Here is a 288358-nt window from a genome sequence, read left to right as displayed (position 1 = left end):
CGTACTCCCGTACCCGCCCATCGTCACCCATTCCATAATATCAATACCGTGTTTGCACGCCAAAAACAAATAAAGCGTCGATCAACAAAAAATATTATTCCCCAGCGCATTGATTAATGGTCATCGGTGGTAGCGCCTTTGCCGGGCATACGTGGTACGTGGAAAACTTTCAGTCTCGGGAAAAATTGATTCCGTCTCGTGCACCAGCGGAGCAGTGGGAAGCGAATGAATGAAAGCAAGAAAAAACAACAGACAGAAACTCTTGTTATATATAGAGCAGGGAAGTCCATTTCAGCAATCAAGGCGTACACACTCCACACACACACACATAAGGAATGATGCACACATGGAAGTCATGCTGTGGATTAGGAACGTGGTGGAAATTGGATTCGATATAAGTTTCACGTTTCGAAAACCCCGACTGGAGAAAAATTGCGTCCACGAAATGAATCACTTCCAGCTATAAGGATTTTATGTCTTGGTTTGATAGTGTTTGGGAGTCTTTTAAAGGCGAACTACATCATGAGGCTGCAAACATGACTTAATGCATTAAAGCTACCAAATATACTTGGCATTTCTAAGGTTGTAATACTAAACTAACTCACCTGCAATATTGGGTAATTTACAATAACATGCATCGAGAACATGATACCGTACTAGCTATAGATTGAATAGCTTTAATTGCTACTTAGGAATTTTATCTGTTGGTTTGATAGTGTTTGGGAGTCTTTCAAACATGAACTACATCATAAGACTGCAAACATGACTTAATGCATGTAAGCTACCAAATATACTTGGCTTTTCTAAGGTTTGAGTTAGTTTACTCACCTGCAACATTAAGAAATTTGAGAAATTGAAAGGCGCTAATTGCAACTTTAACTACACTTCATTAATTCTTATTCTTTACAGGATCAATATGAATAGTTATAAACAAAGGACTTTTAATGTCCCGAAGCCTAACACGTTTTAAAAATGAAAATTTTGCAATGTCTAGCAGCTCTTCAACTTTACAATCCGCTTCATTCATCTCAATCTAACAGCTTTAGTTCATTCAATCTACAACATTGCGTATCGATCTCGGTTCAGAAGAAATTCTAGAAAATGTATGGTATGGAGGCGTCGAAAATCAGGATCAGCATACTATTGATCAGTAATGCAGAATACGAGTGAAATTGAGTGAAATTGAAGAAATTGAAGTGAAAGGGGGCAGGTCCTGTGGTGCAGTCGTCAACTCGAACGACTAAATAACATGCTCATAGGTCATGGGTTCAAGCCCAGAATGGACCGTCCCCCCCCCCCCCTTCCCCCCGTAGCAAGGATTGACTTTCCAGCTACGTGGTAATGAATTAAGTCTCGAAAGCCTGTATAGGCCAGCATGTCCGCGTAGAACGTTACGCCAAATAGAAGAAGAATCAAGTTGAAACGTTGGCTTGATTAAAACTATTCCTAAAAATTGAGTTATATGCACCAATTCCGATGGGATTTTTGAGTAAATTGACAACCTTTGGCAAGCATCTACGATCCTAAGAATTGAATCGACATAGCTAAACATACTGAACTTCTGAACTGTAGAATGAACTACATGCCATCATACACTTTCTCAATCTGTTGGAATTCTTATTTGTACTATTCAAAACTTTTTGTCAACTTTCCTTCAACTTTTCTCGAATCTTCATCAAAAAGATATCTTAAAGATAATAACTAAAACACACTCTCGGAGTTCATGTATTCGTTCCACAAACAAACAAGTCATCGTCTAACCTCTACTTGCCGACGCTATCCAGGATTTCAATTTTGGAGACCGAACGACTCGATTGTTTATGAAACTTTTCGAACCGTTCTCCGCGCAAAAGCCTAGCTCATCCCACACACTCTCACACATATCTATTCATTTTCCACGGTTAACTTCATCATCGCTAAGACAACTTCATCAAGCCCATAATGTCGGAGTCAACGACGGGTCTGCAACGCGATGAACCAAACGCGATACCTCTTTTTCCCTTCCCTAAGCCAAGCACGCCACCCATCAGCCGGCACACCTTTACCAATGACTGGCCAAAAATCATTTCCCACCTGCCCGCAGGCGTTGGGAGCGTGTTTCCAATTCCGAGCTCGCCGAAACACCGACAGCCACCCGGAGTTGTCGGCACCACAATCTAACTCCATCCGGCCAATGACTATCGCTATTGATAGCTATTTCCTGATCCGTGCTCCCAAAAAGTCCTCGCACCTTCACCTCGGGCCCGGGCCGAAAATTTCTCACACGGAATCGGTATCGCCGTTCTCGACTCAACACGCCCGGTCACTATCTTAAGCTTCCGGGCTGCTAGACGCTGGGCCCCACCGTACGTCCGCTTGCGCCGCAAGGCATCGCAAAACAAACGTTGCGACAGCCCCGCGCGGTGCTCCCTACCAAAGGCAGACGCAAATCTCACACATGCCACAGGGATGTGAAATGAAACTCCGAGAACCCCGAGATATGTACGAGCACAACCACACCAAACGGAAAGGTCTACGCGTCTACCGATCGGGCAACGGAGTGGGGGACAAAATCGGAAAGTTTGAAAATCATGATTAGATTAGAGCCATTTTTCGCATACCATAGACCGTGCACGCTACAAATGGATCGGCTCCATCGAAATGGAGTTCCGTGGCTGGGGAACGACCGGCCAGACAGAAGTTTAGTCTCGTAGCCCGTGTACGGGCCCGGGGAAGCAATCGATAGTGCCGAATTGTTTTAATTGATTCGGGAATCGTATGAATATTTAATGAGCCGTATTCTCACCGACCGGCGTACGGTACGGTGCGAGCGAAGCGATACCGCACTGGACCATTACTGGAATTTGTGTGCGTGTTGCCGTTGTTACCATCCATTTCAACGTCCATTCTCGAGGATGGTCAGAATACACAGTTCTCACCGACTGAAAGTCAAAAGAGCAGCAGCAACATAAATGCAACGAACCCTTCTGTATTTTTGCCCATCTCGAAATGTTTAGGAATTCCTCAACTTCAGCGGTCTTGTTCCAGCCAAACCCTCCTCACTTGAACGGTGAGAGCGAATTCCGTAAAATTAAATTAATTAAGATATGAAGAGATATGTTGGGGAAGCATTTTTAGAGCAGGTAAGGGTTGTCTAGTTCCTCGAAGGCTACAAGTTCGTTGTTTGCTTTTGGGCATCGAACCATTTGAACCATGAACCATTTTTATATCGGTTCAACCTTAACTCTTCCCCCAAACTTCCCAAACTGTACAGACGATTTCGTTGGTGAGTTCCCAAATAAAACCGGACAGTGGGTACTGTTGGTACCGGCAATGTTTATAGCAGAGCTTGTTGTACTAGTTTATTACTGCTACTGAATGTTCACTTCTCCATTACAATGTACTTTAAGTATCGAAGAAAGAGAAAATAAAACCTTTGAAATGAAACAGAAAGGTACGTTCGAATGGATTCAGGGAGCCGCTATGAAATGTAATGTCCGCACCCATCAAAGATTCGATTTTCTCACCAGCAAAGGCACTCTGTGCCTGGTTAAGACTCATTACATTACGCTCCCATCGAGGCAAACGATCGCCACATTGCGCACAAGGGGGGAGGAAGTAAACGTCTAGTTTATCTCCTTTTATGATACTTTCCCGCGCAAAGACTCTCACGCGCTTGGGTGTAGTTAACTAACGTGGAAGAATGTTTTGACCCAAGTGCTGACGAACCTGTAGGGTCACTAAGAACATCTCAAACTCCAACACCAGACCTTGGGTGAAGAAACAATGCGTGAAAAAAATCCAACTCGCCCTTTTCGGACGACTATCCCTTGCCGGGTGAGCCGGCTGATTAGATAAGGCAAGCTGAGCTGAGAACCTGTGACCATCACTTTCCCGGCATCAGCTTCCGCTGCGGGAGCTTCGCTTCCGATCCGTGAAATTAATTTTCTCCACTTCGGGGGAAGCAGACGGCCCGAAAACCCGCATGATCATTCGATCCTCTTCATTATCGAAGTCGAGCCGTTTGCTTCGCGGCGGAGGGGGAAAATATTTTAATTGTTAAGGAAATTGGATGGTGTGAAGAATCTGCTACCCCTCGGGGATAACGCCCGCGGTTCTGGGAGACTGTGTTCGGAAGCTTTCCAGCGCTGATGATTCTTGCGCCACTATGATGAGCAACGTATTGCAACGGCGTTCTCTGGCCTAGCTACTTGCTTCCTCTTCGATTAGATTGCAAAGTACTGTGGGTTACGGCGTTTTTTCACCTTCATTTACTTTGATGAGAATCCACAAAACACCGCTGGAAGATTTTCCATTCGTTTCAGGTCGTTTCTGGTGCTGGAATCCCACTCGGCAGCAGCAGCAGCAGCAGCAGCAGAAGAACAGGTGATCTCATTGCGTCTCTCATCAGTCTCCATTACGCTTTGGCCTGAGCGCTCCCCCGAACGAACGGAAGGATTGCTCACACCCGCTCGATCATAATCGCTTTTCGTGTACAGTCGCTACACCGGACAAACCTGAAGGCCCACTGGAGGTGGCAGTTTGATGAAGCAGTTGGCAGTAGGTAGCGTGAAGCAATTAAGCTTACCGCGCTCCGGCCAATAAATCAAACAGAAAACTCATCATCGCCTTAAAGCGCCGCCAATCGGCGCTGCAAACGGTTGGGTGATTTATTTTTAGCTTTTGCTCTGTGTTGACCTCCCCCACACGCCTCGCAGTTGGATCCGTTCGCTAACCAGCCACATTGGCTTGGGCGGGCAAATGACTTTTGCAAAACGCTAACGATGGGTTGAAGCGGCAAACAATGTGCTTAAATTGATGCTACCGAAGTGTGGTACGGGGTTGATGAAGACCTTACCGAGTAATAATCAAACCGTAATGTTGTGTTGGGAATGGGAATCGTACAGCAAAGAGCGAGAAAAGGGATTTTGCCATTTTGTAACACATGAAACCTGCTTGAAAAAGTTTAAAATCCATGTTTGAAAGTAAAGGATAAGCGTAAATATGAAATATGTCATTACTTTCAATCCGGTTCGAAGGACCAGAAACGTCACTCTCAACATGTTTAAAGTGATTGCCTACTTTCAGGCGTCTATCAAACTGTTTTTTGAACACTAAATTTCTCCAGAAAGACAAAAACAACATGATTCATTCTTCAAACCAGTTCTCCACCATAGAACAAGAAAATGTAAACTATTTTGTTCTAATTTATTGAAACTCACTTGCGAGCATGATTAATGAGCCCTCAGCGTGTGGTCAGCCAAACGAACGATCGGCGAAAGGTGACCAACGTTCATTAATCATGCACCCCTTACAAATAGATCGCTTATAAATCAATTGATAGACATCTAGTGAATGCCTAGTCTTTGTGCAGAGAGCAAAATTAATTTATCGCTCCCCCGTTTCGTTGGTTTATTCTTCGAGTTTGTGATTGTGATTGAAAATTGATGTTTCTCCTACAGACAAATGGATAAAACATTTAAAAAAATATATCTATTCAAACTTGCTTACATTCAACAATCACAGAACAAAAGCATTTAAACACAATTATAACTCTTTATAAATTAGCTTCTCGTCACATAATAATTTATGTTAAATACTACACCCGCTTACAAGAACTCAAACCAGAACAACTAAACAGGCGGCGAAGGGGCTTTTAACGCTTCTAAAACTCATTAGTTTACAACTTAATTGAATGATCGATTCGTCCCCATTATTTATGGCGACAGACACTTACAAATTGAATTAATTTACCTACAACCTCATCCCCAGGGACAGAAGATTTTTGAAGAAAAAAAACCCTCGAAAAATAGATTATAGCTTTTCGATTCTTTCCCACCATCCGTTCGGCGACGAGCGCACGCACTGACCGTCACCCTTTTCCGTTCAAGCCTCATGCGTTTATTTTTGTTTCATCCCGTTTCCCCCGTTTGCACGCGATAGAGCAGCATTCGTTTGTTCATTAGACGATTGACTTGGTTCGCTTTTTTTTTGGTGCTTTCTATCACTGCACGGAAAAGGGTCGAAAGGCCAGAAAGCGATCCCTGGCACGTAACCCCGCATGGTCGCCACCGAACCGGTCTTCAAATCGCATCGACTTCGAATGATGATCGGTGTCGTAAAGCAATAACCGGAGAAGAAGAAAAAATATATCGAAGAAATAGATAAGAAATGTATCGGTATGTGAAACCAAAGCGACATAAACGAGCGCATCGCATGCCGCTAATCCGGGGTGGATAAATAATTCGACGATGATAAAACGAGCGCTGTTGGACGGCGCTGTGAAGAAGCGAACTTCAAACACCGCTCGGTGGTTTGAACCGTCGGGAAGCGGCGGGAATAGAATCGAATCAAGGAACGCGAGAGAACGAGAGAACGGGGAGAACGAGAGAAAGCGAACAAGCAAGGCAACAAACTGACCTAAACCTAACCTGACCTCTTCATTTCTCCTGAGCGAGCCGTAGCGAGCAGCGAGGGTGCAAACGGGAGGAAATCGAACAGGATTAAATCGAGTGTGGAGTGAAATTATGATCCCGGCCAACTTTTTTCACCCTTCCTTTGACCGATCGTTGACGTTTCACTCCGCCCGGCTTCGCCCGCTCGCCGCGGGTCCGCCACGTACAGTTCGATTAGCTGTTCAATTTCGACCGATCCTTGCCAAAAGGGTTTATCAATAAATTATGGTATTTCCTCATGCGGCCGCAGTTGCAGGAAGCTAAAGCGAGCAAAAAGGATGCGGAGGTGGTGGCATCCTTTCAGCTTTACAAGCTCGAGGAACCCTTTGCCCTTTTTTGTGTGCTTCTCGAGGGCATGAAGCACGAGAAAAATAATCATACAACGGCCAAAAAGAGGAAAGAAAAAAACACTAACCCCGGAAAGTGAAGAAAAGCGAAGCGTAAGGGGTTTATTTTCGCTTTACTACTTTTTATTTGGGCTCTCGCACTTGCACGAAAACTCCCACGAACCAAAGCGCTTTTGCTCCTGGGGTGACAGGGCGAAAATGGTGAAAATCTTATTTATGGATTGTTGGCGTTTTATATATTTTCACTGTGTTGCAGTCGTGTAAAAGATGCCCCGCAGCCCAACAGGGTAGCCCCGAGAATCCGGTAACCAAAATATTAGCCATCAAACTTGTACAGGAAGCTGGTTTTTTCGGGCTTTCGGGAAAGACTCCCATACAACCGAAAGGAAATGAGTTTTTCTGCTGAGCGCTTCCTGGCCTGCTAGGGTTGGTTGGGTCTGCTCTTAGGTGGCCCAAAATGTGCATTGCATCCATTAAAGGATTATGGAGCGAGCACACCCTGATGGACAGCGCTCTGATAATGTGGCACTTTTTTGTGGGGTTCTAATCATTTCATGGTTTTTTTAACTTTCATCAAAAATGTCAACTTCACTCCTTTGTCCTATATTCTTTTCTTTTCCGTCCTGTTCTTAACACAAAAGAGCGAAAGAATTTTCCTCCTCATATCCGTAACCGAAACAGATTAAATGGATTTGAGCATTGATTTACATCGAACCGTCGTCGGTCGCACGGATCGCTCCATTGACAGCGCGATGCATCTCAAGCAGTGGATTGAAAGAGGTTGCCTGGGACAGTTAAATGAGTCCGCCCTGCGAGTGTCCACGTCCGATCAATCAATCATCGACCGATTGGACACCGCACATTTGAGGCCGACCGAGGTACCACCGAGCCTGGGTGCGGATTAATTTTGATTCAACTGCGACCGCACCACGATATACCTGCCCGGTGCGATCGGTAGCGGGATTGATTTTTGATGTCGCACTACGGGGGAATGGGAGAGAAAGACAAACACTATCACAGCGAGGTGGAAGAAGAGCGGAATCAATGGATTGTTGTTGCTTTTTATTTAATCCGATGGTATTATCGTGTTTAATCTTAATGTGAAAATCAGCCATCATTTGTTATGATGATTTTATGCCTTCAAAAAATATTAAGCAAATGTGACAGTTGATGGTTATGTTGGAAGATTAAAGTGCACACACATGCCATTCAAATGATAATATATTATTTAATATTCAATTGTGCAGAGGAGCAAACAAGTTGTTAGTCTTTTTTGTTTGTTTATTTCATCGTTAATGTGATTTGAAACAGTAATACTAGTTTGTTCATTAAAGTTATTGTTGTTAAATAATTAATTTAAAATATAGGAACTGTCTAAAATATATATTGTAAAATCGTTATAACAACGAGACGTTGCAAGACTACAGTATTTTATTGTTATTGTTCACAATATCTAAACAAAAAGATTGGGTTTCAAATTATGTTATATAAGCTACATAATATTAAATATTTTAGGATAACCATACAAAAGAAGTAAAGTGCTGATTGTATCATTTTTTTTAAACTGTTGTAAGTCGAAGATTCTGGATGCATTTGTTCCAAAAACGCATGTTAGGATAAGTTTAGTCTATATTCTATTCTACTTCTTGTGTACATCGAACGAAATTTATCGTATTATCAAAAAAAAAAAACAAAAAACAACATTAACCTGCATAGAAAACTGCTAAAAATCAAATAAGAAAAACAGGTGCCCATAACGTGGATTCTCGTAGAAAACAATCTAAAATCTAAAGCTTAATAACACATGCCGAGCCAACAGTAGTTAGTTTATTAACAATACGCCTAAGGCAACAATAACATTTGGTTTGCTTGTTATGAAACTAAGTTACGTTTTTAGATAGAATAATGAACAGATACAAAATATACAAAAAAAAAACAAATACAAAGAACCAACATAAAAACACTCATAAAAAATAACTATTGTAATGTAATCGACCTGTACAACCTGCGGTTATCCTTTTCTATCTAAACATTTTTTTGATTATCCATAAATCTGTTAGACATCTGGTTTTGCTATTTGAAATCATTTTTTCTAGCATTTATATAAAAGAAACTGTTTGCTTTATATGTAATGCACATCCTATCAGTCCTTCCAGCGAGTTGTCAATCAAAATGCACCTTTGACTGCACCAACACTATCCCTGAATGCACGTATAAACTTGAACCAAACCATTCCCCAGAGGATACTTGTGATAAAATATTATTCATATTTTTCCCCCGTTTATTCTAAACGATCCCCACAACGCTTTATTAACGATAATGACATCAGAAACCGTGTCGATGGACACTTTTCAAGCCAAACTTTAAGAAGAAAACAAAAAAAAACAACCCACACAGATGCTTTCGTACCTCGTCCTCCGGGTTCGGAGCATCTAGATAAAATTATTCAAATTGAATGCACGAATCGCTGTTGGCCAGAGAAGAGAAATGTCTTCCTCCCGACCAATTGTTCAACCACGGGTTATTAGATCCATAGATATGTTTAAGCACCGGAAAGCGTCCCCCGAAACACATATACACACACACACGCACATAGAAACTGTCTCGAATGCCAACCAGAAAAAGGTTCTACTGATCGGAGCTGCTATTCGAACCATAGATTTGTCTTTCTTATGACAATTTGTAAGATCATAAATATATATCATCTCCGAGGTTCGTAAGGAGGCCCTTTTGGCCCACGATCCTGCTTCATTATCTATACATCTTTATAATCCCCCACATCACAACCCGACCCGGCAACCCGCCCGGGAATTGCTTCCAAAGCACCAAGCGTCGTTCGATTCCGCTTCATTCACTGCTTCTCGCAAGACGCAAGAGCCAACAGTACCACAGTTCCACAAATGCCATTGGTGCATTGGTTGCTGCTGCTCTTCGCACACTCATTCGTACACTTGTGGCTCTCGAGATCGACCATTCAACGGCGTCCCCGGATCGAACAAAACCTGTTCGCGTGATTCCGGCATGACCGGACGAAACCTCTCATACCAGCAGCATTCAGCAATGCGTTACCTGTGGTTCTCGACCACCACAAGCAGGTGTATTTCTCACGATCCAAACCCATCGCGTTGCAGCCGAGCACCGACTGTTCCGGAACGCGTCGGTCCAGCTACAGCTCGCTCCGTCCAAATCCTGGCACATATCCTGGGGCCATATAAATAATAAAACACGCGGACCGAGCCCGATGGTAGCGTGCTGATATAGTGACGAAGCGTACAAATTTCGCTTCCATTCAGCCGAAGCGATCAGATTAAAAACGGAGGGGGGTTTTGCGGGCGACGCTGAGCGTACCGCTGAGACTTTTCGACCATCGGGACAACAGGTTACTGGAGATTTGTGTGCCGACAGCTTGTCAGCCGGAAAACTCTACGAATGTGTGTATCTGTATGTGTGTGTGTCAAGTTGTTTGCAAAAACAATCGTGTTGATGAGTTTTCGGAAACCACAACAGGCAAGAGGTACGGCAGCAGGAAATTAGGATATCCCGTGTGCTTCACGCGGTCCTGCGAATGGTGTGGGAACGATCCGCTAAGGTGGCAGCACCGGCACCGGACATCCTTACGTGTTTGCTTTTCGAGTTGTTGTTTTTCCCCCCCTGTTATTCTCGTTCTTCATCATCATACTGCTTCCTTTTTTTAGCCTGCCGTGTGGGCAGAAGGAAACGTCAAGCGAATTATGAAGAAACATATCCGCACACCGTGCCCGTGGATCGTGGTCCGTGGTTTGCTTTTTTTGTCCCTCCCACTCCACTGAAGCGAGTGGCTATGATTGGGAAGGCTTTTATTATTCACAGCTGTGTGGTTATTTCTGTGGGCCAAATGCGAAAGAACCCCCGAATGGGACGTGACACGGCAGCACTGTGGGACATGGCTCTGGGGGGGCCAAAGCCCGGAACCGAACGACGTTCGCGCTTGATTGCTTTTTCGAAGTGGCAATGGAGAAGTGGAAATAGAAATGAAAATGGCACGGCACTGGACAGGGAATGTCATAATCTATCTGGACGCATATTAGCCTGAAGCCGTCGCATAACTATCGTTGGTTGCCTAACCACGAAACACGAGAATGCGCTTAGGTTGAGCGAAACATTGTAGTGGGAGTGGGAAATCCAACTAGAGACTTACTCTTCGTTGGAAAGTTCTTTTGAATCACTCATGGAAAAGTGGTTCATTTGTTTTATCGTAAAGTCATCTGCAAATAACAGATGAACTTGTCAAATGAACTTGATACAATATTAGATTTATCTTGAATAATTTCTAAAATAATAGTCTAGATATATAGCCCCAAATGTTTCTCAGGCTATTGTACCTAATCATCCCTTTTGGTACATAATATTTGGCATTACGGTATGCTACACAAGCCCAGTACCTGTCAAAAGCATTCCCTACGTAGGACTAACTATCCTGCTATGGGTAGTCACTAAGTCACTGAAATCCAAGCCAATCAGTGGTACAGACAGGACTTGACTGACACTGGTTGTGCCAAAAAAGAAGGAGAAGATCTTCTCAGTGATATAAGTTTGTTTACACTCTTCGCATCAATACATAACACAATTTGACGGTACGCTATACGAGGACGCAAGGGTCTGTCATTCAGATGGAAAGCCAAAATTGATCCTCTTGAAGATGACCTTTGAGGACTAGCCCGTGATATAGGGAGAATGTATTACACATCTAATAGTTTGATAATTTATCCTATCATTATCTATGCAGAGTTCAAAAGAAGTAGCAAACAGCATTTTCATCTCTATACACGGTGTGTATTCTCTGAATAAATATTACTTAAGCACTTACGTTGTTCAACAAGTAAGTAAGAGATTGTGTTCTCAACTAGAAAGTCTCATTGCTAAAAATAAATAGCTTGATAATATCACATGTTCCAATGTCCAGTTTATACATGACGAAATTCTTTTAACTAGATAAATAAACATGATTTGGTTATGAAACAACTCCTGTGGTACTTTAAAATCTTCAGATGATTGTTGATGATTGCGTAGATTGTTACGACTGCTATTTTTGTCCTAAACTAAAGATATTCCGCTGGCATGGCTTATTCGCCTCCATCAACTTGTAAACACATCTAAAGCAACATTATTAGTATATCACCTCCAGAGAGACCTGCAATTCCAACATTTTACAACCTTAATATTGATTAATCGGCTATGGACTATGATGAACGCTAAGTAGTTTCGTTACATCTCACCTGAGCCTCACCAAAACGAGCCGTTCCTACGCGCATCAGGTGGCTAGCACTGCTTTTGGCCAAAAACTTTTACCATTTTAAATATGACATCAACAATATCGTCTTACTTACTTACTTACTGCTTCAACTTCCTTTTTTTTGTGCTCTAGTTAGTTAATTTAGCTTGTACTTGTTGCAACGAAAGCAAACTTCACAAACTCATAGGATTTCGAGTTTTTTTTCGTTTTGTTTGTTTGCTTCATAGCTCCGCTAAAGTTAAATTACTCACACCAAAACGTCTACTTACATTCGAGTATCATCACTTGTACCTGTTGTGTGAGTATGTATGTGTGTGTGTGTGAGAGTTTTAGGAACACTTTCAAAAGTCTGCCACCAAACAGGGGCGCCTCCAGTAAATCATTCACTGTGAAAACTTGTAAAAGCGAAACCGACCAACAGGGAGGGTCGTCGGGAGAAACTTGACCGAAACTTTATTTTTCCCCCCTCTGGGTAAGTTGTTTATTCGCAACAGCTGAAGGTTTTCCTCCTTTCCTTTCATTCCCGAAACTTTAGAAATCTCGCTCTCCATTCGCAAAACTGACTTATCGCAGACCCGAGCGAGCGCCAGGCTAATGCAAAACCATTGCTGGACGTTAAGACGGGCACCCATTAAATGTGGGGCCTGGTGATAATGTGTATCTGCGCTCGGTAGATTTTCGCTATTTATACGAACCGGCCCACAGATGATAATCGTTCCATGAACGGCACGCTAGCAACAGGAAAGCCTGACCGTACAACTGGTCCTGCGACGCTTTTGCTAGCTTAATTTTGAAGCAGATCATAAACAAGGTCGTAATCGTGTAGCTCACGTCTTTTTGCCCAGGAAACCGGTGACTATCCAGCTTGAAGCACCCGGGGTTTGTTCGAAATTTACGGTAACAGACGAGCATAACTCAATTTTGCGTGCCCGGGCTCATTGGACGGAGGGGCTATGTCCTGGCATGTCCCAATGGCAATGGCAGAATAATAGACTCCGGGGGCGTCAATTAGTTGGACATGGTGCGAGGAAGCAAAGCCGTCGCTTTTCGGTCGCTTTATTGGCAGGATGACTTTTTCCAAGAAGTCCTAACTGCTCCGTTTTTGTCCTTGAGTCCTTGGTAAAGGTGATGGGGGGGTTGGCGACGATTAGCGACGTGCTTACCTTGATTTTGGGCCATTTGTTTGGAGTTCCACGGCCTCGGCAAGCGAGCCGAATATGCCGGAAGCAACGGGCGGGCAATGTAATTGCTGAACGTGTTTTATTTGTCCCGTTACCGGACGCTTAACGTCATCAAACGGGCTGCCCTGTCCGTCTTAACAACTCGAGGGACGGTTGACTTTTCGACGGGCGTGTGGCATCTTTACAACCACTCGGACGGATCTTCCCGGTCCTAAGGGCTGAAGGTAATTAAGTAATAAAATTTTAAATCACTTCCCGTACACGCGGGCACGCTACCTGCAAGTACATCTTCCGTCACTGGGCTGCACACACCATTACGACGCAGCCAATGTCACGGACAAACACTGGGTGCGCGTTTCTCTGCCTAATTGTAAAATGGTGCGAAAAAGGAAAACGTATCCTCGAGGCATACCCGAGCTCGATTCCATAAAGCACGCCATGATTTCAGGAACGCACAACAAACCTATCGGAGGATTGTTTATGTTGCCAACAATTTACTTTGCAATAATTGGTCGTTTTGGAACGTGCCGTTGGCATGAAGGTGATGGTCGTAAAAAGGTGAACCCAGGCTCGTGCCTGCATGGAGGCGGTCAAGGCGAAACGATTGTTTAGTTCAAGTCCTTGGAACATCGAATGAAAACTACAATCGAAAGATACGCAAAAGGTAAGCTACATGGTTAGAAAAGTGTAGTTCCATGGAATTATTACATACAATAAATCATTGTAATGTACTAAACAAACTAAAAAGGTGTATTGAATAACTTTATTTTAGCGATGAACCATACAAATAAATAGAATATGACCTTCTTAAGAATAGTTCCATATATCTTTATTTTTATTGCTATAATTGTTCCACCACTCGTTTCTACCAGAACGTTTCCCATCCAAAGGATTAAGTAGATTATTCTATGTTTGCTAGTACTAGGAATAAGAAAATTTGTGCATTTTTATCCTGAATTATCCTTTCAGGTTAGTTCTTTGTCATGATATGTTAATATACTAAGTATTTCATTTTCTCAATGAACACCTCTTCTTATTCTTCTTCTTCTATTTGACGTAACGCCCTACACGGATATGCCGGCTTTTACAGGCTTTCAAGACTTAATTCATTACCACGCAGCCAAATAAGTCAAATCCTTGCTACGGGGGGACGGTCCATTCTAGGCTTGAACACATAACGGGCATGTTATTGAGTCGTTCGAGTTGACGACTGTACAATGGAACCGCTCCCACAAATGAAGACATCTAGAGAACAATATTACACACGAAATCAAATTAAAAAGGGTCATTTTGGAGCTAATTTTCAAAATTCAATTAAAAAAAACCCAAGTGCATTATAAAAATGAATTAAATCTTTCCAAACCTAATGTCTATGATTATTACATTTATAAGTTTGGCCTTTCCAAAGACACCTTATGGTGAATAGCTCGAAACATTAAATGATTCATTTCAACCAGCAGCTAGCTCATTAGTAAATCTTGTTCGCGAATGCGTTAGATGTATTAGAGTCAAAAATGAATGCCTTAAGAGTAACACTTGATGCCTTAGAGGAAAAAATGTGGTAGCTCTAGGCTGTAATATGGCTGTAATATTCAACATATCTTCGACCATTCTTGCAAGGTTCGCCCTACGTTGTTTTACCTAATACAATTTCCACTCCCCACCAAGGTAGCCACTGTCACTGTTCACAATCTACCCTTGCTATTCGAAGCATCGCATCATATCTAATGGAATCCGTCATCAGCCCAATCAAAAAGTTCCACCTCCTGCCAAAAAACCAGCAGCCAAAATTTTCCAACGAAACACATTTACCTGCCCGAAGCACCAGCGCAGCTTTGATTTGCCAGCGCTTAATTAAACATTTCGTGTGATTTATTAACACTTGCAAATGAAGATCGTTCGGTTTGCGTTTCGGTGGAAACGTCGCACAATCACCAAGACGGTGCCACCGTCTAATGCTAGTTCAATGCAAAATTAATGCTCAATTTCGTCGCAGCGCTTATCACACCGGCTGGAAGAGCTGCCTACTTGCGCAGCCGGCAAACAGCAAAAGGGATAAATATCATGAATAATGATTAAGATTGGAGGTTTAATTTATTTCCTTGAGAATATGCACTGTTCTGCCTGGCTGCGCGCCCTGCCAGCAACCGTTCCGTAATGGCCTTTCCATCCGTAAACAGACCCGTTGTGAAACAAGTGAGCGTAGAACGAACACACACTCTTGAGGATATTCCCCTATGTGCACCTTGGCCTTTCCGCTGAGAGAGCTCTTAATATATTCACCACCTCTTCATGCGTGATTTACTCACCTCGAAGCATTTTCCGCTTACTTTAAAAGGCAAACCTCCTCCCCATGCCCTTCCAATATCCCCTAAAAGATCCTTACTTCCTGCTCCCAGGATAGGAAGCTCCAAGATTGATATGATGGTAGTGCCGGTGCCTAGCCACATCCGTTTCTTGTTTGAAACATTGATTAGCGTTTCCCCTTTTGCCGTACCGAAATGGTAGCGTTTGCCTACCCGGAGAACTACATGCTGCTGGCGCCGCCTTTCGCCCACCACCGCCACTGAACAATAGCTGAAAAGTTCTCCGAGATGCGTGGAGAAGGTATGTGTGTTCCCTTTTTGCATTTCCAGGCTAATTAAAAGCCCCTGACGCTTGGTGTTTGCCGGTTCATCACAGCTCGACAGTATCCACAGCGACTGCTTGCGGGTTGCGTCTTGCATGGTGTTGTGGCTGTTGGAGCAGGCAGAAGAAGAAGGAAAGGCACCAGTACGGTGGCTAAGACAAGCTGCCGGATCCATCGCTCAGCACCGGCATCTGATGGTAACATCGCGCCATTTCTCATCATGCTGCCTGTACGGGAGGGAACTGTGCACAACAACACTATCTCGAAGACGGAGCTACACAACACCGAGCCTGGGCAAAACGTGCCAAAAGCATCAATCAGTAGCCTCCCCAGCCCTCCTGGGTCCGCCCCCCGCCCCATGCATCGATAGGAAGTATAGGGGAGCGAGATAGGCGTTCGTAAAAAGCAAACAGAGCCAGTTCTAAGGAACCGAATGTCTTAGGAAACCGATGAGTTTTTAGGCCAGAGGCATGGCGCAAGATGCTGATGAGACAAAGCCGTACCGTAGCAAACCGCAAACAAGACACTAGGCCTAATGCTTCGGAACTTCCTTGGTTCTTCCTGGGGTTTTGCCTACATGGCTGTCGGTAATTTCTGGTGGTTTCTTCATCAACACGCACAGTGCATGCACTTCGAAGAGGAGAGCAAATTATGTTCATTGGCAGCAATGCTGGCAACTGTTCACAACATGTTAAACGTTCGGTTAGGCATTATGGTATGCTAGTAAAAAGATACAATATACATTCATGAAAAATCCTAATAAATTCTGCAAGGATAAGTGAAGAACCTTGTGAAATTACGGTATTATTCCAATGAGATCTTTTCAATGTCCAGAATTTCCAGAAATTCGACAAATTTATCTACCTAAAGCTATTCATTGAAGTCTGGTCATTGAAGAATAGCCCATAGTGCAATGTTTCTATTAAAGGCACGTGTACTCCTGTGCCTTAGAACATATGGCAACATTGTCTTCTATCGTTCCCTATGTCATCGAGATCTATAGCATCAACTTTTCCAAGCCACCTCCTTCTCTTCCTTTGATAGTTGATCTTTAAAAATGACGTACATTTAGATTTAAAATATTAGCAGTATTAATTTACCACCTACTGCTCCCGAGGGGACGACTTTGCACAACAGCTCCCACCAACTGTCCGTGCACCTTCTCCTAATGGATGACAATTTATATGAATTAAACATTGACGGGAACGTGGAGGATGTCCCATAGCAAAACGGCAGTCGTACATCTTACCGGTGCCAGCGCAGGACGAGTTAAGCCCACCTAAAGCTTGCCCTCTCAAATGAGGGGTTAAACGCGTTGGCCCGCCGAGCGTCGATCGTCATTTGCAGGCGGACACATTGGGGCTTTAAGATGTCACTTCAGTTTGATTGAAGCGAAAGCTAATGCTAATGCGCCAGCCCAAGCAAAAGCCTAATCGGGTGACAAACGCGGTGACACGGTAAGGTTTACTGGCATGTGCGCGCGCGCTCCGATCTGCATCCGTTTTCCGATGCGTGTAGACAACAACCGTGCCAAAAGGGACCGTGGAATGTACCGGCAAACCTCAAGTCAACTGTGTCTGTGACCGTGGCCGAGGAAAATTGTTTGGTGAAAATATTCCTGTGGGTGGTTTTGTGGAACCCAAGCCGTTTGGAAGCCGGGCGGTCCTATTTGCCTGTCATGTGCCTGGTTTAAGGAATCTCACCCTCAACCGATCCTTCAAGATGGGTGTGGATGGGTTGTGTTGGGTAATTTTCCATGAAGAAACTATGACCTTCCCGGTGCTCGGTATGCTGTGCGAGTGTGTGCGTGTGTTTTGCATGGAACGATGGAACTTTACCAACCCCTAACCATCACCACGAACACTATCAGCAGCCCAGAGCAAGAGAGAGAATGAGTGATGCTTCACCTGCGCATCATCACCCACAGTCTCCTTCGGACACGGGACACACTTCCTGTGCCATCTTAACACGCCTGCACAGCCCACGAATACGCCCAGCACACAGCCATACAACAAGAAACACCCTTTTTCCTGCAAAAGGTCTTTCAAAGCCCAGCGTTTTGGGCCCTCGGCTGCCAAGAATGTTGCTTTCGTGGAAAGTTTTGCGCTGTAAGTGGAAAAGTTTTCCGTTTTTCACCCCAACCCCACCGCTCCCTGGCCAAAAAATGGGACCCGCTCCACCCAGCCAAAACAGTTAATGGGCTGCGTAACGAACACTACTCACATACTATAACCCTCCCGATGCGGGCTGGGTGGAAAAGTTGTCGGGTTTGGTGAAAAACTTGCCGAAAACTTTCACACACACATAGTGGTGTTGCCGCCACCGTCACCAAGACCACACACCATTTGGCCCAGCCTGCCATCGACGACAGCGACGACACTAATCGGTTTGAGGCCTAGCCGGAAAAAGTGGAGGAAACTGGTCCGCTTTTTCAATCACCGAAATGCGGAGGTCCTACTCCCGTGGAAGCTGCGAAACGCTTCCGTGAACGATGCACGTGCAGTGTCTTTTGATGGCTAATTTCGTGCGGTATTTGTTGTGGGTTGCGATGAGAGTGGCTTTGAAGTTAACGACGTATTGCTGTGTTCAGTGCTAGCGTGAATTTGTAAAGTGAATTTTTGACGCAAAAAACGAAGCATGCAGATGGAAGTGTTGATGTAAAATTAAGGGAAATCGCTTAATTTTACACGTGTTTATCGATGTTTTTGTTTCTTGTGATTTTTGAATAACAAGAAGTTGTTGGTGCTAGGCCTTGAGATGCTGTAGGGTATCATTACTATTGTTTTATTGCTAAAGTATAAAAGAACCATGAGTTTAATAACTCTTCATTTACTTTTTGTTGAAAACTAAGAATCAAAACATCAAACTTTGGAATCAGAATGCAACAAATCAAATTTCTTATCAATTCTTGAAGAGTTACTGTCATCCATATTGTGTCAGAAATGCCTGAAGAATATTTTAATTGCGATAATAGATTGTTTGATTTATTTGTTTAGGTGTTTCTTCAATCGCTATCGATTTCCGGGTGCTGAAATTGTGGATACAGGAACTCCAGTAAATTCAGCCCAGTGAAGAGTTTCCGCAGCGTCTTCCAGCTACGAAAGGTTATGCTATTACATAGTAGAAATTAGGCTAGAATGCCAGTGCACAACCATGTAAAAACTTGGTGTATATGAAGTAAAGCGGTTAAAGATTATATTTCATTGAATCTGAAAACCTCAATACGGTCAGAATCAGCAGCAAGCCCTGAATGCATTAATTAATCTTTAACTAAATGTACTTTGAAAACAATTAGAACATTCGAACAATTTCTAATAAAGTAGATTTCTATAAATTAGAAATTTATTTAAATCTTCAATAATATCAATGAGTGTTTACATCTGTACCAGCAGACTTTAAAATTGGAAGATCTGCGTTACTCAAAACAAAAAACCTATTTTTTATTTAAAAAAAAAGATATCTAACAAACAAGCAGTACTCTGCAAGGTAAAACTGCTGGGAATCTTATCGCTTTGGCACAATCTCTCCACCAAGCACCTCAGCAATGTTTGCGCTCATTACGCTCCTAATCATACAACCCACACAACTCGACGGCGCAATTCCGTTACCAACAAACGACCCGCACACAAAACTTCCCATCGCACCACCGTACCAGCGAGCGTACGAAAACAAGCACTTTCTGGAAAAAAAACTTTAGTGAGAAACTATTCTCCAGCAACTAAAAACTCCAAAGTTTCCGGAGCTCCTGGCAGAACGGTGACAGCCGCTCCGTTCGTTCTCAAGATCGTTCGATGACGATAAGAAGGTGTATAAAAATGAAGAATACATTTTTATTACCTTTGACGATGACGGCCAAACAGGAAGCTTGGACCCGATATGCGTCCGTTCGCTTCTTTGCTGGAGGGTACAGTTAGCTGAGCCATCCATTTGTTTTCGGGGCATCTTCAAGCCGTACCTGCCGGTGTGAGAGAGCTGTATTGCACTGCTGTTCTTTCTTCCTACGCAAGCAAATCCTTTCACTTTTTTTTGTTCCAGCCTAACGCTTTTTTTCATTAATTTGTACCGGTTGGGACGAAATTCTCCCGAAAATTCCGGAGAATGTCCTTTATGGTGCTTTATTTACGACGAAATCTCATCATCCTTGTTCACTTCAAACGAGCAGCAAATGACGCCCTCGATCAACCCCTTTTTTCCCAAAACTCCAATGTGTTTGGCATGTTTGAAGGAAAGAAAAAGAAAAAAACCCCTCCTGAACAAAGCAAGGAAAAGCCCGAATGTTCTACTAGAATCTGTCACATTTCTTACACGCAACAGCAGCAGCAGCAGCAGCAGGCCCTAACGGGAAATGTCGTAAAAACAACGGCCAACAAGCCCGAAACCGTCAGCCCAATGAGCCAGTTGGGTGGAAGGATATCTGCTACCAAGGATTTCTTTCGGGTTGTTTTTCTTTCTCGCACTCCCAATTTTCCAGGCCCCGGTGTCCCGTACGCAACCCATCATCACCTACGCGCGCGGGCACGGGAAAGAAATCTCCAAAGCATTCCAACAGCCACACGGCACATCGGCCCGATAGACTGATTGACTGAATGGTTCACACAAAACCGAAGGATTTCGTGGGATTGACGTGAATCGCTTACTGTTGCTGAAAAAAGAAGCACAGAACAGAAGAGACACAAAAAAGCGGTCAAAACAGATTCCTTTGTTTTTACTCCATTGCGTCGTCTGTCCACTCCACAACCCTCGGGAGTAAAAAGGTTTACCACTTCTTGAATGGATTCCGGATTTTCCCGACGGCACAGGTTGTGTGTCCTGGTGCACGCCTACGCTGCCCGTTAGTTTTACGGATCTTCCTCCCATTTTAGCCCTCGTTTTCATCTAAACGAATCATTCCGTTCCATCGGCCGGATTCAAACAGCCGGCAACGAGGCAGACAAGGGATGGGTTAGGACATTTCGGTGACGTTCGGTCCCTGAGAACTACACCAGCTGGTCCACGAGCTTTTTTCGGTAGTGTGGAGGCTTCTTCGCTGTTAATTTTTTTGTTGTTGTTGCATCTCTTCCGGTAGCGGAGATTTGATCATGAAAGCGAGAGTCAAAACGGCGCTTGGGAACGCCACTGAACCGTAATGAAAGAAACGGTAGCTTGCCCCTTTTTCCCATCCGTTAGGATACGCCCAGCTTTAGGGAGAAAATAAAAAGGAGTAAGAAAGCAATGTCCTCGCCGTCAGCCAGTTGGCGTTCTGTTGTGCCAGCGGCATGGATCGCTTTTTTGTTTTAAGCTCTCGTGATTTTCATTTATGATAATCAGCCGTAAAATTCTGGATCAAAACGGTTCGAATCCGTTGCTGTGGGATGCTCAGGAGCAGTGGAATTCCGCTACAACAGCGTGACAGGTGTGTTCATGAGCGCGAGTTCTCCAGCCCTACCGAAGGGTGTGTATGATGGAAGCGATTAGTTTCGATGCTCGTCACTTGTCAGACAGTGATTGGAATAATAATCGCCAACTGTTCGGTTGGAGCTGGCAAACTCCCGGGCCAGCTCACTTGTTTGTTTGTTTGGTTGGTTGTTTGGCCGCACGCTCTCGAACGTTCACTATCGACGTCAATGTGCCTCTCACCACGAGGTTGGCAATTTCACACAACCTGCCAACCATCCGATCCACCGATGGAAGTGATTGAAGCAGAGTAAATAAATAAAAAAAAACTCGAACACACTCACATTCCATCGCTAGAATTCCCCACAGCCTAGAAGCTAGACCGTAGTGATATGAATGGACCGTTATCGTACCTTGTTTTCCGTGCACGGGCTACGGTCGGACATTCAATCGCTTGCCATTCTCTCTTGCCGACCCAGTACCAGGTTTGCACCCTATTCCTTTGGCTGTTCGATTATAATCGCTGAATTCGCACGAGGACGATACAATTATGGACGCATCGAGTCTTCGCGTGAATGCAATTTGAATGGGCGCCCATCCCAACCGTTTAGTGGACGCTTAGTGGTTTGCAAATCAACTTTTCGCAGCGCCCATCGATCTGAAGAGCGTTAGCAAAATCGGTCGAGTGGGGGGCGTTTGTAAATAGAAGCGGCTGCAAATAGGAGTTGTTTGTTTAGCGATGGATATGATTGACAAGGATGATGGGGTTATGAGTGTGCCGGCATATCATATTGTTATTGCTGCTAGAAAGGATGTGCTTGTTAACACAGTGAAGTGATTGTGGGATAATATGTTCCTGGAATAGCATTTAAACCAGGAAAGCGTTGTCGGAATTTGTATTTGATATATAAGATATAATAAAACCCAAAGTTTTTTTGCGAAAAGAACATGTTTAACAATAATTAATAAAATGCGTCATTTGCTGTGATACTTCACTGAACATCATTTTTCATCGTGAATAAAGCGGGCAATCTCAAGAAAAAGGTTTTTTTTTCTTGATGTTAACATGTTTTATAGCCTAAACAGTTTGAGAATGAATTTTACTTTTCTTTTGGTGTGCGATAACCAATATTCTAATTAATAATTTATGAAAAACGTCAGAAAAAGCTAAAAAATTCACGTTCAATTTCACTAGATATGTAATCCAGGCTTAATACAACAAAGGAGCATAGCTTGTTTTGACAAAAACAGAACAGCAAGCTACAACATCATAATAGGTTCTAGTAGATAATGGATAAAATCATACCTTACTTCTTGACATACAGTCGTGACAGACTGAAAGGGTTTTCCAAGTCACTTTCGAATATGCACATCATTATTCACCACCTCCAAGATGTTTTTCAACAGCTGTCAAATGTTGTATTTGCTTCAAAATGAAATCTCAGTTTCAACACATGATTTTCAACACATAACAAAAAACTGTAAAACTCAATCCAACTTAAGTCGTGTTGAAAATTATGCTGGAAAAATTAAAAATTATTGTGATGGATGTAGATTAACATCTTGCACGCGGTGAATAACACTGTTTACATTCACAAGTGACTTGGAAAACCCTGCATCAAGAATTTATGGCCGTTTTGGTACGGACTAAAAGTTCATTCTTGCCTTGAAGAGGGAGTTTAGTTGGTGATTGAAAGAGCAGGCTCTTGCACCTGATTGATTAAGGCGAAACCATAATACAACTCTTAGTTTCCCTTCAATGCTTCGTGCATTTTAATACGAATCATCAACTGCTCGAACTTTCCCAATGAAGGGAAACTTTTCTAGAAAAATTTTCAGCTGTTAATTAGATAATATTTGAATCGCTTCATTATTGGCGCTGAACGACAACCTCATTTACAACTAATTTCACCAACCCGTATTGTGATGAATTCCGAGAAATGCTGTAATTGTCATCGCTGCCAAATTTTTCCCTCCCGTGTACAGAATCCAATTAGTCAATTGAAGTTGACCCTGTGGTCACAACAGCATCAAAAAAGCTTACCCAAACACTCCACTATTGAACATTGCCAACCGTTCACACAAAAGCCAAACAAAACCGTGTAAATGATTGTACTAATTTAACCACCAATCGATCGCTCTACCCATTTACAAAGGGCCGGGTTGAACACTTCGCCAATTAGAGCCTTCATGACTATTGAACGCTATTTAACGCCTCATTCAAGTATCGACCACCACAGCCGCCCTTTTCCACCTCCAACGCTCCTGCCCACTGGTTACGCGTTTCGTGAACATTGGTACAATTTGTTAATTTTGCTTTTAATTACTCCGAACGGTCATAAAATTCACTCCCAGGAGAAAGTGTGCGGGCGTTGCTAGATGTTCTGCTGCTGCTGCTGCCGGCCGTCCGACCCGTCGATTATGGCCAAATGCCCCCTCCGAACCGGCACGATGATCACCTCGGTACCGGTATTTTTTGGTTATCGAAGAGAAATAACACTATTTTCGAATAGCATTCACGAGCACCGAGCACACGAAATGGTGAATCGAGAGCACCCTGTGGGTGTGGGAGATTCCGAAAAAGTAATTATCCGCTGTAGCAGCGCGCCCGGGAAATATGCTCACAAATGTTTATACCATCGCAATCTTAACGGCCACCAAGGGTGTCATAAAATGTTGCTTTTTTTTTGTTTGTCCGAAGTTGGGGCTAATATCTCTAGGTGGAATTCGTACTTTAAGGGTGTGTGTGTGTTGGGCAGGTGCTCGTGCCGAACTGTGAGCATCGATTAATTCTCATCCCCAAATGGATTTCCGGAAAGGTTGATCCGAATGCATTACTTTATAGCTTTGGTGGGAAATCGGATCGGTATTTTCTTTTCCATTACGAATATTTCCACATTTTTATCATGCTTTGCTTTGACAGACAGAAAGGATTTCACCGTAATGTCCCATTTTTTTGGGTCGGTTCCTTATTTTTACTTGCCATAAAAAAAAAAAACCATCGTACGACGCATCACGGCCTACAGTGAAATGTAAATTTATCATTCCATTTGCTGCTGCTGGTTTGCAATCGCGCGTGAAAAATGGAACATTCGGTGTGGAAGCTCTCTGCCCTCCTTTCCGCTGTCTGCGCGGTCATTCACACCAGCCAAAGTCAGCACACGGAACTGGAAAAGCTCTTTACCCGTCACGGCAAGATTCCTGTTCCGTTCAGTTCCTGCCACCGTCTTTCCTTTAGACCTGCGACGTCATCAACAACAGGACGACACAACCGACATCCCGACAGCCGCTGTGTGTGTGTGTGTGTGTGCGTTCTGTGTTACACATGCAAGCAACTCCCCATTTCCTCAAAGCCAAAAAAGCGCACAGTGACTGCGCGAGACATTACAGTGACGTAGCTGCCAAGTTTCCCTACTTCCGGCTTTCGACTATGATTTATGGTTATTATGTATGAAAATTTATTACTTTGCTCCCCCGAGCAATCGTCGGCTGCCCGGCCCCGTGCCGGCCCAGCCGTAGTTCCATTTCATGCACATCATTCGAAGCTTCCGGGTGCGTCTGTGTGACTTCTTCCCGTTGTGATACAGCCACGTTTCCTTGCGTCGTACCGTGTCACCGTTGCCCGACTTGTTATCATCATTTACCCGGGGACGGGCTTACTTTTTGGACAGTGGATCGAAAGATTTCCCGCGCTGCTGTTGCTCGTCTTCGTGCTGCGTTGGAAAAGCTCCAATTTGGTGGCGGTGACGCCGCACGGTTAGCCTGAATCGATTAATCTTGATTAGACGTCGCTGACAGGCAAGAATCACATCTCACCGCAAACCAACAACAGCTTCATTTGGCCCGCGTTCGGCGTTTGAACGGGCCCATGTGGGGACGAGTGTGTGTGTGTGCTTAACTTTGCGCCCGATACTATCATCGCACAAAACTTTCCGTGAACACTCTCGGGCAGGGAGCGTATGTTTCACGTAAAACACATTCGATGTAACCCCTGCGAACCCTGCTGGGGGTTGATGTATTCGTCCGCCCACCCCCCCCCCCTCCCTCACGCTGCTGGTTGGTTGTATTAATTATGGCAGACACACGAGCACACTGCGAGTGAGCTCATTTCAAAAGCAGAGCGATGTGTATTCTAATGCGGTTGTGTGGTTCAAACGGTAAAGGAAGCTTTTAAGCAGACAGATCACACGAACGAGCGATGTTATGGAATGGGGTTACAAATGTAAATGCGAAGACTTGTTTTAATTTCAAAGCAAGGAGAAGCTTGCTGACACACTTTTGGATGAATCTTCGTAATGGAGCATTTTGTCTCATGTTATGGCATAGAGCTTTGTCCTCATTTCCCGATCTTTTGTTTGTGGGTAGGAGAGCAAAGCTTGGAAAGGTGAGTCTGAGTTTTGGAATATTTTTATTTACTTTGCGTTTATAAAGTTTTGGAATTCCTTCTAAAATTGATAAAACTGTCAAGGCAAAACAGGCGAATCACGTTTTCCAAAGGACACTCAAACTTACTCTACAGCACTAATTGTATATGTTAAGAACAGACAACCGTCCTGATATAAAATTTGGCGTACACATCATGGTTGAGTTGCGAGTACAAAGTCACTGTTACCATGACTACGATGACATTTCTGTCATGTGTCATAGGGATGACAAATATGTCAAACGATATTTTTCCATTATTTGCCATAGAAATTGTCCACATCTGCAGTCCGGTTTTGCTGCAAATGCAATAGTTTCTTATTGGGATTAAGCATGGAAGATTCGGTTCGGTTTCGGTTCGGTTTCGGTTTGTATTCAACCGTGACTACTGATAGTTCTCGTAACAGCAAATTCATAGAAATTCGGCCAGAAAATGCAATTTTGATTAAATTTACTCGCCAAGAATCTTCCATGCTTCCCGACTCCAGAAATCCACTAAATCTTATTTTATTCTTTGAGTAATCTCTTCGGTACGGCTTATCGCTGATAGCCCTTTTTATAGTCTAAAATTCTAAAAACAACCTTTATGAATAGGATCATTCAACGGGTTTGATGTAGTAAATTTTTTTTTTTCATTATATTTGAAATATCAAATATCAAATAAATATCATAGACGGAATGGCAGAATAGGGGCGGTCCCGTGGTACAATAGTCAACTCGAACGACTCAATAACATGCCCGTCATTGGTTTCATGCCCCAAATGAACCGTTGCCCCGTAGCAAGGATTGACTATCTGGCTGCATGGTAATTAATTCCTCAAAAGCCTCGAAAGCCTGTATAGACCAGACCGGCCTGTCCACGTAAGACCTTGCGCCAAATAGAAGAAGAAAGCAGAATGGTTACAGAATAATTGACAACACTATTCTGCTATATTGTTATTGTCATTGATAGTTAAAGTAAACTGTGGAACCCGAGAAACAAGCAAATAATGTACAAATTTATCCTTCAAATGAATGCAAATAAGTGTTGGGAGACTTATTGCTTATGTAAATGGATTCTTTAAAAAAAACGGTCATCTTCCAAGCAATAGTCTTCACGTTCTGTTGTCGCACAAAAAGAAGAGATCGCTCTTAGCTACTTCTATCGTTTCGTTTAGCTACTACCTTTTGTTCGCAAACATGAAAAGAAAACAACTACAAAACATAAACCGTACCTGATTGTGCATAAGTAAATCGTATCTGATAACAAAGTCCAATCGTTTGTTTCGCAGCGCACAGGCACAGAGCATGAGGCTACCTTTTTGCTGCAAATCGACGGCAGCGAGCAAAAGGTAAACGATCATAGAACGTACACGAACAAATCAAATGAAAGGATTGCAATCACAAACGATCGTACTGTTGCTGATTGCACAATAAGTATCCGAAAGGGGAAACGGGCATCCGAGCTCACGATGTTCTATTTGCTCGCTTCTATTTGCTTACGTTTGATATAGCGGATTAAGACTGTAGCTGTAGCTCCATCGGGTGCAAAAGTCACCACCACTTTCTGTACACCAGCAGTAGAGCGTTGGACCTTCTTAGCGTTTCACCTCAGCAGTCGAGTCAGAAAGCAACGGAGCAAGTAAGTGATGCTACGGTTCCAAGAAGTGCTGGCTCCAATTCTCTGCCAACTGGTCGAATCCTTATCGGTTGGACCGAGCGCCAACTTGAAATCAAGATTTTCAATTAAGGATGTGCCCGGAATGGTTAAGAATAAAGCAAATCGAATCGACGACGGTGTCCTTTTTTTGCTCCCCCATGGAAAAAGTGCCTACCAGTACGGACACAACAAGCGTCAGGCACACTCTCGGCTAGCCCTTTCTGATAGGACAATCAGAGCGACCAAACGGAACCTTTCCTTGCGCTGTTGTAACGCTTGCCAATGGGTGAACGATTTAAATTAATTTACCATGGAGTGAAATTTTGATCAAATAGCGTCGGAATTTCATTCCTATGAGATTCGTGACTCCAGGTGATTCGATTGGCTGCCGAGAACGCCTTTCCAAGGGCGTGAGCGAAGGCATTTGAGCCTAAATGGTTTTACGCGTCCTGGACCGCTTTGTCCTGTGTGCGCTACACAACAGTGGGCAACAGTTGAAAGCGCGTTACAGTGGGACAAGATATAACAAACAAAAAAAGATGGTATCCCTGGATTTCCAGCTCCAGCAAGTGACGGTTCTAGCGGAACCGAAACAAAACGCACCGATACCAATCGTTCACGCCCGTTGAATTAACTTATTATTTGCCTCAACCTTCTGTTTCCACTGTATTTACCCACGGCTCCCGGGTTTCCCGGCGCGGGTTTGTGGCTCAAGCAACCCAAAATTCGACACGGCCGGGTGCTAAATTTAGGACAAATAATGAATCGGATTTTAGGTACCGTGAAACGGCACGGATCAACGCTGGGACCGGGGTGTTTTGCAGAGAACAAAAAAGGGGTTCATGAACAGAGCATTACCCGTGAAATGGCAACACACCGTTCGACCTTTTCCAGCTGGAACGTGTGCTGCTATCGCTGTATTTGTTCGTTCGGTTGTGTAGAATGTTTTGTATAAATACTAGTTGTACAATGTGTAACAATGATTTCTGTGCGTTGAAATGAGTTCGATCAAAATAGACCAACTTTTACGTTCTACACTGATAATCAAACGTTTCATATCTGGCATCGTGTCGTGGGAATTGATGTTTATGCTAAACAAAGGCTCTCAATCTAATCGCGTAGCTAATTTGCAACACACGACTCAACGCATTCGCGCATTTCCATGCCTTATTTGCTTTTACTTTAGCAATCACTCAGGATTATGTTGGATTCACACGAAAACGAAAACAAGCCAATAGGATACTACTGATTTATTTGATTTTTAATTTTAAAAATTCAATAGGATACTACTGCCTAATTTTTTACTACTGATTTTTTTTAATTATTTCTGAATGTAATCTATGCACAGTTCATACTAATTACTTTCTATGCATTATCTTGTTACATTAATAAAGTTCAAAAATGAGTTTAAAATATCTTATATTTAGCTTTTTTTACAAAATATATTTTATTGCGTTCAATGGACCTCAAACGACTCAAACGAAAACTGGAATGTAAAAGCTTAAAATAAAAAAATGAGCAAAAATAAAGCTGCTTTACATTTTTGTCTGTGTTTGAAGGGATCAAAATAATTCATAATTAACATTTAAGCCCGAGTTTGATAATTTTAGCCAAACTAATATTAGAAAACATTATATTTGACGAGAGCTTATAAGAGCTCAAGTGCAATAAGAATGAAAACTATATTTCATTCAGCAGCTGTCATTTAACGGCTATTCATATTACAATTATATCTGTGTCATTGATGAGTATCATCTACCTCCATCGCTAACATTCTAATAATTTCAGCTGTCTGCCATTCTGATGTTACCGTTCCTGCAACATTTGAGCTTAAATTTGAGTGATATGCACACTCACGTCAACCTAAACTGCAAACGAAAACGAAACCATGTTCTACGGGAAGCACAGGAAAGGGAAAACTGTCACCGAGAAAATCGAGCAGCAAAATAAACAAGCACAACACACACACACTCCGTTCTGCGCTGGTAAAACAACAGTCACCCCGCTTTCCAAGGTAAGGATCTCGAGAGCACGGAACGATTTTCCTGCTTTTCGTAAGAATGTACCACACGTGGATAGTTCGGGAAACCGGTACTGGTGCCTTGGGAAACTCACACACTCACACTCGGACGAGCGAGCGATAAGAGTGTTTTCTCAGGGAAAACTTAAATGTAATCAGATAAAGTAATAACCCGAAGCCGTACACCGCCAGATAGAGCGATGTGCCCCGTTTGCTCCAGTTTCCTGTCGTGGGCAACGCGCATTGAAACTGGCAGCCGGACGGACGGACAAGATTTCGGGCGCAGTTCACACACACTAACCGCAGGAAAAGGTCCAGAAAGGTTGATTGAATTGAGCTTAAGAAGCCATAATGATTGCTTTTACCACCGCCAGCCCCCTAGGAGTGGTTGCTTTTGCGAATGATAATGCAATGTTGCGAAAGGACGCTTGCTCGAAGGTGTTTTGCCTGCAACAGGGCAGGCTGGTATGGTGGGGGGGAGGGGGGGGGGGCGAAGGTGTCTCTCGAAGTGTTTACGAAACTCTTCTACATTGTTTTGTGGCAGGAAATGGAGGTGCAAATTAGCTTTCAGTAAGAGTGTTAGCTGGGTAGGAAGCTAAATTGAATCATGGCTCAAAAATGTAAACATTTCTAAATCGTTCTCTCACGCTTGGCATCATCCTAGATTAAACACTATCCTGAATGGTTTAACATCACATTAGTGGAGCAAAAAGCAATAAACCATAAAGGAACAGAGTTGCTACTATTACTTTAATTTAATTTTTACTGAAACATTTCCGTTCGTACAACATTCATTCAAAGTTTTTTTAAGCAATATTTGATTATGAGTGTTACAGCTATTCCCATTAGAATATTTACGACTACGAGCTTCACTCAAACTAACCTTTTTTTGCACAATAAACGATGTCTATCATTCTGATTCTTTCCAGCTACTGGAAAGGACAGTTTTATTATTGTTTATTTGTTTTTCCATCTGATTGGCTTTCGCTTACATTGAATGTCGGAAAGGAGCGTGCACTCCATGTTGCCATTGATTGAAAGCCATCGACAGCCGCTTCCGATAAGCTTCCTACTTAGAGTGGCGTGTAGGGGAGAAGTGCAAGATTTTCATCTACCCATGTAGCAACAAAAAACACACACCCTCACACACAAGATTTTCCATTTCTAAAGATACAACACTCGACCAAGCTGGACGAACTATCGATCCGTGTCCGTACGTACTGACCAGCTGTTACAGAAAAAACAAAGAGTTCTTCTACAGACAACAATACCCACACACACTAGCAAATGGAAAACACGAGTGATGTTGTGATGCTGAAGAAAATAGGGAATTAAGCGAGGAAATGAAAAGTGGAAAGCGCAGTGGAAGTGGATAACCAATTGACGGGAAAAGCATTCATCGTTTCAATCGGCAGGGAAGCGATGGCTTTTTGTTCCTGTAAATCAAACATTTTCTTTTCCATTTTCCAGTTCGTGGGAGACGTGTTAGCTTGCAGAACATTGTGCCCGTTGATGTGCAATATTTATGCAGAGAAAATATTTTCACTCGGTGTTATTATTGTGATGTGTTTTTCTTGTTATTGTTTAAGGTTGTGCAAGACAACATTCATTCTAGAGATTCTTTCGCTCAAGAAATTAAACAAGAAGTAAGATACTTCAATTGAAACATATCTTAACTACAAAAGTCTTGATGGGACTCTTCGTTATAAATGTATTACTATTTACAGGCCTCTCTGACCTTTTCGCCAGTCGCATCACCGAAATGATCGTTTCACCAATGCATATATACAAATACAGTACAAAAAAGCCAAACATCCAGCATGCTTCCTTCCGATTCCAACTAATAACGCAGCCACTAATCATACACCGGAGCACAGGCATTCTTATCTTCATTAGCAGGCTGCAGTTGGCCAATTAGAAGCCTCGAAGACATCGACAACAAAAACACTCACACCCGCCTTATCGTGCAGAATTTTGGAGCTAATTACTACTCCGAAACAGTCGGCCCGGTCTTCGAGTTAATGAACACTTCGCTGATCCGACAGTTCGGGAATCCCTAGTCCCCTCACTCTTCTGGTGCACTATTTTTAGGCCTCGCTTGCTCTTTTCTGGACGTGAGCTGAATCGCCAACGCCATTCGATTTGGGTGTTTTTACCTTTTCCTAACGCACAAATATATTTCATATATTTCCATCCCATATCCGCTCAATCATCAGCCGCGTGGTTGCGTGGTTGCGATTGATGCCGGTTTCCTTCCCGAAATGATTGTGCATGTAGCTCCGAATTCCCGAAAGGGATCCTACGCGGACCAGGGGCTTTCCGGTTGATTTGCTGTGTTATGGCGGGAAGAACAATGCCTGCCCAGAAGTCTTGCCTTCTGAACAATCAACCATCAATATATCGGCTCGACCCGATAAAAGGGGCGGAATGCAAACAGTTACACTGTTTCCCTATTAACGTAAGCTAGTAGTGGATCAGTAGGAACAACAGATTTGTGATTAAATTATAAGCTCTGTCTTAGCTATTCCCCTACATTTGATTTCGTTGAGTTGACGTAGGGGCAAATGACGAGTGTACTTTGACGGACTTGTTCCGATATGACTTAGTTATTCAGGGCATTTCTGACCGATATGTCAATGTAGGTCGCTACAATTGATAGACCATTCTTCTGATTCGGTTTACCTATCTTGCCAAACACAATTAAGACAGTGCCATTAGACATGACTCAATAGCAAGAAGTTTGATTATTCGATATGTTTCCAAAATTATAAACTCTTGAATCGTTTTCTTGCAAATCTAATAAAAGAATAAACAAACAAATTGGAAAAAAGTTTGATATTCAACAAATAGTTGTCGATAGATTTTATTATTTTCTCGTAAATAAAATAATACATTTAACAAAAACTAAAAACGTTCTAAATAGTTAAAAGTCAATAAATTCTTACATATTCAACGCAAGTGACTGCTAATACAACTTCTAAAACAAGTCATTAATACGCCAAGCATCGCAGTTAGCTTCCACCAGTTTGCAACAGTAAATCCTCACCGACCATATCCATCCAGTAGAGCTGGCAAGATTGAGGAAATCAACCGTTACAAATCGAATGATGGATGAAAACGCTCACCAGACGCTGCGTCTGACGAAACGCTTGATCACTACCAGCTCAAGCATTAGCTGCCGAAGAAGCTGCACGGAAACGGCGAAATGAGACACGTGCCTGCGTCCAAAATATCCGGCACTGAGACTCATTGCCACATCTCCGGTGTAACTAACGCAAAATGTTGCACCAAAAAGAGAGTAAAAAAAACCGATTCGTCTCGCTAATGGCGTGTGTGTTAGCGAACAGGCACCGAGAGGGTCCTTTTACCTCCCGGATACTAACATGTCGCAGGGGCACAAATCAATTGGCAAGCGATCGTCCTTTCCCTTCGAGAAGCAGCATCGTCGCTGCTTAGCAGGCAAAGACCAGTGGCGAATCAGCTCCTACCAGTGTGTGTGTGTGTGTGTTTTATGTGCGCTGGTGATAACGTGACGAATAGTATCAGCATCCGTGATTTCGCTAGCCGCCCGCTTCCCTTAAGCTAACACCGCAACGTCCATCGATCGAAGTCCTCCGCCATCCGTGCGAGCCTTACAGAAGCGCCTTCCCTCCGGCTTCTATTTACCTTTTTTCCCCCCTTTTGACAGCTGTAATCTTGAGATTGATCCGGTACCGGTGCTCGCTGACGGCGAGCACCTTCACCTTTTGCAGCGCGCGCTAACGATTTGCTCTCGCCCTTCAATCTCCACCCCAAACCAGGAAAAACGAACGAAAGTAATGAAGTTGTCGTTTCGGCACGCGGAGCGATGTGTCAACAAAATTGATATCGGATGAGTTTGATTGAAAGGTGGTGTGTGACTCGAAGGCATCGAGGCAGGCTGCCTGCAAGAACATCGTTTGAGTGGGGGCAAACTGATCCTGCTCGTTTCGTTGAGTTTGCCAGTTTCGGTCAGCACGATTTCTTGCGTTTGAATAAGAAATGAGCTGCTGCTCGTGGAGACACGCGATTTCGTTGATAAGCCGGCACTTTTATGTTGTATGTTTGTCATGTTGTTTGAAGTTTTCTTTTAACAGTGTTAGCACAATGTCATTGGTTGAGAGCAAAGTTAGTCGCTTTACTAGTGTCAAGCTAAAAGTGAGAAACAATATTTTCTGATAGTTCATCTAACATATTAACTTCATGTTATCTTATTACGAAACTGATCCACATCCTGTCACAGCATGACAGTACAACCGATTGCACAATAATCATCATTAATATTCACCGAACATCAATAGCACGCATCCTGCAGAAAGAATTATCGCCTCTTGCCACACTTGGCCACCGAAATGAGCACCATTGACAACTAGCTCAACCAAGAACTTTGTCTTTCAAGTCACCAAGGCTTTGAAGTCACCAGGAATTTCCTCGCGCAAGAACACACGTTACACATTTACCGCGGCACAAATGTCGCTGACAGACGCCACCGTAGGTAGCATTAATAAATTATACTTCTTTTGGGGTGGGTGCCAAAACTTTCTCTCTCCCTTTTACAGTGTGCAGTGTGCGCTAGTGTACCGCCTCCCGGCGGTCGTTACACATTTAGCAAGTGGTTCCCACCGTGTTGTACTTTTCTTTGTACCTCTTGACCGGCAAGCGGACACGGTTACGGGTTGTACCGGGAAGCGGGACGAACCGAAAAGTTCTTGTTTCCAAAAGTGTACGAAACACACCAATCGGATGAAAACCATTTCCCAGTGCTTTTCTTACAACTTACCTTTAGTGTGTGCTGCTGAGGCTGCTGGAAGGGTGGACCATACCCCACACCGTAAGAAATAAAGAAATGGAGAAGAAAAAACCACCAAGTCTCAACTTCAAAAATCAAACAATGGCGGTCAAGATGGCGTTGACAGCGGAAACTTTTGCTTCCAAAATCTTTGACATTTGGCACAGTTGTCCGAACCAAAGGGAAATAGTTGTGGTGAGAAGAACGAGGAGAAGAAGAAGAAAAAATACGCTTCCAGCTAACCGGACTAACCAGTGCTGTTTTTAGTAAGCATAAAGGTAAGCTCAGCGTAGTGGTCCAGAAACGGCTGCCGGACGGAAATGGAAACCTTGCCGTTGCACCTTAAGAATCTGTTTGCTAAAACTTCCGAAACAAATCTTTAGCTGTACAATGAACCTCGCGAACTGGTCACCATTGGTGGAAGGTCGCTGCAGTGGTCGTTAGTTGCACTCGCTCACCGCCCGGCAATGAAAAACTTTAACCATTTTCAATCGGTTGGTGGACGGTTGGAGGACGAATCGTGAACAATGAGTTGTTTTCTGTTGAATTTGTCAACCAAATATTACACGGTCACAGCTCTGAAGGAGAACTCCCTTTTTTGTCTGGGCAGTTCTGAGAAGGTGATAAAACTGAGAGTTTGTTTAAAAGGATGCTTTTAAGTTGAAATTTTCAGTTCAACTGTTAGTATAAATTGTACTTGAAAGAGGAAAAATACAATTTGGAATATTATATCACCACAGTTGCAATATTATAATTTCATAAAAACAAAACATAAAGAAAGAAAAGTATCACGCTGAATGTAGTTTTCTAAATAAAATAGTAGTATTTATAAAATAAAAAAAATCATTATACATAAATAAAATAAAATAAATAACTAAAAAAGACAATTGAATATTATCTAGAGATTTATTTCATCTTATTTATAAATGAGAGATTCATTTATTCTTTAAAAATATATGTATAAACTGGACACAATAATTACTGCTTAGCCAGACTTGAAGGAGAAAAAAATAAAGATTTTTGAAAAGTCATGCAAACAAAAACAATGAAAACTAAGAAATTAGAAACAAAGAAATCACGAATCAAATTTTGAGGTGATTGCTTCGATTAAATATTATAGCGGCACTAAAATCTGTAAATATTACATTATCATTTTTCCACCCGTATTATGGGACATCAAACAGATAAATGGCAAGACAAACTAAAATAAATAAAATAACATCTTCACATCTTTTTGCAAATACACTGCGATGGCTCTTTTGTTACGGACGGGGGACACTATCCGTACTCGCTAGTGTAATTTTGATTTTCACTAGCGCATCTGGCGGCGACTGGATGCAATGCGTGCAGGATATGTGCATCTACCTTTTACTAAAGTTTTTTCGTCCAGATTAAGTTAAAAAATATGGAAAAATAACATATTTTCTGAAGCTGCTCCAAATTGTTTGGCAAAATGTTTCGGTCAGCCGCCACCAGATGCGCTAGAGAAAATTGAAATTACACTAGCGAGTACGAGCAATGTTCCCCGCTCTTTAAACACAACGATCCTTAGGGATGTATCTGTGATACTTTAAAGTGTGATACTATACGTCTAAAAGTGAACTATTGTTAAATAAACAATCTAGCAACAATGGATGGAGGGCGGTCCCGTGGTACAGTCGTTAACTCAAACCCAGAATGGTATTGAATAAAGTCTTGAAAGCCTGTATTGGCCGGCATGTCCGCGTAGGAAGTTTACGCCAAATAGAAGAAGCAACAATGGAAAGAAAATATTCTTCTTCTTTGGCTTAACAACCGTTGTCGGTCAAGGCCTGCCTTTACCTCTTGTGGGTTTGGCTTTCAGTGACTAATTGATTTCCCCCCTTAGCAGGATAGTCTATCCTACGTATGGCAACACGGTCTATTTGGGGCTTGAACCCATGACGGACATGTTGTTAAGTCGTACGAGTTGACGATTGTACTACGAGACTTACTACGAGACCGGAAAGAAAATATGATAGATGTATAAAACCAAGGCGAATAAAACTTAAAATCTACTGAAACAATAAACAACTCCGCCAAAAAGCTTAGTATTTAAAAAAAGCTTTAAGCCAAGAGTTTCAGATCACCGTCATAAGCATTGTTGTATACTACTTGATAAGTACTATCACACGTACGTTACTACGTACAAAATGACATGCTCACAATATATCTTCACAAAACAATTTTATGTCACATGTGTTTTTCTTCTCTTAATCATAACTTCTACAATCACTTGCTGTATGTAAAGCAAGTTCATTGCAAAATCAATCTCTTTTTAACAATTGCGAAGAGCATACGGTACCTAGAAGTATATAGCACTATCGACTCAACGACCATTGCTATAAAATAGAACATGTCTTCTATTTCTGTGATGTTGTTTTCATTACTTAAAATGTTCCGTATATTCAATTGCTTCACGTTGACCACATTTGTTGCCATCTGTATACACTCGTCGTCCTTCTTCCTTTGCTAGGTGGTATTCAACTACACTGTTCGCTCACCATATTCCCATTACTGTAATGTAAGCAATCCATACACTCCACTTCATACAACCGACTCTGTCTCTGTTGCAATATTTTGGCCAAACCGAACCTCCCCTTTTACGGGGTCAAAGATCTTGCAGCAAAAGCATAGGCCACCGAATGAGCACGGAAAAGCTCCGGGCAGCTCGGTTGAGTGTCTTAAAAGTCGAGCAGACGGAAGATAAATTTATGGTCCGTTTTAATGTATTTTATATTTTATCCAAACGCTCTATCTCGTTTAGCTTCCGGTATTGGTTGTTCGAACGTCTGAACATGTTCAGGCCCATCCATGCCGGACAGTATGTTTCGGAGCACTTCTGTGACTTTGAGGTAGGTGTTTGTCGACTCGTAAACGCCAGCTGACAGTCAGAGACCACCGTGCTACTACATCCATTCATTTATACGTTTTTATCTGTAATTTATTGCAAAAGCAACGGAATAATAGCCCGTAGTAGGACATTGGCCCGGAGCTGTGGCCCCCTTGGTTATCGGGGGCCTCGCCGAGTCAGCTTCATTAGACGAAATGTACAATATTATTTCCCATTAATTTTGCCCGTTAAATGAGAAAAAAAACGCTTGCTCTTCGGAAAAAACAGCTTGAGCGGACACTGTAACTGGGTGTTTCTTCTTTTTTCTTCACATAAATGGATTCTCTGAAACAGTGCAAGAGATGGCAGTCTGTTAAGGATAACAGCATTAGACACTGCGCTATGCATAGTGAAGCAATATCAATTTCATCACCGCTCGCAAATGGCGTACCTAAGGTGGCACCTTAAAATGGACTTTTTTTTTGTTGGCTCTTCTCTCCATCAAACAGCTTTCTGTACCGTAAAGCTTTCCCTGCAAGGAGCTGCACACCCAGTCCTCCCCGCACACATTTTGTATGTTTATTTTATTCTATTAAAACTATTTGCATATAGCAACGCTTCCTAGCAAATAGCATTATCGCGCACAATGAGAAGTTACAGAGCTTTGTTTTCCTGGTGCGGTATGGTTTAGCTGTGGCTAGCTTTTTGAAGAGCAACGAATTCGAACTGGGAAGAGTGCACTGGCCCACTGGAGCACGGAGCACATCGCAGCAGAGCTGAGTGTGCATAGGAAAAATCACTCTTGCTGAGTGAAAATTATACCCCCGGGAGAGGAAGGTACCGCTTGCTGAGGTAAAGCGATTGTGCTCGCTTTGGGACGAAATTGTCCGCTTGAATCATCGGTACATCGTGAACGAATATTTGATTTTCTTCCATTTTACGGTTGATGAATGGTTCAATTGTCGAGTTGAAGAGACCAGCTTTTTGTGGAATTGGAGGAACATGGATGCAGAAAAAGTAGAACAAGGGATCTTACATTATCACGAGGACTGATGTTAATGGTAATTTGAGTGCGAATCTCTCACTTCAAACGAATACTGTTAAGTATAAAACAGCATTGAATAGAAGTATTGTTAAATTTACAACTACGTAAACAGTAGACAAATCACATAAAAGTATCATAAAACAAAACCAGAGAAAAGACATCCAGAAAACATGTTACGAATAGTTAAATGTAATAGCAACAAGACAAGACAACACCAACAAAAAAAAAGATTAAAAAACGACAGAAAACAATGTATTTACCGTTGGAACTACGTTCGTATTTTGTTGTGCCTTTGCCTTTAGAAAACTGTGTTAATCTGTAGTTCGAGTTATGTTTCAGCGTAAAAGCAAATTGAGCTTATCTTTCATTGATAGAGTTTCTCGTTTTGCCGCTTTTTCTATTGGAATCAAGCATTTGTTTTCTGTGGAAAACCAATTTGCATTCTTTCTAATATTTTTCTCATTCTTTAATACAATATCCCAACAGCTAAGGAATGTAAGCTTGTTAGTGCAATCAAACCTAACTCGTCATCATGCCCATCTATCTTACCTACGCAGCAATACGAACCCAACGACGGCATGTCCTCCCGACGACAAAACCCAATGCAAATAGAGAATTTCGACCGCACCTAAAACAAACCAAGAATGGCGTGCATTTGATTTCAATTTCGGTATATTCCTCCAAGGTCCATCATGCGACGTTGTCTCATCTGCCGGGCGCATTGCAATTGAAGTGCATCCTTGGACACGATCCGGACCGAAAGTTACAACCATTTCCATATCGGCTTTGAGCCGTGCGCTTGTTAAAACAACGAATCATTTAGTCTTTCTGTGTGTGTGTCTGTGTGTCCCAGTCAATGTCCGGGCCGGAATATATACACCCAGCTCGAGAATTTCTCTCCAAAGGGACTGGCTTTTCTTTCAATGGAGCAGCGATACGATTGCACCTTGCTCCGAATCAGACCAAAAAGGCAGGCGCTGTGTGCGATCCGAGTCCCTGTGCGCCGTGTCTCTCTTGGGTGCTGTCCACTATCAGTGCCCGAAATAAAAAGGACACGATCGCGCCCGGTATGTATTCACGTATGTTGAAACAAAATCTCATTTACAATTCAAATAATACCTCGTTTGGCCCGAAAATTCAACCACCGAGGTGCATCGAGAAGCTGTGCACCAAGCGGTTCAAATAAGGTTCCCCCCATCCAATGGCACCGCGTTACACACCGCCATATCCATGTGCACAACGGAACGGTATCCTCAAACCTCAAACCCTGTAATCGGCCACCACCTGGGTCGCAAGTCCCGGCGTGATGGTACCGGTGACATATTTTTACACACACCGAAAGGGAATATGGACAAACATTATGGGAATTATGTTTGGTATTTCACAGAATGCGAACGATTCGAAAAGTCAAAAACCACCCGGTTCCGGTACGATAACCAGCGAGGCATGGGTACTCCCGTGCGGGTGTGGGTGTGGGTGTGTGTATGTGTGCGAACCGTTAGCAAATAGTGTACCCATCTTTCCAGTTTGCACATTGTTTGGACACTTTTTGGGGCGATGGCAGCGGTGGAAACTGCACGCCATGCTCGGTGTGCCGCTTTTGTGTGCATTTATTTGATGCTGCAGCACAATTTCCACTTGACGTGGCCTGTGCCATGGCTTGGGACTGGGAATAAATTTGAGCATTTAGTTTTTCTTTTCACTTTTAATGCTTGTTGGTTTATTGTTTCGGTGGAATTGGCTCTTTTTTTAATTCAAGCTGTGAATAATCCAAATGTTTGTTAGATGTGAAGAGAATTCGTTCATGCTGCTAAAGGTTATATGTCAAATCAAACAAAAGTAGCATAAGTTGATAAATGTTTTAATTAGAAATGTAAATTAATCTAAAACGGTTGCTTTTTTAAATTAAACCATGGTTGAATAGTCTTGTTTTTTTGTAAACTTTTAACAAGTGAAAGTAACATCAAAACCGCCCTCAACATAGTGATTTGTGAGAATATTGCAAGAAATTAAAACCCACTCTAATTTAAGCCATAGGTTTTCAAGCCACAGGTAACCTTTACAGTATATCTGTATACTGACACAGGCTAAATGAAGGATATCCTTTTCTGCGTTAATTTTAATTGAACATTTTTTGGAATATAACAAGTTTTGATTTATAAATCCCTTGATGCATTACGGCATCGTTTAAAACAACGAATATGTTACGCAATTATCTATTTACCATCTCTCCCTACATCACTGAAATGATAGTGACTTTAACTAAGTGGCTAATGACTTCTCAAATTATACATAGTGCTCACTCGGCTCTTTAATGCCTTAATGTACGAATGTCTTTTAAAGTTGAGGGAATGAAGGTCCAAAGAGTTTGAAGATCACAAATTCCTATCGAAATAAACGATCAAAACCTTTCGAAACTACACTTGGACCAATTTCGTTGTAAGCTAGTTCACCGACCTATGCAACGACGTTTTGGCCCTTTCCACAGAATTCCACAAGAGCCGGGTGTTAGTGTACCTCATCGTATAGTTTACGGACTTTTCACTTTATTATTGAACAACACCTTCACTTGATCACAGATCTACAAATATGATCGACGGTTGAACTTTATTCGTATGGTTCTAGATAGCGAATTCTAATCAGATAGCGCAAATTCCTAACCTGCATGCCGTGATTCTTGTGCATCTTGTATCAAAATGACTTCGTTATGAAAGTATTGACATTGCCAATCGATACACCAAGAAGCTCGTCACCTGCATGGTTATTAATCACCTGGTATTATGAGAAGATAGAAAAATAAAAGCCGGTTTCGTAGTACAGTCGTCAACTCGTACGATTTAACAAAATGCCCGTCATGGGTTCAATCCCCAAATAGACCGCGCCGCCATACGTAGGACTGATTATCCTGCTATGGGGGGGGAATCAATTAGTCACTGAAAGCCAAGCCCACAAGTGGGTAGAGGCAGGCCTAGACCGACATCGGTTGTTGAGCCAAAGAAGAAGAAGAAGAAAAATTCCGCCTAACCCCGTAATACTTTAAACGCTGGAACATGTCATCGATACGCTAGTCTGTAGAAAATATGTCCACGACTACACTTTCGGACTACACTTTCATCGTACGTAGTGTACAAAGGCAAACTGTCAAGAAATCAAAATGTTATTGTGATCGTGGTAAAGCCCAAACACGAGGCTAAAGCAGGAACTGATATCAACATAAAAGATGTACAAGTACGCAATAAGCAACTTACATAACCTTGAAAAGTTGTACTCTAACTTATTTAACATCCTCTGTTTTCCTTTTTTATCTTTTTCTATCCTAAGCCTGATGTTCTTTGGTAATGTTTTTGTAAACTTTTATGAAATTCCTATAAAAGTTATTGTTAAACGTATAAAAAGTAATGATGCTATGGCACCCACTCATCCGGTACTACAACACCAGACGTTGATTATTTCCCCCAAGAATCGATATGATTAAATATGTTTCATGATTCGTTTTTAAATAAAGCATCAAAAAAGTACCAAAAGGTGTATTTTTTCTTCTAAATGAACCTGCAGATGATGGACTTTTGTATTGTTATCACAAGATTATTGGAAGTTAGAGTAATGTTGGCCGGAACCCTAATTTTAGACATTCACATAATGAAATATATAGCTTCAGGAATGAACTTTAGTTAATATTCTAAAAACTAAAATTATCTTGAAAATTTCGCAATTTAACTCCTTTTGATTGATCATATAGCAAGCCATTAAATGGTAAAATGATGTTACATTTAAAAATAAAAATGATTTCCAAGACTACAATCCTCTATTCTTACATTGTTCATGTTGAAAAAAACCTTTCATTTTTCTCACTACGTAAAATCATTTCATTCCAACGTAGAACGCTTTCAATGCGTTACGAACTTTATTCCCAACAATTACAGCGGCGCCAAGGGCAGGGACGAAAAACAATCACCTCCATTCGTAAAAAATTGAAAAAAAAAACCTTTCTAGTGGCCATCACTTTGTCCATCAGTCGCGCAATCGAAACCCGTCGGCGTCTGGCGTCTGAAGTGACAAAAAGGGCGTTCAAAATCGCTCCTTCAAACAATCGGCTCTTCAAATCGAACGATAGAAAAATGACGCTCACATCTACCAGCACGCCGCGCCTTAATAGCCCGTGCCCCTGCCATCATCGATGCACACTTGAAATCGAGATGCAATTCTAATGCACCGTAACGGCGTAGCACCTAAATAGTGCAGCTCAACAAAAAAAAGCGACACAAGACTTTTGCGTTAGTCGTACGAAAATGTATTTGTATATGCGCTGCAGAGCGTACACAATACAAACCAAAGTGCAAGTGTCCTTTTCACTTCAAACCCGCCGCCCCGGCTCGCCGGACATAAATGGGTCTATTGTGCGATTTTGCACACCTCCTCATCGGTCGCACTGTTAACCGATCACACTCCCTGGCGTGCTGGGCGTGAAATGGATTGTGCAATACACGGCGAGAGAGATAGAGAGAAGAGCGTAAAAAAAAACAAAAGGAAAAACAGCCCTTTTGATGTTGTTTTATGATGCACGACAAAATTGCATTCTGTGCCCTGGACGCTGGACGGGCGAGAGGACACACACGGCACACGAAAAAACAAAAGTGCCGCCACCATTGTACAAGCACCCGCTGTGTGTCGTCCTGCTCGCATGGTGCATTCCTCTTGCTCCCTGAACTGTATTCGAATTTTTCCACTTCGGGAATCGGGCTGACTGCAAAAAGGTACACATAAATCACCGTTTGAAACAACGCCCCAGCCCACCCCATGTCACTCCGAAACGGCAAATGAACGAGCATCGAATCGAGCAGGGAAGTACGTACACGATTGCACGCTTTTTACGCCAGGGATAATTTCCTTTGGAGGTTATTGTTTGACCACTTTCCCTTTACCTGTTTGGCGGCACGGCATTAACACACGGGGAAAGAATCGGGAAACTGTTTCGGTAAAACGCATAATGATTACGCGTGTTGCATGCAGTACATGCCGACTGAACGCCGCGGCTTCGAGCGGCTAGTGTTTCGCACGCAATAAAAATCATTTGTGTCGCCTTTTCATTTTCACTCGCCATCCATTTACCTGTTGTAGGGCTTTTTGTTTTGTTTTGTTTCTTGCTGCTTTGAAATCAATGGTAAGGCAATACATTATTCGCATGGGTATAGGGACACATGCAGCCAGAGAACCCTCTTGTACGTTTAAGGCTTTTTAATGGAGTTTTAAATGATCAATAATGTTCGTTTGTCCGGTGCCGCTCGGTAATGAATAGTGCATCCGAAAGTTTGAAAAAAAGAAGCAAAAAACCTTTTAAAGCTGTAAGAGCATTTGCATGAATGCTACTCAAAAATAATAGTCTTTAAATTTTGTTCCTGTTCATTACGCTAGATTTCTTATTTACCAACCAACCAATTTACCAACAATAAATAATAAAATACGTTCGTTTGACCTAATAGGGTTCTCCAGCAATGACCGTAGAAATAGGATTTTATACAAATTGTTTTTTTTTTACCTTTTCATTTGATTTTTGACTTATAGTATAAGATATAAAACCAACTCTTCAATTAACGAAATTAACCCAAACCATGAAAAAACTAGAAAGTTTGGTAAACTTTCCACAACAATAACATTTTTACACGCACTCTCACGCAGTTCATAAATTCGGATTATTAAATGTACCCCCATCACTTCGTTCGAATCCTGCCAACTTCATTAGATCCCTGCCTTCATGGTCAAACAGCGTCCTGCGAATCGAAATTAGTCACTTCATCTAAGACTAAGTTCACTTCATTGTACCCAGCCCGAGAAAACCCCTGGTTTTGTCTTTTAATTAAAGTAAATAATGAAATTAAAAATCATCAAATGGTAACCCGATGACGTGGCACAAAACCGGTCCCGGGGAGTAGAAAGACACTCGCCCGTACCCGGAACACTCCGGGCGTAAGAGTCAATCTTATACCCCGAAAGCCACTTTGCTTTTCCACTAGTGCCGCCTGCCTAATTTATTAATTAATAGCTAATTCATGTAGCCGGAAGCGAACCGCGAAAGCTAACTTTTACCGCTGCCACAGCACAGCTGCTGCCGCTGATTCTGGCAGCCAACGCGAGACATTTTGCTCGATTGCTGCCAGCCCCAGCACCGTGCCATGTTCAGCGTTGCACGATGTTGACTTAAACCCGACCACCGGTTTACATGCCCGACAAAACGCAAGACGACCCAGGGACTCGCTGGCCTGGCAGCTAGCAATGATTGTAAGCGTCCCTCCGCCAACCATCTTTCAAGACTGAGAAGATGGGATATTTCTGTCCTTTTTGGCATCTTCCTGGAAGTTTCTGATTCGACGCTGTGACTTTTGCGAATGTCAGCAGCGGAAGGGGTTAGGGTGTAGCACGGCGGCAGCAAAAGTTAGTGTTAGTAAATGTTCGATTGAATTAGTTCTCGACGAACGAGCGCGAGATGTGCGCTAACGGGTTCGCAGTAAATTAAAAAGCTACAAAACTGCCATCACCATCGTGCGCTTCAAACGAGCTAACAACCGAACTGTTGCTATTTCGCTCGGGGTGATATGGAAATCTGTTCGGACGGGCAGCTAGGGCTGCAAAAGCGGTAACCGGAATTGGACATTTCGGACAGTGGAAAATATGGAAGCACTTCTGTCGTACCTCAAGCGCCCGAAGATGGGAGGAAATTTAATTACCACAGCAAATACTTTGATGCGGGAGCTGTGAATTAGTTTGTTTTAAACTTCAGGATTTATTTTCTGCAATTTAAAAAAAATAAACTTTCAATTTTGATTATGCAAAAAGAGGCTAGCAACTTCCTACCTAAAACAATAAACCAAAAAACGATAAAAAAGCCTAAACTGGATGATGGTTTCCAGAATTCACGAAGAAAGTCTCCAGGCATCACACGGAGTTAAAAAAGCGTGTTATTGATTTATTTATATTTTATTGTAAATAATGTTTTCATGTTTTATTCTATTTTGGTATTTTATCTGAGCAACGGCTAAACAAAAATCCTTATAACATGTCTGCGCTGCTATAACCAATAACCCATTTCTTTATATCATTCGCTACTAAGCTCTAGGTAACAGATGGAAGATGACAAAAAATTGCGAAAAAATCTCATCTTTCATGGCGATCTTTCGCACAATCATCTCCTTACCGGGCGACACAACCAACCACACACAAACGAAATCAAACCAGTCACATTGCCTGCAAAACTACCCCCTTCCCTGTATCGGTCTCTAATCTACCGCTAAATCATGTGCTCGCTTCGGCGCGCACAATACCCCGTCCTGGAAGAAATCAGATTGGCGTCGCCGGAGCACCTTCCACGAAGGTCACGCGCAGAAACGCAACTTTTTCGTCCGCAAAACGAAACCCGAATCCCTCCCTCTATCGCCCGAAATCGAATAATAAAACCTATTACCAATCTTGTGGCCGAAAGTCGAAAGTCAAAGATTACGGGGGGCGAGGATCGCTACCTCGTTTACCTTCCCGAAAGATCATCTCACTTCCGCTTAACGGGCGCAACAAGAACCGCTGGACGAAGGGATGGTGGAAAGTTTAATAATTTCGAAAAATATCAAAGTGGAAATATTTCCAACTCAACCGTGGCCTTTTCTACCTTCGGGGCAATCGACGGTTTAAGCAGCGTGTCGTTTAGATTTTTTTCTCTCTCTCGTTCTTTGCTTACCGTTCTTCGGTCGGTCGTTTGATGAGATAAAACCGGCTAAAGAGCCGTTCTTTGGCTAAAGAGCGTTTTGCAATAACCAATATTCAACCAAAAGACGGGACTACGCTTCCGGTGTGATGGGTCAAGCGAAATGCAACCGTGCTATGGCGGGCAGCAAGCGGATAAAAGGATCGACTACAAAGTTTCTTTTTTTGTTTGTCTTGCAACTTCTTATCGTTAGCTGGGGCTGGCAAGCTCATCAAAAGTTTTAATATTGTGGCAAGTATAACATTGTTAATTGTTAGCGTACGGTATTGAGAATGAAATTTTCCATTTCGGCGAAGAAAATGAACGTTTTTGCTCTGCCAAATTGCGGTCCCGGAGGAACATGGGAATTAATATCTACAATAAAATGTTGCGCATTTTAATAAATGAATGTCATCTTCTTGGCTATTTGCACATGGCTTCTAAGTTTTTAGACAAATCGCCAATCTGTTGGATAATTTATCTACATGTCTTGTGCGTTTCCAAGAAGCCAGAAGTATTTACAGAGATTTCTGATGATGTTTTTTACTAGGGATACTGACAAGAACATCAATTTATGTATCATATAAACCTACACTTCTTTTAAGCTTAATGCACCCATGTGGCTAGGTAACAACATGATTACGAAAGCCTGTATTAGTCGGCATGACCGCATATGTCTTTAAATCGACCCGTAGAATTTGTAGTATGAATTTCTATGCTTGATTTAACTTAGATTTTCAATCGATCATTGGATATTTTATAATTTGAAACAGTTCCAAAAATCACACGAGTCTAATATCGAGGTACCAATTCGAGGACCTTGAAATTCGTTTTCTATTACGAGACTAGGACAGGTTAGCATTGCGATATTTGCAATAAACGGTCTGGGCTCATTATGTATTCAGAATCATTTCCAGAAATTGTGTGAGTTTATTAACGGTTCTTGGACCCCAATGAGCTTGAAAACAGTTATGGTATGGGATCGTATTTGGTTCTAAGACCGATATGGGTTCTTAGACCAGTATGAGTTCCAGATCAGCGCCATCACTGGTAAAGATGTGGGAGCTTTATGTCTAAAATAGTTGGTTCCACAACAGGGTTCAATATTAGTTTTATGGCTACTACAGATGTGGGATAAATTCAAGGACCGAAATTGAAAAAAAAAACAAGACATTGTATTTAAAAAAAAATCGGAATATCTTTTCACTAGTACATTAAACGCCAAACTAATACAAAAAACAGAGTCGCAGACGATAGAATTCAATGATTTCCAGTTTTAAACCTTCTTGATAACGAAATGCATTTTTACCCATTTCTTTAATTAATCAATTATTACCTTCATTAACTTTGGCATTTAAGGTATGGTACAGATTTGCTTAAGAGTTTTAAAATAATTGATATTTAATTCAACGTCTGATATAAACCAGAAAAGCATGTTTGTTGAAGTAATCCTCCAAAGAGGAACACAAACAACTTTCATGTTATGCAGGAACCCATAACTCTGGGTTTTGGAAATGCCAAAAATAAACATTGTTCGCCTGAGTGATCATTTGGGTTTATCGAGTACGATCCTTTCGATGCTTACCAATCCATCACCGTTCGATAATATTGTTTTAGGGTTGCGATAAGACTACACAACTACTTCCCTGCCGTTTCGAACGTTCCATATCTTAATTCACGTCAGCGAACCTAGTCAGCCAACTATCGCGGTTGACCATTGCTGCTATCTTATCCGTTCTTTCACTTCCACTCCACTTCGCTCTCCGGGATCATTATCCACTGAAACAATATTTTGAAAACAACTAAATTCCATTAAGATTAAGAGCAACAAAAAAAAACTCCAATCGTAACCGGAACGAAACAGGTTAGCCCTTCTTTTTTCGGTCTTGTTCGGTTGAACGTCGTCACCCGGTTTTGTGGAGGAAATTTGTGTACGGACCCATGAAATCACCCATCAGCAGCCACGATCCGGTCCGCATCGCGACATTGTTTTCATACCGACTATTTTGTTGCGGTTGTACACCTTGGCCAAAACTTCCTACCTTTCGGGAGGATCCCAAAAACCCAGGCGCATGTTAATGCAACATTCCTAAAGTGGAAAAAAATCCCAAAAGTGCCAGAAAACTTTATCTTGGGGAAAAAAAGGATAAAACATACCAAAGACCTAAGCTCAACCCCGATAAGGGACATGGCTATCGTTTGAGGAAAACCGGGCAGTGAAAACAAAGCACATCGGTCCACACACACACACACTTTCGGTTGGGCAAACCTTCCGCACGATTAGAGCGAGCTTCGATCCGGGACCGACGAATGACCGGGATCCGTTAGACTGAAATTCCCGCCGGGATCCTTGACGGACTACTTGCCCGGCAGCGTTGGCTCGACCGAACAGGTGAAAACTTTCAGATGAATTTGTTTCCTTTTCCACCGTGCGCCGGTGCCCAATCACCATCGTCATCATCGTTCCGTTTCTTTTACGGCCCGGTTCCGTCCCTTTTGGGAAGGTGAGATCCTGACGAAACACAGGTACAAGGTTCCAACTCCCGCCGGCGTACAGGTGTAAAGCATTACATAATTCCCGTAATATTGACCTCATTCCTTATTTATGTTTCTAATACGCTTTGGCGGGTGTGTGTGTGTGTCTCGGGGCGTCGGGGCAACGATGAGGGTGCAGAATAAATAATCTCTCCGGCGAATCAAGAGAAACGCCGAATGTACCGAACCGGAGCGTCCCGTGCAGCGAGACTTAGAGGCCGGTGGTGCTGCAGGTGCATCGTTTTGTCGCTCGAGCCGCTCGAAACGGACGGCTTCTCGACTGCCTTTCCCGGAACACTCTCGACCCGTGGAGTTTGAAGGTCTGAGAAACCGCGGGGGGGCATCAGGCGCGTCTTCAATGACGGGTATGCGTCTAGCGAGTCCCCGTCCCGCAGAAACAGTCAACACTAGTAGGCACCTTTGCTTGGGGTGTAGCATTTCTTTCTACCACCACCGGCAAGAAGGATGTAATTTTCGGGACAATTTATTGGTCCTTTGTATTTGCTCCGACGACTTTCTTGCTTGTTCTTGCAGCGAGTGGACAAGATTAATGGCTGCACTCATTACGACATAATTCTGGCTTGCGCACAACGATGTACGCACCATCCCGCGTGTTCGCCGCCTTGCCCGTATCTCAGCCGTGTACATGCACCACATCAAGGCGCCGGTTTTGATAACATGGTCCCGGTGTTGAGATGAGTGCTGCAGATAGCAACGCACCAAAGCTTGTGCGTTGTGTAGATCGGATGCGCTTTGAAGATGGGATGTTAAGAGCATGCGTGAGAAAGGGAAAAAGTACTGCCCAGAACCATGATCGATAACTTCCTTTGTAAATAGAACAAGTCCAAGAGGGGAAATATCAAAAGACGTGACAATTGGACATTTCTCAAACAATGAAATTGGCGTTAAACTGCATGAGGTACGAAAGTTTAAACATTAATTAGAGCAATGAAACGTTCGGCGTGAGAGAATGCCGTTTTCATGCCATAAAATTATGATGGTTATGGTACGGATGGTTTCACATGACGTTCGAACATTTAATTAGACAAATAGAAGAGTGCTTCAAACTACAAGAGACATATTCTGTTAATGATGCGGGTTTTGGCCAGCTAAGATGCACTAGTTCCAAATACTGATCTAGAGAATTATTATCCTGAAGGAGTGTTTTGACATTATCTAGGCAAACATGTTTGAATGGTCCGCACTGATGAAAATATAATTGATAATCAGTGAATTGACAATGCTATCAACAATTTTCAAATGATTGAAAACAAAACCTGCTCGGAATAATACAGAGTCTTTGATACATTTTCAAGGTTGAAACATTGCAAAACTTGTAAAACTATGGTTATGGTTTCTCGACATTGAAGAACGGGTAATGTGTGTGAAATTATAGATAATAAATTGTTAAATGTTATTATCAGTCTCAGGGCTCACATCCGAGCTTCTAATCAAGAAGACTAATACATAAGCCCCGCAAGTGTTTAAATCTCGATTCAGAACAGTAAATGAATAAAAAGAATTAGCATAATTCAAAAATAATGCTTGACCTGCAGTAGCTACGAAAGACTGTTTGGATAGCTCTCATTATGTTGCCGTAACTTTAAACTTTACCTAGGGTAAACGTACCTATAGTGGTGCTAGTACCAATAGTGGTGGTATTGCACTAAAATGTGTCTCATACGATAAATTAACAGTAGTTAAGTTTTTTATGATAGTGTGAAATGTTCTCTAGCCTTTTACAAAAGATTTAAAAATGAAATTGGGCCATTCCGTTTCTTAATGACCGAAAAATCCATTATTTTGTGAAAGGTATCAACATTTTTCCAAAACGCTTAGGATTTCATAACGATACTCATATTCTTGTTAACGTTCTAAATGACCACATAACAATGCAATTATTAGTTTTTTAACATAATTGTTATCAAATTATATTGTTTTATTCAAATTCATTGGCTTTTGGCCATATTTACGTATTTTTAGGTGTTGTTTACGATAGTGCCATTATAGGTACACCAAACAGGCATGTTCCTATAGTGGTCCTAGTTCTAAAATCAATAAAAACAGCTAATTTTAGATTTTTTTCGACGACATTTTTGACATGTCGTACTGTTTTCATTAAAATAAGCAACAAAAATTAGTTTTCTGTAAGTAATTTATGAAATAAAGGCCAAAATTCGCTTATCTGGCTCAGTGAAAAATCGACTTCAAATCAAGCAAACTCTTCTGGGTATGGGTTGACGACAGCTGTTATTCAGTACTTCAGTCAATATTTTCATCAACCAAATTCACACATTTTTTACGATCAAATTACGAAAGATATCATTATTATGGCAATAATCCATGCTATTCATACGAAAACAGCTTCTAAACTAAGTTTCATTGATATTATACACCGTTTTTGATGCATCTTTGTTTGCCACCACTATAGGAACACAATACGACGACTATAGGAACCATACCACCATTATAGGTACAAGGAAGCAATCACAAAAATATGTATTTTTTCGTAAATTCGATGTGTTTTATGGTAAAAATGGTTGTGATTGCGAAGATAAAACATATTCCAACTGTTATGTGTTGACATATTCAGAAATTGTCGTTTCTGACACTTTAAATCCATTAAAATACATTAAATACATTAAAATACATTTAAATACGTACCACCACAAATTGCACCACTATTGGTACATTTACCCTACATCTGATAAGGAGAAGTTTAGCAATTTAACGTCTCTTTGTACTACATGTAATTTAATCACGACCAAACAAGAATTGTATAAATCAAATGGCAACGCAACAGCTCAAAATAACACACTGAACATTCTCAGGATTCAAGTCGTTATTAATGTTTTTAATGATGTTTACACTAGTTCATCAACATAATCATAGTTTTTCATTTTTCTGCAACATCTAAAAACAAAAGATTGTAATGAATGTCTGATAAACTATATAAAAATGAAGATACCTTTGAGTATGCGCAATAAAATTCCAGATGGAAGCACATGTAAGTTTCATTAATTTCACTACCAATTCTCACCAACGCACTAAATTATACTTTTAAATTCCAAATTCAGCGTACAATTTTCATCGTTTTCATTAAGAAACAATAAAAACGATCATCATAACATAAAAGATTAACCTCCCAATGATTCAAACTACACTGCTGCTTTTGTAATCATAAGCTTGTATACGCTTATCAAAATCCGAATACTCCCATCCCTGTCCCCAAATGGCTATTACAAGATGGCTTGCTTACTTCCCTCGCTGCGAATTAAGCAAACCATCCTGATGTTACAATTTTAATCATAACAGACCTTTATTAGCCTCTTAAAGTCGACTGCTCAGCAAACGATAGCACGGAGTCGGGAAGCCGTGAAAGCATCGACTCCAATGGAAAGACATCTTCGGCCATGAACGCTCAAACCACTATGCAACCAAACGACGAAACGAATAGCAGAAGAAAAAAAAGCAATTCTAACGAAACGAAACACCAGACCCGGTGAACAGCTGCTAAATATGATTTCAGTAAACACTGGTAGCCTGTTCCAGCCAAAAATCATAATATTGACAGAAGCGCACTGGTGTATCCTTTTGCTTTTTACTACCGAGCGACAAGCCTTGCCTTTTTCCCAGCGCTCCACGGCTCCCGATCGGCGAGTGAATTTGTCCATATTTTACCATAAAAAGGTGCCGCTATGCTAAAATCTTCCCCACCGTGCGGTGCCGGGTGGGGCCACCCAAGAGGTGGTAATTTGATATTGGACCGGGCTTAATAGGGTCGGGACGGAGGCTTTCTTAAGAGCCAATGCTGCACACCGCTTGCCAACAAATTTGGGTGGACCGATTCTTCGAAAATGAAACAGAACCAGCACGGTGAGTGGAGAAAAAATTGGGAAAACAACAATAAAACATCAACCAAAACCACGTCAAGGGCGCGCACCGGGAACGGTTACAAAAGCCAAAACGAAGGCAAAAGCACCGAACCCGGGCGGGAGGAAGCAAGACAGGCCCCTAATTATAATAAACGGCAACCCGTAGCAGCTCAATCATGTGAAAAACTGCCAAACATCGGAAGCATTAGCAGCGGCTTGCCTTGAACCTGCCGAAATGAAGCCACTTGACATGTGACTTGAGAAATCTGCTCATCATCGATTTTTCACCCGTACCACTCAAGGGGGCCCAGGGTGGCCAGGGTGGCCTTGCAGCACAAGCTTTACCCGTGCCCACGGCGCACTGTACGGATGATGAAATTCAATGCGAAACCGTTTTAAAAGGATGGTTAAATATGGGATTACCGCAAATGGGAGGGAGCCGGCTGCACCTGGGCTGATGAGGGTGGCACTAGGGTAGCAAGGGATGGCCATTTGTTGCATAAATGTGGCAGTTTGCGGGTGGCACCGTCGCATCAACCTGTCAGGGAATGAAATTACTGTTACACGACGGTGGCGTGAATTAAAAGGATGAAAAGTGCTAGAATAAAGAGATTGATGAGTTTAAGCTTCTTGTTTCTGAGAATGAAAATCAACGTAATAGCCATGGAAAATAATCAAATGAAACGTAAGAAGATAAAAAATAAATAAATATATATATAAATAAATAAATAATAAATAAATAAACAAATAAATAAATAAATAAATAAATAAATAAATAAATAAAATGCATTTTCATGCAGATGATGTACTTTATGATGAAACCAACAAGAAGCAACAATGCAACAATTAATTTTCTTTATTATTGTAAATAGTAGAACATGTATTACTCCTACTTACGATATGCTTAACAATATAAACAATTATCCTATTTTTTCCAATAGGATTTAACTTTAAACTCTAAAAATTAAACAACACAAAAAAGGGTTCTTTATCAATATTTACTATGTTATTCAACATTAAACTTCTCTGGCTTTTACTGCAACTGATAACGTCAACTGCATTTGAAACTTTCCACCGTTACTGCACTTCTTTCCCTTTCTTTAACTGTGCAGGAAAACTTCAAAGTCACTTAATTTCCTCAGCACTCATTTCAAGCAGCTGTTACTATCCTTTTGTTGGTTTTTCTCCTTGGGAATTCCCATCTAGCACTGTCCCACCTGGTGTCCGTGGCCGTCTCCACTCTCCAGAACATAGTTTTTTTTTTTTGCTTTCCTTACGAAAGTGGGCAACAAATCGTGCTGATTGTAATTGTAATGGGTAACCAAGGGTTTCCGGTTGCTTGAACCGGCTCGCTCTCTATCCACCCGAGGCGCCCCGATAATGTCCTCGCCACACACTCCAGCCAGCCAATAAAAAGGGAACACAGAAAGAAATAATCGAATCTTTATAGACCGACCGGCCGCTCGGTCGTTGCAGCCACGGTGGCACGGAGTGAAATTGAGAAAAAAGATTTCCGCACGCGAACTGTGGTTTCCGCCCTCCGGGGGTAGCAGGGAGCGAAGCACGGAACGTGCGGTGCGTGCGCTGCAACACGATGAGATGACACTAAAAACGTGTAAGTTATGGCAGAAGCCAAACCCATGGCAGCCAAATGGTAAGGGCTTCGATTGTTGGACTTCTTAAAGACGTAAAATATTACTTGGATTGCCACTTGCATAGCAATAATTTACGGTTGAAGCAGACCGTATGGCCCTCTGGTAGCGGTTCGGTCCTTTCGGTGCTGTACCGAATTGCTAAGGCCCCAACTTCACCGCCCTTGTCCTCTCGGCGATAGAGTAATCTCCGTTCTGGTACCACACCGGTAGAACTGGGTCGGTGTACTATTCAAGCTTGCTGGGAAAAAGCTGTGACACGAACCACCAGGAAGCACCGCATGCCCATCACCCTTAACCCACACACACACACACACACACTTCGAGTGGAAACATAGATAGAAGCTCCCGTAGCAGGGCATAGCTACCCACACACACGTTGTGCTACAGTGTCCTGGCGCAGTGGGGAATGGGAAATGAGAATTCCGCCTGCGAAAACGGACCGAACATTTGCTTTCAATTTGCCAGATGTTTAACGTTGACAACGGAGTGCTTCGAGTTTTACGGCCAACGGTGTCAATCGTTTGAACACGTCTCGAACAAACACAGTTGCAGTGGGATGCGTTCGGGCGGGCGCTCCGAGAAGCGCTTACTCGTGGGCACACCTTCAGGCCGGTTCAGACTATCAGACTCCTGCCGAGAGCAGCTGGGACCGGCGGTGCTGACGGTGACTTTTCCATTCGGTAACGCTTGTCTTGGTGGCTGATATGCATGAAGAAACAATTGCAAGAAGGTACAGCGCATACAGTGTAACAGAATGCGACCTGCTGCAAGTTGAGGCATCTGCTAGTTTGTTATGCAAGCGAGCTTAATCATTCCGTTTAGTGGCATGCATGCAAAGGTCAAATCTAGACAGGCGAGAGCAGTCAATTGAGGAGTCAACAGTCTATTGAGGAAAGTGTGCCGGTGTACTACAAGAGCCATTGATTTCGTCAATCTTTATAGTGAGAATAAAATTACATTTTTAACATTTCAGAATTTCAAACTTCACTTCCTTTCAAACAGAATTCAATGAATTCAAATTCATCGTTAATTAAATGTGCATTGATCAAACCATGGATTAAATAAATGCTTGATGTTATTAGTGCACTTTCATAATTTGATTGAAGTGCTGATACGTTATATCAACCCATATGACAAACGGTAAAGACCAATAAGAGCTGAGTATTCTGCTATGGGTAAACTAATAAGCAAAAGGATGTTACGGGATGTGTTGAGTAATAGGAATTATTAAAACATTATTTCTAGGTGATCTGCACGAGTTTCGAAGCCAAAAAATCAGGGAAACTATGATGAAAATATATCATATACGCTGTCTACATACTTTATTATATTTACCAAAGTGTGGAGCACCTAAGCTGAACACAGAGTTAAATGAATTTAAAAGGTCCAAAAACACTATCTACAATGACGGTTAAAAGTCTAGTAAGATGGTAAAAAAAAGCTTTTACGATTCACTTTAGGTGTAGATGTCTTCTTAACGACATCATACATCATTTGAAATAATTTAATATCCCAAAGACAACTCAACATAAACTAAAAGTAAGATTAATTTATTTCGGATGCGCAATTGATTTAAGCTTCATGAAAGAGAAAGCCTCATAAAGAACCAAAGATTAAGTGAACCTATGATGTAGATAAATTCAAATGTTTCAGACAAAAAGCTAAAATGGTCCGAATATGTTCAACAATTGTATTCCATCATTAATCTGTCCGATATGAGACGGTGTGAATTTTGTATCATTTAGTTCAAAGCAATTACATCGTGAAACGATCGACTTATCCGTTGAATAATTATACCACCTTCGCAGGATTATCACACTCATTACGACCAATCGCCCAACAATACAGCCGTTTAAATACTATTCATAGTTCTAGCATGAAACCCATCAATCAGCCTCAATAGCGATTGTGTATCAATAAATATTCATACAAAATGTGCTCCTCCCAATGATTATTATTGCCATCCCACGCTAACCCAACTCAGCCATTCTCGAACCCTCGAACAAACACTGGGAAACTGCTGCGGCATTCATACGAGTCTCACTGTACCGTGTGATTGATGTTTGCTAATTAGAACAAGCCCACTTCATCGCTTCTGTCACGCCTTGGCAGTCCAAAACCCGTCAAAATGTTTGACATTATACTCTTTTCAGCTTCTTCGCCAGTTCGCTTCATCTCATCATACCCCATCGAGCGGACGGGGCAGGGTTGTTAGTTTTTCTACTCGATACAACTTTTCACTCGCTGCAAACCAATCAATCCCTACCGCGCGTTTGGGGAATAGCACAAACGAACCGCCCCGTGGTGGGTACTACACGGCGACGCTCATATTTGTCGTCTCACCGTCTCGTTGGAAGGCAGCAGTTGATACGGATTTGACAGTTGGATTACGCCCGGTTCGGGAAGAACTCCAATTCGGGCCGCAGTCCGCCGCCAGCTCGGAGAAGGAAGTTGGGAATCGTCGTTGCCTGGTAGCGCTGGTTGAGAAAAACTATCCGCTGTTGTTCATCCGGGGTGTTTAAATGATGATGTGGTTACTGGCCCGGCGCGTCAAGAATGACACGCCAACAGCGTGGGGTAGGAAAACAACGGCAACACTGTTTCCTCGGGGTAGCTTCCACTGCGGCTACCAAAATCCGCTTACTCTGCCCGGGGAAAGAAAGTCAATCTCAAGAAACAAAACCAAGAACACAGCGCCAGTAAATTAATAGACATCACCAGAAACTGCCACTCTTCATTACGGCGATTCATTGGGAAGAAATTGAGCGAAGGAGATTATGGCGGGTGGGTGACGAGGAACTCTCCCCGATTCGTTCCGCCCCTTGGGCTCTGAAGAGGGAGGCCTGAAACGGAACTTTTACAACGCCGATCTGCCGACCAGATGTGGCTGGCTGTCATATCGTATAGGGCTTGATTGGTTGTAAATGCAAATCAAATTTTCGTTATGCACGATCCGGGCACTCTGTCACTCCCCCCTCTGCAAAACCTACGGTTATTGAAACGTTCTTGGATGGGAGAGGTCGGCTGTCAGTACAACCCGAAACAACAAAAAAGAACTGCAAAGACCGACACATCTTGAGGAATGATCCGTATTTCGACAGCCGAAACCAAACCACGCATGAAACACGTCTAATCCACAGCTCTGGACATGTCATGGCGAATGGAAGCCGCTTCCAACCGGTTTCCATTTCGGTTCATTATCTTCGAGGTGTGCGTTGTTATTTCACACCATCTTGACCTTGGCGTCCAGTGCCAAGTGGCAGCCCAACCATCCCGAGCGTTTGTAATGGGGTTCGATCCTCGCGGGAAATCGCCCTGTCAGAATGCCAATCCACTCAGCGCAAGACAACCTAAGCCGGGGTGTAGCGTACGTATGTGTCACCAACATCCAGGACGACCACCCTGCGCTTCACGAGTCCAAAGTGTGCGGCTGTGCGTTCCCCATCAATGTGCGATCCCACGAGCATGTGTGTTTCCCAGGGGTCGTATCGATCCGCTGCGTTCCGTGCCACTTCCCTCCATCGCTCCACCGGATGCAAAAGTGTACTGTCATGTCAATGTTTCAATTATGTCATATTTAATACCCTACAAGTCTTGGTAATTAGTGCCCTTTTCGAGTACGAGCCGCTGTGCTGTGTAGTTCGCTCACTAGGCGTGGTACTGGTACTGGGCCATCCAAGGGCGGGTGGGTGATTATTGGTGTTCAAACTCGTCGGTGCATAATGTGTAATGTAGACTGGGTGTTTGGGATTGTAAAGTGTCTGCTTCCGGTGATCCTCCATCAGCTGTTCGTCGGTGTTGATTTAAGCTTGTACTGAGCTTTACCACATCATTGGAGTAAGTGTAGGTTGTTTTTGTTGTTGTAAGTGATGCATTTTTTAATGAGAGCAAAAAACTGGATATTATGTTGCATTAATATGTCAAATATCAAAAATTATTACTTGGATTATTTTAACAAACTTAGAATTTTGAATTGGAGTAGCATAGCTTGATGATGTTGTTGATTACCACTCACTTCGGCCAAAAATATACATTGAATTTAAAATAACAATCATATTTGCTTCACATTCGTACATTTTCTCCAAAACTAACGTTTAAAACTGTTTAAAATGTTGATTGATTTTCAATCATGTGTAAGTGCAGGAACATAGGATGGACAAGCGAATGTTTACAGGGTTTTCCAGGGGTTCTCATAGTTGTGGGGCACTTCCTTGATTCTTTCTTATAGGAAGTGAACTTCATATGATGGAAATCGGACACTATGCCCCCTTTTTAGACAGGCTACTTGGAAATTCTTAAAAGATTTGTCCAACAAGAGTGCTATAGAATCCAATTCCAATTACATTAAGTTCATTTCATATAAGAAGGAGCCAATAATGTGTCCCACATCTCGAACTCCTGGAAAGCTCTGTTAAACATATATGAAGCACCTATGCATTTGCCATTTTAGGTTATACCTTAGTCTTACATATGCAAACAATTATATGCATAAAATTAAGGTTATTTTGCAGGTAAGCGAACAGAAAGATGATAAAAGAGATAAGAGATATTAGAGGGATTTCCAAAATGAAGAAGAAGAAAACACGGAATCTTAAAAACAGAAGGGCCGGTTATGTTACAATATATCTAAATTTTGTAAAACCATAGATTAACAAAACTAAGAAATTTTTACCCAGAATCTAATCAAACAAAACTTATGAGACTTATCAATATAATAAGAAGTAATTTTTTACAAATCTTGTTTATCGATGCATTTAAAAATTCTGAAGCACATATTGATGTTTGTAATAAAACGTATAACATATTATGTACCGAACATACATTTACACCATTACTAACTTTAAGAAATGCTTTTCATCGTGCCGAAGGAGCATAAAAATCAATACTTCATCTACCTGCCAAGACTATCCCTCCAATCCCAACCATTACCTCGCACCATGAATGGTTCCATCAAGATCGTCCAAACTGTAACCCGTACCACCAACCATCGTACCGTCGCCGTCGTGCGCCACGAAAATCGTCATCCTTTCGTCATCATAATGATTTTATGGGCTCTTGCTCGGTGAACTCCTGCACCACGCGTGATGCTGGCCCTGTAATTGGCTTTACCCCGTTCGATCCCTTTCTACCCTTTCGCTCTCAAAACCCTGCTACACCCGGAGGTTTCTGCAAAACAGGGTGCTGACATTCCGGAAATTCCTACTTCCTTTCGTTCTTCATACACCCCCAACGCTGCTCACGTATGCGAGCAATTTCTTTTGCTGCGCAAGTTCTTTCGCATTGTACGCAACGCTCCATGCGCTTTACTCGCAGCGCTGCCACAGGACGTACGCCGTTGGCGACGGCCATTGTCATACCGTGGTGAAATCTGCGGGCATTAGAGCCGCTTTACGACACCACAACTGGAGCAGCACCATGTTTTACGTTCCTGCACGGGGTGGCACACAGCACACAGCGGCAGCCACCCATTGATGGGTTGAGTTTGAGCCGTTGAGTGAATGGTACCGGTGGTACGAGGCTGCCTGGCAGCGCAAAGTTTACAATCGACGGCGGCATCGTCATCCTTGTCCTCGTTACTGTCGAGCCGTTGCGGTTGAGTGTTGAATTCTCACCAGGCGCAGGATAAATCGATAGGCTGACTATTGAGCTGGTTGGTTCGAAGTTCTTTGACAGTGTGTGTGTGTGTGTGTGTGTGTGTGTGTGTGTGTGTGATACTGGGGAGGAATATTTGGCTTTTACAACACTTTTCATTGCAGACGAGTTTTTTTCTTCACCTAATTATTTTGTGGTAATAACTTTGCAAGAAACATATTGACTTGTACCTACTTCAAGACAACTACAGCTCAAGACAACCTCAACGATTAGTATGCGTTCAATTGTGCTATAAATCATTTTAGAAGTGTTAATATTTTTCATTGCATGCCTAGAAGGTGAAGAAAATGCGTAGTACGCTTCCAAACTATCAGTTCTTGTATTATATGAATAGTTTCAACAATTTCAATAATACATCGAACCATTAGAGATATCAGGAACTTCATGGGATGTGAATTGAATTAAGATATTTAAGTAGAATACGAAAATCAGCAGGGGAGAAGATTCACAAAATCATTATCCCAATACTCTTTTACGGATAGAAACGTCTACTGATGATAACCTAACGAAGCTAATTCATTCAATTAACACTAAGGATTGTCCAATTTTATTCAACATGTGACATAATATCTAACATAAAAAAGACGATAAACTCGTTTCCCAAGAATTCCAAAATCAGCGATAACTATTTATAATTTCTTACCATGATGTCAACAACACTGCTCCAGATCTTTCCTTAGCTATTTCAATACCTCCCTTACAGGCTCCTCTCAAATCAATCTCTCCTTACCCGCAGTTACTTTGCATCACCCAAACGACGGATAAAAATTGCTCCACACGCTCCGACACCGTTGACAACATCCACACGCAAACACGGAAGGATCCTTTTTTACATGGAGCACACTCTCACAACTCTCCCATAAAACCCTGCCACGGGTGACGATCATCACCCACACGAGGGTGAAGGTGCCGCTAAATTGAATTCATTTTCCATCTCCGTATTTATTTTTAATAACCCTAAGGATATGTGGTGTTTTCATGAAAATTGAAAATACATAAATACTGGCAAAGCGCCCGTACCACCGTACCAAACGGTGTGGAAAACGGCACCACTAACACGGAGCAAAATCCGATTCCGATGACGATTTCAGCCGACGAAACACGGATACAGGGACACAGTGTGTGTGTGTGTGCACTGTACAGTGTGTGTGTCTGGGAGGATATCTAATGCCACGGCGCCGCATGGGACCCTGGGGACCATCGGTAAGGTTATGCCGGTCGCTCATCGTCACGTGCCGGATGCAAAGAAAACCCGGAACTTCGCTTTCCTTTCGAGGAGGGGAGCAGTGTGATATATATATGTGCTCTGCCGAAGAGGCCGAAGAGCTATGGTCGCAGCATTCAACCGACAAACGGCTGGACAAACTGTGGCCTGAACTGTGTCCTGATGGCTGATCTCGACGTTGACCGTGTGTGTGTGTCTGTGGAAACCCTCGCTGCGTACAAGGGCAAACGAAAACGAATGGACTTCCCGTGCTTATATCCCGGGTTGTGACGGATGACCGTCCTAATGGGGATAGATTTTTCCCTTCGTTAAGTGATTGAAAATGCACGATGGGAAATGGGAATCATTCATGTCTTGAATTGAGTTGAACCGGGTCGACCGAATGTGTGTTTCTTTGCACCAAAGGAATGGGGAGGTGGGTAAAAAAAGGTCAAAGGCACGGGCTCGCACGTGAATCGGGGCTCGCTGTACCATTAATAGGGTCCTTCCGAGCACTGTACACACTGGCAGGAAATGAATGAAAGGCGTGATATGGTTGGAGCATGAATGTGCACACGACAATCATCGCACCCACAGCTCTGAATGGGTGCTTTTAACATCTTCTAGTGTGTGTATTGTTGGAAACCGCTAACGGATCCAGCTTCAAGATGCATCTGAAGTGATTTATTGGAAAAGGAAAGGATCTCGAAGTGGGTTTTACTTTAATATTCAGCAAAGACTTTTTTAAACTTTCAAATAATTTCTATATTTGAAAATCATACAACCATTATGGCCAGACTGACCAATGACACTGGAATGATTTCTGTTTTTTTCTAAATATTAATAAATTCAGTTGCCTAAAACATATCAATCCACACTCTTTGGACTGATATGCGACCGAATCATTTAATGAACCAGTTTCACGCGTTTCAGTCTGTTCTTCCGATGAAGTAGATTCTTCAGGTGTCTTCAAACTACGGCCCTCGATAGCCTGCAATGCGACCTGCGCTGACTATGTAAAGGTAATCAAATATAGTTTATAGTTTTGACTTTGTTATTCAAAGCATTATTTTTTAACTCTATTAAGACAAAAAGCTTCAATATCCCAAAGCTTGTAGAATTTGGACGTATTTAGGTGATGTTTTCTTATGAAAACGAGATTTCATTCATTTTTCCTTAGTACATTAGCTAAAATTCGAAATTCTCCTCAAGAACATTATTTGCTAAACAATGCGGCCCACAAACTAAACATTTTGGAGACTTCTGATGTAGACGTTATTTGCGAAGCCACGGAAATGAATGGACGGGTAGAAAATCCCAAATAGTAAATAAATCAATAGGGCCCTTTCCGTTTTAAGTTCGTTGGCAAAAATTTCAGTCTGTCAGCCTGTTTGCGTTGTATAGCAGTTTTCAAGCAGCTATCTAAGTCGGTATAATATACAGGTGGGCTTATCCCAAGGTGTATGTAGTTAGAAGGTTGATTTTTATCGCTTCTGCGTCTGAATGAAGATTTTAAGAGTGTTTTGTGTATTTGTCAAGCCTCCAAAAAGCTTGTTTGAGCAAAATTATTTACCCATTCTGTCAAAAAACGATGTTCAAATTTGGTTATAAAAACAGGCTATGAGACCACCTGGACTACATACACTTTGATTCTATATTCCATCACCTGATCTCTTTAATGCACCTTGAGATAAATGTAAACATCACCTTGTTTTGCCATTTTTTGAGCAGGTACTCGAGTCTAATTCTAGGCTAGAATAATCTGGACTGAAAATTGCAGGCTAGTTTTATGTATGGTTATGTATGGAGTGTTTACATGATTTCAGCCTTCAACTGTCAAACTCCATACAAAAAGCTTACTAGAATCGAGAAAGGTCCCAATATTAGACATCCTGGGAAAGTCCATCGCCTTGCCTAAAATAACATCACAAAAGTTACAAAGAATATACATTTATTTGTGGTCTTGTGCTCTAATCTATCTGAACAAGTGTTAGTCATGTGTCTTTTTAAAACCGTGTTCATAAATAAGTAAACGGCTAAGCGAAATCGTGAACCATTCCAACTCTTCTTCACCAAACGAAGACGACAAAGTTTCGGTAGCGCCTGAGAATTAGGCGAATTATTATCGTTTAAGTATCTCTTATCATAGTATACAGAAGGTTTATGGTTCATAGAACTAAAATAAAGGATTGAAATCTCATCAAGCAATTTGAGCTCAAAACTGCATGCTGATGGACCTCAAAACTTGGCACTTTGATGCAGGAAATGGTGTAAATTGCATTCAAACTCTTGCTGTCGGTAGTTCAACAAATTTATCGTTGTAATTAAACTACCTCAAATATCCCCGTATCAATCATACCACTCTTTAGTTACTGCCTAAACGTTATTGCAATTTCTCATCGCAAACATTCCCTGCTGGAAATATTTGGAGTTCCCTTTCCCCACTAATTGCTAAAACCACACCATCCGTCCATTTTCATTCCACCCTGACAGGTTCACCCATGTTCGATCGCAGAGAGTGCAATTTACGCTGCGCACAAAAGCATCCTGTCCCATTGTGTACCATTTAATGGTTGTGCGAGCATCGAGCATAAAAAGGACGAATTCCCCTTCCCGTTCTAAAAGGACACTCAACCGACGTGACGCTTCCGGATGATAAACGGCATGGCCGGCCAGGTATCGGAAATGCACCCATTACGGGTTCAAGTTCAATCATCATTCAAATCAATCCGCTTTGAAAGCACAGCGCTTTGCGACATTAAAAACCCCCTGTGTGAGTGAACGAAATAAATAAAAACTATAGTCAATTAATTCCAGCCCCTTTTTCCGTGAGTGGTGGCGCAGAATGGTAAAAAAACAACGCTTTTAGATCTCAATAACGAATGAACCGATAGCGGAAGTAGCGTCATTTGTCAAATGTTGAAGTGCGTTTCGTCGTTTTTTTGTTGTTGCTGTTCAATGATGGGTGTGCATTTGTGTGCATTTGCCATTTATTGTCATTACCCCCGTGGGTTGGCGTGCGTCCATCGGGTTGGTCACACCAACCCGGTGAGTGATATGAATTATCCGCTTTATCATGAGGTCAACCTCGCGAAAAAGCATTTCTCATCCGCGGTTGGGATGCTGCGGTTCTGATCGTACACTGCGCACTTACCCAGGTGTGTGTGTGTGCGTCCATTTCCATAACATTTAATTACACATGCACACGCAGACAAGTACGCAAACACCCCGTCCCTGTAATGGTGGTCTGTAATTAGTAACAAGTGTGGCATCGTTCGCCTCATTTCATGTCGTACCGCGCGCGGTGCCGAAGATCAATGCCGGTGCTACGACTAATAGATGACCATTAATCAACATTGTACGTACGTGGTGGTGGTTCCGAGGGCATCCACCATTCAAAAGCCAGCGTTCCGAAATCGAAACGGCTGAATCAACTCAACCGTTCCGTAAAAGGTCAATCCACGTTAGCGACGAGCGAGCAGACAGTTGTAAAATTAAACCCGTCCAACTATTGCTAGGGCCAAACAAAATCTATTATTTTATGCAAATCCGTCCAATGGTTGTGCCAGCTTCCTATCAAAGCCGTACCATTCGTACATTCGGCAAAAGGTAATTCATCAGGTGGATGAAAAGCATTTCAAAACGGGCCACTCCGCGGCAATGGAGTCGCGAGCCGTCCATTTCAATTGCAACTGATAACGCCATCCTTCGCTATCGGTGCATCTTCTAAAGACCGCGAGCTTTGGGTTGATATCGTTGAGCCACTGCCCTACAACTGCATTAATTCACATTAGGTAGCGTGGTTGGTCCACCATTTTGGAGAAGCATAATAAAACTCCCATAAATGTTTATTGCCCGGTTGTTTGATAGATGGCACCGTACTGACGGTTCGGATGGCTACCGGGTTTCTAACTGTGCAAATACCACACAACTACTGGATTACATGGTGCAATGTAAAGTGTATAGGTCTTTCGATCGAAGCCGATCGCCAGCGCCAGTGTCAATGGAATTTGAAATTCGAGATTCATGATCCGTCATTAGCCGGTGGAATTGGGGAATGCTAATGTAATCGGAACAAATGAACAGCCTAGCCAATAATCATTTATTTGGGAAAATTGCATCGTGCACTGTGGATGGGACGGTGCTTTATGCCGTATTGCAATGGATGCACTTACGGTGTGGAATACATCATACACGATGGTAATGCTGTGCGTGTCGCGTTGGGTAATTATTTAAATTGGATTCAGTTTCAATCATCCGAATGGGTATAAATAGTTTATTTGGTTTAATTATGTTAACGCGTGTTTGAATTGTAAACAATTCGGATTTAGTACATAAAGTTTGAATGATGATTTAGCAAGACTAGAAGACTGTGGAATATTGATGTAATAAAAACTAAATGTTGAAAATTTTCTCTTTATCATTAAAAAATATTATATTATAACCGTCATACTCTTGTTTATTGTATTCAAACTCGATTTTACTCGATTTGAGCCGGTCTCGTTGTACAGTCGTCAACTCGTACGACTTAACAACATGCCCGTCATGGGTTCGATCCCCAAATTGACCGTGCCGCCATACGTAGGACTGACTATCCTGCTATGGGGAGAAATTAGTCACTGAAAGCCAAGCCCACAAGTGGTACAGGCAGGCCTTGACCGACAACGGTTGTTGAGCCAAAGAAGAAGAACTCGATTTTACAATTGCTTAATTTTCATGTAGCAAGTCTGTCAGTGTTTGTTTAATTTTCATGTAGCATTGTCTAACAGGTCTGTCAGTGTTTGCCAATTGTATGATTGTTTGTAGACGCTCCAGGTTCGTCATGGTCAACGGTTAGCATTATCGAAATGCCATTGTTTGACCTATGCCTCAATTATCCTGTATTACGTAGCTTCCTGAACAACAATGTTTCATATTCATATTGGAATTTGTGTAAATCGAAATGTTTAATCTAAATCCAATTATATATTTACGCTTCTCGTGGGTAAACAGTGCCATGTGCTCGCAGCATACAGCTAGATATCTGGTAATTAGTTCAATTGCAACATTGTCGAGGCATAAATCAATGTATCAGTGATTAATCAGTGGACGTTACTCCACATCGAAAAACGAATCTTACGGTCGTTACTGCTAGTTCCTGGCTTTAACTCCTACTTTTGAAGTAAAGGCACAAATATTTAACAGCGTGTATTAATGATTGTCTCTTATCCATCAAGTGTTGTCTTTAAGGTATCAATACCGGACTGTAAGTCAATTGTTTAGTTTACAAAATGTAATCTAATGTTTGAAACTGTGTGTTCCTAAAACACTGTATTTAAAATGTGTACTAAAAATATAATTGATTGAATTTCAAATCTAAGAATTATAACGACAATGATGCTAATGTTGGCATGTTTTTTCAGATGTGGAAAATCTCTAGAAATTTGATTGCATTTCATTAGCTTTTTCACAAAGAAAATCAAATTATCTGGCTCATGAGACTCATGTCAATCAAATCAAAACAAATAATCTGACACACAAATTCCTTCAAAAGTAAAAAGTTGGTGATTTATATACACAAACTGGTGCATTAGAGGCAACAATTGATTCGGACTGTCAAGACAAAACGGATACTTCTATGATTTTTTTTAAATTATGAGTCGACGGGACTTCCAACCAAACAAAAACCTTGCGAGAAATTCAAATATATCTTTCGAACGCCAGAGCCTCCCACTGAAACTAACATCAAAAACGCCACCTCCAAAACAGCAGCTATGTTTTGTGAAGTGAAAACAATACGCAGAAATAGACAACCTACACAACCGTCAAACCTTCCCATATTGGGCGAAAAAGCTGTCAAAAGTTTGCCCCCGCAAAAAAAGGTAACATCCCACGCAACCAAACAATCAATTAAGCAATGAAACTTTAATCCACCCCGCTGGAAAAAGTCACCCCGAAAGTCCATTTCCGTCCGATCGGTTGTCCGGGCAGACGAAGCAAACGAATCGGCACAAGCATTCTGCGAGACAAGGGGAAGAAAAACAATAATTTTCCCTCAACCACATCTCCAGCACGCGCCAGGGTGCCAGCGTGTAACTGAAACAACCAACCAATGCTGCCGCTGTCGTTGGCAGAAAGTTTTCCTCGCCTCACCTACCTAGTGCGGGCCGTTGCGGGCGGTCTTTCAAATCGTAATTAGAGGTTCCTTTTTCCGGAAGAGAAGATCGCTCGCAGTCTCCTTCACTTCTCTTCCACACGCTGCCTGTTTCCATTCCCAACTCACCCGGCCACCGGGTTAAGGATGTGAGGCCGTTTGGGAATTACCTGACCTGCGGGGTTTCGGTTCCGAGGGCAGTGGAAAACCTCATCATCGAACGCCCGTGTTTGACGGAAGTGGGCGAAAAGTGAAACCTAGAATTTTCCGCCCCAGCTTCGGCGATGGGTTGGTTCGCTGTCATTTCTTTCCAATTTTCAGCTCGGTTACGGAGCCACGGTAATACCCCTCGGGGGCAAATATGTTATTTCCCCCTTGTGCTGCTAGCGTCCATGAGTGCGGCCTCGCTACGAGTCCTCGCCGGATGCACGAGGGGTGGTGCGCTGGTGTGTTTGTGTTTGCGTGAAACTGAGCTCCTGAGTGTTAGATTATCTGCTGACCTAAACCTTCGGTTTCTGCAGCGGGACAAGGGCAACGGGCATGTCGAGCGGGCGCGGGTGTGGATGGCATGCGCCTGAGGTCGGGCGTATAAATCAATTAAACGATTACACTTTCCTGCGGTTGCCTGCGGGCTCCGAGTGGCTGGATTGATATTTGTGCATGCAAACACATTCCAGTGTCCATGCCCAACGCCCTCCTCCGCTCTCTCTCTCTTCATCCCCAATCGTTGACCATCCATCAGACGAATGGGTTTTTGCTCGGCTGTCCATTGGGAAAAGATTAGCTTATGCTGATGCCCAACCGTGTCAAAAGGTTGGCCCCGGTGTTTGGGAAAATGCAGCAGCCCTAACCCATCGACCACACAATCGACCGATGCGATAGAGTGAAATAAATGAATTTTATTACCGACCCGATCCTGACCGTAAACCATAATCGATCATTTTTCGACAACATCCACACCACCCGGAGGAGAACGCAACCGCCCATCGAATGGTGCGATAGTATCGGTTGCATGCCCCGGAACGCGCACACTGGAATGTGTTCGCGCGTGAGGCAGGGGATGCAATTTCAATTCCATAAAACACTGATTACCGGTGAGGGGTTGTGGCTGGCTGGGATGAGTCATCGGACTCATCGCATGTCCGGTTGTAGATATTAGATAGCCGAGAGAAATGGATGCATTACTAGACCCGTTTTATTGTGCTGATAGTTTACATTAGAAGAGGTAGGAGATGTAGAATCCCTTTTAAAACATCTATTTAATTTGAAATATTTTAGTCATTTGGTTGTATACATTGGAGGATATCATTCTTAAATATGAACGTAAATAAAACAACGAGAAACTAGCTAGTGATTAGTTCGCTAGAGGATTTCTCAATCGAATGTCGTACAATATATTGGAGGACCTGTTCGATATAATTGTTAATACATTCTGGCATCCACTCACCACAAGAATTGACAATTGCTACACGATTGTTAGGGTTAATTCATCTGAAGCTTTGTTCATTTAAGATCCACAATGTACCACAATCTACTTTATTATGAAATGTACATGACGCTTGTTTAATGATCACACATGATGATACACAATGCAAAATAATCCTAAAGGACATACAGTATCCTACGCGATAGAGAATTATCGCGACAAGTCCAAAATGTTATCTCGTCGTCAAAGTTCTTTTCGTTTTTCGGACTCTGTACTTATATTTTTAAGCATTAGCTGTAGCCCTGATAAGCTCAATCACTGCCTCAATCAATGGACCGTGCCGCCATACGTAGGACAGGCTATTCTGCTATGGGGAGTAATCCGCAAGTCACTAAAAGCCAAGCCCACCAATGGTACAGGCAGATCTTGACCGACAGTGGTTGTTGAGACAAAGAAGAAGAATATCTTGAGCATAAATACATGGAATAAATGTGATCTCTTACACTTAGAAACTGTTTGAAAATTCTTCTTCTTCTTCTATTTGGCGTAACATCCTACGCGGAAATTACGGCCTATACAGGATTTCGAGATTTAATTCACAACCACACAGCCGGATAGTCGATTCTTGCTTCTTGGGGGGAGGGGGGGGGACGGTCCATTCTAGGCTTGAACTCATGACGGGCATGTTATTGAGTCTTACGAGTTGACGACTGTACCTCAAGACCTCCCTGAAAATTCTTAATATTCCTAAAATTATAAAGAACTTATTAATTAATACACATTAGTAATCTTAATTAAGTTTAGAAATTCGTGTCGTAGGAGAAGCAGATTGTGATAGGCCCATTTGATATTTTGCAGAATTCGGACCAAACTGATTTGATTTTACATGAAAATTCACGAACCCGTTTCAAAGTATAAATCCCTGGTGGTGGTATGCATCTTTTAACATATCTATGTGTTAATATACAATAAGACTTTTTAATTAGGTAATAATGATCAGGATGATAATGTAATGTTGCTAATTGTATATAGAATCCAGTTAAATTGACTAATTACGCCTCCTATAATCTTATTCTCGATCTTGAATGTGAATATTTTTATCTGATACCTTCTTCGTTGCAGTTTATATCCTGGCTTAGAAGTTCAAGCTTAGAATGGACCATTCCCGCGTAGCCATGACTGACTATCCTGCCTAACAGACTGACCAATTCCCATGAAAATGTACAGACATATACACAACACAATTAGAACTATCCGAATCCCGAAAACTCTGTTCATATTTGACTCATTCCGGCAAAGCATACAAAGTGTTTATAACCCCATATTTTCCTTTGACTTAATTTAACTCAAATTGCAAAGTTTGATTGAGTTTATGAAATTGCTTAATTCTGCACAGGAAAACCTTTTTCTATACCTTCATAAAGTAAACAAGCTTAAAAGAAATAAAATCAGTTGCCAATGACACTAAAGTAGTGCCCATTCTTAGTGATGAGACCCAAGAAATTTTACGTGGAAAATTATTGTGCAAAAAAAACAGCTTGTCTCTACCTTTCGAATGTGTTCAACCGTTTTTTGTTGCAGCCTAAAAGGGCTCATTTACTTTCCATTTAGAAAACTTTCAATGAGCTCCCTTCGAACAGAACTAATATTTGCCAGAAGACTTTCACCTAATTGCCTACACAAACCACTGTTTTGTACAAACCATTTCCCACCCAGTCCACCCTGTATTCGCAAACACCCGGCAAGCAAAAAGCCATCGGTTGAGCTGCAGCAATTAAAACCCTTTTTGTTTGGCTGTAGCCTTCTGCATCCCACACGGCCCGAATAAATAGCAAATAAATAAAGTTTTGCAAAAACCAGCGACGAACCATTTCAATTGCACGATTAAAAAAAAAAAGCGAGTAGGCGAATAAAAACTCTCTGAATACCTAAATTCATACCCAACTACACTTTGCTTTGAGATCGTTTCTGATCTGTTGGGTTTGTGCAAATGTTTGGAACCGTTACCTTTTCTTGTGTTTGTTTTTGTTTTGCATCAAAACGACAAAATTACAAAAAGTGAGTTTTCAGCGAGCAATCAGTTAATTTGATCCACTCATTTGTTTACCCATGGTTTGGTCTCTCCATTATCAGGTCCATGCAGAAAGAAGCGTTTCTCCGTCGTTTCGATGTAAAATTAGCACAAAAACACATTTATTCAAGATGGGCAATGATGAGTAAACCCCATGGCAGTGCGTTTTGCGCTACACAAACGTCACAACAATCGGCCTACAGTGAGAAGAAACAACTTTCACTTTCCTAAAAAAGTCTAAATAACATTATCCTCGTTGCTGGTTTTTATGACGATTGGATCAACAAGAACAGTCAGACGCGAAGTGGATGTGCCTTTGTCGTGAAACAAGCTGCTCATCGAAATTAAATCACTCAATTCCGAGCGCCGCCGCTTTGTTTCAATGGAATTAAAGCATTGTACCGAAGCGGAAACCATTTCCACTCGGCTTGTTCGCTTGTTCATTTATTTTATTCGTTTTCATCCTTGTTTTCCTTCTGCTCGTTTTTTTTTTTTTCGCACACGCTTGAATCCAACGGCGAATTCAATCAATTGTACTCCCGTATTTCAAAACCCCGTTGAAGGTCCCGGGCCCGTTTCTCTAGGTTTAGAATCTCATTTCACTGCGACCCACTGCGAACGAATAATCAGCGGAGGGTGGCCGGGGTTGAAAAGTTGAAAACGCTTTTCTTGTAACACTGCTCCATATCGCCCCCACCGTTTCTATTCATCCGGTTTGTGCCACAATCGATCCGTTTTGTAAAAATCGCGTCACCCTTTTATTTCGGGATCGTGGCCCGTGCTTGGCTTGGCGCGTCTCGGCTGCGTGACAAAAACAGATACAAACCCACCGTGGCACCGTGCTACGGAGCACGATTTGTGTAATGAATAAATCTCTTCGATAAATGTTTAATGAACCGTGAGTCAAACGATAAGGCTCAGGCTGTTCGCTTTCGCCGTTTTTCCCGCAGCAAATCAACTCGACCGGGAAGAAGCTGGCTGGGCAGGATATTTCGATCAATAAAAAGTGAAATTCGAGCATCGTTGTATACGGTTGCACGGGCGGAAGGTGTAGCTGGGAGAGTGGTGGTTGGGAAAAAGTTTCTCCCGTCGAAGGAAGCCTCAAACTAGGAATGATGGGAATTAATGGCCTAGCATCCCTTGCGCAGGAATGCAATCATGGCTTTGGCTAATGAACAGGATGGCATTTCACTGGTGCACAGCAAAACGCATACAGGAGTTGATTTAGGACGTACGTTATTGATGGCATTAGCAGGGAAGTGTACGTGCTTGGTAGAGAACGTGTGTGCTTTTTGCTGTATAAAAACAAAGTTATTTCAATTCATTCTTTCAGTGCCACAAGAAATCTAAACATAACTCACATGAAATTTCATTAGTGAAATAAGGTGAAATCAATGTGTATTTCAAAACGTCCAAAGAAAACCAGTGTATTCTTCTTGTTTTTGTTGTTGTTGTTTTACACAACAATTGTAGTCGTCTTAAGATTGTCGTGAGCCAGTTAAAGACTTAATAATAGGGTTATCTATTGTAGTTTACCTATTTGTGGGTATATGTTTTGCTATGAGATTCAGTCATTGGTTTGGGAAAATTCAAATTCAAAATTCATCATGAAAAATTCCCAATTTTAATGACTTTTAATATTATTCAATACTAGTGTTTACATTTACATGTAAGTATTAATAAATAATGATAATAAAAATAATAATAATAATAATAATAATAATAATAATACTAATAACAAAAATAATAACAATAATAATAATAATAATAATAATAATAATAATAATAATAATAATAATAATAAAAATACTAGTAATAATAATTATAATAATAATAATAATAATAATAATAATAATAATAATAATAATAATAATAATAATAATAATAATAATAATAGTAATGATAATAATAATAATAATAATATAATAATAAAAATAATAATAATAAAAATAAATAATAAAATAATAATAATAGTAATAATAATAATGATAATAATCTATACATACTTCCTCTTTTTTATTTTTAAAATTAATCATTTAAATTCATTGAAGATAACTCGTAATCTTTTCTACAGTGCAAAAGAGTAAACTACATGTAGAGTTACATGTAGAGTTTAAGTGTAGATTCTCTCAAAAAAACAATTGTCTATCAGAGGTTTTACTTATATTTGATAAAGATTTTCAAAACAACAAATCTACAAAGAATAGATTTAAAATTGAGAAAGTGTTTTAAAAGCTTATTTTGCTTGCTCCCTGAATACCAGCTAACGTAGTTTAGTTTAGTAATTTTACATGCAGTTGACATTCATTTTGATATCATCCTAACTCAACAGCTCAACGCATCTTCAAGTGTGATATTCACGAGATATCGTACGACAAAAATAACGATCAATCAGTTTTCCATTTGGCGAAAACAGCTCTCAAACAGTCAAACGTTCACCATACAGATGAACGGGTCCAGAAATCTCAAGGACAGCCCTCTCTTTTCCTTTCAACCGCTCAAAGCTTTCACAAAAATGTGCTGCCAGCTAAATTTCTTCTTACAACTTTCCGTCCCTTATCGAGGGCATACCGAGCAGAAAGACATACCACCCGATTTCCCACAGTGTCACTCAAACGATCGAACCGATAATCGAAAGAAATGCTTCGCCCTTTCAAGGTACATCAAAGAGGATGCAGATCGATCCTCAAACACACACACACACGTCTACAGAAAGCATTATTCTTCACCCTGAACTGAAATCGAAATGTGTACGGTTTGAGGATGGCCGCAGGATGCACACAAAAAATATATATGCGGAGAAGAATCGGATGCTCGTTTCGGTGTTTTGTGTGTGTGTGCGTCGCCCGGATGGAGCTTGTTCAAAGGCACCTTACTCAGACACAAGCACAGGATGGGCGAAAGCTTCCTCTGCTGCTTCGATGCACAATCGCGCGACGGTTCATCGGAATCTAAAGCATGGAAGTGATTTTGCATAAAATTTGCCGCATTACTCCAAACCGGGTGGAACGATTGTGCCACTTGAACCGAGATAGAGAGAGAGAAAGCTTTGGGCAAACTGCACCGACTGGGTCGAATGCTTCGTTTGCTGATTTTTGATCGAGTAATGTATGGACACGATGCCATTGAGTGAATTTGGCTTTCGAAGTATGGCTTTTACTGAAGATGTAGTATACGGGAAATTATTCGTGTATCTAGAACAAAGAGTGAAGAATTATTGTGCCATATTATAGGACAATCTTGACCAAAAAAGCTGTGATATTTTGTATTGCTTGATTAGCTTATTTATCGACAAAACGACCTCTGTTTTCTTTTGCTTATATTTTTAAACAACACTTTGACATACCTCACTAATCTCAGTAAAGTCTTTTAAAGCTCTCACTTCTATCAGTTGTGCAGTTGTTAGTTATTCTCATCACATGCCTAAACCTTTAACTCGTCCTTACACGCATACAACAATCATAATTGGTTCAAAGGATAGGAAAAATTAAGAGACTACCTTCCATTGGGACATCTTTTGACATGCGGGCTGTTTGCCGCATTTCAGAGCATCGATATACTACGTTATGTATTACATCATATCAGCAGAACCAGTCAATCGTGAAAATGGCAAAGGTAATGTAGAAAAGTTGTTTAAGAATGTAAAAACACAAACAAATTGTTCTCCATAAACTAAACAAGAATCAAACCTTCAAACCCAGAAAAGAACTCAAATATGATTTAAGGTTAAAAGTCATAGAGCACATTACACAGTCAAACAAAGGATTGCATTTTTATTGTATAAAATCAGATAAATTAGTTTAAAAATTAATGAAACATTTTTCATTTATTGCTTGATTAAAAATTGACATTATGATCTAATAACTCCAAACCTGTATTTTATATTTATATTTATATTGAATTGAGCATTTAAATAGATCCAATTACGATAAAGTCAAGAATAGATTTTTTATATGAAAACATGTTCAAAAAGTCCATGTTGAATACACAACGTTAACAATTTATTTTTGACGTTTCTTCAATTATTTTTCCTTCCGAAAAGTATCCTTCTAATACCTCTTTTAAGTATTTCTCTGTATCTACAGTATCTACATTATAGTCCTTCATACTCCATCAAGTGCTCTAAGAGCAATTATTCCACTCTCTTGCTGGTGTCTTTTTGATGTATCGATTTTAGCGACAGCTCATCCCGTTTTGCCTACTTCATTATCCCTCATCCTCGCCACTCTTTATCCCTGTTGTCTGCCTCACTATTGTAGACACCGACACATTAGCTGCATTCCACCATCGAAATGCCACAAACACTTCAAATTGCTGCACTAATTATCGATTGCATACTTTCTCCGCCTGTTTGACTAATACCGTTGAGCGCACTTCATAACGCTCATCATACGCAAGAGCAACAGCAGCTGCACTTCCACGGTGGGTGAAAGAGAAATTATCATCGAACATGTTGAAGGTGAAGTTCAAAATATTTCATTCAATTTGAAGTTCATTCCAAAAGCCTTGCCTCACCGGAGGAAACACAAATTTGTTTCCCTGAAAAACTGTACACGAAAAAAAAAGAAGAAAGAACGCACTTGAAGATGTTTAAGGCGCATTTGATGTGATTTGTCTTTGGAGAACCACTTGAGACCACTCTCTCCGTTTGTCGTGTTCAGCCAGCGCTTCACCCAGGGACACATCAAGCGCTGCGGCTCAAGAGTGTGCGACTTGATTTACGACTCTTAAGTGCGGAGGCTCTCGCGAGGTTTCGGTGTCGTCGGCTGTCACAACAAATGCCACAAAAATGGTTCCACCTCCAGCATTGGTTCTGATTCGTGCTGTTTTTTTTCAAGCTTTAAAATCCCACTAGATTCTTGTCCTGCCTCAAAGCAATGCCTCTATTCTCGAAGGATCGCTTATCAATCGCTTATCTTAGTATTTTATCAACACTTTACCAACCAGCTGGTTGTGCAGTAGGCGGCGTTCTAGAAGCAGAACACTTATTTTCACAATCTCGTCTTTCGGTCTCGTGCCTACAAGAGGCACACGATCTGCCAACAGCATCGTCAGGCTAATTGTGAGCTGCAGACGTTATTTTGTTATAACAATAGTACACAAGCACGCGACAACGAAGACGAAATTGGGCCAATCGGAACGTGAAGTTTGGCGATCGAATTTCGCTCTTACGCTACACTCTCCCATCTCTTAGGCACAATCTCTTTCGCCAGAACCTAAATATGATTTATCTTTCATCGGTTTTCGGTGTTCGATTTATTGGCACGTAAAATTGCCATTGTCATCGTGCGCGACACTCGAAAGGTGCGGAAGAAGCGTTACGCTTGCCTTGGGGGAAAATCCTGCGCATAGCGAACTTCTGGTGCCTTTTTTCTTCTTTGCTTCACAGACGGCCCGGAATTGGATGCAAATTCCAAGACCAAAATTTCGAATATTTATTTATACATACATAATCTTTGACAACGATTTGATTTATGTGCTGTAAAAGATTTATATTTCATCGCCTTGCGAATTTCGAGACGAGGTGTTATACTTTCTTCTGTCCCGCTATTTCCTGCGCCTGTCGGAAGTTCCCGTTAGCACCCAGGACAACAGTCGGTAGAAGCAAAAAAAAGTGTCTTTTGTTTTTTCAAGATTTTCTCCGATTGCTTTTTTTCTAGCGCGATGTGTCTGTGAGTGCTGTGAGTTTTTGGGCATTTGATTTCAAATTTTGGGGTTCTGATCCAATTCTGATATACGTACACACCTGCACGAGATAAAAAACAATAGCAACCTCCAAAGGCGAAATCATCCTTGCAAGACTAAAATGGGTTTAGTCGCGACGACGCGAATTCGCGTACATTTTTTTCTGCGATAGCATCTCGTTAACGTGTTTTTTACGCGTTGACAACGAAATACACACACAGCACGCCTCCCTCCGGGGGCTTTTGTAGCTTCCAACTCAATCGAGTAAACGGGCTCGTCTTGTACCGCTACTTCTTCTTCACTTCCCAAGCGAAGACGCATGTGTCCTTGCACACTGTGGAGGGGGAAGCGAAACAGAACGGATTAATAGCGAAGGGATTGCGAAACAATGCCAACGCGGAAAGAAAATTTGATTTCGGTGCAAAATTCGCATCGACCAAACCAGCTCCAATCACCATTGGCAACGGTTTGATTTGATTGCGTTTTAATATTGCCACCCAAAAACGCGAGCGGGCCGTGTGACATGCTTTTATCCTGTGTTTTTCTTTCTCCTTTTTTTTGGTTATTTTGTTGTTGTCAAGCAGTTGCCTGCAGTGAACGGACGAGTTGGCCCTTGTTTCCACGCTGTTTTCGTGTGATAAGAAAGCGTTCATCAGGCGGCCTGTGTGGGGAATGAAATATGATCTAATACCAACCCATCACGACACCATCAATCACGCGGTGGAAACGGTTTTTAATTGTTCACGCTCTCTAGCACGAGTTTTGGGAGTGGTTTTTCGTTCGCCTGTGATCGCAGTGACGGAGTGTCCACGTCCGTGTGTGTTTAGAGGGAAAGATTATCAATCAAGACATTGCACTGAACATGGTGACATGTTTTGACAACAACGGCAATAATCGGTGCTTAAAAATTGCTACACAAGGGATTAGAATGGCACCAGCGAATGGGCATATTCCACGCGAAACCATGTCTACGCGGGAAGAGTTAAAGATGAGAATTTATGTCTAGGTTTTGGGATGTTTTGAATTGAGACATTTACATTTAAGTAATTTTATACCAATTGTTACATTTTAGGCTTTAGAATATGTTTACAACAAGCTGATGAGACATTTAGGTAGAATATCAGAGCTGCAAATAGAGAATATACCAATCATCATATGACTCGTAGCCTTCTTTAAGGTCGTAGGACACTGTCCGTACTTGCTAGTGTAATTTTTATTTTCACTAGTGCATCTGGCGGCGGCTGACCGAAGTATTTTGCCAAAAAATTTGGAGCCGCTTCAGAGAATATGTTATTTTTCTATGTTTTGTTCTTAATTTGGACAAGGAAAGTTTTGTAAAAGGTAGATGCACATGTCCTGCATGCATTGATTCCATTTTTATGAAAAAAGAGAAGGAAAAAGTACTTAATTTTGAAATCCGTGCCGACCATTCCCTCGATGACATATATGTGCATATGTATAATATGTGTCCTTTGCTTTAATATCTTCCCAATAGATGGCATAAAAATTATGCTGAGAGGTGAACCTATCAGCCAATTCTGAACTTAATAATACTTGACGAACGTGTTAAATTCGTTTTTAAACACATTTTTATAAACATTTTACATTTTAAATACTTGAATTAAAATTGCGTGGTTTTATATTGAATGATGGCGTTATTTCAGCTTCCAATTAAGATCCTGAGCTCACAAAAGGCCCCGAGAAAATGAATCCACTCTCCACTCACAAGTAAATTTACTACTCGGTCCTTCAATGGTTGCGAATCGCTCATACAAACTCTCCCTCGATACTTCAAAAAGGCCTAGATTATGGTGAATGCTTAGGGCCTCAATGCTCAATGACCGACACAGTTTGAAAAGTAAAGTTAAATTCTTTAATAATTCAATAAAAATTGGTCAAAAGGGAAAAACTCAATAAGGGATAAAGAAATACTTTCCATTTTACAGATTCATCTCTTTTTATTTATGTGTATGATATAAATATTTTGCGTTTTAATGCCTAGACCTATTCCAGCAAACCCTAACCAACTTTTCACGCAGCAATTCCCATCGATACCGTTCGATGTCTTCTCCCGCAAGCCACAGCCCACAAACCATTTGCAAAATAACGAATAAAACCAAGCAATTTCTACCTCCGGTCGATTAATTTACCAATGATACCTCACGGAGTCTCGAAAACCGGCAGGAAAACTCCCCCCGATACGGATGGGAGGAAAACATAAACACACACACCCATCAGTCGATCCGCAAATCTGCCACCGCACACCGTGTGCGTGTGTGTATGTGACGGCTGGAGTGGATGTGGCACAGCTTAGAAGCCTCATTTAGGAAGGCAAACAAAAACCGGGTCGCATTAATTGAAAACTCGTTCAACCGAAAAATGAGAATTCTACCGTAGCGATTGGCGCTAATATATCCGATATGGATTTTCCCGACTGTGATGTGTGTGTGTGTGTGTGCTGATGGCAGTCGATCGATGTTTGGTTCCTCTTTCCTTTCACTTTTTCCGTTGCGCTTTGCCGAGCATTCGCAAATATCACTCAACTTTGGGTAAAGAGTTTGTTTTCACTTGTCGACACCGGTCGACAGCCTCGTTTGTACTGGAAACGTACTGGGCGCTGATTAAGCGTGAGAGAATGGTAGGTTGGTGTTTTTCCAACTGCACTGTTTACCTAGCGGAGTGTGTCAACGCGTTCGATGATCGATTTATGAAAATGTTTTCCACTTCCACCCTCTTCAGCACAATCGATGAGGCTGCTGCCGTCGGTTAAGCTTATGAAGATCCTACAATATATTTAATAATTCAAAAGGGGTGGCGTATACCATGAAACTCTTCTAGTGAAGTCTCCCATTTGCAAGACATTTTAAAAAGGGACGTTCTCATTCTGACACATTCTAAGTGCCAAATAAATATAAGCCCACGAAGACACGAAGACTCAGGGGTGAAACTTAATCCGTAAGATAATTATAAGCCTTACTCACCCTGGTGTTAATCAATGCAAATGAGGCGGCTCTTCCTTTCGCGATAGAATTGCAAAAGTTCATCGGTACTTACGATTGTTTTTATTTCTTCACCAAAAATGTGTTGCTTTGTTTCGCCGGAACTGGATGAGAACGGGCAATCAAAAGGGGTGAATACGAAATTATTCCACAACTCAATCACGGCGGGTTAATTCCCGGTGGTTTAGAGACCGGCGCAACTGGAACGCAAATAACACTACAGTACTTGAGCAGAACCAATCAAGACAAATGGGCGCACTGTATCGCTTCGACTATGTGATGTTTTTTATTAGCACTATGGGATGAATAAAGGATATCGAAACATGTTGTACAAGCAATCAGATTGTTTTATGTTATATAGTTTAGTATATGAACAAACACGTCCAAACACAGTGTTAAACAAGATTATTCCCTAATATCACTTGAATAATTCACATCTAGTTTAAAGAACAAACAAAATCAATTTCAACATTTAAGATACTTTAAATTAGCAGCAAGGGAATTCGCTATTAATAATGTTTTAATTGTCGCACTCATTTGAAAGATTTAAAACTAAATTTAAATATAGATAAAATATACTGTTATCTATCAACTTCAAAAAATATAAGAAATAATGTAAAATAAAACAAACATACAATTATCTGTTAAGTAAAAAATACATCAAGAAAACACAAAAAATAAAAAAAATAAATAATCAATAAATATCACTGTTGTGTGATTAATAAATTAAAATTAAATTAAAAAAAAAATAAATAGCGAAAAAAAATGTTGTTACAGTCAAAAAATATGATACCCTTTTTCCTTTAGCTATTTGTTCTTCTTCTTCTTCTTCTTCTTCTTCCTCTTCTTCTTCTGCTTCTTCTTCTTCTTCTTCTTCTTCTTCTTTTTCTTCTTCTTCTTCTTCTTCTTTTTCTTTTTATTTTCTTTTTATTCTTCTTCTTCTTCTCCTTTCTTTTCTTTTTCTTCTTCTTCTTTTCTTCTTATTTTCTTCTTATTTTTCTTTTTTCTTCTTGTTATTTTTCTTCTTTTCCTTTTTTTTTCCTTGTCTTTTTCTTCTTCTTCTTTTCCTCTCCTAAATACGTTCTTGTTCGTTCAAGGTGTACTTTTACTTTACTTATAAACATTTCCACAATACCACTTTACATTTCATTTCATTACAATTATGACATATCATGAAGCTTTTACAAAATGAAGAAACTGATTAAACAAATTAAATAAAAGAGAGCAGCAATTATTTCCGAAGCTTTTTATTTTTCATTACAAAATCCCTTATTTCATTACATAAAAATATGGGTTATTTCGTCCTTTCTACGCGATTTTATATCCCACCGTACACATTGAGTCGAATATCCTTTCTAAAAAGAAACAGGAAACCCCCTTCCTCTAGACATCCCTGCCATCTCCTCCCTCCAATTGACCCCTTTTTTCCTAGCTCGTTGAAAGGAAACACACCATACGTGACACGCAAGTAGGAGAAAAGTAATATATTTGTAACAGATGTTGCGCAACATTATCAGCGCAAATGGTTATTTGTAATTACTTCGCTTTCCCGTCGAATCCTATCGAGACGCCCGTGCCGGATGCTAGCAGCGCCAGGGTAACGGTGTGATACTCTCGCGACTGTGTGCAGGCGTACACGACGCTGGCTTTTAGCTCCTGCTTAACTCCTGCCACTCACTTTATTGTTAACGATTAGTTTGAAGCATAAATATCGATGTATCCTTCTGCTCCGCTGGCAGGTCGGCTTCGAAAACGGTCGTGATCGCGCTGGAAAGCGATGAGCGGAGGCTGCCCGACTTTCCCGACGAAAGAGTTGAATCATTCACTTTTGACACTCGCGTTGTCTCGTTCGTTTCTCCCCCTCTTGCCATACGAGCCGGGAACCGGGAACACGATGCACGCGGGCTAAACATAAATCTTACTCTGAAGGCATCCGCCTTTTCTTGGCAAGTCTTTTTTTTCTACACCAATTGCCTTCTCTTCCCGAGAGGGCTGGAAAATCTTGACGTGCTGGACGAGTTTTTCCCGTCGAATGTAACTCCTTCTCCATTTCCTAAATCGGTGTAATGGAATTCGGCGATTAACGGAGAAACACAACAACGATCGACGGTGCACACGGCTTGCATAAGACGCTCTTGCGCCCTCGGCCCCTTCCAGCAGCTCATTTATTTAAGTAATGAGCACAGGTTCGTCCTCAAGCTGTCGTCGGCAACCGCCCGGTTCCAGCCTCACCCGGAAGGAAGCACACGCGGAACGTTATTTATTGGTCCCGGGGAAAATGGGGTCGCCCACCAACCGGCGCAGGGAAGCGCAGGATAAATCACGTGCTTTACGGGTGATTAGTTGTCCAAAATCGCGCCGATCGATCCGGACGGTCAAATGTAAGGAATGGAAATGGAAGCTTACCATTGTTGCTATTTTGAAGTGCCTGTAATAGTAAATCACGGCACACGGACGCAGGGTCGCACATACGGGAGGCCCGAGGAAAAAATACCAAAGAACGACCCACATCATTCTTGAGACAAAGGAACGAGGAATGGTTCCCCTTTTTATTGCCCAGCTTTAGTGAGGGAAATTCGTTGAAATAATCAATTTATTTATAGTAATTTGTTGCGCTCCTCTTCTAGCCGTGTATTAGTGAGCTGACCTTCACTCTTTCAGCGATACAAATGGGCTCATTACCTTCTAATCCCTGCAAACAAATTGTTGTATAATACTACGTTTTTTTTATACTTTCAAAGTTTACTTATGTTTCGATGCGGATTTTTTTTAATTTGTTGTGTCAAATAAGTACTACTTGCTCGAAGAATTGTAGAATGGAAAACAAAATGTTTTTTTTTCTAAAAATAATAAAGTGTCTTAAAGTCAGAAACATGCAAATTTGCTGCAGGCATCTCTTTAATATAAATGATAGAGCGTGTAAAAATGCTTAACTTACTCAAAAAATGCCTTTATTGTTATTACAAGTATTAATAATCACGTCCCACTACAGCAGCAATTATTACAACAGATATAGTAATAGTAATGCGCTGTATTACATAGGCTATGGCAGGAGCAGGAGTCTATCTTTGAACTACTCTAAAAATATGCCAAAGTCAAATGCATCTAGCATTAAACTCCGCAGACATACGAATCATAAGGTATGACCGATCAGAGCTCTGGATAAAAGCTGAGGTATACGCAGAACATTTCCAGTCCTTATTGGGCGAGATGGTGCAAACATGTTGATGCGGACAACAGAGACGGAGAGTCGATGACATCGTTGAGAAGACCACTGATGAAAAGGCATTGTGCGTTATGTCTCCTTACGGCAAGAGGTTCAAGGCATGGAAGAGGGTATTTTGGCTGAAAAATGTGATATTCGACTTATACGGATATTCGTGTAACGCGGATGATTCGGCAACTGATTGAAGCTACTGCCATGTACTTAGTAACTGTAGTTTAATAAAAGTAACCTAGCCTATGGCTTACTCCAGGAACGCAACTTTGTATTATGTTACGAAGTCCAGGGCAAACAGAAGTATTTCTGAAAAACGGTGTTCTATTCAAAGACCGAATAATGCCGTCAAAATCAAGAATATGGCCAAATCCCTGTGTCATAAGGATCCTCGAAGATTTTCAGAAGACTTGAGGGACGCAATTCCATAACATCCTCCAAGCCAAAGTATTCAGCCGTACCGGCGAACTCGTTCGTTCCTGGGAACGTTCGCCGCGACGCTCATTTTCACTCATTTCATAGCCCTCTAGATCAAAAATTAGAAAACCGTATAGATTTTGTACTGGTCAACCTAGCGGTACAACCCTGTCCACTCATGAGCGACGAATGTTTCTCGTCGAACGAGTTCGCTGGTACGGCTGATTGTCAATTATTCTATGATGTTGAAATTATTTCATCTTCTCTAATGTCTAATCATAATTGTTAAGTTATTCCTGAAATAATTAAGTCACAAGGCTTTTGGGTAATAGTCTTCTTCTATTTAGCGGGAACGTCCTTGAAGGAGATACCGGCCTTTACCGGCATTCGAGACTTATACAGCACGCGCAGCCAGTTCTTGCTAATAGTTGATGACTGTACTACGGAACCTGACTTAACTATGAGAGGAATAAAGTATGGAGTCTTTATTTGTTCAATTTTGGCTAAGGTTGCGATAGCAATATTACTCAATATACGTTTACACTTTTTTAACTTTTTATTCAGATTATCCTCCGATCATACCGCTCGTTTACACATTCATTTTTTCATTACGCACCTACTTCTAGGCAACGGATATTACTTTGCACAAACCGGAAAAATACACACACCAAACATTCGCTCCAAAATAACATATTTGCGAAGCGAACTCATATCACACCAGTTGCCACAAACGAATTTGCTTTCCAGCATTCACGTATTTTTTCCCTTTCCTTCGCCCATTTTCCCACGAATGCACGATGGGTAGTTTGCATGAAGCGCTCAACCAAAACCGTAAAATTTCATCTTTCCCCCCAGCCCCAGCAGTTGGCGAAAATCGTTAAACCGAAAATGCTGAAAAATGAGACATCTCCATTCGCCCAACGTACGCCCAGCAAACGTTCCGTTCGTAAATGTGGGTGTGCAAAATCACCACAACCTTGAGCCAGTATCCATTGGAGCGTGGTAATATGCTTGAGTTTTGCATAGTTTACTTACACCTTTTGCACCTTTCCTTCCGTGCAACTGCGTCAATCTGACCTACGTTTCGCTCTTTTTTGCTGCTGCTGCTGCTACCGCTCCGCCTTGCTTTATCGTCTCCAAGCGTGGCAGGGAAGTTACTTGGAATGATCCCTCAGCTGGTGCCGGGCATAACTGGCGGCAAATCCTATCCCAAACTACTTCCCAGCCAACCACCGGCAAAGACGCAGTGCTCTGGAGTCGTGATTTTTTTTCTTCTTCTCCTTCCTACGATACCGTACACCTCTCTGTAACTCACCTGCTTCAATTTCACAATCCATTTGGTTTCCGGAGCCAAAGTATCCAACAGCTTGCAGTAATTGGATTGCGCCTGATACTGGGTATAGTAAAGTGAAGTGAACAAGCAAACAAAAAAGCAAGAACGTATTAACGTTTCCTGGGTCACAAGTTTTTCTCCTGCTGCCACCGTTACACAGTTGTGTCTTTTGCTATGTCTCACTTAAAACACGCACACCATCACGATCAAGAGTGAAACCATTGCTAAATTCAGCTAGCACAGAAAAAAACAACTTCTGTTCTCATACACTCCACGCTTCAGCATCTTTTAAAATGCTTTTTTGATTTCCTTTTTTTTCTTGCCTCGCTCCAAAGTTCCGGCGAACAGTATTGTCCCGCAAACCACACCAAGGGCTCCAGTGAAACCACAATATTAGTTTTTCGACTGCTTGCATCGATGCATTCGTATCATCGTCACACAGGTTACCGCCCAAAGGGATTGAGTGGCGTGAATGCAAAAGTCAAATTTACATGAGCTGCAGCCACCGCAGGGCGGAAAAATGGAATTCTTCAAACGAATGGTCGTCCCGCCCGGGTTCCCGGGAAACCGATCGTTGGGGCAGAAAATTGCATTGGACCTGAAGCAAACCAAAATGGACCGGACCGTGTACATTATTGGAGATGTGTTCAGTTATTCTTATAAAACCATGCTCAACGTTCTCAAACTAAATTCCCGATCGAAGAATTACCATGAAAAGATAGCATATTTTCCCAAATCAATGTTATTTTTTTGTAATGCTCCGACTCTCCGAATGTATTGTTGTTAAGTTAAATAAAATGTCACAATGTATCACTGTATGAATAATCTTATTTTGTTTGCGGTCCACCACTAAAACCGCCCTCTGATCGAATGTGTCATCAACTTGAACGAATCGATTCTGTCACATCCTTCATAAAACACACCGCAGAGCCTACAGCATTCGTTATTACCTACTTCGTTGGATGCTCTTCCTTCCTCATCATCATCTTCAGCAGCATCCTCATCATCTCCAACAGCATTCTCATCATCATCATCATCTCGACATACCTACCAATTCTAGTGAGTGGTCATGAGCGTTTTTACCGGGGACAGGCTGACAGCCAACACAGAGAAAAACTGCCACATCCATTTGCTTGATTGATTATTAATAATTTATGCCTCTCTGCATCGATGAATATTGGAAAATCGAAGCGCTATCGATACCCCGCCTATACCCTGTGCGCGCTCATTGATCGTGAGAAAGAAAGGAAAGTAAAAGCTGGCTTGTTGGGCTCGAGCACTGCCCAATTTGCTGTATGGTGCGTTAAAAAAAGGTTATTAGTAGTGTTATTTTGTGCTTTTCCATTCCCTAAAGGCTATGAACAAGATGGATAATAAATAGTAAATAAACTGATAAAAAATTATATGCAAAAATATCAAAGGTAAATATGATTTACAAAGATAAATTAAGAATAAAAAAGTTAAATGCAATAAAAATAAAACACAAAACACACAATTTACAAAGATAAATGAAGAATAAAAAAAAAATAAAAAAAATACACCAAACAAAACAAAAGGTATGAAAATTTACAATATGCAAAAAAATCGATACTAACGCCCTGTTTTTAGTGTTTTAATCCCGGATTTTTAGTAATAAAGAAATTTGTATTGTAATGTCAAAATGAAAATACAAAGCAAAATAAAAGAGATTCATTAAGTGAAGAAGTTCATAAAAATAGTTATTTGAATTAAATGAATGTAGCCAAAAAGAATAGAAAGATCGGGCCAACTAGAATGAAACAAACTTAGTATTAAATAAAGTTGAATTAAATACTTTTGAAATTTGGAAGGAACGCTGATAGAAGAACTTGAAGTAAAAATAAACGAAAGTACACGAACTATCTCAATCATTAAATTAAATTCAAATTTTGTTTAAAATACACTAGTTTATTAAAAGTTGATTTTTTGAGCTAAGAATTTCATATCTAGTCTATTGTGTACAACCTTGATCTAATTAGGGCTCCCTGCTGAAAGCAATACAACTCATCATTACGCCCGCGGCACAACTATTTACCATTCACTCGTCAAAAACAATTTTCTCTGCCGAAGCATCTCGTTTTGTTGCACCATCGTCCACCTATAAATTGAATATGAATCCAACCTTAAACTGAAATGATCTTTTTTTATTACTATTCCGTTTTTACACCCCCGAGCAGGCTGAAAAACGCATTTTGTTTAACATTTCGCGTGGCAACAAAAAGGAAGAAAAAGGTCGCTTGAAAATAATAAAAAAAAGATACAAAAACACACGCAAGCAAACGACATTCCGTGCACAACACATGGGCACCTCAATTGGTGGCGAGTGCATTATCCAGACGTAAATTCCAAAACGCGGCAAAACTGAAAGCAAACCACCGCCCATAAACATTGCACCCCTTCCGTTCGCTTTGTCCCCATTGTCTGCCCATCGGAAAAAAAACAGCATCACAACCAACAACATCAGCAATTTATGATTGTGGTCAGCAATATGGTTATTTTTTATGGCAGCAATCCTTTTTACCCCCTTGGCTAGGTGCTCCTCACGGTTTCTCCGGTCAAATTTTTGTGCAGAATGGTGTGTGTTCTCTGTAACCTTTATTTTTGTGCTACGCTTTTGACGCACAGTTTATTTATTATCAGAAACACTTTTTTCGTTATTACCCACTGCTTATCCACACGTAAGTGAGACCCAAGCGCAACTGACACCAAATATCCTTTCCCTCCCCCGACCGGAAGTTCGCATAACATACCACCCACACCATCCAAACCTCCCCATTTGGGGGTTTTGTTCTGAAATTTGTTTGACATTTATTTTATGCATTTTTGCACATTTGACTTTGTCTGGTTTTTTTTTTAAATTATGCATGCCGGGTTGGGACCATTTGTGCACGCAAAACAAACAGAATGCCGGCGAATGTAACGACTTTTCGCGTTTTGTTGCCGGGTTTTGTGGCAAAGTTTTAATTGAATGAACCGGAACTGCTGACTGAGGAACCGCACCGTGGATTGATGGGGTTTAGTTTCAGTTGTTCGTGCGAGTTTGTTTGCATTCCACTTGACCCCAAAATCCTTGCAATATGTATGACTGATTCCCTAAAGGGGTGATGGTGGGGGCACAGAGGGGTAGGGGGGAGTGGCAGGGCATGTTGTAGTGCCACACTATCACCACAGCTGATAAGGAATAAATTTAAAATTGGCTTCACACTTTGATTGCGTTCGCACTCGTCCCATTTCACCCCCGCCGGGCCGGGCGGTGCAATTTGCTAATGAAAAAAGCTCCACGTGTGTGTGTGTGTGTGTGTGTTTGCCACTGATTTGATGCTCGTGAGTGTTTTGAGCGACAGCAAAAACATTCACCTGCGCGTCAACCAACCCCACCCCACCGGTCAGGATAATCAATACGGCACGGTGCACAGCTGGCTGGTGGCGGGTTGAGATATTTAATATGCGTAACCACTTTATGCAGAAAGTGGTGGTGCATTTCGAACAGATTAATTAATAAACATGCGGTTTCGCGGCCGGGGAAGCCTGTGTGAGGCATCCGCGTTTGCGATTGTTTTTGTTTGCGCGGGAAGTCCAGTTCTAGGTATGGAAATTAATCGGTGAATCTGTTGAGCCCTGCCCTGTTTGGCAAATGATTTAATGTGGCTTTCAAATATTTAAAAAGGCTTTAGAAAATTCTTTGAAAAATTGTATTACTCAATTACAGATAAGTTTCTCTTAGCTTGATTAAATTTTATTCGTGTTGATTCGTGTCAAGGAAATACTGTAAGTGTTACCATGCTTAGTGTTTTATCATCCTGGAACCTTTAAATTTAAGCAATATGCTACACAGTGCGGGCAATATTTAATCATGTGTTCATTGAAACGCTTCATAACTACAGTGTTTTTTCGTGTAGTTGAACTGATCTGTTGGCAAACTTAATAATGTTAAGTTAAATTACAAAAATAATAAGGCCCAAATTAAATTTTGCTACCAACAGTTTTGCGATCAGGATTTTGCGACGGGAATTTTGCGACCAACAATTTTGCGACCTAAATTTTTGCAACCAAAAATTTTGGGACCAAGAAGTTTGCGACCAAGGATTTCGCGAACAAGACTTTTGCGATCAAGACTTTTGCGACCAAGCAATTTACGAACAATATTTAGCGACCAAGAATTTTGCGATCAAGACCTTTGCGATCAAGAATTTTGCGACTGAGACTTATTCGACTAAGCCCTTTTTGACTTAGACTTTTGCGACCAAGAATTTTGCGACCAAGGCTTTTGCGACCAACAGTTTTGCGGTCAAGATTTTAGCTGCCAACAGATTTTTGCAACCAAGATTTTTGAGATCAAGACTTTTGCGACCAAGGCTTTTGCAACCAACAGTTTTGCGGCCAAGATTTTTGCAACCAAGATTTTTGAGATCAAGATTTTTGCGACCAAGGCTTTTGCGACCAAGGCTTTTGCGACCAAGACTTTAGCGACCAGCAGTTATGCGGCCAAGATTTTTGCGACCAACAGTTTTGCGACCAAGACTTCTGCGCCCAAGAATTTTGCGACCAAGCAATTTGGGACGAATATTTTTGCAACCAATAATTTTGCGACCGATAATTCTTGCGACCAAGACTTCTGTGAGCAAGATTTTTGCGACCAAGGCTTTTGCGACCTAGATTTTTGAGACCAAAATTAAAAGATGTTAAAATCTGTATCGTCCGTTCCAGGAGTTCTTGTAATATAGGAATATTGCCGGTTTCGTGGTAAAGTCATCAATTCGCACGACTCAACTATGTATCTACATGTGTAGCACTGACTATCCTAGCGTATGACACATTCTGCGAAAACATCTCTTAACACATTTCAGATTTCTGAGACAAATTTGAAATTAAACATTTGGTACGTGCGACTGATATTGCAGGCTCAGTAAATATGAAAGCAATGCTGTTGATAACTCATTTTAGGGGATCATGATAAACCAGATAAGTTTATTATTGTAAATAATAATCGATTTTCCCTTTAATTCACCTAAAAATAGTAAATATTACGTAAACGTCCGCTAACGCCTTTTCTTTTAATATATCCTTTGCTGTTTTGTCAGCTCTACACGACTCTGGACACTTCATTATCTGGAAAAAAGTAAAACATATCTTTAAACCAACCATACCTTTGTTCTCTATAAAGGTGAAATGCATCAAACGCTCCATCATCACCGCCCGTCAACCACACACTTACTACCCCACGAGCCCGTGTGCACACAACCATTACCAACTTTTCGCTCCCCGTCCGGGACCTATTGTTGGTCCTTTTTCTGTGGTTTTTGCGACCTTCAGTCGATGCTGCACGCACCACTGATGTGCCTTCGCCTGGTTATTTTCACCATCCGTAAGCACCACCGCACCGCACACATGCAGCACCGTTAGAGAGGGTTCGTCTTTGCATTTCGTCTGCAACGCTAGCGATGCTGTTCCGCTACGAACGAAGTGCAGCAACAAAGTAGCGTGGCGTCTCCCCGCCCGGGCGGCAGTTATTTCCGAGCCGGGCACTGCGTTGCTCGCGTGCAGTACACGATCAAAGATGCGGCTCGCACCGTTCACAGCACACATACTCGCTACAGACATTCGTCCGCATGTCTTCGAGAACAAAAGCATAACCAAGCGCACCGAAAGTGCAGCCTGTAGGCGTGCGTGGGCTCTCCCTGTTGCACGTGCATAACGTGCAGCATCAAAGTGAAGCTACCTCGGAGGGCATGTCCCGGTCTGCCAGCTGGCTTGCGGTTAATGCTCCAGTGTTTTGTAAACACACAAGTTGCACGCTTATTGTGTGTGTGTGTGTGTGTGTGTGTGATTGGGTGGAATTTTTGAATGAGTTTAAATTGTGCCACGCTTAGAAGCGCGTAGCGCGAAGGACGAGCAGTCGCAAGGAGCAGAATGCAGCGCAAGCACACGTGGCGGGAAAATTTACTAGCGCAGTGAATTTATGGGCATAAAGATTGTACATCATTTTTCACATTTTTTTTTTTTTGTAAAAGAAAACTGCTCTGAAATATCATGCAACAATTGTTTCCTTCCACTTGCAGGGCAGATAGCGTAGTCGTGAAAACATGTCCTTCCTTTCAGATTCTATTGTATTGCTTATCGAGAACTGTCCTTTATGAAACTTAATACATTTTCTCGATCAATGAATTACAGTGCATTTAAGAAGGGTAAGGATAATTTTCGTATTTTTATTTATCAAGACAGTCTTTTTTGCTGAATAAAAAAAAAATGAGTCGACTTAATACTATTTAGCTGAATTTAGATACAGCTTGCAATTGAAAATGAAATGAAATTGATGATTATTATTTCGATTACTTCATTCCTGAAATCATGTTTTAACCAACGTATCCTCAAGGTGATATGAATTTAAAGCAAAAATTAACTAAAATACTTCATTGCAATTATTGGAAAAAACATATCGAATAGTTAAAAACCGTTATGCAGGCCTAATTGATGAAATTCTGACTTTGTATAGAGCCTACCTACCTTCAATCCAATATGCCAATCATAAATAAGATAATTATCTATTTTAAATAATGTTCTAAGGTTGATTCAAATACAACTTCAACAAAGACAAGTGACGCAACATCAAAATGCCTTAGATTCCACCACCTGATCTTTCTAACATTACTGCAGCCTTTAACAAATCGTTCAAATCATTTGTTCAAATTCCCAAATTTGTGGAAGCTTAGAACTACGTACTACAAACTTTAAGAGTTTATTTATTATTTACCAACAATGTGGATGATGTATTTGGCAAACAGTTTGAGGAATCAGTCAGTCAGGATCAACAATCTCATACTTTTCACAGCAACTACTCTGCGTGCACTACAAACGTTGTTAAAATTATTGAAGAGCTAAACTTGGTAACTCTTTATAGCACTGAAGCAGAGATAAATAAATACATCAAAATGAAAGTAGAAGATCAAAGGACTCATAAATTCCTCGCGCAGTTCTTACCAGTAAAACCCCGTTAAATGTTTACTTCTTTTTAATTTTTTATCAACCTCACTTATGAAAATAAAGAGAGTTCTCCGACACAATCCACCAAAATACATGTCGCTGTCTAATTTCCCTACCGAGCCCAAACCACTTAATACAACGCTTAATGTCGCTTTCACGTTTACACCACACACAGAACCCCAAGCCCGTCAGGACTCATCAGACTCGTGAAAATAATTAATCATACACTCGTAGCACTAAACTCTAAACCCCGAAAGACAGGACCATGTGCTCAAGGGTGCTTGCAGCGAAACGTGCAAACACAGTCCCCCGGCGTCCGTGCACAGGCGTATCCTTTGCCGTAGCCGCGCGAAGGCTGCGTGCGCTCACGAGTGGCTCGCATGCACTGGCAGTACCGCTACATGTTGCCGGTTTGCCTTTGACCCTACCCCGTAGCCCGTCCGTTCCCGAGATTAAACCTCGGTAAGCGCCTAAATAGGGAAAAAAAATTCCCACCACCGGATGCACTTGAAGATTTCATTCTTTGCATGTTGTTTACCTTTTTAAGATTTTACTCGCTTGGATTACAAAAAAAAATCACCAAATTCTCACCGACCATAACCAGAGCTGCAGTTCGTATGCCGTATGCTACGTTCCTTCGTTATGCCACATTTATGTGATTGTGTGTGTGTTCCTTCCCTGTTTGCTAAAAGATTTTCAAACTCTCGGGACTATCTGCGCTTCGCAAAATCGCAACGCTGGACCATCTGGTCTGTAACCTGTAACACGGGGTAGTAGGACGAGCGTCAGATTTCCACTACCCACCAGACCGTAATCGAACAAGTTGCACTCAAAGAGATTAAAGCAGTTTCACCTTCTGTGCGACCAGTCATGAAGGATACCTTCTCTTCCGGGGGCCGAAAAGTCGGAAGTAGAAAAAAAAGCCAAAATAATCAGAGAGAAAGAGAGTTTAGGCACCGGGCACGATGAACGCTTTGCTGGCGTCTCAATTACCACCCTCACGCGGGAAGGATTTCAGATGCCTGAATCGGGCAAAACCCTGTCGTCTCCCTTCCCCTTCACCTCATGGGTCAATTGTATCAAGCGTATATTGGACGCAGTTACAGTAAATAAATGACAAGAAGCAAAAGAAAAAAGGACCTCATCTTCTGCTACACGCTTGAGCGTAACAACACAACAACATCAAACGGACAACAGCACACAATCTCGCAATATCCCTCTTATGTTTAACGTTTAAGAGGGGTTTTGATTCGTGCAAATGGGCACTCCTTCCATGCCAGGCCGCTGTTGGACGCGACTGCTCGCCGCAGTATCATAATCATTATCGTTATGAGAAATAATTCGGTAAATTGATATGCCGCTTCTTCCGATTACTCGATAAACGAACGAGGGCGAAGATTAACGATTTATGTTTCGTTCGTTTCCTGGTTGTTTTCATTTGGTTCATCTAGTTTTTTGGTTTTGTTTTGTTAAAATATATAAGCAGCAAGTGGTGCACCCTAAAACATGACAAAATAGGGAAGTTTTGATTTCCTCTCGTTATGGTTGGTTTACTTCTCTTTGCATTTTCGAATTTATTGTTTTGTTTAAGAACATTTGGTACTTTTTATTTCCTGTCTCATTTTTTGTAATCGATCTGATTTATGTTCTGGTCTAGCAAAATTAATCTCTTTTTTGCCTTTTAAAACGTTACTATTCTTTGATAGATGCTTTATAAATGTTGTTCCAATACTCTTTTATAATTTCTTTTGTTTATACATTTATTTTTTCACAAAAATCCTTTAACGTTCATTCTTGTTTAGGTGTATACATCTCCGCATTGTTTCTTTTTTACAAAAGCACTTAAATTGATGGTTGATTCAAAGATGGTTTTATCTTTTCATCAAATTTTTCGATACTTTATTCCTACTTTTTCTATTCCTTCTCTATATATAAGCCTAAACCTAAGCAAGGCATAACATCTCCCTAAGATAGAGTAAACTTTCTCCCCACTTTTAATGCCACAATAGTATTAAAAACCTTGCCCTTGAATTATTGATAAAACAACCCGCATGAAGCGGAAACTAAAAAGGGGACAAAGCGTTACCCAGAAATCCAATAGCAATAATTCACATCCTATCAACGTTTTCATTACTAAGAAAGAAAACTTCATGTGGTTGTTTGGTTGGTGATGGAAAGTTTGATCACATTTAGTTCGAACTGTGCAGCAAAAAAAATGTAGTTCTCTAATTGCACACATGCAGTTTGCAATCGAATCGATCAGTATAAGGAAACGTACATGAGCGGAACCTGCGTGACCATCGAACCGTAATTAAGTGCTCACAAACGGTCATGGTTCCGTTAGGATTTTTTTTTAATATTTTTGTTTTCCACCCCAGATAAGAGGGAAACGCACCCATCCAGCCTTTATCAAGCGTGCAAGGGGGAAGCTAGTTTTTTCGTGTGGAAAAAGGAAAGGCAGAAAAAAACAAAGCTGGTACTGTTAAAAACACCACAGCTCCGACAAATGTGATGAAAACGGTGACATCTGTCGACTTTTTTTCACTTCTTTCACTAACCAAACGATACATTAGACACGGTATGTAGTTAAATGTAGTGTTTTTTTTCTCCGCGCCGGAATTTATTGTAGTTTTTTTTTCTCGTGAAACAATTATGCGGTTTAATGAAACGTGTAGTTGTTTGATTGGTGATGCAATTTTAACATTACATTCCCGTTTTATTTTAGCTCACCTGATAGAAAGCGAACCTTTTATTCTTTTGTTCGTTCTTTTGTTTCGAGCATCCAACATCAGCAAAACAGGTTGGACGCAACAAAGATGACACCTGAACTGCATTTTGCCCGGTTGTTGGTCGATGCAAAGTGGAAGAGATTTTTTTTATTGTTGGCCACCGCTGCACAGCTCCACCTGGACGTAGCGCAAAGTGCAGTTAGATATAATGGCATGCCACACACACACAAACACATCCAAGCAGAAGAAGAAAAAACTATCATGCTCCACCTGTCGTTTGATCGAGAAGCGGATGTCTTTAGTCAACCGTTTCGTTGCCATGAATTGCTTTCCTTTTCGCTTTGACTACCTCCATTCAGCGTCGTTGCCTTTCTCGATCTGCTCCCCCCTTTTCCTGCTTTTGATTTCACATTTGGCGAGCGAAGGGTCCCCCCCCCACTGTGTGTCATAAAAAGTGCAAAATTTGCATTGCTCCAATCAAGCGGTCCTTTCGTCAAAATGGGAAAAGATGGTAGAAATGAAATAGAAGAGAGAAGAGAAAAAAATCGAAAGCAAGTTTCAGCTCCGTCGGACCCCACATGGCAAGCGTGAAGAAGCTGGACGAAGAAAAAAAAGGAGCGAGCAAAGCGAGAATCTCATCCCGTTAACGTGTGCATCATCTCGTTGCAAGTGCAGCTTGTTCGGGGTTTTGTCAAGGATTCTTCCCTGTTGCCCCATCGAAGGCACATGATATATCTCTCTCTAGAAGCGAAAAGAAAGCGATTACGATTCAATTCCACGTACAGCGAAACGCATACCCTCCTTACGCTGTCAATCTGTTGGCTGCATTCCTGGATGGCGTGGAATCGCACTGCACTTGAACTTGTCGGTTGATTTTTGGTCCGCTTGCAAATTCGCCTGCTACTTTGATGTGCGATCAGCATTTGATTTTTAGCAAAGATGCAACAACAAAAAACCTACCCACACACACACACAAACCCGGTCAACGAAAGGTTGCACTGATTGCACTCCCATTCTTTTCGTTTTTTTTTTTGCAAGCTCTGGTTCTTTCGATTGATAAATTTGAATCAATCTATCTAGCCGCATTGGATGGCAAAATGGGCAAAATTGAACTTATGATTTCCTTCCCGCCGATAGTGCTGAAAGGTTCTTGGAACGTTGGTCCAAGCCGGGAGTGTTTGGGGCGATTGGCGAGTATGGCCAACGATGGCCATGCGCTTTTTTAATGCGCTGGCGTTTATCAAACATTCTGGAAAAAATATAAATTCCGAAGAACATTATACGGAAATTATTATAACTCAGTTACGAAAATGTTGATTAATAATGTTGTATATTTAATTGCATTGTTTGCCTTGATTGCATTGCTATTGGGGTTTTTATAACATTCCAAAAATACAGTTTCTTTATCAGCGTGTTTAAAGCAACGAAGAATGAAAATCGAAATTTAAAAACATCATGAATGTAATGGTACTAATATGATAATGGTGCATTTTAAATTTAAATATTTGAAACATGTGTTTAATGTCGTGATGTAGGAGTAATGTCGTTCAATCCAAACCTGAAAAAAACATAATAAGAAATATCCTAATGAAAAAATGCTACATGCATTTAATCCAATTTAATTAATAAAATTAAATGTTTAAATAAATCTGAAAACTCATTGGAAGAGCGAGTTCATGATGAAAATCTAAGAGATTTATATGAAATATGTAATTTCTATGAAATATGTAAAATATACTTTATAAATTTTATATTGTTAGTAATTTAAAAGTAAACACATTTCATAATCTTTACAAAGATAAAGTATATTTAGATATATAAAGTACTTACTTACTTACTTATTCGGCGCTACAACCGCTTTGCGATCTTCGCCTGCCTCAGGAGTGTCCGAAACCGTTCACGGTCTCGCGCCTTCGTCTGCCAGTCCGTTATCCCGGCCTTAATGGCTTAACGCTGCACGACAGTGAGGTCGTCTTACATCTCGTATAGCTCGTCATTATAGCGGCTCCTTAATTGTCCTTCCACACATACGGGGCCAAGTATCCTTCTGAGCATCTTCCTGTAGAACGCGGCTAAGAGGGTTTCGTCAGATTTGGACAGTGTCCATGTCTCAGTACCGGAACTATATAGGTACTATATAGTCTCAGCTTCGTCCGTCGCGACAGGTTCTTTGAGGTGAACTGATTTTTCAGACTGTAGAATGACCGGTTGGCAACTAACATTCTTGCCCCCATCTCAGCTTCCATGCTATTGTCGTTGCTGACCTTTGACCCAAGAGAGGTGAATTGTGGGACGACTTCAAAACCGCGTTCACCTATCTGTACGTCACACCTACGTAGTTTGGTCTTTGCCTCGTTTATCTACAATCCGAGGTTCTCTGCCGCCTGCTCGATCCCTTGGTAGGCTTCTGCTACATAGGATAGCCGCAGACCAATAATGTCTATATCATCAGCGTATGCCAAGATCTGGGTTGACTTATAGAAAATGATTCCCGTAGTCTCCACCCTCGCCCAGACTACGGATGGCCCTCTCTAGCGCTGGGTTGAATAGGAGACAGGCAAGCCCGTCCCCTTGACGCAGACTCTTGGTGGTATCAAAAGGTCCTGAGAGTTTTCCATCCACCCTCACCTGGCAAGTGTCGTTGATCATAGTCATTCTTACTAGCCTTATCAGTTTGGCCGGGATTCCAAATGAGCTCATAGCGTCGTACAGTTTTACCCTGGCTATGCTATCATATGCGGCTTTGAAGTCAATGAAGAAATGGTCTGTGTCGTGTCTGTATTCAGCCATCTTCTCCATGATCTGCCGCATGGTGAAGATCTGATCAGTGGTTGATTTTCCGTTTCGGAATCCTCTATGATAGTTTCCGACTATCTCTTCGACGTGCGGGACAAGGCGATCCAGAAGGATCAGCGAGAATATTTAATAGGCGGCATTCAACACCGTAATATCCCTGTAGTTGTTGCACTCCAACCTATCTCCTATCAAAGATACATAAAGTACATTACAGAGAATAGTCCAAACAGTCGGGATCCAATGTGTCATATCAACTGAAACCGGGAGAGGACTAACGCAGTTGTGAGCAAATGTACCTGTAAAAAAAAGGGATAAAAACATTTCAATAGGAGTTCCTCTCGACGGGCTGTACAACTTAGATATTGTTCCTCCGGATTACTGTTTGATTTGAACGATCGAACATGATCTAACTGGTAAGTACTAAAATGACGATTAAGCCAATCAAAAATCCAAAGACCAATGCATGAAAAGCGGCCAACGAGCTTTGTTTTTTTTTGTAAATATATCCAACATTTAACTCAAACATGAGAAAAAGTACTTTAAAATTATATTTTATTTTTCTAGCACACCAAAAAAACACGAAAAAGTGTTTTAGATGATAACCAAAACAATGATATCCATACGTCCAACTTGGCCAAAATGAAAAAAATTAATTGAAATGAGTTCAGTTACATTTGATAAACATAACATTAAGTCCTTAAAAGTGCATCTAAACATTGTCTTAAACCCAACTTCCTTCTCAATCAACACTCACATGCGAGCAAAAAGAGCTCAATTTTTATCGATTCAACTTCATAAAAGCATCTTTAAAAAAGCCTTTTTTAACAAACCCCAAACCTGAACCGATCCGAATCGATTTCTTCCCAAAAGCAACAAAAAATAATAAAAAAACAACACCAAAAAACATTATTGCCAAAAATCATTACTTTTTAAACGCCACTCACGGGTTAATGGGCAGCCCCTCCCCCAGGTTTGCTAACGTTCGGTTTCAAATTTTACACCCTTTCTAAGTAACAACATCGTGTTGGGTTATCGTTGGGAAAGAAGGAGAGAGAAAGAGGGAGTGTGTGTGTAAAAAAGGGCCACACTAACACCACAAAACTCTTTATCACCTAAGCACGCTAAACCATTCCACCCGATCTGACCGTCGTTCAATGGGCGCTTAGGGATTAAGGAGGAGAGTAGAAAAAGCAAAAAAACCACACACACACACCCAAGCTGACCCCAGTGGAAAGCAACTGAAAATGCGTAGAAAAAAGCGTGCAAAAATTCTAAACGGAAATCGAGCATCGGAAGCGTTCCTCCAGTATCCCGACCCGTACCATACACAAAGACTTGCCACAATCGGGACGCGAACAGTGCGAGTGAGCCATTACCTTACTTTATGCGTCAGTATTGTTTACCGAAAAATCCGCAATCAAGGCACCCATTCAGCGTGCCCTCGTCAGAACGGGAGCCACGGAACACTCCGTCCCATCGACCAGCAGGGAAAGAAGGGCCACGGTGCGTGTTTACCCATCGCTACACATATTCCACTCTTGCACACACTTGCACGCTACACGCCCATTGGCAGCCGACAGCAAACAACTTACACACAGCGAAAAAGGGGCTCGCTCCTTCAGTTTTGAATTCCGGATAACAACAATCACTTAATCAAATTTCAATCTCATTTCTGACTTTTCACTTGCTTGCCGGTAGCAAATGTGTCTTCCCTGTGTCCTCTGGCTGTCTGTGTTGTTAGGGTTCGCGTTTGTGTCCTTCCGAGATAGCACCAGCTCGAAGGGTTTGCCGATTCCGTTCGTTAGTGGTCGCCGGACCACTTTCGTTCGTCAAACCGGATGCGTTACTTTAACAGGTTCGCTCGTTGAAAAAGGGACGATATTTTTACAGCATTCCTTTGAGCGGCGAAGCTGTACCCATTTTCAAGTGTTCAGTGCTATGTGAAAAGAAGGGTATCGAAATTTTCGCAACCATACGGATGGCACGCGTACGTGCCACGGGGGAAGCTAGGATTATATTGCACCATTTTTTTTTTGCGCACATGTGAGGATGCTGCAAGACTTGGTTGTGTGGTCCGGGTTTTGGATTGAGGTTTCCTTTTTCAACATTGCATGTACGACGTGTAACGAAATGAAACATAGTTCAATCGTTTTATGGGATCAAACATTTTGTTTGTACTAGCCCAACACTGTTTATCTTAGTCTTAGGGTAAAGTTGCTTGTAAAACAGGAATAGGAATGATATTTTGTTTTATTTTGGTGATTTTTTGTATCATTTCATAAACAAGCTATATTTCTCAACGATTTTCATTGTCATTCGCAGATTAATCCATCCAAATAACCATTTCCAAGGATCCAAGGAGGACTGATACTGTTATTTATGTTTTATTTGGCGCAACAATCATATTCGGTCGTAGCAGTAACGTATGGGCACATTTCATATGGGCCTTGAAACCCTCAAGGACATGTTGTTAGGCCGTGCTTGTTTGAAAATAACAATGCATTGCTCATTGCTCCCACGATTCTTCTAATTGTTGCGTTTGAATTGAGTTTTGGTTGCACATCTTTTACCTGGATTATCCTTACTTGACGCCTGAATGTATGCAATATATTTATATTTTGTTGCATGAATAAACTCACTGGACGCCTAAATGTAGGCAATATATTTAATATTTTAATTTATTTTTATACAAAGTTTATTATTTAGATATACAACAGAATTTTATGAATAATTATGTATAAAAATTACTGATTTTTGGGGCAATTGTTTACTGTTAAAGAAGTTAAACAAAAAATACGCAATTTTCAATCTTCATTTCGTACACTCTACAACAATTTGCATAATTTTAGGGGTATTTAATATTTAGCAGGATATCCCTTCAATTATCAAATTTCAAATCAAATTGTTTAATTGACATATCCCCTGTTTTAAACACCGTGAATTCTTTTTTTGTTAAAAAAAAACTAAACAAATCGGCGATAAAATCAAATGCAGTATAATTTCATTTTCTTCAAGGACGCACACTCACTCCCAAAAAACGGTGGGCCAATTCATGATTTGTGCAACCAATCTGAGACCGAAACCGCCCTTAGATTAGCCTGGTTTTTTTTTATACGTACATGAGCATAAAATTTAAGATTTTATTACTAAGCCCAACGTAACAAGAAGCGCTCGTAAAACTCGTTGCGATACGGTTGAGTTCCGCCAGTCAAGCCCAGTTATATGCTGCGTCGGTCTGGGACACGTTCGCTCGGTTCTTATAATCGAAAGCGATCATAGCTTGTTTTTCTTCCACTACAGCTCTTCCCGTTCATTTTCCTTTACTTTAGTTTTTTTTCTACACACACACACAAACAAAAGATTTCCATTCCAAAAGGGAAAAGAATGGGCAAAAAATCACAGGCAACAAATGCGTCCATTTGCCTGCCGGCACCACAGCTGCAATTGGCATGCAAAAATGGCACTCTCGTTCGATTCGCTTCCGTAGCAAAGCATCCGCATACCGATATGCCGCTCAAGATATTCAAGATTTGTGATGGTCACGGACGCTTCGGTGCCTCAGCACGGACTCTACGGGGTCTGAGGGTTTTGCACTTATTCCCTGTGCACACACAAAAAAAGCTATAGAATGGTTCCGGTAAACGAGCAGCAGCAGCAGTCGTACGCAATACCATGCCCTAACCCTTGGTCAGATTTTTATTCGTGAGCTGATTTTCTAAATTTCCAAAACAAACTCTTCGGATGGCATTTCCAGGAATGTTTTGGTAGGATTGGGTACGATTGACTTAGATTGCAAGCGTTCGGCATAGGAAGTCAAGCACAACTCGTTCAACCCTCTTTGGTTTGATGGCTATTTCCATACGGGCAATTATCATGAGGATAGTAAGGAATTGAAATGATTCGTTTTGGGCGTTTCTATTGATGCATAGCAGTAGTTTAGGTTTGGAGAATATGGATTGCACCTGAACAAGTGAATGTGAATCCAATTATTTTGTCCAAACCAGATTACATGATTTTTTATTGAAAAGATGTACAGGATAAAGAAAATCGCCGTCCATGCATCTGTTCAATTTAGGAAGAAAAAAAAAACAGAATTTTATATTTTTTTATTTAGCAGTGCTTTGCTAAATTGTTTAAAGTCATGCATAAACATTTTTGTAAATAAACATTTCATAAACAACATAAATGACTGTGTTGATTTCTTTAAGTTGAATTACTCTTTGTAAATTTCATTTATTTAAACTTTTTTACCTATTTGAAGATCTGATACACAACTGACTTTCATTTTTCAAAGGGGTACTCGTTATGAGGAGTTCCATTGTATAAGTTTTTAATGAATAAAAAATACAATATTTCAAATATTTATCTCAATTTGTGTCCTTTGTCACCCAAACAAAAGGTCCTATAGAGATCTCACTATCCATTCCAGTATTCTGTGACGCGAATTTGCCTAACTTTAGGCGCTTTTGCCCTTTGAAACGCTCTCAAAAAGGACACCGTCCATCGAAACCATGAACAGGACGACTTGTTTTATCATTCCCCACCCAAAAAAAATTGAAGCAAGGACACATTTCGTTTCGAAATTAGCATTTTCACCCAACCCGAACTGTAAGCAGTAACCATCAACATCAGGCACCACGCATCCACAATTGCAGAACAATCATCACTCGACGTCAGAGACTGCGCTACTGCGCCGTACGGAGGCTGCAGCAGAGAACTCGTTCGCTCCGTCCCGTGAGACTGCTCCGGTTACGGTACGGCTACGAATTGCAATTTCGCAGTAAACGACCATTCGGTTAGTTGATGGGCTGCACTGCATTGTACTACCTTCGCCTAGTACGTAGTACGTAGTGCAGCAGCAGCAGCAGCAGCAGCAGCACCTTGCACAGCCATGGACACCCGCCATAATCGAATATTAGATGCCATTGAAAACATTTTAAAGTTCATTAATATTAATTGCCACTTGCGCAGAGCGTCGCCTGCGTACGCAAAACTAGCTCACACATCGTTACACCGACCGTTTGTCGGGAGTGTATGGGTTGAAACACGGGATGGGTGGAAGAGAGGGTGAGCTGAGCGTTCTGTTTGCAAGGATTGGCAGCTTTGGTTGTAACGGTGCAGCAGGAAGCTCAGCCCCTGCCGGTCCGGCTTTGTAACGCCCTGGGGCAGCTTCTATGCTTCGGGCTTGTTTACCGTAGCTCTAACTCCTTCCAAGGCCTGTGATGAAGGGTTTTGTAGCGATGGTGGTAATGGTGACTAGCGCTCTTGTTTGCATTGCATTACACTGGCAATCAAACGTACGCAAACAACATGCCGACTACGTGGACAGAAGGGAAGAGATGTAGCCCTGCACTGCACAACTGCAGTGAGCGTTGACGCACAGGGATACGATGAACCCATGTCAACGACATGGGGACATCGTGCATGATACTGTTTTGATAAATGGACAGGGCATTGGCATTTAACAAAGGAATGTCAGATTGGGGATGCAATATAAATATTATTAAACTTGTAGTTTTCTTATCTACCATCAATGTTTTATCTTTTGCCACAAAACTGTACATCCATTCATCTACCATTTACCAATCAATCCCACAATTCTATCATTGTTCATCTTAACACTGCAGTAACCTGACCTGATATTTCACCTCTTTTACTCCCATTGGTGATTGAACAGTACACGAATGCAACCACCATGCAATCGTTGACCGTTCAGACTCCTTCTACCCACTGCAACAAGACTTGTAGCCCATACATACCGGCACTCCACCAGTGCACTCGTAACGAGTGTGCTCACACCTCTTGACACTGCAGTACACCTTGCCAGCAGTTGAGGGCTGGGTTTTTCCTCTTCAAACTGCTACTTATTGGCTTTCGACACCGATTTTTGGCACGAACCAACAACAATATCCTATTCTCAAAACTCTCCCCACGTTGCACCTTACCTCTCCGCATCCCTTCCTCACGGTCGTTACAGACACCGAGCACGGAAGTGAACATATCGAATTCCATAACAATGATTCATGTTGTCAGTGGTGAAAACAATTTGCCGTTAAGAGAGTGGCGAACGGAGATCATAATGCTTCAATTTCGCACACATTGTGCCGAGAGCTTTCTGCTTTCTGGTCTTTGCCGAAAAAAAAAATAAAAGATGGCTACAAAAACCAATGTCAGTTGTCGATGGCGAAAGTGAAATTCTATAGCACACATACTCCCATTTTCTGGGAAGTGGTACCGAGGGAAGAGGGGCAAGGATTATTGTGAAAAGAAACCCAAGCACAACTACGCTGAACCATTAGCTTTCGGGCATTGAATCTTTTGCCTTCGCTGAGCTCTCCCGGAAATGAAGCAACACAAAATGTCCGGAAACTTTCATGCGGTGGACGTCGGGATGCGTTGGTGATCCGAGCCAACCAGAACAGTGGAAGGAAGTGCTATCAAATTAGAAATGGCATAAAATCGATAGCGCAGCCCGGGGAAGCGGTTTGGCTTTCTTTCTTCCCCGAGATCGGATAAAGAAAAATGTTGCTTCTTCCGTGGCGTAATTTTCCCATGCGACTTATCATCGTCAGTTCATATAACGGAGCACAACCTTCATCCACATTGACGCGCGACAAGGATCGTTTTCGGTGGTGGTTTTTATTTCAACAGCACTGGAGAGAAGAAAAAAAAAACAACTTTTGCACTTGCATGCACCTCAACACTCGATCCCTCTCTCGCTCTCTATCTCCCTTTGTGACCTGTCAACGTGAAGTCTCTGGTGGGTACGTATCAGCCAAAGATCGGTCCAAGCGGCTGTCGTGTTAGTGCTCCTTCGCCCGTTCTGTGCCTTTCTACCAATGCTGCCCTTTTCTAAAATGTCACGGAACGCTTTCCCGACATTTCGGGAAGGTTCGCAACTCGAAACGAACGTATGAATGTGTAACCTATTGACAAATTGATTTCAGCTTTTCAATTGCGCTCCAGTCAAACGCAACCGAACGGTGTAACATTCTGGTGAAATGTTAATTACATTTCTGGCGAAAGGTTTTCCAAATTTGCTGCGAAAGAAAAATCGGCTCGAAATCGGGAAGAAGCAAAGAACATTTGTAAGGTTTCCCAGTACGATTGCATACCTTCGGGATGACTGAGGCATGATGTGACAGCAATGCGCCTAAATGTATGCTATTTATATGGCATCAATCAGGACATTTTTTAAAGGGAGCAACATTTTGCAAAAAAATTCAATCTTCTTACTCATTTTTGAAGAAATGGTATAATCTGTAGTTTGAACGAAAAATAGTATATTAATTATTTTGAAATTTGAACAAAAAAGTTGAGTCTCACCAGGCTTGTAAAATTAAGTTATAATAGAGTGGGACACTCCATGAGTTTTATGTTCCAATCTTTTATGTTTTATGTTCCAAAAGCATAAATCAAAACAAATAACCAGAATTAAAGATTAATAAATAAAGTATTTATTTCATGAATAAATAAAAAAAAAACAAAATACTCAAGTCATCAAAGATATGAACAAAAGTACAATTTTGAAGTCATCAATATGTCACTGTTTAAAACTATCATGTTGCAATAGACATGCATAAATAAAACGACTGCAATTTCAGCTCGATCATTGAAACTTTACAAGCTAATACCCCTGCTTTACACAGTTCCACAACGGCCACAACCATTACATACAACTAATACTCGCCTGCCAGAACGGGCATTTGTTTGCAATTATTAAAAGCTGCTTATCGAACAACCATTTCATCACCAGCTAATGTGCCAACGCAGGTGCCAATCATAACCGGAAACATATGTACTGAAGCCACTTAAAAACTCGACTCGCAAACACGCCCGTACAGACAAAGCTTTTAAAAACAAGCCGCGCGCCACAACATGTCCACAACATTTCAAAACCCCCATCCCATCACCGCCCGCATGCATTTAGATAAACTAAGCTCTATTATGGTGGTGCCGTGTTTCACTCGCATGTACTCAAGCGACCCGAAACATCCGCGCTAAACGTAAACCGAACTGGACAGCGGGCCAGTTCATGCGTTTCGGACCACTTCCAAGCAGGAGGAGCAGGAGGAGGAAAGTATAGGAAAAAAACACACACACACACAGATACAGCATCCAAATCGTTTTGCACACCCACCGGGCAGCGCATTAGTATGCCGCCGGTGAAAAGTGCGCCTGTCAGTTCGTTTGTCATTCCGGCTGACCGATTCCCGTGGGGTGGGAAACTGTTGGGGCACAAGTCCAGCCTCAGAGCCGAGGGAGTCCCATGTGTGTGTGTCTATGTGTGTGTGAGAGAAAGTACGTGTCCCTGCCAGCGAGCCGTAGTCCGGCGGGAACGAAGCTCAAAGCCGCGTGCAAAGCTGCGTGTCCTTATCCTGGCGATGGCAGGCAAGCGGGCGCTGCTGTGCGTGATTTGTGGACTGTCGTCGTTTTAGTACCCGGGTACCCGGGAGGTAGTAGACAGTAGTAGATGTTGTTTTAAACACTTCGTTTCCACTGTCCAAACGATACAAATTTACGTTTTGTTTTTTTTTTTTTTCGTTGTGCTCGCGCGGAAACCCATCGTAATCGCCGTAAAGTGGCAAAGCTCTCTACGGACATGCCTCCCGCTCCGGTGATAACGATAACGAGCGGGAGTAACATTGACGCGAATACACTACGGGTACGTTATGGGATGCCGGCCCCGGATGGAATAGCTGTCAGGAGCAGCATCTTAAAGGCATCCCAGTCCCGACGTAGATGGAAGCAAAACTGCGTGAAGAAGAGTGCCAGCACACTTCCTCTGATAAAGAAAAAACCTCGGTTTGGAGCGTGACAAAAGTGTGCGTAACTTGAGCAGCCTAGAGGACCAAGGTACCGCATGCCTAACGTGTGCGGTAAGGAACCCATCGATTGATATTTATAGAGGTAATAAACGAAATGGAGGTAACGATGGCATCGATTTCTCTATCACATCTAGCGTAGGCGATAGCGGCCGGAAAGGGAGAAATGGTCGTGATAAGCGCAAGAGGCAGATTTTTATTTCCGAAACCAGTTTGAGTTGGTGGCAGTAATAATAATGCAGACAGTGTAAGATTTACTTCATTTGCCGAATCATTATTGGAAGCGAACAGGGAAATCAATGTTTCATACATAACCAATGAGCTTGGGAGATTGTATGAAAATGGAGATGCCTGTTCTAGATGAAGAAGAACAAGTGCCTTAAAATTTACACGAATTTTACTGTATTCAAATTCTCATAAACAGAAAATATACTGTGACAACAAAAAATAAATATATTTTGCATGCTCTCTAACCGAACGTTTATAAAGTTTTTGCGTTTATAAACAGTTGTTCAAAATTGCAAGAAAAATAAATTATCAAACAGTGCAGTAGGCTCATGTAGCAACTGTACGCCTGAATGTTTGCAAAACGACATTTTCACACCCCGACATATTCAGAGCAACTTTAGGGGTTTTCAACTTTTCAACATATAGGTAATCGAATATTCATAAAATATGGTAATGAAAATTAAATGAACTCTTGTATTTTTTATAGCTCATAGTACCTACACAACAAAAATTGTAAACCATTTGCATGTCATGGTGTTGAAGGTTCGGCTCTCTCCGTTTTCCTTGATTTAATCTTTAACTCACAAACTGTAGACCATACGAGGCGATATTATTTTATTGGGATTGAAACATAACTTAATGGATATCTGATTGCTCTTGAAAGTATATGCAGTTCTTAAGAAAAAGAACTAGAAATCATTTTACCATTTTTTCGATAAGTCTGATGAATGTCGCTTAACGTGTTAACGAATGTAAATTAACTGAAGAATAATAAATTAATAATAAAATCGCTTATTTTCAGAATTTTTTGTGATAATCAACACCGTGATGGTGACATGGATTTTTCAGTAATGATTCACCATAAAAACGACTAAGGGAAAACCGTGTTATCGAACCTCATTTAAATTAGCCGTTAAGTTAAATCTACATTCAATTAAATGTAATATAATCACAATCATTATGTTACTCAAACATCAACGTTTCAAAAACTATTTTTGCAGGTTATCGTATGGCATTTAAAGAAATAAAAACTCTGCCTGTTCATTCCTGAGAACTCACAATTAATGGTGACTTCGGCGAAAGTCGAAAGCTCCGAAAGCTGCATGGTACTGAATTCCACCATCCGAATGTCTCCCATTCCAAGATTGCTATTAGGTTTCTTGTTTCCTGATAAATTGATTGGAATAACATTAACACAATTAGAAAATAGGCAAGTAGGAAAGACTAATCCATTATCTGTTTTTCTATCATGCAATAAAAACTATGGTATCCCCCAATTAAACTTATTTGTACTTCAAATTGTTTGAAAAATGGTACATACAATGAAAAAGATTTTTTATAAGTTATTTTTCATCAAATCTCTGTTGCATCATTTACAGCCTTCGAGCAGCTTCGGAAAAAGCACTACGCCAAACAAAAATCTCTCCCCACCGTACCAACAACGGTGGCCGGCCGGTTCATCAACACATGTGCCTGCTTGGTCGGGCTTTCTGCTAAACGGTCCGGAAAAATGTAACGGTCCCGCAAACGACACCACCAACGGCAGTAAACAGTGCACGCGAAACGCTTCAACGTTCCCATTGCCCGTGCCTGATACACCATGCCAGACACTCGCGAGAGTAAGTGAAATAAAAATCTATACACCGTACGTAGTATGTGCGGTAATAGTAACAAGACACGGGAAAGGTGCTAAAACATTCTCCCTCTTCTGCAGCCTCTTCCCTTTACACGTTCCTTCTTACGCTGCCGACACTGCCACATACCAAATCCTGGGTAAATCGGAAGCAATGCTCATACTTCACCACTACTGGCCACACCTGGCGCAGGCTTCATTTATTATTTACTTGCAAGTTTGCAATTTTTCCCCGGAGCGTACTTCCCGCAAAACGATGATGAATCCCAAACCGAGCGGTGCGGTTACGAAGGGAAGTAAGGTTTACGAAGTGATACACAGACAGAAAGGGAGAGAGATGCTGGTGGTCTAGACGGTGTGGTTAACTTCACAAGTACAACCCATGGTTGCAGGGTTGTTTCTTTCTGACATTCGCTGATTCCTTCATGCTTCGGAGCCTTTGATGCTGCTGACTGATGACAGTGACGCACTGCAGGATGTCCGTTGACTGTGGGATCTTTGATAGCCCTTGGTGGTGTTACTTTTCAACACGCTGCGGTGCATTACGGTGGTCGATCAGGACACGCTGGAAAGTCGACACAGCGGTTACGGTGAGAAGTCAATGGTATACCATTAGAAAAAAAAACATTAAAAATGAGGTCTTAGAAATGAGACAAGCGTAGAATTTAATACTCAATCGTATTTTTGTTTGAATATACGCTTTTATGGGAGTTAATAGACCGTTTCATCGAATTTAAATTCTACCATTTCCGTTATCTAATAAATCTAAGTACATCTCTATTCTTTTAATAAGTCTTGACAACTTAAGCATAATCAATTTCTTTCTAAATCTCATTACAGTTGCATTAAATTGATTTTAAGTGCGCATAGCAATTGGTGCCGTGACCAGGATACAAAGAAAAATAATAAATATCTCAATTGGCTGAGAGCTTTCTAACTATATATTACTCATTCATTTTTCAACTGGTCCAACTGAACGCCTTTGAAAAATGTACGATATGATTTAGATAAGCTTGCCAATTTAAAACAAATCCACCACTAACGATCAACTGTACCAAGGCTCATCCCACAAAAATGCCCATTAATCTATCTATGGCCATTATTTACTCACACACAAAAAGCCCATCCTATTTCATACACACACAGCAGTGATGCATTCCATTAGCTTTGATAGACAGGTTAATTTTTGTATTCAAATGAGATGAAACAGCATTCCCACCACCACCACCCCCACCGTAGAGAGAAAGGACACTCCACCGCGTGTGAAAAGCTCCACCAGCAGCTAAACGAGCAATTTTAAATTCCGCACATAAATCATTTCCCACCCAGTTTGCCGCAGCCCCATAAAGCACCCAGCAGCAGCAGCCGAATGGCAGGAAGCGAAAAACAAATTCTGCGATAAACCAAATGGACTTAAGCACACCATTTTTCCACGGTCCTATAAATTATCGAACGAGATCGACAGTTTGCAATCGCTATTTAGTGCGGTGGCCTTGCGGTGCGGCCACCTGATCCGCCGTGTAAGCATTTTTACCCAACGCTTTTTTTGTTGTAGTTGTTCATTCCCTGCTAAACTCAACTCCAAAATTCCTCCTCCTGCTTTGCAGCTTTTTTTCGTGATTGATAGTGTGATCAACAGAAGACTGCGGATGTTCCCGTATCGGAGGCACCATTTGACCGTTGGGGTTGATTGGTGTAAAGCCGTATGCACCTGCAGATTGGCCACTTTGGATGTGCATTTCCCACTGCCTTGGACTGCTAGTATGTAGGTCAGCACCTTCAATCCGGCTATTTATTTACGATCCAAGAAAGCATGCGGTTGTGGTGCCACAGGATGATCGAAATACTGCGGCACAGTGGTCTTGTTGGGTAAGGTACTATTTTCCATTTTTCAGATGGTTTGGTTTCTAGTGGTTTGACGGCGAAGGGATAAACTAGGATTTACACCCAGAGTTGCTTGAGCTAGCTTAGCTTTTAAGACGCTTGGAAAAGTCTTGATTGCCCTTATGGTTTCCGGTAGTTGGTTTGATTTGGAAATAAGGTTCTTTGAAATAATGGGAAAAATAAACATATATTCCTCATTACTTGAATGAAACTTCCTCACAAATTGTAAATGGTATTTTGAACTAAATTTTGGAAAATGGATCAGTAAAATCAAATCTGTTTCTTAAATAACATTACTTTCAAAATCTACAAAAACTCCTTCAAGGTTTAAATCTGTTCCCTACTCCGTGCAAGAAACAAATGCACCATCTTCTAGCTCCTGCAAAACATCTACCACCCTACGCTCGATGTATACTACCCTCGAGCGAGCGCAGCAAGACGAAATGCACCAACCAGCCAGCGAAGCATCCGAGAAACATTTATCCCATTAAGACATGAAAGCTTCCCCTGGTTTCATTCAACCGTTGCATAATTTATAAACTCAGCCACCCTACCGAAACCGAATGGCCAATACAGTGGCGCGTATCTTCAAGCCAAAACGATCCAGACGAGCTTCCGGGGCAGCACTGCAGAAGATCCCCGGCGAATCCCTGCAATCAAGAAGTGCATCTTCTCCACCGCCTGGGAAATGGAGTGAGATGGTTTGCTTCCGCCTTTTGCTTCGTCATTTGGTGAAATGCGCTTTGAGGAAGATACCGTACCGTCCCGTGGTTGCACCAAGTAATGGCAGCCCGAAGAAACGGGAACCATATAGAGGAGTTGGCCCACACAACCAGCAACACACAACACAGCGCTGGCAGGAAGGTGAAATGAATCAACGGTACCGAAGTGGCCGACACCGGTGGAAAATCTATTGGCCTTTCGGTGTAAGATGTACGACTGCCAATGGCAAACCGATTGCCAAGTGCAACCCCTCGCAGAAGCTGCTGACTTGAGAAGCTCAGGAAGCGCAAGCTTTGCCTGGCCGTAGTGGCACGAGGCTGTTAAGACGCCCCATGTTCCTTCACGTTGCCGAGAAACACATTCCGCTGCGGGCATGAAGCGGTGGGAAATTATTCAATTTAAGTTTTGTTGTGAACAGATAATGTGCTCCCATAGATCTTGCGCCAAAACGGGATGCGCCGCTCCTGTACGGAGGGGTGTTATTTATTTGAAATCTTTCTGTACACTTTCCGCGGGCAGGAGCTGGAAAATTGATTCGAGGATGTATTTTTTTGTGCAATCGAAGTACCGCTCATGTTATAATTGCGGCGCGTTGGATGATTATTAAAGTTGAAAATAAAATGTTTGTTGTATTGAACCGATAACATGAGCTTTAAACAGTTTGTTGAAAGTATAAAAAACGATTAACAAACAGTCCCGCTACTTGAACAATTTCATAACAAAAAATGAAATCAAACGATCAAATGTTTGAAGATCTCCTTATGAATTGAATTTTAATAATCATCCATCCATTAACCATCTTCAAAATTTATAGATTTGACAAGAGTTTTATTGTATATTGGTTTATCTATGTAAATAAATACTTCGTTAGAATTATCCAAGACCCTATCAACTTATAAGCTATATGAAAGTAATGCCATTTGTTAAATCTTAAATGGATATGAATGCTTGGAAATGAACAATTATACAAACAATACTAAATAACTCTGAGTTAAGCCTGAGAATGTCTAATAGCATTTACAAACTCAACACAGTAGGCACAGGCAAAATATTGAAGCAGGTAAGAGAAGTTCCTGCAATAAATCTGATTTATTTTGTTTCAATAACATTACGTTGTCCAGATCTATTGCTGAAATTTCTACAGAGGTTCTACAGAGGTTGTATAGTGGTTTAATGAATATCTGGGCCGCAATCTAGACGATTATTTTTACATACTTAAATTAAATATATGGGCATTACTTACATACTTATGCAATACATCCATGGAGATACATAACATGGTAAGCCCAGCGGAGCCTGATGATCTTGATACCCCACACGACACAGTAAGATCACCCTGTCCATCTCGTATAACTCGTCGTTGTATCGGCTCCTCCATTGTCCTTCCACAAATACGGGGCCAAAAATCCTTACCTTCCTCTCGCACGCGGCTAAAAGAGTTTTGTCAGATTTGAACAGAGTGTATGTCTTAGAGATGTTTGCAAGTGCTATAAAGGTACAATATCGTTCCAGCTTCACACATCACCACAACATATTTGAGGTGAACTGGTGACAGGAAGTCAGGCTCAGTGTTGCGAACGGTGACGTTCATCGACATAAAATTATAAACATTCATTCGATTTGAAGCTTCCCATTCCCATCTCTCTCTGCCATTTGACATTCCCGTCAAAAAATGTCATTTGACATGAAGACATTTTCAAGGTACATTCGTTTGACATTCGCCAACCAGTATGAATCGTGAATTCTGTCGTATTGCAAATGACCGTTTTCATGTCAATCTACAACAAAGCGTGCGGTGAAAAGGCTTTCATTTCACTAGTTTTTGCTATTTCACTAGAATCCCCATATTCAGCGATGATACACTTCATAATCCTCCGATCGTATCGATTTGTGTTGTTCAAAAAATGTCAAATGACATTCAGACTACATTGTTTACATTTCATGTCATTGCATCAGCCCTGACGGTAGCGACACGAATGAAGTTCGTTTAATGACAGTCGTGTCGTGGAAGCATTGAATGTCATCAGCCAAAAATTATTTTGACCGTCTGTTTACGGTGACTGTCATGAAAAATGGCAACAGTTAACAACACTGGTCAGGCTATAGAAGGCTATAGAAATTATCGCACAAACAATTAAGAGATGTGTGAAATATGTCCAATGAAGTATCAAAGACATCCCATGATGGAAGTATTGGATACATTAATTATTAAAAAAGATACTTCAAAGATGATTTATAAATCTAATAAATGACAGTTGTCTGTTAAAAAAGGTAATGCCAAAAATATCTTATTCGTCTTTCGTTGAAATCTATGTCCACACAAACAAACTTCAAACATCACATTATTAAGCTATCACAAAGACAAAAGTCACCAGCCAACGGTCCAGCAATAAATTGAATCCAGTATCCTTTAAAATCCTCCCGCTACGTGTTCTCGCACCCTTTCAATTCGGCTAAACGCTTAATCCCTCCGCTGATCGAGTTAATGAAAATCGGTTTAATTATACCACCGGCAAACAGTTCCTTTTGCCAAGCTTTTTTTGCGATCACTTCGAATCTTGCAATCCGCACACCTTTTAGCGCATTATCCTCTCATCCACTAGCTGCCGTAGTATCGATGGCGCGTAATCCTACACCGTCGAACCGTCTCGTCGACAGCCTCACAACGCGGCGGCCAATTTGCATGCTGCCGTTCCTCATTGCATTAATCCGCGCAATGGTATGCAAAAAGCCTGAATCCTGCCACGAACGTTGCGTTGCTTGTTTCGTGTTTTTTTTTTTCTTTTACTTTAGTTTGTGTTCGTTTCAATCGCCCAATTGACACCGGTATCGATATAGGGATTAGAAGTGTCGTTCCTGCGAAAAGTCAGCCCAGCCCTCCTCCTTTCGTTTTGTCTAAACACGAAGGCTCACTTTTATCGCCCTGTTTGCCACGATTCCTGGGCGCACAAAATTTGATCGAGCACGATAAAAAAGCAGCGGCACCATCACCGCTGAAGTGATGCGTGTACCCAAAATTAATCAATGTCAGAGAGAAGATTTCCCCGTACAGTGGATTGTATCAAACAACGAACAGGCTGATGGCTGATGAGCTATCGTTTGTTTTTCTTCTCATGAAGGTTCCAGAAGGCTAAAGCCAGAGCGCGTAGCTTGCCTTCTTCGGCGGGTGTAAGTTTCATTTTTCCCGTTGACGCACTCACTGCTCTTGACATTCTTTCGTTTTCCCGCGAGGGGGACGAACGTTTCTCAGAAGCGCACGATTCAATGTTCCAAGAAAACTTAGAACCTTAGAAGGCTGTGTGCCTCCAGCTCGGTGAAAAGTTTCCCTAACGACCAGCCAATGTAAGTCACGCCATTTCCGCCAACCATCTTTGGTTCGTCCTCCTCCTCGCGAACCTTTCGGGGCCTATCAGCTCGAAGCTCGTCCGGGATTGTTTTCCAAAATAATAAGATCTTTATGTACGACGGAGGAAAAAGGTTCCGATGAGCCTTTTCTTGCGAAAAACGCTGCTACTATTCGTGTTAAGTGCTGGTTAAAGCAAATCAGCTCACAGCACACCAAAATGGGCGACGCAAGCACCCAATCTAATGCTTCACTAAAATTTAAAAGCGTAATGAAACTTTTCACCCCAAAACTCAATCAGCACGGGGCAGTATTTTCAATTATTAGGCAATGAGCCGGCAAACTGCTCCGCTCTGTGTTTTTTTGTATTATTTCTTCCCCATTTTCCGAAAGTAATAAACCTCATTAAGGGATAAATTGAGCTTGTTTTAAAGATGTCCTGCCCGCGTCCTGCCGGACTATTCGTTTCGGATACGGTTTGAGATGGGAGGTATAGGAAAAAAAGCAAGCAAAAAAGCAAAGAAATAATCATAACTTTCAATTTCAAACATGATATTATCAATTTTATTGCTAGCACTTACACCTCCTATCGCTACGATTATTACAATTTTGTTAGTCACTTTTTTATACGCCTTATAAACTGCAACTGCGTACAAGATTGTATTCCAGGTTCGGGTCGGTTCCGTTTACTTTCGTTTTCACACTCACACGCACACGCACACGCACACTTATACCGCTTATCAATTGTGTTGTCTGATATATTGATATTTTTGCTGATGTTTTTGTTTTGTTTCGTTTCGATTCTTACGTTTATTTGGCTATTTGGCGACAAGTCACCTTTCGTACTGGCATTATGTTAGTGTTTGTTTTATTCCCCTTTGTTACCACTTTGGTTAACATATTCATTGGTGATTTACTTTCTTTTATGCTATTTTATCTTAAACTAAAAATGCTTTCTTAAACTTCCACTACACTATTTGACTCTACCCTACCACAAGGTTTGACTTTTCATATTTTTCCAATCAACGCTTTCGGGAAGCTTTATTTGTTAGTTTAATGTATCTTTTTCGTTCTCTTTTTTTACAAAACGTTCTTCTTGCCTCTTTACTCTTTCTCCGTTCAGTACTATTTGCTTCAGTTCACTGTACATCCTTTCCAGTTCAGCCCACAGTTTCAAGTCTTTTTTGTATTTGTATTGATGAGTTTAATGTTTGCTTTGTTAAGGTTATTACTTTTCTTGCTATGTTTATATCTTTATTTAATTACACTTCTTGCTTCGCGTTCGCGTTCCCAAACAGTTGGCTCCTTTATTTCAGTTTAAAGCAGATTAAAACACAAACGCAACACAACTGTTTCCGCCCATTCGAGCCGGCGCTTCTACCTCGTTGGAACTTTGGAAAACTTGAATCAACGAAACAGTTTTCACCAGCTAAGAAACACCTTTCCGGACTAAAAGATAACCTTTCATGGCATCCCTGCTACCGTTAGCCGGAGAGAGTGCAGAACCAAAGACGCGGGAGCTTATGAATATTCATCACTTTTACTTTCTTTTCAAGGATGGATCATCCCTTCAACTCTGCTCTTCCCTTCTGGCGGCCTAATGGCAGCCAAATGATAAAGCCCGGCTAGCCACTTTCGCCCGCTGAATCCAACCTCCCTCTCCAACCCTCCGTTTTTAGCATCCGTCCATGGGCCCGTGCCCCATTGATGGGCGACTAATTCGATGCGGTCGGGAGTACGGATAAGATAAATAAAATAATAACTTGAGCCCCGAGTTTATCCACATTTACATAATTTATCCTAATTACTACACTCTCTTAACTGTTTGCTCTGCTTTCTCTCTCTCTCTGTGTCTACCTTGTCTGTTTCGTGAAGGAAAATACCTTCGCATGGCACTGGAACATTCCCCCAAACCATCGTACGTCTCCGTACGCAAATATGTACCGGGCGACAGCGGGGGTTTTCTCCTGCCATACAGACGCCGCGCGGATGATTTTATCAAAATATTCACTTCCGCTAATTTGTGCGCCGGCTCTCATCATTCCATGCCGACCGATTAGCTGATTAGGACGTGGGCTGTAAAGTAATGTGGTAGCAGTTGTTTTTTGTGTTTGCCATTTTCTTCAGAACCTTTCTCGAAGCTTTTCCATGGAAATAATTCCACCCTTCCAAGTAGTAAGCGAATAGGCCGTGCCCTGTGTTTCGCTCACAGCTCATATGCCATTGCGTAGAAATGGATAGCGATGGAGCAATAAGCTATCTACGAGAATTTTCAAAACAAAAGAGGGATCGTGTAACAACAAAAAATCCGCCGAGTAAAACTTTTTATCCATCCCCAACCGCCTCACCGGAAGGAAAAAGGGATCGGTCTCTTCGAAGTTTTCCTATTGCTGAAAACTTTTTACCGGTGTAAACCTAGCCCCTGCTACCCTACCGATTGGTTGATTTTGCGTTCTATCCTGTCACAAATATGTTCGCTCTTTCTCAAGCAATTTGACAAGCCAAACCGGGGTGGCTGCTACACAACCAGCACACACAAACTCCACCCAGCTGCACTCAATTACCTGTTAATCTAATCAAACATTTTGACTACAGCTACTCACGTTGGAGTATCTCGCTCCCTCTCTCTCTCTCGGTCTCTAGGATCTCCGGAAGCAGTCGAGCATGATTACGACAACAGCAGGTGACAGCAGCAAGACCCGCGCCGGGACGTGTTGAGCTTGCGGTAAAAATTACGAAAAACTCGTCCGTTTCACTTACAGCCTCGAGTGAGTTCGCGAGCACATGCCCAACCAGCGTGTGTGGTAAGTGATAGGAAACATTTCAACAATTTCTCTACACCTCCACCCAGCCACATGGTTGGAACAAGGAAAAAGTGCCAGTGAAAGTATTCGATGAGTTTATTACATTACATCCCCAGCCGCACACACACACACTCGTGAGTGTGGATCGATGCTGGGAGGCATTTTTTCCAATTTACATATCACACACTCCTCTCCGCCGGTTAGTGTTGGAAGCGTAATTTGTTTAACAGCTCATTTGAAAACACAATTTCGCTTGACTAAATTATCGCCTCATGATCCTTGCGCATTAGACGGCGGATGGACAGAACATTTGCTCTTGTGTGATGTCAGACATGGACGCTTTGCTTTGTGTTGCTCTGTTGTATCATTTGCATCAAATATTCAATGTCAGTAAGTTGAATCGTAATTGAGCTGAATTTGATACTCACGACTATATCGTAAGCGTTCATGAACAATAATCTGAACTAACTTTCTGTGAAGAAGCCTTTTGATGAGGTTCAAAACTCGACTCTTGAGTCATTCAATAGATTTCTATTAGTTTGAATTTGAATCCACGCGAAGGCTTCAATCTTTTGTAACCTAAGACAGAACACAGTTGTGATGGCTTAAGGTAGTTGTCTCGCTACGTCGTTGACAGTAAAACATGCATTCTTGGCACAGAACAGAACATGGCACTTGTAGATAATGTTGCTAAAAGCCTTTTTAATTTGGCTAGTGTCATTGTGTCGAACCAGAGTAGGAAACAGACATTGGAGATTGATATCTAATGATTCAAAAGCGACTCTTTTGTGATGTTCACAAATACAAACTATATTTGAAAGTATTTGTAAAGAGCTCAAACTTTTGTAACAGATACTTCATATAGCCTCTGTAAGTCCTAATCATGCAGTAAATGATAGAGATGACTTAAATGTCTGATCATTCTTTGTATTTTATGTGATGCTTATCAGTCATTGTTCTGCCGAGATGACTTCAAATTCAGTAAAAAGTTTGTTTATAAAAACACATTACAATCTGCTATATTTTGCCCCATATTAGAACAGAGTTCTTCAAACTCTACGTAAAGAACTTAAAATGTTTCCTTGAATAATAACTGTTTACTCAAATGAATTCAAGATCGAGCACAATCAATACTTAGATTAGTTTCTCCAATAGTTCAATTCTATGCATTCTAACAACCTCATCCAAATCTTACTCTTTGGCCGGTAATTTCCATCCATTTGCAAACGAGACACTTTTCATCGTTGGCGGAGTTCATTCTAGCGAACAATGCACAAAAATCGCCGGCGTACAAGTGGCATCCTGCCAGTCGCCAAGTTTCAGCACGCCCATTATTAACGTTTCAAACGGCTGAAACCAGAACCAGAATAACGACACACACAAAAAAACCCACAACAAATAACTCCCTTTTTCTACTTCCCAGACCCGCTTGTGGTGGCGGCATCATTTCACCCAGCACGATCAAAGTTAAATTCTTCCACTACGAGCGTTCCAACGTACAGGTAGACACCGGCTCGGCGTATGCTTTGTCCGTACATCGAAAAGCTTTAGTATCCACAATCCCTTCACAAGGGAGCGTGAAACAAAAACGCGTGAAGCTCTTCGCCAGCAAAGCGGTTCAACCAAAAGGGGGGAAAAGCGATCTAACAACTTCCAACCAAAACCGCTGAGTGTGTGTGTGTGTTCAATGTGCTGTTAATGTTTATCTTCTCGCCAACAGCTTCCTGCCCGCCAGAGACCAGTAATGATCACGGTGTGCCAGTTTTCCCCAGAAAGCCGCCGTCTCGTCTCGGCGAATTTTCCTGCGAGCGTTGAACCAGAAAGGGCCACCGGACCGCGTACCATTCATAACCATTGCCAGAGATGCCAGTGAAATGTATCTCCGTGTGTATGTGCTTGTGTGTAGAATTTCTCACTCTTGCAGGCTCCTCCGAAAAAGCGCTCTGGTGTTATGGGAATTCAAAGTACACGATACATCACGCAAAAACATTCGCGCACGTGTCGGGCCCGTACATACATACATTCCGTCGATCCTCGAGTGCACACCTTTGTGCACAGGTGGCCACCAAACCATCGCAGGCAAAGGAGGTAATCGACCAGACCAATCCCGCCACCTTAGCTAAGGATACAGACTTTCGCGCCGCACACACACACACACACGCTCTGGGGCAGTCTGCCAACGGTAATTACAGATTCATGTAACGTGAGCTATGCGGGGAGAGCGCAAATGGAACATCCACAACACAGAGCGCCCGTCCAGACCAATCCACTCGAGACTCCACCACGTACACGTGGTGCTGCTCCATTTGTTTTATTATCCTTTTTGCTTCCCCACCGACTTTGCCACCACAATTACAGCTCAGCCCACCAAGACCCTATCAGCAAAAAAAAAAAAACAATGAATGTGGAAATCCATAATTTGTATAGCCATTTTCCAAAAAAGGACCGCGTCATACCTTTTCCCCTCGAAAACACACACCACAACAACAAAAAATCCCCCAAAAGTCTCGGTCCAGTTTACCAGGCTTTGGACAAACATTCGTACATTCCGACATAGCAGCAGACGCGGTATGCGAGCGTTTGTGCAGAGAATTGAAAGTAAAAGTCCCGGTCCCTGCCCCTATCCCGGAAAAGCTCCCCACAAAACCTCCTGCCAGGTTATGAATTTGGAGAATGCAAAATGTGCCCGACGGTAGCTCGATGCTCGATGTGGTCTGCACGCTGTGGTACGTTGCCAAATTTCTGCTCATTATTTGTGTTGTGTATGTGTGTGTGTGTGTGTGTGTGTGTGTGTGTGTGTGTGGGGCCAAAGTTGGTCCACCACCAGAGAACACACGCTCTGCCCAAACAATGTGAAAATTGCTTAAAGCAAACACAGACGTACAGAGGCGAAACAGTTGGAGAGTTTTACACAGGCAGGATGAAGGTTGCTCTTTAATTTTCCACAAACCATCCACAGACGGCGTGTACACTGATAAGAACACTCGAGCCAGGGCCGCCTGCCGCCCCAGTATGCAAGGTGAGCAAGCGAGAGTCGCTCGCAAATCGTTTGTTTTAATTTTTAGCCCACCATCATCAGCTTCCCCATCATCACCTCCGACAATGGCTTTCCGTGGGAGCCGTAGCAGAAATTCAACCAACAAAAAAAAACAAACGGTTAGCCGTCCAACCCTCCAATCCACTCACGCTCTGGCTGAAGTGCTCTGAAAAACACAGGAACGTCTGTTATGGACGGACCAGAGGACCGCACCAACGACCCGTTCTTCGTTCTCCGGCACGTGAAACGGCATCGGATAATCATGGCAAATGTGGAACTTTTTCCGCATTCCTAACTCAGCCACCGTGCAGTTACATCGGCCCCTCACGGACCGACGCTTCTGGCTTTTGGTGTTGAAATTGTGGAAATGGAAATGCAAAAACAAAACGCCAGGATTGTGGTTAGTCTGGCACTGTAGCTGTGGGGGATATGGACGATGAGAGCCCCCTGTTCGGGAAAGGGTACCTCTACTTTCAATTTTCTTTCGCCATTCCATGGTACTACTACTACTACACCTTTCCTTCACGGATTAGTGCACAAAAACGGGATTAAATTCCAACCACTTTATCTACGTGTATCCGGCGTACGCAGCGCGCAAGGAAATACAACAACGGCAAGGACCTGTTTGCACTAACCTTTTTTGGCCCTTTTTTTTGTTGGTTCCTTGGGTAGGTTCACTTCGCTGCTGCTTTGCTCGTTACACTTCAACACATTATAATTACAATTACCCTACACGGCAAACGGGATGACCGCACGTACCGTGTGTCCCTGGGCCCGTATGTGCTGGTGAGTGCGCAATGTTCCAGGTGGAAATGATACGGCGCCAAAAAGTTGCAACTATTTTCGAGGATTCTACTTCTTCTCTTCTTGCTGAGCGAAACAAAAAAGCAATTAACTTTGATCAAATTGAAATTCGGAGCTTAGAGGGAAGGCTAGGCGAGTTCAAAGTTTAGTCCGGGTTTGTTTTCACATCTTTTTGCTTTGTATCTTGTGTATGTGGATTTATGCTTTATTTATTTGACGCTAAGAATATTAAGTGCTTCAAGAGCGCACAGGATAGAGATGCAATGAGATGTAGTGCAGATGCAGTGATAATGTGTATGGCGTTATTTCGTTTGTAATTTGTTATCTGACATTCAGTTCTAAGTTTTGTAGAGCTAAACTGTATGCCCTATTGTCCTTCCTACCGTAAAGGAGACTTGTTTTGAACCGTTTCATTATTGCTGTGCTGGTTTTCATTTTTTATATTATGGGAAGTTAATTTTCGTTGGCGTACATTACAGATAGTGATGCTTAGTAGTAGAGGAAATACTATCGATTATTCTCTACCCTCCTCCATCAGTAAGCCAGTTCGTCTAGTTAGTCTCAAAGTACTGATGGCCCTCGCTTTTATCCTCCAGTCAAGGCAACAAGACCTTTTGATGTTCGAAGTTGTTCAAAGTTCAAGAGATGTTAAACTATACTAATACACTTAATTTTACAGATTACTCGATGGAAAAACAACTCTCGACTAAAACAGATCTCTCGATCATAGACAATATTGTACATCACGTATCGACATGTGTAAGAGTGTTTTGTTATCAAAAAAGAGTATCTCAAGCATTATATCATACAGCAAACCTTATTGTAAATATACATGATTATTTGAAGAAAAGGGGGAAAATCATCACAATCAACTTAGAAGCTAAATCAGATCCGCCTGCGCACCGAACGTCTCATGCTGGAATGTTTTGCGAAAGGTGCGCAATTCTTTTGGAATGTAATTGTATGGTAATATAATGTGGACTGCTTGCTTAACACATCAAACAAAAGACTTGTAACTCTCCAAACTTAAATAAATTAAACCTGCACGTAGAACCTTATCTTAAAGTAGTCAGTTAGATTCCGAAAGCGAGAACCAACTTACACGCTAGCGTCGCATTCCTCCAACCTTCAATACTATAACTCCGTAATCGGTAGTGGCTTGTTGTAGTAGACGCTTGGGTTCTGCTGCAGGTACAGCGGGTAGCCCCCGTTCAGCATCGGCTGCCCTGCACCGCCATGGTACAGATTGCCCGTCCGTATAACGTAGTCGTCGTCGGTGAGCGGTTTATCGTAGTCCACCACCGTCGATAGCTCCGTACGCCCGACCGGTGGAAGCACCGGCAGTCCGGGCGGACCGGCCGGCGTTACACTAGCTGCCGCCTTGCTTTTGCACCCATTCTTCACGTACTCCCGCAACAGGCCCCGGAAGCGATAGAATGCCAGCGCAATCGCAGTAACGATCGCCACCAACGGGACCACCACGGAGATCAGGTTTTTGTTCTTCTCCAGCGCGTACTCACACTCCCACTGGTCGGGCAGATGGTGGGGACACCCAGTAGCATTGTAGCTGACCCGCGCTGCCGACTGTAACCGCTGCAGCAGCTTCGAGTAGTAACAGTCGCAGTTGATCGGATTGTCCGAGATGTCGACCGTGCGCAAACTGTTCCACGAAAGCATCCCTTCGTCGAGCCGCTCCAGCCCATTGTTGCGCAGGCTGAGATGCTTCAGGTAGAGCAACCCGGCAAAGGTGGCCTCCTCCAGCACGGTGAGCGCTTTGTTCGATTCAATCACAATCGATTCAAGGTTTGTGTTTGTCTGGAAAGCGGCACGCTCGATCCGGCGCAAGTACAGTGAGCCCTTCAGCTCGAAGCGCTTCAGATTCGGAAGACCACGGAATGCATGGGCCGGCACCGTCTCAAAGTGGTTCTGCCCAATGGCCAACTCCTCTAGGCGACGCAACACCGCAAGTGTGGACGAAGGAACGCGCACGAACCGATTATCGGCAAGGTTGAGTGTCTTCAGGTTCTCTATCCCAGCAAATGTGCCTTCCGATACGTTCGGCAGTAGACTGCTTCGCAGGTCCAACAGTGTCAGCTCCGAGAGCACTTGAAACGCACCATCCTCGATGGCCACCAGCGAGTTGGTGCCAATGTACAGCTCTGCCAGCTTGTCGATCGGTTTGAAGGTCTCCGCCGAAGGGATCACACTCAGCAGATTGTCATCCAGCAACAGAATCTTCAGATCACCGATTCCCACAAACGAACTCACCGACAAACCGACACTCGCGATCCTGTTCTGACCGAGATTCAACTCCTCCAGCTTGGCAAGCGGTGTAAAGGTTAGGGCGTCGATCTGATCGATCAGATTACCGCGCAGGTTTAGGACCAGCAGCTCACCCAGCCCAACAAACGTGCGGTTCGAGATAGTGCTGATCTTGTTGTGATTCAGATGCAACTGCTGTAGCTTCCGCTGGTGGCCGAACGTACGGTCGGGAATGTTGAACAGATAGTTGAAGCTGAGATCGAGCAGCGTCAGCTCGGAGTAGAACTGTATCGACGAGTCAATTATTCGTATCTTGTTGTTCTTGATCACCAACCGCTGGATGGAAGGGTTCAGCGCGATGGGTAGTACATCCAGATGGCCTTCCTCACAGTTGACGTCCAACTTTTCATCATCGCAATGGCAGCGATGAGGACAGTGCAGCAAGCTTGACGATAGATCCGGAACAATCAGTCCAAGTATGAAGATCCAAGACAAGATGAGAGTCATTTTGAAGATTAATGAAGATCCAGAGCTATAGATGGGTATTCTGTAAACATAAGACGGAGAAATATTTGTCATAAACGATATTTGTAGTTACAAAACTTCAATCTAACAATAATAGTTCCTTCACGAAATTCATGGAAAATACACGCAATGATACAAAAAATTCTATTGAAGTCTCAGTTTCGGACTTCAGTCAAACACGTACTCCCATCACAAATAACTTCTCCAAGACCACCTTCCAATATCTCACTCCGTATTACATACACACGTTGGAATTATTTATTCAGCGCACACCAAAGTAAAAACTGCAACTGCGAAGCGATACCCTAACACTGCTAACACAATTTATGCCAAGACCTTTCGAGTGCTGTGGAAATCAAATTACACCTATGCTGCTGAAGTGACAACCGGCACGGTAGCGAACCAACACGTACCGCCCAGAACGACTCGAGGGTTCGATAACGTGTGACTGAAGTCGTTATCGTTAACGCGATATGCTACCGCGTTCAGGAGGTCTTGGTGAGAGGTTGCAAGTTTACCGGGTGACCGGTGGTGTGAAACAGCTAAGATGAAATCGAATTTTCCATCCACGGTTGCCTGGTTGCCTGCTCTCAGCCGATTGGGAGTTTCGGATTTTTTTTTTTTTTGCTTTTTAACAAATCCATCCAATCCGCCCTTTTCTACCGAAACTTCACCTTTCCGCTCTCCAGCAACGACAACAAAAAAGGTGGGATTAATGCGCGAGGATTCATTTCTGATTCAACGCTCGGATCTAAATTTTGCCCCTGACTTCCAGCAACGATTAACTTCTTTTTCCATTTAAAAGCATTTCACTTCCCCTGCCCGGTTCCTCTCCGGTCCTAACTTCGAGCCGTACCTCCACCTCGGCGAGCATTTCGATGATTCAAGTGCTTAAAACTTCTGAGCAACTTCTCGCTCCCGAGCTTTTTTTGGAGTGATTTTTCCACGAAAAATCCTTCACGAATTCGCATTCCAGCGTACAATCGGCATTTGACTTGGGCCGATCTTCAATCTACCATCGCCTCCGTACAGCAAACGCCCCGCAAAAGGACTCCCATGGCCTCCTCGCCATTCCAAAACCCCTCCGCTAGCACCGTAAAACAACTTTTCCAATAATTCCGTTATTTACTTCTTCTGACAGCTTAAAGTGGAGGATGATAAAGTTTAAGCAATTTCAATGGCAAGCGACAATCGGCAGCCAAGCGCCACTGTCACCATCACCAACCAAACCCTCGCCATTTTGCAGCGGAGATCTACAGCTTTTCCGTTTTTTCCCCGAAAGTGGAATGGAATGAGTTTCATCCGGAACATGCATACGATCGCAGTTGACTTTCCCCTAAAATGGATGGCATTTATTTGCTAAACTCACAACGACACACACACATACGCACGTGTGGAGAAAATATGGTTTGGAACGTTTCCGGTTTCAAGAAAAAGGCACACATACACGCTCATCACACACTTCTTCAAGGTTCCAAAGTCGACAAAGCATCGACTTCAGGTTCCGGCAAGTAAAGCTGAAAATGAATTGATAGGACACGAATGGAAACTTTGCAATTTCTCGCAGGCACGTCTTGGACCTCCACCACGCACGCAGCTGCCTTCATTCCGGTCCCCGAAGCTCGTATACTCGGAGCTTACTTTAATAAACGATTCAATGGGCTAAATTGAATTTGATAACGTTCTGTTCTACCGGAAACTCACTGCCTCCAAGGCCTCGAGTCCTCCAGTAGCTTCAGCTTTGCACACCAAGTCCCGGGTGGGTTTTTCACAACACATGTAGACATCATCTCCTGTGCCTTCCCGCAAAGTGTTCTTGCCAGAGAGTTCTTTGCATTAAATTGTCGTCTTATATCGGTCCCCGACACTGCTGGGCCGCATTGCCGGGAGGGACCGTACTGCTGCACGGGCTAGTGATATGGGCCAACCTACCTGTGTGAAAATCCGACACCTCATCCTATCCCCCAACCCCTCCCCACAGCACATACGCTCCATACCATATGCACTCGGAACGGAACGGAGCCTTGCCGAGCAGTGTAAGTACACTTCCGAACAACATTTATTGCTTTCCACCGGCTGAGCGTTCGAGCGGCACCGGGAGATGGCCCACGGGTGCCTGAGCCTCCCTGTGCTCGCCATTCTCGCAAACAATTCCCCAACAATCCCCGGAGTGTAATCAATTTTTTCCCGCCCTCGCTTCCCTCCAGCACACTCACTTTCGCTTATCCGAAGCATCCTCTCAGGGCAGACCCGGCTGCTGGAGCAACTTTCGGTTCACATTTCAAAGCAAATTCGGGCACCGGAGAAATGTGCGAGAAATAATGTACACCGGCCCACCTGCCTGCCTGCCTGCCCAGGACTGCGCAACCGTGCTGAGAGGTTTGAACATTGCTAATTCTGGACAAATAATGCCGCTAGCGGTGTATCCAAGGCGGCAGACTGCCGCACACAGAACTACACGTTTACGTAAGCGGGCGAAGAAATCGTTCATATGTACCGATGTTTCGCATACAGCATCACAAGCGCCCCTGGTGGTTGCTAACCGAGTAGTGAAACGAGAAAAAAACACGAACCAAACGTCTGGAATTTTGGTGAAAAATCTTATCTCCACCTTCTCTCTCCATCCGTCACGTGGCGCCTTTCCGAATCGTGTTGCCTCTTCGCACCCCGAGCGGGGGACATCCGGCAGTGAAATTTCCACAACTTTGGAGGAACACCAAACAACGAGAAAGCTCCAATGGGAATGAAATGAGCAGCCTCTGCTAAACAATTTCCCCGCCTACGCTACGCAACAACCCCTACCGTCAACTTGCCGTCAAACGCCCGCATCGTTGCGCTTTGTGCGTGTTATGGCGGTGGTTGATGGCTAATCTACGCCCGCGATCGCAATCTTCGCATCAAAGCAACAGCAGCAGCAGCAGTAGAATGGCTGCGGGGCGAAATTATTCTGTTTTGCAACTCACACCCACACTTGCGCTTGTTTGATTTGCCAACGCACAGTCAACAAATCCCTCTTGCGTGCCGGATGGATGCCGACACGCACCCGATCGATACGCAATGAGAGCAATAGATTTGATGGGCTCGCTATGTTCAGGGGAGAATGTGTGAGGTGCCATGTGTGTGTGTGTGTGTGTGTGTGTGTGTCTAGCACGAAGAAAATCTTAGTACTGCATCTTAATTTTCCGTGACAATTGAAGCCATTGACTGTTTGGCTCTGATTGATTTGTCAATCTGGATCGATAAACATTTAGGAATAAAAATCCATCCATCTGTAATAACAACAACTACACTGCTTTAATCCTGTAATACGTCAGAAGTTAGCAAAGAATTTCATACTTATCAGCAGGACCCTGAGATGAAACTCATTTCTAACAATTTTTTCCAATAAATTTTTGTCATGATAAATTCTTGAACATAACATAAAACAACTGCTTCTCCAGAAACTCCTATTATTCTGAAGAGAATTGGGACGAAAAGACATCTTTAAACTACAAAATAATCTATATATCAGCAATTGAACTATTTTGATAGGAATAGATCAGAAAACAAGTCTAATAAACATATCTCACGTTCAGAGAATTGAAAAGGACTTTGGAAGTAAAATCCAAGTAAAATAACTCACTTCAAGGAGCGCGGTTATCCTTCGGCACTCTAGAGCAGTTATCCATCATGAGCGTGGAGTTCAAGGAGGTCCCACACTGAGTACTCAATCAAATGAAGTTTTCTCATTAATCCTGGATACTCAATTTTTTATACTAAACGAGATGATCAAACTGAGTGCAACAATTGAGATAGCTCTTTGCCTCACTTAACTCTTCTGAAGATATCTAGATTCTATGCTTCAGTATAGTTTATTTCTTCATTAAATACCTCATCAGCTAGTAACTGTATTCCTACAAACAATGAAGAGTCTTAGCAAAATCACTTTATTTATTACACAAATCAAAACCCTTTCATTACATCACATTATTTGTTTATGTATCCCTACAGAGTTGAAAATACATTTGCTAACTAATTTCGCCAATTACAGCGCCCTATACTAAGGATATCATACACAGTGCGCTCTTGCTTCTCATCCTTCGAAATCGATTTCCCTGTCGCATTCAATCGCCGCGTAAGCATGTCCCCGACGAAGTTAATCATAGCATGAAGACGCTATGATCAACTTTGCCGACGCTAAACTTTACCTTCCCCGGTCCATCCCGTACCAGAAACCACACACATGAACCACAGCTTACAACACATCTTCACACTTCACCCGTCAGTGGCCCGGCAACAAAACTCTCAGTGACACGGCAGACCAGTAGCATTCTTATCCTCCCATCCGCTAACCTACCGCTAAGTCGCTCATCCGGGTGGATTTACTGGCGGGCTCGTGTGTATGTGTGTGTGTTTGTGTCTCCCCGCCCCTTAGATGTGTTGACGCGTGAACGACCCCCGAAACTTCACAAATAATTAGTACAAATAAATAATTGGATGGGAATGATTGGAGCTGACGTGCCGTTAGCGAGAACTGGAGGCGAATCCTACGACGACCTTCCCAGACACCCAAAGCCCCGCCCGCGGTCGTTTCTGATGGATGAGTAATAAAAACGATAATGTCACTGCGATTTAATGCACCAATTTGCTGCAGCAGTAGCACCGGCTTCACGTCTTAAGACGAGTTGCTCGCAAGAAGTTCCCCAAGACCCTGCAGAAAGACGCTAAACATCGACCCAGTTATTATTTGTTGTAGCAAAGCTGGCCTGAAGCTGCACCCCGTTGCAATGCCCGTCCCCAATTAGCTGACCTACAATGCATCGAGGGACGCGCAAAAAATAGGTGCATCATCCCTATGGCTCTACGCTCCGTCAGAGCGTGAAGCAGAGAAGAAACAGACAGGATCGCGAGTGCAGTGTCGCCGCAGTGCCATAAAATCCCAAAGTTTACCCAAAAGATGGAATCATGGAACGTGTGAACAATCAGACCGTAGATTTTATTGCATCTCTGGCACGAAGGAATGAGGCGGGAGACAGAATCAAAAAGGATGTGCTGCAGGACTGACACAGACACACACACACACACTGCTCATACTGCATCACCGGAAATGTGCAATGGGAAACGGGGTTTGGCAGCTCTTCACACCTTCACACACCACAAAGACCCGGCACGGAAACGAAAAACCTGCAAACTGTTTGTGACGATTGTTTGAGCACTGCGAACAAATAATAAAACCCTTTTTTTTAGGTGAAAAAGCCCTTCGGATCTCACACATAAACACATACATAGAGCTGCAAAAGCTAAATAGCACGATATGCAGCCAGCTTTTTGCTGGCCCATAATTAGGTTAGCAGGTCAGTTGAAATTTATTTTTATGACTTTATTTTCAACATCCTGAGGGAGGAAGCGTTAACGCGTCGCTTCGTTTTTTTTCTAACCAAAAAAACAACAAAATGCTTGGTTTACACCACCTTCTTCACGCTTTGATTCACTATCTGGTGCAAGATAACGCGCAGTAAAATGTGTTAAAACGAGTGAAAGCACACGGAAACGGGTCCTATCTGCGGATGTGTATGCCCAAACAGACACACACACCAACCACGCTACACGGATGTGCACAAGCTGCCATGGTGGAAAACAATTCGCCGCAGCAAAAATTGTTTCCTGTAAATTTTTTAACAAACTACCGCACTGCACACACACACACTTGTCAGTGGTATGCATCGGTGGTAGGTCCCCCGTCTGGAACGGCCTGCATTCTCTCCATCCGACAGGACACATTAGAAAGTGCAGCTCGTTTTCGGTCCAACCATTCCATCGCCCGCATTTCCCATGTCGTCCCTCGCGAACTTCCATCACACCGAAAGGGTCCCCAAAAAAAGAAAGAAAACACGGACGTCGACCATCAACAAAACGTAGCAAACCATTTCCGTGGACATAAATAATTCCCCGGCCATTTGTTGAGCTCCCTTTTCCCCCTTCACTCTTTGCCAGCTTGTGCCAAACCCTGTTGCCATTTTATGTGCATGTTCGTACTGTTTTTCCGCTCTACCCTCTGCTCTTTACCAATGTATTTTTGCTGCTGCATGCGATGTTGTGACTAAGATGTACCTCAATGCCCTCTGCTTGATGCTGCTGCTGCTGCCACCACTGTCACCAGGGCCTACACAACATGTTTTGTCTATTACAATTGTGTGCAATGCGTATTTTGGTTGCAGTTGGTTGCTGTGCATATGGTGTAGACGTGTGTGTGTGTGTGTGATGAGTGTTTTTTTTCTATTGCTGTTGTTGTTGTTTTGGTGCTGTTATCGTTTCGGGCCTTAGCTATTCTTTATTGTCGCCCATTTATTCCGCGATGCTTGTCTGGACGGTTTAAATAATAGAAGCTCTCTTTTGTTGTTTAGATATGGGCATTGAACGGGAAGAATTACAATGACGATGATTCGAGGCGGAGAGAATCAAGCTAAAAACCACGAAACAGTATAGTACTATGTAAACACTTCCTTTGTGCAGGAGCAAGCTCGTTGTTTGGTATACTGGAAGGTAGAGGATCAATCCGCATCTGGATCCCCAGAGTTCATTGACTGTAATATTAACGGGATGAATGAAAAGCAAATTATATTACTTAATTTATAGGTTTGCTCATAGATATGATGTAGGTGTAAACTTCGAGATACGGACCCAATCGAGGTACGAAGATTTTGATTTTGACATTCCACAATAGTCATTTAGCTGAAACCTTGACTCCAGTATTCCAGAATTGAAGGTTCCATAATTACTCGAATTTTGATATTTATTTACAATAAATGACTTTTCTTATAAAACCTATGCATTAAGGAAAACTGTTTTAGTTAAAATACATGATATCATAGATTTCATCGACTCTTATACTTCGCTTAAAAACTATGTATTGACAGATATTCGACATGCGACTTCGATATTCGATATTCGAAAATACAGTCGTTTCTCATGGGTCTCTTGCACTTAACAATAAAATTATCTAGTTACAATTACTCAGTTACATTACATTTTACAAAAAGAATAGGAGAGTTTTTTTCAGAAACTCAAATTCATCAGAAGTCTGAATACAATAGTCAATAAATATTGGTCCAAAAAACTTTGGACGCCTTATAGGATCTAGAAGTAACCTATAATGTTGAACATACTCTAAACGGATTGTAACGCAAGTTTTAAAATGTGTTCTTAAACGCCCAATGGATGTTTGTAATATGTAACACAACTATCTTAAGGCTCAAAGTATAATAAAACAGTCTATTCCACACTTCAGGACATTTTTTATGTCTTCTTCTTCTTCTTCTATTTGGCATAACGTCCTACGCGGACATACCGGCCTATATAGGCATTCGAGATTTAATTCATTACCACGCAGCCGGATAGTCTATCCTTGCTACAGGGGGACGGTCCATCCTGGGATTGAACCCATGACGGGCATGTTATTGAGTCGTTCGAGTTGACGACTGTACCACGGGAGCGCCCCTATTAAGCGTAGTTATGAATTTAATGTAAAACCTGTGGAGTGAAGATACTCTCCGCATACACGAGTGTACATTTGGTATGAATTGTAGTTTTAAGTACAATGATTAGATCCAGCATTTCAGTAAATTGCATAAAACTTCATTTTTAAAGGAGAAAATTTAAAAGATAACTGATGCCTAGTAGCAAATGCCTCTTTTACAATGTTTTAAAGCCCTTCTTTTAACTCCAAACCCCCAACAAACTTAAAGCCACTACTTTGCAGCATATCGTTGCACTTTAATTCCACGCAAAAAGCCACGCGATCAGCCTGTCCCTATCGTTCCATTGTGCAAATTTGATTTTCCACCATATTTCACCTATTGTATCACTTTTCCCTCCATGCAATTACCCTTAATAATATGTACAAACTTTTGGCTCACGCTCTCTACCCATGCACACCACAGGTCCACTACACATTGCCTCACATTGCCCTCTACAAATCGGGCTACTGCTGCTACTACCAACCCGTCCGCCAACAGTACAGCTGCGGATGGTTTTGCACGATAGAAAACGCCAGCCCGCCATCGGTACCGGTACGGTTCAGCGTACTAAACGGAATACTAAACGGTAACAATCGAATGCAAAATTCCCCAACCCACGCCAACAACAACGAAAAAAAAAAAAGACAGACACGAAGCGAAAACATGCCGAAAGGACAGGGACACAAACACCAAAAACACACCCCCCCGCTCACGGTCCCTGCGTGCGGGCAAACAGAACAAAACCTCCCGTGGTACAAGATTAAACCACGTTCAACCGCCGTAGCGAATCCGATTTGTCTTGCAACACACAACACGACGCATTTATGAATATTTATGCGCGCTTCTGGAGCATTTCTCCCTTTGCGCCGCGAATGCGCCATGCCATGCGGCGATGGCGCTTTCACTGTTGTTCGTTCGGCTTTTTTACGCTGTTTTCGCCGCCGATTTACCACCGCTTTTCTATCCCTTCCGCGAGCCCTGCGAGCACCCAACAACACGAGTCGTTAGCGTTTTGCGGCGTCCTTCAAAAGCGAGGACGAACGCGACGGCGACCGCCAACTCCCAAATCCATCGCCTCGAAAAGTACCCACGGATAATCGTTACCGACAACTTGCTAATGAATCTCCAACTATCGAAGAGGCACTTGCACCTCCGCCTCCGTGGAACGCTTCCCTGCGTTCTGGTAGACGCCGTCCAGCTCGTCCAGGATCTGGTAGTTGGGTCGGATCGGATTTCCCCGCTATCGGAGCTGCCATGGAGCTGCAGATATCGAAGGGCGGGAGCAGTTGCTTGTCACGTCACTTCTGCAGCATAGTTTAAGCTCACAAACACAGGGGGGGGGGGGGAGGCACTGATGCTCAGGTGCGTTCCGAAAGCGTGCGGACAAACAAAACGTTGAACGTGATCGCATGCAATTCTCTCTCTCCCTGGGAGCTGAACCGACAGAAGGGATAGCTAACCAACAAACGAGCAAGTATGCAAACAAGCCACGCCATTTACCCGGGCATCTCCGGGCAAGACGTCAGCATCATCTGCCTCCGATGCTCCGTTTGTAGCAGGGCAAGCGTTCAAGTACCGTGACAGCGGGAACGGGATCCTTCACCAAACTTTTACGCCAGGAGAGCCAGAAACAGGGCGTTGGGTTTCGGTTTTTCGGAAAAATGTTTTAAATTAGCCACCTCCTACCCGCTGCTTCCGGATTCTACCCATTTCCAGGCAAATCGCAAACCACCTGTGCCGTGCTATGGTTCCCGATCGGTTTCTGTCGTGCAGGGTAAAATTTCAAATTCTACAAACAATCCCAAACCTAACGCCTCCTACAACGTTCACCACATGAAAGCAACTAGCTGGCGGAGAGGAAAGTGTAGGGAACGACTGAACAAACAATGCACCACACACACATATACACACATTCCAGCCATCCAGTAGCTTGTCTGTATGTACATAAAGTGCACGCAGCAGTGCTCTCTACCCCACTACAAAATAGTAACAAAAAATCTCTCCCCTAACGCTAAACGCCCTCTAGCCTGTCTAGGGCTGCGCCCCATCGTAGGAGCTAACCGTGATTTGTACATCAGACCTATTCGCTCTGTAAAACACGGCACGGCACACTGGAACCAACCAACGTTGGTTGTACCCACGAGCCCCTTATTCTCGGGAAAGGCCCCCGAGAGCGACGGGGCGAGCCAGAACAGCCTGCCGAACACGCGGTATTTGGCATATATTTGCGTACGAAATTTGCTGTTAATAGCAGGTTCAATTTGTACTTCGTTCGTATCGGGCTACGGCTCTACCCTCCCCCTTTTGGCAACCCTTGGCTCATTGACTGCTGCGAGGAGAGAGAAACAGAGTGAAGGAAAGACTGTCATCGTGTACCAACCACTTCCACCTCCAGAGGGGGTTTTGCAAACCGACCGGAACGGTGTACCGACCGTTTGTTGTCCTTTCCAAAAGGGAGACAAGTGCTGTGGGAGGAACCTGTGAAACGGTTCACCTCCATCTCATCTGTATCATCATAGGGCCCGGGTTACACATCAAACGGTGGAAGAGCTACTGCTTGTTTCAACTTCCTTACCCACACGCTATACTCACTAGAGAAGGGAAAAGTTTAAAGAAACAACATTCATTAGTTGGTGGTTCACCTTAATAAAAGCCAACGCCATTTTCACTCAGTAAATCTGCCCGAAAAAGGTATGCGGCATGACGCACCGGATGGGACGTAGTTTGTCAATTACACCACACCACCGCAACAGCAGTTTAACGTGCGCCGGGCGGGTTGGAAATTGATGGGTGGGAATTTCAAACGTGAATCAGGATATGGAGATGTAACGAAATATTTGATACCTGTAGGCGGGGGTAGCGACACAGTAGCGGTGTAGCAGTTCGTCTTAGTTAAACGTTTTCACGAAGGTCCTTTTCCTCTTTGTAGCCGTTGGGGGACAAAGGTAAATATACAACCGCTACGGCATTCCCAGCCAGCAATGTTTGTCTCATGCTCACGTGCGCGTGTGTTAGCTTCATCAAAGAGATTTTTCGCAATTAATATGATCCATTTTAACACGGTTCAAAGGGATGAAGTGCGCACACTTTACCGGTGTGTCGAGTTCACATATTTTTTTGTGTTGTTAAATTACACCCATTAAGTGCAATTTGATAAATGTAATTAAAACTTGCTTCGGTTTAAATTCCAAAAAGTGTGTTGCCATTTATTAACAGCAGTAAGCTAAACAATGAAGAACAATTTACACCATTGATATAATTATACAGCTTGCGCGCTAACATGTAGTTGATTAATAAACTAAATTGCTGATTGGAATTTCTTCTCCCAGATGATTTATATTAAAAAAAAGGTATTTACATTTAATTGCTATATTTGCACACTGGCAGCTAATAAAATTTCTGGGAAATTATGGAAATAAAACGTCAAACGCGAGCAGTTGATTGAGCGTGATAATTAAATTAAACATAAATTGATTGTGCCTCTTTCCTAGAACCGTTGCTGCTGGTGATTTAAACACATCTTGTTTAATTGCGCTTATGGTTGCATCAATTTTCCTTTTGATAGTTTAATGATGCAATCAAAGACGTAGTTTCAAACCTTTTTTGCATCGAATATTTGAAAACATAAACACACGACTACAACAAAAAAACATTTTTTATACTTCAAAACTTTTTTGAATTACATTATTGTTCTCTTTTTCATTAATGGGACCCTTCACGATTCTAGTCAGCTTTTTGTATGGAATTTGACAGTTGGAGGCTGAAATCATGTAAACTTTCCATACACATCCACATAGCCTCAAAGCTAGAATTAGATTCGAGTACCTGCTCGAAAACACGGTGTTGTTTACATTTATCCCAAGGTGCATTAAAGAGATCTGGTGATGGAATCTAGAATCAAAGTGTATATAGTCCTGGTGGTCTCATAGCATGTTTTTATAACCAAATTTTAATAACACTGTCTGACAAGATGGGTGAAAACTTTTGTTCAAACAAGCTTTCTGGAGGCTGAACGAATACTCAAAACACTCTTAAAATCTTCATTCAGAAGTAAAAACGATAAAAATAAGCCTTCTAAATACATACACCTTGGGATAAGCCCACCTGTATATTATACCTGCTTAGAAAGCTGCCTGCAAACTGCTGTACAATGCAAACAGCTGACAGGCTAAAATTTCTGCCTGCAAACTTAAAAAGGAAAGGGCCCCAATATTACTACATTAAAAATTAGTAAAAATTATAACTATAATGAAACTTATAGTGCTGGCCGCACTGTTATAACGTTATATAAGAACTTTAAACAAATAAATTATTTTTTTTGAGGAAAGCCGTCATTCAAAACACCTAAAAAATCGCAGAAATATGCCCAACTATTGCGTTGTGAAACATTGTTACACTGCTGGGATGTTACACTTTTGCACTGTCGATGTGAATAACCTCAAATACTTAGACTAATAATTTCCCACTCACTCTTCGAAATGAAAGCTTAAAATAGTTCTGTGCGACCCAAGCGCCAAACTCGCCACTCACTTACGTTGATTGCCAAAAATCCCAACGTTTCAAGTGAACGCACCCCCGCAAGCTGGGTGCGGGTAACAAAACGACTCCCACGTGCCGATTTGTCGTGTTCTTTGGCACTACCAAGAAAGGACCTTCATCTTGTTTTGCAATCAAACTTTCGACAAAATGCGAACTCTGTGTCTTTCTCCCTTCTCAGTCACTCTCCTAAACAATTCCCACGAACCATTCCTAAAATAAAACGCTACATGAGTCATCCCAATACAACGGCAAGTGCATATACCCTGTTTTACTAACAACCAAAAAAAAAGATCCTACAAATGACAACTACTACTCTGCGCAATGACCGATACCAACGCACGGTACGTCTGGGGCTGCCGACATAAAACACACCACCGCGGTCACACGGTGCTGCTGGCCGTCTCCGGGAGCGAGACAGCGAACACATGTTTCTTTAAAGGTTTATTTCAAGACGCATTTGAAAAACTGCCAATCTAGCCCAAGTGTACTTACCCGCACGCGGGTAAGTACATCGCTCTTCCTAAGGACGTGGTGTGCCTTCCCGAGCAACTGCTGCCGAGAACACCGGGAGCCCGCGCTGCACGTCAATCGATACGGGGTGAGAATCGTGCCAGGACTACGATAAGGCTCGCCCCCGTCTCTGCCCCATCGATTTTCATCGGCTCGCATCATTAGACCCGGTGACGGGTGCCTTCACTTCTGTGCGTCCCGGCAGGGGTTCGTTTGATTAAAACCACCGAGGGAGTATCGTCGCACCCGACGACGTTCTGCAGCACAACAAAACACCCGAGTCAGACGGGACGTGTTTGACATTTATGCTTTGTTTTCTTTCTCTTTTTTACCCACCCTTCCCCTCATCCAATCTGACTCCCGTGTTGGCTGGGCCTCCGGTTTTCAGGCCGGGCTACTCAGACGAATGAGCGCAAGTAGCAAGTCTTCCTCTGGAAGGTTGGGACGGTGCGCAGACAGCGCAACACGGAACGCCAACCTTCAAGGACCTACGTAGTAGAGATCGAAGTACTTGAAGTTGCCGTCACTTGAGCGGTGACGTGCAGCATGTTCGCACTGCCCGCTGTCTCTCCGCAGTTCCTGCACGTGATTGGAGTACCGTGCATGGACGTGCATTTTGCGTCCAATTTTTCCACACCCAAACTGACACGTCGACACCGGGCAGATGACGCGCTCCAAACGAGCCTTGTCGAGCCGGAACCGTCAGCGCTTTAAAGTCGACCTGATTGGACAACACTAAACGATTGCCTGTGTTGGGGCGGGGAATGTGTTCTCCGACATCCACGCCGATAGAGCGCAATAGAGTGAAGTTTCCCGGTAGTCCTGATGTGGAATCAGCTTTTCCCCCATTTGAGTACAAACCCTCAACGAAAAAGCCGAGCTCCAAAACAAAATGGGAAAATTTAATTTATGTTTATTTGCTCACGGAACACGCGAACGACCCCACTTCCACCCGACAGGCTCCCGGGTGGACGCGTCGTTTGCCGGGCGTGAAAATTGTGCTCAACCAAAGATGAGGAAGCGTCCTCGGCTAGCCAACAGAGGGGTTCTACTTTCCTGCAAACGGTGCTGTGAACAAGTGAACAATTCGCAACCCATCACGCGATGTACACGCGCACCCTTACAGATGGTTCGGAGCTGGTTGCTTCCCGGCCCCTTGATTCGGCGGCACCAAAACTCGATAATGCAATTAGCTACCGCTTTGTGCTTCGGTGCAATTTACGTTTGGACTGTCGGCCTGCTGCCAGCGGGAAAATGGCTACCTCCCTTTGCGCAGTTCCCTGCTGCGGAGTGTATAACCGGAAGAACCAAAATCAACAACTAGAGACACGCGCGCGCTCGCTAAACTCCTGTCACTCTCCTTCCATCTTTTTCCCCCAAAAAGTCGTCATGATGGTGCCCTTTTTAACGGTTGGAAAAGGTTTATGTTTTATTTCATTGCAGTACAGCGCAAAAGTACAGCAAGGGAGTAGTAGCAGTAGGTTGAAGTTGAAGTTTGAGTCTGCGGCTAGCCCGGAGGAGGTGTTGTGTGAAAATTAACTACACCAAAACCTGGCAACTCCTTCCCCCAAAACGCACGCCTGGAGTGAGTCTGACAGAGCACGCGATTTTACGACTGTCGTTTTGAGGTTTTGAGACGTGCGAGGGAGTAGAACTTTTCGACCAGACCAGCAAAAGGGACGCGAGGACGCGAAACGGAAAGCTGTGGCAGGCAACAACGACAACAAAAAAGGCAAGTACAATAAAAAGTGGAAACAACCAATGTCCCTGTCACCTGAAATGAAGCTATTGGAGTTGGAGTTGTTTCCAGCGATACGAATGGGGAAAATTGGCAGTTCATGATAAATTGCTTGCGTTTGAGCTCCCATCACGGGACCGCCCTTTTCCAGTGAAACCATTTTGTTTTGAAGAGGAAGAGGGGGGGCCCGACAACCGATTCCATATCATCTTACGACCCCATGGGTCGTCATATCATAAGAAACGCATCGATGGATAAATGGTTGACACTTGTGGGCACTGCTCACTGTGCTGTCCTTGTTTTTATTATTCGGGGGTTTTTGAACTTCTTCAACACCCGACCCAACCGAACAACCCCAAGCTGTCAACCATCCTGACCCGTCCAGGAGGGGCAGGTTTGGGTGGTTTTGCTTTGGGGTAATAGGAAATGCCATAAATTATAGAGTTCGTTAGCCAAAACACGCGTACCCGAGCATGGCGTTCTTCAGTTGATTGTTTCGCCGAAATATGATTGCCGTTCTTGGTGGATTTGTGTGCTCGACGAATTCCCATCCCGGAGACACGGTGTGAAAAATTGTTCGCGTTCGCTCGGGTTCGCTGGACCAGCGAACCAGTCTCCCGAGAGAGAAATGGCAAAAGAGAAAAACGAGAAAAGGTAGCAAGAAGTTTTTCGTCCCATTTTGCACGGGGAAAGTTGTCAGGATACTTGGGAGCTCCCTTGATAGCTTGTTATAAATGTTAAAATGTTCATTTTCTATTCACTGTCACGATGGTATCTCCCTGGGGAGGAGCTGTTCCAAACGAGTAGAGCATTTTTAAACATAATTTTTATCTTTTTTGGAAGCGAAATACAAACTATTTGCTTGCGTTTTGGCTACAAACGCTACTAAAAAACATACTTTTGTATTTGAATGTGCCCTGAAGGCTTTAAGAACCAGACAATATTGAAGTTGTTCTATCGTACGAATATCCTCCTTTAGATCAACAAAAAATTGGGTTTAGAACGCGAAAGGACGCTACGTCATGGACACAATATCGTTGCTTCATGCATCCATTGTACCTCCCAAATTGCATTGTTACGAACAAAAAGGTTCGACCGTTGGTCCACTGCCTTACATTCGTGCATTTCATCCCATCCCAGTCCGAACGTTGAGCAAACATTTCAGTCACTCGCTTTCGGACATCGCTCCACAACAGCCAACCCGTGACGTTCGCTGCTCAACAGAGTCCCACAAAAATCCAATAAATTGAACATGAAATCGATTGAGCATATTGCATGAGCATGTTCGGTTGCCGCCCTTTCCAATCCCTTGGACCGAATTCCTACCATCCACATCGACAAAGGACTGCTAAACCCATCGTCGTCTCCCTGCTGTCGGGCGGGATAACGAGCGGGAGAAATAATCGGTCTCATACAACTACTGACAATCCCGGAACCCAAGGTCGGGTCCCGACTGACGAAGGCGCTCAATGGAGATTTTGAAGGGATTTGGGAATTAATCACCTCAAAAGTGGAAATCTTTTCTCGGGACCTAGTTTTTTGTGCGTTGCCTCCTGCTTCGGCCATTTCATACCCAGCTGTTCTGTTCCCTCTATTACACGGTGCGAGGAGGGATTTTTTTTTTTTGGGTGACCAAAGGCTCAATACAAATCATTCGTAGCATGTCAACGCCGTCTAGAACTAGCTTCATCATCCTTGGAGCATGTGATCACGGGACAGAGGAAAAATAGCCGCCTTAGAACCGGAAAAGCGCAGAAACAGAGTACGTTTGGCTTGGTATTTAAGCTCTCTTCTTTAACCTTGCCTCTAACACGACAGGACGAGGACCAAAAAATCCTAACTCCTCAATCACGTTGCGTTGAAGCGGTCGAAAAAGGACGACCTCCAAGCAATTCTCGAGGGCAACCGACAAATCGAGGGTCGCGGTTACATCACGGCATTCTTCCGCTCCTTTCGCACAAAGCAGTTGTATTCAAACGTCTTCAAAGGCTAACCTACGTCTAACAATGCCTTTACCTTTGCCCAGCCAACCCGCCAACCGAACTAAGCACTAAGAGCATCGCGTTGAATAGACCCTCGATAAACCATCCAGCTACAACGAGTGTGTGTGTGGCTGTGTAATTTTCGGATCATTCTATACCACTCTACATCGAGACGGCTCTTCGAGCCTTCGGAGCTACATTGAATAGGATCTTCCCAAAAAATCACAACGATCCAACATTTGCGCCGTCATCGCTGCAAGCCGTCGTCGGAACGCTGCACACCTTGAACATCGTGAACGTGATTTTTTCCTCTCGCCATGATTATCATGAATAATTTCGAGTGGCTTCCCCATCGATCCCATCGATTCTGCGGTACCTCAACAGCAAACGGCGACGACGAGGACAGGATTACGCAGTGATTGGATTCAATTTTACGCCTCACCGAACAGCTGTCATCACCGTTCAGAACCAGCACCAGGCGGCGGTTGTCGTTGCGGAATAAGTTACGGGAACGAAAGGCGAAAAGGACGACACGCAGCCTCAATGTTACCCCTTTTTTTGCAACCAGGGAGTTTCATTCCATCCTCCGGAAATGAGACAGAGAGAGCAAGAGAACACGCGTGTGTTGTCTGTTTTTCTCCGTATTTATATGGAATGTTTTGAATAATTTGACAAGGCTCACCGCATCCCGAGTGAGGACCCTTAGGACGGTCTGTGCAGTCTTGGTGCCGAACGTCAAATAAAACCTCCCATTGCAGGGCTGAGATTCGTAACACGGGATACAGAACCATCGGCACAGATCTGTCCCAGGATCTGTTGTGCAAACAGATTAGCCTATCAAGGGCACAGGAATGTTTATTCCCCGACTTTTTAGGTTAATTTTCTGCCCAATAAAATTTAGCGATTAAAAGCGACGATGAACTGTGCGTGTTTACGGGTTTGGAGTGAAAATAACAATCTTTATTTGCTAAAGCGATTGCATCATTGAGCTGGAACAGGAGTGGAGTCGCAGCATCGCAAAGAAAGAATGCAATGAATAACGTAAAACTATGGCATTTTCGCTAAAGCAGAATAAACATGGAAAAAACTCTGCTGGAAATTTCAGGAGTATTCATGGAATGGAAGGAACGTGAAATGCTCGGTATTTTATGCAATTTGAATTCAAGTTTTAATTTTATAGTTAGAGCTTTATGAAACTACTGTTTTAGTGGGTTATCTATTCTACTCCAAACAGCATCATAACAGGATAGATTATTAGTGCATTGCTAAGTGCTTAAACACAATTACTACAGAACGTGGTCAAGAATCTTATCAGTGTATTATCCTGCAGGACATAAGTATTTTTTGCTGCTATTGCACAAACCATAAGTTTTTTAGTGACATTCGTAGGACAGGTTTTAGGTATATTTCAATAATATTTGTATCACATCTACAACAAATGAAGAATTACTCCCACTCTTGAAGAAGGAGTGGAAGTCACAAGTACATAATAACACGTGCACAATGCTCATACAAGAACTCTTACAATACTCATAATATTGATTGTTTATTTCAAGACACAAATTATACAAAAAACAATTTAAGAACTATCTCAAGTAAGGCAATGACAGTACAATGTCTTTACACTAAATATCTATAACTGCAATACGAAACTAATTTCAAAACCAAGCAACAACTTGACAGAAACTTGACAACTTGAAACTGGGACAAAACAGGAAATAAATGAACTCCCGTCAAAGAATACAGCCCATCCACAGCAAACAGTTTCACTCAAAAATAATCTAATATCACTTCCAGCTTTAACTTCACTTGCTTTGCCAACCTAACAGTGCCATTCGCAGGGCTAAAAACGTTCCCATGGTGCCTTCGTTACAAATCTCATCAAACGCATCGCATCCCAACGGGCAACCTTTATGCTCCTCGGCCCGAAGAAACAAAGAGCCTCCTCATGGGTTCCTCATTTTTCATCATCGTCCAAAAATGGCATTCCATGGCACAAACAAAGAGGCATTTGCCGATGCGATATTTCCCAGAATAACACCACCGTACATTTGGCTTGTGCGTTCTCGAGAGTGTTCTATTAATATTTTTCCAGCTTCCAGCTTCCTCCACTTCAAACGGTTGTATACGCTGCTCTTAGCACAGCGTACCTGCGGTGAACACTTACGTCTACGGTGGCCTAATTTTTGAACCATTTTCAGAAACATGACTCGTACGTCTCGAATCACTTCAAATCCTGCCCGGTAGCGAGGCATTATTTTCTTTACGGAAAAAGGAGATGAAGATTAACCATTTCGCAAATAGGCAAAAAGAAACAAAAAAATGGTAAGGAAAATAAAGCGATTGCGAACACATTTCATTGCCACCTTTGCGCTGGCCGCTGCTCTGAACGATAGCATCAGCGCAAACGGAGGAGGTCCCGCGTTTGAGAGTTTAACCGTAGTACATTCCACCCGTAGCTCTCAGGCTTCCGTTTGCGCTCCGGCCCTCGGGGTTATTTTTGGCAAAGGACTCCAAAAGGCGTTCTCCCTGTATGAGTGTGTGTGTGTGCGTTGGTGAAATAAACAGGACGGCAAAGAGGACGGCCCGACCCGGTTAGGGAAAAACGCACATCGCACATCGGCGATGCTGCTGCGAAGCAAAATCTATTGCTTTCATCGGGAGAACGATTTATGCGTTCGCTTCTGGTCCATAAATATAGCCATTATTTACGACTGGTGATTGCACTGACGATCATAATTATCGTAATTGTCTGAGCCGGTCTGCCGCCGCCGCCCGCCCGCTTGGATGCGAAAGAAAAGGCCCTGGAATGGAGGGATGAAACTTTCCGCTACCGCGTTTCCGCTATTCGTGCGAGCCCGGGAGCTGTTACCGCTGCAGCTGTTGGTGCGGTATACGGCCTAACGCACGTTTCCGCAAGGCTGCGTAGATTATTTCCAACATTAAGATCCTTGCCTGTGTGCGTTTCAGGGGCCAGTGTCTGGGCATATAAATATAAAATGTATTATCTTTATTTTCACTTTCTCTGCCACTTAAGAGCTGTGGGAGAAATCGCTAACACCACGAAGCTCTAAGAGCGCCGCGTGTTGGAGTTTGGGAAATTACCTTCCGTAGGATCCGCATCCTAACGTCAGCGTAACGGTTCGGGCAGGCGGATGGAACCAAAATGACGCAACAGAACCCGGCCACACTCAGTGGAATAAATAATTAATGAATCATCGACATCGGCTTTAAGCTTGCACTTCGCCTCCGACAGCCGGAAAGAGGGTAAACTCCGACAAGCCCAGCAGGAAATAGCAGGCATCCTCGGACGGCAGCAAACCTTGGGCTAAATTGATGAACTTTAATTACGATTGCGGACCCCCCCTGCAGGATCGGACTAGACCAGGAGCAAGCAAAAAACAACGCAAACTGGGAAAGAAAGCCAATTGGAACACAGCAGAAGGTTTGTTTTTAATTCCCAAGCTAGTTTTAAAAATCGATAAGCTCTTTCACTGTATAACTGCAGTAGAAAGCAAAAGAGCCGTTCACATCGTTTACGTATCAGTTGCATCGGCAGATTAGAACTCTTGCACAATGCCGGTTTGGTACCCATGGGAAATAGTGCAGGATTCTCCATTCTACCTGCTCCTGATGCAAAGCTCAAGACAAAACGAAATATACAATTCTCATTAGGATGAAGAAAATAAAACCTTCCAAGTCATGCTCATGCAGACCTGGATGTGCTTTAGAAATCCTGCATGCATCCTGCCGAGCGATGCTGAAATCAAACCAGAACGTATCCTTAAAGATGTTTAAAGCTCAGCGTATTAACGTGGAAAACCTCAGACAAAGAAATAGAATCAAAAGGGATGCTTAAGCATGCCAACCGAAAAGAAACCCCGGAGGATTCGTTCGTTGGAGTTAATTGTCTTTAATGAGCCAACCATATCAACCGATCGAGCGACCAGCAGCGTGCAAGGCCAGCCGCGTTTTCTCGAGGAACTCCATTTACATTGAAACAAAAGACCCGCAGAAGAAATCGATGAAAAACCAGCGGGAAAAAGAAATGGAGAGAGCAACAACAACAAAACACATTACATCCTTTGAAACAGGTGTTCTGACAAGGGTACTGCGCACGGCGATCCTGCTCCTCCGTTTCCCCTCATCCCGGTGCATCGCTGGCAAGAGATCCCAGGCTTTAGCCCATTGAAAAAGTAATTAATTTTTACTGGCCCTTTCCTTTCCCTTTTCGGACTGCTCGGGCCTGCTCGTTGCCGGCCATTTCCGAGGAACGGGGCACGGTAAGCATACATAACAGCCGCCGTACCTCGATCCTTGGTCCAGTGTCCTTGTTGCGCTTCTCGAAAAACGGTTTCATACAGTCGCATTCTCTACTAATCCTTATTTTGGCAGCCTGAGTGTGTGTGTGTGTGTATGTGTTGGTACACATACAAGTTGTACGGGATGTAATGAAGATACCTTTGCCGTCGCTCAGTAGGATAACATCTGACTTATCGCACCTCGCCCGTACACAGGTACACAGGGCCACTCTTGCGCACGGTCTTGTCTGGACCCTTTTCCCGTACAGCACCCACCGACCCATCCGATACGATCGAAACCAATTTCGACCCGTCGGAAACCCGGCGTGTGACCGGGTCCATCCGTGTCGCTCTGGAAAAGGCGAACTTTTTAGCACCACCAGAGTGTGTGTGTGTGTGTTTGAGGACGAAGAAAGACAACAACAAAAAAAGGTTCTGAGGCTTCAGCGGTGTTCGCTTTCCGGGAAGTGTCAAAGCGGTCCTCGGAGAGGCGTTGGACGCCAACACGCCCGGGAGCTGTCCCCGAGAGGCGCTGTCCGGCAGCCGCCGCTGGGTGAACGGTCGATCGTTACGACGCGATAAAGATATTTAAACAAATTGCTCACAGTAATCTCGTTCGCCCGGCTCGTTGATGCTGCCAGTGTCACGTGTTGCCGGGCCGATTACCGAGGCAGAAACTATTCGGTGACAAATTAGATTAGAAGCGCGCTACGGGTAATCCAGCACCCGGTCAAAATGTTCGATGGAACATGTGTTAATCGGTTGTGTTGGGATGGGATGGAAAGGTTGGGCGAAGGTGGCAAAGAGCTGTAGCCTAATGGGCAGAACGTGTACAAACAGGGGGGCAGTAATCGGTTAATGAAGCATGGTAGTGATTCCTGGAGAAACAAAAAAAAAACTGATATCAGCTCGGAATTGGGAGGAGTTTCTGATCGAGATGGGATGTTTAGTAAATGGGAAAGTAAACATGTGTATCAATTTAGGAAATACGCTTTGTTCATTACTAATTTTACCATTATTGGGGAGGTTATTACATTTCTACAAGTTTTTGATGTTGAGTTTGATATCATGTTTACATGGTAGCATTCTTCACCAAACAAATCTCACAAAAAATAGCCACACATAGTTTACCAATTCATTTGATACACACTCATTTAAAAGAAATAAGTTCGTCTATGCTAGAATGCTATCACATTTTGATTACATCACTAGCTATAGAACCACTCAAGTAATGTTAAAAATAATGTAAACATTTTCGATTTTTAGTACACAATAGTAAAGATCCAAAAGAGTGGCTCTCAACTGTCAATTTAATACGGAAAAAACAACATATTGAATGTATCATATTCACAGTTAGACAAGTAAGATGTTCTAATTTAGTAAGTATTTATCTCCAATGTTCATACTAGCTCTTACTATCTTATTCCTTCTTGGGCATCAACAGTTCTAAGCAAGTCCGCCATATTGAATGGTAATGCATTTGACAGCTGTCAGTTTTCCTACTACATTTACAATTATTAGCTATCAATCAACCATATGATGTACTAGAAACTGACAGCTCAAATACCCTCCCCAGTGCATTCAGAATAATGTACTAAGTGTTGAAATTTAGAATTCCACAACAAATTCCTTGTATCAGTCAATTCTTCAATTTTTATTTTGCGTTCCAAGAAAGAATTCTGAACTGTAAGCTGTGCAAACATACCGTCTACCAAATAGGTACACCATCGTGTGACTAAGCTCATGCCCTCTGATGCTACAAACTTAATATTATCCTCTCTCCACGACCGTCTCCAAACAATCGCAGCACGTTCCATGCATAAAGTCACCTCACAATGGCAAATGTAAATATCGCCGTGTTGTTTGCGGTATGTTGTCATTGTATACATTGTCGGGTTCGATGGAAAACCAACCCTCCGGGACCACGTGATACCATGGATTGGCGAACACATCTTCCCACCTGGAGTCAACAGCCACCGTGTAGTGTACTCGTTCTCTCTCTCCGAGACTCCTACACCTGCAAGCGCTTGAGCATCTTCGGTGCCGCTTGAGCATCTGTCTGACGGTGCCTAAGCCCATGCTCCAGCGGCACCATAAACAGACCCATTGCAGCCGACTTCATTTTGCAATTCATTGAAAATTTATTCCAACCATAAATCGAATTTATTTATTTCCATGTATATTGATTTACCCTCACTCAATGTGTGTGTGTGTGTGTGTGTCGATCGTTCCATTTTCAAAGAGCTACGGGGATCACGGTACTGGGAATCGATTTCCTTGAGCTTCGCACACGAGCCACTCAAAGGAAGCTACACCAATGCGCCAGGTGAAACGGTCCACGGGCACGGGGAAATTGAAATTGCGAGTGCCAGACCGAAAATCATACTAAATACTGATGGGAACAGGAAAACAACAAATCAAAGTACCTTCACGGCGAAGAAGAAGAAGATGAGGGAAAAATCAAATATCCCACCAACCACGGGTATCGAATAGCACGCCCCGAAGCCTAAAACAGATTCGGCAGTCACGTCTCGTCGGCAGCTTTTTATCACCATCAGCAGCAGCGCCGCGTGTCACGCTGGCGAAGAAGCATTTCCATTCGCTCCATTACCCCCGGCAACGGTCACATCGCTATGGAGCAGAGCTTTTCTGAAGCATTGCCCACCAGCAGAAGAAAGATCACAGGAGACTTGCTCTGCGAACGACGTGCGCCATGAACGGTACGACAAAAAAAAGTGCCAAAAATCTTGCAGATATTGGAACACCTTAGGCTCCAAGCAAAAAAAACCCAACAAATCAAACAAACAGATTGAAAAAGTTGAAGAAAACGGAATCAGTCAATAAAATTTCCGCAAATCTCAATATCAATGTCGCATCTGTCTCGCTGGTACTGGAATTTGGTGGAGTCCTTCTTGATGGTCTCGCCGAGCATTGGGAGATGGATGTAAAAAAACGCGATTCTGTACACTTCCGTATTTACCAAGGCACCACAAACGTGCTGCCCCGGGTTCCTCCCTGCAAACCCCGAACAAACGCACCCGGAAGTGTAAATGGACTCTCCATCTTCCCTTGGTGCCTTGCCGAAGGGTAAGGTGGTAGAATTTCAATTTAGGGCGTGACACGGTATTAAATTCGACCGCAAACGTCGGCACATTTCGAATCACCGTAGCGAAGCTGTTTGATTGCCACACAGCAACAAAAAAACAGGAACACGAACTCCATTCCCGCACAACTTTCACTTTCGTTGCCTTCGCCACTTGCTCCATCCGTCTACTCACACCCGCAGGACACACAAAGGAATATAAATGTGGCTCAGTGTGCTCGGGGCTCCACTCCTTTATAAACACGTAGATATCCTGCTGTACAGACGCCGAAGCTTTCGCTTCTTTGTGTCTCGCAGTTGGCTGCGCTTTAAAATACATCACCATGGGAGTTGGCAGCGAGGCTCACTGTGTGTCTGTGTGTGTTTAGATCGTAGGAGGTAAAGAATCGTTTCCTTTTGTTCTTTTCGCCGCTGGGCTGTTCCACCGGACACACCCAGAAAAATCGGGTGGGGAAGCCTTTACGCGGTAGCTCCATAATAAAAAAAACGAGGAGCTACGAAACACCCCAACTTCTAAACAAAAACCCAGCGCAGGCAGATGGCGCTACCGAGGAGGAGGAGGATGTGGGAGTGATAACAAAAAAAAGGATAACAGAAAAAGGATACCCACTGCCCCATCCAACGAGGATCTGCGCACGGGGACGGGGGCTACGGTAATGTTGCGATATAAATAATTCATGACCTCCCTGCAAGCCTCAAGAAAGGGGAGCGAGCGAGAAGCCTTCCGTAAAATGGTCGTGAAAGGCCAATCGTGGAGTGGTATTTAAAGAATGTAATAAATACAAACCTCTTTCTTCCTGATGCTACTGCTGCTGCTACTACTGCTGATGCTGCTCCTTCGTTTTTATGCCCTCTCTCTCTCTCTTTCACTATCTCTCTCTCGCGCGCTGAGGTGACTTTAAGTAGCTCTCCGCTCCCTGGTAGTAGCACCCGCACGTCGCATTAGTTCTTATCTTTTTCGCCCTTGATTGTCAGTCCGTCAGCCCGGAACTTTGGATGGTCATTCAGAAACAGTGCCCGCAATCAGCATGCTTTCGTTGCTTGCCCTCATCTTGCCTCAAACTGGAACAGTCCTGGCGAACTTTAGGCGCTCACCCAATTGAGCCACTCCCTTTCGGTTGGGTGGTTCACTCCCGTAACTATCTGCTACTCCCCCCTCTCCTTTTCCACACCACACAAACAAACCAAGGGTGGACACACTTCCGGAATGATAAAGAAGGTATTTTCGACACACTCTGCCCACGCCGACAAATCACCGTCCCCGATCGGTTCGGTTCGGTTTGTTCGTTCGTTTGGGTCTTTGCTGGACTGGGTTGGTTTGCTGGATGGCCCCAATTTGTACGCTTTCCGGTTCAGCGAACCACGGTTTCGGAGGATTCGAGGACGCTTTCAATCCGCTTGCTCCAGAGTTTGCCGAACTACACGAAATTCGAAACCAGACGAAAAACCCGCACCGGAACGGCCCTGGACACGCCTACACACCCGAAGTCGCTTGCCTGGGGGTCACCGTTTAAAGCTGGCCCTGGGCTGGAGCAAACCAACTGCAACTGCTACTGTTCCACGGCACTCCGTTCGGCCGTAGTCATGGATGCAGCGTGGAATAGTTTACACTTCAATTGTTTGTTTTTCGTCCATTACAGTAGTAGCTGGAGGAGTTTGATTTGCTTTGGCACAACACGACACACACACAGCAAAAATCACACCCAACGAACGTTACGAACCGTTTATTATCGACTCACTTGGCACTGACCCTTCAGCGGATGAATTTGGCAGTTTTCAATGATTGCTTTCGGTGGTTTATGCTGACTAAACAATTGTAGGTACTGTTTTTCTTCTATTTCTTTTTTTTGTTCTTCTTCACGCACACACACACAGCTAGAACGATTCACATCGCGCTTGTAGGCTTTAATGCAGCGAAACTGGGATGCGCCCTACGTTACGGTTCCGGTGACTCCGCAGCGCAAAACCACACCGACCCAATATTATGAAACATCCAGCTCGAACTAATCTTCGCTCTCTCGGAGCATCGGCTGTTTAGCGTCGCAGCAGCCTTCGCCTTTCGGGATGGAAGCGTATACACACTCACACTCACACAGCACCATCTCTCCGAATATCCTTTTGTCACCTGCTTGCGCCTACATTGACAGATGGGAGAGCAAGAGAGTCTCACAGCGCAGGAGACGGGAGAGCGTACGAAGGCCTTCACAACGGTTCAAGTAACTGGCACTGGGACGGACGATTTTACTGTCGGGAAAATCGGGAAAAACGGCGACGACTCCTCTCGGGATGCAAAGCTGACCCGCCACATCGCACTCTTTTCTCTCTATTTTCGAACACGCACACAAAAACGTGCTTTTATCTGTTTCTCTTTCTTGCTTGTTAAAGTTACTTCCCCCCGTCTCCTTCCCGCTTTGTTGCAGCGCACAAAAGCCGAAACAAGGAACCTTTTCTGTTTTTGTTGTGCATGAGGGAACACCACATAAAAGACCCTTTATTCAGGCTGGTTCCTTTTGTGTTGTTCTCCCTTCCGTTATTCTGACTGTACGCTGCAGTAATAACGAGAAACTGAGAAAAGGAGGGAAAACCAATCCCTTTGCTGTTCGAAACTCATCCCTTCGTGTGGTTTGTGTCCTGGCTAGGTTGATCCATTTTTCGCCCTGTTTTGCTGTACGCGAACGACATCCGAGTTTCCCCTTATTAGCATCCGCGAAAGGATGAATGAATCGAAGAGTCGTATTTTCGTCGGGGTAGAAGTTTCGTTAAGTATTTCTTCCGTAGTTTGTTGGATACATTCATGTCCTTTTCGGTAGGAGAGGGCATTTACTCGCGGTTGGTTTTTTGGTGGGGATGAAACATTTCAACATCAGAAATGAACGCTTAGGGGAAAGCCAAAGGATACATTTTTCTATCCACCTAAAGGTTTAACTCTATGTCCTACTATTAGAGAAAACATCTTAAAATAAAATAAAATTAATTACTTTCACAAGAGCATCTGTTACCTCTACAAAGTGACTCAGCAAATGCAAATTAGGTATAAAAACATGAGTTACTATAAATAAATTGATGGAAGCGAGGTAATGCAGCATGTAATGATTACAATGTTAAGTTAAAAACAGGATATTATAACAGATTGTTTTCCTTATTTACATTTAGGACCCATTACAAGTTGTCGATGGCACCATTTTAGGCTTTCAATAGTCTAATGCTGCCCGAGGATCAAAATTTGGAAAGATCTGGTATATTGCAGCGTCAGCTCTTACAATATCAAAAGGTACGGTATGTCCCTCTATATCAAAGATTTGATATCCGTTTAATTTGCACTAATGAGGGGCTATCCTTATATAAAGTCACGCTCACAAGGGAGGATAGGGTGTACCTTTCAGTAGCACAATAACACATGCTCCACAAATGCCATAACAGAAGCAGCGACAATATCGGGGAGCGGACTAAGCGGCTTCGTGAGGTTGCGATCTTTCAAAGGGCACGAATTTTTAGCAGGAGGCGGATAATACACAAACTAATAGGTTTCGAAGTCCGTCGAGCACGAGGAGACTCCACCACTCGCAGCATGATTTATGGTTGAAGTTTGTAAAAGTTTATTGGTGAATCCAGCAACCTCGTTTAGACTAGAAGTGTATTCCTCCTGGCGTTACATAACAGCGATAAAAGAGCGCGAAAAGAATCAAATGTTTCCATAATTTAAGATGGTATCCTGCCTAAGAAGCCCTTATAAGCCGTCAGTTTAGGTGGGTACGCCTTGCATTAGAGAAGCCGAAGTTGAGCTTTTTTTAATATAACTTTTTTGTTATTTTCCTTGAAGAATATTAGTTTTGTGTATTTGAAATTAATTTCATAGTTGAAAATACATTTGACCAAAACGCTTGTTCAGTGTGATCACCTTCAAGTCTAAGTTGTTCCTTAGAGGATCACGCATGTTATAAAATTAGTTTTAAAAACATTATTGATATATTTTTGTTCAAGAGATTTACTAGGTTCTATGTCTGAATTATTTTAGCTCAAACATCTCAAAATTAGCTAGCACAAGATGCAACCTAAAATGGCCAGATAGATGATAATTTTGATGAGCACTTCCTCCAATATCGACTATTACTAGTAATAGTAGACAGAAGTTCGAAACGTCGTGATGCCACCTTCAACACGCCAAATACAAATGATAGGCCTTCTGAAAAAAGAGCAATGACAATGACGCTGTACGCGATCATAGCATCTGATTAATCTGCCTATCTTCTCTTTATACAAACAACAAACTTTCTGCAAGCACATCTCAGAGTCCAGTCAATGGATTGTTCCTGCATATACCAGTTACTACTGAACCGTTTGTTTGTCTGGCTAATGTCTGTCGCTGCAACTCGAGCCAGATCTGTTGTGGAATTTCCTTATTCAACGATAAGATTTGACATTATTGTTTCAAAACAACTCTTTTGTACGATGCAGTACACTGCAGCACACATTTGTAGTATTTGTGATTGATTCATACTTCAACACTAATACAATTGTGCCCTGGTCAGTGATTGTTGTTGCCCTGCTCGGTTTGTTTGTGAGCATACTGGGCATTCCCTTGTTTAGTATCAACATTAAACGTATAGAGGTGTCATTCGCACGATCACACGATCAGCCACTTGATGACAGGGTAGTCAAACCCCAGTGCTTGCGTAATGTATTTTTGAACATTTAATATTGAATAATCAGAACAAAATATGGCATAGATTCTTTAAGTAGCCTTTTGAAAGATGTGCCATGTTCAAATCTGGAAGGTTCAATCAGGTTCTAATAAGATTGTCAAATTAGCTAATCTTAGAAGAGTTTAATCAAATCAGAAGCGAAATACGATCAAAAGTATATGGAGAAACCAATAAATAAATCAAATCAAACAATACATTATATCTACATGCTGGAAAAAGTGATAATGTAAGCGTTGTACATACATTACTACACATTTTGTTCATACGGCTGTAATCAGTTTTCACTGTTACGGGAAAAATCGATCAACTTGCCAGCGCTATATGACCTTTCGCCATCCATTAGATCTACTCATTAGACAAACAAGCCGTCCAAATCCAAGTTTTTTTTAAATGTTTTTAAGATTTATTATGAGTATAATAGTTATATAATACGAAAATATGTGTTCAGCACTTTTATAATTTCAATTGGTAAACTTGTTAAATATTACAAATATTTCTAGTTACGCTCTCCTCCCAGAGTTTTACATCTCTGGTCAAGACAGCTCACAACATGGGCGCATAGCGAGTGTGAATCAGTAAAGATGACCGTACACACTTACACCGACACTTTACTTGTCTATCCCTTCCCGATGCCTACCCAAACGTACGTCATCACTCAATCACTTCTCTACGATCTTCTTTCGCAGAATTGCGGCGCTTACATGTGTTCGTTACACCGCGAGTCCATTCCAAAAAGCTGAACGAATATAAATGATCATGAGCTTCGTTGCGGCATAACGTTCACGGAGTTACATCGGTGAAGTTGACCACAGCGAGACTCTGCTAGGTAAGGCTGCGCACATGATCGTACATAATCTAGAAGTGATTGTGAAGGAAGTGTGTTTTGTTATTGTGATGTGATATCTCGCATTCTACGTTCACTCAAGCATATCCTAATCGGATAGTGTGTGTGACAAACCCGATGCGCCAGTGTTACACACCGTGTTCCGGTAAACCTTGAACTCATCTGCTCACGGGCCCGTACGGGCCTATCAACGTGAAGGCTATAGGGGTCATCGGGGGAAACCGTACAAACAAAACCACCCAGTTGTTGTACAATCGTTGATAACCGTGACATCAATGACACTGCTGGGGCTGATGTTATTGAACAGCAGAATTAAACACCAACAACACACTGTGTTCTGCACTCTTTCGCCCACAGAATGAATCGTTTGCTCGTCAGTGCACTTTTGGTGACGGTTTCGGTTGCCCTCGTCCACGGTGCTACCGTTGCGAGCGGGCCGAACAAGAAGCTGAACATTCCCGCATTCAACAATGCGGGAAAAACTGTCGGCGTTGAGGTATGGCGTGTGGAGAACTTCCAGCCGGTCGTCATCCCGAAGGCAGAGCATGGCAAATTCTACACCGGTGATTCGTACATCGTGATGAACGTGAGTGATAACGACCATGCCCCGATGCAGGTGATAAGAAACGGAGGTTTTTATTGATGATCTATGTTGTCCTTTTGCCGCCCCAATTTAGACGAAGGAGGACAAAAAGAAGGTCAAGACGCACGACATCCACTTCTGGCTCGGCACGAAAACTACCCAGGATGAGGCCGGTTCGGCCGCGATCCTGTCCGTGCAGCTCGATGATCTGTTGGGCGGTTTGCCGGTACAGCACCGGGAAGTGGAGGGCACCGAGTCGGACCTTTTCCTCAGCTACTTCAAGGGCGCTGTCCGCTATTTGGAGGGTGGCGTTGCCAGCGGCTTCAAGCACGTAACCACCAACGATCCCGGTGCGAAGCGGCTGTTCCACATCAAGGGTACGAAGAATATTCGCGTCCGCCAGGTCGAGCTGGCCGTGTCGGCCATGAACAAGGGCGACTGCTTCATACTGGATGCGGGTCGTGAAATCTACGTGTACGTCGGTCCGCATGCGGGTCGCGTCGAGAAGCTGAAGGCGATCAACTTTGCGAACGATCTGCGCGATCAGGATCATGCCGGCCGGTCGAAGGTGCACATTGTGGATGAGTTTTCCACGCTGACCGATCAGGAGAACTTCTTCACGATTCTGGGCTCCGGTTCGCCGACCCTGGTGCCGGATCAATCCACCGCACCGGCCGATGCTGCATTCGAGAAGACGGATGCTGCCCGCGTTCAGCTGTACCGTGTGACGGACGCCAAGGGTAAGCTGGCAGTGGAACCGATCACCGAACGGCCGTTGAAGCAGGAGTTCCTGAAGCAGGAGGACTCGTTCATCCTGGACACTGGCAGCGGTCTGTACGTGTGGATTGGCAAGGGTGCGACGCAGCAGGAAAAGACGCAAGCTCTGGCCAAGGCACAGGAGTTCATTGGATCGAAGAAGTATCCGGCCTGGACGCCGGTCGAGCGGCTGGTGCAGAACGCGGAAACGGCTCCGTTCAAGCACTTCTTCCAGACCTGGCGTGCTGCCGGCTCGAACCAGTCGCGTTTGGTGTAAGTAGAAGTTTGGTGTTGAGTTGCTGACTGGCGTAGAAAATGAGATTGTTTTTTTAGAGAAATACATGAGATAATGTACAAAATGATGAAAGACGTGTTGATTGTAAACTCTTTAAACAATCCGAATAAACACATTTGAAGTCTTAAAAAAAACACACAGAGAAACTACGTAATGTTTCACTCAGTCAATATTTGGTCACGTTTGAAGCGTCAGTTGCAGATTAATTGATGTCAATTATTCCTACCGGTAAATGGTTCTATTATCGTTTCCTCCAGCATGCCCGAAGCGAAATGTCATTGACTTAATTATACCGCCATATCTTAGAACGTAGTTAAATTGAACCTATCTGCGACCTTTAGAAGCTGCCTTTAAGGCAAACGATCACTATAAAGCTTTTGTTTACAACGCCAATAATTGTAGCATTGCTAAAAAGTTAAATGTAAAGTTGACGTATTTTACACACATTTACTGACTTATCCGGATTTACACATATTTTGCTTCAAATGAAGACGCTTCTTTAGTCGTAAATTTTAAAACGTTGGAAGATTTTAAAAATAATCGTTATTCAATGTCATAATTTGATTGTCAATGCATTTCAAACTAGCTAGTCTATTTGTTCTTAATTATATCAAATGCTCTTTATTTATTATCTTATCTATTATAAAAAGTTTTAATCTTTTTCATCATTTTGATCATTTTTGAACCTATTTAAACGTCTTCTAGATGAGCTTTCATTGCATAAAGTGCAGCAATTTGTTACGAAAAGTGAAGAAGTAATTAGAGAAGAACACTATTATTCATTACTTATGCTACTCTTGACATGGAAACATGATTTACATCATTTCCTTATCTTTTTCTTTTATTCAACTATCTATTTTTTTGCAACAATATTCAAAGATGGTATTTCATACTTTAATTGTTTACAGAAATCAATAATCACTCAATTTATATTTTATGCATAAATTTATTTCAATAAATCTGTTTTATAAATAAAAAAAACATGTACATTTCGTTATTAAAATATCATCATTTTATTAAACGATCTATAATTTATCATTATTGTGGATTATTATTTATTCTTATGGACAGTCGTTTCCACCAAAATTCGAAGGCTCTAAGGCATTAATTTTTGACAATTCTCATACATTTTTAAATCTTACTCACCTATTTTAGTATGTACAATAAGTCAAAAAATTTTTACTCTCGTTGGAATTGCTAGGATCATGCAAAATTTACATGCTGGCATTTACATTTGATGAATTTCAGTAAATTTATAGGAATTGTAATTTTACATGACAAAGACACAACAAAACTTGTGCGATTGTTTGTTAAGGAATACAATTGATTAAATTATTAAGACGTTATTTACTCCGGAAAATTAGCTATCTTTTTTCACTTCACTGAAACAATCAAAGTAGCATAACATTTTTTTAATATTTAAAAATCTATCAATTAAATTACTAATCACGTAACATAAATTCAACAATTTTGCAACACACCATTTCAGACATGATGTTCAGTGCTGTAAACAAAACAATTAACTACAGGAAAAAAATATTCCTAAAAGACAAAACTTCGTGAGTTGGAGCTAATATGTAGCGGCAACGGCTATACAATATTATCAATTCGATTATTCAGAAAGAAAGGTTCCGTAGTTCATTACGTATTTTATTATCAACGCACTAATTTATGGGTTGTTGAAGGTTGATATTATGCCGAGCTTATACTGCTTATTAGATTGATGTATAATAAGTCAATCATTATCAATCATCATCAATAGATCTTTTCTTTTTTTTTCAAGAATTTAATATGGTCTCTTAATATGTAACACAGTTCAATTCATGAGGCAGTTTTAGTACATTCCTTGAATTCAAAAATAGTTGCTTTCTTATCTACCTCCAACCATGACATCATTCAACTTAACAATATCATCATTTATTCGGTTTTACTCAACTTGATTCTTATTATAAAATACCTTTCTGCTAAAACTGTGAAGATCACTGTAGTCTACTACCAAAACTCTCCCACTGCAATGACTCATCTTCAGTTCTCTCCAGCCACAATGCTCTATATCTCTTTCTCTCGTGTAGTTCAGATGTACAAAGTTTTTGTTTCCACATCACAGACACCTCAATCCAATGCTGCTCTCGCAGTGTTCACGTGCCGAAACGGCACGGCTCAAGTTCAAGCTCAACAATTCTCTCTGTTTATCCACCATCATCACCACCACGAACACAACAATCGCTGGGAAGTTCCGCCTGAAAGGGTGGTCCCCCCTTCGAGACTCCCACACCGCAGTCACACCCGCCACCCGAGATAAACGCTGTCCCAGTACAAATGCCGGTTTCAGCCAATGGAAGCGTTACAGTTCCGCGCAAGAAGTCGCGTGCTGCGGATGTGCCTCCATACAGTGCCTCTATATTTTGCTCTTTGAATCTAAGTGTAGGTGGATTCTCGAGTGATCAAGTGACTATTTACCTCTACTACTACTATTATTACAACCAAGTGCACTGTGCAGTGAATACGTAACGATGCATCCAGCGTTTGAAAATGCCGGCATTAGCAAGGGTCTGGAAGTGTGGCGCATTGAGGTGAATATAGAATACCGCGAGTTTGTTACATGCACAAGGTCACCACAACACAGGCCAAAAAAACCGCATCAAACTGTTCCAAAACAGGTTTTGTGTGCCTGAATGAAAGGCAGAAACATCAACCACACAATTTTGAAGATGCGTTGCGGTTAGAAATTCGCGAACCAGCAAACCAGCGGCTCGCGATGTGATGCCGGAAGCGATAAAGCGCTTTAAATGGCCACGAGGGGTCGCTGTGTGTGTAAGTGTGCGTGTTTGTGAGCGAGTTTTTTATTCGGTTAAGACACCGAAATCGATTTCGGTCCTATTTCGACACGGTTCAGCAGCAAACACATAAAAAACACACAGAAGATGCAATGAGGAAAACTGAAACGACGGCCCTACTATGGCCAAGGGAGTGATCGTGAGGGACGTGTACGGTGGCAAGATGAAATGGTGATGTGCCAGTTTTGGGCACACAAAAATCGATGCCACCAGACTGGCGTAATGCTTCACGACCATCCCATCGGCACGGAGAAAAACAGCTCCCCATGGAGTTCCGCACGACACTGCGCACTCCCGTCAGTATCTAATCCAACCGAGATGGTAGTAAATAATAATACCTGACTCACGGATACGCTAACCACAATGTTATCTGTTGCGATGTGGTTGGGCTGATAATTATCAACCATGCGTGTTACGTGCCGTTACGAATCGACGCTGAAAAACAACAGAAAAAAGTGACAACGTTTGCAACAAAGACAAAAACAATGTTGTTGGTGTTAACGGAAAGCGACTTCTTCTACGGGGCGGCAAGTCGGTTCGGTCTTGGCAGCTTTATAAATAGACGACGGCAAGCAATACATCAAACGCAGCTCCCCCAACAGTACAACTGGAATGCATTAATGTACGCCAGATGTTTTGTTTACATGGGAGTAGAATACTGTTTTTCGGAGGAGTATTAATCACTTCCCCTTTTGGATGTTCATTCTAGTTGCGGGAGGATATTGCTAGTGCATAATATATGGTTGGACACAAGTGACTAAAATACTCTTCAAGATGAAAAAGATCTTATCACATAAACATATTTCTTGGATGCCCTTTAAGATGAGAAAGTTCTTCCTGTTATGACATATAAACTCAACATTTCTTCAAAGAATTCAAAAATGACCAGCTCATTCGATCCATTTGATTGAAAGCATTTAACTCGTCATGTTCTGAACGGGCGTTACCTTAATGGCTAATATGACGCGCAGTACCCAAGATAAGATAAGATACCGAAATGTGTCATATCGATCGTGTGTACTGCCACTGATATCTATGCTCCCCCAGACGAGAACCCCGGTCTTACAAACGCAATTACCATGCTATCTGGCCATAACGCAATCCACCCGATGTCTTTTTTTTTCTGGGGAATTTCAGTCGGTATATTTTTAGCGAATGCGTGTTAATGTGAACTTTGCAAAACCTGCACGCATGCTGTTTACAGCAAGAGCTTTATATCCCCCTTTTCGTTTTCTTGGCAAAGTCTCATCTGGTTTGTTTAATTAATTCCACACGACTAATCTACACTCAAACAGTCGTCGCACTGTGTACCCACCAGTTCAAACAGACCATTTCCGTTGGTTAGTTTGCCTTCCAAAAACCCCTAAGAGTTTTGAGCTGAAAGGCGGAACCGCGATCTTTTCTAAGCTGCGATCCATTTAACTGCCGCTGCGACCTTGTGAGTCATGGGAAATTCAAACCGCTCGGAAGAAACGTTCGTCATGGATCGCTAATGACTTATATAGAAGGTTGATTGTTAATTTTCCACACGTAAACCTGCTTATCGTACTGAGCTACTGTTATGAATCACTTCTAATAGCCCGCCGGGCGATCGTACGCATTATTTACTTGCAGAACTTTGAGCCCGTCCCGGTACCGGTAAAAGAGTATGGCAAATTCTACACCGGTGATTCCTACATCGTACTGAATGTAAGAGTTTTCAAACTCTTAGATCTGAACCTCGTTTTTGAGAAATAAACCCCCCCCCCCCCCCCCCCCGTTTATCTTGCAGACGAAAGAATCCAAGAGTGGCATACTCTCGTGGGACGTCCACTTCTGGCTTGGGCTGGAAACGTCTCAAGATGAGGCCGGTTCGGCGGCAATTCTAACCGTCCAGCTGGATGATCGTCACAACGGCGCCCCGGTTCAGCATCGTGAGGTGCAGGATCACGAGGGTTCCCTGTTTCTGAGCTACTTCCCGGGCGGTGTGCGCTACGCTGCCGGTGGCGTCAAGAGCGGCTTCAACGAGGTCGAAACGAATGCGGCCGGCGAGAAGCGTCTGTTCCAGGTGAAGGGCGCAAAGAATGTGCGCGTCCGCCAGGTGCCGCTGACAATTGGGTCGATGAACAAGGGCGATTGCTTCATACTGGATGCCGGGTACGATATCTACGTGTACGTGGGAGCTTCCGCTAAGCGGGTGGAGAAGATAAAGGCGATCAGTGCTGCGGGCCAGATTCGCGATCAAGATCATGCGGGTCGTGCCAATGTGCACATCCTAGGTAGGAAGTTTGAATGTCTCTTGCCTAATCCTTGAAATGGAATTAATAAGGCCCTTTTGTGGTAAGCAGATGAGTTTGCAAGCTCCGCGGAACAGCAGGAATTCTTTGACGTGCTTGGTGAAGGTTCTCCCGACGCTGTGGCAGAAGAGTCGGAGTCGGACGAAGCGTACGAACGGTCCGACTGTAAGGCGATCGCTCTCTACCACGTGTCGGATGCTAGCGGATCGCTCGAGATCACACCGATCGGGGAGCGTCCGTTGAAGCAGAGCATGCTGGATTCTGATGTGAGTAGATAACGTCTTCATCATCACACCGCTCAAAGTTGCCTTCTTCAACTTCTCAACAATTCTCTCCCGTTCAGCAGGACTGCTACATCCTCGACACCGGGGCAGGCAGTATCTACGTGTGGATCGGCAAGGGTGCAACCGGTCAGGAACGGTCCCAGGCAATGGTGAAGGCGCAGGAGTTTATCACCGCCAAGGGCTACCCGGTTCACACCGCCGTACATCGCGTGGTGGAGAACGGAGAAACGACCGACTTCAAGCAATTCTTCGCCAGCTGGCGCGATAAGGGCATTAGCCATGCGCAGCTCATCAAAACCGCCATGGGCAGCGGGGACGAGTCGGATGCGGAGGCCGAGTTCGATCCGGAGGTGTTGCACACGTTCAAGAAGAACGGTGGCCGTGCGCTCGGCTTCATGCCGGACAATGGTCAGGGTGCGGTGGAGATATGGCGCGTACAGAACTACGACCTGGAGCCGGTTGAGCCGGATGCGTACGGTACGTTCTACGCCGGTGACTCGTACCTCGTGCGGTACGAGTACACGGTCCGGGCCGGTGGCCACGGGTACATCGTGTACTTCTGGCAGGGCAAAACGTCCAGCACTACGGAGAAGGGTGCATCGGCCATGCACGCCGTCCGCATGGACGATGAGCTGAACGGGAAAGCGATTCTTGTGCGCGTCGCTCAGGGCAATGAACCGCGCCACTTTATGAAGCTGTTCAAGGGCAGAATGGTGACGCTGTTGGGCGATTACGGCAAGCAGTCGGCGGAAGATACGAAACTGTTCCGCATTCGCGGTACCTGTTCCGATGATGTGCGAGCGGAAGAGATGGCCCCGACGGCAGCATCGCTAGCGTCGGACGATGTGTTCCTGCTGAAGACGGCGGGCACCGTGTACATCTGGCACGGTGTCGGTGCGTCCGATCTGGAGAAGGATATGGCGGCCAACATTGCCGGTGTGGTTGCGCCCGACGCAAGTGCCGAAGTTGTTGCGGAAGAGTCGGAACCGGAGGAGTTCTGGGCAGCGCTCGGTGGAAAGGATGAGTACGATCGGGAGCTGGATCCGGCTGGTGCTCCGTTCCTGACGCCCCGGCTGTTCCACTGTCGCATTCTGTACAACAAGAAGCTGCGCGTCGAGGAAGTGCCACACTTCGAGCAGGAGGTAAGTGTGCTATTTGAGAGCTTAGGTGAACTTTACCTCAAATTAACTAATCAACTCTTCTCCAGGATCTCAACGTGGACGATGTGATGGTGCTGGATGGTGGCGACGAGATATACTGCTGGATCGGTAACGGTGCAACCGAGGAGGAACGCAGCAAGTCGATCGATATGGCCCGCCAGTACATCCGTACCGATCCGTCCGAGCGGTCGGAGGAGACGGTCCCGATCGTTGTACTTAAGCAGGGCGCCGAGCCGAGAAGCTTCAAGCGACTCTTCCCCACGTGGGACGATGCTTTCTGGGAGGTTAGTCGTTAGTGAGCGCTTGCCCCGACCGGTTGTTGGCTTAACAGTGTGCTACTAGCCGTGTGTAAACCTGGTGTAGGATATACTATGCTATTGTAACCTCTCTATAATTTCGATTGCTTATCGCTAACAAAATTATACTTTCTCCTCAGTGCACGGTATCTGCTCGTTAATTGGTTTGCGTACGTTTTGGGTTGTAATTTGTGAGCTGTTACGTTACGATTATGCTGCTGTATTAATTCGTATTAATTCGCTTCCCCTTGGGTAACCTATGGAATGGTTTGTTTTAGATGTGCAATGTGTGCAGAAGAAATCAGTAATCAAGCACAACGCATAGTAGTTTATGGAAAAGTTTTCATCTCTCGTCGTTCTATCTCTTTCTTTCTTTTTTACAGAACCAAATGTCATACGAAGCGTACCGGCAGCAGGCTTTGGAGCAAAACCAGCATGCTGCTTAGATACGCATCGACCATTCATCCACTATCACGTGTCATTTCGCCCGTCACGTGTCATACTCGTATATGCACCATTACTACCTTGCTACATTTAATCTGTACGTTTATTACGAACGTTCGCACAAAGGAATAAAACTGTGTTTGAAGTAAATGAGCGTGTTTTAACTGTGTTTCTTTTTATAATTAATTATAATTTTAAAAAAGGGTTTTGAAAAAAAACATTTACAAAGATATGCAGCTTGCAAGACAAGTTGCTCACTTGCTTGTTACGGTAAGGCGTGAGCTAATATCACTCTGGCATAAGTAAAGATTACTCCACGACATGTTTGTATAGTGCGTCTTAAGGTTTGTAATATTATAAAAACATGTTTATTGGTGTATCAATGTTGGTTAAACTTTTCCTTTTGTAATAGTCTATGACTACCAAAGAGTGGATTTTGCCTCAGCAGAATTTCGCTTCCTAGGCATAGTAGCCTATGCTTTCTTTTGTAATAAATCAGTTCATAGTTAACCACCAAACGAGCAAGTTGGCTTTTATTTGCTCTCCGTTTAAACTGTAACACTTTTCTAATAAGGTTTTCCAATTCCAATTCCAATTCCAAAATTTCCAATAAATATTCCAATTCAATTTTTAGTGCCTTTCATGATACTAACCCGTTTTCCACTATAGAGATTGACAGTTGACGGTTGTCTTGTCACCACTACATACAAACGCCTCTATTTTTCAACCTGTTACTATTACGACCTGGCAATGAATTATAGCTAGTACATGTTTAAAGATATTTGGATAAAAAAATATAAAATATTTCAAAAATATATGAAATGTGCATGTGTGGTTTTTTCTATACTATGTGCAGTTAACAGCTCGCGAGGAGTTATCTTTAGTTTGACCAATATTTTAAATCACCGTCTTATAAAGAAGTACACTTACTATTGCACTATATTTTAACTAAACAAGTTACAGGAAAGCTAAGAACAGTTTATTGAAAAATCTCAATTTTTATTTCACTATTTTACTAGTTATTGTAATGATAAGACCTTCTGAGTCCCAAGAATTCTTTTGAGTTTGGGTCTTCTAAAACACTGTACCTTGAATTTTCGGGATCAAAACTAAACGTTTATTTCAAATGTACCTACTATTTTTTTTATTATTTTTTTAGTTTAGTTTTGCCATTCAATTGGCATAACAAATGGCGTAAGATTTGTGTAACGATTCACTAATAAAGTTTATGCAATGGCTCTACTATGAATTGTCCGTCATAAGAATTGGGTGAGAAAAGCCATAATCATCTTGCTCTATACAATAAGACCCCATTTTTTCTTATCTTGTTCACCCTTATTAGATTTATTGCACTAGATACTGGTAAACTTATCAAAAGGTGTCAAAAGTATGATGATTGTTTGCAAACGTAGGGGCATGATATACGAACCCGAATGAGCGCTGTCTTGGTATTGATGTCTACCAAAAAGAATAATTATCGATTAAATGGTGTTACCAAAAAGAGAAACAAAAAGTTGCCTAATGAAAGGTATTATCATTAAATCAATTAACTCTCCGTCCTCTTTTTTCTTCCTCATGGACCCCCTTTTTACTTAACTCAACGACTTTCTTCGGGCCTGGCCGATGTTAGCTGACCGAGGCTTGCCTATCAGTGATATGAGTGGTTTACATATAGCAGAAAAAGCTATTTTGAGAAACTTTGAGAGACTTGGTGCATACGGAGCTTGAACTCTTGAAGGACATACTTATTGGTCGCAAAAAGGTTAAATGCTCTACGAGACCGGCGTAATTAAACAAACTATAATTTTTTGAGACCAATCAACAAACACTGCAGCTATTGGCTGACTTCATTAGTCTTTAAAACATCAAATGAATTATTTCTAACTTTGCCACTATTTTTAAACGCAAAATAACGGCACTCCATTTCAAATTGGGGGCATGATCGTGTATTATTTATTCATTGTATTATTTCGTTCGCAACGGATACCTAACCGTAAGTTTAAATCTTTTCTCCAGCAGCAGCATTAGGTCGGTGTCATTCCGGTTGCATACATCTAGGCGCGCGCACCCAGCTAGCCGCCCTACTCAGCCGCCTCTATATCATCGTGCAAGTCACTCACGTCCTCCTTGTTCGTGAGCTTGTCCCGCAGCTCGACGCACTTCTCCGAATCGTCCCGGAACTCCTCCGGACAGGCTAGGGTAAACTGACGCCACAGGCAGAACACAAAGTCGAACCCTTCCGGGTTGCACTTTGCCTCGTCGCTCGGTACGAAGGCACCGTCCGTTAGCTCAACCTCATCGAAGCACTGCTGGATGAAGCCTTCCGCGAGCGGTACCTTCCACTCGATGGTGCTCATGTGCTCCAGCACTACCTTGGCGAGGTCGGTGTGCAGCAGTGCGCCGTTCTCGTCCGCAATACCCTCCTTCTTGGCGATACACTCGGTGATGCAGTTCAGATGTTCTCGGTTTTTGATCAGTTCTTCATCTAGACGTCGTAGGCAAAGAAATCGATCGTTTTTCATACGAACAGACAAGAATGCTACTCTAACATCACCAACTTACGAGTGGTTTCACCCAGACCAAGCTCCTCCATGCAGGCAGTCCGGACTTCAGCGAACTTGGCATGTACTTCACTCTTTTCGAATCCATCGTTACAACAGCGCATCGTGGCATCGCGCTTTATCCTCGGCGCAAATACCGATCGCTCAAATCGTCCTGCTGCGACACTGGCCACTACGAGCGCACCGACAAACAGAATCAACACCTTTCCCATCGTATGTCTGAACTTACTGAACGAGTATGGAAACACTGCAACTGTCCACCAGAACCTACTGGCAGTGCTTTTATACACGATGCAACCGGCCGATGCGGTCGATAAGAGTCAAGCTTGATCGTGGTGCTGATCGTACATTAATTGCCATCTCCGCAATGCAATGTCGCAGCGGTAATTACGCTGACGATGAGTTTCTCACAATTGTTGTAAAGCGGTTGTAATCTGTTCAATACTCCACGTGTGAGAGGAAGGAAATGAAGTTTACTTCGTGTACAAACAAACTCTTTCCGATCTCCACGATCCGACCCGGCCCCTGCCCCTAATCGAGGCGAGTCAAGTGAATCATATCTCCAGCGCTTGGAGAGAACCGTACATTTGTAGGTGAATTACCATTTTCTCTTACACAATAGTTCTGTTGACCTGTAGAATTAACACCGAGCACACAATCACGGCCGATCGCGAAGTCTGACCATGTCATTTGTTCAGTTACAGCCGTGCTTTCTTCCCGTTGCCAGTTTTGTAGACATAGGCATACATTGGTCGGTTTTCGGTAATTCTATGGATCATTGACCTGACCGTACGTAACACGAATCAGCCAAAACAACAACAGCCACAGCAACGCAACCAGCCTAACTGGAAGGGCCAGTTTCTAATGGTGCAAATATAAGTTCCTAGGAAAGTGATATTTATTTTCTGCTTTATTTTCTGCACGCAGCCAGACTGGGTCGCTGGATGGGGGTCGATTGGTCCAGAACAGAGAGCATAGACGAATCTGCTGGATGAGCCAGTCATATGTGGCGAAGGTTGTTGTGAGCTTTCCCAATCTTACGGCCGGGATCTTACGCCCATCAATCATCAATCTTTGTTATGGGGTGGGCAAGAACAAAACTGTAGAATGGAGACAACGAACAAGCGCAAAAAATGAAGCACGATTGAGCGCATTAAAAAGGGACTGAGTTCTAGAAGTATTTTCAGTGTTTTGATATTTTTGACAAAAAATATAGTAAAAATTGTAGATATAATTATTTTTTTACGATTCCTCCGCAGAAGTTTAAAGAATTGGCATATTGTCTCAAATAATTTTAAAATCGTAGCACAATTTGATGATTACATAATTAATTATTTGGGTTTTTATAATAACATCTGAAACGTGTTATTGCTTTATTGAATTCTTCCAAATTGTATCTATTTTATTGAACAATTAATGCTCCAATTAATGGTTTAATGGTAACTTGTGTTTCCTAATAAACAAACAAAAATACAAAAGCTCTAAATAAGGAACATCTCTAACATCTCTAATCCATAATGTCTAGTTATGGTTCAATAATCAACTATCAACTAACAATTGGAATATTGCTAAAAATGTATTGAATTAATTCATAACACTCGAGAAAATTGCAAAAGATGAGACGAGAATCTTAAGACAAACAGTCAAATAGCCATGGGAGAACTTGTAAAGGATCCTATAATTATAGAATTTTTCTTGAGAAAAGTAACAACTCACTCAAAGTACAACTTAAAAAAAATCAATCTTAACAGTATTGTTTAATTTTTACAAAACATTTCTTGATGATTGAATGATTAAGAATTGTAGCGTTACTTCTTTTCCTGCTTCCTGATAGCCTACAGTACAAAGCACTTGATCTCTGATCTCCGCACAAATCAATCAGAGCTTCTAACTAGATCTCTTACCTCGTTCATCAACACACTAAAAGATGCAGATCACCGGGAAGAACGCAAAGCATAATAATCTGCACAAACATAGACAGAGCAAAAGGAGAGTGAGTGAAATAAAAATACATATCTGCCAGACACCTTCGCCGCTCTGTTTGCTTTTACCATTGCAGCCTTCCAGGGTATATAAAGCATCCCAAACATTCGAATGATCATCAAATTCAAACAAGCTCTAGAACGGAGCTGATCTTCTCGTTCTGCAAACAGTGTTTAGGTGATTCTTTACATCATGCTGAAGTTGGCACTTTTCGTCGGTTTGGTTGGGTGTGTGGTTGCGTACGATTTCCAGGATTCGTTCTACAGTAAGTGCTTGTTTTGATTCCGAATATTGAATGATCATTGCTAAATATATTTATTTATCTTTGAAATAGATGAGGTCTTGATGGAAGATTTGCTGGACAATGCAGATGAGCCCGTCATGTTCGGTCGGTTCCGTCGCTCGGCGTCTGAAGTGCAGGATGATAAGTGCAAGCGCAAGTACAAATGCTGCAACGACGCCAACACGGAGAACATGGAAAAGATCCACGAAATCAAGAAGCAGTGCTTCATGGAGGTGCGCAACAAGAACAAGGCCGATGGAGGTAACCATGACGAAGCGGTTTTAGCTATTTGTTTTCCCAATACCAATTTCAAATCACTCTCTTCCAATAGCTTACGAACCGGTTGACTTCTTCTCGTGCGAACGGCTCAACAAAACCAAGATGGAAGTGATCTGCGCCATGGAGTGCGTCGGCCGCAAGAAGGAAGTCGTCAACGAGGACGGTACGCTGATCGAGCCGAAGCTGATGGAGTTTGTGAAGAGCAACTTTGCGGCGGACGACTGGCAGCAGCCGCTGCTGGCCGGACACATCGAAACCTGCGTCAAGGAGGCCAAGGAGAAGGCGGCCAAAATGCCCCGGGAAGCGGGCCAGTGCAGTTCGGAAACGTCCAACTTTGGGTACTGCATGTGGCGTCAGATGGCGCTGGCCTGCCCGAAGGATAAGCAGGTGGCCAACAAGCGCTGTGATCGCATCCGCGAGAAGCTGGCCAACAATGAGCCGCTGCACTACTATAAGGCTGAGCTGGAGGATATGTAAGGTTTTTGTGAGTGATGCGTGATAAGACAAACACAAAACAGGACGCACTGGGTTATCGAAATAAAAGGCAATGATGCAAAAAGCATTCAAAACATGTGAGATTTCTTTATCATAAATTAGATAAGTCGTTTTATTGCAAATAATAAGTTTATTACGCTCGTTTTTCTAATTCAACCTATCGGACATAACACCCCCAACGCCCCAATAAAATTCGCTAATCCATGCCTAGGCTTTTGCGGAAAAGAAGTTCCAGGCTAGGCGCCCATCGCCTTACTGTCTCGCCAGCTTGATATCTACTCCCGAATAATCCCAAAAATGCGCCTCACGCCACGCAAAAACTGGCCATTGGTTGGTCGGCCTACACGTCACCCGCCATAGCGTTGTATCGGAATTCGGTCGAAATGCGGAACGCAATAGATAACTTGTAACAAATGCACGCGAAAGAGCTAGACCACCGATGAGTTCATAGGCGCTAGGCCTGGGGAACGTTTAATCGGAACTACACACACACGCAAAAACAATCCGGTTCATTCAGTGGGAGTCTACAACAGTAAGCCAAACTTACTACTCCTACCCATCCCGTTGTTATCTCGTTATGCGATGTTATTTTGGAGGTTTCGATGTTTTTCCCCTAATTTTTAATCAAGAGGAGGATCATCATTCGGTTTGACGAGTGATAAAATGGATACCAAATTCCAGTAGTTTATTTCTGTGACAAAGGGAAGGAATGATAACAAACTTACACATTACCATCACACACGATATTGTATTGGAGGTGGCCTAAAACATTAGGTTCACTTAAAACTGTCCAGCACGGGTACAAGTCCGTTTAGTTGAAAGGTGACCGCGGGACTAGTTATATCTTGAAAGAAGCATTTAAGTGATCTTGTAAAACTAGAAGTGAAGTGTTACTAGTGGAATAAAGAAACAAGCAAAAACTGTGAAGTGTAAACTACAATAAAAGCTCGTTTTAACGTGATCTTCAAGTGAACAATAGTTCCCAAAACAAAAGCCACACAATGTTTAAGCTTCTCCGACAACTCCCAGTGCGCCATCACTCCTCGAAAGACACGCTAACGCGTGTGGTGTCCCAATACGGCGTAGTAATTAAGCGAAGCTTCTCCAACGACCACGACCCAATCGTAGATCTGCCCGGGCTGGGAAAGCTCAAAGGTTCCTACACCAAAACTGCCTGGACGGGGGCACCGGTCCAACAGTTCCTGAACGTACGATACGCCGAGCCCCCGGTCGGTAAGAACCGCTTCAAGGCACCGATCCCTGCCCAACCGTGGGAAGGCATCCAGGACGTATCGGTTCGGGGTCAGGGAGCACCGTGCTACGGTGATCTGAAGAAGCTACCGAAAGATCAACTAAAATCGTCCAACCTGGAAGATTGCATTAGTTTGTGCGTGTATACGAAGGACACTACCGCCAAGCGTCCGGTGGCGGTTTACATTCACGGCGGTGGTTTCTACAGTGGTAGTGCCGCCCAGCATCCACCGGAGTACTTGCTGGAGAAGGATATTGTGCTGGTAGTGCCACAGTATCGGCTCGGTGCGCTTGGGTTTATGTCAACCAAGACGGAGACGATTCCGGGCAATGCGGCTATTATGGATGTGCTGTTGGCGTTCGAGTGGGTTCAGAAGCACATCGAGCATTTCGGTGGCGATCCGACGCAGGTGACAGCCATTGGACAGTCAGCCGGAGCGGGCATACTGTCTTCGTTGCTGTTCAGTCCGGCCCTGAAGGAGTCGTACTTTCAAAAGATCATTCTCCACTCGGGAGCTGCTTTTGGCAGCTGGCAGTTCGATCATAATGGGGAGCGTAATGCACGAGACATTGCGCGGCGTGCTGGGTTCGATCCGAAAGCACCGCTGGAGCAGGTGGAGGAGTTCCTGCTGGAGGTGGACACGTACACGCTGCTGAAGGCGTTCATGCATCACAACGTGAGTGGTTTTTATTTTCTTATTTTGAGTGATTTTATTACAAAGTCCCCTTTTCGATGTCAGTGGCAAGGTCTTCACAAGGGAATCAACAACACCGGTGGTCGTATGACGATCGGGGGTCCATCACAGCTCTTCCCCAAAACACCGTACGAGGTGATGAAGGCCGGTGGTGGCAGGAAAAACATTCCCATGCTTACCGGTGTGGTGAAAGACGAGGGTACGTTTGCGCTGGTGGACGTGTTCACGATCTTGAGTGCGCTGAAGCTGCACGACAAGAAGGACTTCCTGCGGTACGATGTGATCGAGGACATTCAGCGAATTCTTGGTACGGTTGAGGTGTCGTGTTCGGTGACGCCACTCGCCGTGAAGAGTATGCTCGATATGGAGGCGGCTGCTAATGGGGACATCTTGAAGATGGTTCCAGGGCTGATCGATGTGAGTGATCGTAACGCTCGTGAAGCTTGCTCCGTTTATATGACAAAATTAACTCTTCCCTGTTCTTCAGCTCTGTGGAATGCATCTGATCAAGTCAAGCGTGCTGCGACTAGCACAGTACAACAGCCGCCACACGCCGGATCGAACGTTCGTGTACTCGTTCGACTACCGTGGTGAGCATACCCGGTTCGGCTACGATCAGGACATCAGTCACATCCCGTTCGATGGAGGTGTGCACCATACCAACGATCTACTGTACCTTTTCCCTTACCCACCCACCGCTGCCCAGCTGAACGAACCGGACACAGCGATGGCAAAGAAGATGGTCGATCTGTGGTCGTCGTTCATAGTGGAGGGCGTTCCCAAGTCACGCGATCTTCCTCACTGGCCAGCGTTTAATCGTAAGTTTAGGCCACCGTACCTATAACCATACTAACAACTCTACTAATTCTCACCGGCTGTGACTTGCTCCGCTTGCAGAGATCTTCGGCCCGTACGTTCACCTTGACCGGGAGCTTACCATTGGCAACAACTTCCTGGACGAATTCACGGTCAACGCTGACGCGGCCCGGCGACAGCGGCAGCAGCAAAAAGAATCATCCGCACCCGCGGACCGCGGCGTCACAACACAGCAGCAGGACGAACTAATCCGGCAGAATCTTACCCAGCAGCAGCAGCGGGTGTAGTGTGACGGGGTTGTGTTAATCCACTTTGGCAAGTCTTTCCGATAACAAGCAGACAAAAAAACAGTACAAACAATACGGAAACCTGTGACGAGGTTTAGCTGGATACCAACAAAAACAAGTTATCTATTCTTAGATGGCGAAGGTATCATTTACCTGAAGCTGATAATGAAGATTATTTGATAACGGCAGTTCAACAAGGAACTTCTGCCATATTCGTACGCACTTTTTACCCCTAGCTAAGGTTTTTTTTTTAATGGAGTTCGTTTTGTCAGGTCCATGATTCATTGAAGTTAGATTAAAATAGAAAAATATGTAATAAAATACAGTAGTGATAAGTAATACAGACAATAACTAAAATAAAATTAGGCAAGTAATAATTGAATTCCATTGCTGTCTTTCCGTTCATCAATTTTCCATATAAATCCACAAATATTAAACACTCTATAGATTAATTATCAAGTTAAGAGACAAAATCGAACACATCAATGAGTTCTCTGGGCCAAAACAGGTCCATAAATGGTGATATGCCCCCGCGATATCTACCTAACCTAATGTAGATTGTTCTTCTGCCAATTCATCACCCCGTAGTAGTAATACCCAAGAAGAAGTAATCTATGCAGTGATACCAAGGGATTACCGGGATAAAATATATCTCTAGAGTGTCCCCAACAAAGGCTTTAAATGAGCTGACAAGTTCCATCATGGGTACCATCCCAAAACATATATTTAAGAATATTTTCGGAAGCTCTTTTACGTCTCTCTGAGCCTTTCATTAGTTGATGAAACTTGATTCGAATTTTAATTCAAAATGATTGGAACACAGAGCTTCACCACTGCACCAAACGAAGACATCAAACGCCTCTTTGGTGAGCGCAGGCGTCACAGAGAACTCTACACTCTTCAATGTGAGAGAATATGTGGAGCTCCGTGGTATGCATCGAAATAAAACCAACGGTACCGAAACTCATCTTTACAATTATGTTCAATTAACCCGGAGAGCGTCCGTCCTAGCCCGCGCATAGGCTTGAGACTATGGAGGTAGGTTTGAGAGTAAGGAGCTAAATTGAGCAAGCAGAGGTGCATTAAACGTGCGGAGCTGTATTGAGCGTGCGGAGCTACAATACGCTTACCGAGTTACTAACTGGGCACACAGTACTGTATTGAAAGTACGAATAGAGTCCTCATTTCTCATTGAAAGATGAACAATATAGAGAGGTGTACACTGAGTTAGGAAATGGATGAGCTAAAACTCAGCACAAAGAGCTTACATGATTATTTATACTGTTCACTCTTCACTGTTACTATGAATCACTCTGTTAGAACTCCCTGTTAACACTGATTCAGAAAGTAAACTATCTGGAAAAGTGATCTCTTAATTTGAAATCGCTCTTCAAATCGAATTCAACTCACTTAAAAGAGTGCCTACACTCATATCTATTGAATAACTGCTTGAAAAGAGCCTCTTTTCTCAACAGAATTTCTCTGATGTGTGTGACACATATGGTTCATATCATCAGTTCTTTTACACACAACTGCTCCTAAACGATCTTCCCCAGACGGGGTGGCTTAGTTGTACACCGCCAAAGTACACTGAGCCAAAGACTACGTACCTTAGAAAGAAAGAAGCCACTTGTCTGACCTAGTCGGCAGCCAGCCTTTATTGTGCTGCTATCCCACACCCTGAAACCACCGCCCATTGGATATCAATTTATCAGAAGAAAAAAGGTTCACACAGCCCGGAGACCGGAGACCAAGCAAAAGCAAAAAATCGCAAACCTTGCGTGCAAAACGAGCAACAAACCCCCCTTATCTTTTGGCACCGGCAAGCTAATCGTCTTAAGCTAATGCAGATTCGCGAAAAATTCGACGGCTGCACCGGCCTGCTTGAACAGAGGGGGAATTCGCAGGTCCGCTCAGTTTTGCAATGGCCATCAGCATCAGCAGAACGCTACTGCTCCGGTCGCATCGCCCGAGCAAGCTGCTGACCGTACTGTGCAGCTCCAGCAAGCGCTACTCCACGATGGCGGGTCCGGAATCGACCGACCTCAACCCCGTGGTCGAGCTGCCCGGGCTGGGGAAGCTGAAAGGCTCAACGACACGTGGCGCCTGGACGGGCGTAAACATCCTGCAGTTCCTGAACGTCCGCTACGCCGAACCGGCCACCGGTGAGCGACGGTTCAAACCGCCCGTCCCGGTACAGCCCTGGGACGGGGTGATGGATGTGTCCGAGCCGAAGCTCGGCTCGCCGGTGTACAAGCGCATGAAGCTGCTGACGGAGGAGCAGCGCGCCCAAAACCTGGAGGACTGTATCAATCTCAGCGTGTTTACGAAAGATTTGCGCGGCCGCAAACCGGTCATAGTGTACGTGCACGGCGGCGGGTTTTACGACGGTGCGATCTTTCACTACCCACCGAACTACATCATGGAGAAGGACGTGGTGCTGGTGGTGCCACAGTATCGGCTCGGTGCGCTTGGGTTTCTGTGCTCCAACACGAAGCAAATCCCGGGCAATGCGGGCGTGATGGATGTGGTGCTAGCGTTCGAGTGGGTGCAGAAGTACATCAGCCATTTCGGCGGTGACCCAGGGCAGGTGACGGCCATGGCACAGTCGTCCGGGGCGGCGGTGGTTTCCAGCATGACGTACAGCCCGCTGGTCAATACGGAGCGGCTGTTTCAGCGGCTCATCCTGCAGTCGGGCAACTGCCACGGGTCGTGGGTGTGGGACCGTAGCCCGGAGCGGAACTGCCGCGACATTGCCGGCTTTGCCGGGTTCGATCGGAAGGCACCGCTCGACCAGGTGGAGCGCTTCCTGATGGAGCTGGACATTTTCAGCCTGATGAAAGCGTTCACCCAACATTATGTAAGTAAGAGGAAAAGGGACGATGATCGGGGGACACTGCATTAATGGATCTCCTTTACTGGCCACGCCGTAGCGCCTTCGCACCCCGAACGGTACCGACACGATCGGGGGCGCTCGTATGGTGTTCAACGACCCGAACGGGCTGTTCCCGGAAAACCCGTACTTCATCATGCGCAAGGGCGGGGGGCGCAAGAACATGCCGCTGCTGACCGGCGTCACCCGGCACGACGGCACGTTCGCGTTTCTGGAGGTGTTCAACATACTGCTGTTCAAGAAGCTGATCGGCGACCCGCACATCACGATCCACCGGATGGTGGACGAGGTCAACCAGGTGCTCGGTGTGGACGATCCGTCCTGCACGGTACGCACGCTCACGATGGCGCAGTTCTTCACGCACGAGCAGCTTGCGTCGGGCGATTTGCGCCAGCTGCTGGCCGGGTTTTGTGATGTAAGTACAAGCCTCGTGCTGAAAATAGTTAGAAAAAAAAATCATTAAATTAATTCGCAATAAATTCCCACAGCACACGGCGGACGTACTGATCAAGGGTCCGGTGTTGAAGATGGCCCAAAACAATGCGATGTACCTGCCGGACCAGACGTACCTGTACTCGTTCGACTATGCCGGAGAGCATACGCGCTTCGGGTACGGCGGCGACACGTCGGCCATCCCGTTCGATGGCGGCGTACATCACTCGAACGATCTGATGTACCTGTTCCCCTACCCGCCGAACGCCGCCCAGCTGAACGAGCGGGACACGGCGGTGGCGAAGCGCATGGTCGACCTGTGGACGTCCTTTGCCATCAGCGGCAAGCCGGAAGCGAACGATGTACCCGCCTGGCCACCGCTGAATAGTATGTTTAGACAGTGTTTTCTTCAAAATTATTTAAATTAATTGCCCTTTTTTTCTCTGCAGACGTTCTCGGACCGTATCTCAAGATTAACGAGCAGTTTACGATCGGGCAGGACTTTAGGGAGGAGTTTACCGTCGCGATCAAGAGCCCGGCCGAGATTCAGAAAAAGAAACCCCACCCAAAACCAGCGCAATAGGTGTGGATTGGGATTGGTGTTGGGATTGGGCGTCACAAATGAGAGAATAAAGTGTGTGAATGGTTGATGTTTAAACTAGAGCTGATTTCCCCTTTGCTAAGCGGGGGATGGTGCGCAGCATTTATTACACGTAATAGTGGCCAGCCTGTGCCAGCGTAACTCGTCACCGTTTTTCCCCCCATTCCGGTATTTGGTTAACTCAAAACAGCCCTCAAATAGGGCCACAATCCCCCTACACTTCGCTCCAAAAAACAAAACAGTTGAACTCATTTGGTACCGGGTGGGAAGGTGGTCCCTTCCACAGCCTGTTGCTGCTGTCTAGCGGCGTCTCAGCACCGGATTGGGATTGTCCTCCACCACGACCGTTTTGGTCATCACGTCGTAGATCGAGCGGTTCTGCCGGAAGCACAGCAGCAGCAGACACATCGGGAAGAAGAACGCTATCACGACGTTCTTCACCACGGCCCGGGCAAACGCACGGCCAAAGCTGGGCGTCGTGCCCGGGTAGAGCAGCGCCCGCAGCGGCACCTGATTGCTAAGCAGGCCGGGCTGCGGTTGCGGCTCGAGCACGGCCACCGATTCCGCGTACACGATCCGCAGCCCCATCAGCATCTTGCCGGGCGTCGCGCTGCCCGGTATGACCTGCACGTGGGCCGTCCACACGGCCTCGTAGATGCACACCGCTATCTTGATACCGATCTCGAGAAAGATCAGCTCCGAGGTGAACGACAGCAGCTCGGTGTAGTCCTCCTCAAACGAGTTGCGAATCGCGTCCAGGTCCATGTACAGGCTGGGAGGAAGGTGGGTGGAGAAAACGTTGATAAAATTAAGATAAAATAAATTCCGCGCCCGGGTTGCGATAGCGGGCAAAGGTCTGCCGATTGGCTTCGGTCTTGCGTCATCCGGCCTGCTACTTACAGATCGATTTCGAACGCATCTATAAACGCGAGCGTGGTCATTATCTTGAGGAGAAAGATTATCGCAATATCGATGGCTTCGGCGGCAAAGCGTTTCCACAGCGGGGCAATTACGTACTCATATCCACCGTGACGGTTGATTGCTGCAGAGGGGTGAGCGGCACCACAGGGGAAGGATATCAAGCCAAAAACAAAAATCGATTTAATTACACTAATACTTAATACCCTTCCCGGTTCGATTCCACCACTTACCATCATCCGGTCGGGTGGGATCGGTCGTTTCCGTACGCCCCCGGTTTCCGGCACCATTCGTGCCCTGTCCGGTACCGCTTCCGGGCGCCGACGTTCCCCCGCCGTTCGCCGCTGCTGTGCCCGCACCGCTCATAAACTGTCCCATCATGCCGGGTCCAGCCGCCTGCCCGTTGTTTAGCTGAAACAGCTGCGGATAGTTGTTCATCAGGTAGTAGGGGAAGTGGGCGTGCAGGTGGTTCTGCATTTCCGCATGGTACACCCATGTTCGCAGCAGCTCGAAGTAAATCTGTTTGGACGATTTGGTCAGATCCAGCTGCGGCCCACCGTCGACGGGACCGCTGTCTTGCTTCTCTTTGATTGTGTCCTGATTTTCGGCCATGGTGAGCGGGGTGAAAAATGCAACGAAACGCGGGCGTGAATTTGTGCCCTTTTAGATTTTCCTCTGCACAAGCAAAACACGGACACGGCGAGGGTTTTGTTTTTGTTACGGCAATGTTTTTTTCCAGCGCACAAATCCAAACAACTGAGTCAGTGCAACTGTGACTGTGCACAGTGGGTGCCGCTGGCGTTCACGAACACGAACGCATTTAATATTGTGTAAATAAACAAATGGTTTAAATTTTATTAAAAAATCGGCTTTTAATACCTATTTTTTATTTTTATGAAGGAAAAAGTAAAGGATACAATCATGCTGAGTGAAAATACGACATTATTTGAGAAAACAAACCGCATCAGAGTTTGAAATGTTTAAAGGAGCTTCTAAGCTGCTTAGGAGTGTATGGAAAGCTTTATATAGAATGTTGGGTGACAATGGTCGCATATGAGCGTCTGAATATACTAGTGGTGGGAGCTCGGATTCAGACCTACCCGATTCCGATTCCATGTTCAGAATCAATTCCGGAACCGTTTCCCGAGTCAATTCTGTAGCCGATTCCGGAGATGACTCACGAGCCGATTCCACAGTTGACTCCAGAGTCGATATCGGAGTCGCCTCCGGAGTCGGCCTCAAAATCTATTCCGGGATCGGAGTTGGATCCAGAATCAGATTTGGCTCCGGAATAAAAATTGGCTCCTGAATCGAAATCAACCTGGAAATCGCAATTTGCACCGGTAATGGCATCAGAATTAACTTCAAAAATGAACCTTGCTCCAGAATGCGAATCAGTTCTTGAATTGAAATAAGAAGTTTTAGAAGTAAAATCAGTCCATAATTGTCGATAAGAATGGATCGTTTACTAGCAAATTTTGATTCTTTGCGGCTATCAATATTTATCATCGTTGGACTCAAACGCCTATTCTTATGATGATGCCGAAACCGACTCCGTTTCGAAGCCGATTCCGACTCCGGAGCCGAATCCGGAGTCGATTCCAGAAACTATTTCCGAATCTACTATCCGGAATCAATTCCAAAAAACTTCGGAACTAGCGGGAACCGAGTCCGGCGAAAGCTTCATTTTCCCATCATTGAAATATACTAAAAATAGGTTGAATTAGACCGTCTCTAGAACTGGCCGATTAAAATTTCGGCCTTTCATCCCAATGTGTTAGCCAAATACTCTACAAAAATCCATAAATAAAAGTGAATGAGAATAAATCGGTATTTAGCGATGAAGAAAAAGTGGGTTTTTTGCAGTGTTAGTATTAAACTTCACCCTCATTTATCAAAATTGTTAAAATTTTAGCATTTTTTTATTATTCTCTAAATCATTTCTTATTCCCGGGTTTACTTTTTTATATACATTTTTAGCATCGTCCAATAGCAATCTCGAAGCGCATGGAACCGATTGTTTCAATGAAAACCGCAAACTATGCTGCTTGTACCGTGTAAACAGGCCTTTATCGCATATTTGCATGATCAAATTTAAATTACATGTATCTGCTCGACCAGCTCACAAATCTCTACCAAACTTCGTTTTTACGTGAAAAATGTTTTTATCTACCAATTAAAATTAGCTAAAAATAAATTTATATTACAAAATGTCACCCTCACGACACCGTGGGGCGCGCCTTCCGTGCACCGTCAACACTGGAGAAAGCTGTCAAAAAAGTGTAATGTCACCAGATTTTTGTCGAAAGCAAAAGCAAATGCAAGTTTTTCCGACGACTCGCCAAAACCAATAGGAGCAGCAGCACGTACAGCAGCAGCAGCGGTAGAGCAGCAGCCGTGCCGTTAATTTTATTGATCCACCCCGAGTGACGCCCGTGCCGCAGCCGCTTCGGGAAAATCGGGTACCAGTGTAAGCAGCGGAAAGAAAAGCAGGCGCTGAAAAGAGAAAACCCCGGAGCAGTCTGGGTGGATAGGGGAGGGGGGAGGTGGTCGTGATAGTTGTTCGCTCAAAGGCAAAAATCCTGGGCGTAACGGACCCGGCGGAGCTCGTTGAACTGCACACGCTTCGTCCGTCGTGCGTAACTGTGGGGGGGGGGGGGGGGGGGAGGGTGTGAGTATGTGTGTACGCGTGCCAGTGTGTATGTGCGTGTGTGGGGTCGTGGCCGCCAAGAAAAAAAACGGTAAAACATACCTAATTTAAGGTGCCCACACCCCTTCCCAGCATGTAGCATGTGTCGGTGTGTGTGTGTGTGTGTGCGTTGCTGTGACGGGTCCGGAACTGGTGGTGCGGTCATCCCGAGCCGTGGCCGACTTACTCATCACACTCCCAAGAAGTAGCTGCGTGGCTGTTCCGTCACTTTACGTACATACATACACACTGGCACACACACACACAAGCGGGCGCGTACGCAATCGTGTCTCGGTTTTGGGAGTGACACCGGAAGAGCGAAAGAGAGGGAACGCCGTGCGCCGTGTCAGCTGAAACTGATCTTTTCCTTTTCCCTTTTCCAGCTCCCCTCCCTTGACCGACCGAAACCCGCCGGAGAGGCCGCCGGAGCGCCAACGCAGCAGCAGCAGCAGCAGCAGCAGCAGTAGTGACCAGTGAGTGCAAAGACCCGAGAGCGCCCGGAAAAAAACGGCCAGCATTGGGGTGGGCATTTCACCCCGGTCGGAGTGCATCCTCAGGATTAGTTGTTCGTGTGTTCTGAGGGAAAAGAAAACGGGGTCATTTTGCATCCCGCGGCAATAGGCTTCTCCTCCTTCTCCCACATTGTGTTGCCTTTTCGGTGGACAGTGTGAACCAGCGGATGGTACGTTTCGTGCCATTGGAATAACCGTCGATCGTGTGTGTGTGTAGGTGTGAGTGTTTGTGTGTGTGCTCCAGTTCCAGTGGAAAGTGTCCGCATTGTGTGTGTGAGTGTGTTTGTGTGCTTGATCGCGTTGAGTTTTCCCCCGCTGCCCTCGTGGAAAACGCACAACAAGCAACCGTTTGGTGGCTTAAAGAAAGAAGAGCAGAGAGTGTGTGCCAGTGTCTACTGAGTTTGGGGTTGTGTGTCTAGTGTGTGAGTGTGTGTTTGGGCGCTCCAAGTGGGTGAAACGGGAGCAGAAGCAATCGAAAGGAAAACACAGCGGAGGGCAAAGAAAGAGCAGAAGCAAGGAAAACCCTCCACAACATAACAGTCGTCGCCGCAACCACCCCACACGCTCCACACGATGTCGTCATCAGGCGATTTTGGAAATCCGCTGCGGAAGTTCAAGCTGGTGTTTCTCGGCGAACAGAGCGGTAAGTAAGCGGAATATGCAGCAACGGTGTGAAACCTTATACGAACCTACACAAACACGCCACACACACACATCAGCACAGCAATATAATTTTTTCCCGTTTTCTTATTTCATGAGAATGTGAGAGAAGAATGAAAATCCGTTACCTTCTTTACTGTTTTTCGTTGTTGTTGTTCACCCCGCAAAACGTCCCAGAACAAGAGAAAGCTTCCGCTGGGAAATGGGGAACGCTTCTTAGTCCGTTGCTAGATGGACGGGACAGCCCCTGCTTTGGGATGGTTGGGTCTTGTTTTGCCAGCGTGTGGCGTGTGATTCTCACCTCACCCGAGTGGGAAACGGGGAGCCACTAATTAGGGCTTATTCAATCTGCAAAAGGCAAAAAATATGTTTCCATCCCTTCAAAAACACAAGGCGCAGGTGGATGAAGCTGGAGGAAAAACCCCGTCCGATCTCGCTCGATGTATGCTGCTGCCGGCTCAGCACAGCACACAAAAAGGAAAACGGCACCGCCACCGGCTCGATTGCGGGCGTTACTTTTGCAAATAGCTAGACTACATTCCCCCCCAAACAAGTAGGCGAGATATGAAAGCTTTGCTGTCTGGGGAGCGAATAATGATAAACATTCACCGCGTGTGACCTCATCACTCTGATTGAGCCGAGCTTTGAAGGTGAACTCGGATTACCTGAGGAGAACCATCAAAACGTCCTGAGAATTAGATTTATTATTCATCATTGTGTCCGTTCGCCACAAAGCGCAAAACCACAAAAAAAAAATCCAACGAGAGAGAGAGAGAGAGAGAGAATGAGAGAAAGCGCACACTTGTCTGGTTGGGAAAAAATGCCGTGGAAAAACGGTGGAAAACTCCAGAGCTGGAATGTTATTCTATTTTTCCGTGCGGGGTGTTTCGTGTCTCCCCCAGACACACACACGTACAAAGAGAGAGAAAACCTAATTCACTTATCACGCAGAAGAAAAGAACATCTGACGTGACCGTTCCCGTGACCGGTGGATGCTGTGGAAGGAGTTCAGCATTTTCTTTCGCTTTTTTGCCAATTTTTATCCCAAGCTCCCGTTTGGCCTCATGCAAAAGCGTGTGCTTTTATAAGCCGTGCTTTATTTATGTGCTGTTCGCCATAGCTTTTTGGATTGAATATATATATTTTGGATACTACGGGGCGTGCGTGTCCTTTCCGTTTGTTGAAGCAGAATGTTCTCGTCTCATCTCGAGCAGAAGAAGGTATGAATCATTCCCGTCGTCTGTGCTGCGTCGTGACTTGTCTCGTGGGATTGTCACACGGCACATAAATGAGCTCAAACAGAGAGGGAGAGAAAGAGAAAAAGCGATGTAGAAGCGCCAGCATTTAACAATACCACAATGGAACAAAAAAAAACAGCCCCAAAACGCAGTGAAAAATTGCACCACGAATCACCTTACAAATCACGGTTGGAGATCGGCCCTGAAATCGGGCACAAACACACACATATATACACAAATTTTCTTTCATTATAGGAGGACGGGGGGCTGATGGGCGCATAATCAAATTATGCGATACATCACATCCTCCCAGAGGCAGGGGATTGTTTTCCTTCTTGACTTTGGTCTTTGGTGCCTCTGCTTGCATGCACAAAATATGTGAAAACTCTGTGTTCATGTGTGTGTGTGTGTGTCTGTGTGTGTGATTGTATGTTTCTTTCCACTACTTTGTATGTATGATCTCACATTTTGTGTATTTTACCATTTTTTTCTTCTTTCTTTCTCTCTTTTTCATGATTCCCCATCGGCACGGATTTATGCGAAAAAAAAACGAACTCGATGATGATGATGCTCTATTCACGGTCTGCTGGTTGCATCCGTCGCTGTGTGCCCTCTCCAAACCACCAACTCTTTCACCCTCAACATACACGCACACACATACAGTGGGCAAAACATCGCTAATCACCAGGTTTATGTACGACAGCTTCGACAACACATACCAGGTAAGTGCGTTTTTTTTTTTTGATTTGCGATGGGAATGTGGAAACACAGCGGATGAGAAGAAAGTGAAGATCGGTTCGTTGGATGGAAGGTCCAAAGAAGAAAAAAAAACCTGGGACATAAAGGTACTTCTTTCGGGGACCGTTTGAGGATGATGGAATGGAGGGATAATAGAATTACGCGTTCTGCTGGGCCTGCTAACCCGACCCCTCCCTCGAAGATCGGATAACCGTTGCCGTCGTTGGTGTGATTTATGCTATCCAGGGGTTGTTGTGCGCTCTCCATCGAATATTGGCCGATTTCGATGATTTCGTGAGCGATGGTGGTGGCAGTGGTTTGTGGTTAACGCAAAACCCTACTCACACTTCGCTCCCGCATGGCATGCGATTCGTTGTTGACCGTTATTAGTCATGCGACCTTCCCATCTGCCCGTGCTCGCTTCCTGTGTTCTTCTTTTTATTTTTTTTTTGGTACAGGAAGCATATGATGGAGTTTTGAAAAAGTTTGATGGCATGTTGTCATCCATCAATTGTGCAGCCGGGGTGTGATTTTGTTTTTTTTTTTTTTGGGTTCAGATTGAAGCAGATGATGGCTTTTTGTGGTTTGTTTACTTTAGGGCGTTGATTGCCGTTTCGGATGTGTTGGTTTTTATTTATAATGTTGTACCTAAATGTATGTTTTTGTGAGTAAATATAAAACAAGGATTTAGATTGTAATTGTAATTATTAGTTGAATGGATCAAAAGATTTGTGGTGGATCTGGTTCACTTAATAATCAATACCTGCAATAACATGTATTTGGATTTATCAGATTTACCAGTCATCCATCACATTGGGCTTTCTAGTAACAAGATTGGTAGAAATGAGCAAAATAAGAAAAGCTGGAAAGTAGTTAGGGAGTGCTCCAGAATCTGTAACATGCGACAACGGGCAAATACAATCTATGGAGATACACAAGACAAACCTGTTAGATGTTTTCACCCCTTAGGGGGATACATAAAAATAATAATTTCTATAAACACGCATTAAACTTGTATAATACAGGGTTTTTCGAGTCAATCTCCAATGTCAACAACAGTTTTCATTGCTTGCAAGGTGTTTTTCAACAGCTTCTATTTGCATCGCAAACACTTTTTAGTTCTTTCGCATGATTTTCAACACGTCTCAAGCTGGATTGAGTTTGACAGTTCGTTATGGTTTTAAGATGTAAAAATCATATGTAAGAACTTAAACTTTATAATGATGTCAATACAATGTATGACAGGTGTTGAAAATCATCCTATAGGCGGCGAATACCGGGTTTTTCGAGTCAATTTCCAATGTAAATAATATTTTTTATTATTGGCTAGATGTTTTTCAACAACTCTCAAATGTTCTATTTGCTTCACAATAAATTTCAATTCTTCCACATGATTTTCAACACGCCACAAGCTGGACTGTGTTTGACAGTTTTCTGTTATTCGATGAAAATCAAGTTTAAGAACTGAAACTTTATTATGATGCCAATACAATGTGTGACAGCTGTTGAAAAACATGTTGCAGGCGGTGAATAATGTTGTTCACAATGGAAAGTGACCCGGAAAGCTCTGTAACACTTACCAACTAGTTTATTTTGCTATGACCCATGTGTATAATAGTCATGGCAACGGAATTGCCTCCAGACATCAAATGATTAAGGTTTTGCCCAGTTGGAATTACATTTCTGAAATACTTTTGTGTACGAATGACACTGAAAGCTTGATTCAGGCGTCCGTTACATAGGGAAACCATGGGACCAACATCAGCAATCCATCATATCAGCCTTCATTCATTAGTAATAGAATGTAATATTCATCTTACTCTCTTTTCTGTCACCTTACCAACCCCCATTGGATCACTTTCATCCTTCGAGCGCATTTTTTTTTACTTTACCCTGGTGGTCCGAAGTGGGGAATCAATATTGAGCCGAGCGGGAATTGGGTTATAAAAATGGGTACTTTTGTCACTCGTCGACATTCTGAGCCTGGCACTGCCACCGTGTCGTTGCGCTATTTCTACGATCCGATGTTGCTACTGCTGCTGTTGATGGGTTGATTCCCACGTCCTTTGCCGGGCGTGTAGGAAGATGCTGACGTTGTTGTTGTTGCTGCTGATGGAACTGAGCTGTATTGTGAGCTGAATACCCACGCGACATTCGTGTTATCCTTGGATCGTGTTTTCTTTTCCCATCGATTTACCAAGTATCGAGTGTGGGTTTGGCGTTTCCCATGGCAAATGTCACTCGGGCAGAGCTAAAGCCAAAGCTGTAGAAGGGGCTAAAGCCGTAAACTAATAGTTTTCTATAAAATTCTAGACTTTATGATGCTAAAGGAAGTGACGTCGCGGGACTTTACTTGCTCTGGAGGCACTGAAATTCCCTTTCGAGATATTTCGTTTTTCGGAAACTAGGTTAAGAGATGTGCTTGTGCTCTTGTATGCAGGGTTGACGCGTCTCCAACGCTGCAGATAGACGTAATGTCTCTATAATGGTTTAGATACTTTTTTTGTAACTTAAATCCACATTTTTCCTCTCCGAAGCTCTGCTTTCTTTGTTTCTGTGCCAAAGTTGATGCCTGTGCAAAACTTGTTACCCTGCTGCGGCTTCTACAGAACATAAAAAAGGAAGACTAAAACTGTGTGCGCATTTAGCAATCAAGAGCAGGGCGGAAAATTGTATTAAAACTTTCCGCGCCGATCTTCTTCCAGCTTGCCAAATTGACTTTTAACCGTTTCCATCTTTCGTGTCTGCCGTGGGGGGAACGGTTCTAGAAACAGGAAGGTGAAAAACGCTCCCACGCACACACACCACAGTTTCTCAGACAGGTGCGTAATTAAGCGGCATCTTAAGGTGGAAAGATTCTTGCGTGTAGGTTGCTCTGCCTGCTACCTTTTTACAGCGTGGGAGGACAAACAAACCCTCCCGTGGAAAACAAAACTTTTCTCAGCGTACGCTTTTTTTGCAATTTATTTTTAACATCTGTTCTGACAGTTTTGGGCATAAGCCGTGTTGAGAGAAGTAAGAGCAAACGTTTAGCAAAGTGTGGCATTTTTAACGTGAATTATTCCAGGCAGTAATTTGTTATTAAATTAATTATTATTTTTGGAAATTACGTGTCGTTCACCTTAAGGAATATTTCTAAATTGATAATATATTAATCCACTGCTCCCGGTCTGCTGATCCCATTATGTAGTCGCGAAGGAGAACTGCTCCCCTGCCAAGCTTGTCGGCCGTAGAATAAACAAGCCGGCCGCGGAAACCGGTCGCGAAACTTGTGCAAATTAGTCAAGTAATTAATTACGACTTAACCTAATTACACTTCTCACGTAATACGTCCCAAGGATGATGGACTGGAATCGACCTCTTAACATTCCCGAGATCTCTCTCTCTCTCCACCCGGCACATCCCTGCGTCGAAGAAGTCAATTTGCCACCACTGTGTCGATTAGTGTAAATTAAAGGATTTCTTCATGCGGTAAATGACCGCTGTCTTGTCGCTCGTGGCATGATGTGCGTCTGCCTTGTCAGGGGGGATATATCTGTGGTGTTTCCTGCCGAGGAAGTGTCGATGATAGAGCGATTACAAGCGCAAGGTGGTGGTGTCCAGCAGAAAGGGAGCCTTCCCGGGGATGAATGTGGTTCCACGTGATGATGTGGTTTGCTTCGGATGATGCACACATAGAGTTTACTTCGTTATCTTCCCTTGTGGAGAGAATGAGATGTTTAATGTACGGGAAATCAAGCAGTCATTTCAATTTATTTGTTTTGGGATGTGCAAGTATCGGTTGAAAGAGGTTGTAAGATAGTAAATGGTAGTGAAATTAATTAGAATTGCACACTGTTATCTTTGGGGAATATCTTTACCGTGTTTATTTCGTCGCGAATTTGGAAGAGGGGGGGGGGCAAATTTAACTCCTTTGGCTTTTGGTTTGCGATTGAAGAAATCAAACCTATTTTAAATGCTTTGCAATGAAGAATGGAACTCAATTTAAACGGATAAGGTAATCCAGTTGGGAATTCCACAGATCAATCATTTGATATCGCAGGTCACAACATGTTTTGCTCATAAATGGTAGCAGATAGCATATCAGACTGCACTAAGATGATATTAAATTTATTGTTAATGACATCATCTTTTTCATTGTAGTATCGTTTCAATAGGTATTTCCTGTAATGCTGTATTGGTATCTGTTAAACTGTTTGTCTACAAAACATATCAAACCTCCGTTTGTAATATGATGTCCTCATGCAATTGTAATATCATCTGGTTAGTTGCACTTCACATCTTCTCTTTAATCTTGTGCCTCTAAATTAATCTTCTGCCAACCCTCTCTCATCTTTCGATGAGATTCATTCATATAAATCTTCAGTGATGAGTGATTCGAATCTCGAGTTGAATCTTCAAAGATTCATGAATATCTAAAGATTCGCGAATCTTAACGAATCTTCAAAGTCTCATGAATCATCGAAGATTCATTAATAATTTAAAATTCATATATCTCTAAAGATTCATGAATCTTTAGAGATCTATGATTTCCAAAATATTGCATTTGCCCAATCCCACCTAAAACCTGCCCGTTGTCGGTTGAAGCCTCGCATGGACCATCTCTCTGTAGCAAAACAAACTATCCGGCGCCGTGGTACTTTCCAAGAAGTCTCGAAAGCCTGTATAGGCTAGAATGATTTAAGAGGCGAAAGAACTCCGTTGGAGTCAAAGCCTCTCTAAACTATTCAAAAAACAACATAGGCTGGCATGATCACGTAAGTTGTTACGCCAAAAAGCAGATTAATAAAAGGCTCGAGCTTTATGATTTTTTGAGATGTATGAATCCCTTGAGATTCATCAATCCCTACAATCTTTCGAGATTTTCATGTCATGTATCTTTGGAGATTTCGAGAAGATTGTTGTGAATCTTTCGAGGACTCATTAATTTTTCGAGATTCATAAATTCTTGAAGACTCAAGAATCTTTGAGATTCATGAATCTTTCCAACCGAGATTTAGATTCAATGAATCATACCAAAGATTTATTCAGATTCAAGAATCTGAATCTAATTTACCCAACACTACTCTAAATCACAGTCCTCCCATCGCAAACGGACACGTAATCAAATGGCAAGAAGCCGATGACAAATCCTGCCGCGGCCCCACCTGTTCGAAATGGGGGTTCAACCCCTTTAACACTACTCGCCTATTTGCTCTGGTGATAAGAAACGGTGTGAAGGTTTCGGCAAAAAAGGTGCTATATTGAACGGCACAAAAGAGGGCCAGCAGTGATAACAATTACACCCGCCGCCGACCTGGTAATCGTATGTGCTGCTGATTCATGGTGCGCGCGTGCAGTGTATATTAAATAACATTCCCCCAAACCAGCTAGCGAAATGCATTCGATTGACGTGGTGGTGACGGCGGGAATTATAAGCCACTTTAAAACAAACCAAACAAATGAATGTAGAATGTTAAGCCTGTTTTACGGGTTCTGTTTTTGGGGCAGTAAATGGGCAACTTAACACTCCAAACAGTGAGATATCATTTAACGCTCCGACCGCCCCAAAAACACAAGACCTTGTGTGACAGGTTCCTGGTGTGTGTGTGTGGGGCGTGTGAGTAATGTTACCGTTTAAAAGTTTTTTTTTATTATTTGAAAGTACGCAAGAAACTCCCTTTTCTAACAACGTGCCCGTTCAAGTGGATGCCACGTCATAAAGCACCCATTTGTAATTCATTAGCCAGCAACTTTATCATCACCCCGTTCGCACAACCTCCGCCACCTCTCCGATGACTTCTAGCCAAAGCTCTGAAGAGCTCGTTCCGTTCTTTATTTCACTGTTTGAACAAAGATATGAGCTCTAAGTTCTGCTTACAATTTCAATTAGCATAATCCGGCACTGACTGCTGCAGCACCTCATGATGTAACTTTTTGCCTGCTGTTTTTGCCTTTTTTTATTCCTTTTCCATTCCCATATTCCATTCCGCCCAGCCAGCGCGCAGTACCAATTGCGAACGAATGAAGTAATTTGCCGCTCACCTCCAATCGTGCGTCGTCCGCGATCAAGAGATTGAATCCTGAATTATTCAAGACGCTTTTTCCACCCACGTCTCGGCTTCACGCGTGCGACGGGAGGGTAATAAACTTAAAGCTGTGTTGCAATACGCATACACACACACACACACTCGGAAAAGAGGAAAAGAAGAGGAGAAGTTGGAATAGAACGAAATTCCTCATCAAAGCGAAAATTAGAAGCCTGATGAGCTTCGGATTCATTTGATGTTTCCTTTTTTTTTTGTTTCTTGCTAACCAGCACCCGACCGACCGGGTGCGCTTTACAGGGTTTCGAGCAGTACTGCAAAATGTCACTGTCAATGTCATAAAAAAATTGACTGAAACAAAATCCATAACAGCGTCACGTCATTGTGATAATCAGAGGTGATACTCAGAACGGTTGGTGTGACCAATACATGCTCATGACATGTTAGCGACCATCGCTTAGTCACTATGTAACGACTTATTTTAGCTGTGAACAGTTTTGCAAAATGTCACTGACATAGTCATGACAAATTCCGGCTGAAATAAAATCATGTCAGCGTCACGCTCTACTGTGATGATCAGAGGCGAGCCTCAAACAGTTGGTGCGACCATCACATGCTTGGTGACATTGTGTGCAACCAACTCTTGGTCAGTCACTTGGTCGCGACATTTTCAGTTGCTGATCATCGCGATGGTCACGTGAGATATGCATTACGTGCGAGTGGTTCCAAGAAACAAAATGAGCATGTTTTCTCGCTCTGTTTAATCCGAACGATAATCAAAACAGATAGAGGGAGAAAGAATGCTCATTTTGTTGTTAGAGCCCACGCGCCAAGTATATTCCAGGAATGTCGTCATTATCGCCGACAAAATATATCGTGACAAAGTGAGTGAGCAAGAGTTGGGTTCCAATCAAAATGTCACCAAGCATGTGATTGATCCTCCAACTGCTTGAGTCTCATCACTGATCATCTCAGTTGTGTGCGTGAGCTGATTTGAGCATTGTTTCAGTCATGAGTGTTGGTGACTGAAACAGTGGCATTTGGCAGCACTGTTCACAGCCAGAAAAAATCAAGAATTCACATGTTGTGTTCAGCATGTCATGACGCACTTTTATTGGCTATCAGCAATGAGCATCAAGCTACCACGGATATGTTCATTGTTTTCGTTGGTGAAAATCTCGTGATACTCATGACATTTTTCAGCACTGGTTTCGAGTCAAATTCCAAAATCTTCTTCTTCATCTTTGGCACAACAACCTCTGTCGGTCAAGGCCTGGTTGTACCCTTGGTGAGCTTGGAGTGAGCTTGGCTTTCAGTGACTTATTGTTACCATAGCAGGATAGTCAGTCCTACGTATGAGGACACAGTTAATTCGGGATTTTAACCCATGACGGGCATGTTGTTAAGTCGTACGAGTTGACAAGTGTACCACCAGACCGGCCCATTCCAAAGTCTACAACATCTTTAATTTCTTGCGAGAGGTTATCCACCTGTCTCTCCAACTGTTAAAAGTTATATTTTCATCATAATGATGTTCATTTCAGTTCTTCCACATGATTTTCAACACGTCTCAAGCAGAATTGAGTTCGATAGCTGGATAGAAATTTTATTATGATACAAATACACCATTTGACAGCTGTTGAAAAACATCTTGGATGTGGTGAATTCGAAAGTGAAGCGGAAAACCCTGTATTTTGGCACTGCAGTGGGATTGAAATACGTTTGTACGATCTGCGCAAGGAAAAGAATTTCATTAGCATTAGCTTTCCATTTGTCTGCAATTAATGTGGTGGTGCTCGTTTATTTCGTTTCATGTTCGATTGCAGCTGTTGAAGCTTTTCGAAAATTATTTAAATACATCAAACGAAAGTGCATAGAAAATAGATAAAACCCATGAGACACACGGGGAATCGGTTCTTGATTGCGGGGGAGAGCGAACACGATCACGGTTGTGTAAACAAATTTATCACACCCCAGGTGAAAATGGTGTATCCCTTTCTTCCGTTCCCTATTACTTTTGTGGTATTTGAAAAAAAAAGGATGGGACTTCCCCTTTTTTGTTTATGGCATAACGCATGGATCCCATTTTTTGCATTATTTTTTTTACCACCCAGGAAAAAAGGCCATACAATAGAGATTCCCACACCCGCCCCGGGTTGTTGGGTCGGTGCATTAGTAAACGCACAGCCGCGACCGTTTTGCGAGAGCCCTTTTTCCGTTTCTGCACATTTCAATTGACGCCACCTTCCGCTGGAGAACAAAAGGAGCGGAAGTTTGGGATGGAAAAAACGAAGGAAGGAACGAAATTTACATTGTGTGCTGGTGCGCGACTCTCGGCACTAGAGAGACGGGTTGAGTTTTTCTTTTGTATGTTTTGCTGGTGCTGAAAAAAAAACAAAGATGAAAGAGGGGGGGAAATACACATGTTTATGGGCGACAGAAGCGACGCGCCGTTAAGCCTAGCGATTTCGTTTGCCACTTTACGCAAAAATATATGGAGCACAAGCTTCTCGCTGGGGGGGAGGAACTTCTTCTCCTCCCGTTACAAGCACAAAACGGTCGGTCCCGTAGAAGGATGGAGACGGTTTATTGGCAAACAATTTTCACTACATAACTGATGGTGGTGGTACTTATACCCCCCGGACTGTTGGTAAAAGTGCTTCGCAGGAATTCGTTTGTGTTTTTTGCCGATGCTGTGGGCCGTCGGTTTGGAAGGAATTTGTTTGGCCGGATTGTTTTATGTGCAATAATCATGTTCTACTTCGCTACTACTCTCCCCTTTTTTTAGTCCGCGTGAATTAACTGCTTGTTTGAAAGAGAGAGAAATTTGTTTACTCCGGGAGCGCGATATAAAATGGATTAAATAACTTTGAGCTGTAGTAGCTGGTGGCTGGTCATGACGTCGTGGTAAAGGACGAGCAGCTCAAGCGCGCAGTTCAAATCTTTACTGTGTTTAGCGAGTGATTTTGTTGCGATGATATCGTAATGAATTCGGACCATTTGGTCATAGTTTTGCTGATAAAATGCAAAATATTTTTTAGACTCGTTCAAATATGATGGCTGGTCAAAGCAGAATGGTTTTATACAGTGTAGAACGTAATTATATGTTTTATTTTCCATTTGATCACAAATATTCGTCTTTGGAATGAAATGGAAATTTGTACTCAATGGAATTTATTAAATGCACAACATGAGTGGGTGTGCCAGAAATCTACTAAAGCTTCATTTTTATCATGAAATTCATACTCTTGAAAATAAATGACAGTATAGCCAGGATAACCAATATATCAAACATTCCATTTAGCACAGTTGCAAAGCCAACCTCTTTTTAAATTTAAACCACCAACTGCTCCTAATTTAATAAATAAAACGATTTATCCGTTAAAGAGCAGATTGTAGTAAAGCTTTACCATTATAATTTTCTTATTTATTCTTATGCCGGTCTCCTAGTACAGTCGTCAACTCGTACGACTTAACAACATGCCCGTCATGGGTTCAAACCCCAAATAGACCGTGCCGCCATACGTAGGACTGACTATCCTGCTATGATGGGGAACCAATTAGTCACTGAAAGCCAAGCCCACAAGTGGGTACAGGCAGGCCTTGACCGACAACGGTTGTTGAGCCAAAGAAGAAGAAGAAGAATTTAAAAAGAAAAAAAGAAAAACAAGGTTTACCGAGTCTATTTAATATGTGAACTTTTTTGTCGTTTACAACATGATAGCAGACCACCACCATGGATAATTTGTATTGTTCCATGGGTTTTGCAGTCCAGTTTCAATGTCACAACAACATTTTTTATTGTTTACAAGATATTTTTCAACAGCTGTCAAATATTGCATTTGCTTCGCAATAATATTTAAGATCCTCCACACAATTTTCAACATGTCAATTTTCAAAAACACAATTCAGCTTGAGGCATTGCGTTTGGCAGTTCTTTGTGATGCGTTGAAAATCATGTTTAAGAACTGAAATTTTATTTTAATTTTTTTTTTTTAAATACTCAATGTTTTGACAGCTGTTGAAAAACAAATTAGAGTGACTTGCAAAACACGGTATGATCCGAAATATTCGTTTTTACACGTCCATCGATAGTTTTGAAATTACTTTCCGTGAACATATAATTTAAATATTTCATTAATTATTGTGAACATGGAATGAAACTCATTTGGCTGTCAAAATCTATTGCAGGACGTATTCATACGAGAAAGTTTGTACTTCACTGGTCACTTTCGTCTGACAAGCTTGGTACTAACATGTGCTTCTAGTTTTACTATCAATCTACCAATCTGCCATGACTTTCTAATGGTTGATGCTCTTGTCTTGTCATCTTGTGGCATTTGCGTTATCATCTGCCGCATATTTTCATAAGAGTCGCTCGTGTTGTTCTATCGTATGAAAAACCATGATAATGGATATTTAATGGAGTTATTATCATAAACATGATAAAATATGAAATACTATTCGATATGATCAAAATAATTAAAAATAATATCATTACTTTAGCTCCTAAAACGATAATTCTATAACTATGCCACGTACTGTTGAGCAAAAAAACATTCCTTTAGGGCAGGGGTCTCCAAACTACGGCCCGCGGGCCGCATGCGGCCCTCAAGAGCTTATAATGCGGCCCACGATGACTTTGCCAGAGTTAATATAAATATTATGTTATTATGACTTTTTCAAATAAATGTAAAATGTATTTTTTACTTTTCTTAGACAAAAATCAAGCTTTAGTAACACGAAACTGTACAAGTATCGTTAGTATTTTGTTGTAAAAACGAGATTTAAACGTTCACTCATCAGTTAAAGCTAGCGTCAAATGGCCCTCAACATAGTTATTTTTGAAGCAATGCGGCCCGCGAGCTGAAAAGTTTGGAGGCCCCTGCTTTAGGGACAACCAGGCAAGCAAATCCAAAGCAAATGATGATCACATTTCACATGTCAGAAACATTTTTGAGTTAAGTTTTAGCTGGTCATAGCTAAGAAAACAAAGCAATTTATAGCTAAAATGATACATCGTTGTTCCGTTTTTTACTTTTGCTTTTGGAAAAATTGAAAACATAATGATCAGTCGAAACTCAGATTGGGGAATTTTGGGAATTGGAGATTGAGGTCAAAACATTATTTTGAGCCAGAATATGTGAGTTGTCAAAATACATTTTTTACCCATCAATTTGTATTATCTTTTTTACTTTTTGTTCTACCTTTATTGGAATTACGATTTTGAGAGTACGAAAAATAAGTCACACTTTTACGACCCGCTTTTATCATGATGTATGTTTCTGTTTGTTGCTTTTGCCTGTTTTGGTGAAACAGGATTAAAAAAAAATCCTTATCCGCACATCCCTCCCTTACCGGGTACAACTCTACCTCAAAGCCCAGCAAGAGGGAGAAGCTTTCAGCTCCATTTTCGCGGCTGTTTTTCTCCCGCTTGCTACTACAAACGGTGCTAATAACTTATTTTCCTTATCCCTTTCATCTCATCTCGACCCATTACTACCCGCTCTTAATGTGCAGCGTCTGGCACACGCTCTCGGCCTCCCCCTCGGATCCGCCTCGCTCTGTTTTCCACCTGTAAAGCAAAACAGAACCGCGCCATGTTCCATCATCTGTCGGTACACACAACACCGTCAGGTTTTCTTGTGAAGAGGAGCAGTAGTAGTACATCATACGCGAAAATTCGAAACGAAGAAAGGAAATGGGTGGGTGTCGGGCTACATTACTTTACCGAGGGTGCGCACTCATTTCAATGTTCTTGTTGTTCCCTGCGCCGTTCCGACATCCGGTCGACAAACAACAACGGTCGGCGGGCGGGCGGTGGGCATACACCTTTTCGGGCCGAGAACACATAATGCCGGTTTTTGGTGTACCGTACGCAAGGTACTCACAGTGAGACTAACTTTCCTCATTTTCATCCACCACTGGAATGGACATTAAAAGGAGAAAAAGAAAGCTTTAATGAATTTCGGAGCATTCCAAGGCGCCCTCAGCCCAGGTCCTTCCGTTGTGCTTTGTACGCTTTGGAAGGGGGGCAAATTTTGGGAAAACTTTCACAGCGAGAAAACAGCATTAGAACGTAAATAATAATTCATCCGGAAAACACCCGGAACTGTCTTTTATCGCTCGTGTGGTGATGGAAGCAATTTTTCTGCTTAGTGTCGGAGGTAATTTTCCGTGTCGCGTGGGTCGCGCTTTGGAGTAAGCTAAACTCTGACCGCCTCCAAACTTGAATGGGAAATGGCCTTTAGTCTTTACATGTTTCGTGTTACTTTACAGAATAGGAACAAGAAGAACCTTTGATTGTAGAACCAAAAATGAAAATTTAAACAGAAACGAACAATTTCGATAAGAAACTTTACTTGACGGCACTTTCGTTTTGCAGCAATAGAATGGTACGCCTCGAGGCAAATATGGAACTTTGGCAAGCTCGAGAAACAACCCTTTTCAATCGTAATCGATCCGTAGCACAGGCGACGACCGGCACGGCGCATTTGGAGAGCCGCGCTTCGCTTCACTTTCGATCCAATGACGTCCTTCAGACAATAAAACCCTCCAAACCCGGCCACCACAAGCCAACCACAACCACTGCCACCTACGCGAAACATTCATCACGGTTTTGCCCTGTGTCGACCGGTCCTCCAAGGCGGGACGAGGCGAAGTGATGTGAAATTAGATCATTAAAATGTATGCGGAGACATGATGTCGCCCCACGCAAAGTGCAAACCATATCGGCGACCGGCGAACAGCAGAGCACACATTTCAATGTACGTACCCCGGTACGACCGGCCAACCTCTGCCCGAGACTCTCCCTCCGGTTGATTCGGTTGACGTAAAGGTTCCGGCCATTTTAGCAGCTCAGTGCCACCCTCCAGTGTTCGCTTGGATTTCGCAGCCCTACCAGACTGCCGACGTGTCGTTGCGTATCGATACACTATATAGCCTCACTGAACCTGTGTGTGGAAGTGTGTGGGATGCGCTTGTGCTTACATTTTGAACCATGGTTTTTGGAGCTCCACTCCCTGGTCGGTTATGTGTGTGGCTCGAACATGTGTTAAATCACACAAAAGAATTGCTTTTGCAACAGTGTGGTTTAGAATTTCGCTGCTCATCGGTACCATCGATGCCTTTCAGAGCAGATCCTGCCGAAACAATTGGGTGGGCGCCGTAAAAGGCACAATTTGGCGTCCTTTGGCAAAGTGGAATCGATGCGTGTAAAACGAGATGATTGATCCACTCCACTGCAAGGAATCAATTTGTCTCGGGGTGTGGTTGTGGTTCTGATACTACGAAGGTGGAGTACATAACACAGTATCTTTGTGTTAGGGACTTTCCCTTTGCTTTTAGGCGAGGTTTGCGTAAAAAAAGCCATTTTTTGGTCATATTTGCCTATTAATGATGGCAAAAGTACTTATTACAAAAGGAAAGGCCTCAACAAGGTTTGAAGCAGCTCAACAGTGTTGTAAAAGTAAGCATTACTAAGACTAAGAATAAAGAAAGAAGTTGTTGTTTACCTAATTTTTATCCCAAAATACTTTAATACCCAAAGTGAGTTTTCAAGTATTGAAATGTCTAAAATAAAATGTACAGGAACATACATAAAATTTACGAAATGTTTATTTTTGCAATACATTATTAGGTATTAGGTAGTAAGTTAGGTATGCATTTTAATTGCTTTCATTGTGCCTAACCATGATACACGGTGCAATGAAGAAAAAAGTCAATTAAAAAAAAACTAGAAAATTACTGGAAGTAAACAATTTCTGAAAAACTGTCGAATTTCATCAAGAATCTCATTACATCAAGAACACGCTACGCTCAAAAAGACCAATATTCTGGAGTCATCAGCTTCATCAACACTCTCTCCTCTTGTAGTTTTCTTGATCTCAAATTGCTTTTTTCTATTTTTAGTATTTACGGTAAAAGTTCTGGTCGTTCTGATTTCTATGTCCGAAGTCAGGTCTGGCTTAGATTTCAATATGCGACCTTCGTTGTGCAAAATCGTACCGTTGGCAACATACCACTGAACTGGACATGTCTAGTAGACGTAAAAACGTGGTTTGTTGATTCATTTCTCTGAATACAATTATGCAAATCAGTATAATTGTTAAGAATTAAAATAATTGTTGGTATTTGGTTAAAATTTGTTAAAATTTGGTTATAATTGTTAAAATTTGGTAAATATATTGTAGCAGTTTATTTATTTTACAAATATGTATTTCAAAAAAAAGTTTAATCCAGCACGTATTTAAATGTTTTACGCCTTTGCTAACCGTATTTTCGTGATGGTGTTTCTCTGACCCACAAACCCAACGCTACACAACACGTGCAGCTTCCCTGCCCATACCAAAGCGCGATCGTTAAGCAGCATGTTGTTCCGTCCGAACCCGTTTCATGCCGTGTCGTGGCGGTACAATTTCCGTGGCCAGAATATTCGAGGTGTTATCGTTTTATTTATTCAGTTTATAACTTTGGGATGCATTCCACGGCAACAAAAATGCAGCAGCAGCAGAGCACTGTTCCAGCGCGTTCCTGTTTTGTGAAAACTACCCGTCTGGCCGATTTTATGTTTGCTGCTTTTCCCACTCCCCATCTGGCACAAAAGCGGGTTAGGGAGTTGTGCCGGCGGTTGCACGTGCACCGGAGGGATTTTCAAGTGTATTTCAAGTTGTGCCTACCCGAGCTCGAGTTCAAGTGGCCGGGTTAGTGGGGGGAGGGTTGATGCTGGTGCTCGTCTTCTTCTCGACCCAAGAGTGCAATACTTCCCTCCGGGACCGAGCCGAGCTTTCCCCTTTATTCCCCTTGCTTTCCCTGTGTCCTGTAAGCGTTGAGAGAAAAGCACCTATTACGCCATCAAAACATGGTTCGAGGACCCGTGATCGACCTCGTGTCCCCTCGGGTGGTGGTAGGTTGTGTAGCGATTCAGTCTACGGGTTTCGCCTCGGTCCGGTGTCGGGCTGTGACGACCCACTCTCTTGCCCGGAGGAGCAATTTTCCAATTTTATTGCACACAACAGCGCGCACATGGCGGGCGAACTCGCGCTGCGCTCCGAGTTATTTATGTGTCGCAAAACGGAAAGCGAATGATAAAAACTGACAAAACATGCTCATTAAACTTTTGCCCCGGTTAGTTTGTTTGCTAATGTTTGTTTGTTCGGTGTTTGTTAAGGTGCGCGAGACGTGCGCCACAAAACCCCGGCCGAGGCCAAATGTATCTCAACTAAAATACGTATTATCATGAACGCTTATGATTCATCATTAAGCGGGAGCATTTTCATTACCAAATTTAACTCTCCTGAATGCTCTTATCTTGTCGGTCATTCAGAAGTGCTCCCTGTGCTAAAATTAAGCCTCCACACCGTCTCCATCTTACACGATGCACACAAAATATCCCCAACAGAGCTATTCCACTGTGTGTTGGTGTTATCCGCTCGGCCCCTCTAGACAAAGTGTGCTCATTATTCTTCTAATCTCCAGCATTTTCCAGAATCGACTTCCGGGAGTGTTTGTAGGCATGCGTTTGTTCTTTCTTTGATGAAACGTACTGCCACCGCGTACATCTGTAACCAAGAAATGGCAAGAAAGGAACCTATCCAACAGCTCTCCCGTGTGTTTTCTCATGCATATTAGATGATCCATATTTATTTGCCCTGGAAACGCTTTGAAGCACGCGCGGCGCCTGTTTTTCCCAGACGCAGTCTGGCCCACACCCCAAAACCCACCGTCAATGGGCCTCGGCACAGTAGCAAACGGTACCATTCCTTTAATAGGCTTTATGGGGAGTCGAAATAAAAACGGCGCGCGAGAAAAGGTGGCTTACTCACGGCATGTCGATTTACCTTCGGCTTCTACGTCTGGCGTCTTGTCTGTGCCCAAACCAAAAGGACACAGGTCGGTCAGCTGGCTGGTTCCCCCCTGGAAGCCCCTGGTCCTGGGATGACGCCATCGATTGGGAAGATTTATGCGCGTTCGTGTTTTATCGATCCGACGCTACTTCAACCCATGATGGTGCGTTTTCGTGTCGGTACGGACGGAAATGATACTTTAATAGTCGTCCCCATCGGGACACGTTTCCGGGATGAGAGGAGAGGTTTCAAGAAGACGTGTAGGAATGATGCGGCACTGTGAGGTAAAATCCTTGAGGCCTGCCACGAACCTTCGCCAGCAGAAAGAACGTTGGTTCATCTGCCGTACGAGCACGACGTACCGAGCCTGTGGCAAACCAGTCGGAAATGAGATATCCGATAGACGCGAGCACACGACCCCGGGGCCATATTTGCGTCCGCATGTTGGTGAAGTGTGGCCATAATTGGCTTTGGGTGTGTGCGATTGATTGAACAGCGCGCTTCAACAACGTTCGGCAACGATGGGCTTTGCGTCGTAGTGCAATCTTCATCTTGTGTCAATGCAGTTGGGAGTAGTGATGGGTAAAGTTGGCAAGAACTCGGTGCCGACTCCGATCCTATTCTGATAAATTCGGAACCGACTCCGGAAGGTAGATCCGCCCAGCATTATCCGGAGTCGTCTGAAGTCGTTCGAAGTCGTCCGGTGTCGTCAGGAGTCGTCCGGAGTCATCCGGCATCGTTCGAAAAGGCGTTGAAAGAGTTGTCCAGAGTCGTCCACAGTCGTCTGAAGTCATCCGGAGTCGTTCGGAGTGGTCCTGAGTCATCCGACTCGGTACGACTCCGACTCCAAACGAATCCGGGCGTCTCTGAATAATTCCCCACAACTCCAGACAACTCCGGACAACTCCGGACGACTCCGGACGGCTCCGGACGGCTCCGGACGACTCCGGACGACTCCAGACGACTGTGGACGACTCTAACTCACAACGACTCCGGACAACTACAGACGACTCTGGACGACTGTGGACGACTCTGGACGACTCTGACTCATAGTATTATCCAGCGTCGTCTGAAGTCGTTCGAAGTCGTCCGGTGTCGTCCGGTGTCGTCGGGAGTCGTCTGGCGTCGTCCGGAGTCGTCCGTAGTTGTCCGTAGTTGTCCGTAGTTGTCCGGAGTCGTTGTGAGTCAGAGTCATCCGGAGTCGTCCGGAGTTGTCCGGAGTTGTCCGGAGTTGTGGGGAATTATTCAGAGACGCCCGGAGTCGTTTGGAGTCAGAGTCATATCGAGTCGGATGACTCAGGACCACTCCGAGCGGCACCGGATGACTCGGGTAAATTCCGGACAACTCCGGACGACTTTGGACAATACCGGACGACTCCGACTCCGAACGACTCCGGACGACTCCGACTCCAAGAGGAACCAGTGGTTCAGATTTGCCACAGTCTACATCGGATTAATAATAACCAGAGTCTGATCGAAGTCGAGGGTGTGCTCCAGAGAGCACATCACTAGTTGGGAGAGCGATGCATGGAATCAATGTTGATGAAAAAAGGTCCCACAGCCCTATCGGTGGACCGGCCTTCTATCTCTCGTAGTTGTAAGAGGGGGGAAAGCGCATAGCGCTGCTCGTATTCTTCCGTTTTAACTAACGCATTCCTTTTTTACTCTTCTTCTTCTGATTTGCAGGCCACGATCGGTATAGACTTCCTCTCGAAAACGATGTATCTAGAGGATCGAACAGTGAGATTACAGCTGTGGGACACGGCCGGCCAGGAACGGTTCCGGTCGCTGATACCATCCTACATTCGTGATTCAACCGTAGCAGTAGTGGTGTACGACATTACAAGTAAGTATTGGAATGACAGGGCGAGTAGATAGGCTCCCCCTTTTCCCGGAGTGAGAAAAACGATTAATGCAAACGCCTTTCTGACCGAGCATATTTTAGTAAGACTCGTCTCTTCCCATATACTCGCATGAGTGGTGCTGGTACTGTTGCTCCAAGAACTCTGAATGCTTTGATTCATATCCATAAATCATGCAAGGTTTTGGGGGTCGCACTGTAGTGCTACGAAGACGTCTGGTGTCTCACACCGTACAGCATTATGACCGAGCAAGAAAAGTCGTTCGGATGATGACGTCCGTCGGAGGAAGTGCTGCTTGCGATTTATTGAGATATTCCAGTGACCTTTCTGCTGTTGTCGTCCAGGGGTTATGGACTACCATTGAGTCATCCCAGAGCAACCTCAGGGGTTTGACATTTTCGGCGTTTTCAGTATGTATGCTTTTCACAGCACTTCTTGTGCTTTTTTGCAGGGAGAGAAAGAGAGCCCGTTGGGTAAGTGCGCGCCCACTTGTTGTTTGTTTGGCGTACAATTACGACTCAAGTGCACGCTTGCTGCAGAGGTGGAGTCTCATAGGAGGAGGGCCTTTTTGCTTTGCTATACACGGCTTGTAATGTCGCAAGAACTCTCACCACCGGGAGAGGGCAACGGTGCGTTTGTGCGTTCGTGCTGATTGGAAAATATCTTTACGATGAAGAGCGCAACAAATCGTTTCCCCGTTGGCGCTAGGCACACTTGTGTGGAAGGCTTCTTATCACCGTTGACACAGTTAGGTCTGCCTCGAGTGGTAACGATTGCCGTAACTCGATTGGTAATCGTAAAATGGGCCGCCGTGCTTTGCAATGGGTGTAACTCGCAATACTTTGGAAGTAAGATCTAGAAATTTCTCTAAATTTGTGCAAATTACTTAGTGATTTGGGTAGTATTCAAAGAATTGGTTCAGAGGTGTCAAACCGTTTTGTTGGACTCGACGTAATTCTATTTATTTATTAAGTTTATAGATAATATGTTCAAAAGATTTTTGACGGAGAAGTTAGATCAAAACTGGAAGCATTGTGTGTAAAAGCAAACATTTCAATGCTACAATTCCTGGTTTCCGATATAATCGATTAATCGATTAAATTCAATGCTGCCCACATTTTGTTTTGGAATCGGACGAATGTTTGAACAATCCACTCCAATTCTTCCCACGCATCATTCCAAAAACCTGTTGAACCAAATGATCCATATCAACACATCCAATATATCTGTTAGTCATACTCTCCCCCACCTCCGGACATGACACCCTTCGTAAATACCTCTGCTCTCGTGCCGCGTCATGCGCTTGGCGTACAGTTTTATTAAATTTATATTTTTTCCACTGACTGAAAGTGAAACATTTACCCACAAATGCGGCACGTGTGGTGTGTGGGGATGGTGTTACGCGTGAAGCGGTCAATATTGTCCAAACTTATCACGCGGCTATGGCTCATCGGTCGGCAGATGGAAAGGACGCTGCGATTCAATTAGTTTCGCCGTGTGTGTGTGTGACTCAATCGGTCACGCATCAGCAACGATCAATTTACGCGCTTTATCATCCTGTCATTGCACAACAACATTTTGATGATTCGCTCGCTTACGGTGTGCCATTGTGGCCCGATAGAGACTGTTTTATGACTTGCAGCTTCTTCATGGAGCGTTTTTTTTGCGTAGAATAGTTATGAGAAAGATGCAGACAGTGACCCGACGTGTCATCAAATGCACACAGTGACACCAACAAAAAATCATTACGCGATACACGCTGCCTGTGCAATAATGGCATGTCTTTGGGGGAGGATAAATAAAGCGAAAAGAAGTACAGAAGCGCCTCTCCCTCTTTCTCTTTTTCGTTGCAATTTTAAGGATAGGTCAAAATGCATTCGCTCGTGTTCATTCGTTCGTGTCCAGCTGGGCGTCCAGTGCACACTTTCGTTCGCTTTCGTGTGCAATCGAACGTGTGTGTGTGTGGTTAAATTTAAACCTAGAAATACGCTTCGACAGGTCGGCCTACACGCCTCCTTGGACGGCTGTGATGTGCACTAACAACTTCACTGCAGTGCGGCGTACATCCGCGTGGCTTTCTGTGTGGCAGCGCTGCCGAATCGATTTCCGTTTCCACCAGCCACAGTTGTGTTTGTGTGTGTGTGAGAGAGCTCCACCACACTTAAATTGGCGGTAGGACAAGCGCTTATTGGTAAGGAAGCTCCGACCGACCCTTGGGGCGCTCTTCACCCAATGATACTGTCCTCTAATGGGCATCAAATCCATGCTAAATGTGACCGATGCACGAAGCTAATGCAAATGCGGTCGGTAGGAGGGACCGCCGATGGCGAGAAGATCGAATGAATAAAATGATAATGAAAACTGCCCTTTTTCCCTTAAATGACTCTTGTTCGGGGCGTTTTTCTTAGCCATAGCCCACACTCTGCTGCTCTGCTGGCGCCGTGCCCTGCCTCTGCTTTATGCAGTGTCTCTAAGCGGTGTCGAATCTGATTTCATTGCTTCGTTTGTGAATGAGTTGCTAATGAATTCTTTGGCCGTCGCAGCCACCGCATTGGGCTTTAGTATGGACTGTGCAATGCACAGGATTAAAGGGAATTTGAACCCCGTCTCAGTTTAATCGATTTGTAGTATGTATATAGGTTACATCACTTAGTGTTCCACACTACTGATGTGCTCTCTGGAGCGCACCCACGACTACAATCCTACTCCGACTATTGTTAGACGGATTCCGACTGCGGCAAAATGGGAAGCACTAGTTCCGCCCGTAGTCAGAGTCGTCCGGAGTCGTAGTCGTCTAGGTCGGAGTCCTTTGGAGTAGTCCGAAGATTCGTTCGGAGTCGTCCGGAGTTGTCGGAAGTCGTCCAGAGTCGTTAGGAGTCAGAGTCATTCGTAGTCGTACGGAGTCGTCCGAAGTTATCAGAAGTCGTCCGGAGTCGTCCGGAATTTTCAGAAGTCGTCCAGAGTCGTCCGTAGTCGTCAGGAGTCATCCAGAGTCGTTCGGACTCGTCCGGAATCGTTTGGAGATGTCCGTAGTCGTCCGGAGTCAGAGTCGTCCGTAGTCGTCCAGAGTCGTCCGGAGTCGTTCAGAGTCGTCCGTAGTCGTCCGGAGTTGTCCGGAGTCATCCGAAGTCGGCCGGAGTCGTCCGGACTCGCCCGAAGTCGCCCGAAGTTGTCAGAAGTCATCAGGAGTTGTTCGGAGTCGTTCGGAGTTGTTCGGAGTCGTTCGGAATAGTTCGGAGTCGTATGCAGTCAGTGTCGTCCGTAGTTGTCCGTAATCGTCCGAAGTCGCCCGACGACTCCGGATGACTCCAGGCGACTCCGGGCGTTTCTGGACGACTCCGGGTGACTCTGGACGACTCTGGACGACTCCTAACGACTTCTGACGATTCCGTCTCTGGGCGACTCCAGGCGAATTCTGGTAATTCAGGACGACTCCAGACGATTCTGAACGACTCCGGATAATGCTGAGCGGACCTACCTTTCAGAATTAGTTTCGAAATTATCGGAGTCGGATCAAAGTCAATTCCGGCTTTTTGCCAACTTTACCCATCACTATTACAGACTACGTTCGATTGACTGTTGAAACGATAAACCGACAATACACTAGGAAATTCGAGCTGTTAAACTATTATTTAAATTGTTTTGTACTTCTAATTGATTAGTTTCATATATTGAACACTTTTTATTCCCTCCCTTTCAGACGCAAATTCATTTCATCAAACGTCGAAATGGATCGATGACGTGCGAACGGAGCGCGGCAGCGACGTGATCATCATGCTGGTGGGCAACAAAACCGACCTTTCCGACAAGCGCCAGGTGTCGACGGAGGAGGGCGAGCGAAAAGCGAAAGAACTGAACGTAATGTTTATCGAGACTAGTGCGAAAGCCGGCTATAACGTTAAGCAGGTAAGGGCATTGGTTTGACAAGCCTGCAGAGAGAGAGAGAGAGGCTTTTGCTAATTCATTTGCTCTTCTCTTTGTTGTAGCTTTTCCGAAGAGTGGCCGCCGCCCTGCCTGGCATGGATTCGACCGAGAATAAACCACCAGAAGACAGTATCCTTTTAGCAAAGCCAAATGATCATTATCGTCGTTTCCATTGCAGCTTCAATGTTGTTTTACAAGGAAGCCGCAAAGCAAACGAATGTATATTGGGCCATTTTCATAAAACAGCTCATTTCTTTTCATTCACTTTTTTCATATTTTCATACATTTGCTTTTGTTTTTCTTATGTTTGTCTCTATTGTTTTGGTTGTTTTGTTTGTTTGTTTGTGTTTTTTTCCTTAACATTTTACTTTCTACTCCTTCCCTGCCTTCCCAACCACCACCATCAGTGCACGAGGTTGTGCTGAAAGATTCGCCAAACGAAACGAAAGACCCGGAAGGTGGCTGTGCCTGCTGAAATCGCGCTCCCGGTACCATCCCCCTCCTCGTCTGCGTACCCAACCCGCGCCACGGAGAGACAACTATTTTTTGAAAGCATTATGATGATAATCCGTTACTACTGCTACTACTACTACTACTACTACTACTACTATTGACTGTACTATTACTACTCTACTGCAAACTACTGCTAATATTACACGACTGCAACACGGACCAGCGTTTTTCACCATTACGATTGATTGTAATTTTGCTTATTTCGCTGTGTTAAGCCGCCCCCCCTCCTTCCCCCCTCCTCGACGGACTGGCTTTTGGACTAATAATGAGAGTGAGGACACGGACACACACATCCCGACGAACGGCGCCCGAACATGCAGTGCAGTGTTTAGTCTTTTTTCGTTAGTTTTGTTTTGTTACACGTTTTTTCCGACCTATTTATTTTGGTAGCAACAAAAAATAATAATAATGGAGCGCAGTTAGCATGGTGTGAACTATTTCTAAGTGGACGGACACAATTGTCGCGCTTATTATGAAATGCAGGTGTTGTGGGAGGGATTTTGTTTTGCGTAAAAATATGAACAATTGAGCTGCGTCGGGGCAGTTTATTTTTTATTCCATTTCTCGTTTTGATTCTTTTCCCGGTTGTGCCCCTCTTCAATCAGGTCAGTCAGGTTTGCGTTAGATTATTGCAAATAAATTAAGTAGCTTATTCACTTCCCCACGGCGCTGTGTGACTGCAAATGCAATATATACACGTTTTCAATATGATAACTCCTTCCAGAGAAGCGAATATAGAAAGAGCTGCAATATTATTGTGTATAAACTGTTTCACAGCGTCAGACGTATACCGACCGAGTACGCTTTAGTTTTGTCTTATTTTATTCGCTTTTTGTACACACACATACACACATATACATCCACAAAAGACAATAGAAAAAGAGGTAAAGAACGAGCAATTATTCCCACAATTACACCAAGACGGAGACTCCATGCCGTTCCAGGACAGCTTAACAAGGATGGATTCTATGTAGAGACGCGAGGAAGACATTTTGTAAGATTTATACACACACCCATAGGAGACTTGTACTACTACTACTGTTGCTATTTACTATTACTACCACCAGATCGGGGGGTCACTTACTCTATTCTTACTTATTAACGTTTTTAAGCATAAGTTGTTAGGAAAGTAAATAAAAGCAAAACCCGCAGTAAAGTCTATTCTATGTTGAAGATTTTGGTTTTTATTTTTTACGACCTTTTATTCCTTTCCTTTTCCTTTTTTTACTGTTAACCTTTAACCGTTGTCTTACAGTGAATAATAATGCGAAAAATGTCCCACTAACGTACCTCTAATGCTCCTTAACCCATGCAAACCAAACGCTAACCCCCACCACCATCACTACCACAACCTTACAGCTGTCGATCTGCAAACTCAACCATCGAACTCTGGCGATCAGCAAGACTCGGAGGGTGGCTGCATGTGTTAAGAGCACATGCTCCCTGCACGCATCTGGATGCAAACGAGAGGAAACAAACTGATACTCCTAATTGTGTAGTAGTGCGCGCGGGTGTCGCAGCAACGAGAGCGACAGAGAGAGAACGAGTGCACGCGCCGCAACATCCCGTAGCTAAACTCTGTTAGTTTTCTTTTCAAGCAAAACATACGCAACGAACGTTCGTTCAACAATCATCGACGCGCACGCTTTGTGAAGAGTGTTTTTTTGTTTTGTTTTTTCGTTGCGTTTTTGGTCCTACTCGCGCATCCAATCCAATGGGTGGACAACGTTTTGGAGGGCTGTATATGTTAGTGGCGAGTTAGTGTATCGTTTTGGTTACTCTTTACCCTCCTTTCTGCTCTACTCTAGATGCAAAGAAAAAAAATGAAATGGCGCTTTTATGCTTAGGACCTCACCTGGGAGGACCTCCTCTCCCGTATTTGCCTGCCTGAGTGTGCATGAGTGTGTATGGCTTTATAGGAGCGTGTAGTGGTGTGACGAGTGAGAATAGACGGACAGAAGAACGCTGGCTTCATCACACAACACTAGGAGGGGAAACAAAAGCTTAAAACAATATTAGAAACACACCGAGAAGCAACAAGGAGAGAAAAAAAAACACAAGAACCGGCGAAACGCATAGCGAACGATTCAATTAGCTGCAGTGTAGTGGTACGACTACATGCAAAAAAAAAACATTTATTGCATGCCAACACGTGAGTTAGCAGGATAGCGAAGAGGCAGGGTTTTTTGGAGTCAGAAAAGGATTGAGCTAAGGAGAACCAAGAAGGATTGGTTGCAGTAGTTTAAAACAGATTTCATAGTACTGCATTAATATGAATGAGCAGCAGGAGAGGATGATTAAAATGATTTGTGAAAGAGAATGTATTTTGTACATTTTTTTTGGTTTCATTTAAATTAATTTAAAATCCATTCAGTGGAAGGATCAGTTCATTAACTGTTTGGAATTTAATTATTAAATTTATGTTTATTTTATTATTATTTTTTTTTTCAATACAATCGTGTTGCTTAATGTGTTAGAAACATTCAACACCCTTTCGGTGGTTCGGTAAATGGAACTGGTAAAACAAATTACTTAATGCGCCAACGCTAACAACTCCTCCACTGCCTAACATCATTCAAACACAAGCAACCAACTCATTCATTAATCACTAAAAACAAGAAAAAAAAGTTGTAGAAGTAAGCAAACATGATGAAACGATAGAGAGAAAGAGAGAGAGAGGGAGAAGAATTAATCCATACACCTAACCAAAAGCGTTGTCACAAAGTGCGCCAGAAAACTTGCGTATGGTTTTACCGCGCTGCATGTTATATCTGCTGCTTCAACGTGTGTGCTGCTTGTGAAAGGGATAAAACGGCAGTTTGTTTGGAGAAAGATTTAGCAAAAAAAACCGATGACGTGATTACTAGATAACAGTATATGAAGGAAAACTGCAAATAAAAAAAGGCAACAAAAAATATGCACTAAACCAACCAACACCATCACAAGTCCCCATTTTCCCAAGTAAAAAACACACAAAGACACACAAGATCATTAAACACTCTCAAAACCTACCCTTCGCACATCTAAGCTGTAGAACAAACAAAACACAACAAAAAAAAACTAAACAAAAAGAAACAGGAACACAACTATACGAGCCGGAATGATGCAAAAACAAAACAAAAACAAAAGAAAAAAGCAAAATAAGAAAGTTTCTCTCTTTCATCTTCAACTCTTAAATCTAAACCAATTATTACTAAAAAAACAAAACGAAAGTGAAAAAATACAAGGAAACGGTGGGCTAATGGGAAAAGTTGGAGTCTGTAAGTTTTAGACACAGGAAAAGAAAAGAAGAAAAAATTAATTGTAACTAAACCATGTTTTTTTTTCTTTTAGAAGAGTCAAACATCGGTCGAAATAAATTGCAGCTAAAACAAAACAAAAACGCGAATGTAAAGGATAAGAGAAGATGAAAGGAAAATTGTATGAAAAGAAAACCGAAACCGAATAACTCTCCCTCTAATGGGGCGCCCTAATACAGATGATAGGAAGTGTCGTGTTTTGTATCGTCGTTACGTTCCGGTTCGGTATCTCCTTCGCGCTACAAGTAATGTATTTGTAAATTCGGTTCAGTTTGTAGCATCTTTTTTGGGGGTACGTGTAGGAACAGTAAGAACAGAAAACCAGATAACCAAACTAATGGATATACACTTTCTACTACCAAATACCAATGACTTTACCATGCAAACCAAGCTACTATTTTAACAAGGAAACACACACTTAATGGATGATTCATTCTAAAGCGAATATGTGAAAGAGAGAGAGAGAGAGAGAGAGAGAGAGAGAGAGAGACACGAATGCACCGCAATAGAGGGCACAGCAAAACGAACAGACAAGATACACAAAAACACTCAATAGTAATATTAGGACCTTCTCCCTTCCTTTTCCCATCTTCCCGCGGTCCGTGGTGTTATCCGCTTTCTCATCCCGCAAGCAGATAATGGGGTTGGATAAATAAACACAACAGCACACAGCAACTCCTCGCAACTCAAATCATACATGCAAATTTGCTACAAAAAATGCAAATAGTACGACGAGCGCACACACACACTCATACAACCAATACATAATTATCACGCATTTTGTCATAAACAAACACTTAAAGAACAAGAAAAACAATCGAAGAAAAGCATGATAGCGGTAGGATGTGGAGCGCAACTTTAGCAGGAGGAGGTGCGTGTGGGGGAGGCTGGTGCCTATTGATGGATGGAATGATAGGACGAGAAGGATGGTACTTGAAACAATCAAATAAAGCAACACCCTCAAAGAGAAAGAGAAAGAAAAAGAGAGAGAGAGAGAGAGACGAGACAGGCAAGGGACGAGACATAGAGACGGTTAAAACTTCACAAAACCTCCGTGGGAATAATAAAACAGCAACTACAAACCAAGACACACAGTACAGAACACATTCCATGGGATAACAACATCCATATTAGTCGCTTTTCATAGTTAAAAATAAAGAAATCAGAAAATATGAGTATCGAGTCCTTTAATTGACCATTTCACCCGGTTCCGTCATCTTATTTCCGAGTCATTTAAAGTACATACTCCAGTCGTCATAACTGGTGATCCTTACCAAACCTTGAATAGATGGAACATTGGTTCAAGATTCATGTGCAAACCGAAATAACACGTGAAATATCCTCTATTTCGCTTCAACATTGGCCCAACAGCCATTCCAGTAATCGGTTAGTTCCCAAAGCATCTTGGTTAGCATCGTATTAAACATGCATTCTTTCATGCATTACTTTATCCTTAACCACCTTTCTCTTGGAAATCTCCTGATAGACGGGCAGGAGGTGATCGAAAGGTGGAAGTGCCACTTCGAAAGACACCTGAATGGAGCAGAGGCAGGAGAGGCTGGCGCAAGTGGCAGAACAAGGCAACCATCAGAGCAGTAACACCAGCAACAGCAATGATGCAGACGACGAAGTGCCCCCATCATCTCTGGATGAGATTACCAGCGCCTTCAAGCAGCTTCAGAGCAACAAGTCTGGTAAGTCTGGACCAGAAATACATCAGCTGATCGTGAAAGTCTGGGAGCAGGAGTAACAACCGGAGGAGTCGAAGCTAGTTGTCATTCACGCAGTCTAAAAAAACAGGCGAGAGGCTGGATTTCTCGAACTTCAGAGCCATCACAGTCCTTAATGCCGCCTACCAGTTCCTGTCCCAGATCCTGTTCTGCAGACTTGCGCTCCTTGCTACAGTTTTTGTCTGCGGCGGCTACCAAGCTGGATTTGTTGGAGGCAAACCCACCACCGACCAAATTTTCACTCTACAGTAGATCCTCCAGACGTCCCGAGAGCGACACCTTAGACCGGGTTGAACTATGGAACATACATCATGCAGCGGTACCACTTCCCTGAGAAGTTGATCCGGCTGTTAGAGGCCACCATGAACGGGATCGGGATGCAGTGCAAGGTGAGAGTATCGAACTTGACCTCGGAATCGTTCGAATCTCACAGGGGTCTGAGGCAAGGTGACTCTCCTGTCTGTCTCCTGCCCTGGAAGGTGTCATTCGAAGCGCGGAGCTAGACAACGACATCCGTGGCAGGATACTCTATCGGTCTCTCCAATTTCGTGGCTTCGCGGATGACATCGACATCATCGGCAGGACAACAGCGAAGGTGTGTGAGACGTACACCCGACTCAAACGCGAAGCGGCAAGAATTGGATTGAGAATCAATGCCAAGAAGACGAAGTACCTGCTTGCCGGTGACTCAAACCATCTAAGAAGCAGTGTAATTATTTAACGGCGACAGGAGTTCTGCTCTCTCGGGACGGTCGTTATTTCAGACAACGACATCAGCAGCGAAACCCGGAGACGCATTGTTCAGGGGGATCGGGCATACTATGGGCTTCATCGACTGCTGAGATCCAGAAGACTTCAAGTCCCTAAGAAATGTGAGATATGTCGCACATTGATTCGCCCGGTGGCCCTCTGTAGACACGAGTCCTGGACCATCCGAGCGGAGGATGCAAACACTCTGGGCGTGTTTTAGCGACGCATCCTCAGGACCATCTTTGGTGGTGTGTTCGAACATGGAGCGTGGAGGAGAAGGATGAACCACGAGCTAGCTGAGCTGTATGGCCAACTGAGGGGAAGGCTGGCAGAATACGATGGCTGGGGCACGCTATGAGGATGTCAGACTCATGCCTGACTAATAATGTGTTCGACAGCCAGCCCATGTAAGTCCATTTCCCGCAATTCTTGATAAAATGAATCTGAAATGAAAACGGGTAGGCGTTGTCTTAAGCCAACAACACTTTTTTTTGTATGCATCGATTGAAAGTATTGAAATGTATGAAACATTAACTACTAGATCCATACAGGGTTTCCCACGATTTATTGGTCAGTTCTCATGATTTTTTGGTGCGTTCCCACAATTTTTTGATCGTATCCCATAGATTTTTAGTTCGTTCCCATAAATAAATTGGTATTTTCCGATTGGATATCAATACAATTGGACCAAAAAATGCTGGGAAGCGACCAAAAAATCGTGGAAATGCACCAAAAAAATATGGGAACCCACCAAAAATTGATGGGAATCAACCAATAAATCGTGGGAACCCCTGTAAAGTCCTCTATTTTGGCCTGGACATTGCTAAAATCCACCAAACATCCTCCCCGAAGCCGAAATGTTAGTGTGACTTCCAAAATTGAACTTAACGGACTTACACCCCTTTTTTCAAACTACTCGAATTGCGTTTCGTGGAAAGTCCGTTCGAGCAGCTCAGCTGTCAAACTGGTGGTTCAGAATTTTTGTTTTGTTTAGAAGCTGCAGCAAGAATGTAAACAAAACAATCCATTCGGAGAAATAATCTACCAAACTGTGATTTTCTCGGTTAAATTTAAGTATGTTGGTAATTGTGTTATTTGCTCTTCCTATTTGCAAGTGTTTAAAAAAAACGTCTTTCTTTATTTAAGGGCTAAGGCCGTTTGTCGAAACGCTTCCTCGGCAATGTCACCGAAAGTGCAGCGATGCTCGATATGTGGGACGCTCGAGACGGCGAGATGGTACCTGCTGGACCGACGATCCATCTGTTCCGACTGTCACGACGTTCAGCTCAATCCCCCAATAGATCCACGGGAAGAAAGATCCCCCGAGCCGGAAAACCGACCCCAACAGTACGAAGATCTCTTGGAAGAGGATGCCCCACCCGCACGAATAGACGCTTCTGCTGTGCAGCACTCCTCAGAACGCGCCTTGCTTGAATGTCCGGTAACACCGAAGAAAGTGGACGTTCCCCAACCCAGCGCAGAAGGACAGGTAGATCTCGAATCAGGCGCCGACGGCTTCGTTGGCATGGACGAGCAGGAAGAGCTGCACGATAGCGTTCCACCGGTGGGAATGTTTTCGCCGCGCCGCTTGCGCCGTCGCGTCTGTCCCGTCACCCGGGTGCCGGCACGGCGCGGCACGAAGAAAAACGGCCGCACGACCAAATCGCGCAGAGCGCTGACGAAAAAGCAGCCCACGAAAGCGCCGCGCGAAACGGCCTCGACCAGGACCGTCTCGAAAGTGCTGCAGGACAACGTGTGGTACCAGGTGGGGGACATTGTGTCGATGCTCGATACGAAGGATAATACGTACTACGCCCAGATCCGGGGCCTGATCGTGGACGCGTACAATGAGAAGAGTGCGGTGCTGACGTGGCTGCTTCCCTCGACCGTCAGCCCGCCGCCGAACGAAGGGTTCGATCCGGCCACGTATATGGCTGGGCCGGACGAGGAAGCACCGAGGCGGCTTACGTACATGCATTTTGTCATGAACGCGCCGGTGAATTACTTTCTCGACCGGAACGAACCGTACCCGCGCCCGGAATGCTACGGACCGAGCAACACCACACAGTGCGACAATCGGAACTACGTGTGGGCCACCATGGGGCGTTAGGGGACTGGTTTCGAATTAAGCCTAGCGTGCTAAGCAATCTACTTTAGTAAGGAAGAATACAGTTGAAGTAAGTAAAAGTGCAAATTTATTGCCCAACAGTGCGATGACATCATTCGAAATTGGTCGCCGGCAGTATGTAGTTCACGAACGCGTGCTGCCGCATGTCGAACCGTATGTTCAGGGCCTGCTCGTGCCGTATGTTTGCCGTCATGATGACGTCGTAAAAGTTGATCGTCTCGAACAGGGTCGCCAGCTTCTTCGTATCCACCCGGCAGCACGCTTCGGACAGGTTCGTTGGGTTCGAGTCCGCGTCCGGTCCCGGCTTGTGCGCCGGCACACACTTGAGATTGCGGTAGTGGCTGGCCACCGTTACCACCTCCGTTTCGACCACGAGCGACAGCTCATCGTTCGTCGTGGCGTACAGCGTCACCGTTGGCGCGAGGTTTTTCTTCTTGTCCAGCAGCCCGCGCAACGATTTGCCCGCTGGCATCGCGATCGACAGGTCGTACTCAACCTCGAGCGGTATCGCGTACTGGTTCCATTCGCTGCGCGGCACCACCGTAACCGGTATGGCGTGCTGTATCTTGGGCGTCAGCACGTCCTGGTCGTTCGTGATGGTGGTCGACATTTCCACCGCCAGGCAGGGCATGTGCGTTTTGATCAGCTTCAGCTTGATGTACTCCACTGCGTTGTTGCGCACGTAGGAGAGAGCGCGCAGGAAGCTCGCCGCCAGGCAGGTCATGTAGATTTGGTTGTGCTCGGTGTCGATACCGTCCATCAGGTACTCGGAGAAGAACCCGTCCCGCAGCGTCGCGTCGATCTCGCACCACAGGTACTGGCCATCGTACGCTTCGGATTCGATCTGCAGGAGCAGCTTGCTCGGCTGCACGTTGATGATGAGATTTTTCTGCATCCGCGAGAAGGTGCTGATGACGTTGAGGAACTCCTTGATGTTGATGCCATCGTTCATGACGGCACGGAACTTCATTGCGGTGGGAAGTAAAGCCGGAAGGAGGATGTGCACATCGTTCTACGGGAAGGTAACGGAACGGTTTGTTGTTTTTTGTAAACAACGGTTATTTTGGCGCCGGTAGAGAGGGATGGAAATCACCAGGTTGGTTTGTCAGCGAATAACATGACAACTGAAAATGTTGACAAATCGGAGATGTTTTTCCATAAAAAAAACTAATTTACAGAAATTTTGGAATATTATAAACGAAAAATATACTTTTTTTTACTTTGCTGTGTAAAAACATTGAGAAGAATGCAAAAATAATGTTATTTTTCTGAATTTGCCTACCAGACAGTGCGATGACACACCGTCCCACGTGAGCCAAGTGTTCAACTCACTCGCCATAAACGCACGCCAAAAACCGATTTGCTCGAGCCCGTCAACGATTCAAATCAGTACGATTTTGCTTCTGCTGGCGAGCGTTTTTGAAAGTTGTTGCGAGGGGTTTTGAGGGTTCAAGACGGTCGCCAAAAAGCTCGCGCTTGTGTGCGATTGTGTTGATGGACAAAATTAAAAAGCCCCAAAAAATAAATACACTGCAACTTCACTCTCATTGTCCCCCCCCTCCCCGCAGGTCTCCTTCATTAGTTGTGTGGGAGTGTCTTATTTAATTTAATTTTAAAATTTAAATTCAACCCGAATACGTAAAAAATGAACTACGTTTCATGCATGATCAACATTTTTAACCCCATGTCCCATGCGCCACAGATTAAGCTTAAACGACTGGAAAATTGAATATCCATAGAAAAAAAATGAAAGCTCCACAGCTTCATCCCAAATAACCAAATCGTCCTTAACCCACTGTAAAACCACTTCAAACCCACGTGGGTTTGTGATGGTCGATTCAGTCGTTAACCTACCAAATTTTAGAACAATCGGAGCTGCCAGTTCCGATCCGATGTATTTATCTTGCCCACCCTTAACCCACCTTTTCCAAAAATGATTTGAGGAAAAGTTTGGTCAAGGGTAGGCTAAAGTCAATATGCTGAACAGGATTTTAACTCTTCGATTGATTACATTCATTCACTTACATCACTGCACTTCAACTTCAGCAATATTATTAGTCTATAAACTATGCACTGACCAGCGAAATGGAAGAGTTCGATCGCAAGTAAACAAACACACTTGTACACATATTACACATGAATGTTTTACAACAAACCAACTTAAACACACACGTTTAATTGCTTCCTTTGCACAATTAAATAACATTTTATTACAGGTGAAACATGTTGAGCAAATAAATTGCCCGTGCATAAAAAACTAACTTCAACAACATTGAAGTGGCTGCTTCTGTGGCCGTGTGGCTTAACCCACCAAACTGATAGTTTTTTAGCTTTGTTTGATGGAACTGGATTTTTAGTACAAGAAATTGGTGGCGTTTTCGGTATCTTGGTTATATGGGATTGGTTTGATCAAAAGATGGCGTATTACAACTCATCATTATATTGCTATCCTTTTCTTGCAATGTGTTTCGACAAGTTTCATCTTATCATGACCTATATAGCCTTCTAACTTTCTGAGCAAAAATCTATATGAATGGTCGTGTGGTCAGACACATGGGTATCAACCTTTACTCAAATCTCACTTGCTTCAGTGCTGGTGGTTTCCATTGGAGTTTTGTATTCAAACAATTGTATCGCCGTTCTAGTTCTAGCGATGCATAACTTCAATGCGAAACCATACAACAGTACAGAGGAAATGAGAAAGCTCTCCTCCAAGCGAGGAAGCTCAACTGGTTGGGGTATCCCACCAACAGAGAGCGCCACCAGCTTTTTCGCTATTTTTAGAATGCATGAGTCGTTTGCCGTCTGCTAAACGAAGTCTTTCTATATTCCGTTTAGGTAGAGAACTTGAGTCTTTTAGAAGACGTTTGAGAGTACCATTTGCTTGTCAAAAAGCTCCATAGTTCCGCATAGTACCGTCTATCTTTTAACCACCCACAAAGTACGAAACCGGATCGATGTTTTGTTAAACAGCCCCAAATCAGCTATAAAGAACGGGCTGGCTTTTTGGTATTGCTCATTATTTTATCACAAAAGCTCATCGCTCATATAGACATAGGGCAACTACGTCGCGAGCGACGACATCTCGAGCGACACAAAGTAGCTCAATTTTGCAAACAGAGCTACTAGTCTCGCGCGACATTTCTGCTTTATAAAACAAGCTACGCAAAGTGAAAATTTGAGCTACATTTTGTCGCGCGACACGTTGTCGCTCTATGCCTATTTGAACGGTCACTTTGAAACGGGCGCTGTAGGCAAGTGAAGGAAAGGGAGAGGGAATATGAGCGAGCTGCAACGATACGTCAAAACGTCAAAAAATCCTCGCCATGTTGTACGGGTAGAAGCTGTCAAGCCGAACCCATCAAAAACCCTTCATTCTCTACGGCTCTCTCGCGCTGCTGGAATTGGAGGAACAATAATTCCGGAATTTATTTCGTTTTCTTGCATCGGAAGTGATCAATCACGGTCGTGTGCGTACGTGTGTGCGTGTGTGTGCTGAGTCAGCAGCGTTTGTTTCGGACCAAACGGCACCAGCCCAGCTTTAAGCCCAGTCGTCCCTGGTTCGTTTCCGTCAGTTCTGGTCGGTGTGCTGCTGCAAACCTTTCCCGTTTCCCGTTTCTCATCCGGCTGTTCGGGTCGCTCTCTCGCTGGTCTGCTGGTTTGCAGACGAAGCAAAGTGACCGCCGCACAATCTCGCTTCCTCCTTCTCCTCCACCTCCGCGCTGCTTCAACGTCGTCGGGTGGGGAGCGAAAATCGACCAGCCTTTGTGGGCTAGAGAGTTTTGCCTTCCCTGCTTTTCGGCTGCCCCGTAGGCTGTGCTGTGCCTCGGCTAACACAATCGGAAAAGTGTACGCTTGGCACCGTCGTCGAAGCAGGAAGCATCGCAAGAACACAGAGAGGTAAAGGGGGAGCGTTCGCCTTTCGTGGCCAGCGGTAGCGTAATTGCTTCCCGGAGTGTGTTGCCGTGTGTTTGTGTGTTTGTGAAAAAAAAGCGTGAGGAAGAAGAAAAACGGGCACCGGAAAAGATAGATAGCACCCCTCCGTCCCTCACAGACACACACACTTCACCCTTCCATGGCTCGCTGTGCAGTAGTGCTGTATGGGTGGCAGACATGAACAAAAATGCACGAAAATCTAAAGTGAATCATCAACTGGCTTCAAAACACAAGACGCGTGTGTGTATGTGTGCTGCCTGTGCGTGCGTGCGTGTGTGTGAATGTGGTGTGCTGGAACAAAAACGCGAATCCCGTGAGCCATGCAGAAGACGAACATTCATTGTTATTAGTACGCCCTGCGACAGTGTGTTGGGCCCTCCACACACACACACACACACACCCATACACATGGAGAACGCTCTCGCATATATCTACGGCGTATAGCGCTGGCGCTGACAAATGCGTATTCGGGAAGCCATCATCAACCTTCCTCCCCCCCAGACTCACCCACTCGAACCACAGAATTCTTTGCTCTCTGACCCTCTTCCAACCTCCCGAACCGCTAGCGAACCGCAGTGGGACACACACACACACATACAATCACAGGTCGCAGAACAAGATAAGGGGAAGGAGGCAAATTAGTACCCGTAGCGTGTTGGGTGGTGTGGGGGGAAGACGTTCGGGCACTCTCCTTCCAGAACGACAACGTGACCCACGGATTGCTTCGGACCCACACGAACGCGACCGGATCGTGATTGTTCCGCGCTCGTCAAATTGCGCCTGTGATTGATCGATTGTGTGAGACGGCGGAGGGGGGGGGGGGGGAGGGGGACTTTTTTCCTTCTTTCCTCTCGTCCTCTTATTTTGGCAAATCTCGTCCCATCACGCGCCACTATTCGAGACAGAGCCGGGGCAAATCTCACGCTCCTTTTATTGTCGGGAGTGACGGGACAAACGAAAATAATATAATAACATTAATATAATTATCCCACATGCCGTACATTGGCCTTGCTCACCCTGCATTTTGAGCCTCGCGAAATCAATTGATGAACGTTCAATCGTTTTGCAGCAGGCGAGTGCACACCTCCTCTAATGCCTTCGCTGCTGCCTCACTGTCAAGGCGACGGGCAGCGTCGTAGTAGGCCCATGCAACACCGCTGCTGTGTGCGTATTCTTCCCCCTTCCCCCGGTCGTTATCACGAGACAGACGACGGGTGTGCTCGGATAGACAGACCTGCCCCCCAGCGGGGGGAGTGGCGAAGAAGGTATCCGGTAGAAGTGGCGCAACTGATTTGAATTTTTCTACTCCCGTTACTGCGACAACAGGCTTTAGTGAGAAGAAGGAAGAGGAGAAGGTAACGGGGAAGCAGCTAGGGCGGTTTGTTTAATATTTCTCCAACACATTTGTTGTTATCTGCTGGCACTGCTTCCACTGCTGCGGTGTTATCCGTGGCTTCGCACAGGCTTCGTTTGTTTACCGCACACGTGTACGCAGAATCGCCCCTGTACGCAGAGAGCAGTAGCGCAAAAGGAACACGCAGCCGAGTGTCCCTCCAGGTTGTCTCCGGGGGGTTTTGTGCGGAGCGACATTTCTATCCGGTTCCGGTTACGGGGTTTGGAATGTGGATGGCGAGCGAGCGTGAAGGGCGAGAGGACTTGAAGATTCTAGTGTATCATTCGTTTTCAAGTTTAATGTGTGTGTGTGAGAGAGAGGGGGGAAGAGGTGGGCCTGGAGTGATACGGTCTTAGAAAAGTATTCAAGTGTGAGAAAATATGTGGCCGGGGGGGGGGGGGGGGGGGGTTTGTTTCGGAGGAAACACATCTAAATCAGTGCGAGGAGTGGTGGACACCGAAGGCGAAACTATTTCACTGGTGCCATGCCGTGCTACTGCCATTCTCGTTGGCTCTGCTACTGCCATTGCTGTTTTGAATTAAAGGTGAGTAAAATTAATATTTAATTGTGGGGGAGCTCTATGAGATCATTTTAACTATTTCAAAAGACTTGATAGATATTAATGGAAGTCTTAAATGTACAGGATGTCCGTGATACGCGGATGCCTCTTATATGACGTGTCTGATTTGGCTCAACCTTTCTCAAATGCAAATTAGATTCCTTTTTGGTCGAATTGTCAGATTCTTTCAAAGAGATACAGAATTATATTTCTTCAGTATATTATATTTCCTACCGGAAGGTAGGTCCGTTCATGATCCATTATCCGGAGTCGTTCTGAATCGCCTGGAGCCGTCCGAATTCGCTCGGAGACGTTCAGAGTCGTTCGGAGTCGTCCGGAGTCGTCTGGAGTCGTCCGCAGTCGGACTTCCAAAACAAGCCTTGTATACTAAGATCACGCGCACCGGACGACTCCAGACGATATCGGGCGACTACGATTCCGGTCGACTCCGATCGATTCTGGACGAGCCCGAGCTCCGAACAACTCCGGACGCTTCCGGATGACTTCCGACAATTCCGATCGACTCTGGACTACTTTGACGCCGAGCGACTCCAGGCAACTCCGTATGACTTCGGACGACTCCGGACGACTCCGACCCAGACGACTACGACTCTGAACGACTCCGCCTCCGGGCGGAACTAGTGGCTACCATTTTGCCGCAGTCGGACTAACAATAGTCGGAATCGGATCGAAGTTGTGGGTGCGCTCCAGATAGCATATCACTAGTCTGAATCATTTGAAGTAATTAATTCAGTGGGTAAAACCTACCAATTTCTCCAAAACAACTCAAAATTACCTTCAGTTTGGCTGAAAACCGTCAAATTCGACTTACTCGGAAATTTTAGATGTGCCGTTTCTTCTGTTTAGATCCCTAATATCCAATATCCATACTTATCCTCTGATCCTAATGATTGCACAATAAATCGGATGATCATAAAGGTAAAACATGGTCGCACTGAGTACCGTCAAACGGTTGTTGGAATAAGATATATGTTACTGTGCCTTTCCAATGCCTCCGGGATAGCTATTAAGCATTTACGTCGCTTTTATGGACCAAAAGGCTGTCCGGCCTGGCGCTATCCTAATGACGTGACAAATCTATGCGAGACTGACTAGACCAGTGAGATCGGGCAAAGTATGGTTTGCGGGCATTTAGAATTTGGCTCTTTGGGCCACAAAGTTTACCCGACCACTGAACTAGACCGTTAGCAGCTATCTGTGAAGTGTCTGATTGTCTTCTTCAAAATCTTATTCTTGAGAATGGAACTACCGCAAATGTCATCCCAGTTGGCAATGCTTTGACGTCCGGCGACACCACAGTGTGACGTCGATAGCAAACCATCGCTTTAAAAAAGCTGTCGTCACCACTGTGCGCCGTTGCTTGCAAAAGATAGATTTAACGGCAAATACTACTATCTATTCCAAGAAGTTTCCAGCACTTTATGTTGTAATGTGTTTTTTTTTGCAACGAAATCGCTCGTTACGCGAGTACTGTTTGCATTCTACCGGCGTTGGTTCGTGCGGTCGGCTAAGTGTTTGGTGCGTATACTGGATCTTGATCTATTGGAATCTTTAATCAATTTCCATCGCCTTACTACATAAGTATATGAAAATCGTTCAACAACAAACCGGCTCGTCTGCTAAAAGCTTCTCGTATCGTAAAAATCTTCGTATCAAATAAGTTTTTTGCTACGTGACGTGTGCCAGTATCAAGATCTTTGTTTGATTTAAGGTACTCATTCTTGAAGCGACCTTATGTATATCACCAACTGCAAGCAAGAAATGTCTTGTAAAGAAGAATATATTGGATCCGAAGGTGTAGATTGGATGTAGATGTATTATTTAAATAGGCGAACGAATATCTTAAATCTCTTACTACATCTAGTGAGTGTGAAGACCTCTCGTTAAATATTGTTATCTTATTTCCAGTTACCGTAAAAAGAGGAAAATAAAATATTTCCTCGAAATAAATAAATATAAATATCTTTCTACAATATTCATTACAATGCTAGACACTTTCCTCCATTGTCAAGAGGACCTGTCTCTCTTTTCCGCTTACTCTCTTACACACACGCTTTGTTACTTTTTGGGATTTAAATTAGCAGCTTTTCGGCAGAAACCACTACAAACGGCTCGTTACCACGAGGGAAGTATTAATTAAATCTAAATACTTCATTCGGTCCGGGGGGCTCATTATTCAACGAATCGAAACAGTCGAATTGATCGTTTACCCACCCACTGTAGCTTCTCCCCCCCATTGAGATACCCAACCAATCATTTAAACATCCGGTGCCAGGTTTTTGATAGTTTCCATGGATCTTTTTAAAATCCGCACAAATTGATCGAGTTGTGTGCTTTTGCTGTGTGCTGCTTTTAAGCGCATCATCTACTGCGGAGTTGATGAAGCGAAGCGTGTGCCTCGGGTCTAAAGCACAAACAGCCTTTTCGTCGGGAACAACCGCCGTACGTGGTTTGTTTTTCCCGAGACAGCGTTTTTCCCGGTATTTTGCCATCATTAGCTCTCCCCCCGGAACATTCCTCCTGGTCCTGCTTTTTCCCTTTTTGGATGGTGCAGAGATGCTGGTAGCAACTGGCAGAGTTTTGTAAAATATATTCCGCATCGCGACAAAACAAAGTGTGTGTACGTTCATACCCAAAAACCCTCTGGTGTTGGGTGGTGATGGTGGTTTATGCGCAATAACCCCCTGGTTCCACCTCCCATTTCACGCAAGGATAAAGTTACTAATTACACGATGACTTTTCCAGCAAGCGTAGAACTGCCGGGCGCGCATATATTACCGAAAGCTTTGAAAATCGGCACACACACACGCACACACACACACGTTTGAAGCAATCGTATGAAGGGGTTTGTTGTGCAGTCAATTTTCATCATTAAATGATGAATCTTTTTTATGATCCCTGGCCAATGTTGCACCAATACACACACACACTCTCTGAACCGGCTTAGCATGGAGGGTCGAGCACGGTCGTTAGCACGGAGGCTTAGTAAGGTGGAGCAAATTGGACGAGCATGTGCAACAAATGATGAAAGCGTACTCTCACTCAGGTTCTCGGCTGAGCTCGGCGAGAAGCCCATGAAGTGCTGCAATTTGCTGGCCCACAATTCCCAGCGGGTGCAGAAGAAGGTACACTCATTGCCAGAAATGCTGCAGCCCTTTTTTGGTTTTGGTTTCCCCTTTTGTTCATCAAACGGAAGCTTTCAAACTTAGCCGAAAAAAAAGGTAAAACACGGCACCTCCTGACCCAATTCTTGACGATGATTTGGCAATGGTGTAGTTTTGTTAACTCCCAAAAAACAGAAAAAAACCAACTCGTTTGCAGTGGCACTTAACAAGAGAAACGAATGGCAAAAATGTTGAGAAAATAAAATAAATAATCCGAGGGGAGCCCGTACCAATGGCCGGTTAAAGGGTAGCATTGGGTGGGGGGAGGATTAGCAAAACGCTTTTCACTCCATTCACCCACCCCTAGAGGCAGGGGAAGATGAGGTTGCTACTGGCAATGATGGTCAATTTGTTGCAAGGCAATCAATGTTTCCGTTTTAGCCAAGCAGCAGCAGCACACCCTAACTTGGACGCAATCCAATCCGCAGCGTCCACCAACACACCCAGATTGGCAGAAAGAAGCTGGGAATGAGGGGGGAATATGAGTGAGGTGTGGTGGAGATGCTGTTGTTCTATTTGTAAAATTATTACACCAACCACGCTTTCGATTTGTTGTAAACGACCGTCTCTGGATTGGATTGGTGGTGGTGGTGGTGGTAGGGCCTCCGGTATTTAGCAGCAATCCGGGGTAGACACTATCGGTTCGACCGAGTGATGTTTCGGTCGCGGTCTGCTGTGTGCTGCGGAGGATGCCAAGGTGCGAAGGAGACGGTGTTCTTTGTGCAAGGGCCGTTGGGAAAGTGTTTATTTTTAAAACACCCATCCATCCGCCACTCCAGACGTGAATGCTGCTGCTGCTGCTTGCGTTGTCCTCACTGGAAGGTGTGGTGCACAGCGCGCTCTGCTCTGTCTGCTGCCTCTAATGATGGTGGTGTGGTGATTTGGGTCGTACCAACTGTGGGCAAATGATCCGTTTTGTGCGGGAAAGAGTTGGCTTACAAGACAAGACAAGTGTTTTGATGAGAAGGTGCGAGTTCGATCAAATGCGGATCAAATGGGATGAGTTAGATGCCATAACTCTAGCCTTTTTAAATAAGAACACAACTATTTCTGTTTTAGGATATGTATCTGTTTCAATTAAACGTTCGTTGGATGTTACCTGTTTTATCATTTTTCTTTGCGATTGTATTAAATTTTATTTGAAGTTGTGTTTTCTTCGTCTAAATAATTATCTTGATAACCTAAAATGGGATATTTGTTCTTGGAAGTAATCGGAGATGTACATTCTCACTACTATACATTTAGGATATTTTCGCAAGATGATATTATTTTATAGCTTCTCATTTAGCAAAAATGTTAACTTCCGCAAATTTCTCAGAAATGAGAAAATTGCATCATTCTTTGTAGCCTTCAATGAATTCTTTGTGAAGTATTATTCTTCTTCGAATCGTTGATCGCTCTTCATGTACTTCAAACTTGGCAAAATCATCAAATTCTGAGGCCTCAAAATCTGACATTTTGATTGTTTTTAGTACGATCAACAGCACGATAGCATTGGAGGAGTTTGACTTCTGGAGGAGTATCTTTCAACTTCAGGATCGAATCGATTCACTTTTTGGAGCATAGTCAGGTGCAGGGTGCATTGAGTGAAGTAGATAGAGTAAGAGTTATAAGATTGGAAGACTCAATACGATATTGTTTTAATTTTAGTATTTGATTTCGATGGTTCACTCTGACTCTCCGAGCTCAACTCATTTGAAATAGCGATGTGTATCTGCTATCGTACAAGGCATAAGACTCGAATTACAACCAAGGCCCTAAGCGGTCATACGAATGTAGGCCTTTCTGGAGTGTCGAGCGAGAAGTTGTATGAGGAATTCTAAACAAGAGAAGAATTGAGAAGCAAATCTACTAGTGAGCAGGGGTTGAGTTCCTTGTTTTTGGAGTCCCTCGAGACCTCGGAGACCCGCGCGGCCGCTTAGTTTGTGTAATGCTTAATTCGCCCCTGTCCAGATGTGTTCTTGATTGAAATAAATGCAAATTATTTGTAGAATAGTTTCTCTACAATAGTCCACTGTAAAAATGGGTCGTTCTGGCCGTTCTATGAGACAAGGAACAGATTACAGAACACCTTTCGGACAGAGTCTAGTTTGTTTGTCTTCTTCTTTAGCAGAAAGAGCACTGCCTGTATCGTTCAGTTCATTAAAAACCAACGGACAGGAATTCCCAAGCAAAACACAAATAAAACGTGATAATTCTATTCTTCATATTACCCTTCGTAAAATGGGCACAATTGCCTACCAAATGGAAGTTGCTAAACATATTATACATCGACACCTCGAAACATCTTCTGACACCCTGAATAAATACATTCCGTAAACTTACCAACACACCACAGAGTACGCTGCTGCTGCGTACGGCTAAAGCGTCATCACCTTTGCGGATGATTAATTCTGAATGATTCTAGCCGGAGAGTTAGTGTCGGTCTGGATGATGTTGCCTGGTCGCTGTTACGTACGTACGTGTTGCTGCTGACACACGCAAAAAGGTGCATCGCTGGCAAGCTGCCCAGCCGTACCCCACCCTCCTCCCCAAGCTCTGTTGGTGGTAATTGGGCCTCCCTCTACCGGATCGGTTCATTTCGCTGAATGCTGACCGTTTCGGAACAACCAATCGTGCAATGCTCTCGGTCGTCCCGGTTTGGACAGTTTACAAACTCGCTACTATGTTCACCCCATTCCCCCCTCTCGTCCCCGTGTGAACTGTTGTGGTACTTTTGGCTTTGGAGTGGGTCTACCAACTTGCTAGGCAACGTTCCAACGTACGCTCACACGGTTTGCTGATTGAGTTGTGTCCTTCGTTGACGATGTGTCATTTGATTTACCACGATACATCTGTGTGTGTCTGTGTGTTTGTTTATTGGACGTCGGCGGGGAAAGGGACTGATAGAACAACTCCCCCCTCTCCATTCCTCCATGACCCTTTCGGACCGTCGGTGGAGGTGGAGAATGATCGCCAAAGGTCTCCGGCATATCAAATCGAATGCCGTATCGGCTTAAGCTATGCCAAGTTCATGTCCCCGTTTGTTGCGTGCGCCTAAAAAGGCAGTCTGGCGGCGAGTTAACTAATTCCCAACCAACTGTGGCCGTTGGGTGAACCAGATACATATTGACAAGCGCGAGTGATAGGGGATTTGCTCTCTGCTGTGTGCTATATTCTTGCGCAATTAATGCCGATGTCGATCTGTTGCTGTTTCGTGATGCTATTGCCGTTCGATGTGCGATCGACATTTACACTGCTCCATTTTGGGTTAACCTGTGAACTGTGAAATGCAGTAAAAAGTAGCTTTTCGATAAATGTTATAAAACAATTTTGAACCCTTACAGAGAGAGTACATGTTTGTGTTCTCCGAAAGCCGTAAGAGCTTGGTTCGATTGTTTACCTCTCGTTGCTAATCTTATCGCTTGGCTGGCCGATGATAACTTTCGGCAAACAATTAGCTAGAAATGTTTACGACATTTAATTGGGCCAAAATGCTGCTGCTGTACGTTGCTAACCTTCACTGCCGAACGCGCGGATGCCTTTATTGTTCTTCCATCACGGTTTGTGCTGGAAGTTTCCTCTCTCTCTCGTTTGGTTATTCATTGCGTGCGCGCGTGCCCTGTCTATCGTATCTGGATTTATGGTTATCATCTACTTCCCCCCCCCCCTCCCCCCCTTCCCAACTTCCCCCGTCTGAGAGTGGAGCCATTCAGACAACACCGGGAGCAAAGCGCGAAAGTTGTTAAAAGTATGTACAGCCAAATGAGTTGCCCTTTTCATTGTTGGTGGCCCCGGCGTGTGTGTGCTGGAAAGTGGAAATAATACACGGGTACGCACACCATTTCCGAGTTTCGACGTTTCGAGGAGCGGCTGCATGCATAATTCGAGGAAAATCTAAATCTAAACAGACAGATGTTGGTGCGCGAGAGCTTCGAGATCGCGTGCGAGTGTTATGGAAATGAATGAGTTCCAAAATCTGGCTGGCATGTTGTAAGCCGGAACTATACGTTTCTATATTGCTATTTTAGTTGGATTGTAAATGTTACGACCTCGGACACCACGGATATGCTCTATTGATTGTTTGGGTACACTTTGCACTGGATTTGCCTTTTTGCTCGAGATCTTGATCTTGTTCTTGATCCGCTTTAAAATTTAGCTTTGCGTTCGAATGATTTGTTTTACGCGGTAGTGTTTCGACGACAAATGAAAGCGTTTTTTTGCTAAACATGAATAAGGTTTTAGTTTTGCTTGCCTTTTCTATTAAATAAAGGGCGATGGATTTAATTGGCCTTTTTCCCCTTCGGAAGGCACTAACACATTGGTTTATTGAAGGTATAACATAAATTTCTTAAAAAAAATCTTAAAATTTAAATTGCAACACTAATGGCGTTGTTTATTGTCAATCAATTTAAACACATTTTTCTTCTTCTTCTTGTTATTCTTATTCTTCTTTTTCTTGTTATTTTTCATCAGAAATCATCAGAGTACATGAAAAGATATAATAGAGAATAGAAAGCGATTTGAATTTTTTTTAAATTACGAAATTTCATTCAAAGGTATAAGATACAAAATAAAAAGATCCTTAGAAAGAGAATCCTTCTTCTTCTTATTTTTCTTCTTCTTCTTCTTCTTCTTCTTCTTCTTCTTCTTCTTCTTCTTTTTCTTCTTCTTCTTCTTCTTCTTCTTCTTCGTCGTCGTCTTATTTTTTGCACAGCTGGCCTGTACCACTAGCGGTGCCTTCCAGTGACTTTTTGACTACCCATAGTTAATCCTCCAAATGGGGGCGCGGTCCATTCGTGGCTCAGAAATTAACAAAAATAAACTACACATTAACAATCTGATCATGAAAAGTGTTACCCAACGCGACCTAAAATCCGTTAAAAACGCAAGCAAAGACAAAATAAATCATCATCATAATCATCAAACCAATATATCGGGTGGCTGCTAAACGGGTAGCCATTTTGCCCCATATTCCCCTTACATGCCGTTTTCGCTTTCTTCAACTACACTTGTGTTTGCTGTTTAATCTATCGAAATTAACTTGTTTAGTGGTGATGTTCGATTGGACATTGGGCAAGTACATCCCCCTTTCACTGCTTCCGGCAACCCGCCCCACCTAGACACACAGACAACAACAAAACGCAACCAATCGCGTCCGGATAATGGCCATCCTTTTGCGCCTCCGAGATACGCGAGCTGCTAACCTACTTTTGGCATTCTTTTCAGATGCTACAAACTCTCTTGCCCCCCTCCTTCCCGTCTCCGTTCACATGCAGCGGGCGTTGATTCGATTTTTGCCGTGGTAGAAATGATGAGAAAGCACTTTAAAACTCAATTTGCGGTATGCTTTCGTGGAAAATTTCGTATCGGTTGTCCGATACGGAGGTTTTTTTGTAGTTGTTGTGTGTTTGGTTGCTGTGTTGCGTGGCTCAGTCAGCTTCACCCACTTTCCAAAGGCATTTTCCTCCCTCGACGGATAGAGATGTGTATAGATTTGTATCTAGTTAGAAAAGTGGAAAGTTGTGAGAGAGAAAAGGGTGTCGGTGATGTGGCCGCACTCCCACCATGTGGTGTGGTTTGAGGAGGGTTTGTAGTGTCATATTGGTTGTTGGTGTTATTTTTCCGGTGCTCTGCTTCTGTTCGTCTGTTCCTGTCGTCGTTCAAAATTTTCATCTTGTACTGGTACGGTGCTGTGATTCCGTTTTTGCTCTCCCATTCCGACGCTCTTTGCTGTCATCCCCGTCCCGAGCTGCTGCATGTATACACATGTCGACCTTTTGGACTGTGAGCAAAACCGGATGTTTGTGTTGAACACCGAAATTGTGCGAATCTCCGTGCGCTTCCGGGATTTTGTGCGCAATCGATCGTGCGTGTAGTTTCGGTGGAGGAAACAAATTTCGTACCTCCGCTGCGCATCACTTTTTGATGTGTTTGATTGCACGGCTGAATGAGGCTATCATGTGCGGAATGTAATAGATTTAGACATTGGAAATTGTGTTTCAAACCCGGGTGTTAAAAAAAATCTTCAACGAATGTAAAAATCTATTTGTCCTTGTGAAGAGTCAACTTGTTTTAAGTTTTATCTGAGCGAGAAAAAATTCACTTTATTTTTATTTATTTATTTATTTTTATTGAGATCAACATTATGACAAATTCAACCATATTTTAAATTCATCATATATCGACAGTTTTTTTTACTCAGTACATTAGCTTCCTCTATATTTAGCCGCCATACTCGTGTTGAAAAGGAAACTCACCTTATTTGTTTTTAAATTAAAAAAGAACTTTTTGAGGTATCCTTAAAATGTCACGTATTTTTCTTTTTCGTCTTTTTTGTTTGTGGGTTGTGCTTTCAAAAACTTTTTAGTAAAGCTCATTAAAGAAGCGACAAGAGTATTTGAATTTCCTCCTCTCTCGCACTGGAATGTTAGTGAACTTTGTGTGCAATCACTTGGAAGCAGGAATCTTCGTGGGACTTACTTTCTTCTGCTTCTTTTTTCTACGAATTTTGCCTCTGATTGGTTTGTGGATATATTTTTTGGTCCGTACATAATCTTGGAGAGAGAGAGATATGAAAAGTGACCTTTAAACAGTATTTGTCTTCGTGTAAAATCTAGTGTAGAACTTTTCTAATATTTTGATTTTTTTATTCTACTTCACATGTTTGATATCAATGGAATTGAAGTCAAGTATAATTCTTTAGTGAACCTTTAAAATTTATAATGAAATCATGACTATATGATCTTGCGATGAGGGAGTCATTTAAGGTATGGATTGGATTTGTACTCCCGACAAATGTGTGATAAGTCTCAAAGACCGATGCCTCCTTAAGACTGTGTTAAGACCGCGTGTACCGTACATAAAGCTATTTGATGTTTGCTTATGACTTCTATTGATGGTGAGAAAACAGATAAGAAAAATATTGAATTCTTAGTACACAGTACAAACCCGTAACAAACGCACGGCAAAGCAGACATAACTTCTTTGAATACACACTCACGAAGCAGCAGTGCACGTGTTTTGGTTTTGGTTGGAGCTTACTTTCTGTCTGCTATCAGAGAAGCCATTACGGAGTGGATTTTAGGTGAGCCACTAACCTTAACCAACATTAAAAGCGGCAGTGTTCCGAAGCCACTAATCCTCCTGCAAGCGCGTGGCAGAAGATTCGGGGGATTGGGCGGATCTCTTAATTATATACGGTTGTAAGTCTTTTAATTTGGGTTGATGGACTGTGGAGTGCATTATGATTCGGGGCGGATTCTATGCGAATTTATACAAGAATTATTAACATAAATAAAGGATATTTTCGTACAGCTTGCCGTAAAATGTTACCAACATGTGCTTTGCCTGAACTGCAATGACCTAATGCAATCACTTGTGACTTTACACGCTTCGGGGGCGCACATTGTAACTAAATTATGCGCGGTCTCTCCACTTTAGCATCTCGGCCGGGCTGGAACTTTACCAGTTCCAGGAAATCGGTGCTCCGCCGAGTTCACAAAATTAAATGCTCAATTTGTTTTGCGCCTCTGTTTTTCGGCTACAATGTTGGCTGACTAACAACACCATGGAAGGGCTGAAGGGCTCACAGGGGAGGCAGAAACGTAACGATTTGCACGAGCGCGCTTCACATTTCCCCAACCCCGTGGGTAGATGATAAATCGATGTCATGCTTACTTTTTGCCCCAAGTGCACCACCAGTTGACTAGCAACCGTATCACCGCCACTCGTGGGGGTCGTCGAAGGTTTGATGGTTTGATCTACTCCCGGTGTGTGTGTGTGTGCGCAGTCGACCATCACTCTGTTATCACATTCAGCGCAGCTCTCCGCGATGCCCCCAGTATAGAAGCTGCTGTGGTATAGCTCGGTAAGGGAAAATAGGTTGGGAAAGGAATGTGGAGCCGGCCACCCAAGCTATGATGCAAATGCAAAGGTGACGAATTTGGAATGGCCATCGATTTCCGTTCCATCGTTGTCATCCTTTGGGGAGAGTGCTGGGTAAGAGCAGCACGATCACATCATCGCGTCGCGTTGGTGTGTCTGGTGCGTGCTTGGAATCGGTAACATTCTACATCGTCATTGGCAGCAAACGCAACAGAGCCAGCCAGAGGTTTGTGTAGGATGGAATAAGTGCACTCCGTCTCGCTCACTTGCGTGCTCTTTTTCCGTTCCGTTCACTTCTCGATCGACTGTGGTGCATCCATGGGTGCATCCATCGATGGGAGGCTAGTTGAGGCATGAATATAAATCTTGTACGCGCTGGGTAAGTGGCAATGACTTCGTCGCCACTTTCCGCTCTTCTTCTGGCACCTTGCCGAGGTTTGGCATTTTATCACCACACTGTATGTGTGTGTGTGTGTGTGCGGTTGCTCGTCGGTCGTTGGCAGGTCATTGGCCATTTGGTGAGAAAATTCAATATTTTCTACCAGATTCTATTCTGCACTACGATCACACACACAAACCCACACGATGGCTCGGCGTGCTCATCCCATCTAAGCTCTAAGCATTATGTACGATGCATATATGGTCTCTATGGGTCAGGGAGAAGTTTGTGACCCGCATATCCCTAATCCCACAACCCGCTCGTCAACGGTTGCGGTGTGGAAAATTGGGAGTAGAGCTCCGCTTGTGCCTGTTGCCGTACTGTGTGCACACGCTATGCAGTGTGAAGCATAGGGGTACTCGGGGCAAAGTGGTCATCTGTATTAATGGAAATTAAATACGTTTAAAATTGCTTCTAATGTTAGAAGAATCATAAATAATTTCTTAACAAAATAAAAATTTTATAAATCAGATAGTTTTGATACCAAAAAAAGGGATTCATGGATCCTAAAGATTCGTGAATCTCTAATGTTTCATGAATCTCAAATATTCAAAAATCTTGAAAGATTCATTAACCTCAAAAGATTCATATATCTCGAAAGATTCACGAATCTCCAGGGATTCATAAATGTCCAAAGATTTATAGAACTTTAGCTTTTTATTATTCTACTTCTTGAAGACGTTATTATGCCAGGCTAAACAGGCTTTTGAGACTTTTTGGAAAGTGCAACACAGCCGGATAGCTTATTTTTCTACGGCTCATGTTGTTATGTCGTGCAAGTTAGCCACTGTACCATGGGATCGCGCAAATTCTATTTTTCTATATTTTTATATTTCTATTCTATGACAATCATAGATCTCTGAAGATTCATGAATTCCTGGAGATTAGTGATTGTTAATGGCTTATGTAAGATTCATGAGTCTCTAAAGATTATCTGAGAATTCTAGAATCTCTAAAGATTCATGAATCTCGTATGTTTATGGATCTTAAAAGATTCATGAATCCTTGGAGAATCTTTGAAGATTTACAAATCTTTGGAGATTCGATTCGAGATTTGAATCCCTTATCGCAAAGATTCTTATGAATGAAGCTCAACGAAAGAACCCAACACTACTGAAAAGCTACAACATCGTCAAAAGCAATCTCAAAATGCAATTCAATCTCTGGTTTACTTAAAACTTCCAGTGCCGTTTCGAAACTACTCTAAACGCACTGTATAAGGTTGTTTTAGCTGTAACCATAAGCTTCTTTCAACTGAGGTTGTTGTCCATTTTGTTCCTTTGTTTTGATGTTTTATCTAATTAATGTATGGCCATTTTGTCTCAAAGCTTTGGGCATTTCGCCTCATACAATGATCCTACATGGCATTTCAGAATGATTTTTATTTCCCAGATTTCATGTGAAACGCATCTGCTGTCAGTTTTAATTCAAAAATCATGTGTAAAAAGCTATCCATTGCTATCACAATATCAGTATTGAGTGTTTTACTCAATGAGATACAGAGCAAAATCCTTAAAACGTCCTTTTTGCCCCATATTCCCTTACAGCAATGTGAAATAACATCACAACCATCACCGCCAACAACAACAACAGGTACATATTCTGCGTCAAACTTTTCCTACCTATAACATACGAGTAGTAGTTGTGTTGCCGGCTCTCGGGAAAAGTCAGTCCTCCAGGCCAGAAGATGCACCATTTCGCCTCACGGATGTATGCAATTTGTATGTGTGTGTGTACCGGGCGGCGACAGATACGATCAAACCGAAGGAATGCTCCAACATATGCTCTCCATTGTGTTTGTTGTGTGTATGCCGCCGTGAAACGTAGAATTGTGTTTGTGGTTTGGGTTGGTGGTTCTACGCCTTGCCACGGCCAGAAGCTTTCGGTGTATGTTTGTTTTGCCCACCGATGTCCGAGGTGATCGGAGAAGGTGGGCGCGCGGCCGTCTCGGACCATTGCCACACCGGAACGGTCACACAGCCGCCGTGTGCCTGCATCATCGTAATACGTTGTGGAACATCGTCGCTCATCCCGGCGTGACAAGCTACAGTATCAACCTCTCGTACACACTAGACCGTGTGCACGTGGACGTCTCATGTACGAACGATTATCTGTTGGACTTTTCGCTCAATACTTCTGGAAATTATTATTACATTATTGCAATGGCTAGAGCAGTGGGAAGCATCTGGTGGGAATAGAACTTTGGTGAAGTGAATAAAAAGTTAAATTGGAGTTCGTTTCTGTATGTGGCTTTGTCCATTGATAGCGCGCACATGGCGCGCGCACACAGGCGATGTAGGACGGTTATACAATAAAAAAGTAGGGAATGTGATCAAAACTATTCCGAGGACTTTTTGTTAGGAAATAGAAGGTAGAAGGCAAGTTTGCAATGTGTGCGCTCTCTCTCTCTCGTTCATTCTATTAATTGTTTCGATCACGGGAGAGAAGCTGTTCATTAATATTAATTTGTTTGACATTTTGTTTAAAACGTAGATCGTGGTCACGTACGATAGAAATAATTCAAAGGACAAGCGGTTTTGTGTGTAGAGTTGGTCCCGGGCATATCCGTTGTATCGGTGATGTATATCTGGTGTATTTCAAAGTTCTGATTGCTCTGCACCGTGACGGTGCTGTCAAACAATTATTTTACGAATCGATGTTGGCGTCACGAAACTCAAGATGTCTTCTTCTTCTTCTTTGGCACAACAACTGTTGTCGTTCAAGGTCTGCCTATACCACTAGTGGTCTTGGCTTTCAGTGACTTATTGATTACCCATAGCATGATAGCCTGCCATACGTACTCAAGAAGTCAGGATTCTTCAATGTTTCAAAAGACGACATATCTGCTACATTTTGATGTGGAGAATGAAGAATTTGCCTATTTGTTTGTATGTGCTAATTTGTCAACAAATGATTTGAAATTGATTTAAATAAAAAAGGTTGTCTCGTTAATCTGTATGGGATTATCGGAAGACCTGAAAGAAATTTGCATGGTCGTCGGAAGACAATTCTGAAATATGATGTACCAAGTTAACTCCCGATCTGATTACTAGTTTTCGAGGGTTGGCTATACGTTGGTAGGATAACTGAAAGACGGATATGAACATCAGATTTGACTTTACTGTTTCTTAATGTCCTTAGCATTGTTCCCCACAATTGATAGATTCTTATCTTAATTTACCTTTTGAGTTTTGCATGACTTCTAACTTTCTAAAGTCTCCGGATATAACCCTCCGCTGGAGTACGTTCCAGGCAAACCGTTCCAATCATTTATTGCGCCTTGTAGTCCAAAGACTACATCAAAGCTGAATGTTTATGGAGTGCATTCTTGCATGGGATCCGTCAAAGCGTACGCCTGTCATGAAGATGCGCTGTCTGTTAAGGGTACTGGGGTACCCTTGGTGAAGATATTCTTACACGGGGTACTCTACATTACACCTTAAATGAAGGCAACCAACTGCTCGTGATATAAATACAACTCTCTGACAATTGCTTTTACTTTTATCGATCTGCAATTTATTAATCGACGGTACAATATGCAAACAAATTGGCAAAACAAATTCGTTAGCTTCTCTTTATTTTTTTTTTCTCTATTCGTTTCTTAGCGTGTAGATTTATGTATTCTATTAGCAAATCTTTCCCTCTTCACTCCCACTCGCCAACACTGGTGGAATGAATATCAGCACCAGAATGTGAAAGATCATTATCTGTGATAATCAGCTGTTGGAATGAATAACTTTTCCCATTCCCTTCACCATCCTTTCTTCGCGCCTGTGGAACATGATCTCCCTCCGTTAAGCTTTATTGCGTCGCTTTTTTTTCGTTTCTCGATGTTGCTGCAAACGGTTTTTCAAAACTTTTTCACAAACACGTTACCATGACCATGGATGGAGCGAAAGATGACACCAAAGGGAAGACGCAAAGCGCGGAAGAAGGGTGGTTTATGTGGTGCGATTCGCCCTGCAGCAACGTGGTGATGGTGGTGTGTACAACAGGTTTTTCCAAAGTTCAATGGCACTCTAATCAGCCTATTGCCGGCTTCCGGTTGATTGACGTTCGTTTCCTTCCCATGAGACACGGCTGTTTGGGAGGAAGGAAGAGAACGGCCTCCATATTCTCCGCTCCGCTCGGCTGGTATGTCACTTTATTGCCACAAAAAGGGCCGCCTCCTTTAATGCTGCCCAAACTGGCAACATGCTTGTACTTGGGTGAGATATGGGTGGTGATGGTGATGGAGCCGCTTCCTCTTACAGCTTGCAGTTTGGCGTGGGCGCGCTTCGCTGACGGAGGCACCCGTAGACGCGGTCTACAAACGACGGAATTTTGACAGTTTTTGACGTTTGTAGCAATACTTCTGTAGCAATTCCAGTAGGGAAAATTTTTAGTTTTCACCAATACAACCTGTGCTACGAAAATATTTATTTGATTTGTCTTTTTTTGGAATTGTATTCCTGAAATGAGTTATACTTCAATTTCATCGCATTGATTTAGCTTTCTACTGATTGTTTCAACCCTCTGCGCTCTAGTTCATGCTGTCCGCGGTCTAGACTTTAATAAAATTTCCTCCGTTATTTAATGTGTTGCCACAAAATAATAATTTTGGTTGCGTAGCTACGCGTCGCGCGTCGGTGTATGTCCTGCGGCATTGGGCATTGTTGCATGTCTCCGTTGTGAGTCCGGGCGCAGGCTTGATGGCCAATAACCTTGCTGATGGATTTTTTCCGGACCACCCTAAACCTGTCGTAAACATCGCATTAAAGTCTCACTGAAAGTCTCACGCGCAATCTTCCAGTGGTAATGGTTTGTACGGAGGAACGCACCAAAGTGACGGGCGTGTGAAAGCGCAAGGCGGAAGTTGAAGGCTTTTCTACAGTCCAAAGTTCAAAGTTGTATGGAATGGCTTGGGTTTCGGACCAGCACAGGGTAGCAAAGAATGTGGTTTTATGGGGGGGGGGGGGGGGGGGGAAGCTTAACAAATTTGACAGATAAAATGGTTTTCGGTCGCCGGACGCTGGTCCTGGCAGGGCCGGGTTTTAAACTTAAGATTTTTAACGGTTTTCGGGGAAAGGGTATGATAAAAAATGCGTCTACAAGCAGCATACCTTCGCTATAATATCTGGTATTAGTTCCAGGATCAGATAATAGTCTGATTTTAATTTTATCATCGGTATTTGCGATGTAAAATGGGGCAATTTATTTTAACGTACCAAGAATTTTGGGATTGTGTGGATCTTTGGATCTGGTCTGGTGATTGTCATCCTAGATTGAGACTAGAAAGAATGGATATTCAGATGAAATTTCATTCCGTGACTGACGTACAATAAATATCTCGTGGCTCAAAATGTTTTGATGAACAACTCTCAACTTTTGGAAAATTTGGAGAATCTTGAAATGATCCTGATTATGGCAGTAGCCGGTGACTATTGTAGTTATTGCAAATTTATACGACTTCGGACGACTCCGGACGACTCCGAACGACTCCGAACGACTCCGAACGACTCCGAACGACTCCGAACGACTCCGAACGACTCCGAACGACTCCGAACGACTCCGAACGACTCCAGATGACTCCGGACGACTTCGAAAGACTCCGGATGACTCCTGACGACTCTGGACGACTCTGGACGACTCTGGACGACTCTGGACGACTCTGGACGACTCTGGACGACTTTGGACGACTTCGAGAGACTTTGAACGACTCCAAACGACTCCGGTAGATTCCGGTAGACTCCGGAAGACTCTAGAAGACTCTGAAAGATTCCGGACGACTCCGGACGACTCCTGACGAATCTGGCCGACTCTGGACGACTCTGGACGACTCTGGACGACTTTGGACGACTTCGAGAGACTTTGAACGACTCCAAACGACTCCGGTAGATTCCGGTAGACTCCGGAAGACTCTAGAAGACTCTGAAAGATTCCGGACGACTCCGGACGACTCCTGACGAATCTGGACGACTCCAATTCCGAGCGACTCCGAACCGGATAACTCCGATTTCGGGCGGAACTAGTGGTTCCCATTTTGACGCAGTCGGAATCAGACTAACAATAGTTGGAGTCGGTTCTGAATAGTGGGTGCTTTCCAGAGAGCACATTATACCCCCAAAAACTGAAGTTTCAGCCTGTTGGTACAACAATATTTATTGTTCGTGATGTATTTTCCCATGCCTCAAATGCAAATTAAACTGGCTAATATGTTGAAAGATCCCTATGTCAGATTATTTCCAAAAAGTAAATTTTAAATTCATTGAAGTAAAGTAACTAGTTATTATACCAATTACAAAAAAAGAAGCTTCTCATGCTCCTCAGCAATGGACCAGAACTTTACTGGACTGTAGCCAACGATTGCTTTTCGGCTTTAATAATTGCTATTTTAAGTGCAGTTAAGCTTACCAAGTGACTATTCCATTAAAGGGGGTTTACTTGCCTCTCTATTATGAAACCATTGGGACGGTCCAAAATCCCTTGATTGAGTTTTTAGCAAAAGTCTTTTGGATATTTCGGTTAGCCTGCATGAAAGTGCACACTGTCCGAATTCAATGGTTCGAGATTGAATCAGAGTGAAATTGTGTGTGCGACAGAGAGAGAGAGTGAAAAGCAGTAGCGCACCGCACCAAACGTAATTGCATTAGCGCTTAACCCCCCAGTCCCACAAAACGCGCAAAAAAGTGACCATTTGTGGCCCTCGGCCGGGGTCGTAGGTTGCTTCTGTCGAACGCACCAAACACACGGCGCGGAAACGGTAACGCGCACACAAACACCCAGCATGTTCGGTGGCAGAAGATTAACCCACACGTTCTGGGCATCCGAGTGCGGCAGGGCACACAACATTCTAGAGCGCCGAGAGATAGTTAGCAGAAAATTAATTTAATTACTGGCTACGCGCACCAAGCGTCCAGGACGCAGGGCAAGGGCGGCGCATGGGGGCAACGTTAATCCGCATCTAAACACCGCGCAAACACGGGGAAACCGTGCACCACCCGTGTGCCGTTCGTTTGCATAGCCTAGCCACAATGTGTATGGCCAGCAGCGAGGTTGGAGAATTTGCAGAACGGCGGAATTGGTTGTTTGTGCGTTGTTTGGATGGCCGAGCCGTGCACCTAGGGGGACATTGAGAGAGAGAGAGCGCGAACATGCTGCACATTCCTTCCCGATCGATCCGGAACGATCGATGAGTTGAAATATGCCCTGAAGAGCGGGTGTGTGTGTTCACACAGGTATATATCGATCGGTATTCGGTCGGTGAAAATAGTTTTGTTTACACGCAAAAGTCGATTTCCTCCGCAACAACCTCCGGTGGGTGGGCGGTTAAAAGCGCGCTGCAAATTTAATCGTTTGAAAATTCGGGTTTCGGGCGCAAATTTAGGTCACTCTGTAGAGCAGAAGTAGAGGAGTAGAATGTGCTGCTCTTACAGGGTTTCGCGAGCAGAATTGAATTTGTTATTGTAAAACTAATTTTGTACCAACGGATTACAATTATGGGTCCAAGGGGCATTCTCTTGTGCATTCGCTATCTTCTTGTCTTGGCTCAAAAACGTTTCCTTTTTTGCATTATTTTTCTAATTTTACACGATCAAAGGCACAACTCCACCCCATTTTAGACCGATGCAAATGTTTTATCAGTTTGTTTATCGAAGAAAATCTAATTTCAGTACATATACACGCACGCGCTGCACAATTAAACACCGTCCCAACGCCTGCGTCTTATCAGCAGTCGTTTCTGAGGTTGATGGTGCGAGAACTACTTTACCGTTCGGTGCGCGAAGTGCGCAACAAACGAGCACCGATTAAGCTTTTACAAACAAACTAAGCCGGTTTGGCATGGATTTATTCACGTTGGATTGCTGCTGCTCGCAACAAACTCTTCTTTCGTTCCGTGGGGACTAATCTCTTGTTGCGTTCGTGTCCCCAACGAGCGAGGTCATATAGGGTATCGAACGTTGCCTAATTTCAAAATGCTTCCGTTCACGAAACTCCAATACCTTCCACTTTACAATTAGCGAGGTGAAAAATTATGTCCCTCTTTAAAATGATGTCGATGCGAGTGCAATTAATTCAGGCGACCACACACAATTTATTAATCTACCTACGCACATGAAATATAACGTGCGGCGACTATATTTAAATCTTCAAATTCGCGTCTCCCGCGCCCGTTTCGATTGTGTGTTTTAATTGCTTTTCTGATAAGAGGGAGGAAAAAGCACATTCACTCTGTTATTGTTGCTGTTTCGATTGTATATTGCATACAGCGACATATGCCGCCCCGACTGCGTTGAAGTTTCAACGCTGTAGGGGGGGACGAGTTTGCCAGTGTAAATATTCATTGGGTACATCGAGGAAAAAAGGCATCAGGCTGTATAATCGATAACGTGCGGTGTGTGTGACACAGAAACACCGACCGCGATGATTCCAAACACTGCTGTACAATAATTCTCAATTTAATTGCAAATGATTGTAACGTCGGAAGAGACGGAAATGCATGCATATTAATATTATGTGGACAAACTGACATTTTAAAATTAAGCAACAGTTTCATTTCGCTCTAACCGGGGACTGCAAAGTTTGGTGTGAAGATCTTCCTGCGCAATTTAAATTTAACTAATTGTCCTGCAACATTTGTGACACAAATTGATTTTAATTTTTCGTTTTCTTCCCTTCTACTTTTAGGTATGTACGTCCTTGAACCTCCTCAAACACTCTGCAAACTTCAACTTTGGCGAACTGCCCACTGGATGGTGTTGCTTTCATCAAACCCTGCTACCGATGAAACCTTTAAATTCGAGGTACAAACTTCCAAATGGCGTGGGATTGCGTGACCCATATCAGGTTATTACCGAATCAGGAATAAAAAAAAATGCGAAGCAACCCCATCGCTGCATTCCATTACGACCCCTGCGCGGCAATGGTTAACGACGTGTGGGACACGTAAATGTGGGGACAGTAGTAGTAAAACACAGTAAACAGGTTAGCAACAGTGCCGCTTAGTGCACCTTTCTTCGTCCCTGTTGGGTTTCGGTCCGCTGTTATCATTGCTTACGGCAATGATTTTGGGTTGAAATGTGTGGTGCGGCCAAATATTGGACAATAATCGATAAATTATTGAAACACGTGCTGCTGCTGCTTCTGCCTGCCAACTGGCTGCGAACTACCTGCCAATGCTCCGGGGGCTTTCAAACCTTGAAAAAGGGACCGATCACAACCTTGGATTGATTTTGTGATTTGTTACACCGTTAATGTCGCACGTGTGAAAGACGCTGTGCACAACGGTCCTGGGACTACCCGTGATTCGTGGGTCCGTCTCGGGCACAGGAAATGCGTGTGCTTTTTATTTTAGGAAGAGACGTATTGATTCGCCATTTGGAATGGTGTAGATGGAGACACAAAATTAAATCTCCATGGGATTGACGTAAACGGAAGTGGCATCGCATCGAGACTGTTTGTATATTAAATATAAGCAAAATTAGGGAAGACTTCGTGGGGGGGGGGGGAGGGTAAGGGCGAACAAAACTCAGCTAGAAACCGGGTTGCGTATCCAAGGCGGAACAATGGTTTCTTTTTATGTGCCAAGAGCCGCGCCTGGTATTGGTGGTGGAGCTGGTGGTACCGTTTAGGGCGGTTGTGGGCCTGTGTCTGGCTGTCGCCAAAAGGTTGGTATCAGTTTTTGGCCGAATAGATCCAATACCGGATGAGTGTTTGGTTTCGTGGCGACGTACTCGCTGTCTCGTAGGCGGTTTAGCGGGTGGGATTAATGAACGTTTCGTACCGAAGCGCCACTCCAAGCAGCAAGTGGATCGTTGTAAACTCGTTTACTCCTCCTCCTCCTCCTCTCTGCAATACTGTTGCTGAGCTGACGATGTCGTTGCGAATCTGTGACGTCAATGATACACGCATGCAGCAGGATGTATGTCTAAGAAGAATAGGGAGGAAGGGGCAGCACAAACCGCAACCTCGCGTCACACATTATTGCTTCTTATGAGGGATGCCGGGAGAATCACGTCATAGTATGTTGTGCTAGGAATTTTATTCCTCTGCTAGATAGAAATAAAGGGGTTTTCGGCTTGATTTCGCAAGCGTAGCAACGTTGAAGGCAACTGCAGCATTGGAGAACATTGGCGGATCGGTTGTTTTCGGAACGTCATCACGCTTAAGACAACCTTCGCACTTGATATCGCAAGAGCGTTACATAATATTACAAAGGAGTTTGCGGCTTGAAGCAGTCATTTAACCAGCGTTTATAAACTAAATACAGGCGTCCCCCGAGTTACGACCTCCTCGAGTTACGACGATTCGCAGATACGATGATTTTGATTTTGACAGACAAAAGTTGTCATTGAGGCGAAATTGGTAATATTTTTGAATTTCTGTGCTGATAACCGTTACAAATACATTTCCACAGATTCTACAACGCTCCGGGTTTGAATATCTATATAGCTTTTGGAGGAAAATTAATACATTATCGTTCATTATTTTAAATAAAATACTCGATTTCATAGATTCCGACTCTTCAATTTCGGCTATAAACTTTATATTCACAGATATTCGGCATACGACTATTTCGACTTACGCCTTGCTTTGGGACATTTTTTCGGTCCCAAATACAGTCGTATCTCGGGGGACACCTGTACGGAGTTAAGTAAAGTGTGCTTCCCAGTGGTAAAGAATTGTGAATTAACGCGAAAAAGGAATTGTTCTCTAAATTCTCCTAAAAACATGTCAACAACCAAATTTTCAAGTTGTCAGTTGAGTTGAATCCGTTTACACATGTAGTTGAATACTTGCTTGAAACCGCAACACTGGAATTGTGATCTTATGTACCGCGCTTGCGATATGAAGTGAGCGAAGGATGTCTAAGGTGACATGATGACGTTCCGAAAACAACTGATGCGCTTGTGCTCTCCAATGCTGCAGTTGCGTTAAAGGTTGCTACACTTGCGAAAACAAGTAAAAACCTTGTTATAAATCGCTGTGGGTTTCTTTTGATCATCTGACAACACATAGAACGTTCAAAACAAAACGCATTGCACAACTGCACGTGTACGTGAACCAGTTGTTTAAAATTGACCAATTAATTATTGATGTCATAAGATCGAATGTTGAATAATTGATGTAAAGTGCAGTAAGAAGAGGCAGTAGGGGCATTTAAAGTCATGTTGTACACCGAAAATGTGTTATCAATGTTCTTAAATCACTCAAACGCTTCCGTTTCATCGAAGAATCAAAAACCATATCTTCAGAGGCAGCCTTTATGCCCAACTTTCTCGATCCGATTCCTCCATAAGCCTTTAAGAGCATTTGCTTTCTCATAGTTCGCCCACCCCCAATAAGTGAACGAATACTGTAGCTTGTCAAACGATTGATATGAAGTATATTTTTAGCTTTGGGTAGGATACACGCTCCGGCACGCATCGCCGCCACTGGCGCTAGAACAGTGGAAAGTAAACAGCGACTCCAAGACGGTGCGCGCACATACAATGAAGAAACAAAAGTCAACCGTTTCGCGAAGGCGCTTTCAACCGGCACTGCGGTGTAGTAGGAGTGTCCCTTTACAAACCTGCCAAAACCATGCCGACATTCATTTGTCATGACGTCGAACGGCGGTGTGTTTACACGGTTGCCCACCACACACGTGTCATCGCCTACCCCTTTCCAGTGAGTGCAGAGTAGCGCTTGCGGGCACTGGGGACTAGTTCTAGGTGAATTTAGTTCGCTCAAGCTGTAGCAGTAGACCCCGTCTTATATCGGAGCCCAGCTTGAAGCGGTTGAAAGGTGACTGTCAGTGTCGGTTTCCATCGTCAGTGCAATGAAGCCGACAGAGAGGAGAATTGGCGGTGGAATTTTAATGTTAGCTAATTAAAATAACGTACCAGAAAATTGCAATGATTCACACATTGGGGTAAGCTGCTTCCAACCCCACGCGACCACAATCGGCTCGGATTTGGTGGGTACGCGCACTCTGATCGTGTCGAGTCATGAGTTTTTCTGTTCAAAAAGCCTCCTTCACTGTTGAGCTGTCATGCGCGTATCAATCGGAAAGGCAATGATGCAGTTCTCGGGGCCCCTCCTTTTCAGCTGAGACACATTTCGTACGGTACAATGCACGGCGGGAACCATATTCATCACACAATGCACCCATTGCGCGACAAATTGTAATCATATGTCTCTCTTGCCTGCTTGCTTTGTCGCCGATGACGTCGTCGGCATTGCTGAGCCGCTGCTAGAGCATCAGGAACATTTGCGCATTACTCGCAGTAGAGTGGTGGGGGCTTTTTAGGGCGCCATGCGAAATAATTCAGTTCCGGGGGAGGTATGATTTGAAGAAGGTGGTGGGAGAGGGCATGGTTTCGGAGAGAGAACTATGGTGATGCTTTTTAAATGCGAAATATGACAATGACGCATTCTTTGCATGGCGGTACCGAATGCGCTCGCTTTCGGGGTTTGTCCAGCAATGTGTGAATGTCAGACAAGCGAAGAGGCTGCCCGTTGCTTATGTCATTTTACGGCACTAAAGGCCGTGTGTTAGGTGAGTCTCCTTCCTTTGTGCGTGTGACTAACGGCGTGCAGATTTAACGTAAAACGATGAGCGGCGAGAGGCGTACGGTAAAACCATCACGATGAGTGTGTGCTCGCTTCCGGGAAGTTGGATGCTCTTTAAATTGTTTGGAGCAGTATTTGTGTTCCGGAAGCTTGGAGTATGGCAAGCTGGGGCTGCGTGGGCATGACAGGGAATTTATGTTCGTTTTTGTATGAACGATTGGGCAGTTGGGAATATTTTCAATAATTAAATAAGCACTTACATTGAAATAATTAATTTCTTCCCAAAAGGGTTAGACAATTTACAGAAATCATATCGATATTCGGTTGAAAATCACCCATCAAACTAGCTTCGTATGTGCAGTATAGATCCTTTGCAACCTGAAAACCGTAAACAACTACTGTTTCATTGCGTACTTAGCAATGGTATGCTGTAAATGATTAACTTTTCCTGCATAACTCTCTGAAATAGAAATTAGCGGCCAAGAATTTTGCGACCTAGACTTTTGCGAACAAGATTTGTGCAAACAAGAATTTTGCGACGTAGACTTTTGCGACCAAGAATTTTGTGACCTAGAACTTTGCGAAACAAGAATTTGGGACCAAGAATTTAGTGACCAAGAACTTTGCGACCAAGAACTTTGCGACAAGGAACCTTTGCGACAAAGAACTTTGCGACCATGAGTTTTGCGATCAAGAACGTTGCGACCAAGACTTTTGGGATCAAGACTCTTGCGACCAAGAACTTTGCGACGTAGGCTTTTGCGACCAAGACCTTTGCGACCAAGACTTTTGCGACCAAGAACTTTGCGACCAAGATCTTTGTGACCAACCCTTTTGCAACCAAGAATTTTGCGACGTTAGACTTTTGCGACCTAGAACTTTGCAACAAAAATGTGCAATTATTCAACAATTATTCTTGGCGTTGTTTGCCCTGTTCATGCACTCATAAGTTAAAATAAAAAATACCAAAGCTCTATAATTTGCATGCTCATTCTCCTTTTTTGCATACCTTCAGCAAGCTATCTGTCTCAATCTGCTTCCTTCCGGAAAATCACACATATTGCAGGCAAATTAACATTAATCATGATTGAAAGGTGCACGAGCGAAGCGAATTTCATTAAATTCCTCCAAACCATCAACAGCACGACCAACCATCACCATCACCGCCAATATCGAGTTATGGCATAATGCCATTTTGGTTCTCCGCCCGAATGTCCCGATAGTGCCTGAATATTACTATTTCCATTTACATACCCGGCGTGCGCTTGGTGCACCCTCCATATGATGATTCCCTAGAACAGGTATCTGATACGGTGTCTCTCGTTCCCCCCCACCGATAGTTCCGGCTTGCATTCTCCCGTTTCTCAGCCGTCACCGCAAACGCCGCTGCAAAACTGGTGTTGTGAGCGTTCCTGGTAGCATGCGAAATGGTTTGCCCCGAGGTGGTTGTACATAAATTGAATTCGAGGACGATTTGCATTCGTCGTCGTCGTCGTCGCCCTCTTGAGTTTGATTTCTGTCCCATCGGGGGCGCTCTACAGGTCGCAGAGGCGGTTTTGCCGTGGCGATTGCTGATGGATGTGCCGGGTCGCGGCGCTAGATTGCAATCAGCCGGTGCTGGTGCTGGGGCTCTTGAGCCGAACCGATAATGATATAAAATCTCCACACAACAATCTGATGGATACGGCACGCAGGCAACTGCACTAACTCGCTAGCGGTAGCGATGGAATTAGTAATTGAGGGCGCTGGTGGTGGTACTTCCGCGTTTGGAACTGAGAAAGACGGACATAGTGGAGATGCCTGCTAGCTCTAAGGTTTCATTTTTGTTTCTCGTAACTTAAGCTAAACAAATTGCTTATTTGCAACAACTTTTCCTTCCAAATCTTCGTCATCGTTTTCGTGATCCTATCCCGTTTGAAAATCCCGATCCCAATATGCTTCGTTTTTGTGTCTATCCTACTATCCATGGGTGTAGTTTTAGTGTTGGATTAGAAAGCCTTGATAATAGAGAGGCAGCAATGTCTCTCAGGCCGGAAAAAGGGACCCAGAACGGATGGTATCTTAATGCAATAAAGAAAGGCAAAATCGTCTGGAAGATTAAAAGTCCATTTCCGTTAGGCGGAGGGCAGATGTTTCTCTCTCTCTGTTTCTCTTGGGAAGGTCATGAAAAGGTGGCTTCTTTGTGCCAGTACCAATACATTTGCAGATAAAATTAGATTCCAAATCCGATTGGATGCCGTTTGGGATCGGCCGGCCTTTGAATGATCCCATCTTTTCGATTCGATAGTACAAAAGCACTGCCCTTCCCCGGCTCTAGGGGACTGATGGACAGTAAAAGTAAATTGGTACAATAATCTCGAATCATGTTTGTGCATGGTGAGACTTTTTCACACGCAGAAAGCATGCTGTTCTTTCTTTCTTCGAATTCGTTGCTAGTAACCTTTTTGTGGGTTTTGAATTAAAATATGAATATTATTTGACAAATCGCTGTTTTCAATGTATTATTCCTTTCCAGCGAAATACCGGGTTTATTCTGATAATAAACCTTTTTGTTTTCCAGTACCACAAAACCTGTTTGACCTTTTGCACTTTACACGGTTATTTGTGTCACTTGCACGAACCGAAATAAGCCAACGCGTTCGGAAGTAGCATGAGAAATTAAATAACGATTCCATGTCACCCCTGTCGGATGGTTGTTACATGATAGGTGGATGATGGTAGCAATTAATAATAATTAACGCCGCTAGAGTTTATTACGATGCACGCGCATCGGTGTACTGGCCTCGAGCCAGTTGCATCCCGCTTTTTGCACGCGCCCCTCCCCGCGCGAGCCAGTAAACGGGAGGGAGAATTGATTTCAATGTTTTATTGAAACCCTTCAATAAAAATCAATGAGTCGGTGACGCTTATGAATGGTCATATTGCGCGGTTTTTCTTGTTGTCTGTACTTTATGGATTGTTACGGAGCTAGTAACATGATTCTGTTTTAATTGAGTTTGAAAAATCGCTCCAAAACCGTAGGAATTATGAAGGAGATTCTAGGAGATGTTGATATGAGTTTAAATTTTGGAAACGTAATAATGCAATAAATATATGGAGAACATGCCAAGAATAATGCCTTGGTTTTGAATAGATCTCTGTTTTGAATTGAAGTGAGAACTCTCAAACTACTAACCTACTCACCCAATACTTGTGATCCTTTAAAACAGCTGATCTCTAATAATTGCACCTTATGCGTACTGTCTAACCTTTTTCCAATGCTTGAACTCCGTCGTTCGACGACTTCCCTGTTTCGCAAAGCGTGAAGGGGGGAGTGTCTTATTTTTGCAAACTCTCTGATAAGGGCGAACAATTTATGGACCGGTATACGGGGACCTGCCGCATCATGCTCTTAGTGAAGCAGAGAGGATATGTGTTTACCCGTACGCCCATTGCGCTCGATATTGTTGTTGTCGTCGGAGACGTTGGATCAGCGAGAAGAATGCGAAGAGGCAGCAAACGCGCAGACAGTTTACCGGCGCCGGAGAAATAAATCCAGTGACCTAGTTCAGCTGGTATCTGCTAAGGTTTGCTAGAAGATGGGACAGCACAACGGAAGCCACAGCCGAGGTTAAAGGGCATTGCACTGCTGTGTGCGCCTCGGTGATTAATGTTCTTCCCCCGGTACGCGACGGTTCTCGCCGTGAGTGGAAAGTAAATGAGCTTTGGTCGTCCACCGCCAGGGCGAGAAGACCTGCCATAGGTACAGACAGAGTGGTGTGGTCTGGCAGACGGGGCGGAGTGGCTTTTTGGATGGGTTTCCCTGGCTGCATTTCAAAGTCCTGTGTGGAGTTGTTCCTTGCAGTAGTGGTGTGCATTTTGGGAACGCTGCCAACGCTTGCGGCGGGGCTGTGAAACGTACCGAAATGAGTTATATCTCTCTGTGGCGCCCTGTTAGACGTCGTAATATTTTCAATTATTGTCGAATCGCTTTCATTTTGCCGTTTTTTTTTAGTTGCCTTGCTAACTAGACGCCGCTACTACGGTGTGTTCTGTGCGCTTGTGTATGCTTGGGTCGTGAGAAATAGTGGTTTCATATTACATGGTTAGTGTCGGAAGTTAAACGCTTAGTATGATTGGTTGGATAACCTGAAAAGATGACTGGGCTACTGGGCACGACGGTCTAGTAAATTGGAAGAGTTAAGTCTACGGTAGTCCATCATTTCGACAGCCATAACTCACTTGCCATTGGTAATCTTGTTCCATCTAGAACCGCCTCACAGACACTCTGTTTAGTGACTGTTCAGTACCTGCGGCGCTATAAATAAAGTAACTGCGGCACAGGAAGCAGTAAATAATACTCAAACATTGTATAGTTTATTGCTTGGCTTCACGCTGAAGCCATTATGGGATGTAAACTAAGAGGAGCCATGTTTCACAAAGGGTTGATTATAATACCATAAAGTAAATGACAAAGTAACTCATAAAAGCCAGTTTAGTGTAGTCAATCGAAGGCCAAAAATCGATCTGCGTGTAACATAAACATGTATTTGGAAGCTCCATCATCGTGCAAGTTAGAAGTTATTGGTAAAACAATGGCTACATCCAATCCAATCAGTATCAAAAAGCAGAAAATGTTCCACGAAGTGTATTGTTATATCATGTTTACCCCTCATCAGTAACATTCATGCCCAGAATGGACACTAATCGGATGCTAATCACCCACACCAAATCAGATCAGAAACACTTGAACGTAGAGAAAGAGAGAGAGAGTGTATGAGCCTATTACAGAACTTGCACGTGCCCATCACGCTGCTCGAATGCTGCTAGCTAAAATAGCTCTAGTCAATTCCTCAAGGATGTCAGATCCGCTTGAATCACTTGCGCGGGACGAAGTTGTTTGGAAGTGGAAGCAAAATTGCAACAATGAACGGTTCGTTAATGATGATGATGTTGCATGACCTCGGTTGTATCCGCGGGAGACTAAGGATGATGGGTTTGATTACATCTCGCCACACCGGACAGCGACACACATAATGCCATTAATATTACACAATCTTCTGATTTGACCCACCGGGGGGAAGTGTTTTCGTTCGTCCTGATTTCGTTTCGTTGTGTACTAGCGTTCTTATTGCTGTGTGGGCAATATGAATCAATGTAATTAATTGACTTGTGCGGAGGTTAGGACTGTGAAGAGAGAGAGAGAGAGCAATTTTAATGGCAGCCTGGCTTCAGAAATTATTATTCCCCAAGAACTCGTGCCGTAAGGTGCATGATCTTTGAAGTATCATTTTTTTTGTCGCACAACTTGTCTTTTAGACGCGTTTTTTGTTATTTAATGTCATTACAACATCCAAAAAAAGTTAACAAAATAATTAATTTCCCTTGCACAACATCCCAAAATATCAAGCCAACAAGCGAAGGCTGTTGAAATCGGGAAATGTTAAAAAATGACAAACTCTGATAAGGGTGTTTTTATCCTGCTAAAACATTGCAAGGAAAGGCAATATCGGTGCTTTCAAAACCCCCCGTAGCTTATCCTTTTGATCCCATCGCAGCAAAGTTTCCCACAGCGCATGAGGAACGTACCGCAGGTTGTCGACGGCATTTACATTTCCCATCGTCGTCGTCCTCAGGAAACCAAGGGCGCTCTATTGACTGTGTGTATCAACAGTGGATGAGTGTGGGTGTGCCGTATCCCATGGTCCTTTTACCTTCTAAATCCCTCTCCATCTGCTACGTTGACTGCTATGTAAGTGCCCCACCCTATGGGTGGGGTTCAATTTACCTGCCAAACCTTCGGAAGGTTCGGTCGGCGTCGCCTCTCGAAGCGCGCCCAAATGCTCCAAAATTTGCCCATATCCATCCATCTAGACATGCCTGCAAACATCCCTCTGGGAAAGTGGCACACCACAGCAGCACAAATGGGTCCACATGTTTCATAATCTTTCCGGACTTTATTGCTGCAACACGGAAAGTTCTCTTGGACACAGGGGGGTTTCTGGTTGAGTTGGTTTACGTTCCGTACGGATCCGTTCGAAACGTGACCGAGGCGCAACAGATGCGCCTGTCTTTTTGTGTGTTTGTGTGACTCTGCTGGCATGCATAGTTGCGTCCAAACTCCACGCTCCTCCTGTGTCATCGTTTGTCACAATTGGTCGATTGGAAAGATGCACCCTTTCGTAGCGACCGATACGGTCCATCGCCCGACGACGATCATTTTCCACCAGTGTGTCCAATCCTACATCGGGCCTAGTTTAGTATGTGTGTGTTGATTCTTGATACTTGTAGGGGTGTAGAAATACGGCCCAGCATTACCGGATAATATCCAGTTTCAGGGGTCCACAACACGTGTATGATAGTGTTGTATATCGTGTTCTAGTGCGTTTGGCTCATTTGGTCCGTTTAGGATGATGATTTTTTGGGTTATTGTTCTCAGAAATAAACACACAAAGCTAGCGACAGATAGACCAAGCCCAACTATCAGAACATTATTATTTTTGGGGTACTTTCGACAAGCAACTTTGTAGCATAGATGTTATGAAATTTCAATATTTAGACAAAAACCAACAGTACTCGGATGCGCAAAAGTATAGCTGCTGATTTTAACTTTACATCAAGTGAAGAAAATACAATCATGGCTAAAATAAATACTCTTGACAACTTCGTTTCAGAATCAACATCCCTAGTTTAGGGCGAAAATCAAAGTCCTAAGGGGTTTGTAAATATTAAAACTCTACATAAAGCTCATGTTGCTTTGCCATTCAACCCCCGGTTGTTAAAGAGGACTTTTGGATGTGGTATCTTCGTCTCCTTCTTGTCGGCCAGTATCAGTACACGATCATACCGGTCATCATTTTAGTTATTTCAATTCCTTTTTTTTCAATCTTTTGAATGAGGGGTAACAAGACTGACCTCAATCACAAAGAATGTTGTTGATTGTTTCGTAGACAAGCATAACCTATTTTAAAATTTGAAAATTGTCAGACATTGCACTAGATACAAGCAATTCACAGATATATTATTAATAGTAGGTTAGGCGTCTGGAGATTAACATTTTTAGAACTCTTATCAATATTGCTGACGGAGATGCATATATTATACATCTACAAAACGTTGTATCCAATATTAGAAAATTTAATAAGAGTTCATTGTTTGTTTCGATCCATCCCAAGATACACTTGTACGATTCGTAGCGAGAGAATGACTGGCGGGTCTCGTGGTTAAGTCGTCAACTCGAACGAAGTAACAACATGCCCATCATGGGTTCAAGCACCGAATGGACCGTGCTCCCATATACGTAGGACTGACTATACTAGTATGATATGGGATGTAATCAATAAGTCACTGAAAGCCAAAGGCCCCCACTAGTGGTACACTGGCAAGGCCTTGACCAACAACGGGTATTGTGCCAAAAGAAGAAGAAGAAGTGAGTCAATGCCATACTCAATTCCTAGATATGTCATATCACTTGTCACGTGAAATTTCTACTCGCAGAAAAAATGTACACACTAATCGAATCCAGTTTCTTTGGAAGTCCTGCAATCCTGGGTATCGTCTCGAAAGTCTGTGATCTAGGTGTTACATTAGACTCTAGTTTAAATTTCCGTTTACATATCGACAACACTGTTAACAAGGCATACAAGATGCTAGGTTTTATCTTTAGACAATTCCGTGAATGTAATGATGTCTTATGTCGATGTTTACTGGTCTTGTGCGCTCGTGCGTGGAGTATTGCTCTATTCTTTGGTTCCCGAATTGCACTACGATGATTAACAGAATAGAGGCAATATAACGGAAGTTTACAAGACTTGCTTTAAAATGCGACCAATTTAGAGGACTTACAACCATGCCAAATTATCACTCGCGTTACCTTCTGCCTACAGACGCTCGAACACCGTTTTAAGGTTAACTAATGTGTGTTTGTAGCCAAAATATGAAAAAAAAACGAATTAGACGTCCCTTGTTTAGTAGAGAAGATTAATATCTACGCGCCTTCGAGACCTCTTTGCTCTCATAACTTACTTGTCGGCGAGAACAGGCCTAGCCGTTACTACCGTTACTAGCTATGACAAGGCAATTCAATACATGGTCCCATCACTTTGATTTTAATTTAACGACCAACGCATTTAAAGAAAACATTGTATTAATCTTCAATTTTGGCGACACTGGATCAAGGGAGATGTTAGCGGAATAATTTAGGACTTAGGTGTAGGATAGGTTTTAAGTACTTAATTTATCACAGCCTGAAGACAAGAGTGCAAAACATTTATGTTTGAAAATAAATAAATAAATAAATAAAAACCTGTACAGGCGGCAGGCATGATTGCGTGGGTCCTTAATGTCCAAGAAGTGTGATGTGAGTGAAAGTAAATGTGAAGTATTGGTTTTTGAAGATATACCACAAAATGTAGAGCATTGGATACCAAGTTGAATTGTATCCTAAACACCAGCTATTGAGATTTTTCTTGGTGTTCTGCAATGATATCACTCTTGTACATATCCTTTCATAAAAAAATATTATGTTATTCATAACATCGCACGAACAGCACGTAAATTCCACTCCAGATGCAATAGTATCTTACAAAAAGTAATAACATAATTTAATATGCAGTGCATGACCTCAAAATCTGCAACAAGTAAACAGGACAATTCTTTACATCACATCAACTTTGTTATTATACTGCGAGCGAAAGCGCGCACTATAAAACTAAAGCGCAACCGTGCGCTTCTTGGTCCGTCTGCATGTTGCTGCGTCCGGTTTTACGCTTCGATATTAAAATGAAACCACTGGGTGTATGTGTCTTCATCAACTGCACTCCGGGGTACGGTTGAGCTCTAATGTAATGTGTGTGTGTGCATTTGAGTGTAACAGTTTCCTTCGTTACGCTCTCAATACCACTACCGTCCCGATGGTGGCAGAAATCCTTCTAGACGCTTCGATTAAAGTGTTCCGACGGCGGTTATCCGAAAAGGAGGATATCTCATGCATTACACCACCCCCCTACCCGCTACTACAAGGAGATCTTCACGCCGGAATTCCTTCGCCTCGACACACACACACACACACACACATCGGTCCACGACCTCTCAATCGCTCGCGCAAAACCGAGCGAATCGAGTGCAATGTTTCCACCAGATTCGGTATTGTTTTTGCAGCTTTGCCTCTTCCTCCACTGCTCAAGATGATTTCCACACACGGACCATTGGACGTTTCCGTTGGCCGTGTGAGTGCGCGCGAGCCGTTGTATTTATGTGGGTTAGGAGCGCCCAAACCCATTGCCGGGTACGATCAACGCAGTGGGAAAGGATTGCATTAACCGGAATATGTGTGTGTGTGTGGGTTGGTAGGTTGGTTGGTGGTCGCTCTAGTGGACCAGAAAAGAAAATCCATTCGGGTGAAAATGGCAACAGCAAAACCCCAGGACATGGTGGGGGAGAATCGTCGTTCCTCGTTCCAAGTGTAGTGCGGCAAAAGCGGCAAAAACCTCACATCAACCCGCTCGCTCAACCGGATACCGGCAGGATATTTGCAGCAATTGGTGGGTGTATGTAGGTGTGTGTGTGTGTGTGTGTGTGTGTGTGTGTGTGTCTGTATGTGCTTTTGTAGATTGTGAGTTTTTGCAGCGCTCGTTGTCTTTTTATCTGAACCAACGAAGGCAACACAACGAGAGCCGCTGCTTCTTCGCGCAATTGCACACAAGCAGCAAGCGAGCTGTGTGTGTGTAAGAAGATATTTTACTATCTGGGTCAACTTGGGATGATAGTAAATTCATGGCGAAAGGGAGAGAACAAAAAACAGCACAGCGTAGATTGTTGGGGATATAGAATTGCACGTCGCAAGTAGCGTAGCAGCAGCAGCAGCAACGAATTGCGACACTTTTCGCTCGTCCGAGACGCAACCGACCTCAATTGCGCGGGGGACACGTAATTCGAGTGAAAACAATTTTCCGGAAAGAAACCCTACCGGGAGATTTTCAACGTGTGTGTGTGTGTGTGTGGTTGATCACACAGCGCAGAAGAAAGGGGGAAATCCTACCACTGATATTAGAGTAAATATCAAGCCATCAAGTGTAATAGTTGAAAGTGGAGTTTGGCGTAGAGAACATGCTCTGCTGCGCGTGCACTAGATAGTGCGGATATAGTAGGACCGAGCGCTATGTTTATCCCTTTTTCCGTAGAAAAAGAAGGCTATGATAAGCCGTTGCTCGCTACTGGCACCACTACCGCCTCGCTGCGTTCGTTGGAGTGTTTCATTTTTCAATTTAACTCCCCGGCACCCCTTGGGCAGAGCGCAGAGTCGTCTGGTGGTGGGAGTGTTGCGTACAGTATCCTTAGCCAAATCTTCCCTTTTTTTCGTTGCAGTTCTACGAAACTGTGCCGAGAGCTTAGTAATGGTGCAGCAGTCCTTCTGTCCGGTGACCTCTATCCGTGGTGTGGCCCCACAACCGAGTGAAAGAGGGAGTCAAGGCGAGAGGGGTGGACCACGTGCCACATGCGATGGCTTTGGGGATTTCGCTGCTGCTGCACTGGGTACGCCGCCCGACTGGCGCCGTTCGTTGGTGTACCGCGAGAGAGAAACAAAGAGGGCGTACTACATTTGCAATGCAATGCTTTTCTCCTCCTGTTCGATGTTGTTTTTTGTTCCCATCACCCCCTCGTACGTAGTTCCCTGTCGCCCGCGTTAGAACTGATTACGTGAAAGATTATAGTAGTGAGCGTAAAACCGGGCCGGGCACGATTGTATATATCACGCTTCGAAGGATGAAATGATGGTTTGATGTTTGTGCTCGTTGGGTCGTAAGTGAAGGACAAGAGGCGGAGAGGAAATGACGCGAAAAATGTACAAACACAAACAAAAAAAAAAACCGTTCCGTCTTGCATAAATTATCGGCTTGTTGGGATCGCTTAATTATTCATGAGTGTGTACAGTCAAGCGCCATAGGCAGACGACGAACCCGTTTTGTTTTGGCGTGTGTTGTTTGAAGCGCAGTATATTGTTTGCTGTAGACATAAAAATGTGTATAATCTGAGCCACATATAAAGGTAGACTTTTTTCTGGTGGGTGAACACACAAATAAATAATTCTCGACCCTCACGTTTACACGCGCTTCAATGAAAGGATGGAAACCATTTGGTATTAGTATTATAGCGAACGAAATAATATATTCACGGTAGATTATGATTATTGATTGCTCGGGAAGAGCATCTGGTACACGCGGAAGTTTCACAGTAACGACCATTGTAAGACGGGCGGCTCCTCCTTGAGCCATTAAACCAATAAACCATTACCAGCGTTAAATAAAAACACATTTAAAACACGTCCCACTTCATTTCTCACCAACCCACAAACCCACTAATGCGTGCAATTTTTCTCTCTTTTGTCCTTTTTTTGCAGACTTACCCCAAGGCTCGGGCGGCTTGTCATTACCACCTCTACACCCAGCTGCAGCACCACCACCCCACCTTACCGGCAAACTCTGTCCACTTGAACAAAGAGAGGCTTGGCCGTGGAAATTCACCATCGGTGCCGTAGGAGAGGAGAGCATTATTGTACCTCAGACTGTGACACCGCTAGACGGCGTTGCAAAGAATACACAGCCAAATTGGCTTCAGGCTCATTAATCACTCGTGGAATTTTCGTGGAGGATTCGTAAAGTTGAACCCCTTTTAATCAGCAAGATTCAGTTAAGGCTCCGGCCACCACCGCGGGACACTACAACCCGCGGTGGTGCGTGTTGCAAGCGGTGGAAAATTAATTACTGCTCAAATTTTACTCAAACGGCGATCACCCCACCCCCAGGTCCAGGCAGCAGTGCTTTACAAGGGCGCTGGCTCTAGTGCGTTTGAGCACGATCACCAAAGCACGGTGGAAATTAATTCAATAAAACCCCATCACCGGTTAACAAATGGATGGTTGAGATACTACACGCTCCTCGCTGGTGCTGCTGTGGGGGTGGGGTTGTGGGGTTGCTCGGTAGCCTCAGGCGCATCAAACTGCCCAAACGCTTGGCATTCGGTTGCGCTTCCACGGCTAATCTCATTGTCGCTTGCGGGTATTTTCACACTGATCGATAGCTTCTCAGTTTTCCTGCGATAGGATGGTACTTCAAATCAGTAACAGTGAGGATGCTATTTGAGCTGGCAACTTTGAAGGATTTGTCCTTGGTGTTTGTGCGTGAATATAACGCCTTTGCTGCTTTTTTTATTTACTGTTTTACTTTACTTTATTTGAAGCAGGATTTAAAAAAAATATTATTACATAATTATCAACATTTATCTCAGGCACATCAAACAAAAGGTATATGGGTTCGATATATTCAACATTGGCCCCTTCTATATTTTAAGCCAAGCAAGTTGTAATTTTAAGCTTGTCAGTGGAACTGTACCCAAGTGACATTTGCTCGAAATTGTTTTCCCATATCTGCTCGATTAGTACTCGATACGCCTGAAATTGTGGATTTGTGTGTGATCAAGTGTGTTGAAAGCGCTAAAATTTGGTGAGTTCGTAAATTAGACTTTCTTCTATCGATTGAAGATGCCGTCGAGCTCATTTTACACACATAGCTTAGATTTCTGATGAAAAACAAAAGCTAATTTTGTGTGACGTTATTTTATAAAAAATCAATATTATTTAAGTATAAAATGGCTACATGACCAACTATAACGATAGGAAACATCATTTTCGAGCGAATCTAGAAGAAAACAACGAAAAAGTCGCATCACAGTTGATTTTAAAGGCCTTTTTCTAAATTCCCTTAAACTGGTGTAGTTTAAGGGAAGTTTTGGGCTCCAGTTTAAGGGAATTTGCTCGAATTCCCGATTATTCATGCTCGAAAATGTCAATTGGGTATTCATCATCAGGGTTGTATCCATCTGACAGTTACGTTCCGCCATATTGGATTTCGAGCAATTTTGTATAATCAAAGATGCGTTTCAAAATTGTTTTGCTTTTTTTTCTGTTTGAATTGAGTTAGAGTACCTAAAAACATTTAAAAATCGATCCAAACCAATGTTGAACTTTTTTTGACACATTTCTTGACATATTTATCCTTCAGCAAAAAAAATCAATCCGTCATGACCTAACATTATAGTGCATGTGACGAATCGACGACGGTTGTGTATGGAGTTGACATGATTTCAGTCGCCAAGTGTCAAACTATACATACAGCAACTGTCTAATATCGTAAAAGCCTCCCGTTTTCTATCTCTAGCTGGAATGCTGAAATTTCAGCCTATCAGTGGAACAACCCAAATAGTCCGGGAATTATTTTTCTTTGTGTTTTATTTTCAAGCAAGCGTCATCGATGAAATAAGCAACAGGATTTGTTTTGTTTGTGTACATGTTTTTATTTTTTAATCATTAATATTTATGAACTATACAGAATGTCACACAATTTATTGTACAATCACAATCACTTCATTCAATATTATTTTTCCAATAAACGTATCTAACTTGTGCAGCAGCAATGAGATGATTGACGGCCCAAGCCTTTGACTCTTTGACAAGAGTCATCTTGTACCGATGTCATGCATTGAAAAGCTATAAAGCTACACCAAGCTCGGTACGCTTTCTTAACAAGCCTTCAAGTTCCATCATGAGCCATACACATCAGGCTAACCAGCGTCAAGGTTCCAAAGAGTACCGAATGCTTGTTAAAAAGCGCCATAGTTCCGCAAAGTACTTCTTATCTTTTAATCAGCCATAAAGTACGACATCGGAACGATTATTCGTTCAAAAGCCTCAAATCAGCTATAGAGTTCGAGCTGGTTATTTGGGAATATCCATCACCCGGGTTGTTTTTGACAGTTAATTTCAGCCATATTGGATTTCACCGTTTTTGTACAAATATATGTTTTTTTCTGTTTGATCGTTATGGCTCTTTCTGTTTGAAATGGATTATAGTAATTTATATGCTAAAAAATATCGTTTGAAAGTTTTTTAAACTTTCTTGAAATTGTTGTTATCTTATAGCATAGAAAAATTTAATAAATTGATAAGGTCGAACCTGATCGAACCTGGGACAAATTGGTGATTGTTTAAATTTTTTTCACGCTGTAATAATCTAGGCTGAAAAATTGAGGCCTGATAGTTGGACTTTGTATGGCGTGTTAACATGCTTTTTAGCCATAAAATCTCAAACATCATATAAAAACGCTAGCTAGTATCTCAAAACTCACTATTGGCTATATTTGTCTTCCGGTATACAGGTACATTTTTCGCCTATTCTTAAAGACACATCATCAAATCCTAAAGGATCATCATTTGAGGAAGGATGATCCAATATTAATGTAATGATTTTTGTGATATTGAATTGTCGAATCACCCTGGTTATAATTGTAAATTAAAAAATCACGTGATTGTACACATTCATACATTTCGATATCTTTTTTAACTGGAACCCAAAGCCTGAAATGTTGTGTAAAGGCCTATCAAATTTATTTTTAATTCCTTTCGTTCCTTTCTTCGCAAACGACGCGAACATTATCAATCATCAAAAGATACGGTTGTGTAATAAATGTTGATTATGTTGTATTATTATTTAAAACTCCCTCTATTTTCAATGGATCTCGCACACTTTCTTCAAAAAGGATTACACGCCCCACCATGCTGCTCTGCATTTACTATAAAGACTTTTTCTTTCACACATCAATCGATCGTTCGATAAGCTACTGTGTACAGGACGTATGCCGAGCGTGTGAAGCATGTGTTGCTCCTTTTGCCTTCGAGATACGTTTTTCTTCACCCGCTCGCGTTACCTTCCTCGCATTACAACGGCGGGTGGTAGGGAAGGTGTTAAATTCCGCCGACAAGAAAGAACTCGAAGAACGGGGGGTAGTGTATATATATTTTTTGCGTTTCATCTTTCGATCCGCTTGCCTTGCCATTTCTTTGCTCGCCTCCGGCAGAGTCGGTTAGCGATTCTCGTTCTATTCGGCTTCGAGAGATGTGGCATCCGATGCGGAGGAGTGTAGGTTTTGTTGTAGGTAAGAAGGATTCAATTGAAATCCCCGGCGCAGGAGAGATTCTTCATTGATTTTTTTTTGTTGCTGTACATTCCATTTCCCGAAACCCCGATTGAGGTGGAAATTGGAGCAACTTGGCAAGCTCCGGTGTAAAAATAAGATTGTTCGGGAATCGGCCAGGCATTCCTAAAGGAAGCGCGCTATAATGCTATAAGTATTTATAAGTTTCTTCGAAGCGCAAGCAGAAAAAAAATCAACTTGATTGGGAAATAACTTTCCTCACTGCACAGCAAATCGTGCATACTGTACTTTACTTTTTCGCCTCCGTCTCCCCACTAAGGTAAACTATTTACGAGAATGCGAAAATTGTTCGAACGTGGTGTGAAAAGAAAATACTTTTTCCCTTTTTTCACTGATCCGTGTCCTGTTCCGTGCGGGTGGTGCTGGTGTAAAAACTATGCGTAGCATGCTTTCGATGAATCCATCGCTTTACGGGTGACAACTATCCTTGGACACAGAGATAGAGAGAGAAAGAAGCGCAATACAGGGTTTTCCAGTGGTTCTCATAGGAGTGGGACACTTCCTTGACTCTTTCTTATGGGAAGTGGACTTTCTTATGGGAAGTGGATGATATAAATTGGACTCTCAGCCACCCTTTTGGGACAGGCTCCTTCGAAATTCCTATTAGATTTGTCCAACAAGAGTGCTATAGAGTCCAATTCCCATTACAATAAGTTTAGTTAACATAAGATAGAGTAAATAATGTCCCAAAGCTATGAGAACCCCTGGAAAACGCTGTAATGGTGTGAAAAGAAAAATCACTCAACGCAAGAACGCTTCGTGAGCGTTGTCTCTTCATCTATTCAGCAGCATCTTCTTCTTTTTTGTTTGTTGCCGCTCGTCTGGGGGTGGTTTGCCATTCGTTCCAAATCTTGAAGTGAAACCGGATCAGCACACGCACACGCGCGAGCACACCGCAAACAGTCGGTGTCGGGATACCATTTATGGGAACACCGGGCTGATGCTCCATTGTTGGAGCCATTCTTTCTCCGCCAGCACAAAGCAATGTGGAGAAAGAATTTTGGCTTGCGCGCCCCCTCCGGTTGGTTGCCGGCGGCGATGGCAAATGTTAGTATTTGGCAGCGTTCTCTTCGTGTGCAGATACCAGCCCGAGTAATGGTGGGTGCGTGTTTGTGTGTGGGAGTGTGTTTGAATAGTGTCAAAATAGGCGAAGTGTAAAATATGTCCATTGTGTCCCTTTCACACGCCAGCTAATTTGGAGTGACAAGGCCGTGAATATTATAAGTTTTTTACGTTTTTTTGTGTTTTTTTTTCTTACATTCTTTGTTACTTTTGAGACTTTAATATATGTAAGTGCCGTCGCCGTTCGGGTTGCAACACTTCAATCTATTTGATTGAATGTGCTGTGCGTTCATAGAGTGTAGTACACCAGAAGTGTATCGTGCAACGGAGGGCGCAGCTAAAGCAACAAACCGTGTATATAGGACGAGCATATGCAACACTTTTCCTCCCACTCAATGTATGTTTACGTTGCAATTAACCTGTTTTCCAATTGGACATTTCGTTACAGCCCGGCAGGGAGAGTGAAACGCAACAGTTAATCCGTATGGGAAACTAACAAGATTTGGCTTTTAGTTGCCTTGACAGGCGCGCTGCAGTGCTGTGTGGTGTATGAAAACGAAGCGGTGAAACAGTGACGCTGCGAAGTGAATAGAAGAAAAAAGGATAATAATTGTGCGTGCGTGTGTGTGAGAGAGTGTGTGGAAAGCCCAAGCAGACGTACGGAGGTCGGTGGCACGGTGGCCTCTAATTAGACACAACGGTTTCGAAATGAATACCCATCTGCAAGGATCATCGCCCAGATCGCCCGCACCGTCACCCGATCCTGACGTTGACGAGGGTAGCTCGAAAAAGCAGGCAACAAGGTAAGCGTGCTGAGCCTAGGTTAGGTTTGTGGGTTTTTGCGCAAATAAAAAATTAACATTGCATGCTGTAATTAGCATTATTGGGGTAGTCAGTTTAGGTAAATATTGGGCATAATAAAAATAAAATGAGCTCTAGAGTTTGTTCTAGAAAGCAAACACTAAACTTTGCTGTAAACGTTGAAAAATGGCCTGCAATGAATTTTGCATATTAGATTGTATTATTGCATAAACGCTTTCGTGTTATGTGGATTGAATTATTTAATTTGTACTATTGATCAGTCAATGATATTTAGTATACATATTTATTTTATTTTAGTACAAAACTATTGAGTTATATATTTGTTATAAAATCGAGTCAAAATCGATGGTCAGCGATCATATTCGTCAACATACCTACAATGATATCATCATTGTTTCATTCAATTTCGTCATTTTGATTCAATGCAATGTCGTTCGCATGGCCATTTGGGCTCGGCATCAAATTAATATACCAATATAATAACATAAGAAGACAATGAATGTTATTATTGAATTTATTGACAATATTATATAATTTAAGGATTTATTGTATTTAATGCTTATCTGGTAAATTGAATTACTAAATTTAATGGGAGGATCATGTGAAAGCGATTGTAAAATATTGTATTTTTAAAACATTACAGGGTTTTCGAGGATTATAAAGACATGTTCAGCGAGTTGTAGATTCGTTCAGGCATATAATAGACTCTTTCAGCGAGATATAGAATTGTTCGGAAGTAGGCGTAATTACTCTTTTTGATCTCGCTCAATTTAAGCGTTAGAAGTAAACATGATCTACCTATTAGTTGTACTATTTAACCTTTTTATACGCATAGTGGCGCCCTCTAAATGAACAATTTAGAACTTAAATCTCAAGCTTGTGAATGCTTCTTTTTCATTTAAATTAGTTAGTTAATTAATTCATTAATTTATCCCAATAAAACTAACTGACAATGCATTGTTCGTTTCTCGCTCCTCTCTTTCCAGAGTATTTAAGAAAAGTTCTTCGAATGGCAAAATCACCGTATACTTGGGAAAACGTGACTTCGTCGACCACATCACGCATGTCGATCCGATAGGTAAGCCCGCCAAAACCCCCCGAAGAGTGAAACGCTCTACCGTTACACGTTGTTTCACCGGCAAGCAACAAGTCCCACTGGCCTACCCCAAAACACTGCAATCCTTCATTCGTTGTTCTCCTTCTTCTCTTTGCCATTGCACACACACCTTTACTACAACTGCGCACGCCGCCATCTTCATCAAAATCAACGTTAAACTGCGCCCCACTGGCGAACACCACTCACTGCCACGAACCTGCTCTGTGCCAGATGGTGTCGTGCTGATAGATCCCGACTATGTGAAGGAGCGGAAAGTTTTCGGACACGTACTGGCCGCCTTCCGGTACGGGCGTGAGGATCTGGACGTGCTGGGACTAACCTTCCGAAAGGACCTGTATCTGGCATCCGAACAGGTTAGTATTTGCGTTAAAGGAGCGGGTACGGGGCGCTGTCTGCAAACGTGTAACGCGCCGCGCTGATATGACGCTGCTGCTGCGCGTTTAATCTCCTGAATAATCGAAAGGCAAACGACCTCGGGTTGGTTGGTCGGTCCAATTCTACGAAGGCACACTACGAGCGAAGGTGTGCGTGCTTAGCACGGGACAGAGGAGCGTTCTAGCCGTACGTGTACGGTAAATTGAATGTATATCAGTAGGTCACAACTGTACGTGCAATATTCAGAGGAAAGGGAAGTTTTGTTTTGCCTTTGCTACAGATGGAATGAAATTTGTAACATTATTTTTTATTAAAATGGTCCATTCATGTCTCAAAGAAAAAAAAACCCCGTTCAAAGCACTGACATGGCACTTTTTGATATTGTAAAAGTCATTCCATTTGGCGAAGGAACGTTACGTACACGCTCGCTCTACTTCGTCGGGGCCATTGCAGTGCGGGGGTGGGCTGTGGCTGTTACTGCTGTTTTGCACTTACAAAAAGTAAACATGTGTATCTTTTAATTCCACCGAGAGCTAGCAACACACACACACACACTGCTGCAGCACAACAGGAGCACCCGTCAACGAAAACAAGTTGAAAATCCATGAAATAAATCTTCCTCATTCGCCCGTGTCACTGCGGCACCAGGCGCCTCCATCGAGGGGTTGGCGGATGAAAACAACAAGCAACACGGCGGGAGTTTTTGTTAGGGTACGTACGAAAGTAATGCCGGGTTGCTTTTGGACCGAAAAAGGAACGCAACACGTTCGCTGCGCTGTTGCTGTTGTGTACACATCAACGCAAATGATGTAATTTTGATTTACGATGCAACACCGTCGCGCGTGCAGAGAGCTCCTTTTCTGCTCGCCCGTCCCGATGATGGAAGAATAATACCACTTACTTTTAGCACACACACCCATCTCCACACCGACCACCACTTTGTTGGCACAAAACTGTAAAGTTTTGGTGGCGCCCTGGATTAATTTGCGGTAGTTTTTTTGTTTTGTTTTGTTTTCGCTGGTTGTGTGTTTACCAAAATGATTTGCTAATGGAGAAATACACACACACACACGGCAGAAAATTTCCCGCCAGGTAAAGTAGTGCTGTCTGCAGTAGCGGGTGCTAAAGTTGCTGTTTAACTATATGCTTTGCACAGTAGGACGCAAAGCAGCATTTGTCCTTTTTAGTGGCATATGGGAAAGGTGTGATACACACGAAAATAATCAAAATTTATGATCACCTCCAGCAAAATGGAACCGGCGCAAGAAGCATTGAGTGTGCAAGTGTGCCGCTTTCAATGGTGTCTCTTTCAGTTGTGCTTGGTGTTCAAAACAGCCGGTCGACAGCCGACACAAATCCAACGCTGTATTCTTAATGGATGTACTGTTGTTGTTGAAGAACCACACAAACCGTTTGGTTTTTCGACCGTTGTGCGCGCACCACCATGAAAGACAAATGCAAACACTTTTACCGCAAAGCACTTGCGGTGAAATGTGCATGTGTGTGTGTGTACATTTCGTCACGCGGATAGATACACCCATGTCCAGACACATCATGCCTCGTGTGCTACTAAATCTGTTAAATTGTACCATTCTCTGTGGAGAGAAAAAAGAAGAAAAAAACATCCCGAGTGCGTGTACGTATGTACAAATGTCGATGATTGACTGTTTTTCGTTTGTTGTATTGTAGCGGGGGAGCAGCAAAAAAAAAAAACAAAATCGCCCAAACATTTGCAGCAAAGCACGTACTCAATCTATCGTGCTTGCGCGAATATTTGGTCCGTTTGATATATTCGGTTCGGTCGGAGGGTTTCAGCGAACGACTTCATCATTCATGACGGATTTGTTCCGTCACTTTAACGATGTAAGCTGGAGGATGTTTAGCTTCTTTTTTTGAACAACGTTTCTGTGTGTGTTAGATTTTTGTGCAATTTGGGAGAAAAGTAGCAAGTTGAAGCAATCATATGAAAGGAACATAAATGCATTGCTTTGGGGACAGAGAGAGAGAGAGAGAGATCGTTTAATGTTGTTCGAGCACTGAACGTCATGTTCAGCAAGGATTGTTTGATAGCCTCTGGTAGGTTTGTTTGCAATATTTTGCTAACGATTTTTAAAATCGACCTTTAAAGAAAAAAATATTTAAAAAAATCGTAATATTAATGCACATTTCATGCTCAACGCGTAACTTTAATGTAAAAACTTTTTATTTTATTTTTTATTTCATTCTCATATGAAGCAGAAATCTTCCTCCAGGGTATTTTGTATGTTTAAACAGCAATTTTATTGGGTTTCACTACTCAACGGCGCCCCAGCTGATGCTGCTCTCTTTTGCGAATCTTTGAATTACTGGACAGCTTCGTATCGAAATTAGATTCCGCACTCTCGTGAGATTGATCGAATGTTATCCGGTCCGGATATTGCTATAAAATTGAACTAATCCTACTAAAACGAAATCTGAGCGTATACTCTGTATAGGGCAGGAGGGAGGCACATTAATTGAACCAGAGCCAGATCAATTGATGTATCGATATTGTTTGGATCGTTTTATTCTTCGAGCGTGTGCAAAGAAAACTCCAGTGTATCTTCATTGCAATGTACCAGTAAACACCTGAACGTAATATCGAGTTGAAAGTAAATGCTCGAAGGCTGTTCATGTTGGCATGACCTGAGGCTGGAAAAACTGGATCATGTTGGTTGATGGAAGATGACACGTGAGACATACCCAAGATTAGGGATTTGTTTTTTTTTCTATACAAGGATTCATCACATAATGTTCATAGAGGCTCTACGATTTAGAGCTGCAAGATCTTTCTCGATTTACGAGAGGAATTCAATCCACCTTTTATTGACACCATGTTTGTTTGTATTTGTGGTGTTATATTTCCAATGAGCATGTATTCTTTTTATGCAAAAAACAGCGATTTTATAGAGTGAATAATTATTATTCGACCATACATAATGAATAGCTAAAACTCAAGTGTCCTTTTAGAGCATGAAAATACGACTTTCAAGCCTTAAAGTGACGGCTTAAACTTCCCTTTAGCTGCACCAGTTGATTAAAATGGACGTGGAGAGTGTAATGGATGCAGATAACAAAAAAAATCAACATTCGAGATTATATTTAAGTGAAGAGCCACTAAATTGTTTCAACAACATTCAAAGAAAGAGGGTTGTGACAGATGTTGATCTTCTCTTACCCTTAATTTAAAATTAGACAGAGTTCTCGGATTTCTACAGCATAACGCTCTTCGGAGAACATAGGAACTAAAGGACATATTAATTAAATAATGTATCTAATATTTAGTCCATTGCGGTTGAATCTGTTGAGATAATTGGTCGCGTTGCCTTGCGGAGAAGTACGTAGCTAGTGTTGGGTAAAGTTGACAAAAATCCGAGCTCGACTCCGATCCGAATCCGAAAATTTCAGAGCTGACTCCCGAAGGTTGGTCCGCTCAGCATTATCCGGGGCCGTTCGGAATCATCCAGAACCGCTCCGTGACGTCCTGAGTCATCCTGAGTTATCCGGAGTCATCTGGAGTCATCTGGAGTCATCTGGAGTCATCTGGAGTTATCCGGTGTCGTTCGAAGTTGTCTGGAGTCATCTGGAGATATCTAGAGTCGTTCGAAGTTGTCTGGAGTGGATTTATCCGGAGTCGTTTGGAATCATCCAGAGCCGCTCGGAGTCATCCGGAGTCATATGGAGTTATTCGGAGTCGTTCGAAGTCCTCTGGAGTCATACGGAGTCATCTGGAGTTATCGGGAGTCATTCGAAGTCGTCTGACGTCATCTGGAGTCATCTGGAGTCATCTGGAGTCATATGGAGTCAGCTGGAGTTATCCAGAGTCGTTCAAAGTCGTCTGGAGTGGATTTATCCGGCGTCGTTTGGAATCATCCAGAGCCGCTCGGTGTCGTCCGGAGTCATCCGTAGTCATATGGAGTTATTCGGAGTCGTTCGAAGTGCTCCGGAGTCATACGGAGTCATCTGAAGTTATCGGGAGTCATTCGAAGTCGTCTGACGTCATCTGGAGTCGCCCGGAGTCGTCAAGAGTCGTCTGGATTCATCCAGAACTATGCGAAGTCGTTCGGAGACGTCCACAGTAATGCTGAGTCAACCGGAGTCGTCCAAAGTCCTCTGGAATCATTTGTTACCATTCGAATTGATCGGTGGCTCGGTCAAATTCTTATACCAAGCTGTTTGAGTTTAAAATTAAATCTGGGCTGTACTATTCGCTTCAGAATAAGATAACTTCAACAGATTAATAATCGACATCACACTTAACTATGCTGTGAAGTGTAATGAACCTAAAATATGGTGTTGTTTAAACCAACAGCTATAATTCCGCGAAAAAGGCGGCAGAATTCATTAGACACCTTAGGGCTATTGACGTTAATTATGGACACCAGACTCTCATTGTTTCGCACTCTTTCCTATTGCGTGAGAATTACTTTTATAGTTCTCATTAATATTAATAATACGCCCCCCGAAACATTGTATACGAACGCGCGCGTGTAACTATTTATTCTCTATTCCAGCAACGCATCAAACATCGCCCCGCAGTGTACCAATCTGTGCCAATTTCAGGGCAGCAAAGTGCAAACAAAAATGTAGCCAAACGAACGATTCCCATATTCTTCCCTCCCCCAATTTACGCCTCCCTGGGAGTCCCGGGGTGAATATTCAATTACCCTGGCGCGCAAATAGATTGTGGCAGAAGCGGAGGAGCTGTAAGCAAAAAAAATGGTCGGGCCTTATCGCCGCGATCCTGCTGCAGGTTTAATTACGCAATTCGTTAGGGCATTGTTTTGATTGTAATGTAATTTTGCCACCACAGAAGGTGCGCGCTGTCGCACCGGAATAAAACGCACCAAACCAAACGAGCCCTGATGATAATTATTCTGCGCATATCAAGGTAAATTAAAGCATGCATTCATTTGGGCGCGGGTGCCAAGCGATCCAAAGCTGGTTTTTTTTTTCTCCGTGCGTTTGTGATGGAGCAATGGTGGAAAGGTGAAGAAGCAGAGTATAAACTGATTAAGTTATAGCTATCTTCCCTTGGTGTACTGGCACGGGGCAATTGTTTCGATTTTCCAGGGACACATTGTGTGCCGAGCGCACTGTTATGCACAACGAAATGACCAATAATGATGTGCTTTAGGGGAAGGAAGCAGGCAAGAAGGGAGCGGAGGCTTATGATCCTATTTCAGCGTCATTTCATTTACTTCTTCTCCTCGTTAAACACACCGTTGCTGTTGCTGCGTGTGTCCGGGTAGGGAAAATTGTAAGAAAATCGTTCCAATTACTTGAATAGGTTCTCGCCCATTTGGCGGCGTCGAAGGAAGTTCATTTGATTGGCGTTTTCCCCGTTTTACGACAAACGTTCCGCCATAAAGCTCTGCGCTCACGCTTTGTTAAGCATTAGCATCAGTTTGATATTTTACCAAACTGAACATTAACTCTCTCCATTTTGGGTGTGTTTTGCCCAGCCACGGGGTGAAAATGCGATTTCATTTGCTTGAAAGGATTTACCAATTTGCGAAGCAATTGTTACTTGCGAGTCAAATAACTGTTGCAAGTGTGTGAGAGAGGGGAGAGTGGCTCCCACCGAAAACGTGTTGCTTGTGTGCGTTGGTTTGTGTCGGTGGAAATTTCAAATTAATTTGACCGGTTTTGCCATAACCTTCCGTGTACACTACCAGCATCGCGCGTGGACGAGGGCGTATTAAATGGCTGCGTATACAAATAGTGTAATCCAGCGCAGATCGAAAGAAAGCTAAACAGAGCGAGCTGCTGCTGCTGCTGCTGCTATTGTAGTTAGCCGGCCAACAAAGAAAAGGTTAAATTAAGTGCACCTCATTGTGCTGCGAGAACGCGTTTTGTTTCCTTCTGCGCACCGCCGGTCCTCCTCCACTAACAGGCTTGATCGCTGTGTTTAAGCACGGGGTGCTGCTGCTGCTGCTAGACCGACACAGGCCGACAGGCACAGACATGCCGACATGCTTTGTACGTTAGCGACCGTAATTGAAAATAAATTATTTCTCTTTCGTCTTCGTGTTTGCTGCTTCAAACCATCATGCCATCAGCGCAGGCATTACACGTGGATGTTTTCCTCCCTTTCTATCAAACTCCCTCTATACTGATACTATTGTTTCTCTCTTCTTTCTCTTGTGCTTTGCTTTTTATCCACCGCAGATTTATCCACCGCTGGAAACGGACCGGCCGCTCACCCGGCTCCAGGAGCGGCTGATCCGGAAGCTGGGCGCGAACGCGTACCCGTTCTACTTCGAGGTGCCGCCCCACTGTCCGGCCTCGGTGTCGCTGCAGCCGGCCCCGGGCGATACCGGGAAACCGTGCGGCGTGGACTACGAGCTCAAGGCCTTCGTCGGCGAGTCGCAGGAGGACAAACCGCACAAACGGAACTCGGTCCGGTTAGCGATAAGGAAAATCATGTACGCACCCTCGAAGCTGGGCGAGCAGCCGTCGATCGAGGTTAGCAAAGAGTACATACTGAAACCAAATAAAATTCACCTCGAGGCGAGTCTGGACAAGGAGGTAAGGCGTGTTGTTTTTTGGTTTTTGGCGTGTGGCGAGACAGTAGGCATCATTTAACTCTACTAATTTCCTTTTTTTCTTCCCCCATGACTCTTTTTTTTTTCAATCTTCCAGCTTTACCACCACGGCGAAAGCTTGTCGGTGAATGTACATATAGCGAATAATTCAAGTAAAACGGTTAAGAAAATCAAAGTGTCGGTCCGACAGTTTGCGGACATCTGTCTCTTCTCGACGGCACAGTACAAGTGCACGGTAGCGGAGGTAGAATCCGAGTAAGTATAGCGCAGCCGAGCGGGCAGCCCGACCCGGACCGTGTGAACCATCCGTCTCCCCTGAACTGGTATGCAGAAACTCTGCGAGAGAATACAGCGGAAAAAACCAGAAATGCCATGTGCGAGGGGGGATAATATGTCCCTGAGTTCCCGTTTCCGAAAGGATGAAGTAACTACGGCTACTGCTCGTTGCAGGCGGCTTGCACACAGCTTAATCGTACTCGTGGTTTGTAGGTTTTACCACGTTGTGACTAGTGATGTGCTCTCTGTTTCGCCTAGTCCCGCCTGTAGTCGGAGTCGTCCGGAGTTGGCCGAAGTTGGCCGAAGTTGGCCGGAGTTGGCCGGAGTTGGCCGGAGTTGCCTGGAGTTGTCTGGAGTTGTCAGGAGTTGTTGGGAGTTGTCGGGAGTTGTCGGGAGTTGTCGGGAGTTGTCAGGAGCTGTCCGGAGCTGTCTAGAGTTGTCCGGAGTTGTCCTGAGTTGTCCGGGGTCGTCTGGGGTCGTCCGGAGTCGTCCGGAGTTGTCTGGAGTCGTTAGGAGTCGTCCAGAGTTGTCCGTAGTTTTCCGGAGTTGGCCGGAGTTGTCTGGAGTTGTTGGGAGTTGTTGGAAGTTGTCGGGAGTTGTCAGGAGCTGTCGAGAGTTGTCTGGAGTTGTCTGGAGTTGCCTGGAGTTGTCAGGATTTATTCGGAGTCGTCCGGAGCCGTCTGGAGTCGTCCGGAGTCGTCTGGAGTCGTCCGGGGTCGTTAGAAGTTGACTCCAGATAACTCCAGACGACCTAAGACAACTCCAGATGACGCCGAACGACTCCAGACGACTTCGGTTGGCTCTGGACGACTCCAGATGACTCCGGACGATATCGACACCGGATGACCTCGGACGATTCTGCTGACCTTCAGATGACTCTGGGAGACTTCGGACGCCTCTGGATGACTCCAGATGACTCCAGACGACGTCCGGAATGACTCCGGATAACTTCAGAAGACTCCGGATAAATCCGGACGACTTCGAGCAGATCTGAATGATTCCAACTACCTTCCATAGTCGGATCCGAATCGACTCTCGATTTTTGTCAACTTTTCCCATCACTAGTTGTGACCTCCCAGGGCAAAACGAAAACCGAGCAGTAATCATGCCTGTCTATGTGTGTGTATATTTGGCTAAGGTTAGGGGCAAATGTTCCCCTCTTTGAAAAGCGAATGGCGAAAAAAAACCTCCACCCGTTATGACGTTACTTAAACATCCCTAGAACGCAGAAGAGCACTCAGGTTTAATTGAAGGATTGAATGCTACTGAACTCTCTCGTACACACACATACATACGTGTGCGGAACCTCTACCCTCTCACACATACTCAAACCAGCCTTGTTTGTGTGTGTGTTTTTGAAGGAGTGCTTCCCCTCGGCGCGTGGAAAAAGAAAAGGAAAACCAGTGTGCAAGTGGTGAGTGTGTGCTTTCAAAAAAGCATAAAAAGCACGCAACAGTGTAGCTGTGTAAAGGTGGCAATGCATCCATCCACACAAAAAAGCAAGGCACAGCTTAGCCCGGTTACCATCGGAAACGGAGTTAACTGCGTGTGGAACGGATTATGGTGGCTCTTGAAAGACGGTGAAAGACCTAATGGTGGCCGCCGTGGACTGGAGGCAGCTGTTGTCCAAAGTGACTTAACGTTGCAAAATCTGTGACGGTTCCCCCTGCTGCGGTAGAATTTATATGCTTCCCTGGGTTGACGTATGACACACGAGACTCACACACGCACACACGCTCACATGCAATCGTGTTGAGCTACTTGGGGCTAACGATGCGTTTACGTTGTGCTGCACCTTTTTTTGTGCCCCGAAACCCTGCACAAACCAGCCTCTCGGGATTTATGTGCTACACTTCCTCTACCCAACACACGCGGATAATAAGCGAATGTGGATGCTTCTGGAAACGGTTGGTACATTTGGTTTTATTTTTTTGTCTCGTTACGTCCAGTTGGTGTAGCACACTGCGACCGAGATTGCACATTTTTTGTAAAACGAAAGAGAAAGAACAAAAAAATAAATGCTTCAAGCGTGGTCGATTTACACAAAAGCACATACACCTAAGGAGGGGAGTCACATAAGTCGGAAAAGAAGCTCACTTGTCAGGAAACGCAAGACAGTTAGTGGTGGTGGTAATAGCGGATAGCGTTATAGCACGAACATCGACCACGAACGCGCGCACGCGACATTCAAAAATGATGAAAGCAAGAGGAATTAATTAGCTTTTATGATGCTTTTTGACTTCTTCAATCGCGCCTCCTCTCACACAGCGTGGAGTCACAAAAGGGATTTTTGCTATATTTGGATTGGTTTTGTAGGGGAGGGACGTTTTTTCGACTTCAAGTGTCTTTTTTGCAATTTTTCATTCAATTTTTACCATTACTAAGAATTAGTTGAGGAGGGTTTGCTCTAGAATTTTTGACATTGACAATGGGGGTTGACAATTTCGGGGTCAACTGTTGATGGAGTTTCCTTCCCGGAAGAATCGTGACTAGAAGTGACTGCGCGTACACTCACTATCGCTAATTGCGCAAAAAAACGGGGTAGCTCATAGATGCAGCACGCGGAAACAATATTTGCCTTTTTTCAGGAAAGCGTTAAACGGGCTTAATGTGTATGGTAATATTAAATATTATTAGTTCTTGCGAGTTGAGCTGTAAAACGATCGGTTGAGCTAGCTAAGCGACCGGATTCCCTAGAAGCGATAACATAAAAGCTACCTCGAGTTTTGTCGCCATGCTCTCTCGGGTGAGAGGTCATTCTCCCGTCGCCGTCCATCAAACTCTTCTGAACCTTGGAGCAAGCCATTTTTGCCTTGCACCGGAAAACAATTCTCAATTAAATTTTTCAATTAAACCTTTCCCTTCTGTGCGGGAAGCCACCGCCGTCCCGTTTGCACAGGAGCATATTGCGCTTGACCTGAACCGGAATCAGCAGCGCGCCATGGTGGTGAGAAGCATCCGGAAAATCGATAGCAACAGTAGTCGGGCAGTACCTGCGCTGACCAGTGTGTGTGTGTGTGTCGCTCCACGGGCTGTAGAGGCAGCCATTGTACTGCTGGGGTCATCGGTGCGGCTGGGTCGGAAAATTCTGTTAGTTTGTGAGCATTTTTCACTGCTGGTGGCAGTTGGGCACCGATAAAAGGTGTGCGCACGGTGAAAGCGACCGATACGGCGTTATTGGCTGCCTTTACCTCTGCCCTGCCTGCCGGCACAATGTGTCGGGGTCAACGGAAAACTTTTATCGAAAATCGTTTCCATTCCGCATTTGGAGGTCAGCAAGAAAGAGAGAGATACAGAGCCACACACAGTCAAACGGTTGCCTAGACGGATGGAAAAGGTTTCTTGGGCCGCATTGTAGGCCAGCGTGTATTGTACTGCTTCAGCAATTATGTATAGATAAACTCCAAACAAAGAAAGAAAAGGTCCGTTCGCTCGTTATGGAGGAATCCCGTTTGAAGGCAAATGGAAAAGGTCGCGATCGCTATGTGTGGAGGTCATCGATTATGGGAATTGTTAAAGAACGAAGTGCTTCTCTATCGTTTTAACGTTTTAGTATCCGCGTGCTTATTTTGAAACGGTGCTGCGAGTGCTTTTTACGACAGTATCGTCCCAAACAAATCGTATCTTTCTTTATTGCCACTCCATTTCACACCTTTCCCCCCCGGTCTTTCCAACGAATCTCGTGACATAATAATACGCACACAAGGTTTCCTTAGGTCATGCAGGCACACAGCCCCACATTCATCTAATCGCCACCTTTCACCTTCACCTTGCAACTGCAGAGAGTACTCGGTCGGGCCCGGCTTTACCCTATCCAAAGTGTTCACCATTAAACCGCTGCTTAAGCACAACAAACACAAACGAGGGCTCGCCCTGGACGGCCAGCTGAAGCACGAGGATACGAATCTAGCGTCCAGCACGATGTAAGCGAAATTGGGCCCGCCATATTTATGCACACAAACACACAGACACACACATCTATTGTAAAAAAATGGGTGCTGAAAGGGACGTTGGTGGTTAGGAATAGGGAATATTTTGTTAAGTTAGCGCTCTATTCTCACGAAGTGAACGATTGCGTGTGTGTCATGTATTTAAACCATAATGGCGACTTGCTTACACCTTAATCGGTCGTAACCCCCTCCCCCCGCATATATTTTAGCTCTCACACACATACACACACACACAGGGATCGGGGCGTCGGTTGATAATTCCTCCTGCCATTAATTCAGTTCCTGTGTTCATCCTCTAACACCAGTTTGCAACTCACTTACCTGTATGTAATCCAGCATCATGGGTCAATAATGGTTATTTTCGTTGATTTTCATATGGACGGTTGTGGTTTTGGTAAATAGTGAGTTTTGTTGTCAAATTGCATAATTGCTTGTTGCACAAATCTGGTCGGACAATTAGGTTTACATGATTAATCAGTATTTTAACTTTAAAAAAATTAGTAAAATAGTAACTTTTATGCACTGGCATTTCATTCATTACAGTAGCTTTTAAAACTAGATCATGGTGATGGTAATCAAACGGAAAAAATGACAGCAAACAGACCTTTATGCGAAAAGTTTCAATTATCTGAACGTTACAGGGGTTTTCGAGTCAATTTACAATGTCTACAACATTTTTCATTGATTGCGAAATGTTTTTCAACAGCTGTCAAATGTGTTGTATTTGCATCACAATAATGTTTCAGCTCTTCCACATGATTTTCAACACGTCTCATGCTTGAGTTTGAGTTTGACAGTTCTTTGTTGTATGTTGAAAATCATGTGTAAGAATTGAAATTTTATCTTGATGCAAATACACCATTTGACAGCTGTTGAAAAGCATCTATGAGGCGTATGAATACGGGGGTTTTCAAGTCACTTTCGAATATGCATATTATTATTCACCGCTTCTAAGATGTTTTTCAACAACACATTGTATTGGCATGAGAACAAAATTTCAATTCTTACACATGATTTTCAACACGCCAAAATATGTGTCAAACTCAATCCAGCTTGCGACGTGTTGAAAATCATGTTGAAAGAACTGAAATATTATTGCAATGCCAATGCAATAGTTACAGCTTTTGAAAAACATCTTGCAAGCAATGTAACATGTTGTTAATATTGGCAATTGATTCGGAACCCCTGTAATGATGTGCACATTGGACAGAGGCTTGGAAAACCCTGTATTCTAAACGATCAAATGAAAAACAAATTAAACAAATTTAACATGAACTTCAGCTAACTTCGGCAGCCGAAAAGAGCAGATGTTATCCCATACAATTGTACTACTACTAACTTGTCGGTCGGCTAAACAAAACAAGCTCATCTGTGTTAAAAGGCAACCTTCTTTTGACGTTATTTCAATTAATTATATTGTTGAGTGAACTATGTGAAATTTAGCTATTATCCGATTTACAATAGGATTCTAGTAAGATTGACGGAGTTAGTTTTCTTCCTTTAGCTTGCAATGAATGTGAACAGAACCGATGCAAATGGATGAAATATTTCACTGAAACACGGCGTGAAACAACTTCTACCGTGAACAGGCACCTTAAGCGACATTTCTCATCCCGGAATTCAAAACTAGCGAAACCGACGTGAAAAGTGCGGTGTGTACGTCTTCCACTGGTGTTTTAGTTGTGCTACGTTGTCTACCTAAGAACTACTTCTAATTACCAACCAACATGCGAGCGTGTGTCAACAAGGTGGGCGACTCAGGTAACGACGCCCCACAAACTCTTCAAGAACGCGGTCGAAACGATGATACTTCCAACTCAAGACACTGCCAACGATGCGCCTTATGATGGGTTATGAACTTTTCAACCATTTGCCTACGATTGCGCCAACCACTGACGAAATGATAATGCCCGACCTCTTCTTCCAGCATCGGAGTTCGTTTCTACTGTTTTTAGTGTAGCATCAGCAGAAATGAGCAGACTTTGCGTGTTTGGGCAGTATGTAAGCGATGCCAACCGGCTCCAATCCCCATACCGACAAATTTGGCCATGATACATTGTGACATTGGAGTGTTTTTGCCTACCATTGCTAGCACCGATATGTTTGTATTCGAACAAAAATGGAAGAAAGAGGCAGAGATCGACCCCCCGTCGTAATCGGATTCAGTGGCATTGGTTGTCGATGATAATACGCCTGCAGGATGTGTATGTTAGCTCTATCGCGTGCGTGTCGGTTTCGGGGCTCGAGAAGGGAAGTGATTTTGTTGCAAAGCGATGGCCAACTTCAAGCCTACCACCGACACGTGTGCCTCTCGTAGTTTTGCTAATTCGAATTAGCTTTTCGCTGTTGTAGCCGCTTCACTATACACAGAGCACAAGTAGGAAAAGCATCACAGCTCTACGCAGCTGGGAGCAAAAACGAACCTTCTATCGAGTGGCGACGCTCTCGCTGTGGAATGAAGTTCCAACATTTCCGAACACGCTGCTGTGACCTCTGAAAACGCAAATCTCAAGTACAATGTGTGTGTGTGTGTTGGGCATTTCTGGCCCAAAGGGATTGGAAACATGGGTGGAATGGTGTGGTTGTGCGTGCCACTAGTGATTAGCTTTCGTTTCCGCCCATTGCGGCGTCCTGCGCTGTGGCTAGGCGTTTGCTTTTAACCAATTTAACCTTACCAGTTTCCCCGCCTAAACTACCGCCCCACACTACCACACACTCACACAATGGGCACGCTGTGGAAGGTGGTGGTGTATCATCGCCCCCGGGCAGGTCGGCAGGTCGCGGCAGGAAATCGATGGAAATCGGACCAGACCTACCATTCCATCAACTTGCACACACAACCACACACACACACACACAGTTGGAGCGCGCGTGCGGGAAATGAATTCATTTTGCGGAGTCGTTCAAATTGTTGCCGCCGCCGCCTCCGCCACCACCGCTAGGGCTGCCCCGTCGGCGCCTGTCTGCGCCCGGTGGAAGTGGAATGGAGTCGCGCGGTTCGGTGGAACGGCGATGATGATGATGATGACGCTAATGCTCGCGCGTATCCGGGTGGAGTGTGTGTTTGCCGGATCTGTTTCCTTACGGCATTGGTAGTTTCGTTTCGGGTGTGATAAACATGCCCAGCGTGTGCTATCCGTGAGCCACCATGCGCCTCCATTGAAAATGATATGCGTGTCGGGTTTTTCGTTTCGCGCCGTGTTTGTATGTTTGTTTGTGCGACCAGCAGACAGAATGGAAGGGCATTTTCACCCGTTTTTTTTGTTGCGATATATGCCTGCCGTCTAGTCTGTATTATCATTTTTTAACTCATTCATTAAGGGTGCCCCGCTTGTAGTATGAGGGCATTTATTGTCGTTTTTGATAATCGATACTTTCCTCGTGCTGTTTTTCATATAATTTCCTTGTTTGTTACCCCCTGTGAAATGCGATTGAATCGATTTTATGGTAAAAAAACAACAATAAATTAAAACGATACTGAAACGCTTGCTAACGCGGCAGAAAACACAGCGGAGGATGGTGGTGTTGCACGGCCGGTCATTTGCTGGTGAATTCGGTTTTGCTTCAAAGCTGCTGCCCTCTCAATTCGGCAGTGCAAAATGCATTCCAAAATGTTAATTGTTCCTTTTTTCTTCTGCTTCACTCTTTTCTTCCCCATATTTCCTGTATTTATTTTTCTTTTCATGTTGTGAATCGAAACGTGCTGCTTCCGTTGCTGCTATCTCTATCGCTCCTTTTCCGTATTTGCCCGGGACATTGATGCAACAATAAACAACACGCCCTCCCGCCGTGATGTGTGTGTGCGTTTGCTGGTGCTCTATATTCTATTACACGTGCGAAAACATATAAACACACTCGCAACGCAACAATGAAATCCGCGCACAATCCGTCGCCGCGTCGGGAAATGATATTCGAATCCGCGTCCCTTGCGGTGGTGTGTATTCAAATGATGCGCGCGAACTCTTTGTCTGCTGTGTGCGCTTCCTGTTGTTTCCCCTTTGCTCCTGCACAAAACGTCCTGCTAACGATCACACTCGTTACGTACGCCATCAAACCCCCATCCACGTCCCGTCGATTGTTTTAATGCGTACGGTTGCGCACACGAAACGCGAACCGCCATCCGCCAATCTATCTCATCGCAACACAACGAACTCCTATACCCGCCCCCTACACCCACATCCCACATCCCCCACCTGCTCCACATCGTCGAGCAACAGAGACGGATGCCAGGTTGCCCCCGGATTCACGCTTTCGAAAGTGTTTACGCTGACGCCACTGCTGGCCAATAATAAAGACAAGTGGGGCCTGGCACTTGACGGGCAGCTGAAGCACGAGGACACCAATCTGGCCTCGAGCACGCTGTAAGTTGTTGATATATCTTTCACCTCCTCTCCTCTCCCTCCCCTCTTAACCCACTTCCCATTTCTTTCCTATCTTAAACTCTCTCTCTCACACACACGGGCCAAAAAACCCCCTTCTCGACCTCCTACTGTCGAAGTCTAGTTGTGTCCGTACTCTGTGTCCCAGCTCTAGGCAAATGTGTCGTGTTTTTTTTACAGTTTCTTCTCATGTTTTATTTTCTTTCTTTTTTTTCTTCCTGTTTTTGTTTCGTTTGTTTGATCCATCGGAAAGAGTTTCACGATGTTGTACCTGCTCCGTGCTACATTGCTTTTTGTGCCCATTTTCCTAGTTGGATTCTCTAGGAGCTTGTTATACTTTCTCTCTGTGCACTGTGCCGTTACATTCGTTCGTTGTTGCACTCTGTTTTATGTCTTTTTTTACTTTTTGTTGTTTGTTTTCGCAGGTCTGTAGTTCTCTGTTTCGTTATCTGTTTTGTTTGACTTAAAGAGAGAAGCTTTATAATGCGTGCTGTACGATTTGATTGAAGTATGATGTTCTTCTTCTTTCATGTCTTTTTTTATTTGCAGTTTTTTTTTTAATTTTTTTAATTTGTTTTTGTGTTTTTATTGGCTATAATTACTGAAAGTAAAAGTTTTAAGATCTGTCTGCTCAAAGGCTGAAATTTATTTTAAATGTTATTTTTAAAAAGAGGGTTGTTTTATTAAGTTCTTAAGCTTAAGCTTTTAATTATCATCTTTGTGTTTTCATCTTGTCTGGGTCGCTCATAGAACATCCAGTTTAAATTTAATTTACTTTTTGTTTGTTTCGTTTGTTAGGAGCTAAATTGTGTTTTGTTTTGTCTGTTTGCTATTACTTATTTTGTTTTGTTTTGTGTTTTGTGTTTTTTTTTACTTTACATTTAATTGTTTTACTTATATGAGAGTTTATGTATAATTTTTCTTGTGATTGTTTGTTTTGTTCGTACCTCTTTCACCTGCTTGCACAGTTACTGCTCCCTGTTTAACCACTCCCTTTGCCCCACTCCTTTATTGCGCTGCGCTTTTCCCCACTTCTAATCCACTTTAACATAATTCGCAGGTCTCGCACACTGGTGGATGGAAAATATAGGTAGAATTGAAGAACGAATTTTAAAACATTCAACTTTGTAGTACATGTTTAGTTCAGTTGCACGTGGTTAAGATATTTAAATTCTATTTAATTTGTTTGTATTATTTGTATGATTGTTAGTACTATCTTGCATTAGCTTGTACCTTGTTTTAGTACTTTTTCTATTATCTTCTTTTTTCTACTATTATAATACAGCTTACTGCTTAATTTCCCAAATTTTACTGTACAATGGGGTTACCTTGAACACATTTCTATCTTCACGGGCACAATTTAATGATTTTTTTCTTTGTTTGTTTACGCGAACTATTTCATCTTCTCCACACCTACACGTACCAATGCATCAGAATTGCTGACCCTTCACAACGAGAAAACCTGGGCATTATTGTGCAGTATAAAGTAAAGGTTAAGCTGTGCATCACTCCTCTCGGCGGGTAAATATAAACAAAAAAATAATAAAAAAAACTTCCCTTTCTACTGCTTTCCAGCAGCACACCATTTTGATTTGTGATTCTGTTTTTAACCTTTTTCGACAGAGATTTGGTGGCGGAGCTACCGTTCATACTCATGCACCCGAAGCCGGACGATGACGAACCCGTGATAGGCGACCGGTCGCCCGGCCGAACAGTCAACAGTGCGGACCGAAAACACTCCTACCAGGCCGGTCACGAGATGGGCTCGCACAGCAACAACGGGGACGCACACGCCTCCAAAGAGGACGGTCCCAATCTAATTCAGCTGGACGGGTAAGAAAAACATTCGCTCCATCCCCTTTTTGTGTGTGTATGTGTGAGTGTTAGGCAGCTTTATTATTATTATTTTTAATTCGTTGCAAATCGTTTACGGCTTCAACTTGTTGGAGCAAACCATCAGAACCGGGAAGGGTTGTGCTTTTGCATATCGTGTTCGTGCCATGTTTTTGGAAGTATTTTATGTTCAGTTCGGTGAGTTTGGTGGGCAACCACCACCGGCGTGTCCTTCTGTCTGTTGACATGGGTTTGCAAAATGGCCATTTGTCGGACACTGGTGAGATTTAAGCAGTAAAAATGGCACAACAGATATCCCTTAAGTAGACCGTTTTGCGACTCCGTTTTCCTTGAGAGGGAGTTACATGAACATTTTGGAATAGAGCTAAACATGTCCTTTTTGATTGAATCTTATGTTTTCTGACTTTTAAATTGTGTAATATTCTAATATTTGTTTTTTTTTCTACCCTTTTAGAGACGACAACGGTCCGGATGATGATATTATATTTGAGGATTTCGCTCGATTACGCTTGAAGGGCGCTGAAACAGAAGCTTAAGGATTAACAGCGTTTGGACAGTTTCGTGCGACGGGCGTCGGCTGCTAACGTGTGTTGTAGTGTGCATTTCCCGAGAAGTAACTTCTGCCGAGGGGAGGATACACCGGTTGCCCTCAGTCAACAAAGGTGTGCGAGTTATCGTGCACGCATACACAAACACAAACGCGCCACGCACTTACGCTACAAGCGCCATTGGTCTAGGCAAAGGTCAAAGGTCGTTTGGTTAGCAGAACGTTAACAACAACAACAGCAAACAAACAAACAAAAATTAAGAACAAAAACGACCAACAGAGATAATTTAAGCTACGCCAAAGTATCCATATTTGATGTGTTTTTTCAAAAAACCGATTGTCTAGCTCTTCCTCAACCAACTCCTAGACGCAACACCGCCACACACACACACACACACACACACACACACACACACACACACACACACACACACACACACACGCACAAACAGACACAAAGACGCATTTAACGCACACGGTTGAAGTGGCCGAGCAAAGCTGCAAAAAGAAATTTGTCACTAATAACGTTAAGGACCAAGAATTCCGGCTTCAGCGCGCTAGATTAATCTCCTTTATAACGTTCCGCTGCTGCATCCATTTGCGCCCATTTTGGGGGGCGTAATAACTCATTCTTTGCACTCTCGTTCCCTTTTGCGCATCTTCCAGTCCTGCGACGGTGTGTTGCGTGCGTTCGGTACTCTGCCAGTCCGGTTCACGTACAATAGAAACACGCATTTATGCTCTCCCAGAGAACAATTATCTTCCGAGCGTGTTGTGTGTTTGTGTGTCTGTGTATGTGTGTGTGTGTGTGAGTGGTGTAAATCAGTTAGTACCTAGCACGCGTGTTAGGCAGATCAGATACAGCAGATGGTAGAGCAATTATAGAATGCATGTACTTCAACTGCCATCACACTGCGGAGGGAGAGTAAGAGAGAGAGAGAGAGAGAACGAAAGGAGAGATTTTTGCACCTTCGCTTCCATCTCTAAATCCGAATACATTCAAAGCAACTGTTAGGTGTCAAAGAGAACGACCCATCAAGTCGTTTTTGAAAGTTACGTTTGCTTTTTAAATGAACGATTCATATATTTCTCTCTGTACACATGGAGCCTATTTTCAACGCTTTTTAGTTTTGTATTTTTCCCCGACGAAGTTGTATTAAAGCACAGAAATGGTTTATATGTGGAAGATTTTATTATAATGTTTATATTACACGCATAACTTGACCAGCAGCAGAGGGCGGCTCCATATTGCGCCGTCCCAGGGTGTGTATAGAGCTGTTACAAAGATAGGGCAAAAGCAATGGTGTGTCACGCAAGGAGTGAGCCTTCTCTCGGTTTTGTGCATTTAAATGTGAACACTGTTCCAACTGTAGGCGTATAAAAATGTAACGACTACACGATCGTTGCTGAACGTACAGTGCATGTAGTGTGGCAAAAGTTGCGGCGCGCGCGCACAGTCATTAACGCAACCATATTACGGACGCGGAGCTTTGTTTTTACTACGCCAGGCACATTTAGTTAGAATTGTAAGTAACGTAGCGTTTAAAGGCTTGTTCCATTGACACGATGAGAGGAAGAGCCCGTTCGCTTGATATTTTAAAAGGCGCGCACAAAAAACAAAAAAGCCCACCATTTGGGGCCCCAGGAAAGTATCGCTCAAGCTGCTCTCCGTTCGTAGTTCGCTCTTTTTCAAAATTCCAGCAAACGTAATACTTTTTTTTTAATTTCATTATAAACGCAACTAATATAACTAGTTTGTTGTAGGTGAGAAAACACGCACACACACCCACAACACAGAGGATGAAAAGAGAAAGTATTTATTGGAATAAACACAGAACAAAAATCAACGTGTTAGGTAGAAATGTTCGATGTGTAAGAGATACTATACGAAATAAACAACCGTCAACCAACGCCATCGTCATTCCGCTCCTGACGTACATACCTACCCTTACCGCGCGCCCTCAATGAAAGCACCTCACTGCAGCAGTCACACGTGCCGTTGCATTACTGGATGTAGAATGAAAGGAAGCAGTAGCTTCAATGTAAGGACAAAACAGACGCGCACAGACGCACACGCGCAGCATTTAACAATTCGTTCTTTCTTGCGTGTCCTTTCAGGCTCGTGCGCAGGGCGTACGTTGATGTTTTTTGTGTCGTACAACAGAGAAATTGCTCCCCCCCCCCCCCCCCGAAAACACACACGAAACACGAAACGGGTTGTCGGGCGAAGAATGTCTGATTAAATGCAGGGAGTATTTAGATTAATTCCGTGCCGCCTCTCCGATTTCGGGTGGTTCGGAGAATAGAGAAGCACAGAAGACAGCCTCAGTCCCCTCTCTCTTTCTCTCTGTTACATGTAAAACGTGTGATCGATTTCGTGGGAACCTTTTCGCTTGCCTTTGACTGATCGAAACGATCGAGAATTTAAGTGTAAGCTGTGCACAACTGTCCGACAACCCGCGAGCACACGAGCGCACTAGACAGGGATCTGTTTTTTTATAGTTTTCTACACAACACACAACAACACTCTGTCTCCCTTTCTCTCCCTCTCTATCTCTCTTACATGTGATCGTATTCACCACAATTTGTACAATTAGACCGCGCTCTGCTGCCCGCGGGGAAGGACATTTTTCCAAGTGGCATTAAGGTGGCAACAGAAGCCGCAGGCGTAGGCAGATGATTCGTAACCGTTTTAGATAACTGTAGCATGTAGAACACAAAACGAAAGGCATAAACGGGATGATTTCCACAACCCCCCCCCCCCCCCCCTACCCCTGTTCCCTTTTCTTTTCGGTTACTCATTGTCTTTGGTGTGGATGCGCTTGTTGTTCTGTGTATGTTTCGGTAGTTTTGTACCACCTGATGTGCATAGTGTTTATGTGTGTTTGTGTGCATGCTTGTACGCGGGCGAACAGTGTTTTAAATGTAATTATTGACACAATCATAACCCGTTCTAAAAAGGGAAAAAAACATCGACGAATAATCGACACGGAAAGAGTGTGGAAGTGTGCCAACAGCACACTCCCCCCCCCCCCCCACATACACAACATGCAGAGCAAATCTACGAAATACAGTGTACATGTCAATGTTTGCCGGATTACAATTTTCGAATTGAAACAGTTATATAAATCTAACGTTGTAGATATGTACTAAAAATACACACACAATTTACCATTTTCTACACTCCTTAACCGGGTCATCAGTGTCCAGGGAGAAGGCATGGTGTTAGGCATAAGGAAATCTAGGCAGTAAGATGGAAACTTCAGTCATGTTTAACAGAGGTGTTGAAATTCCGTTGATACTGCTAGCATTGCATGCAGGTGTATTTTATTGAAGCACATTTTCCATGCTGGTATGCAAATGTATTATAAATATGATAGCTTATGTTGCGTATTTGTGAATATTTATTTGAAATGCAATTAACCAACTATAGGCGAATCTTGCTTTAAAAAGTATTACACAATCCCGTTTTTTTTTAAAAAGATACGCTAATGCAAGCACGTACAATTTTCCTAGCGAATCGTCGATGCAGAAGAAGATACCAGGCCCGTTAACAAAATTGTGTACCTTTCGCATTTTTAAAACCGAATGACAATACTTACTCATAGTTTTCGGTCACACTGAGAAGGGCAGACGGCAGTGTCTGTTTTTGGAAATCTTAAAGAGCTCCTGGGGGAGTTTGGTTTTACGTTCGAGGTTGCGTTTTGTATTGATTGAAGAGTTAAGATTGCTTTAATCTGTTCAGGGTGCATGTGCACAGTTTCATGAAAAATCGTTTCGTTGTAGTCCAAATTGACAAAAATTGTACAACGGCTAATTGGAATTGTGTAATAGAAGAAAACTAAACAAAAAAAAAAAAAAACAACGCACAGACACAGGCACGAAGATATTTATACTAAACTAAAATCAAGTGAATGGATTTCCGTTTTTTATGGAGACTATTTCTCGGTAGGAAATTAAAGAAAAAAAAAAAACAAACAAAAACTTATTAAACGCTATAGACAAATATTAAATGTAATACCAAATAGGAAGAAGATTTCATCTTGGGAACTGTCCTGGGCGACACGGAAAAGTACCACCAGCACGACCACCACACCCATTATTAAAACAAACTGGCCGGGAGAAGATCGCTGTGTGTGTGTGTTCGAAAACAGATAACAAAAGTCAATGTGGTTAAGACAGAAATATACAAAAAGGACAAACAAACAACACCCCAAAACGAATGCGCGTGGCCTCTTCCAGACATGTTCAACTCCGTTTCCGCGCACAGGTGTGGCAGTGGATCGCACTGTATGATCGTGAACGTTAATGAATTTAAAGTAAATGGAAAACTTAACCCACAAAAGTAGATAAACTAAACCACCATCCAAGGCATAAAGGGAAGCCTCCAATAAAATGCGTGTGTATTGTACCCATTTCATCGTCGACCATTTACCCCATCAGCCCGCACAGTTTAGAGGCATGCCATTTCACTCCAACTACTAAACCACGAAGGCCATAATGTGAAACAATCCCGTTAATTAGCAGAAAGCATTAGTATATACCTAAAAAAAGGAAATTGAAACATGCGCCCACACACAGACACAACCAGAGAACAGTTCAGTGGTGCGGTATGGATATTACAAAGCTGAATATAAATGCGAAAAAGGGAAAAAAGGTGTGATAGGCGGAGAAGCAGGCAAAGGATGAAAGGCTGAATGTAACAATCGAAAACACATGGCAACGTTTAAATATAAAAAAAAGTATACCTAAATAACACTATTAACCGCTATAAAATAGTTTCATTCTCTTCGCAGCGGAGCGAGAAAGAGAACACGAACAGAAGGGAAAATAGTTGATACTAAAGGAAAGAGAGAGACAGAGAGAAGGAAGTGTATGAGGAGCATGTAGCGTTGACCGAAACTGGAACATTGTTAGCAGTGATACACGTACCGCGTGTTGTAATTTAATCTTCTTTTGCAAAATCATTCATCTCCACCACGTGTCGATGTCTTTTCCCATACGATAAACACACGAACACACTCACACACATACTCTTGCAGTTAGAAAGATATATTTTAACGCATCATTCGTTTTGCATGCCCTAATCAACCCCAAGAACAACAACAACAACAACAACAAAAAGAAGCAAAAGTGATGCGAAAAGTGTAAAGCATTTTAAAATTATGGTATAGTATTTTAGATCTGCGCTGCTATGTGTGCACACAAAATTCACGACCGTGATTAGAGGACAAACTAACCTACGCGCACAAACACCACACACAGGCTAAGCGAGCGAGGCGTTGTGCGAAAGAAGGGAAGGAAGGAAGGAAGGACTGGGCAAGGCGAGGATGGCCGAACGGTAGAAGAATAAAAAAAAAAACGGTGAAACAAACTTTACCAACGTTATGGGCAGAAATAAACAGACAGTACACAGCATGGCTCTTGCTGAATCGGGAGCTCTTGTGGCATTGTCGCCGTGCAATGGTCAACAAAGCAGGAAATAAAGAACTCGTAAGCGCAAATGCACGATAAAAGAAACAGCAACAACACACAACTCTGTAGTTTGAAAATTAAGCGATGATGGAGCCAGCAGAAGAACAAGTTTACAAAAATATAATTTGGTGTAAAAAATGGCGTCTTTGATTATTTTAATTCAATCTTCTTTTTTTAATTCGTTATACTTGTTTTCGAAGGATTCTGATGACAAACAACATTATTACTTCGATTCATCCTTCGATTCCAGCTTGGTTGATTCAATGTATTATGGGAAATTTTTCAATGCTTTTCGTGTTATAATAACAATAAATAATTCTAATGTGATTTTAGTTCCAAGTTTACACAGATTCGAAAGAAAACCTAATGAATATTATCGACGAAAAAATCCAACTGGATATACCTTGATATTCAGATTCGTGAATCAGAATTAGAATCGTCAAAGTGAATCACGTAACTGGTAAGTCAAAATTTGATACAATTGAATTTTTAAATGTCCATGAATGTCTAAAGATCCCATAATCCCATCATAAAACTGAAGGATCGTGTGTAATATTTAGAAATCGCTTCTTCTTCTATTTAGCGTAACGTCCTCTATTTCTCCTCTATGCTGAACTTCATGCGTGACTTGTATGAGAGTTATGTTTCATGACTCTTCCGTTGAGATACATTGATGTGCATCTTCAGCGTTGAGTGATTGGAATCTTCAATCCACAAAATATATAAATTTTCAAAGAATCACGAATCTCGCAAGATAAACGAATCTCTAAAAAGTCATGAATTTCCAAAGATTTATAAACATTTGAAATCTCAACAATCTTTAGGGACTTCTGATTTTCAAGATATTGAAGTGCTATCAGTGGTCATGGAACAATGGTCAAGCCTGGCATGTACCGTCTCCCCGAAGCAAGCACAGACTATCCGGCTGCGTGTTACTTGCAAAGTAGTCTCGAAAGCCTGTATCAGCCTGTAACCCCCAGAACTCTATGAGTCTTTTGAGATTCACGAATGCCTAGGATTCAACTCACCTCGCCTAGGATTTAATTTGCAGGATTCAACTCACGCACACATTATTCTTACTTGTTGTTGTGCCAAAGAAGAAGAGAAGATGAATCTTTAGAGATATATAAGATGTATACTAGCTGCAGTGAACTATATCATTGTTAGTTTACTGACAGTCTTCAAGAATTTACCAGAATTTTCTTAAAAAGAATCGCTCCTTTATGGAAATTAGTCTAACAATTTCACTGTTGTCCTAAGCCAGGGGTCCGAAGACTATAGAATATAAGTAGTCTAAACCGTTTAGGACAAATAACGGGCAAATAACCCATTTTATCAGGAACTGCAACTGGTCGTAAGCAGCTATACTTTGCTAACCGTTGTCTTAGGATGGCTCCTCACGGACGTAGATGGGATCTAAAGCAGAATTGCCTGAGGGTTTGCTTGGGGAATGGCTAGATGTCGTAATTACATCTTCCGTACTCCTCGCTTAGATTACCTAAGATATCTTGTTAGGAGGCAAAAGTTCTACCCTTTACATCAACGACCCAGAACCAAGCACTTGTTCAGTATAGATGCACCTGTGCTGAAATGAAGACCGTTCCTTTGGTCTTCGCTTTTGAAAGATACACGCTTTGCTTATCAGATTACAAGCCATGCTTTAAGGTATGCTAGATAAGGGAAACTCTCCGTATGACCTTACACAGTTTAGTGTTGCGCGAGACATTGATGTGTGCGGAGGTCACAGCTATGCGAGAGGAGCTTCCAAAAGCCGCACTAAAAAATAGTGAAAATGATCGTTTAAGCCGCAAAATGTGAAGCGAGAGATGGTACTGTGAATGTATATTACTGTGTAACTGTGAATTCCAAAACTTTCTACGCACAATCTGTTATTTCTCTTAGTCGTGTGTTTAAGTGCGTGTTATCGTTATCAATTGTTGTGAGGGTATGTTCCTCACGCTTGAGGAAAGTACCTAAACATGTGATTTTTTTATGTGATGGCTCGAGGTTTGTTGGTGTGAAAGTTTAATTGAAAAGAAAAGGGAAAATAACACATAACCTTGCTCGTGACAAACGGCCCTATTACATACCTCAAAAGCAGAATATGCTCCAGCTGAGCCTGGTACCAAACCGTACCCTAGGTGGTTAGTCATCGTAACCGCACCTAAACAACGCTCTGATAAAACGCACGCAACGGGAGGAGGAAGCAAGTGTTTAGATTAAACGAGATAAGATTGTGAGAGCCCTTCCCCCTATACGAGATGCAGCGGCAAGCTGTTTGGGTGCTTTTGTGCGCCCTTTTACTAGGTAGGTACGTCATGTAAAAGACACTCAATGTGGTGGAAACGATGTGAAATGATCTTCATTGCGTTCGTCAGGCTTTGTGAACCAGATACAGGGTAACTACAATCTACCGGAGGAACTGATTCGCTGCTACCGAGGCAATGGAACCCTTCCAGGTCCTCCACATACACTGTCATTTTTGCTGGAGCTGGTACGAAAGATCGAACGGAACAATCCTACCACGCTCGATATACGGTTGCTTAGTGCAGAGCTGATACACCGGTAAGGAGGAAGGTTTCTTGCTGTTCCTGGAGCATCCACTTACGTTGTTGTGCCGTCTGACTCATTTCAGATTGCGAGTCGATGGCATTGAAAAGGTACCGGGTGTTGCCGAAACGGAATGGGTCACACCGTACAGCCCCCGGGGCATAATGGTGCCGAAGTATGCGCTTCTCCGGCAGCTGGTATCCAACGTTCCGGGGAGGATCGATTTTGACGCATTCCTGACACCGTTTGAAATCTGCAACCTGCACCGTATGCTAAGCAGCTCCGTAGAACCATACCAGCGGGACGACGAACGGGTCACCTGTCCACTTACACTCATGAGTAGCGATGGCAACGCGCAAGCACCTTGGATCACGCAGAACAAGTAAGGGCTTTTTGACGCTTGTCAAGCGATTTCATCCTAATTCTAATGTACATGCCCCCTTTCCAGATCACAGAAGAGTAACTCCAATCGGACCACGTTCGCTCGTCCTCTTTCCCGGTGCCCGCTGGAGCGTGGTACGAGCCACACGACCGACTACGGTACGATCGCGCCGGGTGCGGTGATCATGTCGATCGCCGCCGGTCTGATGCCCCAGAACGTACGCATCAGCGAGTTTGTGACGGCGTATCGGAAGAAAAATCCCTACGAAAATCTCGAAACCATGGACATGGCGGACACGCGCAAGCAGCTCGAGAAGCTGTTTGCATCGCTAGAATCGATCGATAACATGTACGCCGCTGGACTGGCGGGCGATCTAGCGGAGGTGTGCCTTTACCAGGGACCGGCGCTCGTGAAGGATGTGATAGTTGGGTTGGCGGGCAGTTGGAACGATACGTACTTGCCACGGGCTCGCTATCTGGCGGAAACGCACGCAGGGCGGTGGGAAATGACGGACAGTGAAATATTGGCCGGTATCGATGGGTTCTTCCTGTCGCAGCAAACACCTCAGCTGTACAAACGCTTACGCCGGTTACGCCTTTCCCAGGTGCTGGAGATGTACTACAGTGATCGGGGCATCCCGGTGACGGCAATCGAAACCATCTCCCATCGGAGGCGTGTCGGGCTGGGACAGGGAAGACCAAGAACCGGAGGACCAATGTCACAGTCATCCATGGCAAAAGAGCGTGAACAGATGGATGACGGTAGGGGTCGGTTTAGTGCAAAAGCCGTCGGCAGTACCAGGTTTCATGCGGTGTTTGATGGGGAGCAGGAACTGCAGGAATCACCGACCCAGAAGCAAACGATCGACGTGACGCGTGCCTGCGAGAGGAAAGATATTCTCCGCTCGATCGAGAAGGATAAGCTGAAGCAGGAAACGTACAAGTTCGTGGAGTTGTTACAGTACACTACCGGCAGTGTGGTGGTGGATGAGCGTCTGATGCAGAGCATCTGCAACGCAACGGTGGATAGGTTTGTGGAGCAAGCGAATCTGCTGCTGGACACGGTTGCGGAGTGCCCTGCCGGGGCTGGAAGCTTTGTCGTCAAACCCAACGTTGATCTGACGGTCGTGCTGGACGGTTCGCGGGATGAGTATCACAATCTGCAGCTCATATCGTAATGTATCTTCAGGAGTTGCAGCTCTGGTGCGAAACGAAGGGTATTAATAAGAATTTAACTTCAATTGCAGCTATCTGGTAGAACTTATCGATGTCTCGAGCTATGGTTCTTCCCTTTCCGTTGTACACGGTACTACCGGCGAGTACATGGTGAACAGGACCAACAGTATATCTTCAACCTTTGAGCAGCTTCTTCGCTTCCAAGGATCATGTAAGATCCCTAACCTTACCTTCTAGAGCTTAGTGGGTCTCGATCTTTATAAGTACCTTTCTATTTCTGATTGCAGTTCCCCGTCAGCTATCCCTTTCGAGAAGCTTCGCCTCGATCGCCAGTACCCTTGCGATCCAGATGGACCAAGAGCGGTCCAACTTTACGGTCGGCGCCAATGCGCCCGTCGTGCTGGTGTTTGCCCAATCGCATCGGATAGCGAACGCTGACTTCGAGAGTGCCCGCCGTATGCTGCGTGGATCGTTTGAGCAGTTTCCCGATTTGTACTTTGCGTTTGTCACGAACGATGGTGCCACCTTCCGGCAGTTAACAAACTTTGTAAGACCAGCTTAATGCTCTTATGCTCATTTTTTTAAATTAAACGCTATTCTTCTTCCAATTCCAGACGGGCACTACACACAGCCGATCGGCCGATGAGCACTACCACATCATAGAAACTGGTCAAACGGCGATCGCAACCTTCCAGGATCAGCTAGGCCAAATACTGCGCACCATCCCACAGCGACTAATGGCACCGGATTGCCACACCGCCAGCAACCGTGACTTGTGGCGAGCACCGGTCGTGCGCGAAGAGTACGAACAGTATCTTACGCCCGGCGTGGAACTGCGCTACCGGTTGGGGCAGCTGTTCCTGCGCAACAGTGAGCACGTGCGGGTACAGTTTATGAACACCGATTATGGGGAGTTTACCGTGTGTGAAGGGCGCAACTATCGGGTCGCACCGGAACACTGCCAAACGACGGGACCGGGCCTGGAAAGCCTGTGGTTCAATCACACCCGCCCGTGCGATGGCATTATGGATCATGCGTGCCGATCGCTGTACTATACGGTACGGTTGGAAAGTTCGAATGTGATGTGCAATGAAAATGATTGCCGGTTTCCGGATCAGGTGCGGTTCGTTATACGGCACGAAGGGATTAGATGTATGAGCGATGGTAACGGTGGGGAAAGGATACACTTCTTGCCTGCACTGTGGATGGTCGTTTGCGTAGGTGGTATACTAAGTTTATTTGCGTAAGGTGCTTCCCGTGAGGGGTGATTATGAAGAAGAATGAAGATTGTAGTGATAGATAGTAAAGAAAGTAGCTGTTAAATATAAAACACATGAACCGCATTTATAAGATCCGAACGAACAACCATCCAAATGCCGCAGCATCAAACTTTGCTTATTTATTTGTAAGGATGGATCTTCGATAACCCCCTTCGAGACGGTTCTGAAACTTTATTAAAGAGAATTAAAAGGTACTTCCATTTTATTCATTTCACTTACCTTCTTGTCGTCCCTAACTTTTAACTATTTCTTCACTAACTGCTTCAACTTTCTCTCACACTCGTATCTCGTATCGTAAAGGAGGCTCGTTTCTGTTCTGATGCCTTGCTCCGTTTCCCGGACGAACGGCAGTTTTCGTTTGCGATTGTCACAAAAACTTTTGCGATTATCGCAAAAAGTTCTGCGATTGTCGCAAAAAGTTCTGCGATTGTCGCAAACACTTCTGCGATTGTCGCAAAAACTTCTGCGATTGTCGCAAATACTTACAATCGCAGAGCTTTTTGCGACAAACGCAAAAGTTTTTGCGACAATCGCAAAAGTTTTGCGACAATCGCAGAACTTTTTTGCGACAATCGCAAAAGTTTTTGCAACAATCGCAGAAGTTTTTGCGACAATCGCAAAAGTCGCAGAAGGTTTTGCGACAATCGCAAAAGTCGCAAAAGTCGCAGAAGTTTTTGCGACAATCGCAAAAGTCGCAAAAGTTTTTGCGACAATCGCAAAAGTCGCAAAAGTCGCAAAAGTTTCGCAGAAGTCGCAGAAGTTTTTGCGACAATCGCAAAAGTCGCAAAAGTTTTTGCGACAATCGCAAAAGTCGCAAAAGTTTTTGCGACAATCGCAAAAGTCGCAAAAGTTTTTGCAACAATCGCAAAAGTCGCAAAAGTTTTTGCGACAATCGGAAAAGTCGCTGAAGTTTTTGCGACAATCGCAAAAGTCGCAAAAGTTTTTGCGACAATCGCAAAAGTCGCAAAAGTTTTTGCGACAATCGCAAAAGTCGCAGAAGTTTTTGCGACAATCGGAAAAGTCGCAAAAGTCGCAAAAGTCGCAGAAGTTTTTGCGACAATCGCAAAAGTCGCAGAAGTTTTTGCGACAATCGCAAAAGTCGCAGAAGTTTTTGTGACAATCGCAAAAGTCGCAAAAGTTTTTGCGACAATCGCAAAAGTCGCAAAAGTTTTTGCGACAATCGCAAAAGTCGCAAAAGTTTTTGCGACAATCGCAAAAGTCGCAGAAGTTTTTGCGACAATCGGAAAAGTCGCAAAAGTCGCAAAAGTTTTTGCAACAATCGCAAAAGGCGCAAAAATCGCAAAAGTTTTTGCGACAATCGCAAAAGTCGCAAAAGTTTTTGCGACAATCGCAAAAGTCGCAAAAGTTTTGCGACCATCGCAAAAGTCGCAAAAGTTTTTGCGACAATCGCAAAAGTCGCAAAAGTTTTTGCGACAATCGCAAAAGTCGCAAAAGTTTTTGCGACAATCGCAAAAGTCGCAAAAGTCGCAAAAGTTTCGCAGAAGTCGCAG

At 43.4% G+C, this 288358-nt stretch overlaps 11 protein-coding genes and 1 pseudogene across 24 annotated transcripts; 8 read left to right on the top strand and 4 right to left on the bottom strand.

Moving 5' to 3' along the window:
- Positions 1-115732: 115732 nt before the first annotated feature.
- LOC120957660 (insulin-like growth factor-binding protein complex acid labile subunit) lies at positions 115733-148619 on the bottom strand. Its single transcript, XM_040379970.2, has 2 exons — positions 147000-148619; positions 115733-122565 (listed from the first exon to the last, which is right to left on the bottom strand). Exon 2 carries the CDS (start codon positions 122523-122525, stop codon positions 120891-120893), a length of 1635 nt encoding a protein of 544 aa, XP_040235904.2. The 5' UTR covers positions 122526-122565; positions 147000-148619; the 3' UTR covers positions 115733-120890.
- Positions 148620-151612: 2993 nt separating this feature from the next.
- Positions 151613-153465, top strand: LOC120955807 (gelsolin-like). Its single transcript, XM_040376985.2, has 3 exons — positions 151613-151741; positions 152117-152345; positions 152437-153465. Exons 2-3 carry the CDS (start codon positions 152118-152120, stop codon positions 153373-153375), a joined length of 1167 nt encoding a protein of 388 aa, XP_040232919.2. The 5' UTR covers positions 151613-151741; position 152117; the 3' UTR covers positions 153376-153465.
- A 2154-nt stretch (positions 153466-155619) lies between these two features.
- LOC120955806 (gelsolin-like) lies at positions 155620-160840 on the top strand. 3 transcript variants are annotated; one of them, XM_040376984.2, is made up of 7 exons: positions 155620-155966; positions 157845-157919; positions 158002-158488; positions 158558-158772; positions 158850-159932; positions 159998-160234; positions 160387-160623. In XM_040376984.2, exons 1-7 carry the CDS (start codon positions 155907-155909, stop codon positions 160405-160407), a joined length of 2178 nt encoding a protein of 725 aa, XP_040232918.2. In that variant the 5' UTR covers positions 155620-155906; the 3' UTR covers positions 160408-160623. The 3 variants fall into 3 exon arrangements, with proteins under 3 accessions (XP_040232918.2, XP_040232916.2, XP_040232917.2); XM_040376982.2 differs by lacking the exon at positions 160387-160623 and adding an exon at positions 160630-160840 and having other exon boundaries at positions 155622-155966; XM_040376983.2 differs by lacking the exon at positions 160387-160623 and adding an exon at positions 160630-160840 and having other exon boundaries at positions 155623-155966; positions 158853-159932.
- A 1773-nt stretch (positions 160841-162613) lies between these two features.
- LOC120958453 (uncharacterized) lies at positions 162614-163508 on the bottom strand. The gene is made up of 2 exons (XM_040381285.2): positions 163253-163508; positions 162614-163175 (listed from the first exon to the last, which is right to left on the bottom strand). The coding sequence occupies exons 1-2, from the start codon at positions 163461-163463 to the stop codon at positions 162772-162774; spliced, it is 615 nt and encodes a 204-aa protein (XP_040237219.1). The 5' UTR covers positions 163464-163508; the 3' UTR covers positions 162614-162771.
- A 1828-nt stretch (positions 163509-165336) lies between these two features.
- On the top strand, positions 165337-169722 carry LOC120958455 (glutactin-like; annotated as a pseudogene).
- Positions 169723-170313: 591 nt separating this feature from the next.
- Positions 170314-173248, top strand: LOC120958201 (glutactin-like). The gene is made up of 4 exons (XM_040380828.2): positions 170314-172200; positions 172274-172648; positions 172722-173052; positions 173115-173248. The coding sequence occupies exons 1-4, from the start codon at positions 171265-171267 to the stop codon at positions 173246-173248; spliced, it is 1776 nt and encodes a 591-aa protein (XP_040236762.2). The 5' UTR covers positions 170314-171264.
- Positions 173249-173311: 63 nt separating this feature from the next.
- Positions 173312-174958, bottom strand: LOC120958202 (protein FAM8A1). Its single transcript, XM_040380829.2, has 3 exons — positions 174418-174958; positions 174167-174308; positions 173312-174038 (listed from the first exon to the last, which is right to left on the bottom strand). The coding sequence occupies exons 1-3, from the start codon at positions 174794-174796 to the stop codon at positions 173567-173569; spliced, it is 993 nt and encodes a 330-aa protein (XP_040236763.1). The 5' UTR covers positions 174797-174958; the 3' UTR covers positions 173312-173566.
- Positions 174959-176462: 1504 nt separating this feature from the next.
- LOC120956027 (ras-related protein Rab6) lies at positions 176463-204232 on the top strand. 4 transcript variants are annotated; one of them, XM_040377381.2, is made up of 7 exons: positions 176463-176646; positions 177257-178028; positions 179947-180005; positions 197579-197738; positions 201455-201660; positions 201741-201807; positions 203551-204232. In XM_040377381.2, the coding sequence occupies exons 2-7, from the start codon at positions 177959-177961 to the stop codon at positions 203619-203621; spliced, it is 633 nt and encodes a 210-aa protein (XP_040233315.1). In that variant the 5' UTR covers positions 176463-176646; positions 177257-177958; the 3' UTR covers positions 203622-204232. The 4 variants fall into 4 exon arrangements, with proteins under 4 accessions (XP_040233315.1, XP_040233314.1, XP_040233317.1 ...); XM_040377380.2 differs by having other exon boundaries at positions 176463-176654; XM_040377383.2 differs by lacking the exon at positions 203551-204232 and adding an exon at positions 202086-203357 and having other exon boundaries at positions 176466-176654.
- A 4702-nt stretch (positions 204233-208934) lies between these two features.
- On the top strand, positions 208935-210164 carry LOC120958858 (GATA zinc finger domain-containing protein 1-like). Its single transcript, XM_040381921.2, has 2 exons — positions 208935-209044; positions 209117-210164. Exon 2 carries the CDS (start codon positions 209151-209153, stop codon positions 210078-210080), a length of 930 nt encoding a protein of 309 aa, XP_040237855.2. The 5' UTR covers positions 208935-209044; positions 209117-209150; the 3' UTR covers positions 210081-210164.
- Positions 210149-211258, bottom strand: LOC120958859 (checkpoint protein HUS1). The gene has a single exon (XM_040381922.2). The coding sequence runs from the start codon at positions 211066-211068 to the stop codon at positions 210190-210192; it is 879 nt and encodes a 292-aa protein (XP_040237856.1). The 5' UTR covers positions 211069-211258; the 3' UTR covers positions 210149-210189.
- Positions 211259-213448: 2190 nt separating this feature from the next.
- Positions 213449-279025, top strand: LOC120959628 (arrestin red cell). 8 transcript variants are annotated; one of them, XM_040383185.2, is made up of 11 exons: positions 213452-213658; positions 256613-256902; positions 257908-257999; positions 258249-258391; positions 264603-264962; positions 265077-265234; positions 273423-273566; positions 274645-274674; positions 275019-275105; positions 275208-275417; positions 275893-279025. In XM_040383185.2, the coding sequence occupies exons 2-11, from the start codon at positions 256808-256810 to the stop codon at positions 275972-275974; spliced, it is 1401 nt and encodes a 466-aa protein (XP_040239119.1). In that variant the 5' UTR covers positions 213452-213658; positions 256613-256807; the 3' UTR covers positions 275975-279025. The 8 variants fall into 8 exon arrangements, with proteins under 8 accessions (XP_040239121.1, XP_040239119.1, XP_040239115.1 ...); XM_040383181.2 differs by having other exon boundaries at positions 256548-256902; XM_040383184.2 differs by having other exon boundaries at positions 213452-213678.
- A 4035-nt stretch (positions 279026-283060) lies between these two features.
- LOC120957800 (uncharacterized) lies at positions 283061-287061 on the top strand. Of its 2 annotated transcripts, none has more exons than XM_040380163.2 (7): positions 283061-283767; positions 283839-284025; positions 284096-284392; positions 284459-285565; positions 285639-285778; positions 285855-286114; positions 286182-287061. In XM_040380163.2, the coding sequence occupies exons 1-7, from the start codon at positions 283722-283724 to the stop codon at positions 286812-286814; spliced, it is 2670 nt and encodes an 889-aa protein (XP_040236097.2). In that variant the 5' UTR covers positions 283061-283721; the 3' UTR covers positions 286815-287061. The 2 variants fall into 2 exon arrangements, with proteins under 2 accessions (XP_040236097.2, XP_049464704.1); XM_049608747.1 differs by having other exon boundaries at positions 283062-283771.
- The last annotated feature ends 1297 nt before the right edge of the window (positions 287062-288358 follow it).

This window comes from Anopheles coluzzii, chromosome 3, assembly GCF_943734685.1.
Source record: "Anopheles coluzzii chromosome 3, AcolN3, whole genome shotgun sequence".
Classification (NCBI taxonomy): Eukaryota; Metazoa; Arthropoda; class Insecta; order Diptera; family Culicidae; genus Anopheles; species Anopheles coluzzii.
The sequence above is the reverse complement of the archived record's forward strand: the minus strand, read 5'-3'. Positions and strand labels throughout refer to the sequence as shown.

Coding starts and splice junctions, on each gene's coding strand:
- LOC120957660 (XM_040379970.2), bottom strand. CDS start 122,525: ATGACTCTCATCTTGTCTTGGATCTTCATACTTGGACTGATTGTTCCG.
- LOC120955807 (XM_040376985.2), top strand. CDS start 152,118: ATGAATCGTTTGCTCGTCAGTGCACTTTTGGTGACGGTTTCGGTTGCC. Junction 152,346..152,436: donor ATTCGTACATCGTGATGAAC/GTGAGTGATAAC, acceptor GCCCCAATTTAG/ACGAAGGAGGACAAAAAGAA.
- LOC120955806 (XM_040376982.2), top strand. CDS start 155,907: ATGCATCCAGCGTTTGAAAATGCCGGCATTAGCAAGGGTCTGGAAGTG. Junction 155,967..157,844: donor TGGAAGTGTGGCGCATTGAG/GTGAATATAGAA, acceptor ATTTACTTGCAG/AACTTTGAGCCCGTCCCGGT. Junction 158,489..158,557: donor TGCCAATGTGCACATCCTAG/GTAGGAAGTTTG, acceptor TGTGGTAAGCAG/ATGAGTTTGCAAGCTCCGCG.
- LOC120958453 (XM_040381285.2), bottom strand. CDS start 163,463: ATGGGAAAGGTGTTGATTCTGTTTGTCGGTGCGCTCGTAGTGGCCAGT. Junction 163,176..163,252: donor TGGTCTGGGTGAAACCACTC/GTAAGTTGGTGA, acceptor TACGACGTCTAG/ATGAAGAACTGATCAAAAAC.
- LOC120958201 (XM_040380828.2), top strand. CDS start 171,265: ATGGCCATCAGCATCAGCAGAACGCTACTGCTCCGGTCGCATCGCCCG. Junction 172,201..172,273: donor AAGCGTTCACCCAACATTAT/GTAAGTAAGAGG, acceptor GCCACGCCGTAG/CGCCTTCGCACCCCGAACGG. Junction 172,649..172,721: donor TGCTGGCCGGGTTTTGTGAT/GTAAGTACAAGC, acceptor AAATTCCCACAG/CACACGGCGGACGTACTGAT.
- LOC120958202 (XM_040380829.2), bottom strand. CDS start 174,796: ATGGCCGAAAATCAGGACACAATCAAAGAGAAGCAAGACAGCGGTCCC. Junction 174,309..174,417: donor TCCCACCCGACCGGATGATG/GTAAGTGGTGGA, acceptor ACCCCTCTGCAG/CAATCAACCGTCACGGTGGA. Junction 174,039..174,166: donor GATGCGTTCGAAATCGATCT/GTAAGTAGCAGG, acceptor CCTTCCTCCCAG/CCTGTACATGGACCTGGACG.
- LOC120956027 (XM_040377381.2), top strand. CDS start 177,959: ATGTCGTCATCAGGCGATTTTGGAAATCCGCTGCGGAAGTTCAAGCTG. Junction 178,029..179,946: donor GTTTCTCGGCGAACAGAGCG/GTAAGTAAGCGG, acceptor ACACACATACAG/TGGGCAAAACATCGCTAATC. Junction 180,006..197,578: donor GCTTCGACAACACATACCAG/GTAAGTGCGTTT, acceptor TCTGATTTGCAG/GCCACGATCGGTATAGACTT.
- LOC120958858 (XM_040381921.2), top strand. CDS start 209,151: ATGTCACCGAAAGTGCAGCGATGCTCGATATGTGGGACGCTCGAGACG.
- LOC120958859 (XM_040381922.2), bottom strand. CDS start 211,068: ATGAAGTTCCGTGCCGTCATGAACGATGGCATCAACATCAAGGAGTTC.
- LOC120959628 (XM_040383185.2), top strand. CDS start 256,808: ATGAATACCCATCTGCAAGGATCATCGCCCAGATCGCCCGCACCGTCA. Junction 274,675..275,018: donor CTGGTGGATGGAAAATATAG/GTAGAATTGAAG, acceptor CCAATGCATCAG/AATTGCTGACCCTTCACAAC. Junction 275,106..275,207: donor TGCATCACTCCTCTCGGCGG/GTAAATATAAAC, acceptor CTTTTTCGACAG/AGATTTGGTGGCGGAGCTAC.
- LOC120957800 (XM_040380163.2), top strand. CDS start 283,722: ATGCAGCGGCAAGCTGTTTGGGTGCTTTTGTGCGCCCTTTTACTAG. Junction 284,026..284,095: donor AGTGCAGAGCTGATACACCG/GTAAGGAGGAAG, acceptor GACTCATTTCAG/ATTGCGAGTCGATGGCATTG. Junction 285,779..285,854: donor TCTTCGCTTCCAAGGATCAT/GTAAGATCCCTA, acceptor TTCTGATTGCAG/TTCCCCGTCAGCTATCCCTT.